The sequence below is a fragment of the Poeciliopsis prolifica genome, unplaced genomic scaffold (assembly GCF_027474105.1).
Source record: "Poeciliopsis prolifica strain line A6 unplaced genomic scaffold, Auburn_PproV2 SCAFFOLD029, whole genome shotgun sequence".
Taxonomy (NCBI): Eukaryota; Metazoa; Chordata; class Actinopteri; order Cyprinodontiformes; family Poeciliidae; genus Poeciliopsis; species Poeciliopsis prolifica.
This window is the reverse complement of record NW_026562404.1, coordinates 4,250,868-4,468,536: the sequence shown is the minus strand read 5'-3', so window position 1 is coordinate 4,468,536 and position 217,669 is coordinate 4,250,868. Positions and strand designations below refer to the sequence as shown.

Here is a 217,669-nt window from a genome sequence, read left to right as displayed (position 1 = left end):
AATAAATACGTACATATATAAATAAATAGATTAATAAATAAAATAAAATAAATCTGGTGAATAGCTTGAAAAAACAACAACATGGATTTATTGCATACAGATACTATATATATATATATATATATATATATATATATATATATATATATATATATATATATATATATATATATATATATATATATATATATATATATATATATTTAGCTATTAAAATAGCAAAAGAACCATGCATTAACCATGCACAAACTTACAGTATAGGTCCAGTGATACAGCTTGGATTCTCTCTGTATTGCTATTCTTCTGTCAGACCTTGATTCACAATTATTGATAATAATAATAATAATAATAATTATTATTATTATTATTATTATTATTATTATTACTACTACTACTACTACTACTACCTTACAAATTTCCTCCTATAACGTTTCAGTGGGATTTGTTCCATGATCCTCTCAAGGCTTCGGCTCTCCCTGTTGCTTGTGCATCTTTTTCTACAACATTTCCTCCTTCCACATAACTTTCCATTACTGTGCTCTGATACTACTTGAAAAGCTAACTTCCCTAGGGATTATGTGGCTAACATCTGACTGGTTTGCTTGCAGAGTAAATCCACATTAAACCGTTTATCTAACATGCGCAGGACGACCCAAAAAATGTATTAATATTATGGCTAAAAAAAATGCAATATGAAGGGAATGCATTATTGACACGTGTCAATTATTTCGTAATCCATGTCTACCTTTTTAGGGATGTTTCCTTGTTTTCCAGTGATTTCCTAAAGTGGCCACCAGGGGACACTGACGTGCTGCATTCGAACATAAGCCCTCCTGAAAAAGCGGAAGGAAAACTGTTAATGGATAAAATAATCAGCGAGAACTGAACTGAACCAAAACACACGGAACCGCCAACTTCTATTCCTCTTGATAATAAGAAATCAATCGAAATGTTAAAACATAGGTTTTAGCTGTCTGCGGCTGCTGTTTCCAAAAACCTCATATAAGATATTCTTGCCAGCAGATGTACTTTTTCAGTGAAGACAAGTTTACAGCTTGGCTTTTGTGTTTTGTTTAGGCCATTCAAGCACATACAGACTGCATATAAATAAACTCTATCTGTCATGGGTAAATAGAACAAGCAAAAAAGAAATTCTGATACATTTTTCTGCGGTTGAAGCCTCTCTCATGTTCTTCAGCACAAACTTCGAGTGTTTTCCTCTTTGCTTTTCTTGAGCTTTAACGGACATATTTGAAGTTGTTTTGAAGGCCAGACGAGGATTCCTCAGGGGTCACCTCAGGCCCTCAGCCTGGGTTTTGCCCTTGTATGGCTGAAGCTGCTGTCTTGGCTGAGTTTTACAAGTCGTGTTCATCAATGTAAATATTACGGATCACATTGCTGTTTTTTTCTTTTTTTTGTTGTTGTTGTTTAAAAATCAAATCACAATCCATTAATGCTCCTTAGCACTTTCAAAATATCCACATTGCAAATCAGCAAACAGTAGTTTGACTAAACTAAGAACAAGTATGAAACTATATTTAGCAGCCTGCAGTTTCATCTTTTGGACTTTTTTAAGTCTTTCCCTTCCTAGACCCATCTATACTTTGATTAGATGAATTATAGTAGTATTGACCATGTGTTTGATATATGTTGTAACAACACATACAGTAATCTGCATGCAATAAATTAGCCACTGAAGCCTGATTCAGAAAATAATTAACAGAAAGTTTTGATTTCTTTAGAGCTTTAGAAAGTAGAGGTGTTTTAGGTGATCTTACCTCAATACAGTTGCAAAAAGTGCGGCACTATAATTTTTAATTCATTGTTAAAACAAAATTGTGAAGGTTTAAAAAAATCAACCACTAAATATTTAAAAAATACATTTATTTAGTGTAATTTCTTCAGAAACCGTCATGGCCCCCGTCTAGAACCGCCCCTGGCCTGCAGGTCTGGCTCTGGTGCACTTTTGCTTAGTATGTTTTTTTCTTCATTGATTGGAAGTGAGGTTATCCAAACTGCTAAACACTCAGAAATTAATGTAATGTAGAAAATATTTATGTATTTAATGTTAATCTGTTAGTATGATTTGTTCTTCAACTGGGCACTTATTTTGGCTAATGCTATTATTTATTAAATATCCAAACTCAACATCCTAAGCAATAATAATCAAACAAAAATCACAATAAGAAACTGAATCAAAATGTTCTGCACCATATCAGAGGATGAAGAGATGCTGATTTCTGATTCTTTAGGTTCTGACGGGTCTGCGGTTCTTCTCCTGATCCGTTTTGTCTGTTACACAGCAGCAAACTGCGCCATGACAGACACTTTGTTTTGTCTTTATATTTACACAGCATCCATCCTCACTGAATTGTTCAGCTGATAATGCGGGTCTTTTCACTCACGTCTGTATTTGACAGCGTTTTTTCTTCTACGGATATGGAATCAGGCAGAGGACATTTTAAAAAGACGCAGGTTGATAGCAGCTCACTGCGGCTGCGCAATGTCCGTCTCTAGGCAACCGTGACGTTCAGCGTCGGTCCGTGGCGTTCAGGGGTCCTTCAGTTCCCGCCACGACAGTGTAGCTGACCTTAATATTGCCTGTGTTTTATTTTGGCCATTATTGTCAAACTTAGTGTTGATGTTTATTATAGGCGTGTCTATCGGACAGTTATGTGTCGGTTCAATACGGGATGCACATTTAACGGGCAAATATGGGAACAAATACAGCAACAAAATGCTGTATTTTACAGGATGGGTGGCAATCCTATTCAGGGGTGCTGACGTACAGTTTTAGGGATGGGCAAGATACGCCACTGCTTGACATTAACAAGGAGAGACAGATGAACATTTTTCCCTGTTCGTCCGAGAAATGGTGAATTAAAAGTTCCTGGACGTCAGACAACATCCGGGTCTCATTGTGTGTCTCTGCTTATTTCCAGGCCCAAATGAGCAACTTCATGTTTAGAAACAAGAAAATGCGCAACCCGCGACTTAAATAAATAAATAAGCCTGAAATCACTTAGAACAATCGGACTTGACAGAAACTCAAAAGAGTTCCTGACTGTCCAGCAGCAAATGCGCATCTCTCTCTACCTCCATTGTTTACGTTTCTGTTGCTGCTGACAACTGTTGCATAGAAACGGCGGTCGCTCCCCAAGACGCAAATAGAAAATAACATTACAAAAGAAAATAGTGACGAACAGTGATTTGGATAAGTAACTTTAATCTGATTACTGCATTTGAAATAGTAACGCATTAGATTGCTCGTTACTGAAAGACGAGGACAGTTAAAACAAAGTGCCGATTACGCACAGATCGTCAGAACACTTGATTTGTCGGCCCATTACGTCACAGCGCCGCCTGTATTCTTGTGCTGAGACGTCATAGGTTGTGATGTCACATACTGCTTTGTTGTGTAACACTGGGTATAAATAACTCCAGTTTGTTCAAGACAGTTGTAGAAGAGTGAAGATCGAGTACAGCAATGGATGTGAGAAGAGAAGTGCGATTTTTAATCAATGTTCATGCAATACCGGCGATTGAAGAATACATTTTTCAAATTGAAGAGGAGGCCTGGTCGGACCTTGACCATTTGTACCAGGACGAGGGAGTGACAGAGAGGACAAGATACCTGGTCAGATTTTTGACAGAGGTTTTCTCCAATTTGGTAAAGGACGTTTCTGAGAACCTGGCTTACGGATATGGCGATCTAAAAGTTATGTTTGGTAGCCAGGTCTCTCAGGCCTTTGCCCGGGCGATGGGAGACGACACGGTCATCCACGGAGAGTGTGCTGCAGTGATCGACATGCTTTTCTTGAAGCATCTCATCATGCAGCACACTCTCGGTGGATGACGAAGACCCCGTGTCTCTTCTTCGGCCGGGCTTAGGCCTCAGTTCCTTGGTGCGAGCTGTCATCAGTATCGTCCACGAACTGGTGACAGCAAGACGCCAAGGGACTGAGGGCGTCCTTAGAGGAGCAGAGCAAGGACACAGTGCGACTTTTGTTAAGTCATTGCTGTGTCTAGGCATCAGGGAGTCCAAGACACGGAGGTGTTTTGATTCCCTGATGGAGGTACAGGAGCGAATGGTTAATAACATTTGCGCTGCCATCGAGGGCCATCCGGTAGAAATCCAGGTGGACTGGGTCCCTAGACTCACAAAAAAGGTTTTTAAGGGCCTCAGGAAAACTGTGAATGTTCCGGATGGGCTCTGGCTTCATGGAGCGAGGTCGTTGACGATATAATCATCCACTGCCTTTTGAGCCAATTGGAGAAGCACCAGAAAAAAAGAGCCGGCTTTTTCACGAGACTTTTTCTGGTGCACATAACATCTTTAAAAGGTATGTCACCAAGTGACATACCTTTTAAATGTCACTTGGTGACTACCTTTTAAAGATGTTATGCGACTATTGATCTCGGCTCCATGACGCCCCCTGTGCCTCCGCCTCTCTGCTCCTCAGTTGTTTCCAGGTATCAAGTCGCCTCTCTGTTCCTCCATCGTCCTGGTATAGAGACGACCCAGTTTCCCCCGTCGATCTCTCCCCGAGACAGCTCTCCATGCCTTCATCGGTCCCGACCCCAGAAGCCTCAACATCCGATTCTGGTAACAAGTCTCTCTTGATTACTCTCCATGTTTGGGGTTTTTTACCTTGACTAAATAGTTGCCACAGCAATTATTTTCAATCATTTGAACTTTATCTTTAAATGTTCCTTAAAAATGGATGCACGGTTGGTAGCACTGTCGCCTTGCAGCAAGAAGGTCCAATTCTCGGCCCGGGGTCTTTCTGTATGGGTTCTCTCCGGGTACTCCGGCTTCCTCCCAGTTTAAAAAGATGACTGTTTAGCACCAGCACCACTTGTGACCCCTCTACGGATAAAAATGTGTTTTACAAAATGATCTAGATTTTTTAAAATTGGAATATGTCACTTCGACTTCCAATTTAACACAGAGGGAGATGGCAGCCAAAAAATTACATTTTTATTATGAAATAATAAAGAAGTTGTCGTCTTCTTTTATCTGCATGGGGGAAATAAAAGAAGTCAGCGATGACCAGCACGTAGACGACCCTGGGTTTGCTGTCAGAGCACACAGCAGTTCCACAACTCAGATTGCTGCACAGATTTGTGAGACTTATCTTAATCTTACAGATTATAATGGCGTTGAGTTGTGCAGCTTTACCGACGCGTTCATTCATGGCTGCTTTTCCGCTTATTGCGCTGCTCATATTGGTCTTGATGTTTGCAGTTTTCTGGAGCGCAACGCGAAACTTGACGCCGTTCACAGGTAAAATGAGTGGATATTTATATTTATGTGGCCCGGGAAATACTTAGCCTCACAGGACACAATAACTGGAGTTCTTAATGTGCAGTATATTTTATTCTTTTTAGTTGAGACAGATTAAACAAAGCTGTCTTGCTGCTTACTTGTGTTCAGCCATCAGAACATGCATGTATTGAACAGTAAGAAATAGGAAATCAAAAAGAAAAAAAAAGTACAATAGATAAAAGACAAGTAAAGAAATAAGGCAGTTGCCTCAGGCTGCACAAATAAAACAGAGAGCTGCATTACCACACACTGATTTAAAGCACATGGAATTGTGATTATTTGATCAACACTCACATTCTGTTTTGGATGATTAAATTAGAGACATGACCAAGTCATGTAAAGAAATGATCACTTGTATCATGTCATCATAGTTGACACTTTATGCTTTAGTTCTCAGTTACTATGAACAAACTGGCACCTCTTATATGCGTTCTGAAAACACCAAAACATTTTTTTTCTGGCTTTACTTTTCAAGATTCAACAATCAGAAAGAGAGGCTTGGTAATGTTGACCTCGATGGCAGAGACCCGAGAGTACAGCAAATGATGACCAGAAGACAGAAAGGCCTGTGCTACATTTGCCAAACAAACACAAACTTTCAAACTATTCACAATCAAACATGGCGGTGGTAGTATGATGGTCTGGGCTGCTTTGCTGCTGTTGTTTCTCTCAATACTTGGCATAAATCATATTCAAAAAAAAGGTCTATGTTTGTCTGATGTTCAAATGATGACCTGAAATGTGTCAATATGAGAAATAGGCAAAAACAGAAGAGATCTGTAAGGAAGCAAATACTTCTTACACCAGTGCGGTTCCTTAATGTTTTTGAGGAAAGTACCAACATTCTTAAGGAGGCCAAGGACTTAGATAAACTTGGATCAAAAATAGTTAGTTTGACGTAACGGCGTTAAACCTGAAATCAGATCATTCCTTTGAACTGCCTCGGTCAACATCTGTCTCTGCTGCCGCCGTCCCTTGAGAATACAGTTTTAATTGCTGTTCGACATTATCTGTTTATTCTCCCGTGTATCTGTTTACTGTTTATTTATTTTGTGATCACATTTTAGTCATGTGGGAGAGGGGGGCGGCCCCAAGTCCTTCTGCAAGGACATTCCACCTGTCAGATATAATTTCCTGAGAGTTTTGATGGAGCAGCGCAGAAACAATGCAGCTGCAGGGGACGAAGCTCTCAGTCTGAGACAGATTATGTTTACTATAGTTTCTTATTTTATGTTGATCATAATTGGGTTTAGTCTTCTGGAAGGAAGCCAGAAGGGGATATGTAATTTTTAAACAATTCAGAGGAAAAACTTTATAAAACCTTCATAGATTTTTATCAATATTTGTCAGGTTTATTTTTCATTGATAGATCTATTTAGGTGACTAGAACTTCGGCTATACGTTCACATCGTTGTCTTTCTTTCATTAAGGCAAACCTGTGCAGAAGTCCCACCATTTTCCGTGTGCTGCTAGGTAAAGAGTCCTCCCTACATCTGGAACCAATACAGCTGTGCTTGCTATCTGGAGGACCAGGGCCTGGGAGGTTGCAGGCTGCGTTAGCGGAGGGTGAGGGGCCGGGCTGGTTGCTACTTTGGCCCTGGGGGTCTGTGTGTCCCTGACTTCAAAATAGATTTGATTGCTAACAGCTGGCAGTCCTAACTCACCCGGTGTCAGAGCTCTCCTCTGATGTCAACCTTGTCAGCGTCAAGGCCCGCACAATGGAAGGCCAAAGGTAGAGAGGAGGACTGTGTCGCTGTGAAATGAGATTCAGACAGTGACTTTTTTTTTTTTTTTCCCTTTGTGAAGGTTGTTGCCGTAAATAACTTTCAGGTTTTCTGGTCACTGACAGAAACACTTCCTGCATGTGTCCAATGTAAGCAGCAGATATTTTGGTTGAGTGCTTATTAACAGCTGTTCAAACTGAGCGGCATTTGACACAATCAAGAGTGTCTGCAACCAGGAGAGCGGCTGTGGTGCAAATTCACTCACAAGCAAGCAAGTGACGACGTGTGTAAAGAATGCTGAATTATTCGGAAGTGTCCTTTAGTATTCGCCAAGGTAAAAGTGTGACTGAGCTGAGTCCTGCTATTCAGAGCCGCAGTCCGAGTAAATAGGACGGCAACTCATTAGCATCTTTTATTATCCAATTACAAACCCTGCTCGCCTAATTACCTCCAATCAGCAGGGAGAAGAAAATGATTGACTTCCTGGAGGACAGGACTCACTCTGGGACAAAAAAAGGGACAAAGTGGGTTTTTTGTCATTTACTGGAAGTGAAACCAATCCAGCTGCCTCTGGCACTGTCAAAATATTTTTAAAGATGTTTTCATACATATCTTAAGGTAATCGCAGTTTCAAAACCAGTGTTAGACTTCAGCTGCCTCGTCATTAAAATAACTTCAAAATGCTGGTGAAATAGTTAAATAGTTACATCGTTTGCATAATGCACGTGAACATTCTGCTAGTTTTGGGGCTTTAATGGATCCATTTGAATTCTTTATTTTTCAAACATATTGAGTAATTTTTAAAAACTAAAGTCTCTTCAGAAATTATTTCTTAATTTCAGAATGTTCTCTTATGCACACAAAATTGCTTGTACGGGTTTAAAATTTAAATATAGCAGAGAAACCAAACAAGGTTTCCCACCATGAGGAAGGTCCCTGTCCACGTCTTACTAGATATTTGACCATTCTTCTTGGAGGAATTGTTAAGAGTTTATCTAAATTTGCTGGTTTCCTGCCACAGATCCAGCTAAACATTTCAATAGTGCTACACTGAGGTTAACCCCAGGATCTTAATGTTATTCTGCTTCATCCATGCAAAAGCCAACAGCAAACAGGGCAATGATCCCAAACGCTGACTGCCCTGACCACACAGCTCTATGGGTTTGCAGCCAGAGCTAAAAACTCACATTTGTGGCAGGAAACCAGCAAAGTTAAACAAGCGCTACTATAATTAAACCTCATTTAGTCTGCATGATGCCAAAACATATTGATAGCTGGAAACAGCATGTGCACACTGTGCAAGGTCTAAGAGACACGTTTCTAAATATTATCAAACAGTATAGAAAAAGTGTAAGATAAATGTGTCTGGAAAAAAAAAAAAAACACCCAACATGCAACAATTCATTTAAGCTTCTTGACTCTGGATAGAATAGATCAAATCCACAATACGTTCAATTTTGTGCATCCATATAAAATACCAAATAAAGGCATTTGGAAAAAATGGTTTGAAACAAACCTTTGGCATGAAAAAAAAATAAAAAATTCATGTTATTAAATTTCACTCAAGTTCCATCTTGGAAAAACTCAAGTGATTCATAGAAAGCCCCAAATTTATATATTTTTTTCCTCTGATGAATGTATATAAAACTGTAGTTGCAGGGATTGCATTTAATACCGGCAACTACAATTTGAAACTTTTTTCCTTGTCGTCTGTCACGTTTTTGCCCAAACAGGTTCAAAATGCTGGTGAAATAGTTAAATACTAAAGTCTTTCTGCAAATAGCTGCAGGAAAAGATGAGACGAATTCTCAGCCAGCTGCAAAAACCATTATCCTTCACTAGAGGATGAAGGGCAACTGCTGCACAAGGTTGTGATTATACCACAGCAATGCATCATTATTAGACAATTAATTACTTTTGTCATTAGCACCCTCAGCACCACTGTTCTGCCGGGATTCGCAGGCGCAGATGTTTCGAACTGCAGCTCTGCAGCAATGTATCCCGTGTCGTGCTTCGCCTGAACTTTCACTGCTTTGCTTAGATTTATTTTACAACTCTCAGTTAGTTTTGAGTCTCTGAAAGATGTCAGGAAGGAGCAGAAATAGCGCAGAGGGCAGGCCGCTGGGACGAGCTGTTGTTTACAGACAGTGACAGGGATGAAGGACCTCTGCGTTCTGGTACCGGGCCCGCAGTCTCGGGGGCCACGCCAGCGTTGCTTCCGTGGCCACTCTGGAAGCTCCAGCATTAGCACACACACACACACACACACACACCCACACGCGGACACGCGTACAGATGCAAACATGAAATGCAAGTCCACGCAGGCCTGCAAAATGATTTGCACGCAGAAGCACGAAGTAAGGCAGTTTGGTGTCTGCACCTTTATCATTCAGTGAACACCCTGTTATAATTCATCCAACACTGATTTACACCAAATATATAACTGTTGGCATATGTGAAACTCTAAAATAATATACTTTAGGGTTTTAATGTTTATAATCCTACATTTTCATTTTCTTTTGTCAAACCCAAATATTTAAAATATTGAAATATTTTTGATCTGGACATAATCTACGTATAGATTTCGTCTAGATGTAGAATTAAAATATTACTTGAGTAGAACCGGTCTGACAACATGAAATAGACTAAAACTTCTCAAAAAGAATTAATTGAAGAACAGAAGAGAAATAAAGTCACTAACATTATTATTGACAGTGTTACAAAGCCATATTGAAGGAATCCTTCGAACGACAGCGAGACTGCGTCCATGTACAAAAGGAGTGCTGAAGTTCTACAATGTTACTCTTCGAGCACACTGACAACCCAAGAGGTCAGACAAGAAACCTGAGCAGCTTCTAAAGCACTGCAAGCCTCACTTGAGATAAATGTTCATTTTTATCAGTAGAAAAAAAATTGGATAAAAATGGCAAGAAGAAAACCCCTGCAGGGCAAAAAGAACACAGCAGGCAGCCAACAGTTCCCCAAAATTTACTTGAATCTGCCAAAGACTTTTGGAAAAATATAAGCTCATAGCTGTTTTTGTTTGTAAATGAAAAAAAAAACCTACTTTTTGTTTCATTTTTGCTTGATGAAAGCAGAAATGAAACAAAAATGTGACAAATATTTTATTTCAGCATCGGTAATCATAGATCAAATTGAAACAGCAATAAATGAAACATATAAAATCAGGTAAAGTAAGCCTAAGAAACCTTTCTTAATTGTGCAAATGTGAGTGTGAACTAAATAAACAGCCGTGTTGCAATATTGACAAATTCTGTTTAATATTGTGTGATACTCTTCTCTTAAAATACAGTCTTTTCTGAGGTAGACTATTACAGTTCAAGAAACATCATTATCATTTTTAAAACAGACATCAAATAAAACGACATGAAATAAATATTTTCATGTACAATATGCTGCAAAAATGAGGTAGAAATGGTTACAGAAAATGTACAATAACCAAGAGAAAAAGTTACTGTGGTGGGCAGATTAAAAGTGGACAAAATAAAAGCTTGTTTTGGTGGACAAACTGTCGACAGAGATTACATTTCTGTAATTTAATGTGAGCAATTGTGAAAAAGGATTTTTTTGTTTTTTTGTTTTTGCATTTCCAAGTCAGTGGGGGGACACTGATTGATCTGGCTGAAGCCACCAGCTGATGAGGAAAGGCTGCTCTGAGATATAAGATTGCCGGGCATCAATCAGTCCACTTCCACTCCGGAGAAATCAGAATAAGGGAAGTGGAAGGGGAGGAGGAGGGACGTTGGTGAGGAGATTCAACGCCACATGGTCATTGAGGCCTGTGGCCGGGGGCAATCCAGTCTAATGAGATTGCATTTGGGGAAAGAGAGAGAAAAAAAAAAAGAATGATGAGGACTGAGCGACAGAGGGAGGGATGACGGAGAGGGAAATATTACATCATCCTGAAACTTACGAGCTGCTTTGCCTGCAGAACGTTGCCTGGTTTTTTTTTCGGTGTCTAAAAGGACCTGCTGTAGAAGGACATGCATTGCTGGATTGTCTACATGCTGGCTTATGCGCAAAGTAATTGTAAATATTGAATTTTTGAGATGCACTGAAAGCCACATGTAACACCTTGGTCTGAACTACTAGTTGGGGTTGACATTCTACGCCATTTTAATCAAGTTTTGAGTTCAGATGTTGACGGTCAGTGCACCGGGGTTGGTTCTGTGTTTATTTTTTAATTTAGAAATACAATTTAGAACCACAGCACAGAGCTAATTTACAGATGTAGTCAGATTCCTTGACATACCTGGAAAATTGTGCAAAAAGCCTTAAAATAAATCAATATTTTACTATAGGCTCCTGGTGTTTCCATGCACTCAAACAAGAGACCCACAGCATCACTGATCCTCTGTCATACTTTAAGGCCTCTTAATATATTTTACACCGGTCCCACCTAGTGTTTATTTCTTTGTCTCATCTGCCAAAAGCCACAGCTCCAGTTAAAGGGTTAATACAAGTTCACATGTTTATTGACCTCCTAAGAAGCCATTTGATGTGAGGGAAGCATCTAGTTGTTGTTATGGATATTTGGTGACATTTGTTGCAGCTTTTAACTTTGATCTGCGGACATGTTTTACCTTCCACATCATTCTGCTCTTTGGTCATGGTGGCAACATGCATCATCAACCCAAGAGGCCAATAATAAAAAATAAAAATGTGAAAAATGGGCCCCTTTATTAAGTCATACTCCCAGATAATATTTACACAAGGAGCCCATATTGACAGGAAGTGAGCTGAAACTCAGACAACTGTTGGGATTGTTACCTCATGTCCAAAGAGGTTTTATATAGGACAACTCCAGGTCTAAAGAGTTTTATCTCAAACTTCATAAAAACTCAGATCGACTTAAAAAATTTTACAAAACTGGAAGATTTTTAGATTGCATCTTTCTAAATATATTTCTGCAACTTTAATCTAGTAGAATAAGTTATTTTAATGGTTTTTACACGTTTACCAAGGTTTGCTGATGAATGATGTCTGTGTGTGTAAATATGTGAGGAAAACACCAAATGGTGCACTTCTCAGCAGTTTGTCCAACAAAAGAAGAAATATTTTCTGTTTTCTACATTTCTCAAAGACAATCATCACTTCACCATAAACTACATTAAAAATAAATGGTAAAAGAACTGAAACAAACAGAAAAAAAAGTATTTATATATTCATATATAATAATACATGGATTTATGGCATCAAATATCCTTTGAAATACCTGAATTACATTCAATGTTACTCTTTGTAGAATATTCAAGTTTCTCTGCTGAGGTACAAGCCCAGCCGCAGTGGGTTTTTCACGAGACTGTCACGGTCCTCCTCGCTCTTCTATCTCACTCTCATCTAAGACCCTAAGATTACATACATTCTTTATTTCATATTTCTGAGGTAAAGAAATTCTTCCTGAGCATTTCAAACAATATCACATAATACAAGAAAAAGATAAAAATAAAAGGAGGAACGGAGGCAGGAAAACCGACACGATGTGGGACAAGCCGAATGCGCAGGTGTTGTTCTGCAGGTGGGAAACTGAACCTGATGTGGAATGTGAATCGTGAAGCAGGTTTTGGGTTCGTCGTGCTATATTTACTGTAAGCTCAGCGCGGTGAGACAGGTGAAGCATGAGAAGTGGTTTTGCAATGAAACATAAAAACAGTCCACTTAGACAGCTGTACTCCAGGACAAAGGAGGCCCAGCTTCACTTATTCTGCACTTGTTTTCTCCGAGAAGGTTTTTGTGTCATAGTTTGGTAAAAAGCTATTGTGAATATCAACATGCTGTGATTTTTACTTTGTTACTACTGGTCAGTTTTGAGAAATTATCAGTGCTTTTTTATATTATTATTGTGTATTTGGTTTGTCAAGTTTTTGGTAAAAAAAAAAAAAAAAGTTGCTGAAGTGTTGCTGATCCCAAGCCCTTTGAGCGACAATCCTATGACTACATTGACTGTAGGATAACATGGATGTGGATTGGTAATAAATAGGATCCTGAGAGTAGCAGCCAAAGGGCGGATTTTCCAAACCCTGATTATCCATAATGTTGGACCACATCGCCTAGCCACAAATAACTGATTTTGTCCTGGACCCAGGCTAATCGAGACACCCCTCTGATTTCCCCTCTTGGCCAAATGACTAAAACCCGTTCACCTCACTTTTTCTTTGGGAAAACATCAGGCCAAAACAAACAGTATACCATGGCAGGTTCCTGCCAGTGAAAAAACTTTATCAGCGCTGCCCCTAGCGTCTAGATTCTCTGGCTCTTTTGGCTGCATAATCAGTAATTAGGAAACAACAACAAAACATTCCCAAGGCTTTAAATGCCGAAGCAAAAAACAGGGCCGTAGTGCAGTCCGAGTACGGTGACTAGCTGCTTTCTCAGTGGCTGTACATTTTGCTCCACTCTATACAAGTGTCCAGGTCCTTTGTGGTGGTGTGTGGGCGCACCTTGCAAAAGGCATTCTCAAAATCTGTGAAGTCCGGCGTTTTGGGGGACGTGGCGAGGCCGTGCATGGCTCCGGCCGGGGAAGATGCTGACGAGAGCACCTGCTGGCTCAGCTGGAGCAGCTCCCACACGGAGAAGCCCTCAGTGCGCTGCAGCACAGCAGTCATCTCCCTCTCGCTCAGGGTGCAACCCTGAGGTGTCAATGCCTGCAGCAGGACATGCTGACGGATCCCCATGTCTGGGAGGTTCACATAATACTTCTTGGCAAAGCTCTGGTGGACCGCGTCCTGCAGGAGATCTGGCCTACCAGTGGCACACACAAGAAAAACCAAACCTGTGGACCCTACCTGGATTTTCTCCAGGGTTGTTAGCAGTATCTGCCTCAGCCCCTCCTCCTCCTCCATCGCTTCCACCTGACTGAGCAGAATCACGGCGGGCTGCCGAGCCCCTGCCACCTGCAGCAGAGAACTCAGAATGTGTTCTGCTTCAAGCTTTCCTTTAGATGCCAACATAGGTCCGCTCACACGGTAGAAGGAAGCCCCCATCTGCGAGGCTAATGAACGAATCAGTGTCGTCTTCCCCCCTCCTCTAGGACCAAACAGCAGGACGGTTCTTGGCGGCCGCACCAATGGGCTGGGCCTTAACACGGGCCACAGTAGGTCCTCTTCCAGGGCAGCCTTGACATGAATGAGCCCAAACAGTTCGGTCCAGAGCAGTGCCGGGCTGCAGTCTAACAACTCTCCGTTGATGAGCTCCAGCAGTCGGGGGTCTGGGCTCTTCATAGCTTCAACAGGTGCAGAACACAGCGGAGGGCGTTTGAGAGACTGGGGGCGGCGCTGTTGCTGGGTGAAGCCCTGCTCCGTCACCCCATTCTTCCCCGTCATGCCTGCAGGAGGACTGTACTCCCCTCCAGCCCCAAACTGAGGAGACACCAGGGGCTGAGAAGAGGGCTTGTTGGGCTTGAAGGTTTGAGGGTCTGAGCTGCCTGAGCTGCTGAATCCATTTCCCCTGCACTCTGTTTTCTCACTCACTCCATAGGGAGAGGTCCCTCCAGCCTTCAGGGAATCATAGCTGTACTTCCTGTACCGTGACCGGTCCCCACTCTCTTCCTCCTCTACGCTCATTTCAAAAGCCTTTCTCTTTAATGTCCCTCCAGACTCAGATGCTCCAAGGCTGGCGCTCTGGTAGCTATATGAGCCTCCAACCACTGTGGGCCTGGAGGGGATGGGTGTAGGAGCTGGTAGACCTGAGGGAAGATATGTTGTAGAAGAATGACTGTAGCTGGGAGCAAGGCTAGTCTGGGGTGGGTATGTGCTGGGTGGGTAGTTATAAACTGGCGTGTCTGGACTGTAGCTGGGCACTAGAGTGGGTGTGGGTTGCAGAGTGTGAAGGGAGGTGGGGGGAAGTGCTGCACTGGGCTGAGGACAGAACCCTGAGGAGAGATAGGTCCCATTGTAGCTGGAGGGATACTCGCCTGAACCGCTGCAGGAGCTGCTACCACTGTAGGCCGAGTCTGACAGATTACTGTTGACTACTGACACGCTGCTCACCCCAGGGGGCCCGGCAGATGTGGCAACAGTCTTAGAGCTCGAAAGACTCTCGTGGCCTCCAGGAGGAACCAGAGGATAAGAGCCATCAGTGTTGTGTGTCAGCGGCCAAGGTTCCAGCTCTGTCTTCTGGCCATTAAGGCCCCCAAAAGCCCCCGGCTCTGGGTACGTTCCCACAGTAGGAGGTCGGTCGTACGGTGAGTCCAGCACGCCTGCGTACTTTTCAGCGTAGCGCTTCAGGAGGTTTGAGGCTGTGAGGGCGGAGATGTCGTCGTTGGCCCAGGCGTAGCTGTAGGAGCTGCGTCCGCGGCCGGAGTAGAGGTCCCCCTTGTGGGCTGGAGAGGAAGTGGTGGAGGAGACATCCAGGTGCTGCTCGGGCCACTGGCTGAGGGGCTGGGCATGCTCTGGGTTCCAGTGCATCTTTAACAGGCCTGACAAGACAGTCACAAAAACAACATAAAATTATTTTACATACAACTACGCCAAAAAGCTTTAGAGTAATGCTGTTTCTGGAGTAACTGTGTTCTACGTTGACAATAGAAAGAATAGTGAAACGTAGTTTTACCTCATTTTTATTAATTATTGACATCCTCAAATTTATTTACTGTACTTAATTGTACAGTTGCTTTCTCAGATTTCCTTTTCAAATATACCAACATAGTATATGTCCTACCCTTACATTTTTTTTGTTTTCCTGATTAAAAGTTCAATTTTAAAAATATTTTAAAGTAATGGTTGCAGTAAGTAATGGAATGGGTGGATCTTTCAGATAATGGAATAGGAAATAAGTCTTGAAATAGAAATATTTTTCCTCACTTTGTTGTCCAGCCTTATTCATATCTGGAAAATGCTTTCAAATTTTGCATACTGCAAAGAAACCCTGAGTTGACCCCAAATGATACCTAAATTGTACTATAAAGCAAAAATATTGCAGCTCTGTGTGTTAATTTTATCTTGCAGCCCTGCTGAGCAAATAAATGACGAGTTTTGGCAAGAAGGCAACAAATATTAATACATCTTAAATATTAAAAATATTTTAAAATCAGTGATTATATGTAGTCCTTAAACAGAAAACAGAATCAGCAGGTTGATGTTTTACAAAAAACTGGATGGCATGGAAACTGCATCTCCATTAGTTTGACCATTGTGAATAAAATGACGTGGTCAAGGATCCCTCCTCTGCCAAGAAGTGAACTTCCTCTGACAGGAAAGGCATCTTTTCTCTGCCAAGTTTGGCAACAGAACAGTGTCGAATTTCCTAAACAGGGAGGGGAAGTTGAAAGGGAGGCACAAGAAAACATGGAAAGCAGCAGAATGAAAGCATGAAAGCAAATCAGTGGGTTGCATGTGTTGTTTTGTAGTTTCCCAGCTCATGTTGGCGTAGCGATAAGACCCCTCCACTGTTCGCCCTACTAGTAGCATCTGCAGGTCTCCCAGAGGAGCTATTGTTATCTCCCGGTGCATGTTGCTGTGAATGCCTGCTCTCTCCGCCCCACACCCCCACCTACCACCCACGGATCCACCCACCCACCGTACACCACTGCTCAGAATGGCTTGCTGGACACAAGGAGGGAAGGAAAAGGAGGGAGTGCATGTGTGTGTGTGGACAGTGGTTTAGAGAGAGTGAGAAAGAAAAAGGGGGTGTACTGGAAGTGCAGCATAGTGAGCTATTCATCAGCACAGGCTCCTATGGAACATTGGGAAGGGGGAATGTCTGCTCCTCTAGCTGACTTCAGCGAGGTCGAAGCAGCTTGGAAAAAACAAATAAATAATGTTCTATAAATAACATTTTCACTCCATGCCTCTTTATTAAATCTGCCTTAAAACACGATCTCAAAAACATCCTATAAATGCCCAAAGCCAATATTTTGATGTTATTAGCATTAGATGTAGGATATTTTAGCCCTGCCTCCTGCTCAGGCATTAGCTTGACATTCCACACATAGCTTGGCATTATCGAACTGTCACAATTTACCCTGAGGTGAGAAATACTCCGGCCAGGAACGGCAAGGTAAAAAGGAATGTAGCAGGAGCCGTCATTGCTGCAGCTCTTTGCCTTTTCCTGCAGCAGCCGCCTGATGATTCATTATTCATGGCTGTCTGTAGGTGTGGAGCCAGGACTCTTATTGCTGTTTAAATCAAATCTCAATATCCACAGCGCGAGATTCTGCTTCTACTATCTCGCTGCTAAACTTTGACCTGCGTCTTTCCAAACCTCCCTGTGTGTGTTTTCAGATTACGCCTGTTTATTCAGTCAGATGAGACCGGCAGACCAGATGGCCGTTGGATTATCATGTCCTTCATATTCAAATAGACTGCCTTAAGTTCCCAATGGCCAAACCAGTTCAAGTGCTTCGCTAAGCTTCAGACAGCAAACACGGCTGCACAGCCCACTGCAGCAAACTGTGACATTCTCATACATCTTGCAGAATACAGACTTGTCCACACCCATATGACCACATTTTTTTGTTTTTCGGTTTTGTTTTGTTGCGGACTGACTTGCAGGTCTTTGTCCGGGCCACAGAAACCGTACATGTCCTGCAGGCCCTTCCCATCTGCAGCCGGACCAGTTTGCGAGCAGCCCCAATAATGGGGCCTGTGTGTGACAAAGATGGATGAGAGCCCAGGGGAGCTCATAAAACCTGCAGCAGGGAGGGAGGGATGGAAGAAGGCAGAGTCGGAGGGAGGGAGGGAAAAGAGAGCGAGTGGACAGCAGGCGCTCCGTCCTTTCTGAGGGGACTGTAGCAGACATTAGAGGACCCTGTGAGACGGGCTGACTGCTGTCCACTCCATCATCAGCACTAATACAGAAAACTACACCTCACCTCTCCCATCCCACCAGCTGATTGTGCTGCTTACATAGAAACAAATTCACTGTCATTTGTAAAAAAAGTGAATAAATCATTCGTCTGTGAAGAAAGCGGCAGCTTTTCAGCAGAGTTTAGCCCTTTCTGTGTAATTAAATGCTGCCTTCTGCTGGATTGTGGTTTTTAGAGCAGTAGCAGTTTGAGCGAGCTCTAATCTACAGTTCTGCCTAAATCGGAGCCATCACACAGATTAATTCATTGGAGGGCCGGTAAGAAAGCTAAGATTAGAAGCAGGAAATCAGGACAATGTGTGACGACAGTAAAATCATTAGATCAACCTCAGTGAAGGCTTGAGTGTCAGCTTATATTGCAAATTATTTAAGACATCAAGAAAGATGAGTACGGAGCTGGTAAAATGTGTAAATATTTAAGGTAAAAATGTATTTTTCTGTTGTGCTTTTGTTATTTTCTCTTTTCCAGCCTAAAACAAATCAACCCTCACGTTCACATGGGAGGATTATAGATTTAAAACCTGTGCTAGGAGTAAGCAGAGACATTATTATGATTGAAAAGTTTTAATCCAGACTTGATTATTTTGAAGCTACTTTCGTACTGTGATCACACTGAAAAAGCACTGAATATGCATATATATTTTTTTCAATTTAATATTGAACTTTCCTATGTTGACTGATGGTCTTCTTTGGCTGTGAGGCGGCTGATAAGAACCTTCTGTCCGTGGATGTGAAACTTCCCACTCTTTGTGTGTGTTTTCTCGGCCCCAGGAGAGACAGATGTTCCTCTGCTGACCGCCTTACTGTCTGTGCAGCCTTTGTGGTGGACAACCATCCAGCAGACGTGCATGGATCGAACAATCCAGTTGGCCCTGAGACAAAGCCGAAGGGATCCTATTGTCAGGGGCCTGTCTAATTATGGAAATCTTATTAATCTATTCAGGAGCAGTTCACTGACAGCTTTTGTGTCAGCCTGGGATTTATTGAGGGACCTGTGTGAGCTGCATCCTATGGCAAGTGTATGAGATGAAGACAGCGGCATGGCTCTCTTAAGCAATTTTCACTTTTAGGAGGGAGGTTTTTTTATAGCCTTAACATGCTCAGATCCGCTATCTATAAAGTCCCCTCATCCAGTGCTTATTGGAGAACACAACAGTAGTTTTTGTTCCATAAAGTAGGTATTACTTCCAGCTCTGTTGTGGTTCCTCATAAAAATATTATAGGTTTGAGGTGAAACGTTATCTTGGCACGAAGCCCTGAGATGGAGGGACCCAGCGATGTTTCATTGCTCCCCAGAGGTTGCGTTCCCCTTCTTCGTTCTCGGCTCTTTTATTTTCCATGCCTCGAGGAACAAAACATACACGGATGCAACAAGCCTTCTGGGACTCTGTGCTATTAAAATGTGCAGATTGTGGAGGGGGCTGCTTGTAAACAGCAGCATTTTGGATCAATTCAATCAGGGTCTGTTCAGCGTTGAGTTACACGTCCGTCCACTGATAAACCTAACAATTCGACATCATACGCCTCCGTAATGAGGCAGGAGTCAAACGTGTTAGAAAAACAAGATGCAATTTGAGGACAGGATGCTTCAGCAGAATATAAAAATCTGGAAATTCATCTTTGGAAAATATGGAAAGCTGAATCTTTCTGCTTAAATCCAAGAAAAAGGGTCGATCTGAAAATTGAACATGGTAAAACAACCATTTTGCTGAAATTCTTTCAATGTTACAAAAATGTAAAAAGATGATCAGTAAATAGAAACATGACTAGCAAACAAACAACCTGACACACCCTCACTGTGCATCATTGGCACATGTGAACCTCACCAGTTTCATCACAATATGTTCTAATATTTATCATAAAGATAGTGAAAGTGATCACAATTTTGTGAACAACAATCAGTCTGTAATGTTTTGATTATTGATACCACTTTAAGCCCATCCTGATTTAAAAGTGTAACATATGAAGATATAGCAAGAATATTATAGGTTTTAATATGGTTTTAAAACTAAGTGAAAATAATTAGGTTGTGAAACAATTTAAAGTATATTAGTTGTGATCAGCATAGGCAGGATTAGTAACTATTCTCACAGCCTGAATAAACATCGGACGTGTCAGGATATGTGCTTCGCCTCGCTATAGTTCTTAAAACTTCACTGACAAAGAAAATGGCAAACTTTCTTACTCCCCTTCTACACCTTAAAGTGTTGTTAGTGTTGCAATTGATTGATCAGAAATATCTGATTCTAGAAGTTCTCACAATCTGATCACCAATAATCACAAAGTGGAGCCTAAATTATTCATAGATTTAGATTTAAATTTAATTTGTTTCAACTGGTTTATGCCCGACAGAAATGAGGCAGGTATCTCAAAATAATAATAAAACAAAGTAAAAGAAATATTAGTTTGAAAAAAAGGTGTTTTTAATTTACATTTTAGTTTATTGAAGTATTTATACACCTCTAAATGTTCAACCGAAAAATATTTGCTACAGTGCTAACTTGATTTATCTTTTGCGATGGGCTTTGAAATTGGAAAGCATGATTACCATGACTCTAACCTTCAGCTCCTTCCACAGATCAGTTTTAAATGGGGACTCTGACTTAGCCACTTCAAAACGTCAATATTACTTGATGTTTAAAGATACTGGTAAAAATAGAAGATCACTTTCAACCTAAATTTGCCAGGGAAATAAATAATTTTGAGCTTAGCTTAGACTTGTCTTCTAGAATCATTTGTTTCTGATTACAAGCCCAGTTTGGCTTCACATCCTTCATCCTACGCGCATCTGTGAAAGCAAGTTGGGAATAACAGCCTTAAGGAGATATAATACAATAAAGCAATGTTATTTATCTAATAACTGAACCTGCTTTTATGTTATCAGCGTGCATAAAACTAATCAATCAGCAACTGGAAAAATAATGTAATGTTCACAAGCAGGTCAAGCAAACAATCTTTCAAAACTTTTTAAAACCCTCTGCCATCACAAGTTTAGCGTGCAAATAAAGAACATCCGAGAATCCATTATTTATGTTTCAGATCTTGATTTGTCATTAGAAGGCCCCTGAGTCCTTTGTTTTCAAGTTCACAGTGATTTATGATACTAATATCAAACAGGACATTCTTTCTGGGCTGTATGCCGTGACATACTGCCAGCCAGTCGTAAAAGCACCAACCTGAGAGGCCAACTGCATTTTACAACATGGCTGGAGGAGACGGTACAAAATTGTCTTAAGGTGGTCTTCCACTGTGGTATGAAATACCACAGTTTCATCTGCATCTGCATTATTACAAAACAGCTGTGGTACAATATTCAATTATATTACAGTTTTATATTAATATAAATCAGTGTCAAATATGCTAAATTTTAATCAAAAGATACTGAAATATTGTTTGAGGCGCTGCTAAAAACAAGTGCAAGGTGAGTTCTTGAGAGCATTTTTAAATGACATCAAGACTGGTACATATCACTCAGAAATAAATGAGTGAGGGAATATTATAACAAATCTAAGACCTACTCACACGCAAAGAAAGCACAAGCCCACACTCTCGCTCTGCCTCAGTCTGGCTCTTTTTCAATGGCCTAAAAAGATGTAATAATGGAGATCTGGTGTGGAGTTTAAACATGGATCATGAGTCCTGTCCCAGGAGGGAAAAAACAACTCTCTCTCTCCTGCAGTGGTTTTGAGGGGCGTCCTCTGTGTGTCTCTTCTCCTTCCTATCTCTGCACTTGAGATCTTTGTTTCATGTCTCACGATGACAGTTGGAGTTAGTCTATTTTATGCTTCGACCTCCACTGGGAATGTTCCAGGCCAGCTGTCAGAAGAGTTTTGTCAGTGTGGAGATCATACCACTTAATAGAGGAAGAACAAAAGATGAGAAAGTGCTCAGAAAATACACTATGAAATTAATACACTATGAAATTTACTGTTATAAATTTAACAATTAGTTTACTATTTGTTATTTTACGAGTGCAAAGTAACAAATAGTTATTGTCACCACGGCTTGTTTTTCTCTGAACTGGACGAACAAGAAGAGCGGCCAAAATACTTGGTGGCATTTGTTAACAATTGATTCATTGACAAACGTGTTTGGAATTGCTAACGATGATGCAGCGGGGAGGCTAGGTCTCATCTGAGAGCGTGCACATTTTAACGGCGCTTTTCTCAGCACTCTCCAAAAGTAGAAAGCCTCAGGAATAATTGCTGGATGCGTCACTTCATGCTCGTAATTTTAGAAACAACTCCCCCCATCCCCCGAGCCTGCTAGCGCACAACCACAAATGGCAGAAGCCGAGTCCAGCCCACCCACCCCCTTTCCCCTGCTCTCTTCAAGAGCAAAAAAACACAGGGTCCCTATTTTCTGTGGCTGCAGGCTGGCTTTAGGTCATTGTGTCCACCAATATATCAAAGAACAGCTGTCCTTAAGGCTCAGTGATGACCAATCGCCCCCTCCATCTGTCTAACCCAACCAGTCTCCCACTCTGCGGCTCCATCATTTCCATCCAATCTTCCTCGCCTTTCTCTTTACTCCCATTTCTAACCAAATCGCCTGGACCTTCTCTGCATCCAGCTCTTACTTTGTGCAGACAAATTAAGCAAATCTCAATACAGTCAATACACATGCTGCCCTGGCAAAGATTTGATCCTCCACACTACAAACATCTAATAGCATTAAAGTATTTTTTCGGGTGCATTAATTTCCTAATTAGCTGTGTTTGTGTGGAAAAATGTGTCACATTTCTGCTGCCTCAGGAATCCAGTGAAGTGCAGCCATCCAAGTGAGCCTCAATCCCCTTGCTTCTTAATTGGACCATTAATGGGAGCGGAGGTCTTCTTAATGAGCTGATAAACCCCTTGAGAAATAAAGCGCCGGGCCCGTGGACTCACAGGAGCCCGGGTCCCTAAACCTCCCCACTGCAATACATGCACAAAACAACATGCACACGCTCACACACCGGAGGCTAATTAGAGCCAATTCACACCCACACTAATGATCCCTGCTCTTATTCACACACAGTTTAGCGGGCTGTGTGTTTACTCAAAGACCTCACAGGGCCCTCCACGACAACACTCATACCACTCTGCCTGCAATTGGGAAAGATGCTGTTGTGCCCCCGCGGCCAATGTTTGCGGGGCCGTGGGATGAGATCAACTGCTCTAAAACTTAGAGTAAAACATAAAAACAGAGCCAGAAAGGGAGAGAGAGAGAAGACAGGGGTCACTCAGAGGAGAGCAGTAAAAACTGCCAGACTGGACTCTGGTGTGTAGTCATTCTCTGTGCATGTGTGCTGCTTTAAAAGAGAAGGTATCCCTCCACCAGCGGGGGCCCCCAGCAACAAGAGTTAGGGCACTCCTGGGTTGGCGGCCTGGGACTGATTTAAGAGTGTGTTTGAAGTGCAGATTACAGATTTTTGCACCAAATCCCTCCAGGAGTATCCATGGCCCCTGGAATCTCTCTCAGGTTTCGTCTCAGGTCCGGCGATTGCGGTTTCACCCAGCTTGAGGTATCCTGGACTGGCCACATGCGAGGACCAACAGCATGTTGTGTGTACAAGCTGTTGTCATGTCATGTAACCACGGGTGCATCTATTCTTTATGCGCAGAAACAGAAAAGCCAACGACAGGAGTGAGAAGCAGCAGGAAGCCGGAATGCTCCACATTCCCATAAAGTGGCATTCCAACATGGAGGTGAGAGTCTTCGCATGCTCTGCACACATACAAAATCTTTCTCAATTATGACTCCAGTCTTTAACTGAGAGCTGCAGAGTCACCAAGAAGCACATGGGTGAGCTTGTGTGTCACCGGTCTGAGAGTAAACAGTGTGACTACCTCACACTGCTGTGCGTAACCATACGAAGCTCCTTTCTGCAAACACACACTAGCAGGCTGTTCTTAAATGACCTCAACAACAGAGCAACGCTGTACATGGGAACTTACCAAGCTGTCGAACAGAGAAAACCACTGCACCCAGTCGTAAAATGAGCCCTCCCACCACAAAGGTTCAGAAGATCCCTATTAACCGGCAGAGAGACGTTTGAAAGCAGACCAACTTTTCAGCCATCCATCTGTGACATTCTTAGAGCTACGGTCTCTAGGCGAACTCAACTTAATCCATCAAGGTGGACCAGTAAGGTCTGTCACTGGATAAGTTAAAATAAGTTGGTGTTGCAATCTAAGAGGAATCCCCAGTGTGATCCAAGCATGTCAACCTAATTACGTGTGTGAACATCTTTCCAGACCTCTTGCTTTCTTATTTAGAAAGAAAGACCTGCCATACAGATATGTATCTATCAAAAGGATGAAAATTGCAAAAAAGGAAACAAACTAGCTACTGTTGCTCTATATCCAATTTTGCATGTATATGAAAACATGCAAAATTTTAAAACATGGAATGGAGGTCTTCAAGTGAAAAACTAAAACAGAATTAACCGTGAGAAATTCACAGTATCCTGCTGTATCAGGAACAAGAACATTATTTCAGTTATGTCTATTTAGTTTTAATATTTAAGGACCAGATTACCAAGGAAGTAGCAACACAAATGTGTGTATTAAAAAAAATTGTGGGCAAAACAAAAAACTTGTTTTTGCTTTGAAGACAGAAACAAAAAGTGGTTTCAGATAAACAATCCTTTTAGGAGATTTTGTCCAAAAGTCAAAGACGAAGCTGTAATTCCAGGGTCCTTTTCATGCTGCTTACACCTTACAGCCAAAACTCACTAATATTTTAATTGTGCATTAACAGAATGGATTTAATCATGACCAAGTTCTATAACAGTATTAATAACCATCACACGTTGCATCACAACAACAATTAAAGACAATTTTCATCCATACAAATGTTCTGCAAATCCCCCCCAAGTGGTCAGATAATTTTTAACAGTTAATCAGAAAGTAGGTCATGCTGTCAGTTTCACGTTCATCTTCAAGGTGCATAGGATGGTGTGAGATCAGATCATGTTTCTATTGGGTCATTGCTATAATATTCAAATCAGAGTTGGATTCATTTGATGTGGCCAAATGAAGTGTGATTAGATATTTTAGACATGTAACAATAAACCTTTTCCTGGTCAGAGTCACATTTTTATTGTCCTTGAGGTCTTTGAGGTGGGAGTTCTTATCTTTTACTCACTTTATGAACATAAAAAAGATCAGCATGTTTCGTATTCGAACATCTGAGACATATCGACAAGTACTTGACATGCATGTCAAGTACATGCATGTCTTGACATGCATGTACTTGACATCTCAAGTACAAGTCCGATTTTATTTTCAAGCAGACTGACTGGTGCATCTCTAATAAAAGTAAACATTATATCATATCAGCTTATGTTTCAGTCAAGCATTTTTAATTCAAAACAGCGTCACATCTGTCTACGCTGCCACTGCGACGCGTTTTTACATGCCGGTGCACAAACAGAAGTTTCTGTCATGAATTATAAAGTAATACTTTTTAAATTAACTATTCTGTTTGATTCTCCCTCCTTTCTTGTAACTGTCATGCCAATAATGGTCCATTGAGGCGAGTTAAAGAGCTGGGAAAAAGAGGCTCTTGAGGACGAGGCCACAGAGGCTGGCCCCTGCTGGCCACCAAACAATGCTGTTTTGGAGAGCCCGAGCACTGGACTCCTAAGAGGCCTGGTGTGAGGGTGCCCACAGGGGAGCAATGGCACTGGACATGTCAGTTATTAGGTCAGCGTTGTGGGAAGAAAAATGAGAAAAGGAGAGGGGAAGCAGGAGGAAGTGTGTGCGGTGGTAAGACTTGCATTGGTGTATCGGTAAAATTACACTCTCCTAGCTAAGGGGTGTGTGCAGCTAAACCCATCATCTCTCCATCCTTCCTCTGTTCCTCTTCTGTGCCACAGCTGTTTTCTACTGCCTGCTGATGAAACATTCAGTGCTCACGGTTTAGCATTTCCACTCTGCGTATCAAAGAAAAGTCCAGTCTCTGCGCTGAGCCCGACTTTTAGCCACCAGTGCATCTCTCGTTCTGTTTGCACATGTCCACTCCCACTTATTTTTTTTTCTGCGAGAGCTCACTGATTCAGGCAAAGTCCAACTAAGTCAAGCCTCTTTGGTGTGTAGTTTAGAGAGGAGGGGGAAAAAAAGAGTGTCCTACTCACTATAAGGGACAATAGGACTCAGCATTCTGTGGAGCTGGTCTCAGTAAGGAGGAATGCTGTTTCATGAATGCCAGCTAAGGTTAGCGCAGGTCCGGCTGTGGTCCATCACTGGCATGAGCCCGCACTGACAACAGAACAACCCTGAGAAAGACAGAGAAAAATAGAAAATAGAAATAGATTAGGCTGTTGGAGGCTGCTGTGAAAAGCTTCGACAAATGTTAACCAACACTTTCAGATGAGTCCGAACACACTGAAGCAGAGGACGATAGAGTTACGGACCAACCTGAGAGCCGTATCGGTGTAACAAAACCAGAATTCACACTCCGTCTCACTCACACACTCAGTCAGCCAAATTCAGACACACAAGGGCATTCATTACAGGCAGGCATTAAGCTGATTGTGGAGCTGTGTCCAGCCTCCAAAGAGGGTTTTCTAAATCTGCCTTACAAAAAGACTCATGCATACCATTGCTCCGCGCGCTGGGGCAATAAAGACTGCATTCTTGAGACAGTAAATACTTTTGGAGGTTCATAAGCCAAACATAGTCAAGAGATCTTTCCTTTCAAGTTTCACATAACAACCAATCTGGTAAATAAAAGATCCTCAATTAATTGTGTTGACAGGGTAGAACTATACATTTTAAAAAATGGAAAACAAATTTTACTTTAATTGACTTTAAAAGCCAAGTCGGCATATACTGTAGGAAATATCCATTTTGGTTTTGATCATTTTAGTATACATAGATGAAAAGGCAGATTCATCTTTCAGTGTTTATTGCTTCATTCTTCTATAAATTACAAGAGCTTTGAGAATGCTTGCTTGATTATTTATACACAGCAAAAAGATGAATTTATCACATTGAAAATTAAAGGAACAGACAAAAAACACAATTTTTATAGAAAATGTTATGAATTTTCACACTATTTTTTCTCTAAATTCCAAAACTTTATCAGACCACAATAATTCACAGTAAAGTAATATAGAAACAAAAGAAGACATTTATTTAGATTCCCTCATTCACATGAAGGCGATATTACGCAATGACCCCCTCGATCTGTCTCTGGACGCCAACAGGCTTCACTTCAGCAACAACAACACCCTCCACTTTAAACTGACAGCCAACTTTTACCACTCGCAGCCCAGAACAACAATCCGCGCCACAGCAGCAAACCACAGCTCCCACTTCAAACAAACAGAACCTCTTTGCAGGAAAGAGATTTTGTTTGCAGGGCGGAAAGAAGTGTCTGATGGTCAGTGGCCGAAGAGAGGAGTGAGCTACTTCAAAAGAGCTCGATTCCAGGCAAACAGCAGGGAGAGCAGCTGGCCGTGACAGCAGATCGACACAGAGATGCAGAGAAGACAAGCGACCTTACCTATTCATGCCTGCATGTCCTCCATCAGATCTGAGAGCACTAGGATAATCCCTGGAGCTGACCGGACTCGTGTGTGCACTGCTATGCTTTTTTTTTCCACATATGGGACACAACTCTGCTCTTTCCCTCCCTCCCTGTCTCTCTCTCCCACTCTCTCTCTGCTTCTCTCTCTGACCAGTGACAACAGAGGTAGCACTTAGCTCCCATCCCCCATGGATATTCCCATCCCCCTCCCCTCCTTCTCTCTCTTTACGCTAAAAGTATTTAAGTAGGAAGAGGGAGAGAGGAGGGCGTGGGCTGACCAGTCATTCTCAGAAGCAGAGAGAGAGGCCACTCGTACATCGAAACCTTGGCTCATCGAATAGTGTCCGAGTTTTAGGGTTGGTAGTGCAAGTTTGATCTGGCACTGAAATACAAACAGTGGAAAGATCTTGGGGAAACTTTTACTTCTTCTCTGGCTGACTAAAACCGTTTATCAAGTTGCTTGACAGAGTTTGAAAGTAATTACCCTGATAAACAAATTACCGCCCAAAAAAATGTCACATCACCAGTTGGTTAATGTTGTTAGTCAGTCCGGCTTTGTTAAAGATGAGTTGAAAAATTCCACTCGTCTTTAGGCAACACAATGAGAGATGACAAACTAGAAAATGTGGCTGAGCAAGCAGTACATAAATGGAATTTGGAGATTAACTTCTGCTTGACAGACACACCGGACCGTCATGTACTTTGGTGAAGATTAGAAGGACACGAGTACAAGGAGGAGGACGGCATGAAAAGCAATTTTACAAGTAGGAAACAATATAAAGGAGAAAACATCACGGCACAAAACTGGTCAAGAGAATCCATCAAGGATTGGTAAAGCATGGAGTCCAAATACTTGGAGAAGCATTATTAAAGAGTGGAAAGAGTGGAAATCACAAGAAAAACAATAGAATCGGGTAAAAACTGAAATGACTAAAACCATTTCACAAGAAAATAATTGCACAAGAGCAATTAGGTAGAAATAAAACAACGGCTGAAATAAAAATAAAAAAAAAAGAATATTTTCAGTAAAGGAAGAATGTTCTCTTAGTGAAATTTGTACATTTTGGGTGTTTCACCCACATGTACAGGTGGACAGAAATCACAAATATTTGCCCTGGACAAAGATCTGTGGAGTGAAACCTGTCTGACAGTTTGTTTTGCACCTGTCTCTCTGTGTGTGTACATTTTTAGCCTTGACTTTCAAAGTCCACTTCAGCTGGGCCTCACAAACCAATGCACACAAATGCAACTTTGAGCAGAGAAACAGTAGCTGACAGTGATCAGTGCAGCTATATTCATTCGATGGCATACTAAACAAATGAAAAGTCAAATGAAAGATGAATACAATCAAACATACACACTGATCCCTTTTTTTCTATACATTTGCAGCAGAAGAAGAAGAAGATTTGCTGCAGTCTGCAGCAAAGCTCTGGCTTCCCCACTCAGCTCCTTCAGACTAGTGGCAGTTGCAATTAGCAAACACCTGATGGAGCTGCGAGCTGCTGAGTTCATCAGTCCAATGCTCCAGAATAAACAGCATAAGGAGAAGCATTGTTCTGAATATGTCCTGAAGGCAGCATCGGAAAGAGGAGCAGCTTCTTAAAGAGACACAGACCCTATTTCAAGGTTCTAAATTGCAAAGTCAAATTTGTTTCAATTTAAGTTTGAAACGAAGCATTTTTATAAAAACTGAAGATAAGAGTTTCTTGATTATGCTATGAAATGGCACTATGTGCTTGGAAAATACACAATACTAAAATATTAAAAATTAAGCAATATTAAAAATATCTTTCTTGCTCTCTGTGAAGGCAGACACTTTTCTCCTCTGCTCCCTCCCTGCCCTGCTTACTCTGCTTTTCCTGTATTTTTCTACACTTTTGGAGTCTTTATTTGTACGTCCTCCAAATCTATAAATTATGAATCTGGTCAACCAGTCTCGCAATGCAGTCGATCACATTTTTTCGACGAGAAGTCTGGGCACAGGAGAACCCTCTTGTCCTGCGGGACACACCTGGCGGGATTCACCCTGGATTTATTCATGATAGCAGGATTTCTGCGGTTTGGAGCTTGCGGATACCTGGCTTATTGCAAATTTGTGACAGACTTGGCCAAACTAGCGAACACTCAGACTGTTGGTGTGGACAACCAGCTGAGGACTCCAAAACTCGCCAACAGAATGGAATCAATCTTGGAGAAGTTGCTAGTTTCAACTCCGTGGAACTAGCAAACTAATTTGGATGATTGAGAACTGAGATGAATCGGAGAGACTTTAGGGAAGATTGAAATTTATTATCTACCCGACCTAAGACATTCTGTATCGGAATTGGCTTTCCCCATGTTGCCTTTGAAGGGCTGCATATTTCCAATCTCCTTGAATATATGTAAACATAACGCTCTTTCCCACCTCATCCTCCTCTGTTATACATGCAGCTGTGGAGCTCAATGCTCCCAAGGACATTATGCCTTAATAACAACATCTTATCAGATTTCTACAGGGAGGCTGAGCAACGTGGTTTCATGGCCCTGTGATGTCACTCATGTCTTTGTTTTGCTCCTTGTTTTGTCTGAATGTTGCCTAATATTTTTTATTTTGTTAGAAACTATGGAGTACTCACTTTTAACCCAGAAAAGGAATTAGAACAAACTTAGAATCCAGAAAAGCATCTTCCAGAACAGGAACATTTAGTTGTTATTACTTAGAAACTGTGGAGTATTCATTACTTTTACAAATTTAGAGCAGAAACTTTTTAAATCCTGTAAAGCACTTTGTATTGCCATGTTGCTGAAAATGTGCTATATAAATAAAATTGTCTTTACCTTTACCTATTATTTCTGGAATGTATTCAGAGAAAATGATCAATTGACCCAAACACCACCAAAAAAATCAGATCATCAAATCATCAGCCAAGCCCAGATTGAAGCAGCAGGGATGTTTTCAGTGCAATTTGCCTGATAACAAGGCACATAATTATTAATACTGGGGAAAAGGTGACAAACTGGCAAAGGCGGAGTCACTGAATTTCACCGTGCATACATATTTACCCTACAAGGCAACTGGATTCTCCTAAATATCATGTGGAAATAATGACTGAGGAAATCTTGCCGGGCTTCGATTCCAAGGATTAGGTGAGTCGGGATCAACCAAAGTCCTATACTGGTAGCTACTGGTGAAGTTGTAAGCCAGACAACAGCTGTGTGGTAGCTTTAAAAGAGCTTATCATACATGCTGCTTATGCATCTGACTTATGCATCCCTTCTGATGTTTCTAGACTGGAAAGATGATTTCATTCACAAGGATTCAACACTGTTGTAAAAACGTCAGCGCTGTTTTGATGAGACTTTGATGCAGTCATTCATAAAGAATCTGCTGTGATGTTTTATCCAATTGTCTGACAATTTTTCCTTCCTGGAAAAGAAAAATGTTTCCATATAGAAACAACCAATTCATCACGTATGATTTAAATGACTTTTTTTTAAAACCTATTTTTTTATATAGACTTAAATGGGTGTTGAAATAACCAAAAGAGGTTATTGTTCAAAACAATGTGTTCATTTTAAACTGTAAGTGAATTAATAAATTAATAATAAATAAATAAACAAATAAATTATTTAAGTCCAGGAAAATAACGAAAGATCAAGATAGGAAATTATTTTCCTTCAACAGAAGAAGAAGAAATGTATTTCTGATACATTTTATCAGACATTTTATTAACTTCATAAAAATGAATCTAACATTTTAGACAACATTGGGCCTAGCCTAAAATTGAATCTATTCTTGATCGGTTCATGGAAGGTGTCATGTTGGAGGTTTCTTATTTTCTTATTTCTGTCATGCATGCTCAGTATGTTGCAAAGTCAACATGACGATGCAAGCAACACTCCACGTCTTTTGATAGAAAACTTTTGTAACCAGTTTCAATAATAAACTAAACCCAATGATGCTGATAATTTATTGAGATTTTTCAATCTCAAAAAGCTACAACTGTCTTCAGTCCTTTCTTAAAGCTTTCATGAGAGAGTCATCAGGCGATTTGGAGAGAGAGCTCTGCAGACGAGGCGCAGCAGAGCCCATGGTGTAAAGGTTTGTCCGTGGGGTATCGAGCCTGTAGGAATTTGCAGAGTGGAGAAACGGAGTTGATTTCTGAGCAATGAGATGTTTGTTGAGTCTATTTCCGTGAATGGATTAGCAAGTGAGTACTCCTTGTTTGCTAACTAGGATCAATTGGAATGAATGTACTTGACTTGCAATCTGTCTGCGTGACTGGATTGATTGGACTTCTTGTCCCTTTTTGTTAAGTGCCTTAAGATGACATATGTAATGAATTGGCGTTTTTTAAATAAGAATTGAACTTAATTAAACTTCTTCAACCAAATGATAGCAGTGAAAAATATCACAAGATATATTGTAACTTTTTTGAATGAGTCAAACACAGAAAATAAACAGTGTAAGATAGTTTTTTGTCTGACTCATCGTTCTTACACGTGTAAATATTTTAATGCCCCACCCAATGTTTTGATCAGGTGACATTTCAGTTTCATATTCTGGCTCTTGACTCCCAGCTGTCAGTCTGTTTTTAGCGGCACATTCAGGCTCAAATAGCACAGTCGTCTTCTCCCGTTACATGGAGCCATTTCTCCAGTCCAGTTTATGTCCATTTGTGCTGCTGCTGCTACACAAGAATAAAACTGACAAAGACACAACCTGGCAGGAAATTGAACTAATTATACTTTTCTCATGCGCATTTGATGTTTCTATGGGACGGGGTTACAGAAATATGAGACGCTACTACTATCAATAGTTTTCATAAATTTCTTTGATTTTAATGCAGCACACTCACAGCCAGCCTCCTTTCTTGCATGATTTTCTTTAGTCATTCTCTAGTCAACCTCCAAGTGTTTATACATTTTAGCAGTTTTTTATTATAGCAGACAGAAATAATACGAAACAAAATATAATAAGGTCTAAGATGTGAACCAAAATGCTTTACAAACACTCTGCATCTGAAGTCTAATTTGTAACATGACGTGAGGCTGGAGCTAAATCAGGAGACACTCGAGTGGTCAGTGACACGACTCAAATCAGAATGTGGGGCAATAAACCAAAGAGGGAAGCACCACAACTCATTAGAGTGGATACAAAACTTAACACACCCAGTGAGTCTCAGCTCACAACCACAATTAGACTCCTTGATGTTTTTCCTAATATGGGATCCTCAATAGGTTTGCTAATGGCGTCTCTGTGGGGGGTTAGGTGAGGGTATGGTTGAGTAGGGATGTTGAAAGCAGACAACTGGCGCTCTCTCTATCACTCTATTGCCTTATTAGTGCTGAGGCAGCAATGTGTGGACACTGGCAGCATGCTGAGCCCAGCATTACTGCAGCACAAAGGCTCTAGGGCCTCGGGACTCAAAGTGAGCCAAAAACGGAGAAAAACAAGACAGAAAGATAATTTCACTGAGACCAAATGGATACTGTCAGAACAGAGCTTTTCCCTCACATTGAAGTTTAGCAGACACATCTGGAAAGTTTTAATCAACTCTTAAAGCTCATTTAAGATTTAGTGGAGCAAACACTTGGACACACAAAATTTAGTGCTTGCATAATTGATGAATAATTGTTAACAGAGAAATGTTAAAGACAAATGAGCATATGAGCCACAAAGCCAGAAAAAGACTTGACATATTTGGTCTGAGTTGCTAGAATCTGACGTCATCCTTCAGAAACTTTACAAGAGGATCAGCAATTTTTCTTTTGTCAAAGTAGCAAATCAGGGTTTTATTTAATTCAGTTAAATGAAATTATGCAAACAGAGCATCATGGTGATAACCTAAGCAGAAGTTATGCAGGAGTATAATGTAAACATCTTCTGCCTAATTATAAGTAAGTCACACTTACAGTGTTATAACAGCCATTGGCATTTCTGCAAAATGTGTCACAGTGTACAAAATCATGTAATAAATGATTAATTTATTACTTTTCCCTCCTTGAGTTCCCCATATATCATGCACAATATAAATTAAAAAATAAATTAATAAAAAGATGCATCAATTTGAAACAAGATATACTGGAAGCAGCTTTTAAATTTACACATTTATATGTAAATTTAAATGGGACATTTTTCCATTTGTGTTAGTCAGAAAAAGGTCACATTTAAATTTAAGAAAGATTTAAAACAATAGTGGAGTCTGAGCCAAAGCCTTCAGGTGCCTGATGGAAATCTAAAAATGAAGAGAACATTTATTATTTCAGCATCACAGTGAGTTTAGGCAAATGTTTTAATCAGTAAAACAATGACTGCACTGGAAGTAACTCAAAGGTCTTGGCATGGCTCAGCCAGAGCTCAGAACTGAACCTGATACAAAAACTGTGGCGCGATCACAAGAGGCTTGCAAACAGGACATGCACCAACAGACAAATGGAGAACATTTTCAGGGTACCCTGGGCAAATATTGTGGGATAATGATAAACCCAAGAAGACTGAATGCTCAAATTGAATGAGCAGTGAGGTTATAGTAGCTTTTTCACTTCTTTACTTTTCACCCAATACAGACTCTGTCTTTGCACAGTGTACATGTCTGATTAAAGAAAAAAACAACACTTCCAATAATTTATCTAGTGCTTTTAACATTACTAAACCCTATTATTTAACAGAGATGTTTATACATGTCTGAGATCCATCCTAACTACAAGTCTGTATCTGACAACCAGTTGATGAAGACCCTCCGTTACTGGTTTACATGAACCATGAATCGTTCTATGACTGAGGGGTACAGTGAGGTTGTAACTGTAGATCTTATGTAGACTTGTTAAACGTAAAACATTTATCAGCTTATTTGAAGTGGCTTGTAAAATAGCAAGAGTGCAAAGCATTTAACAGAGTATCAGCTACTAGATCTGGTATCAAAGCAATAAACAGCATCACTATCGTTTCTTGTGAGGAAAAAAATAGTGCGCCACATTACAGCATACAGTATATAATGACACGCAGAGAGCGAGACATATTTTACTTTGTTGCTGAGAACAGATGAAAAATGTTTCTAGAAAACAGAAAATAATCGACTCAAAGAAGCACTTAATGCTTTGTATGGTTCCACAAACATAAATGAATGTTGCACATGTGGTTTGTGTGCGGTAGTGCTGATAATGAGTTCCAGGCTCTAAAGGCAGAGAAATATCATTTTATTAGTCCTTTGTGGCTTTGGCATAGATTAAGATAGACAGGGAAACTCTACCCACCACTCAGTGAGCCTGGGTAAGCTGTGGAGGAAGGGACAAAGTGAGTATGTGTGTAAGAAAGCGTTAGATGGGGTAAGGGGGGTCAGAAGGATTATTAGTGGGAGGTTCAGCTGTTTATTATTCCAATTCTATCTCTAACAGCTGAAAATTGGAGAATTAGGCGGCAGCCTGGAGCAAACTGGGGATCAATGCAGGAGGGGTTAAACCCTGTGGCATGGCGGCTCGCACTGACAGCGCTCTTAGTACTGACGCAGCACATGCACACCACAGAGGTCACTCCGAAAACTTAACAGACACATCAGATTTACCGCTCTGAAGTGATAAGACACTCAAAAGACCTCACATGTCGATGAATAACTTCACACTGCAGAGTTGTTATAAAAGAAAATATAACCCCTTCAGATCTTCAAGCCTGAAGCAGAAAAAGATGTTCTGTTGATAAGGTAATAAGCAGAATTTGTAGACAACTTTGCTCACCTGGATTTTATTAAACAAATAATGACTTTGACTAGAGAGGAAAAGGTAAACAAATAATAAGGACTTGCTCAACCCATGACAAATTCAGACCATGAAGCAACAGGTAAAGAAGGGACTGCAGATTAACCAGGACCATGTATGTCGTTAATATGTAGAGGGACATGCGACACTAAAGTGGGAAACCTGACCTTTAAACACCATGCAGGCATGCAGTCTGATGGTATGGAAAAAGAACTTTGGACATATGGAGGTCAGGAAGTTGAATTTAGATTGGCCTGGACTTCAGGCTGTTTCAGATTACAATCTGGGGCAGGTTGCAGAGAAACTGTTTTTAGTCAGGTTACCAAAGAAACAAATCAGGATTTAGAAAAAGGACCTTATTACATTACTCACATGTAAATGATAACATTAACTTTGAATGAAATAACCTATACCATTTATATGGTGAAACCTATGTATTTATTTGATAAATCTTTGTATACAGTAATACTTAAAATTTGTAGGATATTCTGAAGATAATTTCAGTGACTGAGCTTTATGTGTGTTTTAAATCTAAGTGTATTCCATTTTCATAATGAATCTGCAAAACACAAAGACTAGACCATTAATAAATCAAGGGTCATGCTTTCTTTATGTCCTACTAATGAGCCAAGACAAGATGCAAAATAGAGCCGTTCTTACTGATGTAAATTGTGATCACACCTAATGCGTCAAGGCTCTGACATTAATTTCTAGAAATGCTTCTTGAAAAGGGAATTATTTCTTTAAATAATGGCAAGTGTTGTTTGTTCCTGCCATCAACTTTGAATGGCCGTAACGGATTCAGCATTTCAAATATCTTCACATGGATTTAATTGTTGTTAGACATCTAAATACTAGAGCACACTGAGCAACCTGGGCCAAGTTCAATAAAAACAACTTTCTGTATCTGCTAACTGCAGAATTGCAGGAATAAACTAAATTATAACAAGACAGAAATGGACTGAGCTGCATTTATAGAAAAAAAAAACATTTTCACAGTTTGGTTCAGCTGGATGCAATGTAGCATAAGTTTCCTTAAGCAAAGCTCAGGATAATCAACAACTTGATCTTATAAAATCAATCCTTTCAAACCTTATGATATTCATTGAATGACATTCAGTCATTTGACACACAATGGGTCACCTGTACATTACTGTTCCTCAGACAAAAGCAAGCAGGACTTGCTCTAAAGGGATAAGACTCCATTTTTTTATTGCCAGCATAAGAATTATGTTGGTTATTTTTACTCGATCTGTGGCTTAAGGAAAAAGTTGAAAAACATTACTTTTCTACAACTAAACCCATGTTGGAATAAAGTTTTAATGAGATGTCTGTTACTCTTGTTTTTTTTCCCTTATAGTCACTTCTTTATGTATAAAGATAAAAGTCTATACCACCAGTCCCTTCATGTTTGATTGGGAAAAGCAACGGCTAATGCAGCAGAAAGACGAAAGGCTGCTGAACCTTCCCGCACCCACACACATACAACTTACTAAGGGGGAGGAGCTGTCGTCTGGATTAAATGGTTCAAATCAGATGAAATGTAACTCTACATTTCTTTAAACTCTTGCCATTTCAGTTTTGTAATGAGTCTTTTCTGCTCAGAATCGGCTGACAGCCGCAGCCCTGAAGGAACAGGAATTAGTTTCCCCGTGATGTGATTGTCACAGACTCCAATAGTTCTTGTTGGTCTGTTGGTCCCTCTATTTTCTCCTCCATCAACAGCGGTTGGTAGGGAGCTAATGGCTATTCTCTACTCCTTATTAAACCTTTTCTCCAGGGCCTCACTCGTGCCCAGTGTTCGAGGAAACAGGGGCAATGGAGCGGGGCACGGCTCACCAGGGTGTCTTTTTCTGAACCGTCCAGCCTGTTGGAGAAGACCTGGATAAAGCAGGAGTCCCGTGAAAGCTGCCTGTTGTCCACCTAATCCAAGCTCTGTCCCCGGCTCCATTGACAACACAAAACCTGAACAAAGGTCCCTTTCAAGGACGGGTCTCTTCATAGACACACTGAAGAAGACACTTGAGGAATGAAGAAATCGCTTCCGTGATAAATGGTAAAGGGATAAAACTGCTCTTGTTGATTGATATCAATTCTCTCCTTAAATGAAACAGCTGTGAGAGAATAAAAATGAGCTCCAACTCTTATGGAGGCAATAAAACTGAAGTTCAGAATAGGAAGTTCTATAAGACAAAAATTTAAAATGGGCGTCAGTGTGCGGTCCACATAAAATGATTTTTCTTCCTCGAGTTCAGCTTTTCTCACCTTGCTTTTTCTCTTCCTCTGAACGTATTTGCTGACCGACAGAAAAGAAAGATGAATGCTTCCATTTCAGGTGCCAATGCCCCCACCACCACCCTGCCTTCCTCTATCCCTGCTCTCATCTTCCTCAATCCAGATATTGCATTAAACTTGTAATAGCATACAACCCTGCAAGGCACAATTCTCATTCAGGTGGGCCATGTTATATGAATGAGCTCTGGTGAAATTCCAATATTTATGCACATACATTCCCATTCTGAGCATTTCTCATCATTGCATCTACTTTAGCGCAAAGAGATGAGTAGCTGTCATTTGATAAATCAAATTATATTGAGGGATACACAAATGCTGCCATGCGGATGCCAGAATGCACAAAGACGCATCACATTGGCCGCATCCAGGTTAGATTTGCACAATATCGCAATTCTGCACTCGCATAGGTGCACATGATGTGCAATCCACACTTTGATGCAAATATTTAATTCTTCAAATCTAAATTTTAGCATTTATTCATATCTTTTAATCTGAATGCAGAAAGTAAAAACCTCATAACATGACAAAAATTAAATGCATAAACAAAAAGGACTATTTGTATTTGACCAACTTACGATTAAGTAGATTCAACAAACTTTGTGTTGGTTAGATTTCAGCAAAAAGCACCACAGCCGATTAGAGACTCTGACAAATCGTCAGTTAAACACAATCACACGACTGTCAGTTGTGCTGGCTTTAAAAATTACCAGCCAGGCAAAAGCTCAAAAATCCAATCTTTTTTCCAATCAGTGAACTCACCATGCCAACCTCTGCCTGACAACAACAACATGCATCATGGTGGAAGTTGCTACAGCAAGCAGAAGACTCAAAGATGACAATTCTGTGAGTGAGTTATGGGTTTGAAATGAAGTCAGAGGAAGCACAGAGATGGAAGGAAGGAGCGTTTCATGCTTGTTGCTGCAGTCCTGCTGCAACAAGCATGAAAGACTTGTTCATGCTTGAACAAGTCTTTCATGAGAGAGAGAAAGACTTTCAAGCTGATATTAGAAAGAATGAAGAGTATACAAGAAATGCTTTCTGTTTTCATTGCTTTTGGGCTTTCAATCTTGTCTGCTGGACCGTGCTGAATTTGAAAATGTCATGCTTGCCCTGGAGAAATCCTAAGGTAAGAAAATACATTTTTAAAGGAATCCTCAAATAATACTGTTTTGTGTTATGCCAGCTAAGCCAACCATGCTAGTTGTGAATATAACATGTCAAAAGTCAGAGCAAAAACTGGACTATAAAATATTGGTTTGCAAATTCACAATGACCCTTGTTTTACATCCACCGCTCTCTCAAACATGCGTAAAGGCAGCGTCTCTGCTCCTAATAAAAATGGCCACTCACATCTGAAGAGCTAGAAAATTTGGTAGGATTAGGTGACAAAGGAAAGGCCAAATCCCCTGTAATATCCTCAGAATTCAATATCACTGATCATCTTTAATCTGTAATTTCCTAAAATTTCAACATGTTTTTTAGAACCAAAATGCTGCTGCCATGTTCAGCCAGCTGGCTCCCCAGCTAAAGGTACGTTTGTTTGGAAGGTCACCTGTCAAAATATGAACAAGCCTGCCGCCGTTTGGCATCCCAAGAGGTCTGCAGAGAAGAGAGACTCTGAAGGACACTTTCCTCCTCTCCTCTGCTCTAATTCAATAGATCTGACAGGGCAGTGGTGTTCCAGTGTCTGCCATCACCGTAATCTCTGTGTAATTGAGTTCCCAATCAGCCATCCATCAATAATGCATCTGGTTCCATGAGAGACAACACTACTCCAGGCTACCACATGAAAGAAGAAGACGCTCTCCTGCTTCCAAAACACACAAACTCCTTTTTGTTTACTGCATCTGCCAGCATGCAGGTAAGTGTTGGTTTGCAGGATTTAAAAAAAAAAAAAAAAAAAAAAAACTTTAAATGTGGGTAGATTTTGCAAAACTGAAATTATGACTCAGTTCCCAGGGTTATGTAGAGATTCCCAGAAAATGTAAAAACACACTTGTTATCTCAACCCACGCTTCTTCCTTGTTTGTCAACCCATAACTTAGTAACCAGGACATGCCTAGGTTAAATGGTACAGCTGTCCGAATGATTTTTAATTATGCAGCCTCTGATGGTTCACCGATTCAAACCAACCTCTCCGGCCCTCACTGGGTCATTTATGAGACCTTAGAAAATGTCTCTCGCAGATTATTGTAAATTGCCACATTAATTCTTTTTCAATAATGTCATCTAAATTCATTAATAATAAAATGTGTGTGTTACTACACATATGATGGATGTACAGCTTTGATGGAATGCCCAGTGGAATAAAAATCCCCATTTCTATGAATTATCTATTCCTTTTAAAGTATGAAATCAAAAACAATTCATAATGATCTGCAGCTCCCAGCATCTTGGTTACATCATGCTGCTCAGATCCATTTTGTGTTGTCCTTTTACCCTTGGGTCTACCAGATTAATAGCTCATTTAAGTCCTCGTTACATTATATTAGCCTCTTCAACCAGTGTCTACTGCACACAACCCAGCAAATAAATCACATCATGGAAATATTCATTAGCATCCATGATGGACTGCATGTAATCTGTCAAATTTTAAAGCCTTTAGCAAAGGTTTATATTGAGTCAGGAAAAATGAAACACAGTATGTTTCTGCTTCTAATATCGCCATATGTTCAAGAGTAAGCCTCAAATTCCCTACGAGTGCATCTCTAATAAAATAGCACACGCATTTTACTGATTCAAAGCGAAGTTCAAAATTATTCTTACTTTGAACTTAGTAAGAGACGTGCCTTTCCAATATTTAGATTTTCATTCAACCAACAAGTTTATATCTGGCAGGAAATCGGAAAGGCATGTCTCTAAAGGTACAAAAATGTAAAATTAGTGGGGGGTTCATGCATTTTAATAAAAAATGGCAGAAATTATTTATTTTCTTCTCAGTAGAAGTAAAAAAGTTGGCATTGCTTTATTACTCTAATCAAACCCTTTAATCCTTTGTTATAAATTAATCATTGTCTATCAGTTTTTTGCATGTGTCCACTGAAGTTTTGGTGATTTTTCTTTGGTGATTTGCTCCAAGTGTTTGATTACTAGGAAGGCCTTTTTGCCTTCACTGTAATTTAAGATTTTATTTTATTTTATTTTAACTCAAATCTTTAAACACAGGATCTGCATCTCTGCATAAATTAGCATTGTTTTTGCAGTCATAAAAACAAGTGGGTAAAATCAAAATATTGCTTGAAACATAAATCTGCTAAATGATTTGGGGTTTAACTTTATTTCGTTCTAGTGTTCTGGTCCGAGCTGACTTTTGCAGGTTGGCCATTTGGGCCAAAAGTCAACACATTCTACATAGCTGGGCTGCTTGGCCAAGCATTTTCAGAAAACTGTTTCTGGGCAGCATAATAGCGTGACAGCTCAAGTTCAGGAGAACTCTGTGAATTTCAGTCATGGAAACGACACAGGTCTGGTTCACACCAACACACAAGAACAATGTTCCCAGCTGGAGGTTAATTCAATCCTGGTGCTTTCCATTTTGAGGTTGCTGTCAGGCTCAGGCCTGTGCCGTGACATTGTGAGCGAGAAGTAATTACATTTTGGTCCAGTTCGGCAACTCAGCGTCTATTCAGAGGGTGTTGTCAGTGCACCGCTCCCTCCTACACAACACAACCACCAGAGGAATTTCCAGCTCTGGACATAAGGCTGTGGACTGACTTACATGCATGTGTTGGAGCAGGTTTGCAGCAGAGCCATTTAGTACGATGCTATAAAAAGCTAATGGAGACGGGAAGTCTTTGCCTTTAAGTCTTAAGAGGCATGTATCTTCCAGCATATCTATCTATCTATCTATCTATCTATCTATCTATCTATCTATCTATCTATCTATCTATCTATCTATCTATCTATCTATCTATCTATCTATCTATCTATCTATCTATCTATCTATCTATCTATCTATCTATATATATATAGTCTAAAATTTGTAATAATTTTTCTTTGAAAAATAGATTCAAATAAGTAATTTGTGTATCTGTGAACATCAATTTTGAATTCTTACCACAGATTCTCAATTGGATTTAATTCTGTACTTTATCTGACCCAATCTAACAAGTTGTTGGAAACATTTGGTTTCCACTGAATTTTATTTAGGGGTATTAGAGTAAAATGCATACTACACTTTTTTTTGTAAAAATGTTGACATGCTGCATCACTTCACAACTACTTTGTTTCGGTCTACCACATAAAATCCTAATGATATACATTGAAGTTGAAGGTTTTAAAGCAGAAAAACCCCCTGAAAAATCTAAGAAAGAAAATACTTTTGCAAGGCATTGTAGTTTAATGCCAATTTAGTCTTTTAAAGTAAAAGTCTGAATGAAGAGATGTCCGCAGCAACAACACAATTCTAAGTGGAACCAAAATCTCCCCAACAGTTTTGTCTCTCTGCCCATAAACTTTACATCTTTGCTGCTGCTCATCATTCATGTGTGGTCATCTTATACTTGTCGACTGTGTACTATTGATCAGGCAATGGTGAAACTTGTGACTACAGCTTTGTCTGATCCCAGCAGAATAAATCACAGTATTGATTCTGTGGTTATCAATAAAGGTAATGACAAACATCTGGCCCTACCTTTAATGGAATCGACAGAGCCTCCCTGGCTGCAGCCCAACATTGGCCACACATAGATTACCTTGATCTTTCCAATGGGATCCCACTCTTAGTATGCAAATGAGTGGGAAGAAAAGCTATCGCCATCTAAAGCTCAGCTGCTATTGAACTGGGAGCTGAAAATCTCCATGAATACCAAAGGAAAAAACTTTCAAATATCTGCTGACAATATGTGAGCTTGGTTTATTCTGTCAAAAAGATGTGGCAAAGTGAATCTTTGCCAATTGAGAAATAAAGGATCGAATCAATTATATCTCCATTTTATATGGAAACCTGTGGAAACAAAGAGAACTACACTTTCCTTCTTGATGCTCTAATTAAAGAAAAGTGTTATAGTGAGGAAAATTATAAAAAGAAACAAAAAAGCGAACAAACCTACTTAGTGGCTCATATAAATGACAAGTAAAAGTAACAAGGTTAGCTCACTAACAGTAAATGACACCCTATTGCATTCTATTGACAGCATTGGATTCCTAAACAGCAGACAACTGCAGCTCCCTTCACGCATAATCTGATCTAGCATCAATTTAATCTGATGGAAATGCTCCATCTGGCATTTTCCCTCTGAGAGAAAATGACAACCCAATGATGTCTGGCGCTGCAAGACATGATAAATACGATATTTAAGTAAAGCCAAATGACGTCTAATGAATTATTTATGGAAAAAAGCAGCCATAAGGGGTTGTTCTTTACAAAATTAAATAAAAAAGCATATAAAGAAATTACAATAAGATATTTTTGAGCTGGTTCAGTGAGTCAAGAGCTCGTGAAATTTGATCAATCTGTCATAAAGTTCAACCACACACCCCAAGGCTTCCACCATTTTTTTGTGTGTTTCTACCTTATTTAGAAACACAAAATAAATATAAATACTCAATATCTTTGTTCAGTATTACAGAAAAGCACATTTGATGGATTTAGTAACAATATAACAATATTTATGTTGTCTCAATTTGTGTCATGTCAATAACTGGTAGGCAATTCAAATTCAACTTGGATGAAAAATACTTTAAATGTAGTTTTATTTTATACATAAACAGCAAAAAAGTGTTTATTTAAAAAAAGAAAAATCTGTCATAAATGACCACATCATGGATGGGAGTGTGTACATTGGATTCAGCTAAACAAGTAATTTCTTGGTTACAAAATGAAGTCATCTGTTTCTGGACGTTCCAACCCTCCATCAATATGTGCCTGCTTTAACGGGGCTATCAGTAAGTTATTTATATTTAAAGAGATTTAAAGAGACAAGTCAACGTGCAATCCAGCATGTTGAGTACTGTCTAGTGCTACTCAGCTCTATAATCTGTATCGCTGCTGAATTAAAGCTTCTCTTCTGGCTGTTCCTATCCATCTGCCTAAGGAGGTCACAAAGGCTCGTCTCCAGATGTACAATCCACATAAGAGACGTTTTAAACTTTTAACCTGTTTGATTGTCAGCCCTGGTTGTAAGCAAAGGAAGAGAACAGCTGGTTTTTGTGCCTGCAGTGTTTCTGTACCAACTTGGGAAAATGGAGACAGTTTAGTTTGCATTCATTTTGGAAAAACTACACAATTTCTGTATAGATTTCAACAAAAACATTAACAGCCAAAGAGTAGCAACAAGTATTTAACTTTCGCAAATATAAAAAGGCGCAATGGTTCAGTCACAATATTTAGTGGTTTTGCAAAGTTATTAAAAGTATGTACACAAGTCTTTATTAAATAACAAAATGCATGATATTTCACATACTAAATCACATTGAAAAAATATTTTTTTGTTGTAGAAAACAAAAAATAATTCTCTTCACCATGAGTGTTTTGGCAACATCTATTGAAAGACATTGGTGTTTCAGTGACTATTATTTATTTTCTGTCAATCAAAAGACATTTCAAAAATCCTTTATAGATCCAAAAGGGAAATAACATTTACTGTAAATTTATTTTTTGCATAAAAAATAATTGCACATGTTTGAAAAACATAATTTTTTTTCATGAATTTTCCCCAATTTTGAAGAATATGTTAAAGAAAATCATGAGTCTACTGCTCAATTCACAGTGTGAACTGAATAATTTACAATATAATTCAATTCACAATCTTCCCTAGATAATGTATTTTATATTGCATATTTGTATTTAACGGTAAGGTGACGCAACTCCACACCTTCCAGTTCCTTTGCCAATCATACTGCAAGGTTTTGCTCTCCTGGCCCTATAAAAGATTAGTCCTCCTCGAGGAGAAAGAATTCACTTGATTAGCTGGACAGCAGTTTAATGGGATTGTCAGAGGGCCCGCAATAAATCAGCTTTTGAGATTAAATGGGATCTCCAGTAAAAGTTGTAGGTCTCCAAATCAATAACTATTGAATGGTTTTTCTCCTTTGTTTCAGGCAGACGTACAGAAATGAGAAAAGGACAGAGAATTTGAGGTGGGTTTAGAAACGTCCTGATGGGGCTGAGCGGCAGCGTAGACCACGTTTTTATTGGCAGGTGGAGGGAGGAGGGAAGACGCCACTGTCCGCCTGGAGATAAAAGGGAGGGGAGGAAAAAACTAAGAGGGAGATTTGTGTTAAGAGTAAAGAACAAAGCATTAGGGAATAGTTTGGACATTAAGTAAGAGCAAATGGACTTAAACAGGAGTGCATGCATAGACTTATACAGTAAAAGCTCCAGGCTTCTTTGTAATGGCTAACCAGAAATAAAATAGCATGGAGGCAAAGAGTCTCCGGCCAGCTGATGACCCTGAATGAGGACGGAGAGCTGTCCAAGTCAATTAAACTGTGAAGCTCTGATTCCACCAAACATTTTACTCCCTATCATCCTATCAGAAAGAATCACTTAGGCCCATAAATCATCATCCAGCTTAGATAGAGAATAACATTCCAGTGGGTTTTTTTTCAGCTAAATGTGGGTTTGTAAAATCATTTAACAATTGACCAGATTTAAAAAGAAAAAAAAAAATAAGACATTAGATGTTCATGGAATGAAACACATCCCTATGTTGTTTTAGGTCTGGTAGCCAGCTGTGAATCTGAGGTGCTGCTCTGTGTCTTGTGTGCTGTGTGCAGTGCTGAGCTCTGCCTCACTCTTCCACTTCACACATCACATCAGATCAGAGGGCTGGGAGAGCGTTCCAGGTCCCACCAGCCCGCTCTACATTCCTGCCGCTTTGATACTGGTAGAACTCCCCCGTGTCTGTCCATCATCATCGTCTCCCCTCTCCTCCACCTCCAAACCTTCTCTAATCCCACCCCTACAAACACACACACACACACACACACACACACACTGCTGCTCCGTCTCCCTGTCCTCCCCCAGCTCAGAGGAATTCTCCAGCTCTCTGGACAATGTTTCATTTCCTCACAGGCCACATCTTTGATAGCTTAATGGCCTCCAGAAAATAACATGTTCTGAGAGAAACGGCCAGTTTTCAGGTCTGCTTGCTGCAATGAAACAATGGCGAGCTGCACATTACAAATGTGGAAGGATGGAGGAAAATATGCTTCACCTATTACAGTCCTCACTTGCATTATACTGCAGGCTTGAATTGATGCATCTTCTACAATATGCGGCACTGAATGCAAGGACAGATCAAATGAAGGGGACAGCCTTGAGCATTGTCCTACAGTGAAGGGAAAACATTTAGCACAATGGAGCCATGTGTTTGAGGCTGCACTGAATTCCACTTCTCTGTTCACTTCTGAGTCTCAATGAGCCGTGGCGGCTCTGCTCTTTGTCACTGGCATGTCGCTACCTTTCATTTCAAAAACATCAAAAGTGTGCACGCTGTCTTTGTGGCCCTCTGCACTTTGAAAGTCTGTTCATTTTCTAGGAAGCACAACAAGACATCAGTGGCAAAGCAGGCACTGCACTTTCTATGAGACATTTATGAAACTAGCGGAAATGAGACGAAGTAGAACTAAAGATGATTTCTTTCTATTGATTAAAGTGTACATTCCTCCAAGAACACATCATATTAGGTTTTCTTTTCACTCATTTTTTTCTTATATTTCTGCCAGATTTCTTTACAATTTAAGGATATAATATGATTTTAACACGTTTTTCTTTTTTTGTGTTGGGCTTGCAGCTCATAAAAGTTACGACTTACATACACGTTCAATGCTTACAAGCGTAAAACATGAAAATTAAACCTAGAATGAGGACAGGAGAAAAAAAAACAACAAACATGGACATGAATGCATGACATAAATAAAGATTTTTATAGTGATTTATACTGTGAGAAAAGAAAGTCAGGAGAAATGATGCAGTGGCTTTGAAATTATTGCTTTTGATAAAAACACAACCTGAGAAAAACAAAAAAAACTAACAAAGAAATGGATTTAATTTAGAGCGACGCAATCTGTGTTATGGTTCTGAGCAGCATCGTTGCTCTGATGGGCACGACCTTCCCGTTTCTTTGAACTGTGTGAGAAGGATGGAAGAAGCGATTGACGGAGTTGTTGTGTGAAACAAAGCATTAAGAAAAATAATTTTATTTTAAAAGTCTCACTTGTTGGGCCCAATAGCGAGCAGAAAAACAAAGGGATAGGAACCACTTACCACACCCAAAGGTCTTGAGTCGAGTGCCGATAACATAACGCTGATTTTAATATTCCATTCGCCAGTTTGATTGATCTGAGTTTTTAAAAATAAAGACAAAAAGAGAAGCCAGGACAATCAGAAAGGATTTGTTTTTTTCTCTGGCAGACGGTCAGACCACAGCTGGTGCTCTGTGTCCAACCACTGACCTTCAGATGCCATTTACTGGAAATGTCCGTGATGGTGCCTTTACAGTCAAGATCCCTCCTTCTTTCCTTCTCCCTCCGAGTGCAATAACCTGGCTTATAGTTATTTTAAGGTATTGGACATTTACTGATGGGGACGGCTATGACTGTAGACCGGGCAGGAGCAGCATGACTGAATACACAGAACAAGGTGAAGGCTGACAGCGAACTAGGTCACGCTACCGGCCTGACCGCACAGAAGAAGAACGAGCGCTGCTCGGCAGGCGCGATTATGGAGGAAAAGGTGTGAGTGTGGGTTAATCTCAGGTGCTGTGAGCAAGTTTTAATATAGATGGTCAGCAGGGATGCGATATGGGATAATTGCTTCTGGGGTTGTCACAGATGGTGCTGGTTGATCTGTTAACCGTAGCCTGGCCGGGGCGCTGCCAAGGACATTTTTACTGCTCTGATCTCTTTATCATGACCTCACAGTGTCACTGCCGATCCTATAGGTACAACTTTTTATTAATCATTCTCTCCTGTAGCAACATTACGGTTTCATAACACGGATATGTATTACTGACTAAAATAAGAAACTGGTACATTGCTTTTCAAAAAATATGTGGAAAACAACGTTAAAGTGCAGCACCCTGCAACTAGAAGTGATAATCATTATTTATTAAGTTGCTAATAATGAATTTATTAACCTGCCTTCAATGTCTTGGTCTTAAACCTAACTTTAAAGGAAAGATTCAAAAGTGGTTGCAAGGTGAGAATTTACAAAACTATAATTGTCAACTTTTTGAAGGTTTCCAGTGGCATTTTGACCGTTTATATTCAGTGATTCGCTCTAATCTCCTAAGGCGCAGATTTATCTTTCTCCACTGCTTTTCTACCAGATTCAAGTCTTCTTCAATTCTCACTGAGCCACTCGAAAAGTTAAAAGCATGTTATTAAAAATGTAAGATGACTTGAAGTCAATGTTTTACCCCTTTCCGCTTGCTGAGTAACATTAAATCAGACCAAACTTCTCCAGTTTGAGTTCAGTTAAGAACACCAACATTATTTCCGCTTGTTGAATGCCAGAATAATGAGTGAAAACAATATAGAAGGCATTTTTATTAAGAAATGAAAATGCTGTTTTACAAATCTCTAGGGGTTTTGTTGTTTCTTTTTTTGGGGGAGGGAGGGGAGGAGTCTGTACTGAGATAAAAAGTTTTTCAGCATGTACCGGTAGTCCTGATTGCACCAAATCGGGCCAGCAACCGTTGCATGCAGAAACAAAGACAGAAACAGAAAGTGACAGGGAGCAGCAGCAGAATAATAGAGGTACTGAGTTTGTCCCTCATCAGAGCGATTCCAAGTGGCTGCCCTGTCAGAACAGGCCCCAGATGAGGTCTCTCAAGGCGGAGAGTGAGCTGTCATAACAGGACGCCTGGAGCGTCGTTCCATCAGTGAGACAGCACTGAGAGGTGTTAGGCGTACACGCAGGTCCTGTCGGCATGCAAAAAGGGCCGGTTATAAGCAAATCGAACAGCCTTGCTGACAGACGACCATTCAGAGGCCTTTTTCTGTGACTTTTTTCCCTCTCTGGTTTGCTCCATCTTCACAGAGAGGACTGGGAGAGAGGGAGCCCTTCTGACAGCTTTACTTAAATATTTATGCTGACAAGGAAAAGACAAGAATGTTATCTCCAACAACTGACTCAGCCACTCACATGAACCATTTGCTTCCTAAAATCCCTCCCTCCTCTTCCCAGAGCCAGTTACAAAGGTTTTTGCAGAGCAGAGATTGGAAATGAAGATAAGTTAACCCCTGATATATATTTCCATCATGCTTTACAAACATTAATGTAATCTACTTAGGTGATGAAATGACAACAAAAAAACATGAAGGAACGAATCTCAGCTGATGACCTCTATACAGTCAGATGGGATGTTCCTTTTTGGATCATTAAATAAACACAGGAGCTGCTGTTGTTACAGTGTTTTGACCAAAGAGGACGCCTGAGAATGAGAATGAGGGCACATGCCATATGAAGCACGTCTCGTTGCAGCAGGGTGGACGGCCTGTCGCCGATCCACAGATCACCTTTTCAAACAGCCCTTTGTTTCCTCAGCCCTCGGCAGCTGGCAACAATTAGCAGCCAGAGCTGGACACAGCAGTCCAGCTCGCCAGTCGCTGCAATTTGTTGCAGGGCTGTGAGAAGCACACGTTGCTGTCTTTTCTCAAAAATGAGGCAGAGATAACTTTTTCAACCATTCAGGGTTGTCCGCAACTAATGCCGCTCAACGCAGTTTGAGCCAAAACAATATAAAGAAGTTAGATTGTTATCTAGGCGTCCTGTTATACAGTTTCCTGCTTGGTCATGCTGGTTACAGCTGCATTGATGAGCATAGATTAATGCCAAGTTTCCTCTTGTAAAGACTTGTTGCGAAATTGCAATCAGGCCAATCAATTGAAGACCAGCTTGAACCCTTTAAGTCTTAAAGAATGAGTAGTTGCAGGAAAAAAAAATCAATTTGTAATTTACATCAAGCTGATGAGTGTTGAAAACACCAAGAAACAGACAACCTTGAGTATAATTATACTGAAGCCACTCCAGAGCTGAGGCGGGAACATTATTGTGGACTTGATAATCAGGTGTCACACAGAGGAAGTGGTTTTGATTACATTAACTTGGTATGTAAGCAACGACAACATTTTAGTACTTTGGCTGTGTATGTGGCTGCATGTAGAGAAGGGCTAGGAGCAATGAATGTTGTTATTCCTAAAGCTTTGCTTCCACATTTTATAAAATGATCATATCTATTTCTGTGTGTCTTTGGGATCCTTAAGTCACAGACTCAAGCTGCATTTCTCATCTTGTTAAACTCTTGAATGGGCTTTGCTTCCTAGTTCTCACAAGGAGGCCACTTTTGCTTGTACACCCTGCTCTGCAACGCTTTTTCCTTCCATTCAACTTTCCATTAATATGTTGGGAAACAGCACTCAGTACACTACTGTCAAGTTAGCAATCTTCCATGTGGTTTTAGAGACCATGCCAAGGCCTTATTAACCATCCATCCATTTTCTGTACACGTTTGTCCCTAGTGGGGTCAGGAGGGGTGCTGGTGCCTCTCTCCAGGTCCTTATTAACACTTTTCTGTATTTAAAATATTTTCTTAATTGGGTTTTGCTTCACATTCCTCCTGAGAATGTAGCACCTTTTTTCTGTACTTTATTCTTCCACCCAACTTTCCATTAATGTGCTTGGATACAGCACTCTGTAAACATCCAGTTTCTAAAGCAACAACCTTCTGTGGTTTGTCCTCTTTGTGGACGGTGTCAGTGTTTGCCCACATCCCTCTTCACTGTGATCATGTAGGACATAGCATCACATTCTTGTAGTAAACATCCTTAATTTTGTGTTTTCATTAACTAAAAGTGACAGTCATAAAAAAGAAAAAAAATTAGCTGAAAATTGTGAAAATAAGTCTACTCCTGGTAATCCTGTGTGTTAGGAACCTCCAGGTAAACCATCTCAGCACGACCGCAGACGCTAACATCTACAGTCTTTACCTTCCCTCTTGGACATACAGCCAATCAACTCCATGGAAAATACATGGCATTCCTGGACTGGCTGCTTTAAAAAACCAGGCAATAGTGGATCAATTAGATTTTCTCCAAAGTCTTTCAGCTTCCTGAGCTGCGTTTCCTTTCAGACGTTTTAAATATGCTCATTGGAAAAGATCCATGAGGAGGATTAGAGGCGCTGTTTCCATCGTCTATTTAATGTCTCACTTGCTGTCACAAACAAAAGCCATTTATAAAGAGAGATTCGTGCAAGGCGCTCAGAGCGAAGGCAGAGTCGGAGCGAAAAGTCATAATGAAAAACAGCAGGAGAAAGAGGTGAATGAACAGTCGTGCTTTTGACTTTGTTTTGTTTTCTTGTGGAAACAGAAAGAGCAGGCAGAAAAAGGAGCAGACTCGAAGGGTTAAACGTTGGCAAAAAAAAAAAAAAGCGAGGAGTGGACAAAAGAGCCATTGTAAAGGACAGAAGTGTCCCCGGAAAGGAGGGGAGCCAAAAGAAAGACACCACTGGCTGGTCCCCCAGATCCATTGTAAGCAAAGGGGAGAGCAGCCACGCATGACAGATGTCCCCGGCCATTGTTGCCCCAGCAGCCTCTCCTGCACCTCCTGCTCCGACTCTGGAATTCCATGAGACGGCCTCCGCCTGTGAGAGCCGTTCAACTTGCCTTGTCCCTCGCCGCACGCAGCCGCACACAGCCGCACGCTGTCCCCGGCCATTTTGGTCCCGCCGCACTGCCGGGTGTGTGCCACGACGCTTAAGGTGGCGATGGGGCAACACTTCTCAAGAGGAGCTGACATTTGTTAAACCGCTTTGTTTCCATTTCCATTTCCAACGCATATTTACATCAACATCAGGCCACGCAGACAAACTTTACTTGAAGCCTGCCATCTTCAGTGCTCATTTAATTTAACCTCCAGGCGGTGAGGAGAAAGCAAAGTGTTTAGTGGAGCGCAGGTGAAAGCTTTTCGCAACATAAAGAGTTGAGGTAAGCCGTTTCTCCAAATCAGTGACATGCTGCATTCCCTATTCAACGGCCCACCATGTGGCAGACCTACAGAGTCGGCTTGTCGGCCTGTCACTCACAGCGACAGTGTGCCAGTGGGAAGTGAACACAACAATGGCCCAGTCTGGTTAATGGGTGAGAGAAATCACAGACAATCCTTCATTTCAATGTCTTACTACCGCACTGTCTATTCTCTGTCCCATACTTCGCTTGGTCTCAAGCACAATCTGCCAACAATCGTTCACTCAGACTCCAATCAGCTACCCCACCCCCGCCCGCCTGTTAACATTCAGTCCAAATACACACACACGCGCACGCACACACGCCTGCAAGCATACACACATGCACAGTTGCATTCCAATGCATACACATGAGGGGGAGAGAGAGATCTCTGCAAAGGGTGGAAAATCTGTTTGGAAGCAATGAATGTTTACCAGGTGGATCAATGGACGGCTGTTAAATCATTTAGTGAACTATAACAGTACAGGGGTATAGCTCCTGTGTGTAAAACTCTGCCACCCTTATTACAAACTAAACACTGGATGCTACACAAAACTACCATTTTTGCTATCAGTCTGATGGAAATCAAACTGATTTGACTGCAATTTAAGCTTATTTCACTCATTAAACAAAAGAGGTCAATGAAAAAAAGTTTCAGAGGAAAAGCTTAGTGAAATCTATCCTTCAATTTTATGATTGAGATCAGTCGTGCTTCAAACGTTTGAAGCTTTCATCAGTCTGATGAAAGCTTGAAACAGTCCTCACTTTCAGATGAGAGCTTCTCACCCATCTCCAGTGAACATTTTGGACGAGAGGCGGGGTCACCCTGGAAAGGTCGCCAGTCTGTCGCAGGGCAGTCCTTGGTCGAGTTAAAAGCAAATTTTGGGTCATTGTCATGTACTGCTTCAGCTTTGTTTTGTTTTTCTTCTCATATTGTCCTGCAGTGCCCTCTGATACACGGTAGGATTCTACTTCCAGCTGCAAGAACAACATACCCTCTGCAGTCTTAATATGTGTCCAACAAACATTAATCTAGAGGCCATAGTTTTGTCAACATCCTTCCTTCATCTTCAGGAGCTACTGTTCGGCAAGGAAGATGCATGACTTCTTCAACACATCTGAATCAAATGAGTGGTTCTTTACTCAGGGTCTGCAGAACTGAATCACTGCTGGTGAGGTGAATTCAGTCATTTGACGCAGCGATTCCTTGAAAAGTCACAGGGTAGTATTTCTCAAGAACTGGACTTGATCACCCTGCCCTACTGAGTAATGGTTTCCTTTATACACACACGTCCCATAAAAGTTAAACTTTTACTTTTATATCAACAGTAGTAAAAGAGCCTGGTGTAGATCCTGTGGAGAAACAAGAGAGGTTTCAGGTACTTTTTTCTTTTTTGCATCTTGAGGTCTGCTTTCAGGATGAACTTGCACTGACATCCAAACCGGGACGTGTCTGAATTTAATTGGAATATCTTCCAATTGTATTTATTTATTTTTTTTACCTATACTGTTTAGACACCTCTTTATACCCCAATTCAACTTATAAGTCGCTACAACTATTTAATCTCAGCATGGGTTTCACACTCACTTAAACAGTCAGGAGCTCATCAAATTCAGTGACTAATGTTTAAACATTGTTTTGTTTTATAGCTACCATAAAAAGTAAAAATAGACCAATCTGTGTCTCATTAATTTCCTTAATCTCAATGAGAAAAAGAAACATTCTGTTTTTAGTCACAGTAGTGAAGCATCGTCTACATCAGACAGAATTTTCCTTCTGTCTTAAATATCCTGTGAAAAATACACTAAATGATGAAAATATCTGTAAAGTTGCTTTCTCAGTGGCGTTTTCCAAGGTCAAATCCTATTTAACCTTTTTTTTTTCATTCATCGAGGTTACTTTGAGTTTGTCTTAAGTTTCCTCAACACAAACGTTAATATTAGTATTGTGAGCTGTAAGCCTAAAATACACTCATTAAGGAAATAATTAAGTAGGTTTTCATCCATCTTCTCACATCTTCATTTTTTTAAAAACCTGTTTTAGTTCTGTCATTTGGCTTCAGCTCTTCATAACTGTGCATCACTGGGAAAGAAACACTGATTGTATGACAATGTCAAGAGTGTTAGGGTAATGTCATCGGGGCAGGAACATTAGTGTCAGACAAGTTTCCAAACCCACTCATGTCAAGAGCCGTGTTTTGTGTGACGCCTGAGAGCTTAGAGCCAAAACACAAGGTAGGGATCCACCCACAAAGATTATGTATTTTTCCAAACTGGCCTCCATAACCTGGTGGTGTGACCTTCAGTCTGGCGGTGTTGAAAAGCATAACATATGGCTTAGCCTGCCCTATCGCTGGACGGGCGCAGATTGGGCCCCTGAATAAAGTCAAATTAATGCATGTAAACATTTAGCCCCCTGCACACTGTGCCGTGATCCCCTGCATGAGCTTAGGTGACCTCAGTCAACATCAATCAGATAGACTACAATGGGAAGAGGCACATATGGGAAAAAAGCGGGATGGACTGCACTTTTAATAAGCGCACACGGACGGCGTTGTAAGAACAGACGGGCCTGAACACCTGACTGTGTAAGCTGGGTGCTGTGGGCCCTCCGAACCACAAGCGGCAATTATAAGAAACCCTCAGTGCATGAGCTTTAGAGATGAGGGCATAATCTACTTGGACGGATTTAAGCCTAATCTGCCATTTCTGCTCTCCCAACCAAATCACAGTGGGATACATAGGGCTCATGCAGCGATATGTCGATTTTAAAGGATGGGCACAATGTGAACAACTCATTGCACAGCCAGGGGACAATTTGCAGGGATTTGAACAGAGAATGTTACAACAAAAATAATCTTGGTGCGTTTTGATTGCTCAAGGGGTCTTTATAACTAAGAAGAGTTAAAAAACAAAGTGAACGACTAAGTGTGCCACCCTTAACCTCAGTTCTAAAGTTTAGCTCCATTCCCAAGAAACATGCATCAACTAAACAGCCACAAAATGGTGTGTTTTGACAGCTGCAGGAGCAAAATTACCCTATTTCTCTGCCTTTAGAGATAAGTACTATCAGCAGAATGAGAAATGTGGCAGCAGGTCACGCCTTCCTCTGCTGTAACATGCTGCAGTTATGTTGTCATCATGAGGTTTCTGTCTGTCACCACAGCAGACCTGCAAACCCACAGACCTAATGATGGTAAACAAACACTAACTCAAAGGATCCTGCCTGGCACTCCATCAGCAGGAGCAGCCAGGCTCCAAAAGGCACACTGGAGCCTGGCTGCAGTGTGTCCACATGAACGCATGTAACAACATGTGCACAAGGCAGGATTAAACTGCATGGTGTGTATTCGCTAACAGCTGTCACTTAAAAAACCTCTGACTTTAACAACACGGGTCCCTCATTTTATTACCACTCCTCTCTGCCAAACATTTACAATCCCATTAGCTTTTACAGATTAGCTCTGGTGCAAGCCAGCACCCCCTTTACTCAGCCACAAACGCACTGATAGGAACCAGCAAAAAGCAAAGGCGCCAGTTCACAGCAATGGCTTAAAAAAAGTCAAAGGAGTCAGTCAGTAAAAGGGAAGTAAAATGCCATATATATTTTACAGAATCGCCGTCAGTGTTTGATCCGACTGGATAAATGAAGCAAACTGAACTGCGTCTTGGAGTGTATTTTAGGCTTACAGCTCACAATACTAATGTTAAAGTTTGTGTCATTATATTCAAAAGAAAGTCTTACAAAACGAGTAACAAAGTTATTCAGAAGTTGAGGATTAGTCCATAACATCATATCTATTCATAATAAAAGTAGTTTTATTTGGTGAAAGCCAGGAGAAATGTCTGAGAGCGGCAGATTAGAGGCCTAACAAACAGGCACCTTACTGAAGGATTTAAAAGCTTTGCAGGGAGTCCTCTCTGCCTGTAATTCCCCACGCTCGTGACAAGACCTGTAATTTAAACAACAAAAAAACGACCTGTAATTTAACCAACAAAAATTGACATCCAGGGGCAGTTGACATCCCCTGGATGTCAACACTTTATATAGATGTGCAAAATGCAAACGGTTTCATAATCTTGGGTAAAATGTGTTTCCAACAAACAGTCTATTTTTGTTGTTTGAAGAAATTTGTTGTCTTCCACTATGCATGCTTTAGATCACACTACATCACCATCTAGAATGAATATTTAGTTTTAATTGGGTCACTCAAAATGCTCTTCTTACTCACCTTGAAAAACAATAAAAAGGCAGATTGTGATTCATCTGTGTTTAATACTTTTAGGATTTTTACACTTTTTTGCTGTCAGGTTTGGCCTTTTTAGAGACTAAATTAATAAATGTCTTTTCTTACAGTAATAGCAAAGGGTTATGATGTGGTTCGAGCCAATCACTGTGTCCTTATGGTTTGAAACTACAGTTGAACAAAAGCATTCTCCAAAATAGAAAATTGACTTTTTCAGCTGCCAAAGTTGACTTCTGCAGCCTGCCACACCTCCTTCTCCTTTCGCAGAGAAATTGTCAGCATTCATAATGGAGAGTATTGTTACTATTTTGGAGTTTCTGAAGACTTTTAAAGGACAATACTGCAACAACTTTTTCATTTTGTCTTGCATATAACTGAAAGACTAGTGGTAACAGATGCAATATAAAACAGCCACATCTTGTTTTAATATTTAAGAATGCTATAGAGCAATGTATCTCTACGTTTTCTACAGGTAATGCAAAGTTTTTCTCTACAAATTTCTTTTGCTTCTTCACATATTTTCTGCGCAGAGATTTACCATTTCCAGAGGTATGTTTTTTTTTTTGTCTTTTAAAAGGGACTTAACTTTGACCCATGAATCCTTCAGATGTAAAGCATTTACAGGTTAAACCAGTGTTGTGTCTATATATAACAGGCAATTTAGCTAAATTTGAAATCTAATCTTTAAGTACTTTCTTACTGGAAACCTGACACAAAGACAGTTTGTTTTTCATTTCTAGGTCAACTCCCCCATTTTGTAGCCCCATTTTGAACTCGCATGTTTCCATTTTGGCACTTTCTGCATCCATTTAACTCCAAAAACCATAACCATGCCTTTAATTTTATTACATAAAAGATATGTTTTATGTATATTTCTGATCTCTTTAAAGTTAGCACTTTCTTCAAAATCTTGATTTATTGAGAAAATATCTTGAGTTTAATCATTCTGTATAAAAATAAAAAATTGACAAATGAGTTCAATGGATCCAAAAATGTGATAAGTTATAAATGCATGTCTTTGGTTCTGATAATTACAAAACTGTAAAAGCCTAATGTATTAATAATGATAACAAAAATATTGAAAAAAACTAGGTGATGCTTTTAAAAAGGTTTTTATTTTGTTAAACATGTCAAATTAATTTTAGAGATGTGTCTGAAAGTTATTCATTCAAGTGTTGTCCTAATTCAAGAACACTGCTAATATGTTATAAACTACAGTTTTATTTGGTATACCATTTGCCCCTTTGCTTATTTTTAATGCACAGATTGCACAATATGATGTCATACCCAGGTATAAAAACTGGGCTGAAAATGGTGGAAAGAGAAAGAAAATCTATAGAGAAATTTTCAGAAAGTCTGCAGGATTATTCATTAAGACCACTTTCACAGATTACACAAAGATCTGGTTTCTAAAACAACAAAGTATAAAAAAATTTGGAGCGATAAGAAAAAAGACCAGTATAGTTTAAGTTGTTTTGCTGGGTTCCTTTTTGGGTTTCTATTCTCTCCACCCCCAACCCAGCTCCTCTATGGATTGCAGACAGGCGTCTTTGCCCTAAGTATACTCACTGGAGCACAAGGCCCTGCAAGAATGAATCCCATTCAACCTCCAGATGCTTCCCAAAACAGTCCTCCAGGCTAAAGCGGCGAGGAGAAGAGGGGATAGAGAGCAGGAAAGGGGAGATAGGAATCTGATAGCCTCTCATTAACTGCCCAAATAAAGCAAAGGGGAAACCTCTGCACGGCCCTCAGACATGATGTTAATGGGTGGACAGCCTTATTGTTTCGTCTGCTGTGGTGTGTCAAAGATCTGTTTTGGTCACCAGGAAAGGTGTTTGTTGCTACAGATAAACTGCCTAATGTGTAGCATCCACTGTGAATCGCACAAAAACCTCACACGAGTCATAGTGTGGGAGTTTCTTCCTGTGAAACCAACTCATACCTCATGCATCATCTACCTTCGCACAAAGCTCTCTTTCATTCTTTTCTTTTTTTTCTGCTTCTGATCAAGTAGAATAAAATGTGTGTTAAAAACAGACCTCAATCTAAACTGTGCAGAATGATGTCTAAAACTGTGAGGCAACAGAAAAGCACGGATGCTGCACCCAGGAAACAGTCAAACCACCAATACCCCCATGATTTGATATGTGACAGAAGAGAATACATCAATGCAATATTAATATATCAATCACGTCCACGTTATAAAGCAACTGCACAGAGAACAGCCCCATAAACATGACCCCGTCGACAACTGTATGCACAGTCCGAGCTGAAGCTCCTTTCTCCTCTCTTGCCCTGAAATATCTTGAATATAAATGTAAACATTTTTACTCCCATTGGTAATGCAGCCAATGTATAAGGGGAGAGGGCAGGGGCATATAGTCCTCCAAGATTCAGCCCCAGTTCCTATGAATACTATATAACATAACATCAGACATTTATCAACAGACCATCCTGGTCAAACACAATTCAGATATAGTGATCTGTTTTTCTAAGGCCTTCTCAAACCAATATTTACACAACTACAGATTAACAAATAATTCATTTTATATTTCCAGTTTTATATTTCCAGTTTAGGAGTTTAACTGGGATCTGTTGAGAAGCTGGAGCATTTGGCTCACTCCGTAAAGCTCAAGAAAAGCAATCTGAGACTGAGACCAGCATGTTGAAATCACTTAGAACTGTGTTTAACAGAAGGAGGCATGTAACACCAGCATCAAACAACTGGTTTTACTGGAAGTACTGGCACCTATTTATGAGTGAACCAAAAGATGGTAATAGCGTCTGTGGTCAAGTCTGACACCTGGTGGTCAGAGCCGGCAAGTGAAATTCACAAGTCACATCTGCAGCAGAATAGAGAAGATTTTGTCTTTAAATAAACAATTTCAATCCACATGGTCTCCTTTTATCATCTCTTCTGTCAATAAATTAATTAACATTTTTCTGAGTCCCAAACAGAGAATTTAATTTGTCTCCTAAATTTTAAGAACTTACAAGTTTAACCTTGCAGACTGTGTTCTTGTTCACTTTAAATTCTTATACAAATGTCATATAAGACAAATATGATTTAATTAATATTTTTATTTAAAAATTTAGTCAGTTCATCACAGAAAGAGACAAACATCTGCGTATTAATGTCTGACGAATGCAGAGCCCTGCATGAAGTTTGTTGCTGTACAATATTTTATAATATTCATAAAATCACAAATAAAAAATAATAATAAAAAAGCAAACATTCATAACTTAATATAGTTATATTTACTGTTGCTGAAATCAACAATTTCATGCAGTCATGACAAAAAATAATGAATACAATAATGTTTTCCCATGTTAAATATAAATGAATAATTAATGGCTTTGTAGTCAAATATAATTAAATTTATTTTCAGGTGATTTTGTTTTCTCATTTTTGTAGCAATGGTGGGATTTAGTCACACCGATCAGTCAAGAACAAGGCAAAGAGAGAAGCTGACGACATACAACAATATTCCCAGGTTCAGGATTTGAACCCTAATCAATGACTAACAGCTAGTGAATGTGAACCACTTATTGATCTGATGACTTTTTGTGGAGCAGCAACCGCAGCAACTGCAGCATCTCAGACCCTATTCAAAAAGGTAAGCTGTTTTTATTATTCTATATCATATTTTATAATTGATGGCATCATAAAATTATAATCTTTACTGTCAAATCCTTTAAACTATACATGACAGACCAATAGATTACCATCCATTTCCATCGGAGCCTGATCATTAATTGGTGCTGCACAGGTGCAAACTAAAAGGTAAATTCAAAGCAGTTCAAACTTACATGAGTCTGTGGTGTGAGATGAAAGTTTGATAGTCATCATTTGTCCTCTGGTGAACCTCCTCACCTCTCAACGAACTCTGAAAGCAGCCATGAAGAGAAGTCCAATCTGGTGACAGGACAGGAGGTCAAGTTATGCCCCAAGGAGTTCAGTCTCGTTGAACTTCACCTACATAATGAAATTAGAAATAAAAAAGTACAAGCTAGTACACAATAAATACTTGCTGAGTTGAAAGTGTCTGCAGTGAATGAACACCAGCTTCAAATGAATGGTCCTGAAAATAACATTGAGAGTCAAAACAGAGAGTCATACCATATAGCCACTTTTGGTAGGATCCACTCTGGTGGGTGCATGTGTGAACAAAAGTACACACGTGTGTTTTGTGTACTTGGAGAAGGCTCAACTGTGTCACTTACGGAGTCCTTTGAGGGACACTCCAGGAGTATGACTGGCTCTTGTTTTATTTTGTTAAATAAAAATACTAGCAAAAATCCAATTAAGTTACGTAAAAAAATATATATAAATTGATAAGGATGATATTAATTTCGTTTAGAAATGAATCACATGTATTATTAAGGTTTTCACATATTTTTTTTTTTTTTTTTTGGACATTTTGATTTGTTCCAGTTGTGGCACGGTTGACTTTCCAAAGGCAGTTGGTAGGATGTTTTTAGGCGACTGTATGAGACTGATGAATATTTAGATTTTAGCTCCAAATCGAGGACGCAGAACGGGAATTGGGCTGTATCTGAGCGTTGAGTGTTTCTCAGGTGACAGTGACGGTACCGTTTCTTTCTATCGAAATTCTGGAGGCTTTCTCCATGTATATATGGGCACCTCGCCCCTCACCTCTCGCCCCGCGCTTTAACAGTCAGTAAAAAGGTGATATTTTGTCACACAGCATGTTTATTTCACTTCCTCAATAACAGGACATCCTACTTACCTGTGGTCTCGCTCGCAAAAACGTAGAGGTAGCCTACGTCAAGCACGAGCGTCGTTTGTAGTCGTCACGTGACAGACCCCGCCCATCCGATCAAAAGAGAAGAATACAATCTTCTGGTAGTTGAAAGGTTGAATATTTTGTCTCTGTGCTTTTTTTTTTTCTCTCAACTTCAATTCAATTCAGAATTTAATCTCGGGTTTGGTAAAATAGCTCAATCTGAAAAAAATACATTTAATGCTACAATTTTCTCACATGCACTGTTTTTCTCAGTCGGGGTTCATATCAGAGAAGAATTACACCAGACATCATCCGCAACTTTAGAAGACGTTCAGATGGGACGTTCACCAGCGACTTCATCAACAACCTGGACAGACTGAAGACCATCGATTTTGTGGAGTGTCCAGCATCAAGCCAGAGAGGTGAGTTTAAAGGTCACCTATGTGAAAGATTGTACTTTTAGAAAACTGGGAGAGCATGCAACAAGGATTTGTAATCATTTAAACAGGCGGTATTATGTAATTTCCAGGCATATAGTCCAATTTTGTAGCACAATCACACAACAATGTTACTTTCAGTTATCAAAGTGCTGTCCATAGCAAACATAAAATAAATTTGACTTCGACATTGGCCTCTGTTTCTTTAAGAAGCTCCTACTCTTCTTGGGAGTTTGAACTGAAAAGTAGTTTGTTTATGTGACGAACTCAACAGACTCTCAGCGCCACCTGGTGTTTGCTATTTGCTGCTGCTGCTGATAGTCTGGTGGAGTTGAGTGGGGGAGTGCAGCTCCGAGGAGGAAAAATAAAAAGAAATTATTTGTACTTGCGTCATTTAAACTGATGTTCTTCAGAATTACACAGATTGAGATTTTCTGCAGGTTGTTTTCATTATTTCTAATGAGGAAAAACATTGCATCAGAATAAAAATGAAAAAGTTGATGTGTAATACGTAATATTGACCACATGTCGGCACTGTTGTTCTGACAATTGTGCGGCTCAACACGGTTCGTTTGGGAAGCGTTTAGCAGGAGAAGCGGTGCATTTTTGCAAAGAAAATAGTTCGATTTTCCTTTTGCAGTGCAGACGGCACACAGCCTGCGCTTTGTCCACACAGATCTGCATCGTTGCACAATAATCTTATGTAATGAACCTTGCCAACATTGAGTCAAGAGGGGGATGGTGGATTTTAGGTTGGTGGAAGAAAAACAGTGGGCTGCATTTCATGGCGAATGTGTAGGTTTTCCCACAGCCTGCATCTAAATATTAGGAATGCAAGCAGGGTGTGCCTGGCTCCTCACTGAGAGAGGATTTTGTTCAAAGCAGGCAGGGACTGTGGATTCTGGAGACAACTCTTCTGTCTGACTCCTTGGGGTGGAAAAAAATTAGATGAGGAGAAGGAAAGAGGAATAGAGCTGATATGAGCTGAGCATACACACACACACACACACCCTCACACACACACACACACACACAATCATCTGATCTCAGTCATGGACTGATATGGGATTAGATTGTAGGAAAACCCCCTTCATTCACTATTCAGATTCTCTGTCTGTCTGAGAATAAATTAATCACTGAGACTGCAGAAAAACAGGACAGAGGAACAGAATCACCATAAAAATTACCCACTCGTGTCGTGGCTCCCATGGGAGAAGAGTCTGTACTATGTCTTGCAGGTACCCCATCATGCTTTAATGGATTGTATTGAGATTTTGTGTGCCAGAACAAGGCAAAGCAGTGCTTAATTGTGAAAAAAGAAGAAAAACGTAGCTAGTTGCATGTTTAGGATTGCTGTTCCACTGCAAAGTGGACCTCTTTCCCATTCCCAAGTCCTCTGTGTCCGCTAGCCAGTCTTTTAAAAGGATTGTCTCATATTTAGCTCCATCCGTCTGTGCAGAAGATCATTCCCCCCGGCAACATAATGCTGCCACCACCATGCTTCTCTAAAGGGATGGTATGTTCAGGATGTTTTGAAATAAAATATACAATGACAGCTTAATATAAATAGGATGTTTACAGTTAAAATAAATCATACTTCTGGCAGATTTAGATTAAATTTTTATTTTCTTCAAGCAAGAAATTAGTTACCGATAAGTAATTAGAGAAGCATCACTGAAAAGATAAGAAAAAGGAGATGTATAATGTCTGGAAATCAGAAAAAATGCAATTAGAAATATCTGAAATAAATTAAATAAAAGTTACAAATAAATAGCAGATGTGAATACATGTTAAATAAAAGAACAAGCAAACGAACCCTAATAGATTTTAAATAATTGTTTATTTATTTCAATACACCTGAGCGTCATAGGATGTGAATATTATGCAGTGCTCTGCTTTTTCAGAGCACTGCATGACCTTCAACTGAGCTATATTAAGCCAAAAAAAGAAAAAGAAAACTGCACTGGTTGTTTTGTAGGTGACACTTTAAAACGTTATATTTAGCCGCTTCCAGGTTTGCCCACAGAGAAACCACATGTTCTGTGTCAGCTTCAGGGGGAAGGATGAGGTGTGAGAGGAGGGAAAGCGGAGGAGTGTGTAGGTGTGGCTCTGCACGAATTAGGTCGAGTCTCGTCCACTTCCAACCCTCTTCGCACTCCGAGCGCGCTTCTTTTTTTTTCCTATTATTATAATGTTTTCCCCCATAAAGCGGTCCTCCATCCATGTGGCCCCACCCTACTGCAGGATGTTCGTCCTGCTGCTCCACCTCCAGCACCAGGGACAGCTCCTCCACACTCAACGTCACCTACACTGCCGGCGATTTTTTTTTTTTAACATCCATGCTTTTCTTTTTTTTCTTTCTTTTTTTTTTCCAAATAAAAGGATTTGGATGGAGGGGTGAATTATGACCAGTGGCACACACTAACTGAAGCCCAGTGGTAAACTGGGAGTGTGCTGCTGACTCAGCCTCGACTGCTGCATTAATTTATCTGCACTGCAGTGCTCAACCACCTCCCGTCTCCCCCTTCCTGCCTCCCTCCCTCCCAGTCTGAACTCTCCCTGCCTCTCTTTTTCTCTACCTGGCTGCAATCTCACACGGCCGTCCTGTGTTCAACATGACAGCAGCAAAGCTTTGCCAAAACGGGGTCGATAAATCATGAGGGAAGGAGTGGGTCTTTCCTTCTTTCGCCAACATGTTTCGGTAACACAGGGAGACGGTGGGAGTTTTAAAATAGCAGATCGCCTGAAAAATGAAGAGGAAGGGAGGGAGAGGATGCTGTGAGTTGGAAGAGTACACGTGACTTGAGGGAGAGTCAGAGCCTGGGAGATTATGTTGTTTTAAAGATGAAAATGGAAGAGCGTAGAAGGAAGGAAAGACATCAACTGGTTTTCCAATAGTTCCTAGGATTTATGTGACCACATATATCATGGATTCTTACTTTAGGTAACAGAGTCCATCTCCTGGCAGAGATGCAAACTTATCAATACTAAAGCAAAAAAAAGCTCAGCCTATGTTTTCATACTGCAACAAAACAAAAATAAGCTGCACTGCAACGGTTGAAATTTCATGAGCTTTACAATCAGAGAATTTAATTATAATTTAACGTGATTTTATCTTACATACCAACAGAAGGAAATTATTTTAGATGTAAGTTTGGCATGCTTTTGTACTCACCCCCTTTACTCTGACACTGATTAATAAAATCTAGTTAAACTATTTATATCTAGAATTCCTCAAACTAGTGAAGCGTTCGCCTGTGTGTAGCTCAATCTCCTTATGAATCCAGATGACCTGACAGTTTCGATGGAGAACATTAGCTCTTAGTAATATCATCCCAATTTGTATATCTGGAAGAGCTTTGTTTTGAAAGCTCTGTTCCATCCACCTGAAAAAGAGGAGCGGATGGCACCACGGCCGTCGATCAGAAACTGAAAGCCAGGAGATTCATGGAAACTCTCAAAATGTGTCCTTCGTGGTAATTTACATCACCAGGCGGTCTGGTCAAACAACAACAACGTTCAACCTTTTGGAAAGCATGCACATGTACATGTGAAACAAAGTTACAAACATTCAACTCAACATCCAAAAAGTCACGCAGGTTGTAACTGGAAGGCTGCTTTATTGGTAATAAAAAGTTTCGTGCTCAAATGAAGACAATCTTTCATATATTCTAAACCAAGAGTCCAAGTGGTTGTGCAACACACCATCGTATTGTACTGTATATCCTCTTTTGTCACGGTGTCAAATGATAACAGTTTGAAAAGCACTTTTTTAAGTAATTTTTTCTTTCAGCAAAAAGAAAAAAAAAGCTCATCATTAACCATGCTAAAAAAAGAAGAACTCCTATAATCAAATATTGATACAAAAATAAATTTCAGATGGAAACAGAAACATGGAAGAAATCAAACCAAAGTACAGAAGGCAAGCTGCATTTTCACAAGCCAAGTGAGTGACACGTATAGCACTAAGAACAGGACGTTTTTTTTTATTTTTTCAAGTTAGCTGTTTTTTTCTGTTAACATCACACACTCATACATAGTACGATGGGAGCTGAATTTCTGGAAGATCCTCCACTTGTACACCTGACCTCACATCCCTGATTAATCAACCCACCCCCCAAAAAAAAGAAAGAAAAAAAAAATCCCCACCCTCCTCAATTTGGACACGTTTCTCATTGTTATTTTATTTTTTTTTTTTTTTTTTTTTCAGAGTGGCATTGACATCCAAATTTGCAGAAAAAGCAGAAAAAAGGCACATGCCATAGAGTGGAACACGAGAAACGAACCGTTCAACAAAAGGATAGTGATGATGATGAGAAAATGACCGCAGGTGTGTTGAGCTGCAATGGCACTCATGTTTGCGTGTGTGTGCGTGCGTGTGTTTCGGTGGCAGTGTCGTAGTATGTAAAGAACGCGTCAGTCACGCTTGCTGATGTCATCTGGGAATAAGATCATCTGTAAAGTTGCTGGGCAGTGAAGAAAGTTTCCTTGAAGTGTGTCTGTAGGAATGGTGTGTGTGCGCTCTGAATGTGATAGATACAACAGTTAAGTGAGAAATGTGCTGGTAACAATATCCTTTTAAAGTCATGATCAGGCTACATCCAGTAACATTGCACATGAGCTATTTTTTTTCCCCAACATTGAAAAGAGTGCTGGAAACAACCAGTTTGTAATTATTTTTTTCTTTAGACATCCACGTGAACGTGTTGCACATAAATCAAATGTGACAGTGTTCTCCTGTTTCATGTATATACATATAGACACATATGTATACATGTATATATCTTTTTTTGAATTATATAATATCTATATTTCATTCAGTTACCGTCAACAAAGTGAAAAGTGTCTCAAAAAATCCAAAAAGTAACAAATGTGACAAAGGGCATAGCTGGAAGCCATTCTATATTATTGTTATTATTCACTTTTTGATTATTAGTAGTAACATTTTTAAAATTCTGTATTTACAAAAAAACACAACAAAGCATGCCATTAAAATAAAACAATATAATACAATATTTATAGCTTCTCTCAAAAAGTTCATACTTTTTCAGCGTTTGTGCCATTTACATCATAGCCTGCACTGTACATATACAGGTGTTTTTTTTCTTTTATGTTATTTTATTTTATTTTTTTTTTTTTACTTTTTAAATATTTTTTTAAACGTGAATGTTTATAACTCTAAAATATTACATCCAAGATGAACATGGGTAAGTTCGGATGGCCTTCCTCGCTCCTCCTGTGGTTCTCATTGGGAATGTATTTGGTTTCAGTGTGCAGCCGCCAAACTGGTTCAGAGACCTTGTATTGTAAACAGACCTCATTTGCTGTTGTACAGGGGTGGGGGGATAGATTGGTACAGGCAGTGTTGAGCACACCAAATGGCAACAGTGGTGTGACGCCGGATGCCAGGTTTGTGTCTGATCATCCACTAAGAAATAGGACAATTTCCACTGCGTAGAAAATAAGTGGCAGGACGTCGATGGAGGCAGTTGGCGAAGCCTCCGGTTTATTTGTGGAAAACACCCACAAAGCTTATTTAGACAACATAGCTGCTTCGACGTGAGGTCTGTTCATAATTCCCCGCTCCTCTACCTCTGTCTCTGGTTTTAGGCAGGTGATAAGCGTTTTAGAAGCCTGCAGGTTCGCGAAGAGATGGTGCAAGACCACACAGTGTTCAAAGAGGTCCCACAGAAGCACAATGATACACTGACAAACATGGGACTTTCAGCACTCCCAGCTCAAGACCAACAAGCACCTTCACCGCCTGCTGCTCTCGCCTTCATCTCTTGTTCTCATGGCAGTCGATCGGAAACACTGAAGGGAGGGTCTCGATCTACATATTGGTCCGCTGGTATTTTTCACCCATCCCTGAAGCCTCACAGTTCCTCCTAGTCCACAACTTCCACACATGCTAAGCACAACAAGACATGTCCCTGCAAAAATGTTCTGCTACCTCTGCTGTATCAGATGTCACTTTCACCGATCATCAGCCTTTTATTTTTGGGAAAGATTGCATCATATAGACATCAGTGAAAGACTTAAAGGCTTTTTTAAAAGATATATATAAAGCTAACAACTCAAATTTTCTAAACAGCACGGCCTGAAACACGCATCCCAAGGACAATCTTACGCTGAACTCACAATGTAAATAAAACGATTATCTTCAGGGAAAGTTGCTCAGTAAAACTATTACCTGCTGCCTTCGCCTCAACACAGTTTTAAGTCCTTCCTCTTGTCTTGAAACGAGAACACAAAAGAAAAAAAAAAAAAGCAACCAAAGTGAAAATTCAAATCTTATACCTGATCCCTCTGCAACAGACCTGCCAATACATGAGCACACTGGATTTTGGATTCCTTGGCGTGAAACATCCCCTGCTCTCATGGTTATAGCGTTCACCAGAGTTCAGTGAGGAAAGAGACAGTTTAAATGGCAGAAAGTTCACCAAGAAATCCTCAGATTTGATCAGAACTGCTTGAGTGTCCTTCCAAGTGCTGTGCAGCCTCAACATGAGGATATTCTGCCTGCGCCGCAAACCTTCAACGCGATCAACATTCAGAGACTCCAACCGAGACCGGGGCTCTGAGCGCCTGCGTTGATTATTCCCATGTTCACTTCAGCAGAGGTTGAAATAAATCAGGTACAAATTTGTGAAATACAAATGTCATTCTGTAATATTTCCTATAACTGCATTCCCCATTTGCCGTTCTCCTTGCTTCCTCGGCAGACAGTCTCAAGCGCTTAATTGAGCCACTGTGGTGGTCTGACAATTAGTGTCTTGTGGACTATGATTACTCATGCATGAGTCCTGATCAAAACATGCCTTCATGCAAGTCATTTCTATGCATTTAACAAGCACAAAAATTATTTTTATCAGGAACTCCATCCAAATTACACAGACTAGTGAGTCGTACCCATTCCAGCAGGAGAGCCCATGTTAGAAAACGTCTTTTTCAGCATCAGTATTACAAAGAGTGGATGAAAAGACCAGTGACATGGGATAAATGTTATCTTATTGTTTTTTTTTTTTTTGTTTGTTTAGTTTTTTTGCTGCTCAAATAATGTGAAGATGCACATTTAATCAAATGAATAAAAAATAAAACTCTTTGTCTCCTCCCCGCCTCTAGTGCATCCGTCAAAAAGCTAAACTTCCACAGGGTAATGATTATGCTTCTCTTCTTGATAAAGACGGTAAACTCAGGAGTTACAGACCCCTCCTTTAGACTGCTGACACAGTTCTGTCGGGATCTGAGCGATCCAGTGCCACGGCGCCGGAGCGTTGCAGCAGGGTTAATCCACACGCGGTGGTGGCAGGAGATCCGCGGTGCTCCAGGCGTCGAGCGGTGGATTCTGTGGCAGTTGGTCCCCCAAAGAAATGCGTGAGTTCCTGTTTTTTTTGTGTGTTTACTCCTCATTTCAATGAACTTGGTCACCGTGCAGCTGAAGTTCCACAGGAAACTGATTGCCTTTGGTTCAGCCGTCTTTGACAACATAGGAAACCACGTTGCCTCAGTTGTATTTGAGTATGTAAACATTTTTTGTGGGTTTTTTTTTTTTTCTCCTTGTTTTTAATCTTACTTGCAAATGATTTTTCTACATTGTTGGGTGTCTGGGCCCAAAGTCTGTTCTCGTTGTGTTTAAATTGGGATTTTGGAGTCACTGGATCCTAACATTTGGACTCCCACTCATCTTTCTGGTTTTTGTCCTTATCTTTCCTGGCCCAGTCCTCCTTGCTTTTGTCCTGCTTCTCTTTGTCAGGTTTGGTCACACTGTCGTAGGACGGGAGAGAGGCCGTGGATGGCGTGCTCTCCTTCTTCTCCTGGTTGGTCCCGCCGTTCTCAAGCTTGTTACTGGACAAAATGTGCCGCTTGAAGATGATGCCGCGCCTGATGAGATGGGCGCGGTAGGCGTTCTGGATGATCTTGGCAGATACGTCCTCCTGCTTACGGCGCAGCGTCGTGGTGATGGGTTCGTACGACACCTTGGACGGGTTGGCGGCCACGAAGCGCTCCTCCATCTGCGTCCGCAGCATGTCCAGCTCGCCGCTGTCGCCCAGCACACGCTTCGTGAAGGCAAACAGGATGTCGAGGCAGTGAATGCGATCGCCACTCACCATAGGCATGTCCATGGCGATTAGTTCTATAGTGTTGGGCTTCGGCACACGAAGCGGGTGCTCCAAAGCGTCGGCAAAGTCAGGCAGCTTGGCGAAACTAATGAACTGGGAGGCAGTGGGATCAAATTTCTCCCAGATCTCGTAGAAGGTCTCAAAGTCGTCCTCACTGAGCGGATCGGCACTTTCCTCAGTGGCCACGCTGAAGTTCTCCAGAATTATGGCAATGTACATGTTAACCACGATCAGGAAAGAAATAATAATGTACATGACAAAAAAGAAAATCCCCACTGAGGGATTCCCACAGTCGCCCTTCACCGAAGTGCCAGGGTTCTCCAAGCTGGGGTCGCAGTCCGGCGGGTAGTTCAGAATCGGCAGCAGCAAGCCGTCCCAGCCGGCAGACGTGGTGATCATGAACAGGATGATCATGCTGTTGCCAAAGGTTTCGAAGTTGTACAGGTCGTCGATACCCGCTCCGTGCTTTACATAGCCGAAGTTGGACATGCCAAAGATGGAGAAGATGAACATGACCAGGAAGAGCAGCAGGCCGATGTTGAACAAGGCCGGCAAGGACATCATTAAGGCGAAGAGCAAAGTCCGGATGCCTTTAGCTCCTTTGATCAGACGCAGGATCCGGCCAATACGAGCCAACCTGATGACCCTGAACAAGGTCGGTGACACAAAGTACTTCTCAATGATGTCAGCCAGGAACATACCTGAGGTGAACAAAAAGAATAATTAGTAAAAGAAAGTTGCTTGAAAACTAGCACCCAGCAAACGTATCAATACCATTTGATATGATGCGACTACAAGTCTGTGACATTAGAAAGCCTCCCACAGCATGCTGCTGCCACCATCACGTTTCACATGTGCAGCCAAAGTTTTCTGCTACACATGGCAATTTAAAAGACGACCAGAAAATTCAATTTTGTTCACAACAAAGCAGAGCATTCTCTATAATATGTTAACATAGGTCAAGCACTGCTTTGCTTCTTTAGTACCTTGACAGTTTGCCATAAACAGAAACCCTGCTGAAAGTTAATATCCAGCCGTCAGTTTGGGACCTTAAGCTAAAGCTCTCTTGTGTTGTGCAGGAAGAGAAGCAGATCAGGACATTCACCTCTGAATTGCCTAAAAATATGCTATGGAGCAGTCTAGTCAAAGTCCAGACTTAAATTGCATTGAGATGCTGTGATATGATCTTGAACAGAATAGAAAAAGTCCCTCCAACGGGTGAATTAAAACATTTAGTCAGTAAAATTCAATGGTAGCAAAGTAAGACACTGTTGTTTCTACAGGGTGCTATAATCACTTATTAGGTTTAGGTTTCTATAGGTTATCTGTGCCTGATATTAAACAGTTTATTATTTATCTAAAATGTGTACAAAAAAAGCAAAAACAAAAAATTGCAAAATTAGTAAAACTTTGTGTCTGTAAACATTAGTATTGTTTTCATTGAAAAATCACTGAATATCAAGAGTCCTTTTTGTGGCGACTCATAATTAAATGCTACCTTGTGTTGGTTATATACAATAACTCAATTTTTATCACGTCAAGAGATGTGAAGACTTATAAAAGTCTGTAAATTTGCTCATATCTGCTCATTGCGCCACACTTTCCACGCCCGTCACTCACCGACGATAGAGAGGATGACAACCACCACGTCGAAGATATTCCATCCGTTGGTGAAGTAATAATGGCGTAGCGCGAAAAGCTTCAGCAAGAACTCTGTGGTGAAGACCACGATGAAGATGAAGTTGACCCAGTAGAGGACCATTTCTGTTTGTTCTGACTGATCGTCTGTTTCCACCATCATCGTGACCATGTTGAGGCAGATCAGTATCATGATGGAGATGTCAAAGACCTGCTGCGTCACAAAGTCAAACACGTATCCCTGGATCTTGTTCTGCAACAACAGGGAGGAAAGACGATGAGATTTCTGAGGAATCAAATGAACTCTTTGCATGCATGGTCACCAAACAAAGCACCCATAAGCACCTGCGGTCGTGGGATGGGCTTCTGTGGCTTTTTGGAGCCCAACTTTTTCATGGCGTTGTAGTACTTCTTCTGCTCCTCGGTCATGAAGATATCCTGACCTCCAAAGTAAAGGGACAAACAGAACATTGGTTAAAACCACGTTCCTGTTTGATACTGAGAGCAAAGTGAAAAACATTTGAAGACAGAGCAGCGCTTATCTTTTTCTTCTGCTGGTTGAAGTTGTCAATGATCACACCAATGAAGAGGTTCAGGGTGAAGAAGGACCCGAAAATGATGAAGACAACGAAGTAGATGTACATGTAAATGTTGACTTCATATTTGGGCTGGTCTTCCACCTTAAAAGAAAAGAGGCAGAATATTTAGAGTTCAAATATGTTTTCATTCACTAATACAGGCAAGAAAAATCTGTCAATCTGACATGAGGTGACTGGGTTAGTCTGGGCTCTTACACATGTACATGTTAAAAATTCACTTTGTTTTTACGTAGAAAATACTCAAATTATCCAAATTGTCCAAATTTATGCCTAAAGTGGGTTGAGTTTAAAAATAAAATATAAAAAAAACTGTGAGGAAAGAAGAAAGAGTACAATTGTAAATTGTATAAAGCAAACAAAGGAGGATGAAAGGTTTCAAGAAGGGAAGGAATAATAATAAAATGCAAGAAAGAAGAGAGATCACAAAGTTATATTAAACTATGTATTAAACTATGAAGAAAGAAAGGGAGAAAAAAGTCAAGAAATAAAAAAAATGAATGTATAAATGAGTGGGGTTTAGAAAGAATACAAGAAAGAAAAAGATAAAGGACAAAGAAAAGATGGAAAGGAAGGAAAAAGGCTTTCCAGAGTGAGCAGACAGATTAATTGCTTTAATTTGGCTTGTCATCTTTTTTGGGTGTAATTTTATTAATTTACTGCATATACCAAAAATAATTCTTGGGAAAAAAAAAGGTTTCAGACTTTTTTATTAATCTAAATAACAACAATGGGAGCAGTGAATAAATATTCAAATAAATCAGTGAACATACATTTCTAGAATCCACTGCAGCGTACATTATATCCATCCAACCTTTGAATGTGGCCTTTTGAAAGAGAGACAATATTACATTTTACATTTGTTCAACCCCATTCAGCAGACCAGAAAAACAAGCAAAAAAAAAATAACTATAAAAGATTATAATCATTAAAGGAGACGCAAACTCAAACCGAAACTGATGCATGTCCTGTAGTACAGCTTGTGCATGGAAAGAAACGTGTATGAAGAAAAAAGGCATGGAGAAGCACACTCATAAATGCTCAATGAACATGAAGCAAAGGCATTATCGCAGTGCTGTGGAAGACAAAACACAAATAAAGCATAGGCGGGCCTTCGAGTGATGCTTAAAAGTAATAAAAACAAACATCAAAGAAAGTGTGCAGGAAAATGAGGAAATAAATGCAAGTTAGTGAGAAACAGAAAATGAAGTCGGAGGAGAAGTGACGCGCTCACCACTTGCAACAAGGCGAGGTAGCCAGCGCCCACATTGTCAAAGTTGATCTTGACGTTCTTCCACCTGACCTCAGTGTGGTTATCTCTAATGAGCGCCTCACACTGGGTCTTGTTGTTGACAACTTCGACATCAAAATATTCCTCTGATGTCTGATTGAAACAGTAGTAGTACTTGCCCGCAAACAAGTTGACCCCCATGATACTGAAAATCAGCCAAAAGATGAGGCAAACCAGCAACACATTCATAATGGAAGGGATGGCACCCACCAAGGCGTTGACTACCACCTAAACCAGACCAGGGGAGAAAGGATATAACAGTGTGAGAAGCACGAAACGAACCCAGTTCATGTTCACCCCTCAGATAAGACACTACATATTGTTATGGCATTACACAAAAATCCTTAAAACTGTTAGTAAGTCTTTTTAAGATTTGACATCAGAGTCAATAGCGTGTCAAAGAATGGGATTAAAGCTGCTTTGTTCACACTCGAACACAAAAAATGAGCTGAAAATCTATTCAATGTCACAAGATGTAAAATGTTTCATTTATATTGTAAAAGTATATTTTTCTCTTTCAGATAAAAATTTTAGCATTCATGTTGAGATTTGTTGTTTTGTTCCAATAAACGGGCATCTCCATAAAGAATAGCTTCATTTTTTAAAATCTAATTTACAAAGAGAAGCCAAATTTTTTACTGTACTGAATTGTCAGAGTAAATATATTTAAATATTCCTCTTTAAGTTTTGATAATTATGGCTTGCAGTTAATAAAAAACCTCTGAAAAACCAATGACGATATGATTTCAATGCAGAAATAATGAGGAATATTACTGACTTTAAAGTTTTCAGCAGGGTCCATGACATCCTGCAGAATGAAGGTTAGCCAATAACCTGTGGGCAGCACAAGTCATGGGAAGTTAAGTGGAAGGAAAACTTGTGTCTGAAAATTAGTGTGTCAGAGATACACATTTATTTGTATCTCTGACACACCTTTCATTATCTGTAAACCATAATCAAACTAAAAGTTAGAATTTAGTTGAAATTTCAGTAATAAAAACTTAAACTCATATTGTATGAATTCATTACAAAAATAGCTGGAGATATTTTGAACCCTCCTTTCTTTTAATTAGGATGCATGTGCAGTTTTGGTTTTAGCGTTACTAAAATCATGTTTTATTTTTGTATACTTCAAATGATTATCAGAAAATAATTGTGCAATTTACAAAATATTTCTCCAAAAATGAAAATAAATATAATAAATGACACACACAACTCAGTGAAGGTTCATGTTGTAACCTCAAAAATTTGTACTCAGAAATGTGTGAGCAGATATTTATATATTCAACCAGCAGTAAAATTTGAGTGTTTTGATTAATCTGTAAAAAACACAAAAAAGTGTTTGCCATATCACTATGAAGTGTCCACTCTAGCCACCCCAACCTTATGCAGTTCATCTCTCTAATGTAGCTCTTCTCCATAACAAGCCCATCTCAAAACAAAATGGAAAAATTTAGGGGGAAAAATTTCCCACACTTCTGATCTCTAATCTGCTCAGTTCTTCTTTTTTTTCATTTTCTTACTGTAGATTCAAAAGCTCAGCACTTGTTGAACCGCTCATGACTAGTGTTAGGCAGGCCAACCAGCAGCTCTCAGGCAGACAGCTGAGCATGCATTTCTTTGGCAGACCCGTTTTGTGGAGCCATATTCCCTCCTCTTAACAAACAGACAGGGAGGAGCTCTAAGAGCGGGATTCTCTCAGCGCTGAACGCAGAAATAATGGAGGGCACACTTGTGAAAGTTCCTCAAATCTCAAATGCTAAATTACAAAACAACAGACTGCAGAATTACTTTTCCACAGTGGTGCCAGCAAACTCGCTGAGAGAATGACTCTTTGCTTGATTCGAGTTACAATCTTACCGCTTTCAAGTAAATTCTGTTAAATAACAAAGGCCATGCTGTGTAGAAAGCATTCTCAGAAAGAGGGAAAATGGCTTTCAAAAATGCAGAATGTGCATCGGCAGTTATTACACATGCGTGTTACATGGCATTGTGCAATCTCAAGAATCCGCTCAAATCAATACATAAACAAATAGAGGAATGTGTGGATAGAGAGATTATTGCTGAAGTTTGCTAGCACAATGTGCAATGAGTGTCTCCCTCCTACGGATAAGCCTTGAAATGTTTCTTTTAAAAAAAATAAAAAAGCATAATTGGCAGAGTACTGCAACTAATATTTATTTAGGTGTCATTGTCCTCAAGCAGATTTGCCAGAAGAAAAATAATACACTGAAACTTGGTTGATGTTATACTTATTGTCTAATCACACTGCCCAAAACACTAAAAGCAAGCAGCATCAAGAGAAAAAGAAAGACAAGTAAAAAAAAAAAATAAAAAATAGACATTGCTTGTCAAGCAAAGTTTCCGACTGAAAACGCATCGTTAACTTTCAGCATTTTGCCACATTGCAACTTTTTTCTGCTCCCTCATTTGATTGACTTTTTGGAATTTTAAGATACAGATCAACACCAATTAGCAAGGAATTGTGAGGTGGACAAAAACCTTCTCAGAGTTTTCTAGATGTTCTATAAATAACAATCTGAAAAGTGTGGCATGCCTGTATCTAAAGCCCGCAAGTCAATATTGAGTAGAACCGGTGTTTGCACCTGCTGATCTGTCAGGGTAAATATCTGCTCCAGGAACAAAACAACTATATCCATCTTACCTGTCCGCAGAGAAGAAACATCTCCCCATAGCATGACGCAGCCACCACCATGTTTGATGGTTTGGCTCATAAGCACCAGAACAATGGAGCAAAGTGGAGCAATTAACAACGATGTGCAGTGAGGAATCAGTTTTATTACAGAGCTGCATGTTTCGACTTCTCTCATACCTGTGATTAATCCCAAATAAACTCGCCTGCAGCAGATGCAGTCAAAGGTGATTTGTGCTTCTCAAAAATCCCAGTGACTTTTTTCAGCATCATCCTACTTTAACTTGTCCCACTACTGAACTTTCCTCGCTGTGTATCTCTGCAGTTTACCTCAACAGACCTCACTTTTCAGATTTTTATTTATAAAGAAGTTTTTAAAAAAAACATCCCTTTTTGTGTTTGTCTATTTAAAAAACAATGAAATACGTTAAAGTTTAAGTGACAAGATGCAGCAGCAAATACAAATTATTTTCTCATCAGTTTAACATTTTAAATCTCGTCCCTATTGTGTCATCTCTCCATTCATGTACTTCCCCACTCATTTATTTATTGTTTTGACCTCATATTTTCCATTTTCAGTTCAAACAAAAACAGTAACTCAATTTATGAACACAGACATAGTAAAAAAAATAAAGAAAAGAAACTGATACAGCAGGGTCAAATTATTATTTTGTTTATTTTGCATTTTTGCATTACTGGGCCGCCCTCACCTTTCTCACCATGTGCATCCAGTGAATGCGCTGATTCACAGGGGCACTGGTACTACCATTAACGGTTGATTTAAGCAAATGTGGAATGCTTTTCAGCCCCAAAAATGACAAGATCTTTAGTTGAAACCAATTCAGTTTCAGCGAACCATCCATGAAGCTTATCCAGGGCCTAAAAGCATTGATGTCTGCTGATGTCCAACGGCATCACATTTTAGTCACTGGATATCTACAATTTAAAGTAATCGGCCTTCTTTTTAATTTCAGAGGCCTTCTACTCCTGATTGTCATTTTTGGGTGGAGGGAGATACGGGAGACACATTTTCTGTGTGTGGTTAAGGGTTTTGTCTGACAGCTGTCAAATTGCGGGCCACCGTCAACCCAGAACTCAAAAGTCAGAATTTAACCGGGCCCGTTGTTGCCTCCCAGCTTCACTTCCTGTGGGAGTGGAAGGCAACAGGAACCCAGAGACTGCTGTATGTGCTAAAGTGCTATGACATGAGAGCAGAAATGTTGTCAGTGAAATGGCTGCCTAGCATATTTGCTAAGCTTCTGCCTGCATGCGCAAATAACAAGACGGCTTCAAAATAGCTTTGAAGAGTTCAGCAGGTAAGATGTAAATCTGCCTGCAGAATTTGCTGATGGCAGATCAGCGAGTCAGGTGAGTCACTCCAACGTCAGATGACGGCAGAAGTTTAACAAATACTTTCTTCCCAAAGCCACAACTCTGTGAGTGTGTGCTTTATGTCTCCATCTCTGATATATAAAGGTCTTGGACAAGCAGGAAAGAGTGTGTTTGACCCTTCAGCGGACCGGCCCAGCCACACTGGGTCGAGGTGGAGTGGAAAAACTGGAGGGTGGGGTTGGGGAAGTGAAGGAGAGGGGAGGAAGCTGGGGATGAAGAGGAGGAGGTGGGGAAGGTTTGAGCTAACAAGGAGAATCTCAAACAAGAGGATGAGAATAGCAAAAGATAGAGGAGACTTGAACTGAGACGTCGAGAGATTCAGAAAGAGAAAGAGTGAACTACGGGTGACAACAACCAGGCGCAAACTATCGGTACACCAGTCACAGGGATGAATAATCACATCTGCACATTTTTTGGAGGAGACCAGTGACGATATTATGGGCTATTACTCAGGGCGGCACACCCAGGTGGGCGGCCAGAGAAGTGGATTTTCTTTTTTTTTCCACATATAAGCCATCCGTGACTTCAATAACTTAACACCAGGAGATTTTCCAAAATGCATTAGCAGACGAATTTGTTTGTTTTAATCAAATATTTTGTCTATAATGTTTATTGTTTTAGTTTATTGTTGAGCAGATATTTAAAAAGGAAAAATAAGTAAAACAAAAAAAAAATTGGCAGCATTTGTTGTATCTTTTTAAAGACTATGTTAGGATTTCCATAACACAAAATCTAAAGTGTCTTGACTGGTCAAACCTGCACTATGTTCTTCTAAAATTCTCTATAGTAACTTCAATTACACAAAACCTTTAGTCCATTTGAGAAAACACAAGATATTTTCAGTGTTTTAAAGCATAAGGACTATGTCAGGATGTTGTTGGGGCGCTGAAGATGCAGCTCACCCAGAGCGCCATTCAAGCAGTAACCACCACTGGATGAGGCTGCTGAGAAAACAAGACATACTCCTGCAGAGAGTCATTTCTGCTGATTGTCTGCATAAAACAGACTCCTCTAAAGGGAAGGTTTTGGTGTGACTGGTTTTGGGCAGAGGTGTTTTGGTGTCCTGCAGCTCCCTCGGTTCTCGCTGGTTGTTCTCAATGCATTGGAGAATGGTGTGAACTGGGGAAGGAGGAGGTTATGGGAGCAGGAGGAGGAAGAGGAGGAAGAGGGGTATGTGGAGAGGTGGGGGTGGAGGGGTCTCAATTGAAAGCAGTGGTTGATTGAATTGTTGGTTTGAATGCTCTATGAAATGACATGTAAGTTAGGTTAGCGTGGACCAATTTCACATTCACTTTGGCCAATCAGTGAGAAAAGAAAACAATGAGGTAGTCTGAACTTTTAGTTCGTCTCTGATGTGATGAGGCAGCTTTTGTGGAAAAATTTAGATTTCTGATTTTCGAGCAAATCGGTTTTCTGCAGGCTTTTGAAAAACGTTGAATTGTCAAAGAAATCCAATCCAAATAAATGTGATTTTGCTCTTACTTTACTCCCAGCTGCATCATGACTTATTCTTTCGGTCTAACAAAGGCATGGTGCAGCACTGCGCATGGAAAGGTGATTTTTTTGGCTTTCATTTCCTAGCTTTCTAGAACCAGTCCCCCAAACTTTCTGATTTTTCTTTTCTGTTGTTCTCTTACTTTGCCTTTAGATCAGTTGTAGCATGCTTTAAACTGTTCAATGGGCATGCGGAAGGATCAGCTGCTTAGCTTTGGATCTTACCCTCATCCCTTCAAAACGTGACAAGGCTCTGAGGGGTCTCAAGGCCCTTAGTGTCCTGAGTGATTTAATGGGCCCTAGATCGGAGTAGCCCAGCGCATTAGCTACAAGGCTGACTATAGACACCTACACAAAAACAGAGAAGCAAAAGAGGTTCCAAACTGTTAGAAGTGAGAATATTCACTAAGGAAGAGAGACGGCCCTGGTGTAGGCGGAGAGTTGCTTGACACACACACATAAATCTATGCATGTATATGCATGTATAATATTGCATTTATACATGTATATACACTGAGAGAGAAGGTCATTGTTTAGTATAGGTTTTGTGTGTGTGGTAAAAAATTTTTTAGTAGCAGTAGGCCATTAGGGGGATTTGGCTGTTATTTGGGGGCTGTTGACGAGAAGTGAAAAGTCCTGTGTACCTGCAAAGAAATTTGTGGTTGAGAAACAGAGAGAGAAAGCAAGAGAGAGAGAGAGAAAGAGAGACGAGATAAGAACACAAAACTCAAACAGAGGGTAAATTAGGAGAGAGAAGAGTGCTACATGGTTAAGATACAAGTGAAAGGACTGGAAGAGCAGAGGAGGAGGATTTGGGGAGGGAGGTTAAGGAGAGAGATTGCCCTGTGGAAGCTGATAAAAACCCAACAGACTTGAGAGCCTTACCCTTGCCCCTCTAACATTGTCTCTCCTTGTCGCTCTTCAGGCATAAATTCCCATATAATTTAAGACAGAGAAACTAACGGAACCTAAGAGAAAGAATACAGGTGAGCATGTACAAGAGTGTCATAAAGTCATTTTCCTTCTCAGACATCAAATCAACTTGTCACACAGCGTTTAGAGTCAAAAAGGAGAGCCACAGTCACATGAACCACACACAAGAAAACAGGGATGGAGGTCAAGGGCACACCGGTTATAGTTATTAGCACTGGATGGCACTGAAAGGACAAAAGAACACAGAATACAGTTGAGTTACACACAGTTAACAACAATAACAGGACATAATCTTAAAGAAACTGGTGCAGCCCCTGATCCCCGTCCAGCATCAGCAAATCCAGGGATTCCTACAGCTAAGAAACGCTTAACGTGACCCACCACAGTTAAAGACGCTCAATGCATCCCTAAGTAGGGTCATTATCCCACAAACATCACTGCATCTATCTCAAAAGAATAAGTAATCAAATCAGTGGGAACATTATCTGCAATGGCCAGAGTTATGGTTTGAGGCTGTGCAGCTGGATCTGGACTTAACACAGTATTGCATTGTAGACCAAGGAAGAAATGGAAAATGGGAAGTGTGGTCCATTAGCTACACTAATGTTCTTTGGAAAGTGGTGAGACTTGAGTGACTGGTGCAGCTTGAGGAAGTCTCATTAGAAACCCCATTACAGGAAGAGATTTTCAAGACGAAGTCTTTCATTGAGTGGTACGCCGGAATATGATTCAAAAGCCTCTTACACAAAACACTTTCAAGCAAGTGCCTTTCATCACATCAGTGTTTTATTAAAACTATATAGTTATGTTAAAAATAAATAATTTGTGCTAAATAAGGTAGATATAGTTAATCTGAATATTATAAAAAAATTAATTAGGGGCATTAGCTACAACTTGCCAAACATTGAACGTTTGATAGGGGCAAAGTGTTTACAATAAGATAATAGGTATGTGTCAAATATGCATCAACAGGTATTAGTGACAGTCCCACAATGGCTGCCTGATGTAGGAATAACATTTTTCAAAGAGTTAAAATAGCATTTGATGATGTCTGGTTGAAAAATCTACAGTGCAAGGATTGAACAAATCCTTGCACTGTAGATTAATTCCATGTTGAAGAATTGGTCTTTCAATCACCATTATAAAATATATTGTTTTGTTAAAGAGGCAAAAATTTAATCGTAGCTGCAGAAATTTATTATTTCTTTTCTCATTCTCATTTCTTCCCTTGAATTAATCTTGCTGAGATGAATGCTAGAAGTAGTGGCACAGGGGGAGTCCCAGTTCCTTACAAATAAGGAAAAAATATCAACAGTAAACACATGTGAAAGCACCTCCAACCAGCCACCGACACCAACTGGTCAAACTCACTGCAATAAGTACACAACATCCAAAGCTTACCAAAATCACGGAGGGAGGTTTGAGACTGGCAAAATCTTCATTTTGACTGATGAAATCATCAGCGAAAAACTACAACAGGTAGAGCATGTAAACCATTTGAACGAATTTCAAGAAGAAGCAGCTGGGTAGATGTCAGAATGCATTCAGTCTTTCTCCTCTCAGAGGATTCCTCTTACTGCTGAAACATCGAGTCACAGACATCTAGACAGGGCTCTCGTTTAGATTTTGCCAACATTGCTCAGAGCAGTTTCTCTGTGGCATAACCCCTTTTGAAACCAAAACTCTGCATTTCAAAAATAATAAGCAGCTATTCTGATGGGCACACAGTTAAATAAAGATTTTGCCTTAATCTAAACTACAGTGTTGGGATAATTGTCACCTTTAGCCTGACCCCTTTGGAGAGCCCCCCTTTCGGGGCCCCTGGGCTCTGGCCCCCAGCTGGGCCAGCTCTGCGGTAGCGGCCTCACTGTCTCAGCGTCCTTCTCACAGAGCTCTGCAAGGCAAGGCCAATGACATCTGGGGCTGTGATCCCATGATGACGATAGCACAAACCAAACAAAAGCAAACTAAAAACAAAAGGAAAACACAACAAAACATGACAGCTTTATGAGTGAAAAAGAAAGATGAATGGATCCTGACACCTAAGTTATAAGACTGAGGTTAAGTAACAGTTCTTTTCGTTGATGTAAGTTGTGTGAAGTGGTGATGAGCAGTCTGCCTCCGACATCTAGTATTAACTGGTCAAAACTGTTTTCTGCTCAGAGAATAAAGAAGTTTTTATGGAGTTAAGCTAAAACCTGCTCGCACCATAGCCTATTAAAAAGTCTAAACAACTAAAACTCAAGGTTTTGTTAGCTGTCCCAAACATTTACATATTTCATCAATTTTGCACGAAGCAGTTCTTTACATTGTAGCAAGTTTTCTAGCCAAATGATGTCTGTTGCTAGGCTAACTGTGCAGCAAACCGCATTCAATATGGCTGCCATAGTGTTTCTGGTCCTTCCTCTGTAAATTAGCAAAAGTTTACTTTCTGTACTAGAGAAATCTTGTAAGAGTGTTACAAGATGCTTTAGTTAAGTAAGGAACTGAACTATAAACGGTTCTACAACAAATTCAGGTTCTTTCACTTTACAGGGATTTACAATAAAATGCTACATTTTCCAGGAAACTATTTCCTTACTTTCCAATCAATTTGGCTAAATACTGTCTAATGAAAGTGTGCTGCCTTTAAGAATGCTAATTATTTTTCACAGAGTCCCAAAAAAACAAAACTCTAGATCACTTGCTCAATATAACATCAAAGTTTGTTGTTTTTTTGAAGACAAATGTTGCTGCCAGTGGTATTGTCATAGATATTAAATATGTCCTTCTCTAATTTGCCAAAACTGAATCTCTGGCTTAGCTAATAGCTAGCACCAGCTAGCTGTCAGCAGGAATTAGAAACTTTATATTGTATGACTCTCTGCTTAATTTTGTCAAAATAAGAAGGGTTTCTTATGGTCCACTAACCAATTTCGGCTTTTGGCAGCTACTTTGTAAGATAATTTTTGTAAATAAGTTTTAATACTGATCTTGCTTATATATTTGTTTGTAAAAACTTAGTTAAGTGTCTTCTGGCTCACTAATAAAATGCATCATTGATTTGCTAATATCTAACCTCTTTTTATTGTCGACTGCTAAAAACTACGTCACACAAACCCTCCTCAAAAACTAAATAAAGCAAAACAAGTCCTTCATCATACAGTACACAGTTTACTTTCCTCTGACATGAAAAATTTGACAAAAATGAAATGGGCAACAAAAAAATACAGTAACAGGGAAATAAGGAGGAGCAAACCCAGACAGTCACACTCAAAGAAACAGGCTGGTCTAATGATGGTGCCCCCCTTTATGAGTCAATGGCAATGTTTTCACCCCACAACACAGGACAGAAGAGGCACAATTAGGCCACAACAGCCCTGACTCATCAAGAACTTGTTTTCTTGCTTTTGATAGCTCTTGTTTTTCAAAAGGGGGAGCGCTAGTGAAGACCAAACTTACCGCCAGCTGCCTGTCACCCACCATCATTACCATCTCAGCACAAAATCACCACAATCCTGAGGTTACACTTCCAGGAGGGAATGAAAGGAGGAGGGGGAGAGGGATGTCACTCAATATAAAATGTTTTAACATCTTGAGAAGCATGACCCCGCATTGCCTGAAGTACTTTGGGTAGACGACACACAAGAGGAAGGGAATCTACATTTGGAATAACCAGAGACACTGAATGTTATGCTGCAATTCAAATCAATATAAACTCTACAATCAGATGTAGGCAAACCTTGACATTATTAATTAAAATCCGCTGAAACAGTCTGTTTAATTTCTATTTTTGGCTACACATAAATTATAAAGTTAAATTTGAGAATGCAATAAGACAAAATACATGCAAGAGTACTAAATGGGGGTTATCAGAGGGGCTCAAAATAAACCAGCAGACAACTTCTGGCAATTGACTTGATAGGAGTTCATTCACAGGTATTGGCTGAAGTGTTGGACACTGCAGAGAGGTGGTTAGTTCAAGGAGAATGTCAAAAATCAGATTTCTTATTCTATACACTTGTACCACTAAGGAGAAGATCAATCAAGCAATATCAAGTAAGTAAAAATAGTTATGCTTTATGTATTTGAATATTTTAAATACTCAAAAAAAGAATAAATAATTCCACTAAGAATTATGGCAAGAAATTGACACATTTCTTTCAAATAAAATGCTGAAAAATGTGTTAAAATCATTAAATATTACTACTGGAATAAATACAATTCAATCCACTGATTGGTGTGTGCAAAGTGGACAAGGAATAGAGATAAGACATTCTGTTGTTGACTTTCTGTCTTGACTGAGACAAGGAGCAGATCAGTACACAGAGAGAGGACAGAGGCACATATCAAACATCAGGCACTAACAGTTTTACAGAAACATGTATCTGACACTTCCATTGCTCTGAGTATGACTTGAATATGGCTAAACAAATCGATAAAAGAGGATCGTTTTACATTTTCTATAGTGTTACTATACCTTATTTGTCATCTAAAACTCTTTTTGACCTGCTTCTGGAATCTAAGTAAAAAACCCAATGGAAATGTTTTTTTCTATTGGGTTTTAAAAAATATATATATTCTGCAAAATCGATATTAAGGATGCATAATATTGTTTTTCTGTTGCCTGAAAATCAAACTTCAGCTGCTCAGATTAGATGACTCAGAAACTCAGAATTCATCCCTGGTGATACGTGAGTGCTTAAGGAGCGGGGTGGGGATTTAGGTAACAACTAAAAACACCACAACTACTTTTGGTGGTTTCTAAAAATGTTTTTCTTTCTTCACTTTCATCTTGAATCCTCATCTGTTGGAAACTGATGGAAAATAATCTCCTGATCACAGATGAAGTCCCGTGAATCTTCAAGGCCATTTTTAACTGGAACCAGCTGAAGCCACAGTTTCTATTTCTATTTGACATGTCTGAGATTGCAACTAAATAAGACATAATTTGGCAGCTGATTCAAAAACCTACATCACTACAAGACAAAACAAAAAAAAATTTGTTGCAGCTCTTGCTTTAGTACCAAACACAATCCATCCTACATCAGCACCACCAGGAATGAGGTGGATATATTTAAGAATTTATTATTTAAAAACACAATAAAGAAAGCAAAACACATACTTTCCATAAACTCAGTTTTATGTTTTTCTGTATTTAATCAAGCCAAAACGTAAATAAACATTAGCAGCTTATTTTTGCAGATTTTTGTGGCGAACATATTCAAGCATCTCACAGTGATTCCCAAAGTGTTGCTGGATGGATTTGTAAAAGGCGAAAGAGGCATGTGACATTATCCCTGAGGCAAAAGTTGCAAATCATGCTAATGATGCTAGCTACGAAACATCCTCTCACCTTGTGCAAACCATAAAGCAGATATTTATTAAATATCTTGACCTTTTACATGTAATCACACCCAATAGACAACAAAAGGGGCAACACATATGCAGAACAATGCAAATCAAATGCTATATAATGCATTTAATTTGATTTTAAACAGTCTAACAGAAAACAACCAAATATTTCTAAGCTGTCATAGCAATATTGCTCTATTGGAGTCTAACAGTGTGTTGATATTGTTGAACCAGGGTGTGATTCAGCAAGTAACTACCCAAAAATGAAAAATGAAGAGTTTGACTTACATCCACAATGAAGAAGTCCAGCCAGCACCAAGCATTAGTGAAATACTTGACAAAGCCATAGGCAACCCACTTCAGCAACATCTCCAGGATGAAGATGTAGGTGAAAACCCTGTCGGCGTACTCCAAAATGATGCGAATGGTCTTCCTCTGCTCAATGTACACATCCTCAAAAGCCTGCAGGAAAGCAGAAAAGTTAAGACAGACACGGCCATGACGGGACAAAAACCTCCTCTGCATGACAGATTTAAAACAAACCTTAATGTAATAATTTACAGACTTCATTTTAGCAGCACTTTTAGTTGCTTGAGCTCAGGCCTATTCAGAAATAGATACCTTATTTACTCATGGGACAATTCATCAGTCATAAGCACTGAAGGTCCTCCACCAACCAGGCTGACAAACCTACATCTCCATTTATCTAACTCATTTTTACCTTTATTTTCAGCTCATCTTGGGAGAATGATTCACCATATCAGACTTCAGCAGACAGGCTGAAAATACTATAACATTATAATCGATCAAATTTTTCAACCTCTGATTGTCATGGAACTTGCTAGATTTGGAAATCTTGGAAATGTCAGCATTAAGGATGGAGTCTAGATTTCTTAATCAAGACACATGTAGACTGATGCTATCTATACATGCTAATTGCTAATAATATAAAGAAGATGGTGAAGACAGTGTAAATCTCAGTTCAATGCATTTTTGTCATTGATTAAACAAATAAATGTTCTTTTGCCTACAGTCACGGCAAGTAGGCAAGAAATAAATATTCTGGCCACTGTTTACACTGAGCAACTAAAGTGCATCCCTAAGAAATCAGAAACCGGCCATCACTTGACTGGAGCGCCATTTGCAGGTAAATTATACTGGGAAATTATATTTCTTTGTTTTCAAAAAATGCAAACGGTAGAAACAAGTTCTCCTCACCAGGGCACCACTGCTGAGGAGGATCATGAAGATGATGAGGGTCTCGAACCAGTTGTGCTCCACGATCAGGTAGCAGGTTTTCCTCAGGAACCACCAACTCTTCCCCCAGCCCATGGTGATGTCAACGTCGCAGCATTTATATTTGGCCACGCAGGCTATAAACACACAGGGAAAAAAAGAAAAAGAGCGGCAAGAAATATTAAATGCAAAGTCCTGTCCTGTGTTTTGATCCATGTCTAAAAATAGACATCTTCCAGAGCGTGAGTGAATACATATTTTATACCTGCTAGTTGTCTTCAATTTAAATTGTACTTTTAATATTGCACAAGGTTAACAGCCTTGATTGTGACATCTTAATAGCCAACATTTTTTTAAAGCTGTAACTAATTCTATTAAATATCTTTTTTTTTTTCTGGACAAATGTTTCCTTGTAAAAGGCGAAAGAGGCATGTGACATTATCCCTGAGGCAAAAGTTGCAAAACATTTGGAAATCTCAGCATTAAAGATGGAGTCTAGATTACTTATAAGATTACTTATGTCATAGTAATCTTATTACTATGACATATTTTGGAGGTGCATTTTGCAAAAATATTCACAATTGTGCCTATTTATCCTGAACAGAAAGCTTTTGAAGATATATATTTGATTTTCACGGTTGCATTGCTGCTTCCTAAAGCAACCTAAGGTTGATGGGAGAAACCATTTAGATTTTTCCAGGGAAGTTCTGCTTGTACAGATAAGCATCAGATGGACAGACTGATGAGCAGTGACCACACATGAACGAACATTCGTGTTGGGATCCTGCCGGTTTCTATTTCCCATCCAGCCAAGAGGGAAGCTGGTGTGGATTGGAGTGGAGGTAATGGGGAGCAGTGCGAGCAGAGGCCTCACCGTCTGTCCAGCATGGCTCTGGTTCCATGTATTCCTCCACCGTCTCCACCACCACCACCTCCTCTACGTCTGGCTTGATGTCGATGGTGCTGCCTTCCGACGAGCTGGTGTCGTCCAGCTGCAGAGAAGCAGACGCAAACGTGTGCAAAGACGCAAAGAAACAACGCAATTATTGACGCACACAGACAGATTCAGATATAGAACAAATCTCAGGAAGCTCTTGCAGAACAGTTTAGGAAAGCTGCATTTATTAAGTATTTAAGTGGAAAAAAACTGAACTCAGAAATGTTTTTTTTTTTTTTTTTAGTGAGAACCACTTTACAGCAATCCAGCGCATCAGACATTATCCAGATGACCACTTAAATAGAATATCAAATGGCAGATCATTTTCACTGAAAGTTTTTTAAATGCATTTTATCAGGAGACATATGTTAGCGGGCATCCGTTCCTGTACTCCATCTGCTTGATTCGGTCACACAAGACATTTCTAGAGTAATGGAGTTACATTAGAGTCTGAACACAGCACAGCAGCTTGCCACACCCAATCATTTACTGTCCAGAGTGAGAAGACTTCACAGTGAAGAGAAGCAGGATTATAAATAAAACCATCAGTTGGATCATTGCAGTGCCTTGAAAACGTGTCTTCTCCTTTAACTTTTTCAATTGTTTCATGTGACAACAACAAACTTCGTTTAGAAAATAGCTCAAGCTCAGTCAGATGGGCTGGATAGCATCTATGAACTGTCATTTTTGAGTCTTGTTACAGATTCTTAATTGGATGTAGGTCAGAATTTTTACTAGGCCAATCTAACACATGACATTGTTGGATCTGAACTATTCCACTGCAGCTCTGGTCTAAAGTCTTTTCTCTTTCAACCTCAAACAGAGTTTCTTTCAGGAATCCTCTGTTTTTAGCCCATCCATCGTCCCATCAGCTCTGACCTGAGTCACTATGCCTGCTGAAGAAATCAATATATCATAACATTGCCCCCAGCTATTTTCAAGGTGAGGTTGGCATGCTGATCTGACCAGCTCCTCATCTTTCCACTACATGGCTGGAGGCAAACTGCAAAGGAATATCTTATTATTGATTTCAAGAACATCTCTTCATGCTGCTCTTTCATACTGTCCAGAATAATGCAGATTTTCCCTCCTGAGCTGTAAATCTCTGCAACTCCTCCACAGCATGACCCTCTTTCTGACTCCTCTGATGGATCTTTTGGCTGTCCATTGAACTTAAGGGATTCAAACCCCAGTCCCTGAAGGGCCAGTGTGCTGAAACCTTTAGTTGTGTTTCTGGTCCAACACATGACTCAAATGGCTGCGTTGCACCTGGGCAGGCAGGCAAGCTCTTCGGAGGCCTGACTTGTTTATGTTGGATTGGAGGAACGTCTGAAAGTCATGGGACACTTCAAGGACTGGAGTTTGATAGTTGTGATTTAGGTGAAACACAACTGCAATGTTAGGTTTGCCTTTTTTTCTTCGATGTTCAGATAGTTTTGATATATCTATCTTGCTCTGTGAAGTTTCACAAGCTTGGTGTATTGTTTTATGACCTAAATCTGCCATAATCTTCTCTGTAGCTCTCCATCTGACCCATCTGCTGTGTTTCTTGGTCTTCATGATGCTGTTTGTTCTCTAATGTATTCTGACAATCCTCTGAGGCTGTCACAGAACAGCTGGCGATAGGCTGGCATTAAATTACACTCAGGTGGCCTTTACTAATCAGGAGATGTCTGATGCTGGATTGATTATCATTGCAAGGCAAATCTTTAAGCTTATTTCTTAATTTAAAAAATTGCCAACAGAATGCCAATAAATCCATTTCTAGTTGCAACATGACAAAGTGTTTAAAAGTCCTTTTTTAAGGCACTTTATTTCCATGGATTGCTGAATGTTTGGCGAGTCACTAACCTCTTTGCTGTTCTCAATGTCTGACTCGCTGCTGAAATCCTCTGTGTTGAGGTTCTCAAAGTCAGACTCTCCAACAGCAATGGGCACGCACACTGTGAGATTGGGGTTGTGGATGAATGACATGTGGTCCTCATCGATCATGTACTTGCCCACGCTGCTACCGATGCCACTGGTGGTCCCATTTCCATTCTTGGCGTAATCCAGGTCACGTTTGATGTCGGCCCCCGTGTGATTGCCAATGTAGTTCACCTTGGTGTCACACATGTCCTCCAGAGGCTTCTGCTCGTCCTCCATGGGAGGTTTCCGCAGCAGGCTCGCCACCAGAATGCGCACCTTGGCTTTTATCCAGGCAATGCCCTTTTTAATGCGCATGACAGAGATCTGGAGGTTGTTAGGCTCGCCGTCGTCATCCGTCGCAGCCAAGTTGTCTGCACTGAACGAGCTCAGCAGCAAGGCAAGGAACAGATTCAACACCTTGGAACACACATAAAGTTGATGAATGAGCAATAATTTGTCAATATGCGGCCACATAATAACAGCCTACCAGAGTGGGAGCTTACCACCAGGTTACCGATGACCATGACCATCATAAACACAATGAGGCACATTGCCTGCCCCGCCACCTCCATGCAGTCCCACATGGTCTCGATCCACTCTCCACACAGCACCCGGAAGACGATCAGGAACGAGTGGAAGAAGTCGTTCATGTGCCAGCGAGGCAGCTCGCAGTCAGCAGCAATCTTACACACACAGTCTTTGTAGCTCTTTCCAAACAGCTGCATGCCCACCACAGCAAAAATGAAGACGATGATGGCCAGCACCAGAGTGAGGTTTCCTAAGGCTCCCACCGAGTTACCAATAATCTTGATCAGCATGTTGAGAGTTGGCCAGGACTTGGCCAACTTAAACACTCTCAGCTGAGGAGTGGAAAAGGTGGAAAGAAAGGGAGTGACGGGTGGAAAGATTAGTCCTCACACTGAAGTACAGTGACACTCTTACTTAAGGGATTTTGGAGAATGGTTGTTGTGAGGGATGGGAGATAAAATAAGTATTCACCAATCGGAATGACCGCAGCACAGAGAGGCCTTCAACATCAGCCAGAGCCAGCTCCACTAAACTCAGCGTCACAATGAATCCATCAAAACAGTTCCAGGCCTCCTGGAAATAGTAGTACGGATCCATAGCCACAAGCTTGAAAAGCATCTCCCCTGCAAAGATCCCTGTGAACACCTACGGGGTAGGAGACATGATTTGAACAAATAAATGAGGCTCAGCAGCATGTTCTGCAGGAAAGAGAGGTGATGGAAAGTTCACAAAAAAACACTTGGTGATATGAGCGCCATTTTCTATTGTCTTGGCACAGTGGCCTTTCTTAAACAGTAAGTTGAGAGGATGGAGAGAGAGAAGGGGAAGAGACAGCTCAAGGTCAGGAGTCAAATTCAGGACAGCCTCTGCACACGACAGGCCGGCAACCTGGTTTTCAGCTGCAGATTTTAGTGTTCCTGATGCAGTGGTGCCAGTGGTCCAGAAGTCACAACCATACTGGTTTCTGAATATTCCTTTGCATCAACAGTCCCATAACTTCCACCATCGCACAGTTTATGGGAATCCATCAGCCATGCACCTCGACCTCACTGTTAGTAAAGGTGGTCAATTTGTGTTGCTAAGGTGACCGCTTCTCTTACAAAGGACATGGGAAAGTTGTTATAGCGTATGGCATCAGGAAATCTTCGAAATACCTGGACATAATTTGTAATTGCGTCTTGCAGATTCACCAGACAAAACTGATCTGCCATTACCTAGACCAGACAGAAACTTGGGAGAGAAGAGCGTGAAAGACAGGACTCTGGATGATGCAGAGAGATTGTGGAAAAAGGAATGGCCAAAGATCCCTCTATCTGTAAAATATCAAAAAAGACTAAGTGTTGTTCTTGTGCAAACTATCTACAGTAAGAGTAACTGAATATAGACAGATAACAGGCAACCCATGCAAAATTGCCAAGAGTAATCTGGAATAATGAGAGGCAAGATTTAGTTAAGCTCATTGATCTGGCTCCATAAAATATTAATACTGGCCTCCCAGTAGCCAGCCAACCAGCAGAAAAACAGGCTGTTCCCACTGCAGAAAACAGGATTTTCTTGTAATCAAAGATAAACAGATAGACGGAGGCCTGGGAAAAAATGTATGAATGTAAGTGCAGAGAAGAAAAATCCAGAAAAACTGCACACAGTTTGACATTGTTTTTTGTTGTTGTTGTTGATTTTTGTTCTCCCCTCTTCTCTCTTAACTCTCGATAGACAATGAAAGCTGCTGCCAATTGCAGTCCAAAAATAACACCAATCTGGGAGCTACTGAGAAGAAGTTGAAAAGATTCCTGATGAGTGAATCAGATAACAAAGACACAGAGCAAAAGACCAGCACTCACCAGATTGCCTACAGACAGCATGTCCTCAAAGTCGGGCGTCATGGGGTAGTGCTCCATGGCCATGAAGAGGGTGTTGAGGACGATACAGATAGTGATGGCCAGGTCCACGAAGGGATCCATGACTATCAAGTTTACAATCTCCTTGATCTTAATCCACATTGGGCTGCATTCCCAGATCAGGAATGTGTTAGAAAACTTATACCAGCATGGCGGACACTTGCGCTGAGACTCCTCCAGTTCTGAAGACATAGCGCGGATCATAGATCAAAACCAAACATAATGGCATGCGAGAGCATACTGCATGCATGCAATGGTATAATATGATACAAAAAAATTGTATGCACTGTATGTATCTGGTATTGTTGGATTTGCAAAGCAGATAAGCAGGAAATTCATGTCAAAACTAGTCAACCGATGAGTGCAGCCCTAGTTAAAGAAGAATGAGAAAGAGCAGGTAAAATAGCTGGGTTAAAAGTGGCAGTACCCTCCGCTAATGTGTTGGTAATGACGCTCATGACACTGTTGGCCCGCTCTTTCCGCCCAAAGGAGGTATTGAGCTGGTCCACAGACACCATCAGGGAGCCCGACAGCTTCTTCTTCACCTCAACCTCAGTAGTCGGCTGTCAGGAGGAGAGGAAGAATCAAGCACCCATGGAGACGACATGAACCCCATCCCACATCACCACCGGTGGCCGGCGGAGGGAAGTGCAACACAGCGTTGGTAGGCTACGTAGTTGAGGATCAGAATTTGGGGCGGTTACGGGGGAGAGGGCCTGTTTGATGTTTTATGTCTGCGTATGCTGTAAATTCATGCAGGTCTCAGCCAAAGTGGGAGCAGTGGGCCATGGCTATTTGACCTAATTGTGTTTGAATGCAATTGCTCATCCAGATTAGATAATTAATGGGTTGTGAGATACTGTGCAGGGAGAACTGCTTCTGCATGAATGCATTATCAGTCACGTCATGCAATAATGGAGGCTTTGCTGCCATTGCAATATAATCAGTTATGGGTTTTCTTTAAAGGGTCTCCCAATTCTGGCCATTTCTATGTCACTTGCAAATAGATGCTGTTATACAATATCTTCTTACTTTGAGTCATACAACTTATATTGCAACCATCAAGTCATAATATGGAGGCAGGTAGTTCAGATCCATCCAGTTGTCATGCATGAGCATGCTCCAAGTCAAAGAGAAGGAGAGGAGAACTACGGATAACATAACCATGTCTCTACTTTTCTACAACATGCTTGTTCTAATTTAGCTCTTATTTATACCATGCTAACTAGAGGAAGGTGAAACTAATTTACTACTGTTGACCAGGGGGAGATTTTGGAAAACAGAGAAAGGTAAAGACAGACAAGGACAGCAGCCCTCCTTTGTTTTGTTTTTAGATATTTTATGAAGGCCTAAGAGGATGGTGTGTGTGGGTGTGTGAGTGTGTCTATGTGTGTTACTTTTATATCTGCTTTGCTATAGTATAGGGGAATTAGGGAAGCAGATAAAAATGTCTTTGGCTCTACAGTGCTGGTCCCCCATGTCCTCCGCCTCTTACTGTAGATCTACCCACACATAGCAGAGGACCTGGATGCCTGGAGGAACACATCAACACACTGAAGCACATTAACACATCATTAGGTAGTTTTTGCCAACAAAAACTGAGTGTTAAACAGAAAATTCATCCCATCCTATGCATGAATTTTTTTTTTCAACCAGGATTTGACCTAAGTGTTAGTTTTAGTGATGCTGTACATGAACTGATGAATAAGATTTGATGACGATGCAAAAATCTTAATATATCCCTCTAAAGACGCTGTTTCCAATTAGTCAGACTTTTTTGTAAAAGACTTTTATTAAGTGGTCATGATCCACACCTCCATGCAGTCTAAAGATATTTCAAAGGTCTTTCATTACTTTTGCTGATTTGGTTTCATTTTTAGTACAATACCTATCAATTTTCAGAGAAAAAGTATCTTTATGAAGCCGCTTACCTGACCCATAAATATGGACAAAGAAGGATAAAAATGTTCCTATGCTCTGGGGATGAGCCAGTTTTTCGCAAGGAGCAAACAACTTCACAAAGAACCAATTATAATACAAACAAACACCCCAGTGCTTGACTACAGTCTATTATAGTCATTAATCTGAAGGTTAGTCATGACTTTAAATATTGATAATATGCTGATTGTAAATCTTATTTGTTGTTTTATTTAAATAATAACTCTTCTGCAGTTTTGCAATGTGAAAACAGTAAGGGCAACCTTACTATTTTTTGGCAATGGTTCCCAATATCTGGCTGCACATCTGACCCAGACAGTCGCTCTTCTCGATTCTGTCTCTGATGTTTGTGATTCTGAAAGTTGATGGACCAAATCCGTTCTATCTGCTTCTTCTGCCAGACTAACGTTGGCAATTAAAGCTAAAACTTAATGAGAAAACCCCCTTTTCAATCTCTAAAGCAGTGGTTCCCAAAGTGTGGGGCTCACCCCCCAGGGGGGCACAGAAAGCGGTATGGATGAATGAAAAAATAATAATAATAAAAAGTTACACAAAAGTGTTTCACTGTGAAGATTGTTTGTAGTTTTGCTACAAGCTGAAGTGTGAAATTAACACAGTGGAGTTTGAAAACAAAATATGTGTTTATGGTTGAACGATGTGAGTGTCCAGTTGATTTAGTTCTTCTTTTTTGGGGGGATTTTATTGTAATCCATAGGGGGGCCCAGAAACCTCCGCTCTAAAGAGAATAATAAAACCCTCAATAAATGTTAGATCTTTAATCAGTCAAGATCATATTTTAAATGATAATTTTCTTGTCATTAAACTCTTCTAATCTATAACCATAGAGAAAAATCTTTCAGTACCTTTTTTTCTGGTTGTTTATTTGCGTTTCTTTTCATTTAGAGATACAATCTAACTGTATTTTATAATAAATGTAATTTTTGATTACACTAATCACTAACTCTCATATGTTTCTTGAACACTTAGAGAGCTGTTCGAACTTAGTGTGTATTTTAAATAAATAGGAAATATGCAGAAATCCATCTTTCACGTAGTTCTTTTCTAAAAGTTCTCAGATTGGTTTATAAAAGTTCATTTACAGGTTTAATTCAGCTCTTCAGGTAATTCAGACTTAGTTGTGCTCAGCCTACCAAAAAACACAATTTGTTCCTGCTTGTTTGGTTAAATATCTGAATTGTACAGTCCTGACAAAAACAAAATGGTAGTTAAACGACAGCAAGGTGATTCCCCAACAGCTCAAACTGAACGCAGACTTAAAGCTCTTCTTTTTTTCCTACACTAATGCAAGCACAATATTGGCTTTGTTATTGTCAACACTGGAAAGATGCCTGAGCCCAAAGAGAAACATTTAAAGTCTAGAGGGCACGGATACTGACCACTTTATAAAGATTACGGGAAAGTCTGAGTATTTGAATGCAAAGTACAAGGACATTACTTTTGCACAGAAAAGTGTATATTTAAGCATTCATTTCTTATGACAAAATTCATTGTAAGTCACTTGCAGACCCAGATTACCTAATATCTGAAAGCATGGTTGGCTAATGGCTAAGTCTAGTCTGAGTAATTAAATTAAATTTCTCCATCCTTTGCCTGCTGTTGGAGGGCAGCATACACTGCAGGGGCTGGGGGAGGGCAGGCGCGAGCGCTGAGCCAAGAGATACATATGGACTTGCAAAGATGACAGTAGAAGAAAGAGAGCCAGAAAGAAACGTAACGGACGAGAGGGGGGGCCATGCCTAGATAAGTCTACTCATTGACTTCCTTACACTGTCGTCAGAAGCTGCCTTATCTATTTTCACCTCAGGCAGAAGGCGTCCACCGGGCCCTGGGCCGATGAGCGACACCACTCCGTTGCAATCCACCGTGCTGTTCCTCTTCCCGTGGAAACCGGTGTAGCTGCTCCGTCGGTAGGGGCTGAAGAGGGAGCCGCGGCGCTCCTCGCACTCCTCCACCGTGCTGTGCTCGTCGTCGGCAAATTCGGTCTCGGAGCCCATGTCCTTGCTGCGGCCCTTGAAGCTGAAGATGCTGCTCTTGCTGTTGTGACGGGAGAGGAAAGGCGAACCGGGGATGCTCAGGAGGGACTGGATGGTGGAGAAGGAGGAAGAGGAGGAATGATTAGGAATAAGATATAATTTTTACAAAAATGGTTTGACACACAGGGTCGAGGTTTAGATTGCGTGGGTGATATTTTTGTTCTTCCAGGACAGATGAGAGGTTTTCTAATCAGGAAAACATATGTTTTTTCTTTACATTTTGCTTTATAAACAAGTTTGATTAGTAAAAACACTCAAAAATACAAAATACAGGACCTCACAAAAGGCAAATATAGTATTCATATCACTTGAACCTCTTTACACAACCATACATTTCTTAATTATTTTAGGATTTTAGGCAACCCAAAGAAGCACATTAAAGTGGAAGAACATTTACAACTACTTTTCCTTTTTTGAAAATAGGTCTGAATAATAAACTGTGCTTTTGCATTGTTCTATCTCAGGTGTACTGAAACTAGACCAGAAAAACTTGGTAAGATTTAATGTTTTTGTAGCGTGAGCTATGAATCTCTGCTGCTCCTCCAGAGTTACAAACGGCTCCTTTGCTGCTTCTAAAAATCCTCTTTTAAGCTTCAAAGCTGTTAGCTTAGGTGAATGATGTCTTGGCAGGTTTGCAGTATCACCACAGCAGCTGTATTTATAACAACACATCCATGGACGTACTAATTCTGTGTTTTCTGAAGGTAGCACTTTGCATTGGATTTTATTTAGAAGTGAAAAACAAATAACTGTGTATTAATTTCCTTCCACTTTAAATGTAAGTGATACTTTGTGTTGTTTATCACCTAAAATCCCATTTAAATTCATCAGAGATGGTGGTGATAATGTCACAAAGGGATTAAAAAGTGTAAAAAAATTTAGAAATACTTTTGAAAGGCAATGTAGGAGTCAGTCGAGTACAAATAAGGCTAAAATAAAGCAGCAGAGTTGCTCTCTGAAACATTCATGATTTTGCAGTAAATAATTCAGTATCTGGACATGTCCTTCATTTACAGCTAATATAACTTTCATCATTTGAAACCATGTGAAAAACCACATCTTGTGCATTTCAAATCTTTTGTTATTAAAACTATGTTTTAATAACAAACTTAAATCAGCTAGATAAGTCATGGGGAGCAAAGAATGGGGGCTTCCTTTTGTAAGACGAGCAATTTTATTACATTTTCTCACACATCAATATTTCATATTTATCTGTATGCATATGTATTTGTTCTATGCCACTGTAATTAAATAATTCCTCTACAGCAGCCGGAGAATGTCAGTTTTTAAGACTCAGCCTTAACTATGTAGAGTTCATGCTACATTAATAATAAAGCAGAAATAGGAAATAGCTTCCATTATTTCACCTGGTTCATAATGGAAGACTTTCGACCCAAGCGGTTATCAGGGAAACGGAAGCGGCTTCTCTTGCTGCCGTCGTCCGACTCTGACTTCACAAACTTCTCGCTGTCGCCTTTCTCCTTCTCCTGCTCCTTCTGCCGCCACTTCTTTTTGCGGTTGCGGCGCTCTTTGGCACTCTTGGAGCTGAGCTTTGACATCTCCGAAGAGCTGACGGACAGACGGCCTCCTCCGTCGTCCTCCACCGCATCCTCCGACACCGTGCCAGCAGAGGTGGCAGGGGGCGCAGTCTGGAGAGAAACGGGCATTTAAGTAAATCCGGAACAAATTAAACAAGTTCCCTCAATAAGTTAAAATTATGGTCTGGCAGAGATTTTACCTGCTCCTCCTGCTGTTTCTTGAGCTGCTCCAGCATGGCCTTAAACTCCTCTTCCTTCTGCGCAGCCTCCTCCATGGTGGCCTGGTTCTGCTCCTCGTAAGCCATGGCTACCACAGCCAGAATCAGATTCACCAAGTAGAACGAGCCCACAAAGATCACCAAGACGAAGAAGATCATGTAGGTCTTTCCCGCAGCCCTCAAGGTCTGGTCGCAGCGAGAAGTGTTTGAAAAAAGAGAACATATCAGACCCATGGCATCTCATACGAGACTCATCCGAAAAATTAAACCAGCTGCTGAAAAGTGCCACGCTTGTATGGGGATGAATGTTCACTTCTGTTGAGTCAAACATGCTATATGGACTGTGAAGTAGATACAGAAACAACAACTGCTGAAACATTAAAAAAAAAAAATGAATAAATCTACTTCACAACTCATATGTGACCTGATAAAACTAAAGTAATCAGAAAAAAAAGCAGTAAAGATCAAACTAGTCCTTTAGCTTTTTGGTTATTTGGCTAAATCTTTGGTTAGAAACCTTTGAATTAGGTTTTTCTCTGGAAAATCATGTTAAATCCCTGATTCGATCATGCTTCTGCCAGCTGACAAATATTGCCAGATTGTCTCCCGTCCTGAGATGCAAATCTTAATTCGTATCTCTAAATTATTACAAAGGGCTTCACACATGTCAACCCAAAGCCTCCCTAGACCGAGTGCAGTCTGCGCAGAAATGTAGCTGCTACATTGACTGAATCTTCAAAGTTTGTCATGTGATTTCACCCACTTCTGTGAAAAAGTTGATGACAAGAAAATGCATGCATAGTTTTTAAGGCAAAAATGAGAAAGGAAGAGGAGAATTTTGCTCAAACATCAACTATAAATGAAGCCATTTTTATACTTTCATAAAAGAAGCAACATTTATTTCTACAAGGTCACTTTAAGCTGAAGTCACGGTGTAATCAGTCAGAATTTATTGTCAGATTTATCTAAAGAACAGCCAGTAAACTCATAAATAATCTCAATGCAGAGATATTCTGTAGCTCGGTGTTGAAATTCAAACATAAAAACCGCAAAACAAATACGTGTTATGATTCTCAATCTCAATGAAGTCTAAAGTTTCCCTCCATGATCCCTACATATTACAAAGCTCTGAATATTTCATGATTTATTCCTTCCACTCGATCCTATAGAGCTGACGTCAGGAGTGTTGCCACCATTTTATATTAAACTCAGCGCTGAAGGGTCCAGAAGTCTGGCCGGAGGGGAGAGACTGGTGCACAGACTTTAAATTGAACAGGTCAAATGTAGCAGATGAAGAAAATGGAGATCTACCACAATTCAAGCAGAAACAGTCATCTTCTAGATTTACAATGTTTATATTTCTGCAGATATTTGGCATTTTATTCATTTATTTATTGTTTAACAGATTAAAATGCTTCAAAAATGGCAAAAATAAAATGATATCCTTGTTACAGCATTGCAATGGTAATTCAAGTTACCCTGATAATTTATAGACTAAAATTGGCCCATTGATATATTCACCTTTGCAATCTGGTAGTAATAGTTTAATCGCTTCAGTACTTTTATATAATCCTTAAGCAGGATTATTTGAAGGCAGGTGTGTGTTGTGTGGCAAAGCATGCTGGGCCGGTGAACACATCTGTCGTACCAGCATGTACAGGTTCTCCCAGAAGTCCTGCGTCATGAGTCGGAAGAGAGCCAGGAAGGCCCAGCCGAAGCTGTCGAAGCTGGTGTAGCCATAGTTTGGATTCCTCCCAGCTTTCATGCACATGTAGCCCTCTGGGCAGCGGCTGAGAGGAGAGGAGAGAGACAGAATGAGAGGAGGGCATCCAGCGCTGTTTACCGAGGACAGTGTCTTAAAAATCTATGATCAGCTCTTCACGTGTGTGGTTTTTTTTTTAATCTTCACAGATAAGAACCACAGCGTTTCAAAAGTTTTATTTAAATTTTTAACCATATCCCAATAATGCATAAATCTAAAGTGGAGGGAAAATCACACAGGAATCCTCTTACCCAGAGTCTGAGCTGTTTCCACAGAGCAGAGCGTCCAGCTGACCAGGCAGGAAGTAGAAATTGGCTGCAGAAAAAAATTCATAACTAATTAACTGTTGAATTTTTTTTTTCTCTTGCAGCTTAAATTGTGCATTTAAATTTCGAACTTCAGTTTGCTCGCACAGACTCAATGAGGAGCATTTCATTCCGAGCCAGTAAGTTTTGCCAAACCGACATATTGTTTTTCCCGTCCCAGCATATGGCCTGACTCACCCGCGACATCACTGCCAGGTCACCAGTGGCAAAGCCTCGCCTCTACTTACTGTCGTTGTTGATGTACTCGTTCCAGTCAAAGCCCTTGCTGCCGTTGTTCAGGTAAGTCCCGTTGAGGTTGATTGGCCAGATGACGCACTTCTGCCGCAGGTTCCCCATGAAGAGCTGCAGGCCGATCAGGGCGAACACGCTTAAGCAGAAGACGGTGAGGATCATCACATCTGAAAGCTTCTTCACGGACTGGATCAGAGCTCCCACAATGGTCTTCAGGCCTGGTGGGCAGCCACACACACACACGTGCACGCACGCCCACACACACACACACACACACATATACACAAACCACAGAGGTGAAATAGGAGCTGCTAATTTTCAACAAGCTATTTTTTAGAAAAATCTGATCTTTCTGGAAATTATGGCTTAAGTGTTGCCATTTTCAATAGGTTTTTTTAATTTATCATTGAAAATAAAGCTTTCTCCAATAAAATTGGAACGTGTTCAATTCAACTGCATATTTAAAAGTTGACTTTCAATCTTCAAATGACTTGAAGGATAAATTTATGTAATTTTTTTTGTCAGAAAATTACAAATTACAAACAAAACATCTTGAGAACAATAAACAGAAAATATTTAGAAGCCATTCCACTCTTTTCAGATGCAGACAAAACGTGTATATTGAGGAAAAATTTGCTGTTCTTGCCAATAAGGGATGAAATAAAAAATAAAAGAGGGGGAGGGCTGCAAAATACTGAAAGAATCCATAAGGAAAAGAGCACAGCAGCACAACGAGGGGCTATGAGGAGGGACTGAGGCACAGGCAGGGGGCTGGAAACCACATGCAGGTCATTTAAACTCCAAGGCTGAACAGGAGCAATTCAATGCCAGTGCCAGTCGCAGGCACTTTCTTGAACTGTCTTGTTTAAGGCGTCATTTATGAAAGCACTGACTCCCCATACTGTGGCCCTGCGACCTGTCTCATCCACAGTTTCGGTGAACACAAAGCAACTTTACCTCTTCGAACAGGCATCCCTCTGGCACCATGGGGTCCACAGGCAACTCAAACAGGGATGCTGGGCGACCCACACCCTCTTTTCTGTTCAGCCTACTGGGCTTTACCGGCGGTGCATGCAATATGCTCTAATAAAATATGCCCTCAGTTTAGTCTTTCAAACTCAGACTATGTTAGTGAAAGCGACATCCGCTTGGCTGCGTCTGATGCTGTTCGTCATTTTCTTAATGAGAAGATCCCATATAGTAAAACCAAATCACTCCATAGTGGTTGGGTTTTTAATGAAAACAGGCCTTTGTTTGATTAGTAAATCTAAAGCTAACAGGTAAAAAATAATTACTTCCTTTACATGTAAACACTACGGTTCAGCAGCCATTTAGCTTTGACTTGTAAATCTTAAACTGCAAGCCTGACTCGATCCAAAGAATAACTGAAGCACATCTCTGTTTCAAAAACTCAAAAATAGGATTTTATCTTATTAAAAGTTTGCCAAAACTGATTTTGATTGAGTTTATTGAGTAATTCACCATAAAAGGCATCTAAACATCCCAACCAGACTAGCCTATAGCACCAAGCTTAAACACTGGAGAGACTGGTAGCCTGACCTTTTACTTTAAAAATATAAACATTTCTAACACTTAAGACTTAAATGTTTCAAAAGGAGTCATAGTTTCCATTACACATTAAGTTCTTTAGAAATGAGAAGGTATAGTAAATAATATTTTTATTTCCATAAGATACATTGGACAGACCAGAACTATTAGGCTTTCATAAGAAAAAAACATAAATGCTAATTAGTAATTTATAAAAACCCCAAACCTTGTGTAAAACATCACCAATTCTATTCAAAGATAATTATCATGCGTCTCTTAAAACGTTGCTTCCAGAATGCATCGTGCATTTCTGGACAGAGCAGGCCTAATTTTCTGTCATTTTCATGCCAAGCTAAGCAGCTGCCAGAAGTGATTAGATGTAAAGGCAAGGAGAATGTTGGTTTAATGTTGGTTTAATGTTGGTTTCCCAATGTGGAAATTTTGTTTTTTGCACAAACACACTTCTAGATCGTAAAATATATGTTAAATTAGAACTTTACATTTTCCTCATCACAGCCAATATCCACATGATGAATACGAAGCCCCTCAAAATTTAAATATAGAGTTAATACATGCTTTCAACATTTTTCTTCTTAGTTGTTACATGATTTGAATCCCCAACATGTATAATGTCAACATGTGTAATTTTCTGAGACATTCTATATGACAGCTGTTGAAAAAAAAAAAACATAAAATAAAGAGAAAAGAAAAATTGATAACCAAACAAAAATTAGGGCAAATCAAACTTTCAATGCCATTTGTCAGCCAAGCTCTTTATAGGCTAATATTATAAAAGCAAGTGACTGAAAAGCATCATGCAGCATAAGAGATATGTTCACAAGCTAGGCTTGGCAGTCTTCATACACATGTAATAAACATATTCTGTGGGATCTTTCAAAAACTATTCATGAGTATCATTTTAGGTCCTGCTAACAGGAATCCTCTCGTTCCAATTCAGCCTTCTGCAGAAGCAGGAGCAACAAAACACATTATTCTTTCAGGACAAGATAAAGTGGCGATGGGAAATTTGACAAGCTGTCCTCTATTTTTGTCTTCATGCTTCTTAATCTGATTTTGTTCTCAAAAAGCGGTATTGAGTATTTTCTAAAGCAAAACAGCATCCACTTATTGAAAAGCAGGTAAAAGGAGGGGATTGAAGCTGTTGCTTAAATGGAACCCAGACTTATGTGACGTCTGTGACGTTTCGGATTCACCTCAGGTGTGTTTTCTTTAAGCTTCATCCTTGTTTTGTTATTGCAATTTGCATCCAAATTTAGATTTCGCTGAAGTCTCGTGTTGGTATGACGTTTTGGCGTGAACACTGAGACAGTTTTGAAGCCAATCAAAGTGTAAGTGCTGAAAAAGACCAATGAATGTGGCGGGCTCTTGAGCTCAAAAAGATCACAAGCATCTCTGGTAAAGATGTGTAAAAAAAAGACATTTTACATTTTTTTGCTTAAACAGAATCTCACACTGAAAATTTGGCTGCAGATCTTTGCTTTCCGCACAAACCATTATTTATCCTTGGGTTACTATTGTTTTCCAGTCATATTGAAGCTTTTACTCATGGACATTTTTGCTTGTCCTTCAACTAAATTGTAAAGATCAACATATACTGTACATGTTGTACGGGAATGCAATGTCTCTCTTTCCCATTTGTAGGAGCGGCTAACAGAAATGTATTATTGCATAGCAAGAACACCACCAGGAACAGAAGGTGGTGTTTTATTGACATAATAAGCCAAGAACCAATTATAAACTTTGATAAAAAGCATGCATTTAAAAATGTTTTTTATGATTTTGAAAAAACAAAATAAACATATCATAAAATAAGATTCCCCACTGAATAATTTAGGGTGAGATTGAAGCTGTAAAAGCTTTTTTTAACACATCTTTACCTCTCAAATGTAATATTCATTATCATTTAACTAGTGTGTACTTTTACACCAAGCAGCACCCATGAGTCATTTTGCATGATTTCAAATGTAGCTTGGTGGATTGTGAATCAAATTATATTTATTTACATAAAACTGTTTCCAGTGAATGAGAAGTTATTCTTTTCAATCCTGAAATGACGTGATTAGAGTATTTTCGGCTCCTAAGTCTTTTACTTCAGGGTTCCATTTAAGACAAACCAAGCTGCCTTGGAGACGAGCCTCGTAATGAGAGCGCTGGTGGGGCAAAAGAGAGTGCAGACACTTTGAATGACCTTAGAGGAGACTGCAAAGCCTATCAAAAATGTATTAGTACCATTTTTGATAATTTTGGAGGAAAAATAAATAAAAACATGGCTGTCTCCAATTCTTTTGTTGCTGCTTAAATCATAACTTTAATCATAATAATAGTGAGTAGAAAAACAAAGGGTGCGAGGATCAGCCTTAGTGTTTAAACTGAGTCTCACCTGGAATGACAGAGATAGTTTTCAATGCTCGGAGAACTCTGAACGTTCTCAGCGCAGATACATTGCCCAGGTCCACAAACTCTGTTATATATCTGAAATAGGGGAAGGATCACACACAGAACAAACACGATGACAAAAACCACACACGCCAAGAGCACAACACCACCGAACCGGGAGGAGACGACGCCACTCACAGAGCCTGTCCACTGAGGAGAAGGGTGGAAGGTAAAAGGAAAGAAAGACACACACACCTAACACCGACCCCGCCCCACCTTCCCCTCGCCCCATCCTGTCTTACCTGGAATTACAGAAATAGTTTTCAATGCCCTCAACACCCTGAACGTGCGCAGAGCTGAGACATTGCCTAGGTTTACAAACTCTGTTATATACCTGCAGGATCAAACCACAGTTACAACAGCTCATTATATACATGCATATAGAAGATGAAAAGATGAATCATCCCCACAGGTGGGCTTTGTGAGAGACAGACCGACATACAATGAAATGTGCCACTCTGAGCTACATATTTGCTCATGGAGGCAAGAACTGGCTTAGACTACCTAACGTAAAATAACTAGCCAAGGCAAGGAGTCTTTGTGAAGATGATGTCAACACCAAATGATCAAGATCAATAAAAGTGACTGAGGCAGTCAGATGGCAAGAGGAAGCTAAATCTGAGGTATGGGAGTAGTCACTGGACTGCGCAGAACTGGATGGAGAGCTGCTTTGATTCCCAAAGAGAAACACCAGAGAAGTTTTAGATAAATGGAGGAAACGCAAAGATGGGTTATCAGATAGAAAACACAGTAAAAACTCTAAAAGCAAGAAATGTAAGCACTAAAACGTCAATTTAGACACTCGCATTTAATAATAAAGACTCTGTCCGTCAGAATGGCAAAAAAGAGAAGAAAAATACTTACGCCATCGAAATGACCATGAAATCCAGCCAATTCCATGGATCTCTTAGGAATGTAAAATTATCTATACAGAATCCACGTGCGGTGATTTTTACAAGAGACTCAAATGTATAAATTCCTGTGAATGTGTACCTGAAAGACAAAAGACAAAAGTGCGGAAAGGATCAGTTTACTGGACCGGATCAAATCTGGCTCATTTACAGGAACCTGCAGAAACTCACAGCTAAAACAACCAAGGAAAAACATTTAAATTTAGCAACCAAAAAGAAACTTATTAACAACGTCAACATTTTCTCTTGCAATAGAAAAAAAAGGAATACACAAAATGTTTGATTTTGTCAATGAAAAAAAAGAAAATGTGTTTTACAAAAAAGGTTATATTAGTGCCCTCCTGTTATTTACATTATTTGAACTAATAATAGTAATAACACTATTTAGTATATTGGCAGCTAATACTTTATTGACTAATATTACACAATTAGCAGTCAAGCATCTGCTCTTAAAATCCAAAGCTAAGCTATTAGTATCATCACAACTAGAACAGAATGTTGTACAATAGTCTAAAGATGTAGAGTCATTTGGCTCAGAGTTACCCAGTACTGTAACAACAGAATATTATTGTGTAATTTAATACCATTATATTTTGCTGTAAAAACAAAAATTATGTTTAGAATATAAAATTAGCCCATGTTTTCCTGGGGTTAATAGCCTTGGCTTCTAATATTTGCTTTAGCTAAAGTCTATGGTAAATTACAACAGAAACGTTATAATATAATGTAACTGCAGCTCCAAATGTTAGCAGCTATCAGGGTTGAAATAAATTAATCAGTGGTTCTGATTGTCTGTTATTGTCAGTTTCCAATAAATGTGAAGATTAAGTGTGCAGACCTTTGTGCTGCCGATGTGGGAATGGCACATTCAGAATCACAAATGCTTTGCATGCAGTCATAGTATTGTGTGAGGACAGGATAAAGGGATACTTACTCTACTTGTTTTGACCACTCAGGGGGATCACTAAAGGTCATGAATATACAGTTGGTCAAAATAGTACACATAATGATCATGCTGAAAAGAGTGAAGCATGTGTTAAGGAAAAATATCACTCATGGTGAACAAACAAGCTTTAAAGTCATTAATATGTTCAAATCTGACTGTCTCAGCTCAAACTCTCAAGTGTTTAGGACACAGAAAGATCTTCAAATAAGTAAACAAAAGTATCTCATATACATCCGTCACAACAAAGCGGTATGAAAGTAAAAAAGAAAACCAAATTCAAAAACTTTGTACATCAGTTTGTTTTAAAAACAGTATTTGCAAGTAGACTATTCACTGCTTAAATACAGAATCAGATTTTTTCACACAGTCATTCATTTGGCAATTTTGACCAGACTGAGTGTATTTGACTGGGCTAATCTGCAAATTGACATCTACCAACAACGTTCCAGCTCTTACTGAGTCTTTAAAAGCCCACCAAACAAAGACAGGCGCAACCTGGCGCAGGTCATGGCGATGGGGTGGTCAGGTAGATTGCACAAATAGTGAGAGTTTTCTTGGTTTACTGTAAAGAATGACTCATCATTTGTGCCAGCCATTTCCTTCTGTGATAAAATGGCTACTGCCTGTAGAGTCTTAACATGTGTGGAAGTGCTCTGACTCTCACACACTGATCCTCTCCTGCAGTCACTGGAAACGTCGGCAGCAGCGCGAGCAGAAATACAGAACACATCACCATGAATAATGCAAGCGCAGAGGAAACCCTCCTGTAAGCTGCAGCTAACAGCACCGTTTCAAAAAGGATATGAATGTATCAAAATTTTAATAGCTATTCGCCTAACCAGATTGAAAGGACTTATGAAGTACAAGGCAGGTGTGGCACTAAAACGGAAGATTGTCTTCCCTTTATTTAGCACTATAAACGTCTGTGGAGAGAAAAAAAAGCAGACAGGAAAAGTTTGAATTAGTCAACAAAGCAGCATTGCCGTTTATATTGTTTGATTTAAAAAAAACAAAGAAGAAGAAAAAAGAAAGAACCTTCAGGATGTTTCTGATTTCATGTGCAGCGTCATCCCAACACTCTGGTGAGGGAAACAAGCGAGAAGCCGCCACGCCACTCTCTGTGGGTAACCTCACAACTGTCTAAATAAAACATGGCAATTTCCCTGAAACTTTAATGAAACTGTGCATTTTGCACAAGTGATATGGGTTCCTGTGCTTTTAACAAGGCACCCCTGACAATATTAAGTCCTGCATAGCATCATGACGGACGGCTGAGCTAGGAGGAAGCAGGAGGAGGATGGAGGAGCGGAGGCATGAGAGATGAGTGATGCAGTCACATGGCTGAAAGGAAAGAGAAAAATAAAACAAGCCTGAGGTGTTAACTCTCTCGCTACAATAAGATTTTGTTTACCTGAGACGAGAAAATGGAGAACTATGTGAAATTAATAGAAATCAAATGTTAAGTAGATCTCGGTCAGAGCAGTATTAATAGTCTTAAATATGTTGTGGACATTTTCTGAAAACAACACAATCAGATGTATCGACAGGCTCTGAGGTTTCCCCTCAACGATGACATGACATTTCACCCAAATAGCTGAACATTCCTGATCCGCACAGACTAATCCACCGATCTGAATGAACGAGCAGGAAAGGGGAGTTTCCAGCGTCGTCAAAAATATAGCGGCACACTCGAAATGTATGGAGTCTCTTTTTGGCAATGCACGACTAAACCGCTGCACAGCTACTGAAAATTTCATAAAACGGAGCCGAGCAAACAGGAGAGCGGGGGAGATGGAAAGCAAATGAAGCAGGCGAGGCAGGCAGCAACTGTGGCAGCGGCAGGGAGCCGGAGTGACGGAGCTGGGCAGAAAGACAGCAGGATGAGAAGGAGCAGAGGAGAAGAAGGGTGGCAGACAGAGAGAGGGAGAGGAGGGGGGGAAGCAGCTTCCACACAGAAACTGGAGCCAGCAGGCAGGCAGGGATGGAGCATCTGCATCTGTGAGGCCACAGCAGCCATTCAGAGAGCGTCTTCTCCCTGGCTCTGTGGTAAATGATGGAGGGGCTGCATTTTATGGCTCACATTACCTCTCACACAATAACAGACCAAAAGCTGAGCTGCCTGCTGTTCTGCCTCACACCTTTAGTCTGTCATTACAGCTGATGCAAATATAAATCCTTATCATAGGCTGATGGCCTTCATAGCTTCTAAGCTAATCTTGCATAAGCACTTCAATCAACCTTTGATTTGACGTTCACGCTATTTCAGGCGTTATCTCTCTATATCTACGGGTTTTGGTTAAAAGTGAATAAAAACTTAACATGCTTAAACCACACTGTCCCCAGTCTGACCAGTCTCCCTTCTTTGGGACATCATAAAAGTAGAATTAGGAGTGAATAGATGCCGCACAGTTCTTACAAAAACAACAGCAATACTTAAGAACAGGAAGAATGAAACATCTAAGTGTAATTTATTACCCTGATACAATTAATCAATTAATCAGAAGATAAATCACATGAGCTTGATCATTTCTACTCTGATGATTAATGCTTTTTTGAAGGGCAGTTTTGTTTAGTGACATCCTGATCAATTTTATTGTTGTGTGTGTTTTTTTATTTCCGTTTTATGTATTGTTTTTAGCTGGTGTGCTTTATTTTAGATATTTAAAAAAAGAAAAAGTCTTCCTGTTCCAGTGCGAAGTGTTCTGTACAGAACTTCAAAATACAGAAATACTGTCTACAGGGAAAACAGATAAATTCCTAATTGATATTTGTTGTATTAACGTGAACAAATTTTACATTTAAAAAGAAACTTTTGGCTTAAGTTTGAGGCAGTTAAATACATGAAAATGTGTCTCATTGCGACAAAAGACAAAGAGAAAATGTCTATAAAAGTGTGCTAACTCCGCCCATCAACAAGTCAATTTCTGTAAATCTTCTGATAACTAACATGTATTTATATCACCATTCAGATGCCATTCAAGGAATGTTTTCTATCACCGATGCATATACATTCATTAAATCTGTGCTTTTTCCATTTGACAATTGTCGTTGCTCGTTTTGCTCACATTTCCTGTCAATAATAACATTGACATGGGAAGGTTGAAATCTATAGTGATTAATATTTATGATCGTGTCAGGCACTACTAACTATGCAAGATATTTCTATGCAAATCATTTAAACTAAAAGAGTGAGATTCACTCGGACTGAGCAAATCGTTCATACTGCAGGGGTCATCAGGTTTGACCCTGAAGGGTCAACGTTTCCCTGCTTGAACATGGCTGATCCGAATTGATCTTCACTATCATGTTTCAATTCTCTTAATATTTTTGTCATATTACTTTTCTCTTATTTCTGGCTTTTCAGAAATATATCATGTGAAATGCTGAATGTAATTTTTACTGTATGTGTTGCTACATGGAGAGAGTGGTTGGGTTTTATTTGTGTAGTTTGTTTCTTCATTCAAAATAATAATCAACTATTGTGCACTGGATTCAGATTGCGGATGGTTGAATGAATATATCTGTACAAAAAAGAGCAAAGTGCCTGCAAAAAAAAAAAAGCGATACAGTTTTGTGTAAAAATATAGGTCCTGTTTAAGTTCTCATGTGTTTTTATGATGTTTACAAAATGGAGCTTTTTGCTAACTCTGTCGCAATGAGCAATAAATCAGTTAATAGCATGATAAATGAAAATGAGCTTGATCATTTTCATTTGAATGATTGTTTTTCTGTTGTTTCTTTCGACCAAAGACTGGAGGACAAAAGGCTTCAGTGTGCTCCGTTGGTCTCAACTAGCCCCTTTTTTGACATGTAATCTCTTTAAAGAGTCTTAGCTATCTACTATATTTGTTGTTTTGCTGATTTATTTTTGATATTTAAATCATAATCGTATTTAAATCATGTCAAATGTTCAATAGAAATGAACATTTATTGATACTTGAGAGGGTGTACTTACATTATCAAGCTATTACCATTATATTACTTGAAAATAGTCTCAAAGCAACAATATGATCATTTATCCCAATAAGATTTATTTGTTATTTTTTATGTTATCATCCATTCTAAATATATTTTCCTTACAGGCCTTAAAGGGTTCATAAAATCTGCTGAAGGTTAGGGACAAATATGTTGCATAAATATCTCTTTCCTTCTCTCTGTCGCTTAACTTTCCTCCAACTCCTTAAAAGTTGGAGGAACTGTATTTATATCACCATTCAGATGCCTAAATGGTGTCAAACCCGTCCTGGGTTTGACAGCGTTAAACCCAGGACGGGAGGACTGCGGTGCATCATCACCCACCTCTGCTATGTCACAAAATGAAAGACTCACAAATTAGCCCCTCCCATGGTGAAAGATGAATCTGAACCCACTAACCCCATCCTCCGTCCTGCAGACTGTGGACAACAAAGACGCACAGATCAACCACCAAGGTCACCACCTGATCTGACGTCACGGCGACATCCGAAGCAGCATCAGCTCTCCCTTCGGAATGAGGCTGGGTTGATGGACCATAACTGGATTTGCCGGAAGCACAAGGAGCGAACAGGACTGGCGCAAAAGTCGAGTCGAACCAGAAAGAGTGCATTCGAGACCAAAACAGAGGAGAAACGAGGAGGGAGGGGGAAAAAAAAAAGACGTAGGTATGAAAGGAGATGGAAAATGAACAAGCCCTAATTAACGCCGGACCATGTTTTCCACGTGTCACTTGAATCGTGTCTCCTCCTTGTGCACTGGGCTGGTGCGTTACATAACAGGCAGCGTGCACGGAGAGACGGGGAGGTATGAGACGGAGACAAACAGAGAAGGAAGAGGAGCGTGGGGCTCCCCCTCACTCGCTCACACATGCACCGAATAAACACCAATCACTTCACCTGATCATGACTAAACACATCATTACCAGCTCCGCTGTCCGGAAGGCATGGACGTGCATAAGTTTCTGCCGCATTTCTTACAGTTAGTACGTGATTTGTTTACATTTTTATTTACATTTCCATGCTGAACAAGTCATAGAAGAAGATAAAGCTGGAAAGTTCACTGAGTATCTGCAGGAAGAGCCATTTTATGAAAGATTTTCCCAGCTTGAACACAAGGGTGAATAAAGGACGGCTCGTTTTTTTGTTGTTTTTTTTTACATCATGCCGTTTCTACTTGTGACATCTGTAAACAGCTCTCCCTCACGCTCAGTCTGACTCATTCCACATTAAAACAACCTTGGTCTCCCTCAGCTGTTTTAGGATGACCCGTCGCCGATTACAGTCGGAGCCAGCCAAGGTCACACCTGGGCCTCCTCGCTCATGCTGACGTGACGCGAGGCGTGACAGAAGCCCCAGAGAGACACGTGTCCTCCTGTAAGACAACGACAGCCCTCTCTGCTTCCTCTTCCTGCAGCGGATTAACTCCAGAACAATTTGGAAGCGCCGTCATGTGGAACAGGAGGTTTTCAACCTTAAATGTCCCCGACCTTTTCCCCAAAGACCAGAGAGCACGTCGGAGATAGCGGCTCTCCTCTTGCTCCTTTAAAGAAATACTGTTGTGCTCAAATGAAACAGATTGCCAAAATAACTGCAAACACCGCACAGCTGGAGGTCGGATTGCAAAAACTCACCTGAAATCATGTCACCATAGAAAACATCTGTATTCAGTTGCAATGAGCCTGATTGGTCATCACAGATAGTTTCTCATATCAAAAACTCCAACAAACAACAAAGAGAGCCTTTTATGTAGCATATAAAGGAAAAACAGGCCGAGCACAAGGAGTGAAATGTGATGAAATGAGATTGACATCATATGTAATGAAATCCCCAGTGCATAATCTAACTTGTGATTTTGGCAAAAAGAGCAACAAATCCCTAAAACCATACTGAACACTTGCTGAAACACACTTTTACATGATGGAAGTAGTTAACATCTAAAATTCAAGTAATGGAGTTAGTAGTTTACTTTTTCTCTGACAATCTGGATTGGTATCGCCTGAAAATGCCTGTCCTGGTGTGGCACGTTGTTAATCTGCCAGAGATTCACAACGACTAGTTTTCCTCTGATTATTGAGGGAAGTACTAAAACATTTGATTTTCAAAAAGTGAATCCAAAACACTGCGACAGACTGGCGGCCTGTCCAGAGTGAACCCCGCCTCTCGCCCAGAACGTTAGCTGGAGATAAGAACCGGCACCTCCAGACCCCGCTAGGGACGAGGATGTTAGAAAATGGATGGACGGACGGATCCAAAACACAAAACTCCCCTCCATTCATAGTCAAACTTATCAACAAACAGCATGGTCTTTCCATGCAAGTTTATAAAAATAACCCCTTTTTTTTTGCATTAAAAACCACTACTTTTATCAAAATGCCAGCAGCACATTTTCTTCCCTTTCCTGTATTTTAGTCTTAAGAATAAAAATCTGTCAACATCGATGTTGGCCAAGAAAAATCCAAGCATCCCGTCACCCTGGTGAACCACAGTAACCAGAAACATCCATCCAGTTCTCATCAAAAGTAAAACAAATCTAATAGTCGTGCTTAGAGGAGGGTTTTCTAAAACTCACTTTTTGAGAGTTCACGTAGAACGGATCCAAATCCTCCAGTGGTACCGCCACCATTCCTTTAGGGATGTCCCCATAGATGTAGGGCAGGCTCTTCCCGGCCTCCAGGTCGCTGTTGGGTTTGGGCTTATTCTCGTCATCGTCGTCGCGGTAGCTGCTGTCCTGCTTGGGTGGCTTCTTGTTCTTCTCCTCTTTGAGTCGCTGCTCAAGGACCACCAAAGATTCCCTCGTGAACTTCTTGAAGCTATCAGGTCCTGGCGGTGCAAGAAGGGGTGCAGCCATGTTTTCATCCTGCAGCTACTTGGTCATTAGGTTTGTCCCATCCACAACAGCAGCTCTGCGAGAACAGAAGGTGATGAGGTCATGAAGCATGGCGGCGTTAATAAACGCAGCAAATACATTTGTGAAATACTCCTTTAGAGTACAATTGAAAACATTTCTGAAAATACAGGACTATCTATTTGAATTAGACAGGTACCGACATAAAGAAGCATGAAGGTTTCAGAAAATCCACTGATCCCATTCCTGTGACTGCACACTGCCTGTCAGCTGGCTGAAATAAACCTACTGTCCCCTTGCTTACAGCTAGGGTTTGTTGATATGGACTAAGAATTTTATCATGATATTTTGTGGTACTGCTGACAAAACAAAATTATGATAAAATGAATTATTATTTCATCAAATCGTCAACAAATGGTGGAGAAAATTGAAAAAAATAACATTTCTGATAATACCGTCAGTCGATCATCCATTGAAATTCATTGAGACAATAATGAATCAGAATTCTCGTGATAAGAATCTTTTCTCGATAAACGACAAACAATATGAAACTAAACTAAACCAAATCAAGAAGATGCTTATTAACTCATTATGCTCTTGAGAAGTACACATATATTTAAATTATTTATTTATTTGTTGCTTCCCCTTGGCCAGGATTCCCTTGAAAAAGAGGTTTTCAATTTAAATGGACTTTATATCATGGTGAAATAAAGGTTAAATTTTTAAAAAATTGTTTTGCTTTAACCAGTAGCGCAAAATCAAAAACAACAACAAAGGTTCAGATGGAATTATTAACACTGTAATGATAAAATATTGATGTTTCATCAACATTGGGAATAATCCTTGTTTTTCTGTTTCAGGTGAAATCATATAGATCGTGTTATGCATTTTTTCCTAAATTCACTGAAGGTTGCCTGATCGACAAGTTCTTAGCGACCCCATGCCTAATTTAAAATATTGAGCCATTATTCAAATCATATGAACTCTCTTCATGTCTGGTGGATATAAATGAAAACATCTGAATATTAGGATGAACAGATTTCATTTTCTCCTCTGAATCAGACAGTATGCCCAATTAGCAGCCTTCATTTCTGTAAGTCTATCAATTCATTTGAAGAGGCAGCGACTTATCCTCACATTTTCTCGTAGCTTTTATTTGCTTCATCCAGTAAATATGATTTCCCATGGATTGGTGAGCTGCATGGCAACGGATGTTCAGAAATCTGCACAAAGCTAGTAAACAAACCGTTTGGTAAATGCTGCACATGTTTTTTGTGACTATGCAAATTTTGCTAAAATGATGCTCACTTGTGTGCACTGAACGGACGACAACAGTACGATTTTTAGTTTAAAAATCTGGATTATGACAGTTTGATGAGCTTTTTAGGACCACAGAAAACTGCACAAGTTTGATTAAGATATTTCCATAACAGGAACAAAAAAGCTATGGACATTATGATATTTTATCATTAAAGTGCAGTCATTTCATGCTGCAGAAACACACGACTAAGCAGGATTTTTGCTTTTTTGGGGGCGGGGGAGGAGGACAGGAGGCTCTGCAGTGTCCCTGGTTTCACTCATTTTTTTTTTTTTTTTTCTAGAAGTGTTGACAAAAAGGCCTAATGGCTGCATGACTCAGGTTTTTTTTCTCAGACATGGCTTCCTGTATCAGGACACCTGCTCAAGCTGCTGTGGAAGGACAGACAAAGGAGCATGCGAGAAAAATTTAAAAATATATGTATTCCAATATATTTTTATATTTTAAAAAGTAATTGGTCACAATGCAGGTTTGATTGTTTTGTTTCACTTTAGAGTAGCTCAGAGCAGGGGGGGTCTGAAGGAAAAAGTCTAAAAGGTTGAATCCAGCATCTGTGGGGTCTGCAGGGCAGTTAGCTGCCCCTTTTTGGACTCCAAGCATGTTTAAGTTCTGGATGGAGGGAAGGTAAGTCCTGATGATCCTCTCTACAAACTGAACCACAGAATGATGGACGAACACCAGGCTGCAGCTAACGATGATTTAGGAATTAATTATTCTAACAATTAATCGATTAATACCGCATTCTGCAGAATGTTTTGGTCACCACATAGAAGTACATGAGGAAATGCAAATAAATAATTAAATTCCTATTTTTTAGAGATCGTTTATAGGAAAGGATGCGTCTGCAGCTAAAACATATTTCTAACATCAATATGTGAAAAGCTCAGCACTTCCTACTTGACTTAAAATCAATACAATGTAAGGCTGATCTGCAAAATTGACTTAGTAGATTTTTTAATATCTACTAATAGATATTAATAGGTGAAGGAAGAGCGAGGCTACTTGAGGAGTTCTATTTAAAACATACTTATAGATAAAGGATTTTTTAATCCTAAATAGATTTTTAATAAAAAAGAATGTCAGCCTACTGCAGTGTATGGACTCAATACTTGGTTCATCCTCCTTTTACATACATTACTGCATGAATGAAGCTCGGCATGGAGGAGATCTGTTCTTCTGCTGAGCTGTTAAGAAAGACTTTCAGCTGGTGTGCATCGTTGGGTCTGGTGTTCAGCTTGATGGTACTCCACAGATTCTATGTGGAGTTTAGGCCAGGTGAATTTGCTGGCAAAACAGACGAAACCAGAATCATTGAACCAGATTTTGATGTTTTGTTTTGGGTTTTTTTGGTTGCATTTATTTATTTATTTTTTTTTGTAGAACAAGTCTTACAGTAAATGAAATCAGGATGTCCGTAAAGCAGAAGGAAGTATGGAGTACTGTAAGGCTTCCTGGTAGACGGCATTCTTCTCGATCAAATACAGTAGACCAACATTAGCAGAAAAACATGGCTTCCTAAATCGCCACCGACTGTGGAAACGTCACGTTGAACCTTAAGCAGCTTGGATTCTGTTCCTCTCCACACTTCCTTCAGTTACTGGGATCTTGACTTAAAACTAAAAGAAACTTTTACTCTCATCTGAGAAGGACTTCTGGTCCACCGAGGAAGAGTCAAGTCCTCTTTCCTTCAGTCCAGATAAGATGCCTTGGACCAGGAATCAGACGGGTTGGAGGACACATCTCCCTCCAACTGCAGTCTTTTTGAATTTCCTCCAAACTCTTGAGAAAAACAAAGCTGTTCTCCCTAATGTTTGAGTCCCTTCTTCTGCCACACTTGAATTATTAAGTAGTACTTTGTGAACATCAAACTTCTTCATTAATGTCCTTTTGTGGCTAACGATCGCTCTTTTTTTTTGCCAGTCATGACATTAGTGGAACCTGCTCCCGACCAGTTAACCCACTACTGCAGACCCAGGACTCTGTCTGGACTTTAAGACATTCTGAATTAAAGAAATTTTAATAACTAGCAGCGTTGCGACTACATTCTTTCAGTTTTCTTGTCGCGATTTCTCATTCACTTCTGTTTTATTCTTGCTGTAAAGCACTTTGGCTATATTTGTAAAATATTATATAAATAACAGTTTGTTGATGATATGACCATCTGCTAGACCGCTATCAGGTCAGCAGTCTTAAGGCCAGATTAGAATCATATTTCTTTATTATTAAAAGCAGCTTTTAAAATGATTGTTCTCATGCAATACTCTAGACACTGTTAGTCATAATGATTTAGATCAACAGAAACAAACAACTAGGACTATTATAATGGATCGATGCCACACCCCTTTTTGGCATCAATTGCTGAAACACATGAACTTTGTGACGTTACCAAAACGACGACGCACCTGTACGTTTCAGTCTGTAAAGCCTGAACAGGACCGTCAGCCATATCTGAAACACAAGGCCCCGTCACTCCCCTGCTCCCCCTCTTGCATAACTGCTCTCTGATTGCAAATACTCGACGTGTGAAGCTTAAAAAAAACCCCAAACAAACAAACAAAACAAAAAAAAACACCTGAATCCGTCCGACCTGGGATGCAAAAGGGGGCAAAGAAATGAACCCACGCACCACGCAGAGAGAGGAGAGCGCGCGCAGTGCACGCCGAGGCGAGCGCCTCATAAAATGGACCCCGGAACCTTCTGCTGCTGCTCTGCTGGCGCTGTCCGCTTCAGCACCGCGCCAACGCACGCGCGCCAAACACGTGAGGGGCGCGCGTGAGTGCGTAAACGCGGCGTGCTTTCAGGGAGGAGAGCGGGCCGAACCAGATTGAATTAAAGTACACGACTTACGCTTCCCAAAGCATCAACTCTGCAAGGCTGAGGTTTTTACCCTTGAATTCAAGCCGAGTTCCGAGCTCAGGGTTTTACGTCCGATCGCAGCGCGGCCGCGTTTTCGCCGATACCGCATTGAAGAAAGTGTGTGCTGAAGACAGAAGGTGGGCCTCGGGTCGCCGTCGTCTGTCATCAACGCCAAATATTTCATCGAGCAGGAAAAAGTCCTGGAGATGACGCTGCGCAAAGAAGCGGCCCGCTCCAACCGAAGCGGCGCTGCTGCAGTGGGTGGTTTGTATGTTGCAAATGTCACGCCTGGAGACAGACCTCCTATCCCCCCACCACCACCAACACCCCCTATTAACAAAAAATAAATAAATCACTCCCAACAAACACAAGCCCGGAGATAACGCGGTGGTGAAATGCATCACATGCGATGTTGTCGGTACATTCTGTGCGTTTTTGCGCGCAGAGCGTCTGCACCACACCCGAGGAGCCATGTCGACTGCCAAATCAATAGGCGTCTGTGTGTGTGCGCAAAAAAGAAGAAAAAGAAGAAGAAGAAAAAAACACAGCGCGGAGAGTTAAAGCAAAACGAGGGGAGAGATAAAAAATAAAGCAGTATGAAAGAATAAAGACATCGCTTTAGATCAGCGGAGGACGCCACGCTCAGATCACCTGGAGGACCGGGCATTTCTTCGCCTTCATGGCTATACTTACACATCCTTCCTCTCAGAGCCTTCTGCTTTAATGCACCGTCCTGGACTCTCAAGAGAAAATTGCAGATTTCCAATGCAGGCTGCGCCCCGAACCAAACCAAACCTCACTTAGATTTTTTTGGTTTTTGTTGCTTGTATCAAACTGTTCGACGGGTTCCAGCGTTTACGCACGATCCACACCAAATGAGACATAAATAGAAATCTTCCCTTCGCTGTGATCCAGATGACAGATTTTGTCAGAAAGGCGCTGACACCCTTTTCCTTCCAGCTCCAAAAAAAACAAAAACCCAAAAAACAATATAAATATATAAAAAGAGAAGACGCGGAGCAGCGAGCGGCGCTGCGACATTCAGCCCACTGAAGGAACGACAACAACAAAAAGAAGAAAAAAAAATGAGAGAAAAAAAAGAGAAAAAAAACCCACCTTCAGCCACGATGCATCCCGAACCCCGCTGGAAATGTGAACGATACTCACTCATGCGACGGTGAATCCGGTGAATCGGCGCAGGGCTGCAGATGTGGGGAAAGGTTGAGGAGAAACTGCGGCTGTCGCCATATTGTTGCTGCTGTCTTCCCCCCACCAGCAGCACCACCACCACCAGCAGCACCACCAGCACCAGCAGCAGCACCTCAACGCGAGCAGCAGCTTCCCTGCATAATTGATGACTCTCTGTAGGATGTGAGGGAGGGAACAGGAACCCTAAAGGTCACTCAGGCCTGCAGCTCCTGCAAAAAAAAATAATAATAAAAAAATTGATTATCCCGATAAGGGCTTTTTTTTTTTTAGTATCGATCTGACTGAAATTTATCGTTTCTTGAACTTCCGGTTTCACGGCAGGCAACATGCATGATGGGGAATAAATAAATAAATAAATAAAAGCATATTTTATACATGATAAATCACATTGAATGTAATTCAGGTTCATACAAGGGCATAAAACAAACAAAAAAAAAAGAAAAGAAAAAAAACTCAGTAAACTTCGTGTTTGTTTGAACAAATGTCAGCCGAGCGAAACTTTTTCCACTTCTAACGCGGCGCAGAACGAGTTTAAGAGTTCACCAATCAGTTTAAAGCGACCGTGACGTCACTGGAAGAATTGTTTTGGAACAGTTGACATCTTTTTATATAATTGAAAAAAAAAACGGAAAAACTGTTGATGGGTCTAAAGATTTTACTGCCGTTTTTGAGCGTCTTGTGTTTGGCCGCAGCCGCTTCAGATCAGAGTAAGTGAAAGACGGGTTGGAAGGTTATGTGGTTAAAGGCTTATCTTTAAAAAAAAGAGAGAGAGGAAGAAGCAGTCCAGAGTTATGTTCCTGAGTTGTTAATTGGGACAGGATCCCAAATAACAGCTCAGTTCTATACACACATCTTTCAGACAGTTGTGTATATTTTTTAGGACGCCCCCCCCCCCAAAAAAAAATATAAAAACCTGTAATTTTACCTCATGAGGTCTGTAGGGAAGGGGAGGCAAAAATTAACCTCAGGAAATATTTACTGTTTCACATTGATCTGAGTTATTGGGAACATCTCATTAGTAATCCATGTGTTTTTTTTTTCTCGGGGTATAAATGTCAAACAGAGTGAACTACTTTTAAATTCCTGGCAGCACAAATTCCCAAGTTTACGTGGGTATGACACATAATAATAATTTGTTAATAATAATAATTAAAATACTGATAATGACACAGTTGCTCACTGTTAGAAAATAGCAGAAGATAAAAGCCTGTTGGGTCACCAAGTCTCCATAGCAACCGTTCTACATGTCAACTGTTTTTATTTATATGTTTGGGAGGAAATTTTCTGACCTTCCAGCAAATATAAGTATGAACAGTGAGATCAATTTCCCCCAGAAAACTTGCTAAGCCCGGTGGCTGGGAGTCAGGGCAGTCATTCATCCAGCAGCCCGTCGCGTTTTTGAGTTAAAAAAGGTTTAAAGTTGACGAGAAACTTTGGAAATATCACTTGATAATCAAGATTAATACCTGAACACCAACTATAAAGTCTTAAAAAATGCAGACGTTTAAAAAGACTTAAGGAGCTAAGCAATGTTTAGCCTGGTGGGGGGCACAAGTAAAGCCTGGTGGCCCGCCAGGCTGGGAAAACCCTGGACGTTAGATGTGTGTGTGTGTGTGTGTGTGTGTGTGTGTGTGTGTGTGTGTGTGTGTGTGTGTGTGTGTGTGTGTGTGTGTGTGTGTGCGTGTGTGTGTGCGTGCGTGTGTGTGTGGGTGTGTGTGTGTGTGTGTGTGTGTGTGTGTGTGTGTGTGTGTGTGTGTGTGTGTGTGTGTGCGTGTTGTAGTGTGTGTGCTCACTGGTAAGTTTTGGTGGAGGAGCAGTGATTGTTTGGGGTTTTTTTCACAGTAATGTCTGATGAAAGAGGATTGTGTAAGACTTGAAGCCCAGCATATTTATTCAAAAAAACATAGTGCACTTTAGCAGAAAACTGAAAAGAATGGATCAACACCGGGCGACTTTCAGCGGCATATTGATCCAGAACATTTTTCCAAGACAAAATGAACATGGCCCATCTGGGTCCTCCGACCTGAATCCTGTAGAAAACCTGTCGAAGGAAGAGAGCATAAGACAGGATCCCAATTAACAACTCAATTTGATTTTCAGTTTGAAACTGAAATAATTTACGATTTAGTTTACTTTCAGAAAATACTCTAGACTGTGCACTTCCTTCAAGCATTGTGGGACATTGTGGACGAGTCACCCTGTACTTCACAGCTAAGAAGATTTTCTCAGGCTTGCAAGTTTCTCCTTTTTTTTTCCTCCAGAGGCAATAACGAAAGGCCCTGAAAATGACATGGCTCTGAAAATGAAGGCGTTTGCCACTGAATGCACTTGCAAACAGTAATCTGGCTTTTCATGTAGCTTTTGGATGGCTTCTTCCTCACTGGCTGACCTTTCAGTAAATATTTGGATATTTCAGCAGAGTATTTGGATAAAGACGTTATCTTGCCAGCTTGAGCATCTTCACAAGACATTTTGCTTTTGTTCTGTGGTTAAGTCCCACATTCAAAAACTTATGTCAAACTTTTACCAACACCTCATCGAAACATGACATGGTTTTTATTTTCATGCAGAAGCTTTTTATGATTATTATTATTGTTTTGTTGGCCAGGATGTGGGAAGCGGAAACTGGCAGCGCCGCCTGGGGCATCCCGGATAATCGGTGGCCGAGATGCCACTGAGGGAGCGTGGCCCTGGCAGGCCAGCATCCAGTTCCTGGGCACGCACTTCTGTGGAGGAACCATCGTCGGCAGCAAGTGGGTTGTCTCTGCAGCGCACTGCTACCACAGATACATGTGAGTCCAACTAAATCTCACTCAGTCTTCAGAGAATACAAAGTGGTAGAGAAAAAAAAAACAAGCACACAGTTCGCTGCGACGAAGCGAGACCGCGAAACCAAGCTCGCTTTGACGCGGCGTCTTTGTCAACGTCATCAGGAGAGAGTTGGATTGATTTGGTTTTCTGTTCAGATGGCACAGCAGCTTCTTGACCGTCTTGGTGGGAGTGACAAGCCTGTCCAAGCCTGGGCCTCACTTCCAGAGACGCGGCGTCAAACGCGTCATCGTACACGAGAAGTACGACTTCAACACATCCAACAACGACGTGGCGCTCCTGGTGCTCAAGGTCCCCATCGTCTTTACCAACTACGTCCAGCCGTGTTGCTTTCCGACGAGCATGAACCACCAGCTCTCCCTCAACCTGAGCAACTGCTTCATCACCGGCTGGGGCAGCATCAACTACAAAGGTTGGTATCATGGCAATCCTTTCACCAGGTGTGCGGAAAAGCATCAATTTATGATAAAATATGACCTTAGAAGTTTTTGTTCATATTTTTACAATTAGACAGCCTCTTACTGATATGTGGAGCGGCTGAATTTTTGAAGTGTATCCCTTTTGATTGCTTTTATTGAGCTTTCATGATCATATTTGACTTATATTGGCAAAAATTAAATGACACCAAAACCCATTAATGTCAAAGTTAGAACAAATTCCTACAAAAAGAGACTATTAAATAAAAAATAGGTAATATGAAATTAGTGACTTAATAAAATGGTAATTAGTAGATGTAGTTTCCACCTGCAAGAGAACAATTGATGTCCGGCAAGACAACGACCCAAAGCATCCAGCTAAAGCTGCACAGAGACGGTTTAAAGAGTCTGATGGTCTGGAGTGGCCCAGTCAAAGACTCAACCTCAATCTGATGGGGAGTTTGTGGCTTACTTGGAAAGAGAGAGCTGCTCACGTGATTTCCACGCAACGTGACCGAGCTCGAAGAGTTCAGCAAGAAACAAACGAGTAAAATTTCAGTGTTCAGATGAGACCCGTCCACGCAGCGCTTACTAAATACTCTACTAAATACTGACTTGAAAGAGCTGAATATTTGTGCAGTCGCTTATTTCATGTTGATTAGCTCGGTTGCTTTGCTCGTGCTTCTGGCAGGTGGAGCAGCGGACATGCTGCAGGAGGCTGAGCTGGAGGTCATTGAGACGGACAGGTGCAACCAGAAGCACTGGTACAACGGCTTGATCACAGAACAGATGCTCTGTGCAGGAACACTCTCTGGAGGAGTTGACACTTGTCAGGTTGGGTGATCATTTTACATTTTTGGATGTTTCTAAGCTGCTCGGTTACTCAAGAGTAACACCCTGGTGCAGGGCGACAGCGGAAGCCCACTGCAGTGCTACAGTGAGAATGACAACAGATACTACCTGATAGGAGTGACGAGCTTCGGGGAGAATTGTGGACACCCCAACAGACCAGGAGTCTATTCGAAAACCAGCATGTATGGACGGTGGTTTACCGAAAAGCAGCTGAAAGACAGAGCTTCTCCACACGTGCTCTCCAGCAGGCTGATACTAGTTCTGATATTTGCTGCCTTCACATTGTTCTGAGATGTTCGCTCTTTTTTTGTTGTTGTTGCAAAAGACAGAATCACTAAACCGCTATGCAAATATAATCTGCGCGAGCTGTCTTTATTGTACAAATGTTTGAAAACGTTTCAATATTTTTTGGGGGGGCTTAATTTATAATTTGCAGTCGATTTAGATGGTCGCTCGCCCCACATGCTTTTTTGCAAAGCAATAACGATAAAAAAAAATTGCTTTTTTTAACTAAAATGTTTACAAAAAATTCCTTTAATGTCAAGGTGAAAACTGATTTCGAGAAAAAAAAAAAGAAAAAAAAGTTGCGTCATGAAATAGTTGATTGCATACATATTCACTCCTTTCAAGTCATTATTTAGCAGATGCACCATTGGGTGCAATCACAGCTCTCAATCAGGATTGCACATTTCATTTTCATGTTATGTGATAGACAAGCTGAAAATAGCACATAATTTATACAGACAGAAAAAAAAACATGCATTTTCCCCATATATACGTCTATATAATGTTTAATATGTGTTAAGATTATAAGATTATTTTAAACCTTCGTCTGTCAGGGCTTATGATTAATTTGCAGATTATCTGTAATAAGTAAATGTCGTCCACCCGTTTAACCTCAGTATAAATTCTGATGTTCTTTGAAGGCCTCAGAGGTCCATTAGAGAACATTAGTGAACAAAACACCTTCACCAAGACCAACGAACACGGCAGACGGGTCGGGGACAATGCTGTGAGGACATTTACAGCGAGGTGAGGCTATAAACAACAGCAGGGTTCAGTTCATCCTCTGAACATGGAAATAGAGTAACGTTTTGGTTTGCTTTATAAGGAAGCAGAGACAGCGACCCCTGGTGGTAGAAAGGCGGTGTCTCAGAAGCTCCACAGACGCATCTGGATAGACGAGAAAAAAGCCAGAAGAATGTGTGACAAAGCAATTTTATTCGACATGAAACACATCCAATGACAGAGTGACAGTGTTTTTTTGTTGTTTTTTTGTAAGACATGTTGTTAGAGGTTATCGCACCTCTGACTAGTCCAGGATGTGTTTTTGCTGCAGCTCAACGATGCATAGTGGACAAGACTGTTGAGGTAAACAGAGTGGACCCTTGACTTTTTGTTTCCCCTTTTTTTTTTTTTTTTTAAATTTGTGTGAAATGATCCCTTTTCTTTGCCTCATCTCTACATTTTGTGCTTAGCACTTCGGAGGTGTGAAATGGGAACTTTCGGGTGGAAAAAATAAAAACAAAAGCAAAAAAACGATGAGACGGGTTGCATCGTTTCTGTCGAGAATTTTGCATCACATCTTAAGAGCCGATAAAAACCGACAAGGAAAAACAACGTAAGCTCTGACAAAGTGAAAGTCTTTAGGACCTCAAACGGAAATGTTTCCTTCCACGCCGACAAAGACATCCAGGATGAAACCTTTTTTTGCAGTGACGTTGACGGATACAAGTCTGTGTACGGCACCTTATTGAATAGCACCAAGGTCTATTGAAAAAGGCTTGAAGGCCAACATGAAATTATAAAACTTTATTAAAAGTCATCGGAGTGAAACAGTGGCGGACACAGCAATTATCACACAGTTATTCATGAGTAACCAAATGACTGGCTCGCGTACATGTCCTCGGTGAAAAGTGGTCTGTGGTTGTGTCGCTGCTTTAGAAATCAAACAGCTTCAGATTCAAATCTCAATGAAACCCCTAAAAATATATTAAATCCCAAACGTGGATGGAAAGAGTAAAAAATACAGTGGAGGCGACATTTACAAAAAAAAAAGTTTTTGTTTTTTTAAATATTCAATCGTTTGGGATTCTTACAGATGAATCTTGTTGCACCTTAAAAGCTAAATATCACTGTTAGACACACACACACACACACACACGCACACACTCTCTCAGGGACACACCCACATATGTCAAATGATATTGGGAAAGTGCACATTGTTTCTGTTCCCTGTGTTTTTCGATGAGACGTCATTTAACACGCAATGCAGAAAGAAACCCGGTCAAGTATGAAAGATCAGTCAAGTTTTTATCTACAGACTCCATCGCCATGTACACAGTAACACTAGTAATACAGTATCTCACTTCTAAAATACAGTATACAGACATTTTTAACCCTTATCTATTGTACTTTTTCCTTTAAAGAAGTATTCTGCCATTTTTAAATGCAGGTTTCAAAGGGACTTGCGCCTATTTTTGTTCCCACTCAGTGTTACAGACATTTGGAAGGAATTAGTTTAAATATCAATTCGGATTTTTTTCATTAAAACAAAAGAAAAAAAAAAAGCGGCTTGAAAATAAGGTCAACCAGAACAAGACGCCCCTCTTTCTGAAGAAAAGAGATGTCGATGTGCTTTCAAATGCAAAAAGAAAAATCAGCGGACCTCCTTAAAAACACTAAATAAAATCATGTAGAAGCTCCACAGGTTTTTAATAAGGCAAAAAGTTTTCCCCACACTCCTCGCGTGTTGTTCTCTTTTAAAATTCAAATAGTTTACAAATCAGAAATGTCTCAGAGGTAAAAGGCACTACCCTGCCTTCTGATCATCTACACGTTGTTTATGGACTGCGGGTGAAAGCTGCTGGGCTTTCAGATTCGCCTCTGCGCTCGGGTTCGACCGGTCTCGGCTCAAATCTGCACCTCGAGAAAAAACTAGAGGGTAACTAAAACGGAAAATGGAAATCACGTGTCATGAAAATGTGATGATTCATAAGCTGGTTTGTGCCTCTCATAAGTAGCCACAGCTGGAACAAGCTAAGCATCATGTGATGTGGGAATGGACACATGACGCGTGACGCTCACGTGGTGAGCAGGAAGAAGTCGATCTTTAATGTCCATCTATTTTTCCTCAGATTGTTTTGATCCCTTAGCTGGCTGCAGATTTCTAAGAGAGTTTTCAGTAAACATAATTAGCATTGTGGCTAATAAGAGGCCCAAACAGCAGCTAAAATCTTTAACTCTGCTCCTGATGTTGGCTCTGCTTATGACCTGGTTGCTTTTATTTTTCTTCCACTAGCCTGTATGCAGACATCTGCTGCACTTCCAAACAGCATGCACACCTAAAATGACAGAAACATCTGCAATTCCCACAAAAAACAGGCGCTTCAAAGTAAACAAAAATCAGACAATTAGACAATCACAGTTATCCTATCTTAACTCAGCAAGTCCTTGCACACTGAAAAACAAGAAATCCATTTTATTTTCCTCTAATCCAGGTTTGTGAGTGAGGGAATGTTTGGGGTTTTATTTTTTTCCACACACAAATGTAATTCAAGCGTATTTTAGGACATTTTGCACTGAGCGAAGGCCGACGTTCGTTGCTTTGGGCTGAAGCAGAACGGGTGTGGAGGTGAGAGCCGCGGTGCACCTGGTGGGGACTCACAGAGCCGAAACGGGACTTGCTGGTGGCACTTTTTTTCTTTCTTTCCCCTTTTAATACTGATGTGGATTTGCTCCTGTGGAAGCAGCAGCAACGGCAGCAGCAGCAGATGTGGGCAGTGGGGTCTCCTTTTGAGGCAAGAAATGGAGCCAGACGTGCAAAGACGTGCAAAAGGTGGAGGAAGTTCCAGTGCGCCCCCTGTCTTTAAGAGTATGGAGGTTAAAAAAACAAAAACAAACAAACAAATGAACAAAAGGAATTAAACAATTAAGATTTTGTCTTTGAAGGGAGCATGTTATTTAAAAAATGTGTAAAAACAAAACAAAAAAAAAACAACAACAACATGATTTAGGATTGGTGAGGGAGAAACGGGCTTCAGACAGCAGATGAAGATCAACTTTCTTCTAAGCGAACGTTTCCTCTGATGAGAACCAAAGATTTCGCCCTCGTTCTTAGAAGTCTTGGGCTGCAGCAATCGAGCAGGTGGAACAAAAGCAGGATCAGTTTCTGAAAGGGAAGCATTTCACTGTAACAGCACGTTCGCTGTGCTTGCGTCCCCCGCATCGCTTTCTCTTTTAAAACGTGTCCGAAAGCCGACATGGTGGAGGAGGGCGGGGAGGGTTGTGTTTGCGGCTGCTGTTCACACCCCTCAGGTCCCTGGGGGTCTTCTCTGACCCTGGCTCAGTTTTCTGCATCGGTTTCTGACCGCTGTTCACATGTTGTAGGCCACGTAGATGGGGTCCAGTTGGTCTGCCAGGAAGGAGTCCCGCAGGTGCATCCTCTGCTTCTCCCCCCTGGAGTTGATGGGGATCACCCCGGGGTCCACGATGACCACCACCCCGACGATGAGGTGGTGTTCCTCCAGCACCACGTTGGTGACGAGTGGTACCAGGTCCAGGGCCTCCTGCTCGGAGCCGCTGAGCTCTGCCACCACCACCAGCAGGTTGGTCCATGTAAACACAGCGCTGCGCACCAGAAAAACAAACACAATCATCAAGCAGAGCGTTAAAACCAGGGCGACGTCTCTATCTTCCTGGTTTCAGTGAGAAGGCGAGCAGTAACGTTTTGGATCGGCTCATTTTTTAAGGCAGGCTTGTGGAGAGACTACTGCAGGAATCAATGTGACTAAAGATAAGACAGAGAGAAGTCAGTTTGCTGCTGTCGTTAAAAGCTAATCAGCATGAAACCCTCACCTCTCTGCGATGCTGCGGTGAGCTCGGGACACAGACGTCTCGATGTCGATGGGGTGATAGCGCAGCCCCCTTAACTCCAAAGTTTCATCCAGAGAGCCAACAACAAACAAGGCATCATGGCGATCTGGAACAGTTCACCATGAGTTTGGTTAAATGTCATTTCTGGCTGGAAAGTAAAATAACTTAAACATCCGTTAAAAACTCCTCTCTCCAGCTCATTGTAAGAAAAACAAACAGCAAAACGGCAATTTCATCAAAAGCCGTCTGACCTCCGCTCGCGTCCAGCAGCTCCGTTCTCTTGATGAAGCCCAGGTATCCCGTCCTGGACCAGAGAGTCTGGGGGTCGCCAAAGCTGAGTTTGGTGTTGAAATGATCCGCCTGCAGGCTCTCCTCTCCGTAGATGGTGTAGTAGCCGCTGGCGCTGTGAGGGGAGTTCACCCAGATCTGCACAAACGCACGGGGCGGTAATCACTAGAACATGTCTAGGGCTTCTTTTGTGTATCATGTTTCATTTTAGATGGCTTGTAAATTTCCGATTGTGAATCTGAAACCAATTTTAGAGGAAATGTAAGGGTCTCCTGTTAAGATTCTCGGCTAACTCACCTCTCCAAGATGCGAGTCTCCCAGCGGGCCCCTGGTCTCTGGGTTAACTATGATGACTCTGACCCCTGGCAGGATCTGAGAAGAAAAACACAAGACATTGAACTCTGAAGGAAACATATAGACGTCTCACTGGAAAGAGCTGACTCATCAGTAAACACTCACAGTGCCTGACTCCATGAGTGGAAGACTCTGTGGCGCTCCTTTTTCAACCAGTCGCACTCTAAAAACAAACAAATAAAAGAAATATAAAGTTTCTATTTGTTTCCAGCACGAGCGTCATTTTCGAGTCGTTTGGTCTCACCTGTCGTGACGCAGGGACTTCATGTCAACATAAACGGTGGAGGGATCTGGTCCGGAAGTCCCCTGGAGAAACAAAAAGAGACACCTCAGCTCAGTGGCGCAAACTAAAGAGCCAAAGAGTTTGGTAACGCGGCATGAAGCTCACCTGCAGGCCGATGGCCAGATTGACCCTGGAGCCGAAGGCGGTGCTGACGGCCCGAGGCGACAGGCCCAGATCTTTGAAAAGCTTGGAGAAGGACTGCGAGAGCGCGAGGCGGGGTCGCTCCTCTGCCACCACCACGCAGCTTCGCACACACGACAGGTTGAGACCCCGAGCCTGAAACACACACACACACACACACACACAGCTCACGACGGGGTGTCGACAGAGGCTGACGTACGGCGAGCAACGCACGCAAAAACATAGAAAAACAAAAATAACACCTTGTGTGCAAGAATATGACAAGTTTTCTATTTAATAAAATGTCATATTTGGACTCAAATCCAGAGTTCACGTCGATGGTTATTTTTGCAAAGTGGAGTTTTTTTTTTTTTGCCTCTTGTTCCTGTGAGAGAAAATTATTTTTAGAAATACTGAAAATTTTGCAGTGTCCAATTACCAATTAGTGCCAGAAAGCATTAAATAAAAATAAATGAATGAATTACATCTCTGATATAACCAAAATTTAAATATTTAATAATTTATTAATTGAATACATTTAAGATTTAATTGTTTAAATGTTGGAACAATTTATCAAATGAGTAATGAAACACGTTTTAAATTCTTAACTAAATTATGCCAGTATATAATAAAATCGTATTTAATTGTATTTTACACATTTATCATTTGTGTATTTTAGTCCAGTGTGTCAAACAGACCGAGCTTGTGATTGATTAACCTGCACGACAACTTCTGATCAGTTGTATTGAACACAGTATTGTTGGCCCCGCCCACTAACTCTGACAAATGAAATAAATTAATTAAAGAGTAATTGCCAATTATTAGACTAACACCAATATATAATTTACCAAAGTACTTGTTTCTGATGTCAATGGATGAGACATTTAAGAGCCATTTAAGTTTTCTGTGGCACTTCTGAGCTTCTACACTCATGTAGGCTTGACAAAGATTTTTTGTATAATAGATGAGGACGTGACCCATTTTATGCACGTTCACCCACTTCCTGCATGAAACCACAAGAACAACAGATCATTTCTTTTCTTTTCACATCTCTGTGCTTACTCTAAGAACCTTACAACAACATGACTGAAAACTTTAGACAGGAAACGATGTGAAAGAAAACTGTTAGTCAATCATCTTTGGGCCAGTGTTGTTGTTTTAATGTTCTTCCTTTACATTTGTTATCTAGTCGGGTTGCATGATCAGATTTACACTATGTGAAAGCAATTGTTTTCAGTGCTAATTTTTCTTTTTATCATCTAGATTTATAGTGCAAATTCTTAACAAATGCTTTAGTTGTCTGTACTTTTGTCTGTCCTCTTTCAAAATTAAAATAATCAGTAATTTACATCGAGTATAAAAACGTTTGAGCTATTTTGCACATAAAAACGTTTTTAAAAGATTAAACACAAATGTTTTTTCCAAACTATTTTAGTCCTACTACCTCTGACATTTACAAACCCAATCAGCTGCAAACGTACAATAAACACATCTGTGAAAGTGTCCACTGTCGCTCAGGTTGAGCGCGACACTGACCTTCAGCATCTCGGTCTGCGTGCCGAGGCCTTTGGTGCACAGCTCCATGACGGAGTAGGAGCAGAAGGTGTCTCTGATCTTGTACTGACTGAGCGTGCTCAGCCACAGAGGCAGCGAGGTCTCCAGCTCCAGCGGAGGAATAAGGATAGACTGGTGACCTGAGTAAACACTGAGACCAAAAGAAGAAGAAAACAGATCAGCTGCAGCACCAGTGGAACCATTCATAGGAGATATTTTTAAAGACAAAGCAACGTATTTTGTGTGTGTGTGTGTGTGTGTGTGTGTGTATACCTGGAGAGGCACCACAGGACAAAGCCCAGGCCGCAGTACGGGTCCAGGCAGATGGCTATTTGGCGTGAGGAGTAAAGCTCACACTGCAGCTTGATGGAGCGGCAAAGAGTGCTGATGGCCGCGTGAGACATCTAAAGACATTCACAGAGAAAGAGGTGAAGGTGAAGTTTGGTTTGTTTTCATTCTTGCAACAAGGCAAACAGCACCAAGCAAAGCTTCATGGAGGATTTACTGATTTCTCACAATCTGTTCAACTTTATATGGATGTGAATTTAATACAATACAACCAGGCTAATTTATTAGTAACCTTTAGAAAGTGTCTAGGATTAGGGTGATTTAACCAAATAAAAGAAATAAATCAAATACCAGGGAACGATAACAAAAGCTCCTCAGTGATTATAAACACAGTTATAAAAACAGGAACGGAAATGAAGATTTTTTAAATTGATTATATGTTTCTAAAAACATATAATGAGACTTTTAAAATCATCTTTTAAGTTGTTGGTCTCATTTCCTGTCAGAAACGTCTATTAACTAAACATGATTCTCTCTTCAAAACATGTTTATGAGGGAAGGCTTAGGCTTGAAATTTTTTCCTCTATTTGTGCCATAATTAGGACCATTATGGTTTTAACATTTAAACAAGGGAAAAACTGAAGCATTGCTAAAATCTGGTAAAATCGAAGATTATGTTCTACTGTGTGAAAAAAGACAGATAATGTAGGACCAACATAGAAGAAGCATCAGCCGAAACCCCTTTCAGAACCCTCAAAATGAATGTTGAGGGTTCTGAAAATTCACCAGACGCATTTTGGATTGCTATGTTAAAACGTACACAGTTTTAATCACTATTTATTGAAAACAACAGAACACATCAGGCTTTAGGCCAGTGCTGCAGTCAGTCAAACAACCAATGAGTTCACGTCACACAGATTCCTACTTCTTATTTTGAACCTTTAAATACATCCTCATTCACTTTTTGCTTTTTAAAAATTTGATCATTTTTTATTCACAGAAACGTTTGCTGCCACAAAGCATAACTTTGAGGAATGTTGCGTTTTATTTACCTTGACTCCAGTCAACATGCCTGTGGTAGACACACTGAAGTCCAAGTAGGCCAGCATCTCAGGAGTAGGAGGTTTGTAGATTTGTGGAGGACGCTTCCTGGGAAGATCATCTGGTAGGAGACGCAGTATAAACTTATATTATTTTAATTAATCACATTTTTAAAATGTGTTTGCTGTGTCATGGATAGGCAGTCGGATAATTTTTTTGGTTCACAATATTGTCACTCATTTGAAACTACAGAGCAGACTTTGATTTTGTTAAGACTTGTGTAATGTAGTGAAGGGAAAACAACACCTAGTGGCAAAAAGAGAAAAATACTTCTGTGTTAACACTTTGCATTTAGAGCTGATTTATTAAAAAAGTGTAAGATTCAGGAGGCAGCTCCATTCTGCTGCGTCTCCCCAGCTTGAGTGCGGTCCTCAGTTTGAACATGCGTCTGCGCTCCGCACCTGTATCAATGATCGTCGGCCATGTTTTGACGTTAACGCTGGCAGCGGCCTCCCTGGACCTGAGGATCCTCATGAGAGGCTGAGTGGTGAGGATGCAGGCTGCTTTGCTCACCTGAGGAGGACATACACCACAACACACAGGGTTATTCTGGCAGAAACACACTCTGCTTTAAGAGTTAACCAATATTTACAAGATGACTGATGCTGAAAGGAAAAAAAACAAACAAACAAAAAAAGACATGTAATCGGGAGAAACTGAGTGGCACCCAGTATGGACTCAATTCAAAGACAGATTCTGGACCAGTTGTGTTTCACATTTCTGCAGCATGGACTGCACTCACGTCAATGATCATGCGGACTGTGGGGAGCGTAGCAGCCAGATTCTGGGGGTGCGGCGGCCTCACGGTCACGGGAATCACCCCTGCGTAGAGGCAACCGTAGAAGGCAGCGATCAGGTCAATACCTGCGGTGGAGAAACAGAATGTGAATGAAAACCCTTTGGCATATACAAACTCGATATTTTTCTTTTTCTTTCCAAAACAGGTGAAACCCAGAAAGGCGACATAAAAACAATGTACATCATTTTTCTCTTTGCGGCTCACCTGGAGGATAAAGCAGCACCACGTTGTCGCCCGTGTTGAGGCCTCCTCTTTCTAAGAGAGTGGCTGTGATTTTCTCTGCTCTTTTGTGAAGCTGTGCACATGTTGCTGTGCACACTGGAACACCCTGCACCAGACAACGGAGAAGATACACCAGTTGTCATGGTTCGTGACAAAAAGCCATCCCAAAGTGGAGTGTTGTGTTTGTGGAAATACGTCTGATCTTACCTTAGAGTTGAGCAGAATGTAGAGAACGTGATCAGGGTCGGTTTGGGCTCTCCACTGCAAAGCTTCAGACAGGAACTGGTGCTGAAAACGAATAGAGGTGCAATTTTTAACGAGCAGGTCGAGCCTTGTAATTAACTACTTATCCTAGTATTGTGTGTGGTTTATTTTGGATTAGACTCAAGTCAGAAAAGAAAAAAAAATTAATTTCTGTATGTTCTTATTTGCGAACTAACTCAAGTTCAGGCAGACTGGATGAAGAGCAATAATTTTTTCAATCTCTCCACATATTTTCATTTATGTTTACGTCCCTGGGATTGAGACATCCTAACAAGAATTTCTAGTCTCTTATCCAGTCGAAGGGCTTTTGCTGCTGCAGGGACACTTCCCAAAATTGCTGGGCACTTGAGACCAGGAATTTGACAGCCTTGCACTAATGGGTTTTCTCCCAGCGATAGCCTGTGTACGGCTCCCTTCATGATGCTGTTTGATCAACAAACGTCTGAGGCCTTCACAGAACAGCTGGACTTCCACCAGGGCTGCAGAATATTAGGAAAACTAAGGTATTTTATGTGTGAGAATGATCTTGACTGTTCCTGAATGACGATCTGATTTCACAAACCGATATTTAAATGAAAAGTAACATGATCTTTTCTTGCAGTTTCACTGCAAGAATTGACCTTAATAATGTGTATTCTGTCCAGATACAATAAAAAATTTATTATTTCCACTTCAGCATTTAGTGAAAATATTGCATCTGAATGCACATGGTGCTTTAACACTGACACAACTTGATTGCAGTCGAACAATCAAGACTGACTTCACCAGAAGATCCTAATGCCTTCTTCAAATGTTTTCTGCTGCACTCAACAAGCATTGTCATATGATGTCCTTAGAGCCCAAAACCATGAGGCGTATAGTATCACTAAACATTTATAACAACCAAAATTGTTCTGTAAAATAGCAACTGAAGGCAATAAGTTACACTAAGTTTCAGTTAAGCGAAGTCGCGTAAAGGGGGCTAAATGCAACTTAAAATTCAGATTGTATTTTACAAAAATGTTGAAAACTATGCATTATTTTCCTTCCACTTCAGGATCCTGCTCTACATTGTGCTTGTTGCATTAAATTCCAGTGAAATACACTAAATATAATGTGTATTTAAAATGCAGGGGGAATGGGTGTAATATGTACCCTTTCAGACAGAGAACATGAAAAATTGCCTCTGCTGTTTTCATGTTACTGATAAAAGGAACTACAAATGTAACAAAGACATCTTGTTCTGCTGCTGACCTCCCATATAAACCCAGACAGGGTTTAGGAATACATAAAGTGTTACTTTAGCAAGTGAAGGGTCACACTGGAAGGAAGGGAAAAATGTGACTGCCTTAAAATAAAATTTCTCAAAGAAAACGGCCTACAACTGACAAATCTCTCAATGTTTTGTTACTACACAGCCATCATTTTCATTTCAAAACATCTGCCAAAAAATAATCACAGAAGGCAAGAACATCAATCCAACAATTCCCATATAGACAAAGACAGGAGTACGTAAGGCCACACATAAAAACAAATACAGAAACTAAAACAGCAAGTTCTTTGGACACACAAACACCGAGCAGAGTTACTGCGTCGAGAGTCGGCCCTGTCCTTGGGAGACCCGCTCACCAGTCAGATAACATCACACTGTCGTGACTCAACATGCAGGCTGCAGCTCTGACCACTCAAAGCCATGCTGCATGTGGGAGCATCACACTGATGACAGGAAGCAGAGCCACACACCGATACGCTCCCAAACATGGACGTCACGTTTGAAACAAAAGGCGGGCCTCGCAGAGCGCAGACTGGCAATAATCATTTGATTCACGTTTCTTCTGTTTCTGAACCCTGATCGATTCCAAACTCCACTTTGGATGTTCGCCTATATGATGAAGTATATGATGAACCCTGTTGGACGAGGAGCCAGCCAGGACAATTAGCTTGGTTTGTGTGAAGCTGTAGCTGGACGGGGGGAGTGGAGGGGATCAGGGTTATTACAGCTGCAGAAGCACAGGAAACTGACAGAAGCAGCATAAGCAGAGGCGAGCAGGGGGGCCAGACTAGAGCCTTACCATCATGGTGGGCCACATACAGAGCTGTAGCCCAGCAAAACAACAGCACAGGTTGAGGATAAGACATCAGCATCCAATTTCCAAGTCACATTCTTTGATAATAAATTCAAAGCATTTCAAACTTATGCATCAGTTTCATTTCAACACATTTGGATGCCAGTTTCTTTTCACTTTCACTCAAAAATGGATCAATTTCAATGAAGCAACATCACTTTGTTATAAACTGCAAGATCCCTTACAGAGGAATGACTATAGCAATACTTTTTAATCATTGGATAATCTAGAACATCAACTTCATGAGAAGGACACGGGACTTTATCAATATTTTAAATAAAACTTATGTTAAAAACCTATTGGAAACACCAAGATGAGTCATTGGACGCATATCGATGTCATTAACACACAGCATGTGTCCCGCCTAGAAAGATCACTGGATCTTAACTGGGAAGTTTTTTTTGCACAAACATAAAATGCATAATAACAAGAGAACAATGTCAAAAATGATCAGATCTGTGCTCAAGTTTAATCAGACTAAAAACGTCACTAATTTTGAATCAGAGATGACGAGCTAAGGTTCAGATTTCATAAAATCTGTGAAATATCCCTTTCTTCTAGAGTGAAAGCTATAAAACAGATATTGTAGCTGAAAAAGTTGCTGAAAGTAAGTTCAACCAATCATAAATTGTCTTTAAAGAAAGGGTAAGCAGTAAACAATAGATTAGTTCTTCAAGTATTTTACATTCTGAATTTAAGAGATTAAAATCACCCTGCATTTGGGAAAGTCATTTTGTGCCAGTTTAATATAACAAGATCTTCTGCCACAAAGTCGTCCTACAGTCCTGTTTAACATTGTGTTGAACAGTGATATAAGTCTGTGAAGTGTTACCTTTCGAATGAGGTCCTGATCCTCCACCACACCCAGCTCTCTGCCCGTGGCCTGAGCGATTCGCTTCCCTGCCACCAGGTTCCCAACAAGCATAGAAGCCGGACCAACATCCACTGAGGAGACCAGAAACGAGAGTGAAAACTAAAATGAGCACAAATGAAAGGTCACACTGCTAACAACACTGCTAAACAATTCCCTATTACAGATATCCCCACCAAAGAAACTACCTCCCTTTATTCAGAAAATATATAACAGAACTGAACATGATAATATTCTCCTTTAGCTACAGTTCCATACAGATTACATGCTGTAATAGATGAAGGCTCACCTGGCTGTTTCTGTCGAGGCTTGGGCATGTTTGTTACACACGTATGCGGACACATGAGGATGTTGCAGGGATGCAGGTTACCGTCCAGGAAACTCTGCTTGGTTTCACAGATGTGGATTCCTCCTAGCGGGGTTTTTGGGAGGGTGTTGGCTGGCACAAGAGCGAGGCAGTAAAGGCCAACCTGATGGATGCCGTCGATGGCCTTCAGGATGCAAAATTAATATATTTAATGTAGTATTTCCTTTGGAAGGGTATAAAAATAAAACACACACACACTATAAATAGCTGTATAATCGATTAAAGGGTGCAAAATTATGAATGGAGTTAGGTTTCAGGAGAACATTAAGCTAATTGATGATTCTTTTTTTTTTTTTTTACATGATAAACTTGAAGTGAGCACAGCTCTTCATGGTGTAGTTTAAGAGATGTAGGAGTGTTGAAACATTTTCCTTCAAAGGTGAGACCGTGGTGACTGCGGTTTCTGTTAGACCATGCATGCATGTGCCTTCTCAGTTCAAATACTTCCCTCTGCAGGAGGCCATTATGAATATGTGCATGCTCCTCCCCGTCTCATTAAACTTAATGTAAACTGAATGTTCAAGCTACAGCCATCCAAACATAAATTTAGTCAAAGCAAGTCTGCTACTGTTTCTGCTGAAAATACCCATTTTTGAGACAAGCCTTGTTTAATCTATTGGAAAAAGAGGAAGGTGTAACATACAAGAATGTTTTAATTTCTATTCACTAAAGCAATGGTTAACAAAGCTGGATGTGAGGACAGTTTGGATTTAGTTTGTGATTTCAAACTAACAAGTATGGGGTCTCAAGTTTTTTTTTTTTCAATTTCAAGTTAAAGAATCACTAATAAATATTGTAGAGGGATGTATGCAAGTGAATACAGACAAACGACTGGAAGTTCATGTTTAAGTGACTTATTAATGATTATTATTTTTGCTAAAACTTTAGTTCACTGAAACGAAAAACTAAAATGTGTGACAAAAAACAAGACAGAAGAAATTTGCAAACATCATCTCCCAGCACCGTAGTTCCTATAGAGGATGAACTTAATCTGGAAATGCTCAGTGTTGTAGCAAGATGTACTAAATTACCTGCAGTACTCGACTCATCCACTGGAAGCTGTCTTCCTCACTGGCGTCAGGTCTCTGCTCTGCCACAACCACTATTCTCTCATCATAAAACACCGTCACTGAGAACACAGCAATCCTGAGTGGATGACACCAAAACATACCTTCAGCCATCACTGGCTGACATTAAAACAGCCTGGTAACAATTAAAAGCATCATTTGCAACATCAATGCATTTTTTGAGAGAACTGCAAAGGAAGACACGGGCAGAGACTGCCCTCCGTGGGTCTCAAGCAGCAGCAGCAGAGTCGTACCTCCCCCTGTAAACTGTTTTGACAGGCTCCACTGCCAGCGCGGTGGCCACCAGGTCGTCAGCATTGTGGCGTCGCCCACTCACCATCAGGAGTCCCTCAATCTTCCCCACAACAAACACAAGACTCCCCTGAGGAGCAAAGAGAAGAAAATTTACAGTTTTAACCAGGACTTCATCCCTCCTAATATGGAGGTGTAAAAATTAACTCAATGAGTGAGAAGATGTGATACTAAGTCCAATTACTTCCCAAAAACACAGATTAACACTTGGACCGAGTGTAATAAAATAGGCAATAGCAGTACTATTTTATGTATAATGGAAAAGAATGTAACAACAAACTATCCTATCAGACTGTATTTGGCATAACTTTCTTTGAAAACAGTAGATAATGTAATTTCTCTGTAGTAACAATGATAAATGAGTCATTTAGAACAAGGTCAATTGTTCTAAATGACTCATTTATATCACAATTACTTCACATCAAATGATATTATATTATTTACACCCAGTCTCTTCAGTAGATCCCTGTCAACTTTTGCTAATCAACTTCACACCCTCATCAAGCTTAGAGAAATATCAGGTTTCTTTTAAAAGTGAATGGAGGAGGTGGGGGTCTTTAGCTTTTATTGGTGTGTCTCTCGTTGCAATTAAAAATCCTTTTTTACTTTGAGGAGTTTAAGCTTTTTTCCCTCCAACAGAGAAACTCCAGTTCCTTACCGGTCCCACAAATCCCAGTAAACCAGTCCGAGCGAAGGGGATTTCTCCTATGGGCGCTCCAGCCTGGTTGACAGGGATAACCTGAAGAGAAAACGCCAGAAAGACTATAAAATTACTATTAAAAGATACAGAAAATACTTGTAGAAAGTATAAATATTGAACTCTGAAAGACCTCGAACGTGTTCTTGGTGACACCAGGAAGGCCGTAATACATCGTTCCTCCAGCCCGAGAGTTGATCACTATCTCTCCAATCTCGTCCGTCTTGCACAGCTGCGGCGGCCCATCTGGCTTCACTATGCACATCAGAGCTGGAACAGACAACATGGTGCCAATGTTGGGATTAAATATGTTTAGAACCTACACGTGTGAGAAAGTAAAAGGTCAAAATGCAAAGTGAAATTCAGCTGCAGAGGATCACCTCCAGGCATAATGTGGCCGACATCTTGCACAGTCAGAGCAGAGTTCTTGTCCTCCGTGTTGACCCTGATGACACCGTGGCTCAGCCCACCCATGGACAGGATGGCCCTGGCTGGGAGAGGAGCTCCACGGGCGCCAGGTCTACAGAGAAGACAGGAATAAAAGAAGATGCATAGAACATAAACTCGACATAAAATGTTCCACTGGATGTTTTCTCCAAAATTAAACTAAGATTAATCTCAGATGATCTGAAAAGTGTGGAAGTCTACTTTCAACTGCGTTTTTGAAGTAACATTGTAGTTATAATAAAAGTTATTCATCTGGCAATTTTTGAAGAATAATTGTATCTTTTTCGGGTTTCCAGATCAGATTCAGCTTGTTGATGTTCATACCTGCGTATGGCCACAGTCAGAGCCTCAGGGGAGGTGGCACATGGACAGATGACCTCCGGCCTCAGACCATGAGACTGGAACACGTTTAGGAAGGCATCGCACGATGAGACGGACCCTGACAGTGAACAATGGAGGACAACATCAACAAAACATCACCTGAAACTACCACGTTGCTGATTTTGAATTGCTACAATAGGACTGCACATAGGGGAAGTCACTCACATGGATTTGCCCCATCAGCCACTATTAGCATTCGTATAGAAGATAGGTTGATGTCCTTCTGATCTTTGTGGGCCATCATGGCCCAGTGAAGGTCCCTGCACTTCACCAAGGCAACACGTGCTATAAGATGAAGACAGAAGAAGTAAAAAATAAGAAACCTGTGAACAATTAGGCAATATTTGTCATGTTTTTTTTTTTTTAGGTTTCTTGGCTCTAGTGGCCTTTATTTGACAATGAGTGGACAAGAAAGTCCACTCATTGGACTTTCCTGTCCAATGAGTGGAGTGGAAAGACATTCAGGAAAGATCAACAGGTCGCGTTACCTCTGCGCCACATTCAATATTTGTCAATTTTGAAATCATTACATCCAAATCGCTTTAAAAAGATCCATAAAAACTCCAAACCTGAACAAATATGAAAGCCAACACTGGAAGTATGAAATAATTAAGTCTGAACCTTTGTGGATGTGCACTCTCTGTACCCAGGACATGGGACAGGCTTTCATGACGGCATACGGCACAGTGATGGTGTGAATTCTGTTCATAACACTCTGCAAGACGAAACAAACGCACACTGTCAATTTTTATTATTTGTCTGACTGCAAAGGCGAAAAATATCCCAGATTTGCCAGCCTCACCGTTAGGACGCCATGCCACAGGCCCATGTCCTTTTTGCAGTCCAACACATTGACCAGCGTCTCCCCTATGTTGGAAACATCATGTATTAGCTTCAGAATTTGATGGTGATACAAATAAAAAAAGCCGGAGAGAGTGAAGTTTTACATGTTGAGTTCTAACCTTCACAGTAGTTACAGGCCTGAGTCAGAGCTTGACAGTGTGTCAGCATGGCGATCTTGGAAACGGCAACTCCCATCACCGTTCCCTCCTTACTCGCTTTATACTGTTACAGAAGGATACAGGTGAACAAATATCAGTCTGATGTACTAAGTAAGTGGAGTTATCCACAACCTCTAAATGATCCTCTTAATTAAGTAGAAATAGACATGTATTTGTCAAAAATGTGTATAAATGCGTTTTTCTGCTCTTAGATCACCTCTATGTAGGCTGTGTCTGTGTTGGCGGTGGGAATGTGAGGCTGCCAGTCTTTGGATGGTTTGGTCAGGTACTTTGTGTCGGTGACGACCCACTTCATTCTCGGCCATCCTGGAAAAACATCCCAAAAAACGAGCGTCAGAAAATAAAACACTTGCTGATAGAAAGTACAATGGAAGTGTGTATTGTATCGCCTTTCACATTTTGAACTTGCTGACCTTTGAACTGGACGATCTCGCCATTCTGGGTCTTGGGCAGCCCTTTGAGGCACACCTCACTGGTCAGCGCCAAACTCACACCACAGCTGCCCAACAGGAAGCCAATCTGCTGGCTGCCTGCATCCTACACAGGGAATGAAAAAAACATTTGCAAACACACATACTCCTAAACTGAGGTACTCAAACATCTAAAATAACTACGGCTCTTGAAGGTAGTTTATGTAAGCGTCTGCATAAATATTTACCTGCCGTGACAGCGGCACCTCGATGGGGACAGGAATCACCTCAGCTAACAGGCAGCCATAGAAAGCTACCCAGAACATTCCAGGGTCACTGTTTGGATACACCAACGCCACCTGGGAGCCAGAAAAATGTTTCATGTTTATGCTCCTTTTGGACTTCCACATATTACACACGAGTCTCCGATAATCTCTTACCCGATCACCAGTTTGTAGGACAGGCTCAGTCTTGGTCCCGAGTTTGTTCAGCAAAGTATAAGCCAGCTTTAAACTGCGACTCCATAGTTTGCCTGAAGGAGAATGCCATTTTATTATTGGAGAAAGTTAAAAAAGCGCCATAGCTGCATACCGCATGAACTGCACTGTTGGTGCACAAGTTTTTATACCCCTTCAAATATTTTTTTTTTTTTACCATTGTGACAAACAACCAATTTATATACAAGTAATAAATATCAATTTATTTAGATAAGTTGAAAAAAAAGTTGACAAAAAAGCACGATAACGTAGATTTCAGGAGCAAAAATTTAACAAATAATTTAAAGTTTCGATCATCGACACTCACCATATGTGAGTGTATAGAGGGGTTTGCCGGTGATGTCCAGGGCAGTGAGGGCAGGGCTCTTAGCCTGCGTGGCCCCCCATCGGGCCAAGGCAGCTTGCAGGGCAGGAGGCCAGTTGCTGACCACTCCCAGAGGCTCTCCCTTCACTGGGACGATTTGACGCCCCTCAGGCTTAGGGGTGTTGGGATCTGGCCTTGGAACTAGACATGGAAGAGGGAAAAATAATGAGAAAACATTTATAAAAATGTTTAGTTTTTAAGAAGATTAGAAAAAAAGGAGAAAAAAAAAGACGTGTTTATTAGCTCAGCATGAACATTCACGCTTGACTTGAAAATTAAGACAAGAACTAACCAAACAATGCAACAACCATTCAGAATAGAAGGACACGTCCAATAAATTTTACACTTTCGTAAAACCGACTTTGACAATCCAATCTTCCTCTGTTCCCTGACTGGACTCACCTTCTACAATTTCCTCTGAGTCGTCAAGGAAGAACTCGCTGAGCGGGGGCCGTTTGGGCCGTTTAAGAGTATTCAACAGCTGCTGGATCTTGGTGGACACCCGGCTGCTGACCGGCACGCCTGGACAAACACCAAGAATCAATCAGGAACCCATGCAAACAGCCGGGATGGAAACAAGCATGCAGTTCTGCCCCAACACGCATATCTACTTTATCTCTCACACAGGCAGAACGCTACGATCTAGCACACTCAGCATCAGTATCAGCAGCAGGAAGGATTCGAAAGGGAAGAAGGAGACACAAAGATTGGACAATCTGTTTTAGGAGAAACCCAATACAGGAAGTTCGCTACTTCTAAACCTAAGACACCAGACAAACATGGAAAAAGATGCTGGAAAGCAAGCTGGTTGGGGCCTCGTCAGCATCCCTCCCCTTCCCCGGGTTTGTTGTATATTACCTTTTCTTTTTCCTTTTTTTAAATCAAAGGCAAGACAGGGACAGGATTAATGGACCCAAAAGAAAGAACACAAAACATCTGTCATTAGCACCATTCACCACACTGTGAAATCATGTTGCCTCTGAGTTTAGATCTTTTTTTTTTCTTAACATTCGTTTATAACCACTTTGTCAAAGTATTACAGGAAGAAATCATTCCTCTATTACAATCACAATATGCTAATAGCAAATCCCACAAATTAAAGGAAGAACCAAACGACAGTAAACCCAGGTTCCAGATTTGACCCCATTCGAGTCCCTTGATGGACATTTGTACAGATCCTGGCATGTGAGAGTGTACCGTCAGCTGTATCCAGCATGCTGGAGCGGCTCTGACCGCGGCTCATGCCCCTGATGGCTGGAGGAAGGTCCACTCTGGATCCTCTCTCTTGTGGAGTGGAGGAGGTCACGTCTGGGGGGACGCTGTTTTCTATCGGTGGAGATCACAAAAAAGCATCACTGGCGAAACCTAATCAAAGGATTTTTAACCAGGAAATCATCGCCGTCTCCGCTACTAAGGTGTACCTATGCGCATGTGGGCCAGGACATCAGCCAGCACCGAGGCCCCCGGCTGAAGCTGGGGCTGAGGCTGAGTCTTGGGCTCTCCATGGGAGAGGGTGGAGGAAGCAGACGAGGAAGTGGAAGAGCTTTGGACGGAGCGGTTGATCCAGTAATCGGGGCTCTGGAGGGTCTGGGCGAGCACAGCACTGAGAGCCGCCTTTCTGCGCAGCGAGCCTTCATCCTCTGATGCAGAGGATGTATCTGAGAACAAGAAAACCAAATTAAAAAAAAGAGTGCAATCTTTTTTTTTTAGTTTCTCTATATTTACAAAAAATATTCACATCCCTTGACTCTGGATGCTTGTTTTTGACTTCTTTTCTTTTTTTCTTTTCCCACAAAAAATCAGCATTGTTTGTGTTTGTGTTCAGCTTGCCCAAGTGAATCCTTTGCAGAACCACCATTTTACTTACAAGTCTCACCCCTCTACCAGCTTTATGCATCTTCAAAGAAGAGCCTCTTTCCGTTCTTCTTTGCAAGATGGCGCAAACCTAGACTGCATCGATCAAATTTATTTTTAAGCCTTGCTCAACTGGATTAATATCTGCTCTTGCTGGGCCTTTCTAACTCATGAATATGCTTGGATCTGAACTACTCTGTTGTAGTAATGAATGTTTAAGTTTGTCCCAAACCCCAGGCACTAGTCTTGTGCGTACTCCAACAGGTTTTCTTACAGCTTTTATTTGGCTCAATCCATTTCCTCCAAGTTCCAGCAGGAATGGTGTTTTCACTGTGATGTGTTGTTTTTCGGCCACATATGCCATTTTGCTTGTAGACCAATTTGTTTTATGTGACCAGAGCAAGTCATTGCATGCAATTCCTGCATCTGCAGCAAGGCTCTCGTAAAACCGAAAATAGGATTTCTAATTTTCAACAATGCCTTCCTTCTGCTCTCTCTTTCACACAGGATAGATATAAAAAAGTTAAAGGATCAGGAATTAGGGTGAGGCAATTGGCTCATTAGAGGCTAAACTTTGTTGTCCAACGAATGAGGCTCCTTTCTTGGTACTTATGGAGTCTCACATACCCTCATTCACCTAAACACACACTGCTGAAGCTGTAGGACCAGCGCTTCTCCAATAAGCCATCATCTCAGTTCGAATCTAACTTTAGAATAAGTTGAGCTGGGACGTTCATGAGTTCCTTAAAAGTAGTAGCTTCCTGTGGGTTACCACATTCATCTGGTCAGTAATCCCAAATAGCCGACTTTGTGTTCTTTTTAGCTACTCGCGCTTACATTTTGTTTATCTGTGGTCTAATTGTCTAATCATCCAAAGCATTTTTAAGCTGCTAAATCCAAACAAAGAACTGTGTGTTTATTCGGGGTATTTAATCTTACCGGGAGGTGTGCAGTTATCTATGGGAGACTGGACGAAGTATGAACGTCTCTTGGTCGGCATGGGCAATGCCATCTTCTCCTCTCTGTGTTTAGCCAGAGCCGCCTGCACAGCTTCTGTGTGGATGTCTAAACAGAAAGAATACACAGACAGAGACATTAAGACAAAATGGTGGATTAACAGCCCCACTTATGCTCGACTGTGTTTTGCAGAGTTTGTGAGGCAGCAGTGAGCTTTGCACCTGATCTGTAGCGCTCATCTCTGGCCCCTCCACTGCGATGTGCACGATGGTGTCGAGAGGCTGAGGAGGTGGAGGGGCCCGGGGCCTCAGGACTTGGGCTGGGATTGGCACTGTGGCTTGGGGAAGGCTGGACATCTGGCAGAGAAAGGTCCGCTTCTAGAAAATATGAGAGAGTGAAGGGCAGCAGTGAAAAAATATATATATAAAAGCTCAATTTCATTGTCAAACAGTTTCAAATAAATGTTGATTTATTTTTCTTGAAAGCTTTATTCTTGTGAATTATGGACACAAATAATTATTTAAAAAAATAAATTAAAAGTTGAGCCAAATGACAGATCATCATGACCCCTGATTAAACCAAAACAGCCCTGAATGACCTTTAGCTAATAATAGATTGTATTTATCAAGAATCAAATATTCCCTTCCAGAATATTTATTTCCAGAAAAATACAACAAATATGTTTAAGTCAAATGTAGACTTCTTTTGTAAGTACAATTTAGGACTTCTGGTGGTTTTTGAAGATGCTTTTATTTAAATAAAATGTGAATAAAAACTCACTGGCAAAGGGACTTAAACATTTACCGGTATATCAAAGAAACCTTATTATAGATTTGTTTGATAAAAGTTCAAAATATGTTAAATGTGACTTTAATGCCTTTTTGTATTATAATTTATTTGTATTTATATTACTTCATGTATTTCATCAGAAATTTATTGAAATAATTTATTTTTATTGATCTAAATGTGTTTTATTACCTTTACTTGTGTATGGTCATTTTTAATCAGTATTAGAAAATGACTAATTTAACACTTAATTTTAGACCGAGTATTGAACAACTGGGTATATTGAAGACATAAACTACATTTAAGAATTTAAATATAAATTATTTCCTTGCTCCAGACCTCTCAGAAACTAAATCTGCAAAAGTACAAAAAGGCAAATGAGTGAAGTGAACCTTGCTGTACACAGACAGGATGCACAGCCACTTTGCATAATACCATGGCAACGTGCAGGCAACAATAACACAGCTTCCATTGGTAATCGTCAGCAATGCATTATACACTTAAATAGAGTAGATCCAAGATAGGCTGTATAGTTTGAGAACAAAATCATTCTTGAGAGACATCTTGAGCAAAACAAAGTTAATTCTCAGGCAAACAAGGCTTTCTATTATTTGCACTGACATTAAACTCATACTGTAAACCCATACAACAGAAAACAACGGTCACTTTAAGAAATATGCTTCAAGTACTAGAGCACTGAAATTTAGATTCATATAGGTCTTCTCATTGCCTTTGGGCATGAATATTCAGCAAGAATTAGGTGGCAGCACAAGCTAAATGAGGCCAAGGAAGAACTAAAACGAAAAGCAAGTTCAGTGTTTCTCTTTAAACATGACATAGCTTACAATAAAGCATCAAATAAGGAATTTTTTTTCATGCTGCTGCTAATGTGGCGCAATTCTTCCTGAGGAAATGACACCCTTTTGAGCAGCAGCTAATAAAAGACATTTAGCAGATCGGATTTCGAATCAGCAAGTCTCATTGTAGCGTGAGGAAACTATGATCCAAAACCAACTTGAGATAAATGATTGAAATGTTGTGAACAATGGCAGCGTGATTAGGGCGGAGGTCTTTGACACATACCATGGCCTCCACAGAGGCTTTTAATAACCGGCACAGGAATGACCAGAGTTTTAAAACATAAATGGTAGCTTTTCTATGTTATCATGTGACAGCTGCAAACAATTTCCACATCTGAATGAAATTAATAGTACAGAGAAGCAAAACAATGCCACCAGGAAGCAAACTATGAAATTTTTTGTCCTTAATGTGGTGTGTTTCTTTGTTGAAAAAAATGTATTTATTTTTTTTTAACCACAACTTAGAAATAAATCTATGTGCTTATAAAAACTTAACATACTTGTTTTGTTTCGAGTCCCTCGAGAAATTTAATTTAATAGAAACAAAGACAAAAAGAAATGCTGATTTGGCTGTAGGCTTCTTAGCCTCCCTAATGTTCATATTAAAAATGCAGCTTCACTTTTGAACGCTAGGGGGCCACAGAAAACCAGAAATTCCTTTGGATTAAAAGAGAAAAGATTTAAAACACACAAGAAAGATTATTCTTTTATAAACTCAACATGAAAAACAATAAAGGTCGCTCTACGTAAACATATGTCACGTTTTAAGTAAACTACCATAACCTTTCAATTTGGGGAAATAAGTACTTGACGAGTTCACTTTGATGTAGTTGCATTAGGTTTTTGCCTCAAAAATAGCAAAGAGGTCATAAGACTTTGGAGGAAGGACATCTCAGATCTAAAATGAGAAATCGCAGAGAAAGAATGAAGAACCGGTCTTACTTGGCAGCTGAGGGATGTAGGAGGCCAGCAACTTGGCTCTTTTCTTTTCATAGCCCTTCTGTGTGATGTCACCTAGGAGAGAGGACAGCAACATCACACCGTCATGTTAGTCATAATTACCACGCAAACACCAGACAACTGCGCACACAGGCCACTCCTCTGATATACACACACACACACACACACACACACACACACACACACACACACACACACACACACACACACACACACACACACACACACACACACACACACACAAGAATTTTGCATTAGCTAACACATTTAAGCAGCTGAGTCATTTTATTAATCCTCTTTGAAGCAAATCTTCTGAACTCCACATGTTGCCAGCTAAGTCTAATTACAGCTATACAAAAAGATAACACCATTGTGAGGCTCTCTATTAGCCGCTATGAGCAAACATGATTAGAAAATGATCAGCTCCTCTAGGCAATGAAACCCAAACGTGATTCCAGAAGGTAGACGAGAACGATGACAGACCTGGGAGACTTGGAGAAAACGGAGCAAAACCTAAACATTGAGAAAGTGTCATTGGACCAGAACGAGAACTAAATCTGACCTTAACCAATAATCCAAGACCAACCTGCTTATGTTTATGATAACACCCTTCTATGCCCAGACTCAAAGTCAGCTGTTTTCAGCTCTTAGAGATGCAAGAAAACACTTCAAAATGTTGACCGGTAAACTTAAGACTTTCAGTTGGAGAGACGGCAAGACTGAAAGTACAACAAAATGATGCTGTTTTCTCTTTAAACTATTATCCTCTGTGTCATTCTGGATTTATGATGCCTTCCAGCTAAATTGGAAGTCAAAATTCTGAGTTGTTACCTTGGAATATCTTGCATCCAACTCAAACCTGGGTGTGAAGGATCACACACAAGAAAAATCCGGTACCCCAGATGATTGGGAAACACATTTTGTAGTGATGTCAATAATATTGCCATCAGATCTTAAATGGTCATCTATTTGTTGGCAGCCTTTTGGAAACCTCAAGAGGTAAAGAAAGGGTCTGCATTTTCTTGCATTTTCAAACAGAAATAGATTTTAAACTGATGTTCGGTAACACTGATCCTGTAAATCGCTAATATAAGACAACTTATTTTAGTCGAATGGAAAACATAAAAACAAAATATGATGTTTCATACAAGGTAGTTAACTAATCAGGAACACTATACAAAGTTACCACCAAGTCATGCTAAAGATACCCAAAATGTCAACTCTAACCACTTTTGTCTTAATATATGGAGGTAACTGGTTTCTCACACACACACAGCATGGCTTTGCTCCAAATGTAAATTGTTCAAAATTGTAACAAGAGACCCCAAGTCTTTTTTGGTCATCGTCCCAAATTTCTCGATTGTGCATCTCCGCCACAAAATTAGAGCATGCGAGGGAGTATCACAAACCGATTTGGTTATTTAGCTTTCTTCTTCCCTCCCTCTTTCGGCCTTGGGCTGTGCAAGATTCTCACAGCTGACTCAATCTAGTAGACAGAAACAGAAGCATGACAAGAGTCCACCTCTCTGGTACCCCAAAACACACAGCTTGCTTGTGTAGCAAACATGCAGGCAAACACGCCCTGCCCAGTTAACCAACACAAACCCCTTTAGGACAGACAAACAATCCCTATCCTCCAATCTCTATACCGGTGTTCTCCTCGCTTTGTCTTTAACTATACAAGGTGTCCCAATCCTCTGACACCTACTCCACAATGACTGGAGACCCTCATTCAGCCTGCTGAGAGGGGAAATAGTTTTCTCACCAGTTTCCAGAACCACATATCTACCAAGTCAGAGCTAGTTTGTGTGAGAGTGGGTGATAAACACATACTAAGGGCCACGGGTGGGGAAAGAAATGCAGCCTTGAGTGTTTGAAACGACAATGGAAAGAAAATAAGAGTGTAGAGTGCCAGAGTTCAGCAGACAAAATGCAGGGAGGTGGGATTTGTCAGGGCTCTATGGAGAGTCCCACACAGTGTTTATTCCCAAAGTTTTCATGTTACTATGAACAAGGGTTCAGAATTTGTCTGGAGAAACGTCAAAATCATAAAGGGAAAGCCCTTTGAGCTGAGTACATAGAATCCCAGTGTGAGGTAAGTCTGAGTTGTCCTGTAACTTTAGATTCTCTCTTAAAGGTTTCACAATACTGAAATCATAAGAAATAGAGGAAGAGGGAGTGACTGTTGTGGAGGGGGGCGAAAAAAAGGCAGACCGTTTCAGAGAGAGGGAGTGAGCAATTCAGTGCTTGGCTCTTTGTCATTCTCTTTAAAAACAAAAAAAAAGTTTTAAAAGGGAGGCCGGCATTCAGTTTGGTGTTTACCCTGGGGTGCACACACTCAGGAAGAAAACATGCCAACAACAGAGTGGGTTCCTAAAGTTTTAACCATGCTAGAGGTTGGTTGCGTGTTCAAACACATTCAGAGAATGAGCCATCTATCAGCAGCATATTGATCATAGCAGACTGGAGCATCAATGCTGTTCGAGACGAGGGTCAAACAAAGCCCAGATCTGTAGCTCAAGCGGCTTCATTTGGGGAGAAAAAAAAAAAGGAGGAATAGATGGAAAGACAGGGGGAAGACAGTCATTAACGCTGATAGAAGAGAGTCTTTGTTGCTGAGGCACAATAACAGGCACGGATTGGCACGGCCGCACTGGCTCTGCAGCTGACGGCGAGTATAAAGAAAACTGAAGGACTTTGGGCTGAAAGACTGACTGTAACAGCTGATTCCGAACAGAAGGAAAAAGCTGTGCGCGTTAAGAGTGAGAATGTGGGAGAATGAGCAAAACAGTACAGTAACTGTGCGCGTAAGTAATCCGAGGTCAGGGGACAGGATATGAACATTACCCCACCCAGTGAGCGCGCTGCCAAAAACCGTCTCCCTGTGCCTGTCTGGAGAATGAGGAATGTGCTGATTGGAAAAGCACCGAGTTGACGGTGACGGCCAACTGGCCAAGAGAGCCCGTTTGGTGGCCAACTAATTCCCCCGAGCCGCAGCAAAACCGGAGCGCATGAATGTGTGTATGCAGCTGGTGCAGGTTAAAGGTGCAACAAACCCAGAGGAATGAATGCTGATGCAGAGCAAAAAGGATGGTGGCGAACAAGCCTTTTCTGTGTCAGATGTGTGTCAGTATGTCAGCCTGACCCTGCTTAACATTTCCAGCCAAACTAGCAGTGGAGGGTCACATTTCTCAGACACACATATGTAATGACCAGATAATTAACTAGAAATGCGTTAATGGGCTTTTCCTGGTCAACAGAGATTCCTAATTTTCCTCTTCATTCCCCTATGTCATAAGCACAATGACATAGGGGAAATATTCTCTCAATACAGGTTTTTTTTTATCCTGCAAAAATGAAAGAACAAGATTATTTTACGCATTAAAGCTCAAAAAAGTTCATTAAGGTATATGCTGGTTGTTGCAATTAAAGTCAAAAATATGGTAGAAGTCTAGTCTAATTTTGATGTATTTAATGAAAATTAAACTGTTTCTTCCCCAACCCGATCACAAGAAAACCGCCTGATACTGAATCCAGCTACGTGCATCTACCAATCTATCTATCAAACTGGATTAAAAAATGTCTGATCGGTGGAGTGATGCTTTCTGAGCTCATATGAGGCGGCGCAGCGGTGACCTCTGGCTCCTCTTTTCAACTGCAGCTACTGACCTCTGACCTGAGGCCAGCTCAGAAAAAGGACTAATCTGCTCACAGCTGACCATACAAGGCCACAGAGCGGAGAGATGCAGCATCGATCCCAGTTACACCAACAAACAAAACCGGCTAAAACCATTTCACGAATGAAAGGTCTTTTGGGGTTTTTTTTCATAAACCCAGGGATCAATGTCCATCGCTAATTTGGCTCAATATTTTTGGAGATTAAATCAGCACTGAAACAGTACAAATCAGGTCTGGTATCAGATATTGATATTGCCAGTACGGCCAATAACTGATCGATGCCAAAATTATTTTCCGAGCCTTTCAACTGTAAAAGGCCCTGACTTTGCTGCTCTGCTTTAGGTAAACATCCCTCAATCCTGCACTGCTTCACTGCCGCATGCCCAAACAAATACAACGTGGCCAACCCCTTCACTTCCTGTGCCAGAACACACAAACGGCAACATGATGGAAATAAACATTGGCTTTTAACAGTGTTATTAACCCAGATCTGATGAGCATCTACGGTTAAACATTAACAACAACAATATGAAGTAAAAGACTATATAGTAAGGGCAAATTTACAATATAAGAAAAACAGAGTTAATAAAAACAACACACTCAGGTATGACAAGTATGATATGTGAATATTCGCACATGAAAAAAAAAACTCAAAATACTTTTGACAGAGATATAAAAACTGTGTAAATAGCGGCAGTGATGTTAATTTATTCAGTTTGTTGGGAGCAGCGATGGTCATAAAGTCTAACAGGTGCTGAGAGGACAGATTTACATAAACGCTCCTTTGTGCATTTAGGGCATCTATTGGAGCTGTTGTATCAGTTATTAATCATTACCTTGTTCTTGCTGCACACAATATGCACATCGCAAACAACAACCCGGACTGCAAAAAGTGCAAGCAAGCAAATGTCAGTATAATGGCGTGTAAAAAGTTAGAACTTTTTACATACGATTTCGCAAAAGGTTTGTGAAATCAGGAAGAAACAAGCTGTTTCAACACCCAAACAACAGATGTTATCAACTTTTCCCTAAAACCATGTTGTTGAGATGGATTTTTTCCACAGAACCTGAATAGATAGATCTCTTACTATCTGTGGTTTATTTTTGCCATTAACCAATACAAACATATTTTCCTTACTTTGTGCAGAAACTTTGTGTCAAAATATAACATAAAAACACCAATAAAACATGATTTTAAATTAATTTAGCGAGTTTAGCACTGTATAAAACAATGAGATACAAATCATTGCATTTGCAAAACTATTTATTACCAGTACATAAAGTACTTTCAAAATGTCTCAAATGGTTATCAGTAATAGTTTGCAGAAAAGATTTGGTATTTTTTCCGATCCGGTTCACAGCCAGAAGCCCCTCTAACGTGACCTAATATCCTGGGGAAAAAAAAAAAAAAAAAAAAGCAGACAGAGTCTGGAATGGAAAGTTGAAGCTCACTTTCTCCACATATAGACAAATCAGATCAATGGCAACAAAGCCCATTAGAGAGCAGAAGACTGATGTGGGAGCGATACATTAGCAATCAGCTGACTAGCCCTCTAGCACGCTCACATTCATGTGAAATTAACAAGAAGGCGCTGAGTCATAGGTTTTGAACTCGTCTGTTAAGGATGTTGGTACTACATGAAGTCATCTCATGTAGTATCATGGGTGTCTGTTTTTTCTACTCAAAAGTGAGGGAAAAATATTATCTCAATGTCGGAAAGGGAATCTAGCACAATTTCAATAATGCATGGGGTATCTGATGACAGACTGTTCTACCTGTTATGACATATGAGAGCTGGGCTGTTACAACCTGGACTTTGTTTAAAAATGCTTCCTAAAACACAAGGGCTTCCTAGAAAGAATAAATTTGTTGAGTAAAAGCTTTCGCCATCCCACTAAATGATTAATAAAATTGGACAAAACAAAAATACTTTGAAAGACAAAAAAAAAAAATCTGCGTTTTAAATGTTTACCTTTTTTTTTTTTTTTCATCAGATCAGAAGAACTTGGGAACGTGTTAATGTATCTGTTCAATGCATCCAAGTTGGAAGAAAAAATTAATTGTATTCATTTTCAGGTTTGGATTTTAATAATGTGTACTGTTGGGTGAAATATAAGAATTTGGTGGAAAATGTGTTTTGATCCACACGGGACAAAATTACAGCTACAAATTTAAATAGATGTTATTTTCAGGTAGCTCCTGTTATTCATTTTTCCGCTGCCACTGGCAGCAAAAATCAGGTCCACAGTGTGACGCTGCCACCACTATGTTTTACAGTTTGTTCAGAGTTTTTAAATTAAAAATACTCCAAACTTACTTCTCTTCTTTGGGATCAAAAACCCTCAGTCTTCGTTCTGACAGGTAACATATTTTTCAACACATGCTGAAAAATATGATTATTATTTTTTAACATGGAGGTTCAGGGAGGGGGGGGGGGGGGGGGGAGAGACCATTATAAATTTAAACACAATGTTTACTTTTCATTGTAGATTTTGTATTTTCCGTCATGTCATCTTATGATACTGCAAAAAAAAAAACATTCTTATATGTCATTTCAAAGCCTAGGAATAATAAGGTTCATGCCCATGATGTGCTATAATTCTGACTAGCTCTATACACTTACTGATGCTATATTGGATCATTCTTTTTTTTTTCCTACTGGAGAAGATCAAATGCGATTTGGGGATTTTTGACTACCATTAATACATGTCTATAGGTTTCCCTTTATTTACATATATAAACATCTATCCCCCCGGACCCAGAGTGCTGTGTAATTAAAAGCGGCAGATTATCAAGTGACATGACTGCCACCCACAATTTCCTCTTGCCTCACTGAATCAGTTCCGCTGTCTGCTCACACACACATGCATTCATTTGACAGGTGTCTTGCACCGCATAACGCTACACGAACACACACTGCAACCTTTAGCAGAACCAACTGCCTGGATTTTGAATGAGTAATAAACGGAGGCTCCCTTTCACTTCGTGAAAAATAAGACTCGTCTGTAGATTCCATCGTCCGCTGTAGCGTGAAGCTTTTCTAACAGAAACAAATACTATCCGTACATGTTACGCGACATGGACCAAAATATTAACAGAGATGTTCAAGGTCCAACTGTTCAAACCCTGCAAAGCTTTGAACAGGCCGGTGCCCAGCAGCAATACCTCTGCTTCCTCAAGAGTGTTTGTATTTATGGACTGTTACACAGGAGAGACGGACGCTAAACACTAATAACACCTTCTGCCACAATATGACAAAAAGCCGAGAGATATGTGTGAAAATAAAAGAGAGACGAAACACGCAAACAGCCACAGAATGCACATTTACATATAAATACACACATAAACACAGGGCTGAGAGAGGAGGAACTAACGTCACCCACAGGATCTTATTTATAGAGACTCTGAGCAGAAACACAGAAACAATGGGCAGGCTGTGCTGAGAACATGGCTAATCAGCACTTAACAGGAAATGCAAATGACTGATTTTGACACAAAGGCCATTTAATGACACCTGGTCATTAGTTAAAGAACATGTAAGCAGCTAGAAATTGTTTACAGTGACTGCTTATACATTAAAAAGAATTTTCTTATGAGCAACAGGATCTACAACTGCGTTCACTCAGATTTTTGGTGAATTATGTAACCTTGTGTTTTGGTATTATAGTGGCTAAAAATATGAAATTCATATCCCTGGAGTTTTTTTTTCCACAAGCTACAATCACAAACTTTAAGCAATATTACTGGTATTTTATAAACAACAGATAAACACAAAGTTGTAAATTGATAGAAGAACCAATAAATGGTTTAAAACTAATTAAATCTGAAAGGTGCGGTGTGCACTGGAATTCCAAGGAAACTCCTGAGAAACAATGTCGTTCACATTAACAAGATTAACAAGACCTTTGGGGTATTTTATGGAGACTGACATTTTAACCAATTTCTTTTTCTAGAAAAAACCGCTCAAGCAGAGCCTTATTGGTATTTGGATCTGGACTTCAGCTGAGCCATTCCTAAAACATGAATATGCTTTTAAATATGCTAAAATGTCCCACTGCATCTCTGGCTGTACAGACTGAGTGTGCGTCCAGCTGGAAGGTGAGCCTTAAACCCTTCATAAGTCTTCTCTAACCCTGCCCCACATCAACTGGAGGAAACTTTAGGTTACTTTCGCAACCCCCGTTCTCTGACTAGCATGAGTGAGTGTCTTTTCCTGTGGGCTATTCTCTTGTGTCGTCATAAAGCTGTTTGTTCACCAACTCTCTTCAAGAAACCTCTGAAGTCTTTACAAAACAGCTGGATTTAAACATCCCAAACATTTGAACCATTTAGACAAATGTTTGGACTGGATTTATGGAGGAGTATACAAGTAACTAAGGCCACACATTTCAAATGTATTTTTCAAATATTAAAAAAACACTTCTGCAAAGGCACAGCCTCGGGTTTATAGTTTTAACATAGGCTTTTTCTTAGTTAAACCCCAGCTTTAAAGCCATCATGTTTTTTCCTCAGAGGAAGGCCGAAGGGGGTGCAGTGGGTGATGATGTCCATATCTGAACGATGATTCAAACAGTTGTTCATAGACTTCCCACCCCCATGTCCTCCGTTTCCAACTCCGAACCCCAGCCAACAATTCATCTGGGAACGGACAAGTTCATGTGGGGGTTTTCATTCAGACAGGGAGGATGAAGTAATCTCTGGACGGCTGTGGAAATCTGCAGGCCATCTGAGAGCAGAACTGGGGGAGTTTCGGTTCCCCTGGCACATTTTCCATCTGAGACTGGACTGCGTTCGACTTCGGTTGCTCTGAGGGAGGTTTCAACAGATCACTGACAAAGTTGGAGTGGCAAAATTACAGTGAAGACCCATTAATCACAGTGATGAATGATGCAGAAAACATTAGGGATTTCTCTTTCAGTGGGTAAACAGAAAAATACACATTTCTAAAACATATCACAATCAAACATTTAACAGCAGATTGAGATAGAACTTGTGACTGAACTAGTTTCAAAAATAGTTGGATTTTTTTTTTTTTTTTTTTTTTTTTTACTTTCAAGGAGGTTTAACTCTTTTCATTATATAACGTGTCAGACAGCTTTATATAGGTTGTGGGCAACATGAAAGGATGTAGCACAGGGTGTGACGAGTAGCAGTAAAAACGGCAAAACAAAACTGTGCTAAAGGGCCGCGAGAGGTACAAACCAACGGTGGAAAATACACAGCATTCAACTGTAGTGACATCAAAGCGTGCAAAATGCAGAATTTCCTCAACTCTGTAAATGTTAACCACAAAAACAAATTTAAAAAAATACATGAACAGACACACCCACATGTACATAAACACCCTGCCTGAGGAGAGCTCCAAATTGTTTTATACTGTAACAAAAAAAAAACACACACACACAAAAATCATACTTTCCTGTAAGGGACATAAACACTTGAGTTCAATTGTGTTCTGCGAAGATAAAAAAAAAAGAGATTAGATCCACTCGGAAGTATGCATAACCTTTCTGTGGCTCACTGAGACTCGACTGACAGCGTCCTGAAAGCTGGTATTGGCAAAGAAATAAAATTAATGTCGTTTCAAAACTTTTAACGCATTAACTTTCTGTTGAGTGCAGACTTCCTCCATTAGATCTATTTATTACTGGCTGATCTGACATCAGTTTGTGAGTGCAATAATTATAACGGCATGAGGACGCTTAAAGAACAGAAAAAAACAAAAGACCGTTTCTCTCCACTAATCTCAGGATTTGTTTATATCTGTTTAATTTGTCCTTTCATGCTACTGTACTGCATGCATTGTTATGCTACTTTAACTCAAATGTGGGTCGCTTTGTCTGAAAACAACAACAGGTTGTTGAGCCATCAGAGCGATGACCCGTTTTATGCAGATAAATTAAGCTTGTTGAAAAGCGATAAGAAGATCAAACACAATCAGACAGCTGACGTCAGCATCGAAGTCGGCTGTGAGCAGTCTGAGGTTTTCTTCTGCCCTAAGGCAAGACATGACTCCCACAGGGATTCAGCAAACACAAGTTTGTCCTTTTAGCAGATTTTCTATCCCATTTCAAAGTTCTACACTTTTCCCACAATCAGATTTGGCATTTTGAGTGGGGCGACTGTGGCTGTGGGGGTAGTAATCGTAATCGGAAGGTTGAAGGTTCGATTCCAACTTCGATGTCGATGCGCCTCTGGGCAAGGCAGTTAACCTCAAATTGCCTCCCAATCTGCGTATCGGTGTATAAATTCGTGAGTGTGAATGGTTGAATGTGACTCTAGTGTAAAGCGCTTTGAGTGGTCAAAATGACTGGGATAATGTAAGTTTAGTCCATTTACAAAATATCAGCATTAAATGACCCCAAACCAGTGTAGCATCCAGAAATTGTGAAAAAATGTTTTAATTAGTTTTTGGTATGACCTCTTACCCACTGATACCAGTCCAAATTCAAACAAGTATGTCTTCTTTCCTTAAGGAACAAATCATTTTCAAACATACACATTCAGCATACACCATCTATAAATTTAACATTGTCCATTATTCTTGAATGATCACCCAAAAGATCAACCAAAACAAGATCCCACAGAGACACCAGTAAACAGAGGAGCAGCTGTAATCCTACTACACATATAATATATTGAGTTTTACACAATCACAATTGTTTCCCTGTTGTGAGCAACAGTGAATGTCCAGTAACCTTGGTGCAGTGACCGACCACATGACCCAAACATGTAGTTTAAGCAACGGTTTGACTCGAAAGAAGTTTGGTCTCAGAGGAATTACATTTCCGTTTCCTTTCATTTCCTCTCCCTTTGTTTTGCAAATGAACCAGAACTAAAACTTTTATTTACTCAATCAATACAAGGAGTTTCAAGTACTTGATGAATGAAAAATGGCAGCAAATGTAAAGACTTCTTGTGTAGAAGATCAATAAAGATGTCAAGCTGTGCCACCCAGATATAGCACAACTATTAAAGTCCCCCAAAAAACAAAAACAATATGCTACTGTAATTTCATCTAGTGTTTTATTTAGACACAATTGCATTCGAAGTGCTCAGCAAACCAGTATTTCAGCATTGCCAAGTAACCGCATAGTATTGAGTGCTGAATGTGAAATAAGAGGCTTCAGATTTCAGCACAGCAGTACTGAAACTAAACAGAGGTCAGAATAATGTGGCGAACATGACCCAAGGATCACCGAGCCCCATCTGTCAACTGGAACGCTACAACGGTTTCCTGCTGATACAGACACAAACGTCGACAGCAAGTGTACATAAAACAATATATTTCTGGATTAGCTTTGACATGCTACGGATAAATGGTGCTCCTTTATTGTGCCTAATTGCTTTTGAGTTGAAAGTAGGCACTAATGTAAAAGGAATCATGTTACCCTGGCAGCTGACTCCCTAAATCAATTGAATAAGTCATAACAGGCCTTGACTATGAAAAACACTTAAGTACCGAGTCTAAAGCTGACACTGCAAACCATAAAGCCTACATGTACCCTCTGCAGACAGCTCATGGTTAGCTCATTGCTGACCTCAACCTATCCACCACCACTAACACTCATTAAACAGCCTGTCATCCGTGTGGGAACCATAAGCTGCAAGCAATTTATGGCTGTAAAGGCGTAATATCAAAGAAATGTGCTGAAAAACAAAGGACTAAATAGAGAAATCAGAAAAACAACATGGAGTGAAGGTGTCTACATAAGCTTGTATTCAAATCTACAAATCATTTAAAATCACATCATCTAAAAATAAGTTTTGTTTTTTTTTTTTTGCATGCAGCACAAGTAATTAAAAAAAAGGCTTGCCCCAACCTATCACAGCCGAGATTTTATTGGAGGACTGTCAACATTTTGACTACAGATGTTCCTACTCTCAAAGGTCACTCAGAGGACACACAATAAAAGCACATGGGAAGTGTAATGAAATATTTTAGGAAGCCCACAGTCACTAGAATCCATCAGTGTGTTATGAGGTAAAGATACTCAAAGAAACTTTAGGTCAGCGGACAGGCATGGACATGGTCATCTGTATAGGCGAGTCATTGTCTTATATCTGATGATTTTAACCACAGCTACAGGCCTGACTGTACGTAAATGAAAGTACTCTGACTAAACACGAACTATGAAACTTGTAATGCAGCTTTGAGCATCATATCCCAACGACTGTCCGTGCATGGGAGCAGCCGGTCTGTGACTGGGTGGTCTGGTAAGGGCTGAGGTGTTGAAACCGAGACCAAACATATTCTTCCACAGAAAATGATATCACGCATTATCTTGTTCTTTTTTTTTTTTCCCACACCGAGCCAAGATAAGGATTCAATTGATCTTCTTGTGCTTTTAAATTCAAACGACTGTTTCGCCACGGCGGCAGAGCCAAGTCATTTTAATAACTGCATAACTGCCAGAGTCTCGTCAGTGCCTGTGGGTGTGTTTCAGGCACGACACAACCCTCCTTCGGAGTTTGGCCCTGCTACTGATGTAAGGGTGTGAAAAATAATGTGCACTGATATTATGGCGCTACTCGTTGAGGCAAGTTGCTAACACAACCCATCATGAAATGCATGTCAGGGTTGTAACAACACGGTCTACGGGTACACAGATAAACAACCGATTTTAGCTCATCTCCAGGAAATGAGTAAGACCTACTTTAAGAAGAACTGCATCAAACGCTGCCAAAGGAATTCAATTGCTGACTTACTGCATTTACTAAAAACAACTAACAGATTTGCATACAAACTGTAGGAATTAAACTGAAGCCCCACCCATTCCGTCTCTCTCATATTTGACTTTGTTCTTTGTTTTTACCTGTTTCTCTGGGGACTACGACCACAAGCCAAGCTCCAGCACAATGTGGTCTGAATGGCCAAGATATACATCAGCTCATTGAGGGGTTTCCTGAGAATTTCTAAGCGCTGGGAATGCTTGATAAGTCTCAGGGCTCGACACAGATTTAGGAAGGAACTATTTAAAAAGCTAAGCAAAAGAAAAAAGAATTCAAATCAGGCAGATGAGCAGATGACAAAGAAAGTAGCTGACCTTTTTGAAAGTTTGCTGGTACATGAACAGCACTTCTTGACCCATGATCTGCGTTTCCCTATCAGTTCTTTCTGTGACCCGGGCCTCACTTTTCATATCTAGAAACTGGGCCTCTGCTGAGAAAATGCCTCATGTTCCTCACACCCACTTAAAAGGCCTGAACGTTCATCTGCGGATGATCGGCTGAGGAGGCCATGTGGGAGACAGAGTCAGTGAGGGGATTTATGACCCTCACATTTATCCATGGGTTTTATGAGCAGAGTTTTAATGTCTACATTACGTTAAAACTAATAAAACATACAGATAATAACTAGATAAATATCCCTGGTTTATCTTTTTTATAGACAAGCTTTTAAACCTTCAACCGACCATCTCTGGTAAATATTTCAACTGTGAGAAAACGATACTTTGAATTTGCCCTAATTTGCTAACATGAAAATATAAAACTTAAAACTTGTAGAAAAGGAAAATAATTGCATGACCAAACTGTGATTGCTTGGTCATGCTGACACTAGAAAATTACCATGCTTATGACAAGTTTCTTAGGAGTATGACAGTCTGACTGCTGGCCACAGAAGAGCAGCTTCTGTCAAGACGAGGTATTTTAACCAGTGGTGGTCCTTGCATGAATGCTGCCCGGGGAGAGCCCCTCCTCCTGCACAACGACGCAATACAGTCCGTCTCCAAACACGAACCAAAACACACTGCCCTCACAAAGTCTAATCTCCAAAAATACTTTGTTATGTGACTCATCCAAACCACCAAGAAGCAAGTGTTTTATGCTCTGCTAAGAAATATTAAAAATCCATGAGTAGACAGATTTTCCATCAAGAATTTATTGTTGCATTCCATAGAACATAAGCAGGACTCCACTGTATATGTCTTCATTTATTGCATGCATGTCTTTTACTGATTCATAACTCTAAGTGGGGTTGGAGGGACCACTGAGTAACTGCAGGTGATTAAACGCAACCCACTTTCTTCAAAAATGCCTTTAATTTCACACAACAAGGATATCAGACTGCCGAAGGCTTCAGCTGCTCAAAGCCTGAGAAAACAAACAAATAATGGCCACAAAATTCTGATTGGTGCAGTTCTAGTATGTACATACATTTACACAGCAGCAACCAGCCATCCAACCGGTCAGTGAAAAGGGCATTTACCAGCGATTGCCTTCTACTAACCATGAAATGCTTTCAGCAAGAACGACACACGATCACACTGGGCTCCTTCAGACTGTAGAAAGAACGATTTTCAGCACAATCAGGTTGAAGCTTTTGTGTCAAATAAAAAGCTTCATTTCTCCTCCGCGGGCATGAAAGCAAATCCGTCTCGCCGCGAAGGTCTATTTATATTCACAAGGGCATTCTTGAGCTTTAGCAGTCACATGGTCCCTGCTGGACAGCAGCTATAGACACTAATAGATTGAGAACTGGTGCTTAATGCACTACGGTGACGTGAATTGAAAACCATGCTTTCTTTGTTTACGTCCAGGCCAAAGAGATATGGATCAGACGCTGACGAAATATGGCGAAAGCTGGTGAATGTTGTGCAAGCCCAGAGTTTGGGTCGGATGCCTGAAATATACACGCTCGTTCTTCCCTCCCATGAGTCACCATTTACATCTACCTCCAAAACGCGGCGCCTAAAACAGGTTCTTTCACTCCGTGCTCCACGGTGATGCCCCAGAGACAAGGACACGCCTAAAAGCAGTGAATCATGGGCCGACGACGACGCAGGGAACGAGACATGCCTGAACCGTAAACATGTCCTTCCTTGGAAACTTTGACTTGTGACACAGAAGTCAGCCAGATATCCCATCAGTGTTAATGTAACGTGAGCCTCCAGTCAAAGCTGCTCAGGCTTTGAGAACACTTAGTGAGAGTGGATGCTTTGGAGCTCAAGAACCTCATCAGAGCACTTCAGTTTTTCATGACTTCCAAGAACCATGTCAGACTTTCTCAGCATACAAAAACATTAATCCAGAAGCTGAGTAACAACTCACTATGACTGTGACTCTCTGCTCAAGACCTGATTAGGTCAACCTACTCTCAGGCTGATCTCTGGTTGTGTGACATAACAACAGTAATACGTTGTTTTTTGATTGTTTACTTATTCATGAAGATCACTTTGTTCTATAAAAATAAAATATTTATGTGCTGAGCCTATAATCTAATGATCGATTGTTGTTCTATTAGGAAAATAGCACAAATCAGATGCAAAGTCTATTTAGGTGAAAAGTAAAACAAGCTGTTACTTTCCACCTAAAAGTAACAGTGTGTTTTATACTGTTATAAAACAGTATTAAAAAAAGGCCCAACCCTTATATTTAGTAGGGCTGGAACAATTCATCAGACTAATTGAAGAACTGATTATTGGAATAATCCTCAACTAATTGAGTTATAAGTTATCATAGACAGGAGTACACAGACTCAAAAAAGGCCAAAAGAATGACATTAAGAGAATTAAGTGAAAACTGTATATATATAGATATATATCTATATATATATATATATATATATATATATATATATATATATATATATATATATATATATATATATATATACATATATATATATATATATATATATATATATATTACATGTTCGATCATTTGCTGCAAATGATCCAAGCATACACTAAAGAAATGCCTTATTGCATTTTAGGTAGTAAAATCTTTATTTTTCTACTTAAAGGAATAATTATTTAAGGTGGTTCCAAAATTGCATAAAGCTTAAATATAAAATTCAATGCTATCTGATAAATGTTCTTATCTGATACATCTATTAATCATCAGAATAATTTACAACATAATCTGAGTTGTCTGTAGCAGCAATAACATGTAGAACTTCAAACAGTGTAAAAAAAAATCATGCCTTGTTTAACTTCTACAATATTAAGACAAAATTATTCACAAAATAAGACAAAATTATTCATTGCTGAAACTTTTTTGATTGTATTTTTTCATAATAACCAGCCCTGTTAGATCTCCCCTGTGAGCCGGCTCAACAAGTTCAGCGTCTGTAAAAATTACGTCACACAACAGAAAGTATCAAAGAGCTAATAATAAGGGAGCGTCAATATATTGTCTGGTAAATATTAAGAAGACGGAGGGTAGAGTTTTCCTGCATGCCTCGACTTGGGGAACATCAAAAAGCCACACACGATCCGCCCTTTGTGAGTGTGTCCTCGTATTTAATGAGCGCATGTGAATAATTCACCCTACAAATGGTCTGGAGATCGAAAAGGGACTGCAGCTATCATTTACTATTCACAGAACCAGCATCATGTCAGATGGACACACACTTGCATGTGCAAACATACTGTAAATGCACAAATATACATAACAAAAGGCTCCTGCCAAGGGTACCCAGCCATCTGCCAGCCCCAAAGGCTCTGCCTACCAAGCTTCAAGGAAACCCATTTATTTATTTATTTGCTTTATTCATGCCCACATAGTAGTTCAGAGGCAACCCAACAGAGGCACAAACGACAAATGTCGTTTTTAGAAGTATTTTTAGTTTTCGAAGAAGAACGGGTATTGTGGGGAGATGATAATAGTTAAAAGTCTGTTCCGTACTCCAATCTGGAAGGGGGCGGTAATGCACCTACAAGTTGTTTGCCAACCGGGATAAAAAAGCAGAGAAGAAAGCAGGTGAAAACAGAGACCAATAAGAAACAATACAACACTCACCTGCAGAGTGGAATAATGGAGAACTGCTCCAAGTTCCAAGCAGCACACGTCAATAAACCTTTTTTTTATTGCTCTGCATACCTCTTCATAAATATATGGTTACAAAATGCTCATGTTGAGACGTTTTTTTTTTTCTTTTTTCCTTTTTTTCCTTATAACTGTGACTGACTTCAGTTTGATCAAAAATAGTTTGATTATATCAGATAATCAGTCGGTGAACTGAAATGCCTAATTTCCCCCGATCTGTTTGGTACATTATGCTCTATGTTTTCACTATAAAAGCGTCTCGTCGCAAACATCGTCTAATTTTCTGCATTTGTTAAGTGTACATGTGTCTTGTCTGGTGTACAATTATTATTTAATGTATATAAATATGTTTGGTGTAATAGAATAGTTACACCAAAAGAGATTTTCTGCTCTCAAGTCTGCCTTGAGAGCAGAAAATCTTGCTGTATCAGACTATAAACCAAAAGCTGTGAGGATGTCTCAGTGTTTGCATGACTCAAGTTCCTCTTTTGTTGCGACGGTCCAAAACATCAGCATGTAAATCTATAACTGCGTCACACACACTTAAGTTTTAGGAAGTAGCGAGATCTTGTGGCTCCAATCTGTCTCAAATGAGGGTCTTTGTCTAATAAAAACCGGCTGTCGTCAGGTTTTGTCCAATTCGCTGCCACTGGCAGGTAAGGTCAAGAAAATAGATGGCTGTTGTGAACTGGGCCTACATTGGTGCCGACATGCTCTACTGAGCCTTTCCCTAATTCACAATGGCACGCACCCTACTTCTGCTGCATCCGAGCGAGGGCCTCGAAATAAATCAAGTGGCAGTCATGAGGACAGCCGTCCTCCACAATGAAAACAGATGAAAACAAGCAGCGGCTCTTCAAACGAGATCTGAACACAAAGTCGCAATAAATCAGACTAAATTTTCTCTTTTAGGATCTTTAGGATCATCATTCAAAGTGACAAAATTCTATATTTTATCCGTATGATTACATCTTTTTTCACTCTGCTCTTGTTGTATGTTGGCCTTCTCGGTAGAGCTCCTTTTCTTACTTTCTGGTTTTATTTATTTTTTCCTCTGTGTGACGCTACATGCTTCAGCTTGCCTTTCACTTCACTGCTGGTTGAACTTCCCCACTCAGAAAAAATATAGGTAATTTATTTTCTATTCTATTCAAAGAAGAAGATAAATTAACCAGTACGATGAAGTACTTCGTAATTATTAGCATCTTACAAGAGTTTTTTTTGGGGTAACTTTTATTTCTATTTTAATAAAAATGTATTAAAGTGATGCTTAGGTGAGAAACATTTGTGGCTTCTGTTCGCACCTCTTGCCGTAAATAGCTTGGGTCTTCACACTGGACTGAATTTGAACAGTGTAATGTGTCTTTTTAGAGTATTGACTTCTTTCATTGTGGATAAAAACGTTTCACCTGCTTCAGCAAGTGTCTGCGTAAGGCCTTTTGTTTTTTGTTCACAGATTTTGAAACAAAACACATTTATCACTGAGACATAAAGCCCATTTTCTACATTTTAAGAGTTTTTGTATTTGCACATACAGTTGTGTGAGCAGACGAACGAAGCCCTTTCAGACATTTAAGAACTGTTCCCATGGATCAACCAGACCGTTCTGTTCTCTTCCTGATATCTTGGGAGATTGTTTTTTTTTTCTCCCGTGTTGTCACACGTGAGCGGTGTGTTTGAGGAGTTGCCTTAGGTGTGTCTTAATTTATCTTAATGTTATTTGACCTATTAGAAGTCACAAAAGCCTAAAATCATAATTGAGTCTTTCACAACTGTCTAAAGGTAGAGCACAGAGAAAAAAAATCATTGTCTAAGGATTTGCACATTTCTGAATTTAAAGAAAGTACAAAATGTTTTAAAAAAAATATTCTTCTGTTTAGCAAATAGGTCTTAAGTGACCTAAAACTGGAAAAATTTAATTTGCGCTTTTGTCAGTGGGGAAACAAAGTCGTAATGTATTTTTGTGGTTTTAAAGCATTCCCCAATTAGTGTGAACTTGATAAAGAAGATTCACTGATCAGAGTACTGTTGCTGATTTTTGAGCTCTGGTCATTATAAAGCTTTGAGCTGCTGGTACCAATTTTAGCAGACTCTGGTTTCTTTTTAAGAGCAACAACTTTAGAGGATAATTGAACAGGATTCAACATATTTTTCAAGAGTCCTTGCCGTGGACGGTCATTAACTATTCAAATTAGGAGCAGAAGCAACGTCACACCTCGCAGTAGGTGTGACGTTGAAGCAAAAAAGATGCAAAAAGATGACAATCAAGCCGTTTATGTGCGTCATCTAGAGAAGACAGACTCGTACTTTAACCCCAAGATTTTTTTATAGATCACCGACATTTCTAAATCCACTCTGTTCCACAACCAAGAGGTTTAAGAGGTTTTTTGAAACCATTTTGCAACTATACTTTGAGCCTTACTGTTATCTACTGAAAGTCCCGCTTTCTTCCATTGCGTAAATGCAGATAATGTCTTGATATGTCTTAGGGGCTTTCAGTTCACTTTAAAATAGCTTTGTATGCTTCCTCTGACTTTATTTCACACAGCCCAGACATACTAAAATAGCAGACTGGGTTTTCTTCTACTTCCACTCAACAGTGTTGTAGTAGGTGACACGCAGTCAGTGTGAAGACACAGATCAGATTTACCAGCTCCCAACTGATCGGACACTAATCAGGTAGGATCAAGATGGAACTTGTCATCCATTAGCTTCTCAGTGTGTCTCGATCATCACCGTTGGCAACAAAATACCCACTTCTTTATTTAAAATGTTGCTTTCCTAAAGCTAATCTTTCAACTTTCAAACCCCTGAGAAACTTATAAAAAGTGAACTCTTTCTTAAGACATCAAATCAGTATGATTTTCTTCAATTACTTTTCTTCCAATTTGGAAGTTTTTTGATTCTTTTTACTTCAGTATAAACAGGTTTTCCCACTCACATTGAAATATTGTCCATCATCTTACCTGCAAAAGCTCACTGTCCAGAGGCAGTGTTTAGACTAAACCTCATGAAATACCAATAGCTTAGCTTCTTCTTCAATAACTAAGCACCATAACTATATGGTGCATTGACTTATGGGAAAAGTTTAAAACGAGCTGACGCCACTCTCACCACGCTTGGCTTTTTAAAACTCTGCAGCATCCTGATAACCGACAGACAAAAGATAATCAGAAAACTTGTGCGTGTAAAATTTTGCTTGGGTCAGGAACATTCAATTCCTCGCAACAAACTTTCCAGACGATAGTGGATATCAACCTGGCATGAGGGTCACTTTATGTGCAGCAGAAGAACTCATCTTCTCCAGTCATAATCAGAGGCTCTGCCCTCCATGCCCTTCGTGCTGGGGCCGCTCATTCCTTCATGCACACAAAAGGCTGGGTCCAACAAAAAAATTGCCTAAGTGGCAGCAGAGCTTCTGGCCAGAGCAACAGAGCCCAGCTGAATGATTCTCATTGTGTCCCCCACAGTCAACAGGGGGCTAGCAAAGCTGAGCTGTTTTTTAGGAGGCCATTTTGGCAGGCCTGTGTTCTTATCCCAGCAACGCAGGAACAGGCATTTCCACTTGGATCAGATGGAGGCTTGCAATGGACTAAAAAAAATAAATAAAAGAACAAACAATCCCATCAGGTAGTGACATGAAGCATGCTTCCAGCCATAAAACACCACAGGATGAAGACATACTTGAAGCTACATTACTGCGAAGACTAAAATATGAAGCAACCATAGCTTGTCGAGACAATTATTCATTTTATAAGCACACTACTTCGAACGAGAGCAGGTATAGAAAACGACTGAGTAGACAGGCCCCAAAAGAATAAACTGAAACAAATACAGTAAACCTAAACTAACATAACACAACAGTAACAAACTCTTGAATTTCAAACGTGTGACGAGAACCAGAAGTTCACAAAGAAGAGACTTGAAAATATCTCATGTGACAGCCACAAAGCTATGCTTAACTGGACAAACATCAAGGTTAAACATTTCAGCAGGAAACTTCCCCACAAGCGTCACAAGTTTGACATGTGAAAATGTCAACAAATTTTAAAGAATAAGAAGCAGCTTGATGAATGGACAGTACTTTTGCCTTTAAAGCCGGAAACTTCAAGAGCAAACAAACTGGAGATTCATTTCCTCTGAACCATAACATTACTCCTCTCACAGCATGGAGCTGGGTTCAAGAAGATCCACCAGCAACATTTTTGAAACCCCTGAGTTAGTTCTACTTTTAATTACCAGTCAGGTGACACGGGTTCACTCTCATATTCAACTCTTTGTTTTGGTTCCGTTCACAATACAGCAAATGAGGGTCAGTGTGTGGTAGAGAGTGGTGCAGCTGCGATTATTCAAATTTCAGTTTCAAAACAACTTCATAGACAGAGTCGTCATTTCAATGTTGCCAGGTCGGTTTGGTGAATCCTGCTGGGAAACATTAGTTTAAAGAGGTTCTGTAATGTGCGTCACTTCTCTTTTCCTGGACAAAAATTCTGAATATTACAGACATTCCCCCCCGACATGAAAAAAAAAATAAGAAAATCAAGAAATAAATAAACTCTCCTCTTTCCTAGAACCAGGTAAGAACTATTCCTCCAGATCAAGAAAAGCTTAAATATTGACTGCTTTAAGGGTTTATAAGTCCAGTAACCGGGTTCTTCTGTCGTAGATCTAGACCCCAGTTAAGACTTGCCCAGAGATGTACAGACCACATCGCCTCACTCTACTGTGCTTACGCTCTATGTATTAAAAAGTTATTATTGGTCCAAGGGTACTGGTTGTTTATCTTGCCCAAAGCACACATCCCTGGCCTGGTGCTTTCATGGTTCACTGCATCATCTTGTTAACGTTTACTGCAGCGTCCCAGGCAGAAAAAAAATATTCATAACAAAAAAATTACAATGTACATTTTTGCCCTTATAAAATGGACATGTTCACATTATTAACATTAGAGAACTTAATAATTAAAATAACACTCTCATTAACGGTAGTCACTACCTACATCTACAATATACTTTAATCTTTAATATACTTTAATCATCTACTCGTATTGTGGATGATTCATTTTCTAAACATCTAAAATCAGAATCAGGTCTGCAATCACTGTGTCCGTACTGAACATGGAAAGCACTTCGACCTCAAAGGTCAGCTGGCTCTGCAGCACATAAACCAGCATCGCTCTCAGCAGTGACACATGTGGAATAGAAAGATAACACACAAAACTACCACCGTTGTCTCTGACCCTGGAGAGAGAGTCGAGAATGAATCGACCACAGATTGGAATCTGATCATTTGATTTGATCAGTGATCAACATGTCAATTGCTAAAAAAAAAAAAAATGCTTCAAAACTAATATTTTTCTCTGCATCAACCAACAGCATGTCCTTCAGAGTTTGGTAAAAAAAAAAAAAAGCTAATATAGCTTCTGGACATGGAGATAACCTTACAATTCCTTCATTTTCTGATGGATTCAAAACTACTACCTCCATCAAGTAACATGCATTTATTTTCCTTTTGTCTCTCTTAAACCTTAGAAAAATAAACTCTATTGTGTCAAAATTGGAATCTGTATTTCAGACCTGAAAGGAAACCAGATCTCAGCATCGTCCAGGAAAAGCTTGATCGCTGAGTCTTTACTTGACATGAGCCGTTTATAAAGAAGAGATTGTGTAACATTCTTATTGGGTTTGTGGGCTACAGCCTTAAAGCATTAAGCTTAACACCTTTGCCATAACCATTGCACTTCTGAGTGTGTTCACTGCTTGCTGCAAGAACGGATGCTACACCACGAGCTCCATCCACTTAAATGAAAGCATTGAGATTTTACATATTATGCAGCTAGATGAATGTGAAACCAAAAAAGATCAGATCAAAAACTCTGCATCAGCTTTCACTCCCTAGAACAAAAATCCATATCAGAACGACCATTTGTGTATATCAATATTCTGCACATAACAAGGACTACAAGATGGCAGTAAAACGCAGCTACAGCAAAGCCAAATGGAAAATCTGACAGATGTTTCCTCTCTTGAGCCAAGAAAGAGAAGACTACTGAAACCAAAACAGCCAGGCTACAGAAAACATACAGACATTTACAGAATGAAGACAAAAGAGAGGAAGTTAATTAGGAACTTCCTAATTATCTAAAATTTCAGGGACCTCAATAATACCCAATTAAGACAGGAATTAAGTATTTTGATAAAGAAAAGAAAAGAAGTGGGATTTTTTTTCTTCTTCTTGTTGTCTGGTGACCATCATCAGACAATTTTATGCCTGACTGTCTCTGGTCAGTCATCACCTGCTCAAAAGCCACAAATCTGATCACTCCGTCACATTGACGACACTCAAACTCATCGGTGAGGAAGCTGTTACTGTGTGAAGACGACTGTTATCCATTTTTAGAATCAGTGTGTGAAAATGAAGCAAGAGAAAGGAAAAATGTTTATGCAGTGCAGCAACTTTAACCAAGCTACTGCCCTAAATAATAATGTAGGAGGCTAAACACATCTTGAAATATCAAATCTGATATCTTGATTTTATTAACCACCAAATAAAACATAATCACTGGTGAGTTCTACACTGACTACTTTTTAAAATAAAAGAATAAATTGTTAGACAATGTTACTTGTTGTCTGCTAAATAATATAAAAACTAAAATCATCTTTTCAGTTGGATTTTATTATTGGATATCTTTTACCACAATGTGAAGAATTGTACTCTATTTGTAGAACCTCAAAAACTAAAGACATTTTTGGCCTGTTGTTAAGATGGCTTGATTTTCAACTTACGCAGTCATTAGAAACTATTTCCTGTTGATGTCAGTAAATAAAAGTTTATTGTCTGAGCAGAGATGTTCAAAGTCAGTGATCAGAAGTTGGCCAGAAAGTCTGTGAAATTTCAGATGGTTACGAAACGTTAACACAAAAGCAGAAAGAAAAAGTTACAAAATTTCAGAACCAGTGGCTCAAAGATGTAAAACAATCAAAATTTGGACATTGTGAAATAGTAGTCAGTTCTACCCAGATCCTACAATTATCTTTCTGTTTAATTTTTAAGAGTCATTGTCTTTTACACAAGCCCCATTGCCTTTTGTAAGTCATTTATTATAATGATTATTGACAGAGAGCTTTGAAAAACTGAGAGACCTCATGGAATTTCTAAAATGCTTGTAATTAAGAACCAGACACTCGCGGTACGACCTTGAGTAAGAATATCAGTTTCGCAGTAACACAATATTTACAAAATATTCATTACACAATCTATTTGCTTTTATTTAAAATGAAAAGCAGCTATTATTCCTACAACAATAAAACCAAAACATTTATAATAATGTTATGTGTATTATTTTGATATAAATAGAAAATATTGAATATGTTGTTTTCAGCTGTAGTTTTAGAACAGCCTTAACAAGACAATAGTTGACACTACACCATGACTTTAAGGCCGTTTTAAGAAAAATATATTTTTCCAAGAAGCAAAATTTCTCAATTTCTTCAAATAAGAAAAAAAAAAAGAAGAAGCAAAACACAGCTTTCCTTTCAGCCAGCTGACCAGCAGAGAGGGGCAGCAAATGGCTTGTTCCCAATCCATTTAGTTCAGAACTTTTATTTATACAAAGTTTATCAGTGATAACGGTAATGGAGAACATTTTAGAGGTTTTGAAAGCATCCCCTGAGACTGTCAACAAGACATACCCTGCTAGTAAAGATATAATTATCACACCACTAGGAATCAATAGAGAATCATGAATATGGAGGATTTACACGACCGCTGCACAGAAGGACTGGACTTATTTGGATGCGTGTAGACTCGGTTACAAGAAGCAGGGCAAAGGGGATTCTGTCAGGGATGTGTGACAGTGTGTCATTGGTTCTGTGGGGAAGCTGCACAGCTGCTCTGGGGGAAGGGCTCCCTTCAACCATGTCCTGGATGGATAAATAAATAGGTAACATCCAGTCGGTTATCAAAAATAAACAGATAAATCAACTGGAGAGCACACTGACAAAATGTCCGCACCGTCACTCGACCACAAGATTGAGAAAAGGTGAGCGGCACAGGAGGATAAAGCCTGTAATTCTGTTAATGGCAGGTTTACACAGATGAACTGGGTCCCGCACACGCCAACATAGATAGCTCCATACGTGTTCCAGCACTCCTCACAGTCTCTTTGTTCCTGTGACACCACAGCAGATGATGACTGCAGGCCTGCAGTCAGTTTATGTCAACAGTAATCAGTGTGAGTCACAGTTACACAGCAATAAAACTTGTCTGAAGCGGAAACCTGTGCAGGAACACACCCTGTCAGGGGGGGCTTGTGTGACGTTCAACTGAACGAACATGTGGTCACAGGTGAAGAAGAATTAGACAGAAAACAAACCAAAAAAATAAATAAAAGTGAGGAGCCAAGGTGACAAGAGAGTCCAGCTCTGGTGGTCAGACCTTCCCAGTAGCTAGCCCAGTAGGTCAGACAGCCACACACAATGAGCTGTGGCCTTGACATTTATACACAAAGGAAGAGAACTGCTTTTGACAAACAAAGTCATGTTTGGGGTTCACGACATTATGGAAGAAAGGTGGGAGGGTGGGAAAGGAGGGGAAAAAAAGGAAGAAAGTCTGTCTTCTCCGACACAATGCAGCTTGTCATGCTCTGCTAGCCCCACATCCTGTAGTAGCTCTAAACCAGCTAAGCCTGAACGCCTCCCATTCAATTTACCGTAGAGAAAAAGTCGAGCAGGTGAAGAAGAAGTGGGGTTTTAATTAAAGCCGGCAGACACCGAGAGGCAGGAGACATACGGTGCTATCCGGGAAATCACTTAAAGCATCCTCCATCTGCCCCCAACCCTCCCTTCCTTTACCTTCAGACAGCTCCAGGTCCAACTCCGCCAACTGGTCTCGAACCTCCTTCGGCAGGGCGGACAGATCCACGCCGCGGTCCGCCATGACTTCGCCGAAAACCACGAGAGCAGTCTGTGTGGGAAGAAATCTGGCCGTCGCGAAGAGATTTTGAAAAACAAAAATAAAACCCCTCCCTCAAGACACAAAACAAGCATCCGAGAGGGAGAGACGGCCCATCCGCACGGCTTGCCCTTCCGCCATAATGGGGGGCGGGAGGGGGGGAGTAACTCACCAACGGCAACGTGTAGTCACGTTACCTCCGCCTGCCTCTGTTGTTGCTTCACCGCATCCGAGATGCTGTTAGAGCTGCTCCCCCTAGCGGCGAACTGAAACAAGCGCACGCACGCCTCTCACTGGAACTGCATGACACCAAAATGAGGGGACACACAAACGTTTCACAAAGGAAATATAAAGGAGATATATTAAAAATGTGATCCTATACTCCAATCAATGTGAAATTAATTGGAGAATAGTCTTATTACATGCTCAAGGATTCTTGCCACACTGGTATGTGGGCTGCCGTGCCAATTCTGTTGTTAAGATGTACTTCTTAAATGTGTCTTATTGTTGTTTTTTCCCCATTTGTGAAGGATTTATGACTGCTGTCTGAGAAAGGTACCATATAACTAAAATGTACTTACCATTTCCATAACCTTTTTACATGTAAAGATATACATGTATGGCAGTTTCACTATCTCAATCCCTTATCAAAAGGCTTTGTCAAAGAAAGTGTTTCCCTCATAAAGATTTTTGTTTTGTTTTTTGTCACACTTAAGTGTTTCAGAAGATAAGTCTGAAACATTTTGCTCAACTTCAGTAAATACAAAAGGCAGTTTTCAAGTGATTTTTTTTTTATTAAAAGGACAAACCAAATGCAAATTCCTTTTAAAATCTTGAATTTACTGTTTAGGTTCAGTTTCACTAGACTCATCCTGGGAATCGCTTAAATAGATCCTGTGTAACAACATTAAGTCTTGTATGTTCAAACATTTCAAAAAGCAGCACATCTAAGAAATTCAACAGCTGGTAGGAAACAAAGTTCTTGATATCTTTCATTTTTACTCTAAAAATGGATGCAAAGCCATTTCTATGGCAAATCCCAGTAAAGCATGCAGCTCCGTTACCTGTCCAAGGTGTAATCTGCCCAATGGCTGCTGGAAGATTTGTGGTTATGGAAGTTTGTAGTTTGTATTTCCAAGAAGTTTATGCGGATGAGGTGACACTAAATCAGTTCAGGATGGATCAGTTTCACATGTCAAAAGCAGAAGCAATGTTTGGGACAGATTACAATGGAGGAAAGAGGAAAATGTGAAAGAAAAAAAGACCCACAAATTTCCTTATGATGTAGTTTCTTTAATTAAAACTGCAGCACTTTAAAGTGTTCATGGTATTCCACTTGGACATGCATGGAAAAGTATATATATTTATATAGTACAGATATGTACAATAAACATTTCTGAAATCATCCATCTGACAATGGGAGTGTGAAAAATAAACAGAAATATGATGTGAAACTGTTACCAGAGTTGCATTTTCATAACAATTTGAATATTAAAAAGGGCAAAGACTGAAAAAGCAAAATGTAAATTGACCAATTTAAAGAAAAATAATAAGTTAGACAAAGACAGCCAAGGGTGGTGACTTTTCTTCTTGAAAAAGGTTTATGTTTCTTCTATAAAGAATACAAACCGATAAAAACAAGCTGTGTTAAATGAAATTAGTCTATATTCATCAGTACAATCAAAAGCAGTTTGAGAAATGGCTGCACGGTGTTTACAACACCACACAAAAACAAAAGAACAGTAAATGACAGAAAAGGTGCCCATCACAAAAACAAAACAAAAATATGAGCGCTATATTAGTTAAAATTTTCGTTTCATATAAACAATCTATATGGGACTGCTGGCTAAATATAGCGCCAACAGGTAAAACAAAACAAAAACAAAAACAAAAAAATGCCAGGGTCGCCATTGGGACTGTAGGATGAGAGGTTCAGTTGGAGCATAAAGTTTTAAAGTTGGTGAGAAAATTCCCATTCACATCTACAGTACGACTTTTACAAAATTGTCATGAACAAACTTCTGTTCTGAAAAACAGAAAAGCTGCACATACGTGACCCGATGACGAGAAATACTAAGCCACATTATACTCTTACTTTAGTGCATATTAAAGTATCATAATGATAGAGATATCTTGCTTTTCAAATATAGCATCTTGTAAATATATGGTCATAGGCAAAACAGAGAACAGAAGTGCATGAGGACAACAGGAAAAGCGTGTTATTTCTGTGTTCATGGGGGAGAAAAAAATGATCAATATTTAGTTGAGCATCTTGGATAGAATTTTAATTAAACCTTTAGAAGTTTCTGTTCTGAAAGCTTTTACTAGAAAACACATTTTCTCTGTTTCTCCACCAGATGACAGACAAGTACAAGTAAAGTATTTCCCTAATTCTTCATTTTCAAAACAGTAAGTTGCTGAAACAGTATTAAAAAAAACTGTCAAGTATAGATTTCGGAAGTTATTAGCGGCTGATGTGAAATAATTTCTCCAAGAGTCTTTGTTTAGTAATACCAGAATTTTTTTAGACATTTAAGAAGAAATATTAGAGGCACTAATGTGATCCGAAGGCAAAACCCCCCCAAAATTTTCAGGGGTGTGTGTGACTGTGTCAAAATGCAAGAAACAAGTAGTGATAGACTAGATTCTGTCACTGTAACGCAAACTAACAGTCAGACTACTTCCTGTCTCAGAAGAAGTACCAGGCGGTCTTTGGAGACTCAGAGATTATGGCTTAGTTTAGGTTTGGTAAAGAGCACAGCGACTTAAAAAAAAAGGGTTCGTCACACTTCCAACAAGCAGCAAGGATGATCTGCCATCCTGAAAAGTGTGAAAAATAACAGTTACAGAAAGTCCTGGACCCACACAGAAATGCGATCAGAGTAATTTCATATAAGATGAAAAACAAGGAAGGAAACCAACTTCCAACCCAGCTGAACGGTCTGCCTGATTTTTAAGGAAAGATGGCGGACAGCGGAAGATAAATTCCCTTCAGGTTAAATTGAAAATTTAAGGGGGAAAAACAAAAACAAAAAACTTGTTTGAGATCAAAATCTAATCCTTTTTGGTTGTAGAGACTGATATTGGATGATATGCCAAATCAGATAGCTGCACATACTTTACACCCACTCGGGAAAAGTCACATGCAAACAACACAGCTAGCAATGTGTCAAGTCTGAAGCAACTACTCATGTTCTGCTGTACATAAGCTAAAATATGTCTTCAACATAAAGAGGCGGTAAATGAGGAAAAGCGTTTGGATCCATGATCAGATTATATTGATGCGGAACCGTTAGCAGGAAGCTGACCGTCGGAACCAGGAGAAGTGGGGAAAGTTATTGCGTCTTCTGAGCTGAAGATGAATGCAATATGCAGTGATGGGTGTGTGGGTTGCGGGCATGGTGATTAATGTCCAGGGGCACGAGGCACTATTCCCAGCTGAAAACAGCATAAAGTCCTGTGTGCTGGATCTGATTTGATCAATGTTTATGCAACTCCTTTGAGTTTGAAACTGTGCACATAGGAAGTTCAAAATCACGGCAGATTACTGCACGCGCGTTCTCGCAGCCAGGTGAGAGGGTCATCTTCACCTAGGGTGAGGGAGATGAGCAGGCGGGCAAAGAGGAGGGGATGTCGGAGTCCAGCCCCTGTAGTTTATGGCAAAGTTAACAGGAAGCTCTCCCAAAAGTCTCAGTCCGTTCCCAGAAGGCTGCTGCTGTTGCTGCTGAGCTCCAGGCCACAGCTTGATGGCTCCACAGGAGGATCAAAAGAGGAGACGTGGAAAGAGGGTAGCAGGAGATGTGAAATTTGGACCTAAAGGCTGTGGATGGTGGGAGTCTTTTCTACCCTGGGTGGCGAGCCAAGCCTGGGCCAGTGGTGGCGCTGCTCATCATCTGGCAGCAGACTGAGACTGTGCAGCCATGATGATGTGCGAGGGTCCACCCTCGACCCTCTGGTGCTGCTGACCCATTCCTGCGAGCACCGACATGGCCATGGCCTCGGCTGCGGCTCTCGTGCTCAGGCCGTTCTGAATCGCAGAGGGGCTGGGAGCCAAAGAGCTGTGCTGAATCACCGGAGCCGGGGACCCTGTGGGCTCAGAGGTTTCCTTTAGGCTCTCTTCTGCAGCTGCAGGGGGGGAAAAGCAACACAGGACAAATGAAGCTTGAAAACTGTAAGCACAAATTTATGACAAAATGGTGGATATTTACTTGTAACAAGGCAAACGTGTGTCCGAGATTCTGTCAGAAATGCTGAATATTCATTTCTTTTAACTAGAACTTGTGAGCAGATTGAGTTATTAAAAATGTTTTATATTAGTTTATATTTTTCACTTTGTTATTAACAAAATTGTGGGGAAAAGAATTAAACATTGCCTTTTATGTCTTTTGCTTTACACATCTGCGTGGGTGGGACATGTTCATGCAAAACAAACATTTCCTTGGTTACCTTACTTTTGCTTATTTGGTGGCTGCTGCTTTTTCCATAAGCTAAATGTGACTTTGCAGTGAAGATAACTAAAAACGAGTACACGAGTCTTTTAAACAGCTAAGTCAAGTCGAAACGTTTCCCAAAAAGAATAAAAATGAACCAAATGCCACTTCAGCTGCTCATCTGGATGCTACAGACGAAGGGCCTGAATCTGAAAAGCAAAAACAGGAAGGTTTTGTTTTCCTTTTTTATAATTAAGTGTAGTTTGTAACAAATAGAATATATAGACGTATATGTGTGCCCCTGCGTTGAGTCGTGTGCGTTGGGGTTTGTCAGGTGGATTTTTTTCCTGTGAATCGCTTTCTCGTGTCATATCCGAGTGGGTCAGAAACTAACCGCCAGGTGCGCGGTTAGTTGCGCCAAGTCTGTTGTGCACTTGCGGCTTATATTTGTGTTATTGCACATTGGGGGACGTGGCTGTGTGGGTCAGGTGCAGTGATGCTCTCTGATAATATCCCGCAAACATTCAAGGCCTCAAACACACACGTCCTCCGTTTTGTCTTTTGTTGTTGCTCTCAATAACACTTTAGTCTCACTCTTCAGTCTGTGCTGTCCTCTTCATCACACAGCACTCCAGCCTTTCAAAACCCGTTGGTGAAAAAGTCAAATATTGGCCATGTCAGTTTTTAACACGTGTGAATACAGCATCAGTCTATAGACTGCTTAGTGTTTGAATTTATTCAAACACTAAGTCTTTAGTCTTCTGGGCTGTACCTAAGTAAGCAGTTTTCTTTTGTAGGGTGGTGACAGGGCAGTCCTTGTGGGCGAGCAGCAGCTGTTTCAAATGTGCCACCTCGTTTCGCAGCAGAGAAACCTCATTCTGAAATGAAACGGAACAAAAAAATAAAATAAAATAAAGACGATTCAGACCTCATTTGTAGGTTATACTGTATGAGGGAAAAAAAATACAAATTAAATACCACCACTGGAATCCATCATTTGAAACACCTGAGCATTCACATATGCGTGTTTTGCTTAAAGGGGTTTTAAACAGATGTGCCTGCTCCAAGATTTAAGTCTTGCAACACTTAAAACTTCTGTAAAGTATAAGCTTTCATTCCTCTTCCACCCACTCCAAGTCGACTCACCGACAGCGAGACGTTGAGAGAGCTGAGCTCCTCGGCCTTCTTCTCCAGAGAACTGACCCACAGTTTGCGCTTCTGTCTGCAGCGCGATGCCGCCGCCCTATTCCTCTCCAGGAAGCGTTGCCGTCGCTCATCTGGGTCATCGTCTGCCGTCCGCCGTCGACGCCCACCTGTAGGCTGTGCTGGAGATACCTGAGGGAGAGAGATGGCAAGAGGTCAAAAGGAAACAGACAGACAGGCGAGGGGAACGGAAGAAAGACAAGAAAGAAAAGGGAAGTTTGACTCACAGTTTCAGTATTTAAAACTAACACACATTCCAGTCATCTCAGTACACGGTTGCAAGTTTTGATGACTTCAAAAGATTATTCAGCCTTCATCGATCAAGATTAATTTTATCTCTGTTTTCTTCAACTTTAAAGTCTGTGGAGAACAGCAGCGGGAGCTGACATAAACACCTGAGGTTGTGCAGGCGAAGGGGCGTCCGGATGCTGGACAAGCAGCTGGCTCTGCTCTGCTTTCTGCGGAACCATGGGGCTGCTGCCCATCACCATGGATCCCAAGTTCTGACCTGACGGGCTCTGCTGCGACAGCGCTGCTTTCAAGCGCTACAGGGGAAAAACAGTTCAAGAGAGATATCACTGGCAAGCACAGGAAGTTGCACTCACACACCAAGCAAAGCAAGAGCAAAGTGGCCCTTCTGTTGTGAAGATGATCAAAACATGGAGGGTATAAAAATGCATGCTTAGAGGCAATAAAATTACTGCAGCAAGTCCGTGTTAACTCTAAAACTTCCAGACACACTCATTTTAAATGGCATTTACCAACAAGATAGAATCTTGTCAAGATAAAATCAAGTTAAAATCTACCCTAAAGCAACAGACATAATGCCCCTGATCTGAGCACTTCCTCGACTATCTGAGCTGAAAATGGCAACAAAGCATAGCAGAACACAGGATGTATTTATTTTATTATAGCCGAACATCAGTGGAAACAAATCAGATGGAAAAACACATCTAAGCAGAAATATACCATTGTGACTGTTACCATTTAATTCAGTGTCGCCATTTATTATAGTTTGAGTAACACTGGAGTCAAACTCCAGTTTAAACTTGTGAGACTGAACCCCTGTGACTCTAACGAAACTTGAGCTTAAGTTAAAATCTGTCAAAAGTCACTTGTTTGCAAAAAGGTTCACCAACTAGCCTGATAGTTGTGTCCTGTGACGTCATTTACCCGCATCCACACAAAGCAGAAGTCTGAAGGTTTTGTGGGTTTTTTTCAGTGCAGTTTTTAAAAAATGGTATATTGTGAAACTCGGCAGTGGGTACTCCACTATTCAGCTAGCTCTCTATCATCAGCAAAAATAAATAAATAAAAAATTCCTGAAAAGTCATTTTAAGGCTTTTTTCAAAAATAACTCGACATAATAACTCGCATCCAGCTACCGTTTTAGATAGTTTGAAGCAAGTTGTTGTTCCCAATGATGTAAAAGGTGAGCTGTGTGATGCAAGTTTATTTATAGGGGGAATAGCATCAATTCTCTGAGGAGTGGATATAAAAAGGTTTGTTTTCTGCAGCACACACTCATGTGACATGGTGATCTATCTAATCGGGCCTTGGTTCTTGAGGCATTGCATGACCCTGCGAAAAGTTTCAGATGATGATACTTGATTATTATGATGTTGCACTGTGATCCCCTATTGTCCTGTTGGCAAAGAAGCCTGGCCAATAAGGTATAAAACCTATTAGTCAGAACAGATACATTAATCCTACAACAATAACTTCCTAGTTTCCATAAAGCCAAAGCTTTTATGGAAACTATTGGTCTTCAAATTAGTTAAAAAGCCATAAGAAAGCAGCAGCCTTCACTTTTTCAGCACCTACTGTGACTCGATGCATGTAAGGGTTAAATAACAAGCTTACTGCAGTAAAAAGTCATATGATGTACAAAGTAAGGCAAAGCAGACCAAGTCTGGAGGGCAAGGATGCAGACAAGAAGAAGAGATAAGGAGATAGAAATAGAGAGCTAATTTAGTGCTGACCATCTTGGCCTCTGAGTGGATGCTGTAGCCAGAGGGGGAGTTGGAGCCGCTGCTGCTGCCTCCCAGAGGAGGACCAGGGATTCCAGGAATGTTGGGTACCATACACATGGGTCGAGCCAGCTGGAGTCAGACATGATGCATAAATGCACATAAATTAAGACATAACAGACTTGTTCCCTCCAACGATGACATTGTACATATTGCTGGTCAGTCTTACATTAATGACGGAGGGTATCTGGACAGGACCAGGGAGCACAGGCACAGCCTGACCAGTGGGAAGCATCATCATTGGGTAATGGCTAGTTGGTGAACTATTAAGAGACAACAGGAGAAAAAAGGAGGCGTTTCATAAATTGCTTTCATTGCGTAGTCATCCGTTGGAGCAGAGGTATTAACCCTTGTATCATATTGAGGTCAAACATAACTAGACAAAACATAAAAAATTAAAAAATAAAAAGCTGCCACTCTGGGTTTTTCAGTACATTTCTGAAGTGCTTTGAAAATAGTATATACATGAGCAAATTGCAACAGGCTGACAGTAAGAAGTGACTCTCTAAAATGTTTCCCATCATCAGTGTTGAACACAGTTCATCTGTTAAATTAGACTCATTTAAAACCACAACTAACCAAAGCTTAAAAATAATCAACAAAAACAAACAAACAGATATGCATATTAGACAGAAACTGAAACCAAAAGCAGCATATAATATTTAGAAAAGCTAATTTAAAAAAAAAGCTCTTTTTAATTAATTTTATAATCTTAACTGAACATAGCACCACACCACATGGTTATTGCTGAGAATTAACAAAAAATTTTTTATTGTTTCTTTCTTTAAAAAAAAAAAAAAAAGTAACCCAAAAGAATTTGCAAACTTTAATTTAAAGATACTAAACCCTTGTAAGTTTTGGATCCTTAATGATTTACTCAGCCTCTCAAGTGAAAAAAAAGAAAATAAAAATCAGACTACTTTCTTGATTAGTAAAATATTACAGGGCTAGTTCATTATTAAGCATGTATATTTTTGTTATTTAGGGTTTTTTTAATTATATGTTTGATTAAGGGTCCAACATTTGTTTATCTGGGTATATGCTTAATTAGGAAACACTGACAGTCTTTTCAATATTTTGTGGTTAAGGTAGGGATTTACATTTTCTAGGGAATACACAAAAATATTACAGCTTCCGCAGTAATAAGAAACTAAAAACAACTCTTTGACTTAGGGATTCAACACATTTTTTGATGTGAAGCTCCCAGACTTTTCCACATTAAGTGTCCCAAAGTTCTTAGTTTCTACGTAGTATTTTATAGAACATAAAATTCTACATAATTTAAATAAATATTAACAAACTAATGACTAACAAAGGAGGGCACAAGGCAGGAAGATATAATACAAGAAAAGAAGGGAGACTGGACACAATAAAAGGAAGGATAGGAAGCAGGTTGGAAGGAAGGCAACAACATTTAGACAAAGGAGGGAATAAAGTCTGGAAATATAAATACATTTCCAGATTTATTTTCCCATGGTTATCAAAATAAAAGTAAATCAAAAATGCCTTAATTAATTTCTAGACTTCTCTAGAGTATGTAGGAACCCTGTTCATTTTGTCTTTATTTTAAAATCATAAAACCCTGATATGACTGACTCTGGCTCAGTCAGTAGGGTCAGCTTGCAATCTCAAAGCTGTGGGAGAGAGTCCAGCCACTCATTGATGTGCCCCTGAGCAAGGCACTTCATCCCAAATTGCTGACCAATCAGCATAACAGTGGATGACTGTAGCTCTGATAAAAAGCACTTTGAGTAGTCAGTATGGCTATTTGTATGACACCCACCAATATTAAGTTACATGGCCTTTAGCTTTGATTATGCCATTTTCTGTGGCATTGTTTTAAACAAGCTTCTGCATCCAGGGTTGCATACATTTTTCGCCAGTCTTGTATTGACAATGGGGGTAGAATTTATGAGGCCTTAAAAGAGAAAAAAAACAAAGAAACGAACCCAGCTCAAGCCCATAAACGCTGTGTCCGAAGGCGATCCAATGGTCTAATCAACTCTAGTTAGAAGCCAGAATGAAACCCATCACACTTGTTGTCAACTACCAGTTTAAAACCCTTCCAGTTCTCTGACTTTGCATTCTGCTGGTGGAGAAGTCTGACTTCTGCTTTTAGCTTTTGTTTTTTACATCTTCCAGCTCCAATTTGTTGCTAATTGTAAATGTAGATTTGACCCTTCTTAACAGACGAGCATCTATTTCTACTAATCTAGGCTACGTCTTTCAACATGCTTAAGAAATGAGAAGCTACTCATTGCATCAGTTTGAGCTATATAGCTTGTCGCCAGCTAAAAGATAATTGAATATCCAATAGAAGGCTCATACTCATTTGCTTAGTTAAATCTCGGGAGCATTGCAGTGCAACAACCATCAGCTAAAATCAGCATTAGCAAGTCGAAGTTGGATGTCATCAAATTATCATTGGTATATTTTTAGTGAGATGCAGACGGCTGAAAATTACTCACCCCAGGGTGCGATTTGAAGGCGGAGCCTGTGTGATGACGGAGGTGGGTGATGGCATGGTGGGGTGAAGGGCATCAAAGCCCAAGTGTAGTGGAAGAGAACCTGGGCGGACAATGGTTGGAGTGGGAGCTGAACTCCTAGGTGGTGTCTCCTAAGAAAGAAATAATTCAATATATAAAAAAAAAAAACTGCTGTACTAATTTTTAACAGGATTTTACAGAAAATGGAATTAATACATTAGAAGTAAATGTTGTAGAGTGACAAAGCGGCAGTGATAAATGAGTTATTTTGTATTTCTCCTCCACACCTTTCCTCTAACCACTGGCTCCTGGTTGCTGTCCGACTTCCCAGATATCGATTCAGGGCTGCCTGGAGGTGAGGAGTCGACTTCCACAGGTGATTCCCGTTTCACCTTCACATCTGATGGCGTCTGCAGGCTCATATCTAAAGCCACAGAGTTGGCAGCAGGAAGCTGTGAAGTGACAAAGGGAAAAAAAATAAAAAATAAAGCATAAAAAAAGGGAAGTTGGTATTTATTATACAAATCTGCTTTTCACAGTTAGGTTCATGAAACTCCATGTTCAGTGCAATGAATAACCAATGCATCTGCTGAGAACTCTACTTGCAAACTTCTGCAATAACTGAAATTCTAATGATGCAGAAAAAAAACTGTGCAACACAGGAATTTGAAACTGTAGTTTTTGATTAAATCAGCAACTGAGTTAGAAAGAGGGAAGTAAAGATGAGGGTTTTTTTTTTTAGCACACTGGAGTATGTAGGAAATTTCCCTAGTCTGAACATAACAATACACGCAGAGATGAACATTAACGCAACAGAAAAAAGCCGTCATGGTCGTCCTCCCCAGGTTGATTTCTTACAGAGTTCTTCGCCTTCTTGTCTTCGTCATCTTGGTCGAAGGAGTTGGCGAGTTCGTTAAACAGGCCGACTTCCTCGCAGTTCTTAAGAAAACGAGTGGGGGTCGGTGTCTGATCTGGGAAAGAGCAACGACAACGAACAATATCAATTGAATATATTTTAAAACATTATCACACTTGGTTAGCCATGATAAAGACATTTTTGAGTTTGTTTTTTTCAACAATTGTGCAAAGGTCTCGCATCACTACTCATTTCTTTATTTTCTTTTTTTTAAGTGATGCGTGCATAATTTCCAGTTCAGTATATCAACATCATGCAAATTGTTTTTTAACCTGCTTTATTTTAATCTGTGGCTCAGATGCAAAAAACATCAAGAAACAAGCTATTATTTAAGATAAAACACCTTAAACTGTATCACTACATGATTTAATCGGATCTTATTTTTAATTTTAATTTAACTGGTAAATGGACTGAATGCATAAAGCACTATTCTCGTCGTACAACTTCTGGATTGCAAGACCACTGCTCTATCCACTGAGCCAAAAAAATTGCTAGCTGACAAACATCTGTGAATCATTGGCAGGATTACACAATATAGAGGACAGTCAACAAGCTCCCCCATGTCCTCTTAATTCCTTATTGTGTCCATGTATAAAAATCTAACTTTAAAATAATATTATAAATGAACATCACAATAAAAATAAGCAACAATATCTAGCTACAGTAAGAAAAATATATACTATCTTAATTCAAATCAATTGCAAAAGTTAAAAACTAATGTAGATATTAAAGGTATGCACTAGAATATCATTCCAACACATTCTTACATACAGTGCACAGGTAGGCAAAATTCTCACCAAAAAGATTAATTTTTTTGAGTAACTTTACAGGTTCAAAATCAGCTTTAAATATAGATTGAGGTGAAGAAATAGGAACAAACTATATCTTCACTAGAGGCTTTTTATATTTAATTTTTTTTTACAAAAATAAAATTTTTAGCTGATTCTTTGACAAGTGAATTGAAGACTAGGGCTGCATGATACTAGGAAAGCATGTACGATCACAATATGACAAGCAATGAATAAGAAAATCCTTAAGTATACAGCATTGATGTCATTCTGATTTGGGTTTAATAAAATCATAGGCCCAGACAGTGAAAAGTATGGCATTTCTGTGGTTAGCTAATATATACACTGACATTACGATGAAGATAAATCTGTGACATGTTGTGCTTGCCTGTCGCAATAATTAATTTTCATGTTAAATTTATATACAAATGATTAACAAAAATAGTCCTGAGTTCTGGGAAGCAGAATCTAAAAACTGAGTGAAGAGTAATGGCTTTATAACAATACTGCATGGGATACAAAAACTTTACCTGCAATTATAACAGAGTCAGTCCTGGCTGGTCCAAACTTCAGTGTCATCTCATGCTTGTGTTTGTGTACAGCCAAGTGGTCCTCATTGGTAAACCTCTGAAGCAAGTGAACAAGAAGAAACACGAGAATATTACATGAATAAGCCAGCAGATAATTGTAACTGTTACTTAAGGAGGCAGCCCAGATTACTGTAATCCAGACATCAAATTGCAATAATCACACACAGATGTAGCACATCACATGCAGGGAATTGAGCAAAAATGATGAGAAAACCCCACAAAGAACACCAAATCTGTGGTATGAAGTTTCTTGCAAGTGTAGGCCAATAATAGCTTGAAGATATGGGCTCACATAACCTTACATAGATTAAACTACCGGACAGAGATAAAAGATCAGCGTGGATTAGAGCTGAAATTACTCAAATGAATTTAATGGCGTAAAAATTACATTAACTCACTGTTGTCACCAATGTTGGGGTGTAAGGCTTAGGGATAATGTGAACTATGACTGGCCCTTCAATTTTAGATTACCTCCTATCAGGTATCACATTAGGAGCTACAGGAGCTCCACTGCAGGACACAAATCAGACATATAGACGAAGGTACGGCCACTGTCCTCTGAGACATGGAACGTCTTTACTTGAGAAGTGGCGATGTGATTCACTCCGAGACGTAGGAGGAATAATCTTGGCTCTCACACCAGCCTATTCACTATTCACTGCAGCCTATTTTAGGGCACTGCGTTACAGTTGCAACTTCAGTCAGGAGAGCGCAGTGGAAACACAGTCGAGTGTCAGGAGCCTTATTTTTAGCCCGACTAAAAAGCATCACCAATCCATGTCTCATCTGTCTCTATCCTCTGAACAAGACGACTAAATCTTGAGGGAGAAACTATGTCCAGGTATCTCCATGCCTAAGATAATGGAGGCTAGGATTACCTTCCTGATACAATAAATACTGGGCACCAATTCAAGGGGTTTGTTGTTGTTGTTGTTAACTTGGTGAGAGGAAAACCTTGGCCAAAGCCAAAAGTCAATCATCCTTGTTCTATTACGGGCAGGATTCAGATTTTCCTGGTAGACAACTGTTGCTTGTAAAGGGCAGCAGTAAAACAGCATTTGAACATTAAGATCATGTACCGTTAAGGGTGTTATGTATCCAACGCACATAAAAATCACCACAGCGATTGGTCTAAAAGCTCATAAAACGTAAAATTTAGTATTTAAAAACAAACAGCTTGCTGCAGGGCCTCTGGCTTGTAGAGAGCCCATTCTCACAAAACGAGGGGATGTTGAAATATGTCCTGTTCAGCTGTTGCTGAACGTGAACTCAGCTTTTGATTCCACTGATTATCACATCCCGTCCAATAATGGGTGGGTCTTCTGGGCTATGCTTTGAAATAGTTTTCTTCATCTTGCAGTCATTTGGCTGCCTCTACTTCCATTTCTTGGTGTGCCACACGGCACTATTTATTGATCACATTTGGGTAACATCTCTGCTAGACCTTCAGATGATATTCAATTATCCATTTCTTGTAAACACAGAGATGCCTCTAAGTTGCATAATGTTGCACCTGTTGTACATCTGACAGATTGTTGGCGGTGAAACCACTTGGTCCATTAGGCTTATTTGTTAAAGTTCCTGGATGTTTCTGTCAAGTATCTGGTTACGATATTTTTACCCTCTAAAAATGTATTGTCTCTTACTCTAAACTGATAATTATGCAAGCCATTTTACCTTCATGATTATTCCAGTTAATTGTTAAATGTTGTGAGAAGAGTTACTTGGACAATCTGCAAGTTGATCCAAAAGTTTCTGGAAGGCTTTTGTTCTTGTAGGTTCTCACATATATCACAAGTGTTAAGTCACTTGCTCTGGATTCTCAGTCACTACTTCTTGCAATTAAAGAGCTCAATTCTGACATTTAGAGCCATTCAGGGACAAGCAAAATAATTCATAATGAGTCTGTTTGTTTCTCGTCTCTGATTTCTTTTTTCAGCCTGAAACTATATTGCTTTAATTATTAATTCAATAGGGGACGTCCCGATCTAAACACAAATGTTGGATCTTGTCCCACTGATATCATTTTAAAAAGATGATTGTCACAGATTTGACAAACTTCACTGCAAGTTTAATTAAAAATTTCTAGACTTTTTTTTTAGCATACATATTATTATTATATTTTCAAAGGGATACTGGTGGTTCAGGTTGTCAATGTGCTATTGATTTTAGAGACAGACTCGTGGCTGGACAAATCCGCCTTTGGGACTTTTTGATACAGAGCAAATTTCACAGCAATAACGACAAAAATTGTCCAGATGCAAAGCAGACCAAAACTATGCAGTGCTCCCATGCCCCACTGTTGTCTTTTTAACTAAAACATTTGTGTGGCATTTTGCCCTCTTTCTAATATTTGAATATTAAAAGCCAAGCCTTGCATGAACGATCAAACAGTGGAAGACCCAGAACACTGGGAATACGGGAAGTAGGATCAGAAAAGAGCTTTTTGATCTAAAATAGTCAAAAAAAATCGTGTCTATGGGGAAGACTAGAAGACAAAACCGAATGATGCCACAAGTCCTGGTGCTAGCTGTGCTACAGAGCCAAGTCTATACAGCACAGTAGCTGTATAGACCAACTGTGTCGTTTGAGAGAGACTAAACAGCGTAATGGCACTCTTGTATCTAAAACATTGAAGATTGGCAAAAACTAACCCTATATGCTTAAGTGTTAAAAGCATTTTTCACCCGTCTGAGTTTCCGGTTAAGGATACGTTTCCTCCTCCAACTTCATATCAGCTGCGTCCATCTACACGCAGAGAAATGTCCAGCAGCAAGTAGGTATGAAAAGGTAAAGGGGTAAAAATGCTCAGTTCAGCTCACAGCTGATCATCAAGTGTCATCTTGTCTGCTATTTAGATAGCAACACTTTAAAACAGTTATTGTCTAAATGACTTTCACATTGTAGCCTAATTTACACAATAAAAACATTTTCAAACTCAAATTGGTTGAATTTTTCTCATTTTCATAAGAACCCTATCAATTCAAAAAAGGTTTATGCAGTATCAAAAAGAATATTTTGTTGTATCAAGACTGACAGGTGACCCTTAACCCATAATTAATCTGGGTTTTATTTTACGTTCGGATAGCTTGTTTGCCTTATGAGAGGAACTGCTTATTATTCATAATCAGAAATATTTAGGGGTGACAAAAGAAGACATCTTAGCAGTCACTTATTTTGATTAGATGTCAAACAGAGATTTTCTATTGACCAACACTTCCAATTAAATGATTTGCAGCAGGACCAAACATGTTGAGGCATTCCTGAATATAACTGCACCAAAATTAACAAAAAGTTGCCAAATAAAACAAAAAAAATTAGACATACCTATACGCCTACACTCAACAAATTCCAAAAGTTGACAGATATAGTGGATTAGATATTAACTTGATATAAATCACTCAAATGCTGGCCAAAACTTTGCAACCACAAACCAATAATGGGCTTTGTTTTGACACATGGCCTGAAAAGTTACAAAAAGACAATGTTGTTGAAGCTAGATCTGCTTACATTCCACAGGGAGAGGTGATGAGGTGATATTGTAAATGTGTCAGTGTTTGACACCACAACACAACTTCAGACATGTTTAGTTTGACACTCAAACGAAACTGCTGGCAGAGCCACATCTGCCAGCAGTTTCATCGACACGGCTTTGCCTCGAAAAGCTGCCGTGCTGCAGTTTTAACCGTTCTTTTAAATTAACAACGCCACTAATTAAATATGAACTGATTTGCATTGATAACATTTGTCAGGGAAAAGACATGTGTCCCTGGGTATCTATGATGCATGACAACAAAGACAAACAAATGACTTATTTATTGTTTGGGTTGTATGACTTCTGTTTGAGCTACATTCACATTTGCAACAGATAGCTATTAATCTAGAGAATGAAAAAGCCTGTACGAGTTAAATCTTTTAACACCTACATGTGCATTTTCTTCAGACACAAGAAGACTTAATTAAATACAGAGTCTGAGGATATCACACCCGAGAGAAAGCAGCAACTAAATGATCAGACGTTATGTTTCCTGTGTTAAATAATTACACGTTCGATGACGAGGTTTGTATCATTTCTTATTCCTTCTTCGACAGTAAGCCAACGCCGCAGCCGAACACCGTGTAAGTTGCATGTGAGTGTACTACTGGCAGTCAGCTGAGTCACTGCCTCGACTCAAAACTGTGTCTGCAGGCGCTCAGCAGTGACAGGTTGAAACAATAACTGTGCTCTGATTGCTCACTGGAGCTTTGAGTGAGTCACGGCTGAAGGAGACAGCGTTGTCCCACCAGGGCGTGCAAGGTAGAATGTTACTAACGTGTTGCTCATTAAACGTGTTTCATAAATCACAGACGGGTTGCTTATGTTGGCGCTTCAGGATAAATGCCAAACATGAGCGTTTATCATCTCTTCCCGAGCATCAATCTGTTCTAGCTTTAATTTATAAAACAAGTACAACATTTTCAACCCAAAGGTGACAATGAAATATGGAAGAGCAGAAATGGGTACAGACACAAATAAGAAAGGAGGTGGAAAAAAAACAAAAAAGTCTTACCTGTCCACAGCCGGGAGCGTTACACACAAAAGGTCTGTCGTCCCCCATTTTTGCAAAGAGCTTGCAATGAAACTGTGAGAGAGGAGAAGAAGAGAACATAGCAGCAAGCTTTTATGGATCTCAGAACTGGCAAATCCCGAAAACAACAAAACAGGGATGCTGCGGCTTGTAGACTTCAGTCTGAGCAGGAAGCCGAACGCTATTCAAAAATAACTCTGGCACAGAGGAAGACATGCACAGAGGCAGCGAAGAGAAGTTTCCCTGGTGATATTTCCTTCAAGCACAGGGGCTTCTGGCTGGCCAATGAGGAGCTGCTTACAGTCCGGAGCGACAGCCACCGTTTACACAAACACAGCTCCCTCCCCTACTATCTTTTGCTCAAACTCGCCTAAGTTCACTTCCAAGCCCTTGTTCTCTCATGACCACTCCTCCCTCTGTTTACCTCTCCAGTACGTCCAACCGGGATTCAGCATCTCCTGCTCCAACTCAGCCAACCGTCTTAGGCTCTTAGTTTTTAAAAACTAACTTATGAATTTACAGCAAAAGTGTATAAGCTCAAAGAGAGTAGAAACACTCTCATCGATTAAATTTTTACTGATTGTAATTGCTCTCTCATTCGTTTTTTTTCTAAAAGACAATAACAGGAAGATTCACACAACATCTTGCTCTTTTTTTTTATTTTACTTGACACGATCAAGTAGCATGAGACTAATATTAATTATTTATTTGATATTGTTGTATAGAAGTATGTGAAGTACGTAATAAAGCAAGAATGCTCCAATTAATTCTCATTTTGCCTTGATTAGCAGGTCACAAATGATAATGATAAAAAAAAGTCAGATTTTTTTTCTCCCTATTGATTAAACACAGAAAACTCCCACAGTGTTGCTCTATAAAACAACACAAATCAGCAGCTGCAGTATGCAACTTTTATGTAGTTTTGGTGCACTTCTTAGTTATAATTAAGAAAAAGGCATAACATTGGGTTTTGCACAACCTTATTTCAAAGTTGCACAACATTTAACTATTGCAGCACATTTTTTTATTTTTTGTAATACAATCAAAAATGAAAGAAAATCTGAACATTTCTGAATTGAAATCAATAATTATGCACCTCTGATTCAACTTTATCTTGTTTCTAGGTTATATTGTTATTAAAATATAAAAATGAATTTAGATATTTATTCTGGGTGTTAACTCTGTTCAACCTTTGTTTTAGCATTATGAAAATATTAGTCAAGCATAACCAAGACCTTTACTTTCCTGCTGCTGGAAAAAAAAAAAAAATCAAATTCACAAAAAAAAAGCTTAACCAAACAATGCTTTAACAATCCTGGTAATGTAAAATTTGTTCAGATTTAGTGATTGAATATAATTGAATTTTTCCAAATGACTATTTTAAAGCTAGAATTATTTCGAGGTCATTGTAAAGCACCATTTGTTGCTGTATGTCTTACTTTTCTGCTTTCTTGTGCACAAACTCATTTCAGGTTATACATCTTGAGGACATCCTACTATCCCATCCTAAATCATTTGTAAACGCTGCAAAAATTGGCACATAAGTGGATGCTTGAATCCGCAGGAAACACCACAGCTTTCCACAGCGCTCAAAATAATCACTTCATCCTGCTCCTTCTGAGTGGATGCTCTTGTAAAGAGTTAAATATGCACAAGCTCCCGTTCGGTTCCTCCTCTTGTAATGCCAAGCTAAAACTGAGCGCGGCCGGCTGCTACTTCTATCGGCAACTCCACCCTGCACAGCTGGACAAAACTCCTTGTGAAGAGAAACTGGAAAAGTGGGAAAAAAAAACATTCAAGATAAATCAAGGGAAATACAGGAGGGGAGAGGGCCGGCGACGGACATGAATGTTTCAGCATTCTCAGCTGGCACAAAGTGACGTCTGGCTGCTATTATGCAATCCCGTCCCACTGACAAAGCAGCTGCCACCGGTATATATAAAGTATGGTTTTATGTATTAAACCACAGACAAACAGAATATGTACAAACCACATGTTTGTAATAGAGATGTAAATATTCCTGGTAAGTTTAAACTGAAATGATCTCGACTAACCCTGCCCTCTTCTCCGGGTTTCTGTTTTAATTCGACACCCAAATAGTTGAAAAGGGAAAAATATTGAATCAAATTTCATCCCTTTAATATCACAGAAGCACTGACCACATAAACTCTTGTTGTACCTAATATATGGGTTAAGCGCGTTGCCAAACGTTCTTGCATGGGACATATTATTCATTACTTTGGCCACGCATAAATGTCTGAAAGTTTTCCCAGTGTTGAAGTCAGTAAATTTTCCTCCTCCTTCCCCCTGCCATCTCTCGCTCTGCTGAGGACAGCTGCCCTTGAGCCAACACATGATTACTGAAGCCTTGTGCTGGAAGACGCGCGCCGAACATGCAACGGGCCTTTTCTTCTCAAGAGGCAAAAATAATCTGCATTACATTTGCAAGCAACAGCTGTTCCTCTGTGGACAAAAAGACAGAAGAATCTGGTTTGTTGGAGGACTAACCGAGGCAACAGGTCGGTGAAGGGGGGCCTCGCGAACTGCCCCCAATTTACCCAGCCTATTTGTGCAGAGGTTCGTCTGCAAACGAGATACTCCATCGAGCTCGTTATACCGAGGGTGTGGACTGAGTGGAGAACCAGACACATCTGGCGTCAGGAGTGGGAACAGATTGTTAGAGTTTACATCTTACTAAAGACATGCTAGACATTAACTTGGCTGGCTGGCACCAGCACTAAAACGTGGGATTTGATTTTGTGGAAAGTCCTTCATAAATCGCAAATGACAAAAGCGGAAAATGTCGTTTATTGTGGGAGCTGCCTTGACCAAAACTTAGACTCGGTTAAAGCACTTTTTCAGTGCAGCGCTGCAATTGAAAATAAATGATTTATTTTATAAGATCAGAGCCCTAAAGACTGAAGCAATACATGTACCTCTGCATAATTCCTGTGCATATGACAGTAAATTCTGCAGTAAATGCGTCTTTCCTCGCCGAGGAAACTAATCCAAGAGTTGAGACAATCAATCACTTTCCTAGTTACTGCAGTGCCGATGCACATCGTCGATATTCATTACAGTCCACCTGTTTTTGCCTCCCTTCAGCCAAGGTGACATGAAAGCACTCGAAGGGCCCGGATTCCTGTCCTCCTCATTGAGCCGCTGCCATTACCCCCACCAACCCCACACAACTTTGGGTTTCTCCAACTCAGCAGGTGTAGGGGAACAAGTCTCAGCTATAATCAGCCACAGCCAGGCAGTGTTTGACGCTGCCTGCTAGGAAACTGACTAAACAAACTGTATTAATATCTCCTGCTGCAGCCATGACGCGGGACTGTGAAGCTTAAATTGCTCGCGGCCAGGGGAGACCCCACCAAGCAAATGAGGAGGTAAAGAAAGACAGAAGGGAAAACAGAAATAAGTTGCAAAGTTTGGCAGAAGAATTCGTACCTGGCAAACGTTTTCACATTACGACCACAAACTTTGTCCGTTTTATTGAGTTTGAGGTTGTGTGCTCTTATGCGCTTCATAAAAGTAGAACACAATTGTGAAGTGGAAGGAAAACTACACATGGGTTTTTGACAAAAATCTGAAAAGTGTGGTGTAGGACCTGAACACAATTCAGTAAATGAAGTCCATCTGTGTGTCATTCAATTTAAATATACATTTATGGAGCAGTGTTAGGTTATGAAAGCAATAAATTGCATCTTAATCCATCATCAGCAATGCACAGCAAACATGATTGAGGAATGAAGAGCTCAAAATGTTTTAGCTTTCAAACTTTGCAAATTTCCAGAATGTATTCATGAGGACTCACATTGAAAAATGAGCAAAAAATAAAAAAATAAAACAATCAGTTTACGTATGCAGAAGGAGGAGACAATTCTAAATCCTTGTAACCGTCATTGCATCTTAAGGCGGTTCCACAAACACCTGGACATATATGTACACCACACTTTTCAGATTTGGGGTTTTTTTTCTGAAACATTTTACAAAACAATATAACTTCCTTCCATTTCACAATCATTTAGAGTTGTTCTGTCACATAATACTCAAATGACATCGAAGTCTGTGGCCTTAATGTGACAAAATGTGAAAAATTTAAAATGGGTAAAAATACTTTTACAAGGCATTTTAAGTACAGCAACATGGATTTGTATCAGATCACATATGATACTAGAGATCTAGATTGTGGTTGGCTGAGTGCATCAGCCAGTATTTATTTATGTCAGCAATGGGAACACAAGATTTAGTAAATGGAACAAACGTAACCCTAAACCCATATCTTCATGGCTAAGAAAAATTGAAATCTATGCCAAGCCCCGAGGACAATGCAAAATAAAGGCATGGTAGTATTGTAAAATAGAAACTTAGAAGCAGCGCCAATTAAACTTCATTGTTACTGTTGTGCAATTTTACATCTAATGATTTTTTTTTATTTTGCTTTGCATTTTTGAAAAAAAAAAAAAAGTTTAGCTTGTGGGTTAATGTTAAACTTGTTAAACTTACTTGAATAAGTTTAATATATATATATATATATATATATATATACACTTTTAGGACTTTTCTTTCTGCAACGTATATTTTACTTTTAGTTGAGTAAAACTTCTGTCTACTCTCTGTGAGTATATTCACTGAATGAAGAGGGGACACATTTTAACCCAAAATGTTCCAGAACCAGACACAAGCTTTGCTGCTCAAATGATATGTATGCAGTGCTTGGCCTTTTGTATACAACACTTACTGTGCATATTAGCTTCATCAATTTTATGCAGAGAAAAAAATTTTTTAAAGTAATTTCTAAATAATAAATTAGATGTTCGGATCAGTTAACCAGTATTTAAGCATTTGACATTTTATTTTTACTTAAAATATTGCTGCTCTACTTTGATTGCAGTTTTCAGGTACTCTGCCCACCTCTGCACTGTGTATTCTTGGACTTTCCTTCTATGTTGCACAAAACGTAAAATGCATGCTTTTTCTGGGAGTGAGTCAACAAGTTTAGCGAAGTTTTAAGAAACTGTGGGTTGTTGTTTTGTTTTTTGTTCCCCCCACAGTGTAACACCTCTAAGTGATGGAATGAGGTACAACTGTGCCAAAAACATGACCTACATTCCTGGCTGAGGTGTTGACACGCGTGGGGACACGGATCGTCGGGCGTCCCGACAGTTCAAATTGCATCGCTGTGGATGTCACTTGCATCCTGAGACGTTCAGTTCTATTGAGGTTCCTCTTGCAATTTGCTGTCAGCCTTACAATTCACAGATAGTGCGACGGGTTTTTATGCCGAGATCCGCGGCTTGCAAGAGTCCAACAGGAGCCACTCAAACTTCAGTTCCCTCTTCCAGACAGCGCTGACTCTCTTGAAAAAAAAAAAGTTTCTCTCTTTTAGCCTCCATTACCTTCTTGGCTCACCGCTGTAGCCCTGCCTTTTCCCGTAACCAAGCCGCCTATTCTGCACGGCAATTGGTCGCCAGCCTGTCAGTCAGAAGCGTCTCATTCGCACATTGCTTTTGGGGCCCGTCAATAACAGCGACGAGCCAAGTCCCATTGGTCCAAAGCTACCGTATCAACTTTTTTGTGCGCTCGCAAAAAAAAGAAAAAAAGAAAAAAAAAAAAGAAGCCTAATGGCTAGCTGCTGCGGCTAGCGTCGCCAACAGGCCGAGCGCACATTGAAAATGAGTGATAACAGCGACACCGACGTTTTCGGTTCTCACAGTAAACACACGCCGACACAAGCGGAACTACGCCAAAAGTCAAACTGTGCATTTTAAAAGGCATTTAGAGAGGACGAGCCCCCCGCCCCCGGGGCAGCACTGAGTTGGTTAGCGGAATGTCACTTGAGTGCAAAGCAGCGAGACTGTTGGTCCGAATGAGACGCTGAAGCTGCGACTAACAGTTCTGACAGTTACATAAACATGAACACATGTCCGCCACAAGCACCGGAATGAGTCCGAGCGACAGAAAGCGCGTCACGTGTAAGAGAAGTATACGTAACTTTAATGAATTTAAAAGTTTGAAGTGTTTATAAACTCACCCTGGCGCCCCTCTCTCTCTCTCTCTCTCTCTAACTCTCTCTCTCTCTGATTCCCCTCTCCTCTCCTCTCCTCTCTCTTGGAATTTGACACTCCCCTCGACAGAAAGTTATCGCGAGAATTCATGCGAGTTGTAATAACGCATTCAGAAAATGCAGCCCGATTGGCTTGCTTTTATCCGACACGAGACTTTCTAGAGACACAGCAAAAATGCTATTTGGCTAAAATACTCTTGTTAGCAAATATTTGGAGATAAGATCAGGCTAATTGAAGTAATGCTTGAATACAAACACGGTGCTAAATATAGATGATGTGTTCCACAGTCAATGTTATTAGACTGAGTATTCATTCACAGTGTTTGTGACTGTCATCAGAGCGAGAAACGAAGCAAGAGCGACCCCTGGTGGATTGAGGCTTGACCACGTTCAGTGCAGCTTTGGTCTTCAATAATCTTTTTTTCTGTAGGTTCTTTCACCCCTTTTTGTATTTCACAAAATAACCTTAAACGTGTGTAAATTGCTTTAAGAAAAATGTGTTTAATGACAAAATGTGGATTAAATTTATGAGCAAATATATTATTGTTCTTTTCTTAGGGATTTGCTGGAGAGCGTGGAAGAGTCAAGAGTCAAGAGTTTAAGTTAACGGCGTAATGTTGGGAGTTGTAAATGTGAGCTGGCAGAAATAAACCACAATCGCAATTGAATTGTTTGCGTTTAAAAATGGTAAGAGAAGAAGGCAGGCAGGCAAAGAAAAAGGCATTTACTTGCATTATTTCAACAAAGAAAAGAAGCGCCTTTGCAGGCATACACAAGAAATCATTGTATGGTTAATTTATATGTATATTTACAGAACAGGCAGAAAAAAATAAGTTTAACAAATGGTCAGATTTCAGAGCTCCAACACATTTTGCCAGCTCACTGAGTGGCTTTACAAAAGACAAAACTTACCCATCATGCCATTTCATGGTTTAAAACATTTAAACATTGAATTTAAAACAAAGTGACTTTAGTTTTGGAACCCGTGAGCACCCTTGAAAAAGTTTAGCGAGTTTAAACCTCCATTGTAGAAACAAACAAAAAGAAAACACTCAATAAAGCCCAAATAAACAGAGTCAAACATGACAGCAGGCGTGGTGATACCACTTTTGTTAGCGTTGAACATATTCCGAAGACTACCTGGCACATTTAAGTGAAACCAACAGCAATAATCAGCATCACTCTGCTGCTACAAAATAAATACAATTGTTCCCATCTGGTATAATCCTTCCTGCTCCAAATAGATGTGAGTGTGTTTAATGCTATTTTCTTAGTGAATATCACTGACCAATCACAACCAAAACTTATCATACAAATTATTTCAACACTGCCTCGCAAAAGAGTTTATCGTCTTTCAACTTTTCCACATTTCAACACGTTATAGCCACAAATTTCAGTGTATTTTAATGGGAGTTTATGTGACAGACCATAACAAAGCAGAAGATAATTGTGAAATGGATGGTAAATTATCCATGCTCATGTGAGCACTGGAGGGAAGTTAAATGAAGCTAAATATTTTCTCTGCCATCATAGTGTCAAAGATATTAAAGAAAAACACAAAAATATCACAGCAAGACAAAAGTGGTGTATTTTGTTTTTCCTTTTACACCTTCATATTTTCAGCAGAAACCAAATTTCTTTGCGTACAAACATCACACATCATTTTTGAGTGACTTTGGCCAGGTTGAAGGGGTGTGGTTGGCCTCTGCCGAACCGCCCTCAAACTGTTATTAAAATCCTTAAAAGTGATCGCAACACAAACAAAACTTTTGCTGCAAAAACCTGCACTAACCAAACTCAAAATGTCTGACACTATTTCATAAAAAATGTGTGTGGGGAGCTGTGGTGGTGGGGGGAGGTAATGGGTTCTGCAGAGGTTCACGTTCCAGCAGGAAAATAACTGTAATATAATACTCGTGTGTTAAATGGTCTAGTCAAAGTTCAGACCTATATCCAACTGAGCTTTTCAGGCAGGATATTGAACACAGATGTCCAGAGAAGGTCTCCATGTAATCTGAATGAGCTTGGAACTATATTGTAAAGAAGACAGCCACTTTGAAGCACCGATTGATTTCTCGCCATAAATATAATTTACTTTCGAAATTTTGTGGTTTGTCGTGTGGCGAAATGTGGAGAAGTTGAAAGCTTATGGTTCCTCTTCCCAGATATTGTACCTGGGAAGCATCTCACAAAAAGGGCTGGAAAACCTTCGTAATTACAACGTCATTCATCAACTGGATTTTTTCTTTTTGTTATTCCAGCATGCTGAAAGCATGTCACTGTACGTTTATTATCATTTTCAAACAAAGCCATCTTCTGAGTTCGACACAGTTTCATTTACAAACCTAATCAAGCAAAAATGAGTAATAATAAGCATTCTAAGATATTCTAATGAATAACTTTTTAGAACATAGCTAAGTGATCAAAGGACTTGTTTGATCTTGGTTTATTCCCACGAGGAAGTCGAGCAAATCTGATGCTTTAGTTTGGCGGGGAGGTTTTCTGTTTCTTTTTGCTACCAGACTTCAAAGAAAAACCCAACAGCTGTTTAGCTGAGAGTGTGCGAGTCCTGCCTTGTTCATTCACATGACACTGATTAAACACAGCAGTCTGCACTTAAATCACTCCTCGTCCAGATGTTGTGTAAATACAAGACAATAAAAAAAAGACAAACATCTGTATCGACTTGCCAATAAATGCGGTATGACGAGCTGTTTAATCATCAGCCCCTGAGGTCTGAGGATCCTCCGCCGCCACCGCCGTCATCAGTCTCTCAGTAGTAGATAGTCTTTAACCGTTTCAGGTAGGGGAAGCTCTTTCACGGCGGTGGGGAGGAACTGCACTCCGAGGCTCTGCCGTATGGCGCAGCGCGCCAGCGAGCGCAGCGTGGGCGCCTGGGCCACCATGTTGGACAGCCTCGCCAGCAGCTGGGGGTCTTTGCTCAGCTCCTTGGGGAGGGTGCCGTCAGCCCGCCGGATCTCGAAGCGCCCTGCCGCCCGGCAAAGCAGCTCCAAGCACTCTTCCTCCTGTTCCGTGCCCAGGCCTCGGGCCAGCAGGGCCACCAGCCGGGATATAGGGGTCTGACCCTTCAGGTTGGTCACATGGACCTGGGCACCGTAGTCTAACAGAACCTTGACGCTCTCCAGATTGCCCTTCATTGCTGCCCAGCTCAAGGGCGTGTCATTGTTGTAGTCCCGGGCATTGGGGCAGGCCCCGCTCTCCAGCAGGGCCCTCACACACTCCGGGTTGTCTTTGAAGGCGGCCCAGTGGAGCGGCGTGTCCTTGTTGCCGTCCAGCGCGTTCGGCTGGGCGCCGTACTCCAACAGCAGCTCCACGCAGCTCTCGTCCTTCTCTGCAGCGTAGTGCAGCGCCGTGCGGTTGTAGCCATCCAGGGCATTCACCTGACGGAGGAATCATATCAGCAGGAACGTAAAAAGTTTAGCTGTTGGAAAGACAGGTTTCAACAACTAAAAACAATCTAAATTTCTAGTTTTTGTGCAATTTATTAAAACTAAGAACCCTTACTGTTTTTGCTCTATAAACCAATAGTGTGCATTTCATCTACTTAAAATTAAAGCATTAAGATAATTAAAAAAACATATATTTTATACATGGAGTTAAACTTTAAAATACAATTCCTTTGTGTTAAACTCTTAGGTGTTAAAGCTCTTGATGCAAACAAAAAATGAGAGTGGTAAAGAAAAAAGCTGGAATTGGCAGCTCAGATCTTAATTATAAGTGCATCTTTAATACACCTTTATAAATACACGAAAACTACCTCCCATGCTGCATGGACAGCAAAAACAACAACAATTTATTCCTACTTTGTAAATAATAGACTAATGACAGTATAGACCTCAACTTACTTTAATGGGTTTAGAGTTTTTGTTTCTAAAGTGCGTCTCATTTCTGAGTCACTTTGTTAGAATAATTAACACATTTTCTCGTGCAAAACTTTCGTTTTTAGTGCATTTTGCCTCTAGTTAAATTCCCAAAAAAGCCATTTGAAGTTTCCTTTGGCTTTCAGTGACAAACCGTGGTGTGTTAGGAAGCAAGTAAACAAACTAATAGCTTGTCCGTTCACACAGATTAACCAACTTTGAACACAATCAAATGAAAACTTGCATGTGTAGTTATTGTTGCTGATAAAATCACAGGACGTGCACATCAGGCATGTTGCGGTTCGGAAGTGTTTTCACTAAACTAAGGACACATGTTTCACACCAACGTACTAAATTGATCAGTTCAAGCCTCCATTTAAAACACTTTTCATTTCTATGGCTTTTAATCCTAGTTATGCTGGGCATCTGTGTGCTGGCTGTTTTTCAATCGATTATTTTTGCCAATTTTTTTTGTTAAGTTGTTAATTTTTTTATTATGTACATCAATTTGGTGAGCTGGAGTTGGTTTTAGATGTGCTATTTAAACACATTTGACTGGATTTGCTTCTGCCCTGATATTATAAGAGCACTTCTGTCAACATTTTGCTATTTCTATTCCACAAGTTTTGTCTGAACTACTTTTAACTCATCTCTAAGTTTTTGATTTTCAAAACTGAAAAAATCCAGTTTCTATATATATATATATATATATATATATATATATATAATATATATATATATATATATATATATATATATATATATGTATATATTAAAACAAAAAAAGATTTTTCTGTCCATAACTCAAAAACCAAAGCAGAGTGGAAATGAAAGATTGGTTGAATACAGTATGAAACCTCTTCTATCAACAATTTTCTTTCATTTCCTTATCAGACTTGGAAAATGCTGAAAATCAAATTGCGTACTTTTCCAGTCAAGATTGGGCAGGAACCCGGAAACCTGCTAAAATATAACCGCCACTTGTTTTCCAGGGCTACGAATAACCACTGCAGAGAAGCTCAAAAACCACATCTTGATGTACTGCACTGCTTCAGATCAACAAGCACAAACAGGCTCAGCTCTCCCTGAGTGATCTCTATCTGGAGAGTTGAATATGCATCTAAAATGCATGGAAATAAACCCACCTCTGCACCCTTCTCCAACAGCAGCTCCACACAGTCAGCATCAGCTACCATACAGGCACAGTGAAGGGGTTTGAGGGTCCCATGCATCCGGTTTACGTCAGCGCCCTAAGAAGGGTCGGACATGAAAACGTCAAACAGCCAGGAGACTTTTCTTTTCTTTTTTTACGCCAATGCATGATAAGCAACATACCTTGCGAATCAGATCCTCCACGTTGTCGTGTGGAAAAGAGCGGATGGCGGCGATGGTGCGGATGAGCCGCTCGGACAAGGAGTATTTACTCTGAATGCTCTGCATGATGTACCACATAGTAGAGCTCATGTGTAACAGAGGAACATGGCACCCAGGGAGGGGTGACGCTTCGGCACACTGGAAGACAATTTTTAAAAAAATGTTTGGGTTACATGCTGCTAAACATAATGAGATCACGGAGTAACTTAGTAATAAGCGCTCAGGTTGTTCAGTATTTCATCTAAATGGGCGTCCTAACTGATCACGTTTAAGACATCACCACTTAGAAGGATCGATGCTTTACAGCTAACCTGAGGCAGTCACGCACCAGCGCCACCATGACCTTTGACCGCCGTGTGCAGGCAAGGCATGCAAGGCACGGATTTGAACCGGTAACCTCCCCATTTACCATCTAGACTTTGTAAAACACTCTGATGCACATTGCTTAAAATTTTTATTATTTAATATTACAGATTTATGCAACACTATGCCTTTAATTGTGTAAAATTGTTTTTGTTTTTTTTTGTTGCTGTTTATTTTTTTGACATCGAGAACATTCAAGCTTTTTCTTGTAAAGATGTAAAAATTACTGTAGAAATTTCAGAGATTTTTTTTTGCCTGGTGTATTTTTTTTACATCACTCCTTCAGTTTTTTTCCCCCCTTTAACATTTTTGAAATGCTTAAGTTGTTTTTTTTTATTACTGTTATTGTCATTTATGTAACCGTCATTTTACCCCTTGAGGTTAAAATCTGTTTTTCGAGGGAGACCTGGCCAAAAGGCACATTGGTGCACACTGCAATTAAATCATCACAAAATTTACTTAAGCGTAAACTAAACTAAACATACAAGAATAGAGCATAGTTAGAATTAAGATTACGTCGAATTTCAAATGTGAGAAAATAGAGGTGTAAATTCGTTGAAAGACTGCGTACTTAGTTTATATATATATATATATATATATATATATATATATATATATATATATATATATATATATATATATATATATATCTATATATATATATAATATATATATATATATATATATATATATATATATAAACAACTGTTATTTTAGTTGAATCTCTGCATGTTAAGTATGATGTTTCCAATGGCTGCTGCCCTTTCAGTAAACTTCAGCCGACAGTTAGTAAAATGACCCAGATACACAGTAGCAACGCAGCACCGTCCAAATGCGTGGCAATAGGCGGAGATTTACATTAAAATAGTGGCACTTGACCGATACTTTATCAAAGTTTTAACGATGAAACGCATGTAAGCTGGCGGAAGAAGCTGCGGAAGGTCTGCTTTGGAGAGGGGGGGAAAAAAGAAAAACGAAACAAAAATCCCGGCTAGCAACCAGCTAGCTAGCAGCAGCTAACGCTAGCTTGGAGATAACGAAGAAGAAGAAAAACCCAGAGCTAAATGTAGAAAGACATGACACCTCCTTCGAAGGCGTGCAGACAAGCTTCAAAACATACTTTGCAAGCAAACCTTGTCAAAAAAATAAAAATAAATCACGGACGCGGGTGGAATGAGCGTACCGTTTACAGCCCTCGGTAGATCGAGCGAAGAAGCCGTGGAGAGTCAGCTGGCTGCCGCTGCGGCTTGACATAAACACGGACCCGTCACGCAGCCACACCTTCCGTCTCGAGCTGTCACGGCGACTGCAGGCAGATGTTTCCGTCTGGAGCGCAGATATCGTTAAACGTCTCGAAAAGGATCGGCATGTAGGGATGTAATTGGCTCAGAAAGGGATGGCGCGTCCTATGGTGGGCCACACATATCCACGGCGTCAGCGCCTGGCGTCCACCGACAGGAGCATGCCGCGATACGTTCAGGTTACCAAAGGAATAGCATACACTCTTTACATTGATATGACTAGAAAACTAACATGAGAACAATATCCAAAAGAAGCCACGTTCATTTACACAGAGCCGGCCAAAAATTACAGAGGGCCTTGAGCAGAGGTCAACTTGGGCCCCCCCATTGTTTATTGGATTACTTATGCAGACAATTACTTAAAGTCCAGAATACAATATTTAAAGTATGTACCAACAGTTTTTAGTTATATTGTTACTCAGTCCATTAAAAATTTAAGTGATTAAACTACCAATATCAAATAAATTCAGAGAACCACAAATATTTTCCCATGTATGTTTAAAAGGTGCACATGTCAGTTTTTTTTATGCTACATAAATGTGAATTGTGCAAAAAAATTGCGCATGCCTTGCATGATTTGTCAGTTTAAAAATAAAAATGGAAAATACATAGGCATTCAAATAAGCCTGTTTTATTTTGATAATTTTAAGATGTGCCAATTGAAATATTGACTTCAAGAAACAAATTCTCAAATTTGAAATGACAAAAATAAACCTTTAACATTAAAACCACATAAAAAAAATATTTCTTTGATCACGTTATTTTCTGCAAAAGCATCTACACCACAAATCTGTGCAACAATTTTACATCATCGAAAAATATTAAAAGCACACAGAATAATTAATCCTCTTGAATTTTATACATCTACAGCCATAAATGTATTTTTATTTTCCTATTTTGTAAAGCCCCATATTGAAAACATAAATTCAATGCAGCATTGTTTTTTTTTTAAAGCAGACAAGTAAATTTAAAACACTTCACAACAAGCCTTTGCAGATAGACTTATAAAGAAGTAGATGACTTCAGGTATGAATTACCAGATTGAATAAAAAAAAAAATGCAGAAAAAAACCCCCCAAAAAACTATAAGGCAACCCTAAACTGTGTTGTGTGTGGGCGAGAACAACAACACTTGAGAACAAACTTAAGACAAGTGAGACTTGGAAGCCAAATCAAAATAATTTATTTTTGGTGACATTTTATACAGTTCTAAGATTGTGTCTCAAACACTTGGTTGATCGATTACTACATTTCCTGTTGCCACCCCAATCCAAATTAAACAGAACAAAAAAACAACAAAAAAAAAACAACCCAAAGAATATTGCAGAGGGGGAAAGCAATTCCTGTAGATATTTGCAAGCCTGTCAACATCGACCATATGCTTCTAAAATTATTTCACATTACTCATGAGTACGATTCTTTTTAAAAACAAGTTAGTGCATTTCTGTAATTATACTAGATCACTAGCTGCTCATACTCAATAGAAAATTAAAATAATAAAAAAAAATAAAAAATAAAAAAAACAGCCCCAGTGATTGGATATTTGTTTACTGCAGTATCAAACCCAAAGTAAATGCATCAAGTATTTTTCTCTCAGCTGACATCTCGATCAGTGTACAAATGTCATATGCGTGATTTTATTTTGACAATGCGATTTCACACAACTTTGGGGAAACCAGCCTACCAAGATTGGGAGAAAAGCGTTAAAATTAAAATAAATAAATTCAAAAAGCAATACATACAGTGAGTCAAACTTCATGTTCTACGTCAACCTGTTTTCCAAAATTAAAAAAAGAAACAAACCTGCAAACTCACCCTAAAGCACAAAAGAAAAAAAAAAACAACAATCCGATAAGATGCCTTGTCAATAGCCTCTCTCTCTCTTTTCAAATTTATGACTAGAAATAATTACATTCTCCCACACACATTTCTAGTGAAGGGTTATAATAACAATATAGCAAAGGCAACTAAACCTCTACAGCTTCTCAAAAATCCAGTTTCACTGAGCCAAAAAGCTTCCCAAGCTAAATTATTTAGCATTTCTCATCAATAAAAATCAAAAACTTTATCCTAGAACTATGATCGCAGGCAGCTGGCACATAGCATGGGAAAAAAGCTTTTTACTTTCCACAATGTGGCTGCCAGATATTGTGTAGCTATCATCCTTATCTAACAGCACTCCATAGCCTCTTTTTTTATTTATTTTTTTTTTAACTTTGTCACCATTAGGAACAATTCACAGATATAAGCTTAACCTGAATATCCTGGGACAATGTAGAAAAGCCAAACCTCACCTGAACCACCAGGCACACTAAAACAAGTCAACTCTTACCATCAACGTATAGATTTCTCTCAGGAACCCCCGCCCCTTCGCTACCCCCCCAAAAAAAAACAAACATGTAAACAGAGAACCTGACTGATTATCAACGATGACAAAGTTCTGAATTCGTTGCAGTGGATAGACCCAAAAATGGTTCTGATAAACAGGAAGAAACAAAACATGAAAAACTTTGGACCAGGCTTTGCAGGTTCACCATGGCAAACGGACCAGTGGGTGCCCCCAACTTGTATTTCGGCTTCAAACGCAAAAGAAAGGAAAAAAAAAAAAACACAGACCACCGTGGCATGAACGGTTTCCGAATCCAATCGTAAATCGGAATCAAAACACCACTGTTAAAACACATTTTCACTAATATACATAAGACCAGACCGTCCGTTCTCTGGACAATATTTCAGAATCTCTGCTGTAAAAATCAAGTTATTCGTTTCGTTACATCAGTGCAACTGGAGCACTTCAATCATTTTGCTAAACAATCAATGCATACGCAGACATCAGTCAACCCTTCAGTCATACTTGCAAACCTAAGCACACGAGAAAAAAAAAAAAAAAACGACCTCTCTTTGCGTGTTAGTGATATCTTTGTAAATGTACATGACATATATGCATGTTGTTTTCGTCTTAGTGCATATTGTTCTTGCAGACCAACATCTAGTTTTCAAAGTAAAAAGAAGAAAAATAGGTAGAGGGCCACTTGTGAGGCCCAGAATCCCACCTTCCCCAAGCAGAGCATGAGCGCAGCCTCCAGATAAATCGCACTTAAAATCTTTTAAGCGTAACGCTGGAGACCAAAACAAGAAGAGTTCCTGAACCAATCGTAGAAGTTCATCAAGTGTCACTTTGCCCTCAAGTCCTGGATGTCAGTCATTTAAAAGCGTTTCTTTGGACAGTCTCCGTGGGGGGGAAAGGTGGCTACCATAAAGTTGTTGCTTTTATTTTATTTGTCTTAATATAGTTTTATATATTTATATATATATATATATATATATATATATATATATATATATATATATTCATACATATTTTTTCTATTCATATTGAGTTTTTACTTTGGCGATACTGGTGGTATGTTCTGCTCTTTGCCAGTGAGCCTGAAGCCTCCCTGAGGGGAGCCTCGTCGAGCCGGGGGCGGGCGCCGCTGGTCCCGGAACTTGAGCCCCCCCGTGCCTCTGGGGCCGTTGCTGCGGTAGTAACCCTGAGAGTCACGTTCGCGCGGCGGTCGGCTCTCCTTGCATTCCCACCCGCCCTCCTTGTCGTGGCCCCGCTCCTGCTTGTCTCCGGGGCTGGTGCCGGAGCCCGGCTCCTCGGCCTTGTTCACGCGCAGCTCCCGCAGCGGCTGGCCAGACGCCGTGCCGGAGGGGGCCGGGGCCGCGGGGGGAGGGTCCTTGGGAGGCCGCTGGCACACTTCGGCGTAGCTGAGTTTACGGGGTTCCTGAAGCAAGGTAGAGTTTAAAAAGAACATCTAATGTCAAAAGGTCTGTGAGGGTGAAAAGTGATTCATTGATTGACTTACTCACAATGCCTTCAGTAAGTATTTATACAGCTACTTTAGTTAAGATATGAAAAAAAAATCTACGCATTTTGAAGAAATAGTCAAAAAAAAATTATGCGTTTTTCAAAACTAATTAATGCCACAATATGTGAAATTTTCTTTCTCTCAGTTCTACTTTATTTAATTTTTGTTTATTTCTACTTAAATTTCAACACAACATTTTGTAGGTCTGTCGTTGGGAGTGATAATTTGGTGGTAAAATATTACCATTAGGACTGATACATTCTTCTGAAGAGTGGGACATTTTTTCTGGGTTAGAAAAAAACTTTACCAAATCATGCCAACATAGTAAAATCATTTTGCATGATGCAATTTGGAAAATTGCATCATGCAAAGATCCTTTAGAAAAAGTTGACAATTTCATGAAGGGAAATCTTGAAAAAATTATTTTACAGCCCAAAAAATGCAATAAAAACATTTTATGTAGTTAGAATTTTTAAAAACCTCGGTTTTCTTTTCTCCTCAAATTTACATTGCGTTGGTACATCACCTAAAATCCAAATGGGGTAAAGTGAGGCCTGTGGCTGTGATGTAAAATAGTTCAAGGGGTATAAATACTTTTGTAAGGCACATTGTGATTTCTTTGGTCAAACCCTCAGATCTCATAATCTCAAAGGTCACTGGGACAGGAGTGAACTCTCTGAACTTAAAGGAGGAAAGAATAGAAAAAGCAGAAGAAGAGAAAGATTGAGATGGGAAAGAGAGAGAGAGAGAGTCAGTCTGTCCACTCCTTCACTTCCCTCTGTGCAAAGTTTCTCATCATCAGGAAAAAAATCACATTGATAAATTGGCAACAAAAGAGCAGATTTCATTTGTTACCTGTGCTGGGGTGGTAATTGCGGCTGTAGATGCGGCGGGCGTGCTGAGGGTCGCCGGCTTTGAAGCAGCAGAGGGCTGAGGTCGTGAGCTTGACGTAGGCTGTGAGGAAGAGGAGGAGGAAGAAGTGGAGGAGTTCACAGTAGCTTGAACTGGGGTACGCTGAGTTACTTTGGACACTGGGGTTTCAGCCCTTTCCACTCTCTTCTCCTGATTACTTATACTGTCAGAAACAAAACGTGTCAGACTTTAGTACACTAACAGAAACATGAGAGTATCTCAAAATATGAAGACAAAGGTAATTTGACAATCATACCGGGAAGCCAGAGACCCAAGTGGCTGAGAAACGGATTTTGAGACGGTCGGGGCAGGACTTGAGACGGTCACAGCCTCCTCTGTGGCCGAAGTTTGGGCTGACGCTGGACTCACAGTGGTTTCTTTATTGGTTTGCTCTGTCTTTAAGACGTAAGAGAACCACAAGCATTACATTTCTGAAAACCGTAGCAGCTCAAGCACTGCTGAATCAGAGAATCCTTACCTTGTACAAACCACGTACGACATCGGACATTCGGTTTTCTAGCACCGGCTCTCCCTGTGTGCTGACCACACAGCCAGGAAGAGGCGGGAAGTTGGTGGCGGCCAAGTCAAACTTGGGCGGAGAAACCTTCACCTCGGCTAAGGGGACCGGCCTCTGTGAATTAGGACAAAGAAAATACAAACAAATAATGGAATCGTGGTTCAAGCTCTAAAATAAATTCAACATGATCTCTACAATGAGATGCGGCCGGTTACCGTGTTCCGCTCATCTTCTCGCCTCCTTCGCGTTCCTCTATAGGTTGTGCTTCGTCTGAAAGACAAATGGTTGACTAAAAACTTCATTTCAAAACGGGACAATGTACAAATCAAACATAAATGTCCCCATTTGATCCAGCATAAGACATTATAGCAAAAACTAATAGATATGTGTAGCATCCAGTACATGTCAGTTTATTTTTCTCAAATATAAAGTACAGAAAGCATGCATAGCCGTGACTTCTATAGTGGCAAAATAAAGAACAAAAAAAAGCAATAACCTGATTTTTGTTTTTAATCAAACAAATTCTTAAGTTTTGTCTTTATCAATAAAGTTATTTTATATAAATTCTAGGGAAGTCATTTATGATGTGATTACAAGAAAGCAAGACTGCTTAATTTCATTGCAATTCTATGAGATTCAATGAAGTTTAACTGTCTAATAAAACTAACTAGAGAGAATCAGTGTAACTATGCAAAAGAAAACATTACATAAACATCAAGAATAGAACTAATATGTTTTCTGCTATGAGTGCTGAACTGCTGACAATAAAACTGCTACTGTGTTACTGTATTTATTTTAGGTTTCATCTGGTCAGTATCTTGTCTGCTTACATTACACACCTACCAGAAAAAGACTTTAATGTGCAACCTAAATGAACTGACAACTGATTTGTAATAAAACCTTGATTAAAAAAAAAAAAGAACCTGACCGAAGAGTGAAACCAGCACCTTGAATCAAATATTTACTTTTACTTAATGACTGGCGTTGAACCTCTTTATCCCGAGACACAAATCTCAAAAGGTGACGGTACACACTAAATAAACACCGTGACTTTAATAGTTTTCGAACGTCATGACCGAATGTGTGACAAAACCGATACTTCATCGATACAGAAATGAGGTTCAACGAGGGGATTATCAGTTTACCTTCCACGTCCAGCCATGCCGCTGTCGTCATTAGGGTCCAAAGATGATGAAGAGGAGGAGAGCTGCGAGAAGGCGGAGGTGATGTCAGCGGTCGTCTGATGAGTGGAGGTGGGGGCGCCGATGACAGGAGGCTGGGGGCTGCGCAGGCCGCTCAGACTCTCCAGGGGAACAGGTGTTATTGAGGCTGCAGTCACCTCACTGGTCCTAATCTGGGGTTTAATGTGGTTTCTGTTGAAGTAAAAATCCAAATAAAGTTTCGTTAAAATGATACGGATTTATGCCGGGAGCCAGAAGTTTCAAATGAACAGCATGAGGTCATTTTAACTTTTAATCACATTTACATTGCACATTCCCAAACTTCTGAATGATTCAAGTCATTTAAAAGAAATACAAGACAAACTGTAGAAACAGTGAAAATTAAATTTACTTAATATGATATTAGCCTTTCCATTTAATCAATGTCAGGTGCCCAATGGACATGTGCTCACCAAGGACCAGTGTTTAAAGTCTTGTTGCAGTAAAGTTATCCCTGACTTTTTGTGAGGAAAAACACAGCAGGTTCATACACCAAGTAAAGCTCCCATAATAGAGGGACATAAGTTTTACTAGATCTACTTCGCTGTTTTCCAATCGTCTGCAACAATTTCTCAATGATGCAAATTTTAGGAAACATTCAGAAATTTTTTGAGATTCACAAATAGAAAAGGCTAAGACACATTAAGCCACAACAATCCCAGGTCAACAAAAGTACTTCCAGTGCCGGTTCAGAGCTGAGCTGCAGCTCAAGTCTTTCTTAAAAAACAACAACAGGAACTGGGATTCATCTCCAGGGATGCTGCGCTGAGTCTAGAAATGCAGCTAACAATTATTTTAGTAACTGACAATTATTTTAGTAACTCCTTATTCTATCGATTATTATGACAATTAATTGGAGAAAAACATTTGTCACTTTGTGAAGATTTTTTTATTTATCCACTCAAGCCTTTTTATAATACGGAAAAATACAGATTATCAAAGCCTTAAATTATTTACAAAATTATCTTTTGTAAATAATTAAAGTTTTGATGCCTAGAATGCAATGACAGCATTCCTTTAGTGTGTGCTTCATCATTTGTAGGAACGGATGCATCTGCAGCTAAAAAAATACTTTTATCATCAACGTGTAAAAAGTTCAGCCCTACTTGATTTGATATCCATAGTGTAGGCCTGATCTGTTGATTATTTGTTTAATAAATCAATTAATAGCTGGATGATAGAATTTTTGAGTTAAAATAAGCCTCTTATTCTGGGCAGAACATAACACATGTATATATTTTTTGTACAATTTTGGCTTAATTACTGCTCTGGGTATGTTTTTCTTTCAGCAAACTGCCTTTTAGTGAATCTGCATTCTTCAGAAAACAATTATTCACTTTTGAAAGTTATTTAATCCAGTTAGTTGTTTCGGCCCAGTTAATAATTAAACATCTTTTCTGCATGACAGAAGGTTTTGTTTATGAAAAATATAAGCGATATCACACTACACATTGAACACACCACCACCATACTGAGGTCAGTTGGTGGAGATGCCCGTTTTTTTCCCCACCCTGCAAGATTAATGATTCTAGTGTAAGTCCAGCTGCATGTGACAACAACCTTTAACGGTTAAAACAAAAATCAACTCATGCTAAATAACAAAATGTACTAAACAAGCACTGGAACCATTTTTGGTGGAGAAACACCCCTTACAGGAGAAGTGAAGCTTGCATTACATTCAGAAAACAGCAACATGCAAATGATGCGACAGGAAACTGTGGATCCACCGACCAAACCACACAACATGCCGCCTCCTTAAAGCACAAAGTAGACAAGCAGATGGTTCATCTGGGCTGCATGTGCGCCTATGGTTGGCTGGAGGGCTGAAGACTGCCACCAATCATAAATTCACCAAGTAGAGCTGACAACACTTGAGTAAAACAGCTAAAAGTAAAGCTTTTTTTTTAATAAGACATGATTCAAATTTCGATCTTTTAACAAATCGACCTCAGATCTCATAATCTGAACGCTCATCGGGATGGGAGTGAAGCTCCTGACTTTGGAAAGAAAGAAACAGAAGAGGGGGAGAGAAAAGAAGGAGAAAAGAGAGGACCAAAGCCAGTTGTCTTCCTCCCATGTTGTCCCTCCATGCGCATCATGATCTCATCATGGGTCGAACGCATTTATCAGCTTCTCTACTGTCGGCTCTTTTCCTACAGCACATGACGCATTGAGTCAATGAAGGAAGCAGCAATGAAAAGTAAAATAAGTGGTTAGTTGTAATGAAGTTTAGCAGTTACTATGATGTATGCTGGTGTATCAATGCAAGGGGATGTGTTTGGTGCCAAGAGTCCTCAAATGGCAAAAACTGTAGCAATCCAGTCACAGAAAAAATCCAGTAGTTTTATTAATATGAATGGCACCAAGCATCATCACAGCAATGAAAGTTTTAATATGGACCAAGATAAAGATATCCAATTTAAAATTTTTGGTTTTAGTCATTAGGCTGCAGTGGTATGGTAAGACATGAGGGTAGCGATGAAGCTTATCAGACAATACTGTATAGTGGTACCTGAAGGCATTTATTACATTCTTTCTTGAATACAGAGGGACACTGTGAGGACAGTAAGAAAGAGGGGAGTGAAGAGCAGTTCTCTGTGGGGTTACATTTTCTTCAGACAACACTGCATTGCGGATGATCTGACATTACAGTTTAACCTAGCATGCAAACAACAGCGAGTGGTGAATGCCACACTCCAATTAAGAGTACGTTTATGAAAACAGCAGGCTGAAGTCTGAGTCACAACTTTAAAAATGCAGCACAGCAAATAAAAAAGATCCCGCTTACCGGTTTCTGTTGAATGGGCGAGTTAGGTTAAGAGCAGTGGAGCCAGCTTTGTAGTGTCCCGCTGAGCCGAATCCATTCACAAAGCCGCTGTTGGGAAACGGTGCCTGCACAGGGAGAAAATATGGCAGCGTTGACTAATCCTGTTTCATGTAGCAATTTGTTCAATTATTTACTCTGCAGCAGTCCAAGAATGTAATACAGGGGAAATCTTGAAGACATTTAAGCTCTTAGAGGAATAGCGATTTAATGCCCTACACACCTCCACCTCATCTAGAGGTGGAGGTGTGAGAGAACAAGTTATTGAAACTCACCCAGGACACAGTGAGTCTTCCTAATATTTTGCAGCACTGTATATTTTTCTCCAGTTGAATTGATAAAATGGGTTACTACAAATGTTCAACATTTTAGACTCCAGTAGTTTTTCCTAACGACTGGAAATCAGTAGTTAGGAAATCAGTAGGATTACATTTTTGAATGTAAAACATTTGCGTCGTTTGGTCTTACCGCCCCGTTCACAACATTTAATAATGCACTAAATATGCAGAATGAGGAGACTCGTGTACACAATAAAAAGCTTTCCTAATTGGAAGTTATAGAGTTGATAATGAGCCTTTTTTATTTTGCACACTTCTGCTAATTTAGATGCATTTTAAGCAACTGCCAACCAAAAGACATTCAATGTTTCCCCCAGAAAACCTGCTAACCCCTGTGGCAGGGGCACAAAATCACCATGATTTTGAGATGAAAATCATCAATTATAGTGGTCAGGGAAACCCTGACTTTAGTCCATCACCGTATCCACCTGACTTTTCAGAGTGTAACCTGAAATTTCAGATTTTACACCAACTGTACGTAAAAATCAAAGTTCTAAGTTTGAGTTCACCCACAAAAACTATCTTTATATAAAAAGCCAAAATAATGATCACTGGCTAATCATTAGCAACAACAAATAAAGAGAATAGTTGATCAGATAAACTGGTCAGATAACCAATAAATGCATAATTTTTGAATAAAGTTTATTAAAACATATATCTGATCTGGGACCCATTCCAGCTTTATGCAGTTCATTTAGTGCCGGTTCTTACCAGAGGAGTTTCAAAATAGGGTGTGGGTGAAGGAGTCCAGGTGGGCGGTACAATGCCATAGACCGGGTACTGCTGCTGGGGGTAGACATGCTGCATGTAAAGTGGAGAGCTGTACTGGGACTGGTTCTGGGACTGCTGAGCATACAAGCTGCTGTCCATGCTACGGTAACCATTCTTTGCGAAAAATGTGTTGATGGCCTTGATCCGTGCCTATTAGATGAAAAGAAACAAGAAATGACTCATGGTTTCTTGAAGGACAAGCTAAAACGTTTCAGCTCAACTTACCATGATGGGTTTTCCCTGAAATGTTTTGACTTCTTCCCTTAAGTACTTGTATGCCTGGAAGAGCAATTCAGGAGTCGAATCAGGTCATTTAAGGTCTTCCACTTTGAATTGGAGCAACGTGAAGTTTAACCAGACGTACCTGCTGAGCATCTGTGTCCGATTGGAATGTAACGTACCAGTTGTTGTTGTGCGCAAACTCGACACTTATCACCTTTGGACAATTTTCGTTTTTAAACAATGACTCAACTTCCTGTGGGATTGAGACAACGAGTCAGTTTTCAGTTTCCTAAAATGTCTCAATTGTTCCTAAACATGAGCACAACGTGGCAGTACCTCTACAGGTGTGGTTTCAGGGACCTCTCTCAGGATGATGATGCATCGTTTGTGATTCGGTCGAACCTTTTCACCTTTCTCATCCACTTGTACCATTGGAGAAGCTGGAAGGATCATTTCAAATATTAATACAGACAATCATGGCCTATTACTAAAAGTTTTACAAAGTATCATGCTCATCCTTTCACTTACATCTCAACACATCCAGAATGAGCTCCATGTCTGTGGTGAGAACCTTTATGCCCTCCATGCTGGCTATAGTCCAGATGGGGACAAACTGGTCGCTGTCCATCTGAGACATGAGGTATAAATCCTTGGAGAGGTTTTCTCTGTGCAACAAAATTATAAATCCATGCAAATTAGTCGCATCTTAATTTGTCACAAACTAAAATATCCCCACTTGTTGCTCCAGACAGTGTACTTTACTTTCAAGAAACTAAACAAGCGTCACTTGTTGCATTTAAGGTAACAGTGTTGAAATTAGCCAATGAGGGACACACTTCAAGCAGCAGACTGCAAACTACCCAAATAGGGTGACAAATATGTTTGCTGCACTTGTGTTCCTCGATGAAAGGAACTACAGCAAAAATGAATAATAATGTGTGCAATAAAACTAAAAACTTGCAAGTGTTTATTTTATGTTCTCACTTTAGTCAAATCTGAAAAATACAAATAAGAGCTTCATGTTTCATTATTTTAGCAACAATGGGAATCTTTTTATCTTTTTAAAAACATATATTTTTTTATTGTGTTTATTGAAAATAAACACATTTTCTGAGTTTCTGAAACTCAGTAACTTTTATTCAAGCTCGTCATACTGTGAGATTCCCACATTGACCCATATCAGATTCATGAGGTAAACAAAAGTCTAATTTACCTCAAATCTAAAAGTCTTTTGCTCTTACCTTGAGAAATAAAACTCTAGCTCTTTCTTCAGAGACTCTCGTAGATTCTCAGAGGACACTTGTTCTTCAGTTTTGGAATCTAAATATTCAATTGCAAGAAAAAGGATCAAATAAACTTTTGTTCAAATAAATCATCCAGTTTAGACAAAGAAAAACATGAAACCATTAAATAAACAAAACACAGTAAACATAAACCAATTACTTTTATATGTTAGCAAATATTACACCAAGCCCAACAAAATATGTCCACACATTCATATGTATCAAATTCTTCCAAAGCCATGTCTTTGATGCTTGACTGTGAGGTGAGGCAGCACATCAGTCTAATGGTGAATAGATTTGTTCGGCTGTTTCGTGTCCCTACATTTACATTTCAGAGGTCCATACTTCCTCCTGTTCATGCCTTTGTCCTTTTCCCTCTCCAGCAAATCTGAGCAACTTTTCAGCCAAATACAAGAAAAAGTGTCACCAGCAAGAACAGCTAACAGGAACGACGATGTCACAAGATGGCGCCTCAAAACTGATCTGGAACACAGTGCGAATCACTTCACAAGGAAACGTAAAAGGACACTTTGAGAAGGAATGTGGGTTTCTAAACTTTAAAAAAACATATATATCCAACAAGCTGTTACGTGTAATTAATGCAAACTTGTCACAGTTCCCACTCTACTCTCAATGCTGAGCTAGAGGCCTGGATTGAACAGGGGGGTTTTTTTAATCGCTGCTCATTTTATCCCATGAGCAGCAGCCAAAATCCCTCTGACCTGAGCTTTGAATGCCGCCTGCACTGCAGCTCACTGAACGCGGGTCGCCATTCGCATAAAAATAATCACCACAGGACACCAGATACATTAGCTTCACAAAGAAGGGATGCAAGAGACATGTCTGACAGAGGGAAATTATACAACACAAACCACTATTTGACCGTGTCAAAATCCAAACCCCCTGGATGCTGTTTGTAGAATAAAACCAAATGACAATTAGTTTCTATTTTCCCAAAAAAAAAAACTATTTGTTTCAGGTTACTGTCTACTTATTGTGGCTAAGTAGACAGGATTCTACTTAGCCACCGTTACAGAGTGAGGGAGGCTGCAGGTGAGATGACTGACCAGAGCTCCCTGTCGTGGACTCGGCAGGGGAAAAGCCCAGCTCTTGAGGGTCCATTCCATTTACTGCTATCTCAGCTGTTGCTGTGGAGCTGCTCTCGCCCAGGGCGGTAAATCCCACAGAGTACTGCTTACAACCAGCAGACGAAGGCTCTGAATAACCTGGTCACATTAATAAAACGCATTTGATTCAAGAATCAGACGTTTGTGAATATTTCATCCAGATTCTATTAACGTGTTGAGCACTTACTGATGTCTGAGGGAGGCCAGTGAGGACTGGTGACAGCCTCGCTGGGGGCCACGGGGATCTCCTGCCACACCTTGGCATTTGGGTTCAAACCAGCACCCTTTGAGGTGACCTTCAAAACAGAAACCACAGGATCAGGTGAGATTCAACTCAAAACACAAATGAAGGAAGACCGATGCTTGCATTCTGGCTAGATTGAGGATTTCAAAACATTTGCAGGGATTGTTTTACGAATGTGCAATCAATGCAGCATGTAAAGCAATCGGTTTCAGACATAATCAGTGTATCAAAGGACAAATGTTTTGCTGGTTCATATGTTTGTCATCTCATAGTTGGTTTTGCTGCCATAAATTATACTCTTGTATAAATTCTCTATCAAATTTAAAACACAAAATACCAATCCTCAAAAAATATAACTAAAAAATTCAGAGGTAACAACAAATACACTGACAAAGGTAAAAGTCTGTTTTATTATGCTTATCAAGAGGCAAATGTTGCAACATATATATAATTTATATGATTAGTATTATAGATCAGAATAGTTTTTCTTAATATTTTAGTATTCCAGAATCAGAGTAAGTTTTTTGATCCATATTAATGCATTGTGCTTGACATTTTGAATTCTTCTCAACAAGCACAGAATGAGGTAAGAATGCACCAGGGCTGCATATTGTTTTATTGCAGTATTAGTTTATGTGAAGCACCCAAAGTTCAGTATATTTGATTGAGTTTCACTTCAATAGATACACACACCTGACACAGATGACCGTGTCCATGATGATAAAGGTCGCAGAGTGTCTGCGGAATATTAGAGAAGTGAGGAAAGTCTGCATTTTATGTGCCAGTCCAACATTGTGGACTGGCACACGATGTAACCAAACATCAGGGATGTTTCGGGTGGGTCAGAGCCCATTCCAGTCTCCCGGCTGATCAACATTAAAAGAGCCTAATTCCAATCTTTTTTCGTCTGAAAATTTGCTAAATATAGCAAAAACATTGCTGACTTGCAAAAGTGTGGTGATTATTTTTGACCGTACATGTGCAGATGTGACCTTGTGAACAGGTCAGTCAGTCGAGTCTCTTTTACAAAAGAGCAAGAGAGGACAGTGGTTGACTTTCAGACCTTAGTGGAGATGGATATGATCGGCATCTGATAAAATTAAGAAATTAAGAAAATTGTGGTCGATTTATCAGCTGACCAATTTATCAGTGCACTGGTAGTTCCAACTATATTAAATTTTGCATTTTAAATGTTGTATCCTTCCTTACAATTCAAGAATGTTCTAAGTATTTGCGGCATTTAATGCAGTTACATTAAAGTGATGATGAAACGACTTCTTTGCAGACTTAAGTGAACTCTGTATGTCGGTGACAGCATGACAGGAATCAGCAGACAAATACCTTTGTGAGGACACTAGGTATGTAATGAATGTGATTTTTAGCACTAAGCTGCAAACAGCAACTTTTTATTAATGTTAAATTTATTTTTTTTATCCTCTCGTGATACAAACAGTACAAAAAATATAACAATTTCAACTATATTGGAATTAATTAAAATTTGTATTCATCACAATGAAACAAAATCCCTCTACAATAAAATCATGCAATAAATGTCCATCACACGATAACAGATCCGATCGAAAATCATTTATTAATATATTCTAACTACATTCGAGTCAATTTATTTTCACTTTGGTACATTTGGTGATATTTTTTTTCTTTGATCTTAAACAAATAATATTTGCTGAAGTCTGCTCCAGGACAGCTAAATATTTATTCATCACTTAACACAATTAGGTCATCTGTGTTGACATAGTGGGAATTAGTGAGGCCTGGCGGTGCATCAGTTTGTGTCCCCAACTTCCAACAGGTACGTTAACCTTTAACCCCTGCAACAGCTAGCATTCATCTGCCTCCTGTCTTGGCTCCTGATTATCGTGTGTATGCAGCAGTCAAGAACGAACGAGCGGCCCTCTTTTGTCACTCAAACAGGGAAGGGCATTTATGAGCAACTTGACACATGGTCACAATGCATGCTTCTGTGTCATAGGCCGTGGACAACCAAGAAGTATCAGCTGACTGCGCAGCACGGCGAAGGCCAGGTATTCACAACGCATGTCACCGCACTAGCTAGGCTAACTAGCACTGCGATTAGCTGAAATAACATCACAGCAAATGAACGTCTGTTACTCGGTCTACAGTCCGCAGCACTGTTCACAAATTAATTAAAATAGGATTATGGACCTTTAGATTGTGTTTGTTGTTATTATATGGTCGGGTCAAAAGTTAGCAAGCTAATGATTACTCAGCAAACTACTTAATAAGAGAAGCGGCTTCGTTAGCAGCAATGGAGCCCTCTGCTAACGATCAGTGCGCACATTTGCATTAAGTGGCTGCAAACAGATATTTAAGCCGCAGCGTCTCAGGCTGTTTACACAATATGGGCTTGTAAAATGTCCTGTAACGGAGGGTTAAAGGGCAAACTAGGAGCTGAAACGACTCAAATGAAAGTTAGCGGCTGAACGATACTTTGTTGGGTTAATTTTAGCTGATAAATGTGACTCATGCTCGAACAGGTCTCTACTATTATGCCGGGGGAGAGAAAAAAAACACCCCCCCCCCTCCAAAAAAAGCCCAATTTTCTTTCTATAAATTTGTTTTAAGAAAGCATGTCAAAAGGTTTCCCTAGTTTTATTTTAGTGTTTATAAATTATCTTCAGTTTTTCAGTAATTTATTGAAGTGCACTTTTTGCTGAGGGCAAGGGTGGCATAAAAAGCCCCCTGCGGTGTACATATGAGCAAAAGACAGAATGGGACATTTGCTTTTTTAATCACAACTGACAAAAACTGATCCGACCTTCGCTCAATCAAATGTACTTTCCATGACTGGGTGATTTTTTTTTTCGGCTACACGTCGGGTGAGCAGAAGTAGCTCAAGTAGCTAGCTGAGAAGCTAAAGAAGGCCTCACTCACCATGCCGCCTGACCCTCCCTCGCTCCCCAGCGGAGCCTCGTCCTTCCCACCGCTCTTCGGTCCGGGATCAGCCTCCTCCTGCAGCAGCGGTGGCTCTCCGCTCTGGTCTGAACTCATCAGCCGCTCCTGACTCACTACCACCCCGTCGCGTTCTCCCGGCCCCCCGACTGCCGCCACCACCTCGTTTCCAAACAGCGGCTGTGTTTTTCAGTCAGTCGAGCTCGTCTCCCGGTCAACTGGATGGGCCAGCAGCACACTCCAGCTAGCAAGCTAGCGCGCTATGAATCAACGAAGCGGGCTAACGGCAGCTAGCTCAATGAATTAGGCTCGCACGCTTGAATAAGAAACGTAGAAGCGACACCAAACCATGACTCCTGTTATACCACGGTATCGGCTGAAGTTTGATCAAATGCTAAACCACGCAGCGACTTCGCAAGGCGCATTCCTTATCGGGCGAGCGGAGCGGACACTGGGGACATGCACCGTTCCTCGGCGAAGGCACACAGTCCGCCGACGTCCCAACGGCCACCGCGAGTTCTCATTGACCTTTGTAGAAGTTGTTTCCTCTTCCGCTTCCTGTAGTTTTTTACTGTAGTTTTATTTTTTGACTATAAAGCGAAGCTCTGAACGCCTCTATTTTCCAGTAAAGCCTAAAGTATAAGAGTTTAATTACAACCTCCTAAATTATATGTACGCCTGTAATTTTAAAAAAAAACTAAAAAACAGAACACTTTCAATCCATTTTGTTGGCTTCAGAATAAGTCTGAAACCTAACAGAGTATGGAAAAGGGGTGTGAATATTTTCTAACTGCAGTGTAAGTTGTAAATGAACACATACAACACCTCAGGTTTAAAATGATAATTCTAATGTAATTTTTATTGCAACTAGACTAACAGTAGCAATGTTTTTATAATAAACATATTAATCAAATATTTTGGT

General features: G+C 40.1%; 7 protein-coding genes across 18 annotated transcripts; 1 reads left to right on the top strand and 6 right to left on the bottom strand.

Annotated features, from left to right (window-relative positions):
- Positions 1-10,313: 10,313 nt before the first annotated feature.
- Positions 10,314-27,506, bottom strand: fignl2 (fidgetin like 2). Its single transcript, XM_055049781.1, has 3 exons — positions 27,373-27,506; positions 26,000-26,140; positions 10,314-15,490 (listed from the first exon to the last, which is right to left on the bottom strand). Exons 2-3 carry the CDS (start codon positions 26,022-26,024, stop codon positions 13,446-13,448), a joined length of 2,070 nt encoding a protein of 689 aa, XP_054905756.1. The 5' UTR covers positions 26,025-26,140; positions 27,373-27,506; the 3' UTR covers positions 10,314-13,445.
- Positions 27,507-64,409: 36,903 nt separating this feature from the next.
- On the bottom strand, positions 64,410-117,130 carry scn8aa (sodium channel, voltage gated, type VIII, alpha subunit a). 8 transcript variants are annotated; one of them, XM_055049896.1, is made up of 27 exons: positions 116,809-117,130; positions 111,243-111,576; positions 105,505-105,622; positions 104,688-104,778; positions 103,707-103,835; positions 103,085-103,176; positions 98,834-99,055; positions 98,532-98,595; positions 98,167-98,308; positions 96,501-96,704; positions 96,130-96,411; positions 94,496-94,810; positions 91,198-91,333; positions 90,714-90,952; positions 89,344-89,517; positions 88,848-89,204; positions 88,288-88,761; positions 86,374-86,491; positions 85,482-85,636; positions 84,552-84,725; positions 78,222-78,344; positions 72,401-72,685; positions 71,940-71,993; positions 71,113-71,250; positions 70,916-71,020; positions 70,553-70,823; positions 64,410-69,633 (listed from the first exon to the last, which is right to left on the bottom strand). In XM_055049896.1, the coding sequence occupies exons 2-27, from the start codon at positions 111,519-111,521 to the stop codon at positions 68,474-68,476; spliced, it is 5,901 nt and encodes a 1,966-aa protein (XP_054905871.1). In that variant the 5' UTR covers positions 111,522-111,576; positions 116,809-117,130; the 3' UTR covers positions 64,410-68,473. The 8 variants fall into 8 exon arrangements, with proteins under 8 accessions (XP_054905871.1, XP_054905873.1, XP_054905877.1 ...); XM_055049898.1 differs by lacking the exon at positions 103,085-103,176 and adding an exon at positions 102,787-102,878 and having other exon boundaries at positions 116,860-117,130; XM_055049902.1 differs by having other exon boundaries at positions 94,529-94,810; positions 116,809-117,129.
- Positions 117,131-117,499: 369 nt separating this feature from the next.
- On the top strand, positions 117,500-121,354 carry LOC129372289 (acrosin). Its single transcript, XM_055049467.1, has 5 exons — positions 117,500-117,608; positions 119,510-119,693; positions 119,868-120,142; positions 120,838-120,980; positions 121,053-121,354. The coding sequence occupies exons 1-5, from the start codon at positions 117,542-117,544 to the stop codon at positions 121,287-121,289; spliced, it is 906 nt and encodes a 301-aa protein (XP_054905442.1). The 5' UTR covers positions 117,500-117,541; the 3' UTR covers positions 121,290-121,354.
- Positions 121,355-122,391: 1,037 nt separating this feature from the next.
- dip2ba (disco-interacting protein 2 homolog Ba) lies at positions 122,392-170,639 on the bottom strand. Its single transcript, XM_055049466.1, has 38 exons — positions 170,406-170,639; positions 145,086-145,157; positions 142,719-142,874; positions 142,480-142,605; positions 141,108-141,344; positions 140,884-141,012; positions 140,089-140,208; positions 139,630-139,827; positions 139,266-139,357; positions 139,074-139,184; positions 138,829-138,952; positions 138,612-138,721; positions 138,356-138,458; positions 138,196-138,260; positions 138,015-138,108; positions 137,559-137,678; positions 137,337-137,451; positions 136,946-137,085; positions 136,699-136,835; positions 136,527-136,607; positions 135,811-135,938; positions 135,521-135,635; positions 134,412-134,613; positions 134,084-134,196; positions 131,090-131,170; positions 130,865-130,988; positions 130,604-130,725; positions 130,263-130,374; positions 129,813-129,922; positions 128,746-128,876; positions 128,455-128,623; positions 126,904-127,074; positions 126,760-126,821; positions 126,621-126,678; positions 126,459-126,533; positions 126,125-126,299; positions 125,856-125,979; positions 122,392-125,627 (listed from the first exon to the last, which is right to left on the bottom strand). Exons 1-38 carry the CDS (start codon positions 170,488-170,490, stop codon positions 125,375-125,377), a joined length of 4,740 nt encoding a protein of 1,579 aa, XP_054905441.1. The 5' UTR covers positions 170,491-170,639; the 3' UTR covers positions 122,392-125,374.
- Positions 170,640-171,761: 1,122 nt separating this feature from the next.
- Positions 171,762-193,642, bottom strand: atf7a (activating transcription factor 7a). 3 transcript variants are annotated; one of them, XM_055049756.1, is made up of 12 exons: positions 193,554-193,642; positions 187,499-187,570; positions 182,889-182,985; positions 181,513-181,625; positions 180,942-181,106; positions 180,637-180,785; positions 178,338-178,431; positions 178,121-178,240; positions 176,534-176,683; positions 176,082-176,270; positions 175,708-175,813; positions 171,762-174,630 (listed from the first exon to the last, which is right to left on the bottom strand). In XM_055049756.1, exons 2-12 carry the CDS (start codon positions 187,544-187,546, stop codon positions 174,395-174,397), a joined length of 1,467 nt encoding a protein of 488 aa, XP_054905731.1. In that variant the 5' UTR covers positions 187,547-187,570; positions 193,554-193,642; the 3' UTR covers positions 171,762-174,394. The 3 variants fall into 3 exon arrangements, with proteins under 3 accessions (XP_054905731.1, XP_054905730.1, XP_054905732.1); XM_055049755.1 differs by lacking the exon at positions 193,554-193,642 and adding an exon at positions 192,629-193,547; XM_055049757.1 differs by lacking the exon at positions 193,554-193,642 and adding an exon at positions 188,956-189,244.
- A 649-nt stretch (positions 193,643-194,291) lies between these two features.
- Positions 194,292-200,638, bottom strand: asb8 (ankyrin repeat and SOCS box containing 8). Its single transcript, XM_055049910.1, has 4 exons — positions 200,388-200,638; positions 198,803-198,979; positions 198,613-198,717; positions 194,292-196,987 (listed from the first exon to the last, which is right to left on the bottom strand). Exons 2-4 carry the CDS (start codon positions 198,929-198,931, stop codon positions 196,352-196,354), a joined length of 870 nt encoding a protein of 289 aa, XP_054905885.1. The 5' UTR covers positions 198,932-198,979; positions 200,388-200,638; the 3' UTR covers positions 194,292-196,351.
- Positions 200,639-203,855: 3,217 nt separating this feature from the next.
- Positions 203,856-217,246, bottom strand: LOC129372394 (la-related protein 4). Of its 3 annotated transcripts, none has more exons than XM_055049670.1 (17): positions 216,730-217,246; positions 213,760-213,868; positions 213,513-213,671; positions 212,404-212,482; positions 211,691-211,827; positions 211,499-211,602; positions 211,305-211,415; positions 211,166-211,219; positions 210,881-211,090; positions 209,796-209,899; positions 209,520-209,561; positions 206,933-207,160; positions 206,003-206,057; positions 205,749-205,901; positions 205,527-205,666; positions 205,214-205,433; positions 203,856-204,274 (listed from the first exon to the last, which is right to left on the bottom strand). In XM_055049670.1, exons 1-17 carry the CDS (start codon positions 216,844-216,846, stop codon positions 203,888-203,890), a joined length of 2,409 nt encoding a protein of 802 aa, XP_054905645.1. In that variant the 5' UTR covers positions 216,847-217,246; the 3' UTR covers positions 203,856-203,887. The 3 variants fall into 3 exon arrangements, with proteins under 3 accessions (XP_054905645.1, XP_054905646.1, XP_054905647.1); XM_055049672.1 differs by lacking the exon at positions 203,856-204,274 and adding an exon at positions 204,287-205,039; XM_055049671.1 differs by lacking the exon at positions 209,520-209,561.
- Positions 217,247-217,669: the final 423 nt, after the last annotated feature.

Coding starts and splice junctions, on each gene's coding strand:
- asb8 (XM_055049910.1), bottom strand. CDS start 198,931: ATGAGCTCTACTATGTGGTACATCATGCAGAGCATTCAGAGTAAATAC. Junction 198,718..198,802: donor TGGAGGATCTGATTCGCAAG/GTATGTTGCTTA, acceptor GACCCTTCTTAG/GGCGCTGACGTAAACCGGAT. Junction 196,988..198,612: donor TGTTGGAGAAGGGTGCAGAG/GTGGGTTTATTT, acceptor TTCCTCCGTCAG/GTGAATGCCCTGGATGGCTA.
- LOC129372289 (XM_055049467.1), top strand. CDS start 117,542: ATGGGTCTAAAGATTTTACTGCCGTTTTTGAGCGTCTTGTGTTTGGCC. Junction 120,143..120,837: donor GGGCAGCATCAACTACAAAG/GTTGGTATCATG, acceptor TGCTTCTGGCAG/GTGGAGCAGCGGACATGCTG. Junction 120,981..121,052: donor GAGGAGTTGACACTTGTCAG/GTTGGGTGATCA, acceptor ACCCTGGTGCAG/GGCGACAGCGGAAGCCCACT.
- fignl2 (XM_055049781.1), bottom strand. CDS start 26,024: ATGCTGAGTCCTATTGTCCCTTATA. Junction 15,491..25,999: donor GAGTCCTATTGTCCCTTATA/GTGAGTAGGACA, acceptor CTGTCTTGTCAG/GCCTGTTAAAGATGCACTGG.
- dip2ba (XM_055049466.1), bottom strand. CDS start 170,490: ATGGCGGACCGCGGCGTGGATCTGTCCGCCCTGCCGAAGGAGGTTCGA. Junction 141,345..142,479: donor AGATAACTGCACACCTCCCG/GTAAGATTAAAT, acceptor TCTTGTTCTCAG/ATACATCCTCTGCATCAGAG. Junction 129,923..130,262: donor GCCGACGATCATTGATACAG/GTGCGGAGCGCA, acceptor GTCTCCTACCAG/ATGATCTTCCCAGGAAGCGT.
- LOC129372394 (XM_055049670.1), bottom strand. CDS start 216,846: ATGAGTTCAGACCAGAGCGGAGAGCCACCGCTGCTGCAGGAGGAGGCT. Junction 212,483..213,512: donor GTCCACGACAGGGAGCTCTG/GTCAGTCATCTC, acceptor TTGAATATTTAG/ATTCCAAAACTGAAGAACAA. Junction 204,275..205,213: donor CAATTACCACCCCAGCACAG/GTAACAAATGAA, acceptor ACCTTGCTTCAG/GAACCCCGTAAACTCAGCTA.
- atf7a (XM_055049755.1), bottom strand. CDS start 192,718: ATGCAAGTGACATCCACAGCGATGCAATTTGAACTGTCGGGACGCCCG. Junction 182,986..187,498: donor ACGCTCCCGGCTGTGGACAG/GTAAGACTTTTT, acceptor CACTTGCTTCAG/AGGTTTACCAATGAGGACCA. Junction 180,786..180,941: donor AGCCAGTGGTTAGAGGAAAG/GTGTGGAGGAGA, acceptor TTTCTTTCTTAG/GAGACACCACCTAGGAGTTC.
- scn8aa (XM_055049896.1), bottom strand. CDS start 111,521: ATGGCTGCACCCCTTCTTGCACCGCCAGGACCTGATAGCTTCAAGAAG. Junction 99,056..103,084: donor AACTATTTCTGTAATTCCAG/GTAAGACAGGAT, acceptor GCTGCCCACCAG/GCCTGAAGACCATTGTGGGA. Junction 89,205..89,343: donor TGCTGCGGTCATTCCGATTG/GTGAATACTTAT, acceptor TCCACTCCTCAG/CTGAGAGTGTTTAAGTTGGC.